The sequence below is a fragment of the Pyxicephalus adspersus genome, chromosome 3, assembly GCF_032062135.1.
Source record: "Pyxicephalus adspersus chromosome 3, UCB_Pads_2.0, whole genome shotgun sequence".
In the NCBI taxonomy this organism is placed as follows: Eukaryota; Metazoa; Chordata; class Amphibia; order Anura; family Pyxicephalidae; genus Pyxicephalus; species Pyxicephalus adspersus.
This window is the reverse complement of record NC_092860.1, coordinates 27,313,335-27,554,550: the sequence shown is the minus strand read 5'-3', so window position 1 is coordinate 27,554,550 and position 241,216 is coordinate 27,313,335. Positions and strand designations below refer to the sequence as shown.

The 241,216-nt window shown below is 36.9% G+C and overlaps 4 protein-coding genes across 6 annotated transcripts in view; 1 reads left to right on the top strand and 3 right to left on the bottom strand.

Annotated features, from left to right (window-relative positions):
* The window catches only part of PSME3 (proteasome activator subunit 3), a 14,859-nt gene extending 8,819 nt beyond the window's left edge, over nucleotides 1-6,040 (bottom strand). The window contains exons 1-4 of the mRNA XM_072404063.1: nucleotides 5,928-6,040; nucleotides 3,235-3,267; nucleotides 663-725; nucleotides 280-384 (exon numbers count right to left, since the gene is read on the bottom strand). Of these exons, the coding sequence (XP_072260164.1) occupies nucleotides 280-384; nucleotides 663-725; nucleotides 3,235-3,267; nucleotides 5,928-5,969 (243 nt within the window). The 5' untranslated portion in view covers nucleotides 5,970-6,040. The remainder of the gene's footprint in view (nucleotides 1-279; nucleotides 385-662; nucleotides 726-3,234; nucleotides 3,268-5,927) is intronic.
* Nucleotides 6,041-8,180: 2,140 nt separating this feature from the next.
* CNTD1 (cyclin N-terminal domain containing 1) lies at nucleotides 8,181-18,187 on the bottom strand. Of its 3 annotated transcripts, XM_072404059.1 has the most exons (9): nucleotides 18,074-18,132; nucleotides 17,854-17,950; nucleotides 13,071-13,252; nucleotides 11,204-11,279; nucleotides 10,553-10,721; nucleotides 10,023-10,185; nucleotides 8,755-8,899; nucleotides 8,588-8,684; nucleotides 8,181-8,432 (listed from the first exon to the last, which is right to left on the bottom strand). In XM_072404059.1, the coding sequence occupies exons 2-9, from the start codon at nucleotides 17,928-17,930 to the stop codon at nucleotides 8,325-8,327; spliced, it is 1,017 nt and encodes a 338-aa protein (XP_072260160.1). In that variant the 5' UTR covers nucleotides 17,931-17,950; nucleotides 18,074-18,132; the 3' UTR covers nucleotides 8,181-8,324. The 3 variants fall into 3 exon arrangements, with proteins under 3 accessions (XP_072260160.1, XP_072260161.1, XP_072260162.1); XM_072404060.1 differs by lacking the exon at nucleotides 18,074-18,132 and having other exon boundaries at nucleotides 17,854-18,049; XM_072404061.1 differs by lacking the exons at nucleotides 8,181-8,432; nucleotides 8,588-8,684 and having other exon boundaries at nucleotides 8,728-8,899; nucleotides 18,074-18,187.
* A 128-nt stretch (nucleotides 18,188-18,315) lies between these two features.
* Nucleotides 18,316-24,840, top strand: COA3 (cytochrome c oxidase assembly factor 3). The gene is made up of 2 exons (XM_072404062.1): nucleotides 18,316-18,543; nucleotides 24,534-24,840. The coding sequence occupies exons 1-2, from the start codon at nucleotides 18,354-18,356 to the stop codon at nucleotides 24,635-24,637; spliced, it is 294 nt and encodes a 97-aa protein (XP_072260163.1). The 5' UTR covers nucleotides 18,316-18,353; the 3' UTR covers nucleotides 24,638-24,840.
* A 6,378-nt stretch (nucleotides 24,841-31,218) lies between these two features.
* WNK4 (WNK lysine deficient protein kinase 4) lies at nucleotides 31,219-147,385 on the bottom strand. Its single transcript, XM_072404058.1, has 21 exons — nucleotides 146,286-147,385; nucleotides 83,345-83,517; nucleotides 81,995-82,215; nucleotides 80,034-80,191; nucleotides 64,937-65,025; nucleotides 63,396-63,615; nucleotides 62,065-62,422; nucleotides 61,698-61,837; nucleotides 60,327-60,403; nucleotides 60,047-60,185; nucleotides 58,303-58,419; nucleotides 57,149-57,316; nucleotides 56,719-56,773; nucleotides 55,343-55,498; nucleotides 51,629-52,539; nucleotides 40,178-40,259; nucleotides 37,401-38,088; nucleotides 35,927-36,129; nucleotides 34,812-34,906; nucleotides 34,099-34,161; nucleotides 31,219-33,137 (listed from the first exon to the last, which is right to left on the bottom strand). Exons 1-21 carry the CDS (start codon nucleotides 146,919-146,921, stop codon nucleotides 33,135-33,137), a joined length of 4,752 nt encoding a protein of 1,583 aa, XP_072260159.1. The 5' UTR covers nucleotides 146,922-147,385; the 3' UTR covers nucleotides 31,219-33,134.
* Nucleotides 147,386-241,216: the final 93,831 nt, after the last annotated feature.

Genomic DNA, 241,216 nt, shown 5'->3' with positions numbered 1-241,216 from the left:
TTAATTTTATTAAAAGTAATATTTTTTTTTTTTTTTTACATGATTGTGTGTTTCAAACATTTTTTCTATTCATTATATCTACTAGACCCCTATTCGGACCTATTTCTGTAAATTACAGGTCTACAATTTAAAAAAAAAAAACATTTCATGAAAACCTGTAACGCTTTTGGTACAGAAATCTAGACATCAGTGTAACGCCCAGGTGGTTAAGGTTCAAATTTGTTTTTAATTTTCTACTAAACTTTGTAGCCCAAGTGCTTCCACCAAAAAACTACTTACACCATCCAATCCATCATGGCTGTTTGTGAGTAAAATGGGATCTGGTACTGGCAGATTCATTTCCGAATGTATTTGCGTGAGATCTTGAACATTAAGCATGGGCTCCTGCAAATATGTAAGTAAAGAGACCTTTTAATTTTAATTTAGTTTTAAAAACACAGGGGCTGAATTATTAAAGCTATCCAAAGCTGGACAGAATACACTTTCATCAGTAAGGCTGGGTGATCCAAACTCTGGAATTAATTTTTTCAGTCATTTGCTAGCATTCCAGGTTTGCTGGATCACCCAGCTTCACTGATGAAAGCGTATCCTCTTCAGCCTTGGAAAACCTTAGTAAATCATGCCCAGAGAATAAGCACAAATATAAAGGGCTGAAGGCTTACCTTGAGAAAGCCATCCAGTTCTAACAATTTCTTTGGAAAGAAACTGGCAACAAGGTCTTCAGCCTTAAAATCAAGAAATAAAAGTTTAGTGTTAAATGTTTTACAGTCTTTTAAAGATAGGCATTTTACAGTGAGAAAGGAGTACAGTGTCAGTATTTTATTTATTCATATAGTGTAATCATCTTGAGTGGTGTTGTAAAGAGTACAATATAAATAATCATGGGTACCACAAATACACACAAATATGCACATAATATGTACAGCAGTACAAATAGGAAGATACATAGTGGAGAGTATGGCAACATTCTGCAATTCATAATTTAATATAAAAAGTACAAAAGACACACTAGGGGGAGGATCTTGTCCTTGAAAGTTTACCATGTACTGAGGAGTAAGGATAAGGGACATATCTAAGATAGAGACAAATCTACTGAAGGAGGCAGAGAGTCCTCTGACAACTTCTCAGAAGGAGGTAGATTTGGAAAGGGGTGTGAAGGAGGAGGGGAAGATTGTATTCTAGTTTAAGTGTTTTGAGTGAGCATTTAAAGAATTTAGGTGGAAAAAGTAGGTGGAAGCTTCAGCGCAACAGACAAGCAGTTTTAGATGAAGTGCTGAGACAATCTTATTAATTTAGAGACATAACCTAAAAAGATGGCAGAAGGAACTTGGGAAGAATTAAAAGGTTTGGTGCAAACAGCTTAACATAGCCTGAATTAATGAGACAGTTACTTATTCAGCTCTCACACCTGTAACACCTTCTATAGACCAGCAATTTTTCAAATTACTGTTACTGGTAATTATAGCTTTGTCATTTCTCCTGGTAAATTGAAGTGAGAAGAATACATTTTGACTCCATATTTGTCCTGTTCGAAGTGACACTACTTTTATTATTGCAAAATGAGTCACAAATCAAAACATAATGTTGTGCTTTAAGGCAATGCTAAAAAATGATCACAAATAAAAAGCTTTAAAGAATAAAGCACGTTCATCTTGGTATTAAAGAACCGTGATAATGGTTGCTCTCACTCGGGGACAGCTTTTTTTGTGTGGGGATGTTTTAGGGCACATGGAGGAAATGCTAAAATTAAGCAGACAAGACAACTTAAATGGATTAAAACTGCTACAGTTTGTTTTCATGATACCCAGGGTTTTAGGGTGGTTAAAAAAAACACATTATATGAAGCTCAGCTCTATGGTCTGCAGATAAATAAAACTGAGTAAATACAAATGTAACATCATTACTATGAATATCTATATTCAGTGATTATAAAGAAGTCCTTTCAAAAACTGGTATGGAGAATCTTAAGAAATGTGTTACAGGAAAAACAAAGTTGTAGTACAGCAGTCATTACAGAACAACATAGCACACTAAAATAACTAAATACAGAGAATTAGCATTAGGTACACACACAGCAGAAAAATATGAAGTTCAAAACAAAACTGTGGTTGTCACATGCAGAAGTTAGTTCTTAGGTTTATAACTGCTTGAAGGAATTTTCATTAACAAAAGAATTTTAGGATTCCAGCCTTTATGCATAGAAGAGATTTACACTAAATGGCTACGTCCTTATCAGGGAACACCCAGGCAACATAAAACTTTTATTAAAGGGGAACAGGTTAGTAATGTGTTCAGCCTGGTAAGGAGCTTGAAGGGCTCAGTTAAATGTGCATATCATCCATTGTCAGAAAGAAAAAAGGAAGAGTGGTCAGAATAAATGAAGTCTATATAGGAAAGATCCAGTACATCTCAACTCAAGTTTTACTGATAGATTTAAATACCTCACAGCTAAAATATATTGAGAAAACAAATCCTTCTGTGTGTGAATGGAGGCTTTGACCCTGCAAATGTAGAAGTCTCCGAGAGTTGACCTATGAGGTGATTTTAGGAGAAGCTTGTGGATAAGAGGGAAAGGCCCATTTCACAAAAGCATTTCTTGAAAGAAAATTACGGTAAATGATGTGAAATGTATGAGTACCCAAGAAGTTAAGGAAGAAAATCTACTAGAGTAGCCACCGTTTTGTGCTTCTAAGTCTAATAATATCCATGGTCACAAGCTAACTCAGCAGTAAACTGGTTCCAGGTTATCCGGCACCCACGGGAAATGGCCAATTCCAGGGACTTGTCCCCATTAACCTCCAGGGCTGAATGGCTGAGAAAATGGAAACCCTGATGACAGCTCCAGCTTCACCAGGGTTTGCCTTTACTCAGCCAATCATGGAGCAAAGCAATCAGAGGAGCTCTGCTAAATGCTGAGCTTTCCTGTTTGCCGTAGAAGCCCAGTTATCCGGAGCTCAGATATCAGAAAACTGGCACCAGTTATCGGAGTTCTGGATAACCGGGGGGTTCTACTGTATCATGGTCAACCTACCTTTGTAATGCTATATGGCTACACAGAACAAAAGTAAAAATTCTTTTCACTTTATGACAGTATAAAAGAGCTCTTGTGCTCTCTGGGCACTTTTCTGACAGTCAAGTGTTCCTAATAATCAAATCTGTGTTTACAACTGAAAATAAAAGTTTCTAAACAATGATGGTCACAACAATACACTTCACTAGCCTGGCCCATCTTACCTCATTTGTGATTCTCTCTCGGAAGCAGTCAACCTAGGGAAAAAAAAAAAGTTACAGTAATTGTTGTTTTTTTTTTTTCAAGAGTTTGTTATAGAATATTTTCAGCCTTGAATATCAAGGGTCTGGTGTTCTCTTTGCTGTGGAGATGTGTGTGGTATTATCATACCAGAACAGCTCTCCAAAAGTTCTCAGGATAAAGGTCTTTGATCCTCAAAAGGTCTTTTTAAATCATTTATTAGTAAAAAAAAAAATAGTTGCATTAAGTTACATAAAGTTGTATAGATTTCAAAAGACTGATAATCCGTTCAGGAATGTCCAATATAACAAATGCAGCCAAGTATATTCTGTAATAAATATTTTCCAAGAACCTCAAATTGTCGTTGATGGATCTTTAGGTAGCTACAAAGTGCATGCATAGAAGTGTTGTCCCTGAAAATGTGTGGGGGGATTTTAAACCAGAAGTGACAGCAGCACACAACAAATGTATTTCTTCCTGTTTGCACCAGATATGCTCAGTTACCCCGAAAATTCTGTCAGCTTTCTCCAGCCCCCTGTATTTTGTTTCAACTGTTTTAATGCCTACCCAACTATCCATTACCCCTGTATTGTGACCCACCTTCCTCATCTTCCTTGTAATAGTACAAATCAATGTAATGATTCAGGCATGGTTCACATTAGTGGTAAATAATAGAACTGTGTCATGTATTACTCCTGAACACTTACTAGCAACCGCTACGCACCAAGCAAACACCTAAAGCTTCCATTGCATTTAACTCTGGAACTAGCTGGGGCAGTAAATCACCACTGAATGTTGCATGAAGCATCTGAAAAAAAGATGCAGAAATGCAGGTGACTTACCACCTGGAGGAGAAGTTGCAGTGTAGTTGGCACTTCCTCACATCACTGCCTCGGGGGAAATACTACATGTAGCATCTACACACAGCTTCCCAACAGAGAACGTCAAATCTGTCAAATCCTGAAATGCTTGTGGTGCTGCAATGCAAATGGACGAGCAACCAGCAAGGTGACAGTCACCAGGAACCGAGTGGGATTGCTGACACCTGTCCATATACAGCAAACCTACACCGAGGTACACCAGGGCTCCTCTGTGGGCAATAAATAATGATCTGAACTGTAGCAAACTTTTCTTGAGTGTCAGATCTGTTCTCAGAGGAATGGAAAAGATAAATGTTCCGGATTCTGCAGCAGAGCTGACGGGCTGCCCTGGTTCCCTGACAAAAATTGTTCACAAATTTTAAAGCAAGCGCTTGTCTGACAGTGAAAAACTACACTGTGGTGGTCAACCTATTAGATTCACCTTAAGTGTGGCACTTTTGGGGTCTCTAAACTCAAAATATGAAAAATTAAAAAATAAATAAAAAATCTGCATGGTGAGCTTTTTTTTATTTTTATATTAGCCAGCTGATTAAAATAATTATTAGGACTGAACAGCCAAACCTCTTGCTCCAAATCTCAATAACAGGGGGTGCAGAGGTGAATGTGGCAGAGATTTTAATAATGTTTTGTGTAATGTTGTATTATTAGTTCAATACAGGGAATTCACCAAAGCTATAGCTTCAGTCTGTTATGTCTTTCACACTTTTGTGTCACCTTTCCCTTTCCTGTTTGATTTGTTTCTGACCCTTTATAAGGCTAGGTACACAGATACAATAATTAGGATTTAAAAACAAACGATTAACGTTGGACCAATGATTATTTTGAACAATTGTATAGTGCAGGATTCTGTGCATGCTGTACCATACGATCAAATATAATCCACCAATAATGTACACACACTAGATACGATGGTTTGAACGATGTAAGAAGTGACATGTACAGGAGAAAGTGTACTGCAGAACAATCCACGATCACTGAACAGCCGTACACACAACAGATAGAGAACGATCGTCGTCCAATCAGATCCGCCAGGACAGTCGTTCGTTTCCAGTGAAATTCCTCATTCATCGGCATTGTTCACTTTTTTGTTAACGATTATCAGACGATTGGTCGTTAATCGTTCGTTTCCACTGATAATTATTTAACGTGTGTACGAGAGGGGAGCTGTAATGGGAACCATTGATATGAAAATGATCTGTGATAGCTGTGATCTCTGGCAATGTTCATGTCCCCAGGGTCTGTGTGATGTTTGTTGGTCTCTGACTGTTACATGTGTCATGTCAGCCACATCTGACAGCTTTGTGTAACATTTACCCAAATCACATGTGGCCCTCACATGTGGTGATGTCAGGGGCCGCACATGAGGAGCCTTCCATTGAATAAGCTGACAGGCAGACATATCTGTATAACAAAGTCACCTCTTCATTTTATTACAGATGTGTAGTGTAAAACATGGAGAGGCCCATATATAGCTGTCAGGAATAACCACGTGGAAGTGATTTTAGATTATAAAGGCCTAATAATGACAAAAGCTGGAATTATATTTCTTCAGCCCTAATAAGTTTCCCCAAACTGAGCCCTCAGGGGAGCAGAAATACCGAGCTCTGTGGAAATACACCTCAGCACTACACTGCCCCCCTCAGGTCAGTCTTTGTTATTATAAAACCCCTTACAGTCACACAGGGCCCCATAAGAGGGCCCCAGCCTAACCATGCACCCACAAAGGCTCCCCCAACACAAAGCGGCCCATACAGGTCTAGCAGTGGCGGCCCGGTCCGCCATAACACAGCGCTCACCTTCTTCTTCAGCTCCTGATCCACTTTCAGCAATGAGGACATGATGCAGCTCACAGACCCCTTCACTCACTAACAGCTCGTGCGGCTCAGCTGCGGAAGTGACGTGGGTTCAGCGCGCTGTCTGCTGAGCTGACTGACATAAAGCCTGTCCAGCAAAGGCCAATCGCATTGCAGAATCGCCTTCTGTACGACGAATAGGATGCAAGCAGTGCAGCTATTGGCTACCGGTATGCTTCCTCTTTGTCGCTCATGTTTCCATGTGTTCCTCCTGTCAGCGTCACATGTTTGCTGGCAGCTGGTACTAGTAGATAGAAGAGTGACTGATCGTCCCTGATATATGGGAAGTGTACCATGTATAGGGGAGGGGGATATCCCTGATATATGGGAAGTGTACCATGTATAGGGGAATTGGAACTGTACCATGTATAGGGGAGGGGGATGTCCCTGATACATTAGAATTGTACCATGTATAGGGGAGGGGAATGTCCCTAATATATATAAACTGTACAATGTATAGGGGAGGAGGATGTCCCTGATATATAGGGGCTATGCCATATATAATAATAATATATAGGGGCGGGGAATGTCCCTGATATATAGGAACTATACCATGTATATGGGAAAAGGATGTCCATGATAAATGCAAATTTTACCATATATAGGGGAGGGGGGTGTCCCTGATATAGGAACTATACCATGTATAGGGAAAGAGGATGTCCCTGATAAATGGTAACTGTACAATATATATATAGAGGAGGGGGTAGTCCCTGATGTGTAGGAATTGTACCAAGAAATAATAGAGAGAAGTAGTCCTTATTATATAATTATTTTACCTTATACATAGAGGTAGGAGGTAGTCTTAGATGTATAGGGATTTTACCAAATAATAATTGAGAGTCATTCCTTATCCATATAGTTGTAATGTATACATAAAGGATGTCCCTGATATAAAGAAACTGTACAATATATAGAGAGGAAGATGTAGTCCCAGATGGATATTGTTAGTACCAAATAATAATAGAGAGTCATTACTTATCATATAGTTATTGTACCTTATACATGGAGGATGTCCCTGATATAAAGGAACTGTACAATATAGAGGAAGGAGTAGTCCCAGATGTATAGGGATTGTACCAAATAATGACAGAGAGAGGTAGTCCTTATCATTTAGTTTATGTACCTTATACATGATTGATACATCAAGTTTTCCCTGATATATTTGAGTTTTCTTTTGAGTATGGAGTTTTTAGTTAATATAAATACAGAGAAAGGTTGTCCCTGATTTTCAGAAATTTTATTTTTGTATCAAAAAATGTATAGAGTGAGGGAGTCCCTAACATATAGGTATTGTAACTTATTTTAGATGATGTCCCTGATGTATTGAAACATATATATAATGATTTAGATTTAGATGATGTCCCTGATGTATATAACATATAACAAAAATATTGTTTCTTATACATGGAGTTTGTATTACATATATACAGTGGGGGTTGTCCCTGATTTACAGGAATTGTATCTTGTACCAAATATATGTATATATAGAAAGAGAGAGGGAGTTGTACCTTATATATGGAGGTTGTCTTTGATATATAGGAATTGCACTATTTTATGAAAGGTAGTCCCTGGTATAATGTAACGTACCCATAGAGAGAGAGGTATGTCCCATACATGAATGTCATCCCTGATATATAGGGAATTTCTACCATTTTTTTAATGCAGATAAAGAAGTTACCACAATCATCACTGTTATCTGTTAATTTTGTAGCAGGTGATATTGGTAATATGTAACAAATATTTTATGTTTCTAAAGTGCCATCACTAGGCTTAGTCTTCACGGACATTTTCCCCAGCGTTTAACTGAGGCTTTAAAAGCCTTTGTTTGACATTCCTATGCATCCCAATGGGCTAGTCTACACCAGGATGTTTCCTTGAGGCCTGTTGATGAGCATTGCAACATTTAAAAAAATAAAACGCCATGTTAACGCTGGAAAACGCTTCCGTTGATTTCAGTGGGGCGTTTTCCCGTGTTTAAAGGCACTTGAAACGAAAACCGTGAGGAAACGCGGCATAGATTAAACTGCATAAAAACGCATAGAAATGCAGTAGGAACGTTTACAAGTGTTTTTAAAAACATCCGTGTAGACCCAGCCTAAAAAAAGTAAAATAAAAACCTGTCCCACTACTTTGTTTTTTTACACAGTCGGTGAAACTACAAACACAAAATTCAGCCCGAAGTTAGATTTTCAACAAATTCAACATCCCAGCATTTTTAGAATTGTTACAAACATCTTGCTCTTTATTATGTTTCTTTTAACAATTAACTGAAAAAAAATCAACACCACACACTAAAAAGAGGTGTGATTGTGCTTCTTCCTGACCAATAACTGACATGTTCTATTGTTTTGTCAATGTGACTCCTGTGCAATGTTTCAATATTGCAGAACACATTTCAAAGATTGAGTCCACGCTGATTCCTGTGATGTTGCTTAAATGTTCCAAAACCTAAAACAGAATGGGGCAATTAGAAAGAAAACGGTGTTTTTACTTCTAATTTTGTGTATGCAGTGGAAATCCAGATGAAACTGGGCCTGCATGCAATGCTATCAACAAGTCACACTTAATTCACGGACCAACCACATCAATCTATTTTTAAGTACCTGTTTGCAGGAATTCTCATTTATCATGAAGGTGCTGGCTGTGATGACTCCAGTACCCAGCAGCATGAAATCTTCTTTTACAGCTAGAAATTTGCTCCTATTGGGAAAAAGCTATTAATCAATAGGACTGGGTCAGCGAAATGTAAAGTCAGGATATAAACCCTTACCTCTGTGTACTACTTGGAGTTGACAGTTCCACAGCTGATTTAAGTACAGTGTCATAAATAGGATTTCTCAGCAAATAAACCAAATCCAGAACCTTCACACACATATCATATACTTGCTTTAGCTGTAGAGAACAGCCATTATATCCTGTAAAATTCCAAATATATCTGATTTGATTTGTGTACTTCATGATCTAAGACAGAAGATTCACTTTTAAAAAAGATTATTTCAAATGATTTTATATTGATATAACGATTATATATTGATATAACAGGAACAGCCTAATTAGCGTCATGAAGGCAGGCGTCACAAGGTATTATTTGTATGAGTAGGAGAGATAGAGAAAGCAAAAATCTAGAGAATGAATCACTGCATCATTGATTTGGATGATATCTTTAACTCCCTTTAGTTGGAGGAAACTTATGTTACTAAGTTCTACATTACTTATAGGTTTGGTGTTCATCCAGCTGTTAATCCTTATCCTGATTAGGATGATACCTGCGTCTTGCCTCTTTGGACTGACCCTCTGTTATTACAGCCTACACAACCAATCTGGAGGAGGTGCAAGTATCCAATGTAATTTTTTACTAACAAAGTATCAATTGTAAGTATTTAAAAATTTTCCCTCTGTTTTGTATATGTAAAACCTCTTTTTATATACATATATTTGTAAAAATGAATGAAAAATATCAAAGTTGTAGGTTTCATATTTGATTCCTGAAAAAGCGGATAGAATCCGCGAAATGCATTGAATTCTATGTATATGTGAGACTGGACACAATCATTATAAGATTTTATGGTTATTGTTTAATGATGAAAGCCTTTAATGTAAATTATAAATAAAAGTTTTTTTTTGGTTTAAGCAGTGCCTTAAAAGTCCCGTTCTTTTCTTTTTTGGTATTCTTTGTTCCATATAAAAATGACACTATTTTATATGTTGCTGTAAAGAACAGGACTGAGATAGACACATTTTATATGATTTGTTTTTCTCATATATTATACCTTTGGTCAGTTTTCTTTATGGATTTGTTGATACATGTCTGTCAGCATTCCTAATTATCCAGGTGACTGTACAGTAAATCTAGTAGTAGATAGCTGCATTTTAACTGAACTTGTTTTTATAATGTTAAAGACGTTCTATCCAAGCTGCTTCATCAGTTCTACCAGGGTAGGAAATACCCCAGCATTTATGTCCACACAAAAACAAATACATTTAGCCAATACTTCAATATACAGGAACTGTGGTATTTTCCAATAGGATATAACTTACCTAGAACTTCTAATAGCATCTCTACAAATGTGAAAGGAGATTGGATATTGATATGGAAGTCCAAAGTTTTTAACACTGTCATTTCAGACTGCAGTAACTCTGTTTTTTTATAAGGGTAACCTGCAGATCTCAGAAACTGGATGACTGCATTACTACTGATAATCTATAAATGAGCACACAAATCAAGGTCAGCCAGCTGTGACTTATATTTAAACCATACATACAGACATTAGAAACATTCATAAACCATATTCCTTTATTGCTTGGAGAATTACTGACCCAGTACAAGCATGCAGCCAATAAAATGTCACTGCCCCTTTTAATGCACATGCGTAACCCAAGATCTGTTCTTAAAATGACCAGTCAGTGGCGCATCGATATGTCTACTGTTACAACTTCTTTTAAGCAAAAGGTTGTTACAGTATATGAGCTTACTACCCAGTTATAGCTTGTTAGCCATTTCCTGTTAGTGCTTTAAGGATCATTTCTCTGTATGAAAGTGCATTAAACAGTGTGATTTAAACTCTTACATGATAATGAAAGTTCATCTTGCTTGTAATTTGAATACAAGATAGCAGGTACAGTATGAACTTTTCACACAGACTGGCTTTTGCAGATGTCCATGCCTCCTTGATTTCCATCAGATTCTTATTTTCTGTACTGGATCTATACAACTGCTTTACATATATTATCATGAACCTGAAATAAAGTACAAATCAATGTCATTATATATGTCAGTCTACTTAGCACTTTAACATATTTCAGACCAGGCTTAAATTGTACTAATCACCAATATCACCCAGAATAAAAAATTCTTAGTTACCATTGGAACAGAAATAGTTTATATATGTATATATATATATATATATATATATATATATATATATATATATATACAGTATATATGACTATTATTTACATGTATGTATATTTAGAACAATGTATGCCTTAAATCTAGTTACCCTTCATATTGCATAGACCCCTTTAAAATCAAATACCTACCTTTTTCCAATAGCTGCATGTCCTTTAAAATCCCTCTGTGCTCTGTATCGGTAACTTTGTTGATGGTTTTGTTACTTTAATCCTAATCTGATTATACTTGTAACTGTTGTTACTATTGTAACAAAACCAGTTCAACGTCAATAAAAAAACAACATGTCTATTTAATTTAATACCTGTACCTGTCAAGAAGTTCCACTGCTTGATACTTGGTGGAGCTATCTTGGCACCATTGTTCTGTCAACATAAATATGAGTTCTGCAATACAAAACATGCAAATTATTATTTATTAAAATGATTATAACCCATTATTACAAATAAAGGAAAAACATTAACACAATGCATCAATGTTGCTATACAATACATTAGAATTAAACGAATAAACAAATCCTAAATGTCAAAAATGTCATACCAACTGCTGTTGTTTAACTCATCTGTATGAAAATAGTCCATTACTGACATATTTTAATAAAGAATTATGTGTGTTAAACTTGGATTTGTATAGGATATTGAGGGGTTACAACTCAGGTTTTAATTGATATCAGTGTACCAGTTTCCCTCCAATTGTCATAATCACCAGTGTCACCAGAAAATTTAGGTAAATTCAAAACTTTGAGTTTCCACTAGAAAAATAATAGAAGGAAACATTTTCTTTGAGACAACTGTCTAAACATTAGAAAGATCATCCTATTGAGAAACTGGGCCTGATTTATTATGTCCATAAATATTTGGACAGAGACAATTTTATTCTAATTTTGGTTCTGTACATTACCACAATTGATTTTAAATTAAACAACTGCAGTTGAACTGCAGACTTTCAGCTTTAATTCAGTGGGTTAAAACAAAAAAGTGGAATATTCTTGAATGGCCAAGAAAGTTTAATTGAAGACTAAACTTCGCTGGAGTAAAGGCCTGGCAGAGCATTAAAAAGGAGGAAACCCAGCATCTGGTGATATCCATGAGTTCAAGACTACAGGTTGTCATTTCCAGCAAAGGGTTTTCCACTAAGTATTAGAAATGAACATTTTATTTTCAGCTTTTTAATTTGTCCAATTACTTTTAAGCCCCTGAAATGAAGTGATTGTGTTAAAAAAAGGCTTTAGTTCTTCACATTTTTATGCAATCTTTTTGCTCAACCCACTGAATTAAAGCTGAAAGTCTGTAGTTCAAATGCATCTGAGTTGTTTCATTTAAAATTGATTGTGGTAATGTACAGAACCAAAATTAGAAAAAAAAGTTGTCTCTGTGTAAATATTTATGGACCTAAGTGTATGCCCAAGCTGGGACAATTTTAGGGTCATTGGGTATTACACCCATCTAGTGTCACTCATCCCCTGAAGAAGCGGTTTTCTTAAAGCCATTCTTCATAAGATATTTAGAAAAAAATAAAACCATTAAAATAAATATAAATATGAAATATAAAAGCATTTTATTCCTTCATGTAAGTTGAAAAAGGCAATCATATGCATTTTGGGTGCACTGAGAGGATCCCCTTTAGGAGCATGCTTTGTATGCAGAGGTCCTAAACTCAAATGTTGCATGAGCTATATGTATAAAAAAAATATATTTTTTTAAATATTTTCCTCTTTATAAGTCCAGCACCTCAGCATTTAAGTGTTCAGAAACCCTGATGGAGAATGTCCAGGATGGGGAAATGTGTTGACTTTTCTTATTTTACTTAAAGTACACGAAGAATAAATCAACCTCAAATCAGCAATTGAAATTTAGGATTAAAGGACTTCCTGTGAATTTTGTTGCCATCCCTGCCCCTACCTGTACACCTTTGAAACTTTATTTGGGTTTTACTTTCTGATTTATTAGATACCCCAAGTATATTATATATGTATATTATTAAGGGCATTTTTGCAAAGTTTATAATTAGTTAATTGATACAGTGTAAATACACCTAAATGATATAGACTGTATACAGAGTAGATATAAATTCCCATCTAGATTCTGTTTAAAGTTCTCAGCTGTCATTATGAGGCATTATAATGCCTAATATACATACAGTATCGGTATAAAGACATTCACCAAACAGTGGCTCACCTATTACTTTTGGCTGTTTGAAGCATCCAGCGTGCACTGACAGGTTTTCCAGGACTTGCTCATTTTTTTCAGCCAAGTTAACAAGAATATCTTCTAACATATTAAATGGGGCTATTCCAAACATTGTGCATGGAATCTGGGGAAACCTTTTGGTTTTAAATGGAAGCCAGTTCATCTTCAACCTAAATCAAATATGAAACAAATAATTCATCAAACTAGACTTGTATAATAATTCTGCACTTATCTACAAAACCTAAATGCTTTCTCACTTGAACTATACCAAACCACATCCAATGATGTCCAGCTTACAGCATTGTAGTGGGAAAACTGTAGACTAATATTATTTATAAATCAGCAATGGTCTGCATTGGCTTGTTTATTCAAATAACTTTTCATCAATCTCTGTTAGGGCTACCCCTGGCAGGTGCCATGTAATAACCTGTGGTGCAGAATTTAGGTGCCTCCTGGTCTTTACCAGAGCACTCTGCTAAGAGTAATTGGATAGTAGCACTGGTGGCCACCACACTACTTTGCTGCTGGGAAATTACCAAGTCAGCACTCCCAGGCTCACCTCACTAGGACTGAATGGGAATAGATGCCTTTGGTTTAGGAGCAGACAGAAATCAGGTACCAGGTAGGTAGGTTGGAGTCTCTGTAGAAGGTGTGAAAGCGGAGGCAGGCAGCTGACAGTAAGCAGGGTAATTAATTACAGGGCAGGCGACTGGCGGGAATCAAGGTCAAGATGGTCCAAGGTCAGTTGGAAGACAAGAAGCAGAGTCAAGGTTAGGCCAAGATCAGTATATAGGAAAGCAATCAGGCACAATATAACTGGGTAGAGCCCTGGGCAAATAAATAGGGGATCCAGCAACCACATTCTGAGACTGGAGAGACATAAGTATGCTCTGTAGGAGAGTGATGAGTATGTTAGTGCGTATGTGTGCATGTTTGTTCACTTATGCACATATGCCCATAGGCCTGCACATGCACATTAAGTCCTCTATATTGTCGCACATACATGAAGTTGCACATCTCCATAGGTGATAACTAAAGGCCACACTGTGGGCAAAGGGGAGGACATGTGAGTTGATGACCCCCTTGTCAGCATTAGGTCGAGTGCAGACCCCCATGACTATTGCTTCTTACAGAGTCACAGGAGATTTAGGGTCATGTAAGACCTGTGGTGTGCAGCAGTGTTCCCCCATAGGTTCTGCTGCGCTCCAAAAATCTCCCATTTGGGAGAGGTTGGGCAGATCAAAGTGAAGTTAGTAAAAGAGACATGTAACTTTTGGCCGTGCAGATTCAATGTGGTCTGAATGTTGCACTGCAGCCGCAGCCACATGTAACACGTTTTGCCTGCAGTGTGGTTTGCATCTCTCTGCAGTTTGCTGTGCACTTAGCGGCTGCCAGCTGCACGGTTGACACCATGGGCCTGATTTTTTAAAGCTTTCCAAGGCTGGAGAGGGTACACTTTAAATCAGTGAAGCTGGGTGATCCAGCAAACTAGAATAGATTTCTTCAAGGTCATTTGCTTTTTGCTAGCAAATGTTTTGAATCCTGGACTAGATGCATTCCAGGTTTGCTGGATCACCCAGCCTCACTGATGAAAGTGTATCCTCTCCAGCCTTCGAGAGCTTTAAAAAATAGGCCTCACGGGTATAAAAGAGCCATAAATGCCCCATCCAAAAAAGCAGCCAGTTGGAATTATAAAAACATAATGTGCTCCCAGGCAGGACTTTTATACTGCTTTTATATCTAATACGTCTTTTACACCCCACCTTTGAACAAATTAGGCAGCAGGGGTCCCATTTGGCTTTGGCTTGAATAAGATGATGCTCAGGCTTCAGTTTTACTCTTCTTTACTTTGAATTGGAAATAAGTATTACAGAATGTATAGGCAGCAATTGCCAGCTATTTATTATGAGATCTTTTCTTTAGTAAGTGCTACTGTGCAGCCAGGGATGGTTTTAGACAAAATTAGGCCCCGGCACATAACAGGAACAAAATAGGCATTCAGGTATTTTCAGTTTGTATTTTGTGATTTAGCTGACGTTTACCTAAATTAATTTATAAACATTTATTTATGACCACATGAGGAACAAGTTCTTACTAGGTATGCCCTGCAGTCATAAAGGTATATCTACTACTTTTGTTCAACCCTTCCAAGAAGTAAGGTTGAACAATTCAATTAAGTCTACTGTTTCAGTTACTAGTGTAATAGTTTGCTAAAATGATCACAGAGAGATCCAATGTAACAAAGTTAAAATTCTTTTGTTTTTAAAAGACTTTTTTTCAAGTGATATTTCACTTAAAGTAAAAACATCTCTGCAAGAATATCCAATCATAAGCATAAACTCAGCACCTTATTGACTAAGAAAAGTGTATTATTAATATAAATCACCTTGTTTCTAGACCATGACAAAGTTACTGTTGCATTAGTAAGCCGATAGCTAAAATGTTAGGGATGTTTTGGTTCGTAAAAGCAAAATGTGTAAAAGATTATTTAAGGACAAAAAATAGGGCCATATCACCCTTGTAACTAAATGTGGAGAAACAACAATAAAATTTTGTCTATAGCAACCATTCATTTATTGTTCAATTGATCCATAAACATAAACCTGATAAGATGCTATTAACAACAACTGTGTATTCATTTTCTTTTCTTCACTACTCGTAAATCAACATTTTTTTGCAGCAGACATTTAAAAGCAGTTAGAAAACCTTCTAAAAATGTTCTATAATTCATAGCTAACTGCACCAAGCTGCGTCAGATAACAGAAGTAAAGCTACTTATGTAGGATATTCTGTGTATACCTTTAAACACTTCAGGAAATTAAAAAAAATAAATAAAACACCATCACGCATTCACCAAGCTACATATAGCTGAAATTGGCACATGGGACTGTTTTTTTGTTTACTGCATTTCCTATGTGAGAAGCCAGGTTCTTAATTGCAGAAGTCATAGGCAATATATCTTCTACAATGAAATAAAGTAGAACTAATAACTAAGCTCGCCTCTATTTATTTTTTACTTAATCTTTACCTGGGCTTTTTATGGGGTTGGGATTTTTGGCAAACTTGATGGCCCATCCATTGAGCTATGCATGGACAGCAAAATTTACATTATGGAAAAAGATTGTAAACAGGCAGGGTATGCTTGTTTTATTGCAGAAAAACATAGTCCTTTTATTTAATTCCTTTTCATTTTAAGTTTAATTCCATTTTAAAATAAATGCTAATGTTACTGACTATCAGTCAAGTTACCTTTGCAATAGTTTTACACAAATAGTATTGAAATAGGGGGCAATAATATCTTTCAGGCACCAAGTATTTTAGAAAAGTAGTCAGGAATGGCCTTTCCACCTTTTTCATGCTAGTAGTCAAATTTTTCCATAATCATTAGCTCAATAATTCAGAAAGATTTTTTTTATGTCTGTCCGTCTGAGAAACCAGCCAATACAATTACGAGAGATAAATACTTACAGCAAAGAGAAATGAATATTCCTTAACATATGTAGTCATAGTGACTGGTCATTGCGAGTAATGAAATGGTCTAGTATTGCATTTATGCCTGGATGAAAGGCATTCCATTCAAGACCTAATCAGTTCCAACCAAAGTGTGTCTTGAAAACAATTTATCCTCTGCTTGCTCCCAATCTCATTTTGTGCATCTGTTTTCTGCACGTCAGGGTAAATAGGAAAAAGAAAAGTTGGTCCACTTCCATAAGAAGAAATGCTCCTATATCGTAGAGGTGTACAGTATTAAAGCTGGCTTGGTGTATAGAATTAAAGTTGCAAGTGTGTGCAACACATAAAATGTTCAGATGTCTTTTCCATAGCAGTAAAAAGGAATACAACAGCAGACAGATGAAAATCTTGGCATTTGCTGCAAGCTGAGATTCCACCCATCGGCCATGAAATCAGTACAGGACGAGGTAATGACGCAGCAGGTGGAAAAACTGCCAGAGGAATAATCAGGAGTCGCTGAAAATTCATCTTTCTTAGCAACATGGCATTAAAAAAATCACTTTAGGCTTCACTTTACTTAATTCTTCAAAAGCCATAGGGAGAATTGAAGTGATAGGTAACAGATTTTTTTATATGTTGGGTGAAGAAGTGAATGGTTACCCCCGTCATGATTTTTGTTTAAGGATTTCCCTTCACTTACCCCTCATTAGAAAATGAAGTTTTTGCCTTAAGGGGGAACTAAACTAAAAACAAAAAAATGACACTTAGCTTTAATCCCGCAGGTCCCTCGATGGAGCTGGCCCTTCCCGCGATCTGGTCCCGCAATTCCTCTTTGTCCCAGGGCAGAGGAAGCACTGGGCGCCGCCATCTTCCATCTTCACTTCCGTCTACTTCTTGGTCTTCTTGCTACATCACCTGATCTCAAACTGCGCAGGTGCAAGACCAGGTGACTTAGACGCTGTGAAGGGGATAAAAAAAAGAAAGACAATCTCACTGCGCATGTGTGAGATCGGCATCTCTTTCCCCTTGGAGGAAAAATGCTCATTCTGCGTATGCCTGAGATCTCGGGCATGCGCAGAAGGAGAAGCCAGAGGCTCCCGGGATGCGTGACATAGGTATTTCGGGAGGCTCTGCGCTCCCATTAAGCCTTGATCACTGTGGCAATCACAGTGTTGGAGGGTGTTGCACCTAAAAAAAGAAAAAAAACAACATTTTTCCCTCACATAGAAGGGTTGTCTACTCTTTTATGTAAAGTAAAAATGTGGAGTTTAGGTACGCTTTAAGATATACTTTACCATGTGGAGAAAGGGTGACTTACATTTTATTGATATTGTCAGTGTTTGTGTTTCCAGTTTTTCTCTTTACCACACCATGGTTGTACTCATTCAGTGACATATTACTGGGTATTGTGTTAGCTGTCAAAAATAAAACAATAGAAAGATTTCAATAGAGAACGTTCCAGTAAGCATAAAGAAGTAATATAAGAATAATATAGAGGAATAATGGAATCACTTGTCCTTTTATCCAATAATACTGACATCAACCAGCACCACAGACCCTCACCCAGGGCTCTCCCTGATGTCTGCAAAGCCAGTGGTCTCCGACAAAATGGCTCCGGTCACAGCTACACATGTATAAAATCGCCATTTTGGAGTATTTAAGTAAAAATGTGAACAAATATCGAATATACTGCCATTAAATAGATAATGTGTGTTTTGACAGAAAATAAGAGCTATTTTTATTTTTATATTTTTACATATATGTGCCCTGAAGGAACTAGCGGACGACTCTGACGTCATCAGTACCCGACTGACAGACATGGCTGAACAGGGGAGAGAAGCTGGAGCTGAGGTGAAGTTTGCACAGAAAGCTGATTTGAAAAAGCTGAGCCCGGAGCACCTGGAGTTTATCCGGAAAAAGGAGATGGCTCTGTTGGTAAAGTCGGGAAAGCTGAGAACCAGAAATACAATCACCGGCCTGGTTATAGGAGGCATCGTGCTGGGGATCTGTATCCTTCCTATATGACCTTTTATATGTTCTAGTGATGCAGCTGTATGTCCTGCACAGACACCTTCCTGTCTGACTCCTGGACTTCTCACTATATGACCTACCTTGTCCACATGACCTACCTTGTCTATATGACCTACCTTGCCCACATGACCTACTTACAGGGCCTAAACACTGTGCTGCTGCCCAGGCTGAAACCCTCTATAGTGCCAAATCTTAACCCTTGCCTTCCTGCAGGCAGGCTAATGTTTTTTCCCCTGCTGCCTTAATCCCTAACAAATCCTTATTCCTAATAAGTGAAATGTTTGCTTATCAATAGGGATTTGTTTATCAATGTTTTTACTGATGATTCATACAGCTTTCATCCATGATTCACACGTTTTTCCCCAGCTTGGATTTAGTGAAAAAAGCAAACTAATATTTTGTATTTCTTTAATAATACCAAAGATAATGCAACTAATGATAATAGTAACAATAGTAATACTTCATTTACCCGTAAGCTGATTAATGAATCAGAACCTCCACAGTTCTTGTTAGCACCATTAGGAAGATCATTGTTTTACAAATAGATTTATCTTTTAAAAAAAAATCATATTAATGGTCAGCAGGATTTAAAATGATGAATTTAGAGGCCCATGAGGTCTGAATTGTTGGTGACCGCTGGTCTAGGTGATATCTAAAAATAAAAAGGTTATACATTGCATCTTTTACCTAGACATGGTGGTTGCATTTATTTTCTTGTTTCGGGCTTAGAACATTTACTGCAAGTACAGAAAATAATCTTGTTGTTCCTATCAGAATTCTCATCTTTGTTTCAATATTTATGTGTTGTTGGATCTGAGCAATGTACTGAAAAAAATTATATTTTATGATTCCCCCCCCCAGTGATTGATGAGCAGATGAGCGCTGTACACACATAGCTGTTCTGTTCTATGGAGAGGGGAGGATGAGAATGTGTGGGACATCACTATGCTCTGCTCCATAGTAGTGCCCAGCAATCATTCTCCATCAGTCATTCATCAATCCACCATGGGGTGGCGCTGTACACAGGTTATAGTTTCATCGGAGAAAACCACTAGCGTTCATCTCAGGCGACAATCATCCGATGTGTGTTGGTAGCTTGGCTTCTCATATTATTATTATTAAACAGGATTTATATAGCGCCAGCATATTTCGCAACGCTCTACATTAAATAGGGGAAATAGTGAGCATTGTTACCCTTAGAAAGGAAGAATGTTATTGGAAACATCAAGGTGAAAAGAAAATCCATTCAGCCACCACATCTACATATTGATAATCTGCAATATATTACACTTGTTTTATATTTTGATGTGTATTAAAGAGACTGGGGGGTGGAATTTATCCCGCCAATAAGTCACACAGAAGCATCGGCTGTCGCTCACTCAGCAAAGCATACATTGTATTTAATATATCAGAATTCTTGGGCAGCCAACTCACTTGATTTTTTTTTTTCTTACTGAAAATGAGAAGATTTTTATACTGTACACTCAGAATCAAGACCTGGTCGGGTTTTATTCAGTCACTGCCAAAGGAGGAATTTATGGCTTAAGGTGTCACCTTGTAATAAATTGGCTTACTGGCCATTGGATTTAATAAATCCCCCCAATGTCTGCATAGAGTGGAGCTGCCACTGTGACATGATGGAAGCTGCCATTGCTGATCTCATTGTAAAGAATGCTAACTTCCTGGCTGTAAAGCTGATCTTTTGGTGTCAGACACACCCGGAACAAGCATGGACATAACTGTGTGACAATCTGCTGAGCACAAAAGTGCACACTCATTCTGAGTAAGTCAGAAAGGCCGAGGATCAGAATACCAACCAAGCCAGTTGTATATTTTGGAATCAGGTCAGCAATGGCAGTTTATGTGATCACTCAGTGAAAGGTCCACTTTAAAGAGCCCACACCAAATAAAAACCTTGTGTGCCAGAGGGCACAAAGTGACTCACCAATTTCCAATTAATGAATATATATATATATATTATTCTATTTCTAATCCTATTCGTTCTGCAGTGTCCCCCAACTGCCCTCGTTTAACCAAATGGGAGTGGTTGGGGATTACATTGTTTTGCACATAGTTGCGGAACAGTTCCTAGAAGTGTAATTCCTCCTGGCAGCGTGGTTGCTTTCCCTCAGAAAGGACAGTGCCGCAAGGGCAATATATTTACATTTATTCCTGGGTTAGGGACATCCAACATGTGGGTGACTCCTAGATACGAACGAGGCTTCCCTGCTCCCTCGTGTGCAGGGTGGAAGCTTGGAGGGGGGCTAATTGCATGAAGAAATCTTTTGCTAAACACAGATGAGTTTGTGGGTGATCTTAGGGGGTTGAGCACTTTTTGCAGCCTCTTGTAACTCTTTAAGGACTAAGACAAACTGCAGTTGTTTCTTTTTGCATATCAAAGCTCAGCTTGCTCCAGAAGTTAATGAATGTCTAGGCTCCATTAGGATTTTTTTTGCTTTGTTTGTGATTAACTCAGTGAGGATTAATTGCCTTTATTAAAATAATGTACCTGTTTTGACTTACATACACACCTAACTTAAGAACAAACCTACAGTCCCTATCTCGTATGTAACCCGGGGACTCCTGCATGCTTTCTTCACATACATTATGCAATCTTCATTTCAACCACTAGAGGTCTCTGCGGCCTGTCCGGCATTTCCCATAAATGAAGAGAAGTAGAACTTTCATAGTAAAAACAGTCTGCTTTCATTGTTCAGCCTTTTGCTGCCAAGTCCAGCATCCCATTTTTTTGTCAAACTTTTTTGTTTTTGCTCAGTACAACTTTGAAAGCGCGAAAGGTTCCACCAAACCATATACTTTCTAAACAATACAGTATTATCATTAACATTACAATATTTCCACAACACAAAATCTGCAATTACCATTTTTTGTGGACCTGTGCTGAGAGGTTTTGTACAGATGCTATTCTTCACCTCGTTCTAAAACAGCTTTGCCCTGCGACGTGACATGAGGTGCTTTGCCTTTGCCTTGTGACGTGAGTGTGGTGGTCAGTGGGATGAACGCCTCCTATATTGCAGGCCACTTGGAAGGCTGCCAACCTTACATATAGCCAATTAGATCATTGTTATCTTGAAAACTGACTTGAGCGGTACAAATGCACATTGCTCAAGAAACCAATATTCTATGGAGCACTGGTTGGGAAACGCTGCTTTAGGTGTTTAAGCGCTGATCTTAGCTAATATTTCTCGGAAATTGCTGTGGGAATTTGCAAAGTGACTTAAAGGAAACTGTAGGTTTAGATACTTTGTATGTAAGTCCTGCAACACTTATATACTATAACTGAAGGGAATTCTCACATTTCCTTCTGCACAGGAGATTAATATTTTAAGATATTTTGGCTTTTCAGATGACTTCAGTGGATGGATTTATTTTAGTGCAGATGCATTCACCAGAACAGACGGTGGTACAGATGAATAAATCTATATACATAATTTATATGAGAGGAAATTTGGAGTAAGAGAAATGTAGTTGCTGGCATTGGTGGGTTCCAGGATTTCCTGGCTTCTATTATCGTGATTACTAAGGCACAACAAGCACTCAAGTCAGAAAGTGAGCGTGAAATCAGCACTCCTGATCTGCAGACTTGTTTCAGGTCAGTAGTTTGGATTAGTAGGACAGCCAGATAGGTTGAATTTATAGCAGGAAATCTTAGCAACATCAGTCTCTATTTCCTTTAGTGCAGGTTTCTTTCATGTGACTTTGCATTTAATGGGGCAAATATTTATTTGGTCCCAGCCTGAATGGAATTCTAGACCAGCGGTCTCCAACCTTTTGGACCTCACGGACCACTAAGTTCGTCATTTTAAATCCCACAGACTAAAAATTATGATTTAAAAAAAAAAAAAAGATAAATACATTTGTAAAATTATGATCTACCTAATGGTGCCTGACAAGGACTGTGGAGGCTCTGATTCATTGATCAGCTCACGGTTAAGTGAAGTATTACTATTGTTACTATTAGCATTAGTCACATTATCTTTGGTATTAGTAAAGAAATGTAAAATCTTTGCATTTTCTCACTCATTATGGGTTTGTTTCATTCCAATGTAAAGCTAGGTACGCACTTGCAATAAAACGAACGACTAACGATTATGCACAATTATTTTAAATGATCATATTGTGCACAATTCTGTGCATGCTGTAACGATATGCTCGCTCAAAAGTAATCCACCAATAATGTACACACACTAGATATGATTGTTTGAATGATGCAGGAAGTGACATGTAAAGGAGAAGGTGTTCTGCAGTAACATCCACGATCATTGAATGACCGTACACACAATAGATAGTGAACGATCGTCCCTCAATCAGATCCGCCAGGGCGGTCGTTCGTTTCCAGCGTCAATTTACGTTCGTCTCTGTCGTTGGCCAGTCGTTGTGCACTTTTTTTTGTTAACGATTATTGGACGATCGGTTGTTAGTTTTTTTTTTCAAATGCTAATTATTGCAAGTGTGTACGCAACGTAAGACCAAACAAAAAATGATAGTTATCAAAGTAGTTTGATATCATTAAATATAACAGTTAAAGGAAATACACAGTTAAGGCCATACTTGCCTAAATGAGCAACTGAGAAATAAATAAAATAATCGGATGAGAATCTGTATTGGCGGAGAGGGGACTGTTGTAATGGTGGAAACAATACTGAAGCGTACGGCTCGGCAACACCGCATACATTTTAAGACTACACTGACGTCCCTTGTTTTTCCATCTCTAGTACAGTTTGTGAATTTAGTGCAATATAAAGGCGAAAATTGTCATTCAGAATATCAAAATTTATTAGAATTTTATTTTTGTTTTATTATTAATAAAACATTAAAATTGCAAATAATGTCCTTGTGGACCACCAGTTGGTGACCGCTGTTCTAGACAATCTAAAAAAACAAAAATGTTTTCTTCTTAAAGCAAATCTTTTAGTTTAAATGGCCTTTTTGAGTTCACTGGACAAAATTTAAAAAAAAAAAAAAAACTAAAAAAGTTTGATGCTTAAGAGGAAAAAAGCCATAAAGCGATAGTGTTGCAACCACATAAAAATTGAAAAGTCCTCATCGTAAAATGACTTATAAATATTACTCGTGTTGCTGCAATAACCTCTGTTCTTCGCTATTTTGAGAAACTACCACAGCTCAAGTATATTCTGCATCCTGGTCACAGAGAAAAGCTAAAGTTATATAGCTCCAGTGGAGAGAATATTAATACCTTTTATCCTAAAACTAGCCAGAGTTCAAGTACACATGAAATGGTGACATTCCCTGAATTTTCTTTATTTTGTTTAAGTACCTCATGCCAGGACATGAACATTAAAGTATTTACAAATTGATAAAACAAACCATCTCTGACCTATGTGCGTGCTTTTGCTTTTCAGAGATCCTCAAGTATTACAAGAAATATGCCAGTGCTCAACCCAGAAATTTTTTTTAATGAAATTGTAGGTGGGTAGTGGCCCCTGTATTGTGGCCTCACTCAGCAGTAACCACCCAAAAACAGCGAGGCGGTTGTTAAAAAGTGCTGGGTAATGCGCCCAGATAAAAGGGTGTGGAGAGAACACTACTCTAAGTCAGGGTTGTCTGTTTTACAGGTTAAAAATACCGGGTTTGTGGTTTCACATTTCCTATGCTGCTTGTAGTGTGTGTTGTGTTAAAGCTTATTTGAGCGGGCTGCCTAATGCTCAAAACAAAAATAGATGTGTTTGTGATTTTTGTAACATAGCACATGGTCGTGCTTTGTTATTGGGTTACCCTAAGAAATGAATAGTACTGTAGATCAACACAAATTATGTCCATACTGCCATGAAGAGAAAGGGAATGCTTCCTGCTTAGACAAAGAAAAAAAAAAACGTGTAAAATATTGTGGTTTTCTTTTATTTATTTTTTTTTGCCTTGTTTTATGTCTACATATAAAGTTCCAGTTTACACTGATTTTATATATAAGCCTTAACTCCCTCATAGATGGATATACATTCTTCTCTGTATCACAAGAGAGGTTTTTAGATGAACTAGAAGATGAAGCAAAAGTGGCACGAGCAAGTTATCCAAGAACGTCCGCTAACTGAATAGGGTCATTGAAGATTTTCTGGGGATTTACTTTATGCATGGAGAGCCACTTGCTGCTGCATGGGCTAAACGCTCTCTTGTACTATAAAACTGTTGCTGGAGAATAAAACTATTTTTGTTTGATATTTGTAATGTAATTTCTGTGGTGTCTGTATACTATTTACTTACATTTTTATGAATAAAATATCAAAGTAACTACGTACACATGTGCAATATTTGTCATTGGAAAGGATCCTTCTCGGTAAACCTCTGCATTTGCTTTGAAGTCTTCTATTAAATTCACACATTTGCAATTATATGGTTAAGTTATATGTTAAGTCTGGCCTTTTTTTTTACCACTGAAAGAATTATGCGGTCATCCAGGCATTTTGTTTTTTTTTGTTTTCTGGCCAGTTCATGATTTAATTTTAAGAATGTAAAAAAGTTTGACCTCCTGAAGGTGTTTTTTTTTTTTTTTTTTTTATATCAGCCTAATAATGTCTTTCTAATGTATTTGCAGCTGTTTGGGCCTCATATTAAGACTTCAGGGCAAAGCCATTTAAATGCAAACTCTACAAACATGTAACCTGCTTCATTGCTAATTAAATTATAAAGAAACTGCCCACATCCAGTTACTCTGCTTCCCATGACTTTTTCCATTCCATAGGTCCCTTGAAAAGATTAGTTATGAGAAGTCCGGTAATCATTAATTCATTCTCCAAAGTTGGTATCACCATAGTAAGAAACTGTATAGTTCTCTTTAATGTCATACAGTGAGGGAAAGAAGTATTTGATCCCCTGCTGATTTTGTAGGTTTGCCCTCTGACAGAAATGATCAGTCTATAATTGTAATGGTAGCTTGTTATTGTAGCTGTGGGAGACAGAATAACAAAAAAAGAACCGTTAAAAGTCAGCACATTTTAATGAGTGAAATAAGTATTTGATCTTCTAACAACCACTCTGGAGACTGGCTGGGCCACTCTAGGACCTTCGTGTGCTTCTTCTTGAGCCACTCCTTTGTTGCCTTGGCCGTGTGTTTTGGGCCATTGTCATGTTGGAATACCCATCCACGACTCATTTTCAATGCCCTGGCTGAGGGAAGGAGGTGCTCACCCAAGATTTGATGGTACATGGCCCCGTCCATTGTCCCTTCGATGTGGTGAAGGTGTCCGTCCCCTTAGCAGAAAAACCCTCCAAAGCATAATGTGTCCACCTCCATGTTTGATGGTAGGGATGGTGTTCTTGGGGTCATAGGCAGCATTCCTCCTCCAAACATGGTGAGTTGAGTTGATGCCAAAGAGCTCAATTTGGTCTCATCTGACCACAACACTTTCACTGAGTTCTCTGGATCATTCAGATGTTCATTAGCAAACTGCAGATAGGCCTGTACATGTGCTGTCTTGAGCAGGGGGACCTTGTGGGCTCTGCAAGATTTCAGGCCCTTTACGGGGCAGTGTGTATATAGCACATAAAGGCTAAAAAGTAACCTAGCACCTAGGTACAGTGCCTTGTTGCATTACGAACTCTATCCAATATTTTTTTTGGGGGGTTAGCAACATTTAGGTTGTACAACACGCCTACCACTTTGGGGTGACTGGCCAGAACAGTCAGGTTTACTGTTACATTACAACTGGAGGATCATTACAGAGCACTCTAGCAATAAAGTAGGATTTAATTGAATATTTTTTTTGTTAGTTTGGTGAGAGCTCGAAAAAGTGTCAATAAAGGATTCCCATACTTCAAAGCAATAGCCACTGTGTGAATATTTCCTTAAAGAAGTTCCAATGCAGTCTGTTTGAAAAATATGCATAGGCTTTTCTAGAAAAAGATGCAGTGGGAAAGGTTCTGGTTAATCTATTCATGAAGGACGATCTTCTTTGCCACTAGGGAAATTAAATAGAAGCTGCTTACTACTCAGAGTAACACTAAGTCCGTGGTGCCAAAAATATCCCATTCAGATGTCACTGGAAGATAAATCTCCAGATTATCCATAGAATGTGATTTTGGAGTAGTCCCAGAAAGCAGGATCTTTGTGACAGTTATATGTGATATGGCAAGGTATAGGCTCTTTGGACAATTCCCAATGCCATTTCTCTATACATGGATAAAGGATATAGGCCAAATAAAAAGCTTAAATTATATGTCACTGTTTTATTTGGGAAATGTGTTCATTTTACCAGTCAAATGTTTTGTGTAATCCAGGGTGCTCCTATACCTTCCAATTTGGTCCATGTAGTGGTTTGGCCTGGTAACAATTAGAAATATGCCCAATTAATGGAAAAAGATTTGTAAACATAGCACAAAACTGCTTTGAAGGGGAATAATTTCTTGGTGGACACATTTGTGAAGGATTTAATCCGCGGCCCAATAATGGCTGTCTGACAGGTGGGCCGCGGCTCTGGCCGGTGCTCCCACCATCAGGGTCAGAAGAAGAACCCCACTTGGGGGAGCGCACCAGCCAGAGCCGTGGACCAAGAGCAGCACGGTGGCGCAGTGGTTAGCACCCTGGCCTTTGCAGTGCTAGGTCCCAGGTTTAAATCTTGGCCAGGATACTATCTTCATGGAGTTTGCATGTTCTCCCTGTGTGTTTGTGTGGGTTTCCTCCGTGTACTCCAGTTTCCTCCCACATTCTAAAAACATGCAGTTAGGGTAATTAGATCTCCCCCAAAATTGACCTTGAATTGTGTTAATAACATATGGCTATAGTAAGGACATTAGATTGTAAGCCCCTCTAAGAGACAGCTAGTGACATGACTATGGACTTAATATGTAGGTCCTATATAAATACTGTATAGTAATAATAATGTAGAAGGAAACTGGTGTTTCTGGTGGAAACCCATGAAAATAAGGGAAGAATGTATAAACTTCATGGAGATAGTGTCATTGCCTAGATTGGAACCTCAGACATAATGTCACTTGGCCAACCATAATTGTTTGTACTTATCTCAGGTAAACATTTAGCATCAGTTCAGGTGTCCTATGATGTAATTTTGTGATCTACATCCCAATAATGATAAATATTGTCATCAACACAGCTGAACACCTGCTGCTCATTTTCTCTACTCGATCACCCTTGGCTTCACTCTGTACAGCGATCACTTGTAAAACTGTCAGCTGTTCACCAACAATCATTCTGAGTGACTATAATTGAGTGTTTGTACAAACCTTTGTGCACATAGTGTGTTTCAGCTCATGTAGCACTGGACACCAGTGTTATCCAGTTACACAGTTCACTTGCTGTATAGGAAAGGAAATGATTTATGGATTTATACAGATCTCTAAATTATTCAAATGTATATATATAACAACTGAGACCAATCAATATATCAAGATCATAAAACTAGAAATCAAACTGAAAATTAGAACCATGATTATGATGTTTGAAGCCAGGACACTATCTGCATGGAGTTATTATGTTCTCCCTGTGTTTTCGTTGGTTTCCTTTGGACAGTCGGGTTTCTTCCCACATCCCAAAAACATGCAGTTAGTTTAATTGGCTTCCCCCCAAAAATTGTCCCTAGGCTGTGTTAATGTCAAGACTATGATAGGGAGATAGATTGTGAACTCATCTGAGGAACAGTTAGGGGCATGACTTTGTGAAGTGCTGCCATAATATTTTAGTGCTATAATAGTAAATACAGGATAATATTAATAGGAAATGCCATGGATATATAAACCATCATTCATAAAAATATAAATATATGAAAATATAGTTGGAGGTAATTTTGTGTCACAAGACCATCCCATTCCATTTTGCTTATGAATTACAATGGAATGTAAAAATTTATTAAGAAAATATGTCTTTAAAAAATATAAAAATATATGTAAAAAGTATATCATTCTAAAAAAGATGTATAAGACTAAAAATATATATGTGTAAAATGACTTGACAAGAGAAGTATAGGGCTGGTTTACATCTAAAACGTAGTACTACTTTTTAAAACTAATGATAAATAATGATATATACCAAAAAAGCTGCTTAACACTTGCTCAGAAGGGCTATTATATTGGTGATCACTGGATGGCAGCAAATCACCACTTTTTCTTACAAGAAGGCAGCAATACTTGTAGCAAGTTTACTCACACAAAGTCAAAAAGCAAGCCAACTAAAGATCCCTTTCATACTTGTGGTGGAAAACTGTATGGTTGGCTTTTTCTGGGCACATAGCAAACATCTGCAGGTAAACGCAATTGTGCACTGCTGCAGATGCAGTTATAGTGTGATTCTCTCTTCAGAGGAGAAGTGACTTCAGCTGCCTGCACAAAATGGTTCCCAACCAATCCCATGGGCCACATTTACTGCTGGTAGTGAAGATTTATTTTCCCCAGACTAACAAGGCTTACAAAGTGTCTGTTAGAGTACCCAGGAACAAAGTTTGGGTTTCCTAAAACTGGGAGCATGAAAGAGGAAAAAAAGATTGGTGGGATCATACAAAATTAGAAGTTGTCTAAAAAATGAGATTCCAGGCAAAGGATACCCTTTGGAGTCCTGTTCCATTTGTACCCACATCTTTAGGTTTTATTTTTCCTTTTCATTGCATTCCAAAAATAGACCAAATTTATTAAAGCTCTCCACCACTTGAGAAGATAGACTATCATGGGAGAACCTGGGTGATACAGCAAATCTGGAGAGGATCTGGTGCAGGATTGAAAACATTTTCAAAATAATAGCTAATGATTTTTAGGAAATGCATTCTAGGTTTGATGGATCACCCAGGTTCTCCCTATCTATTAAAATACAGTTAGTTCCCGAGTTAAGGACATCCGACAAACAGGCTTCCCTGCTTATTTGTGTGCAGGACTGAGGCTTGATGGGGGGAGGGGGCAGTTTGAATGACTTGCAGAAGATGTCTTTTGCTGTTCTGCAACATCTTGTAACTCTTTAATGACCAAGACAAACTCTGCAGTTGTTTTGTTATGTATATCAAAGCACAGCTTGCTCCAAAAGTTATTAAATGTCTAGGCTCTATAAATTTTTTTTTTTTTTGCGTGCTTTGTTTGTGAATAACCTAGTGAGGATTTTTTACAGTAATTGACACCACACTGCCTAAAAATATGTTGAGACAAACATCTGTCCTAATTGTATTTATTTAAATAATTTACCTGTTCTGACTTACATACAAATTCAACTTAGGAACAAACCTTCAGTCCCTATCTCGTATGTAACTCGGGGACTACCTGTATACTCTCATAAGACTCTATCTGACCATTTGTGTTCTATTAGAACCACTTAGATTTTTTAACAAGGTAATACAGGGAGAAAGTAACTATTGTAGGGTTAAATGGGCTAGGGGGGATCAGGGTGCTGGGAAGTAGTGAGGGTTTTAGAAGACAGGTTTTGAGTGTTTTTTTAAATGAGCAAAAAGTAGGAGCAAGCCGAACAGGATGAGGAAGACCATTCCAGAGAGTAGGGGCATGTGCCCTGTTTAGGTGCTAGAGGTTCTTTGGACAATTTTTTACTAATTTACTAATATTCTCTTCGAGTATACTTGATGAACTATGAGTTGAACAGTTGGTCAGTCCCTGCAACTAAGCAACAACCATCCTTATAAAGCAGTGTACAGTATTTTTGTTTTGTCTATGTAGGATTAGTACTTGTGGAGTTCAGGTAAGAAGAGTTTGTGTAGGTTACTGAGTTTGTTGTGTAAAAGCAAAAGTTGAGAGTTATGATGTTAAAGAAATTGGCAGGGCTGTGTTGTAGTTTTGTTGTGCCTTGTTTCTACAGAGCTTTTGTATCTGATGTCGTCAGTTGGTTTTACTCTTTCTAGTAATTTTTTTTGTATATTGAGTGTTTTTTTTAAATTTTATTATGGAGTTTTTTAATTGGTCGATCTCATGGTATGTGGTGCCATTGAGGTCTAAGAATAAGTCTTACTTCTTAGCAATTTCAAGACTATTATATCCCTAAAAACCACCTAATATTCCCATAAAAATAATTAAAATCCCAATAAACTATAATGTGTTTTACTGTAATTTGCATAATTATGAAAACCCTTTTTTCAGAGACAATTGTACTCATCATTAGTTTGTTGCACCCCATGCAGGGGCTGCTAGACCCTAAATTACACCCTTTCTTCATCTTCCCAGACAGCAGCCATCACCTAAATAGGGAAATACATTTTTTCCGTTTACTTTTAAGGGCAGTTTAAAGTATGTTTGGGGAGTTTAACAGAGGTTAGCAGATACAAAAATGTTGTTGCAATTTGTTTCTGCATATTTACAGCATGGCCATAACAATGTATGTTGTTCCTTGGTTGAATCTGCTGTTCTTAAGTACAAACAATGGATTCTTGGTTTGGCCCACATAGCTTCCATTTGTTCGTTACCCCTTCTGCTTTCTCTTCTTTTTACTTGTCTTGCTTTAATCATCTTCCCAGCATGTTATGATAAAATATGGTAAAACACCGTCTAAGAAGTTTTGTTTGGCAGAGTTTCTTTGGTTGTTTATTTGATATTTTGAATTTATGTTTTACAGTTTTTGGGTCATTTTCCTTTAAAATAGTCCCAACGCACGCATACACAACACGCACACACATACAACACACATCTCTTTTGCTTTTTATATTATAAATACAATAAAAATAAGTTATATTAGACAATATAAAATTATATATTTATGTATTTTTGTATAGTAAAACAAGAACAAATTCATATTACAATATACAGTGCTAATCTCTTACATCAATACAAAGAAGCAAGCAGCATACTTTCAGGACCTTCTGCAATATTTGGTATGTGTTGATTATTATAGCAAGAGACATGAACTTAAAGTGAAAAAAAGGTTAATTTACCTATCTACATCACCAGCGACTTATACTTCTCCACCAATGTGACTGACGAGAGGTCCTCTGACTTGTCAGAGCTAGAATAGGACAATGGATATCATCCCTGGCCCTGTGTAACAACACAGGGCCAATCTTGAGTAGGGATGAGCAAAAATGAGAGTAATCAAAATTACTGCAAAAATCAGGAGATTTTTGATTCAGCAGGGAATTGGGATTTAATGGCTTCAATGGCTTATGAGGGTTACAGGCGCACTCAAAACCTGTTTTGGTGCCAAACATTGGCCCCTCATTAATCAAACTATTCAATGTTTTTTTCACAGAAAAAAAATATAAAATAAGTCAGTAGACAAGCAACAAATACATAAAAAAATGAAATAAAAGCCACGCCCCCTCTAAATTAGATAGATAATTATCTAAAAGTAAAACTCAATGTGTACCTACATCAAATTAGGTAATTTTGACTCAGTTCCACGAAAATCCCTCTATTTGTCACTAATCGTTACTAAACCAGATCTGACATGTGTAAGATGGTTTACATGTTTGGTATTTCATTCACGCCCATTGGCTCAATGGAGTGGTGGAGTAGCCAAAATGTTAGTATATGCAGCTGGGTGTGGAAGAAGCTAAATGAGCCTTTTATATTGTCAATAAGGACAAAGAAAATATTCACTTTAAGCCAAAAGACCTCCAAACCTAAAACACAAACTGCTCTACACAACTATTTTAAATACCATTCTTTGCTACCAGTGTACACTGTATTTTTCCATATCCTAAAACAATATGGCATCAAGTCACAAAAAGAAATATTGTAAAACTTTAGCTACTGAATGTTTATATTTCCCATAAATATGTATTTATTTTTTTATTAACAACATCTCAAAATCACAGCTTCAGCCCCAGCTAACGTCAGTTCTGATAAACTTCTAAAACGTAAATGCATCTTTAGAAAATGGCACAAAATCACTCTTTGAAGCATTTCTTGCGCTTGTGTTTTAGGTTAATTGGTCCTTTAAGTCATTGCTGGTTCATATTAGATATCCTAGAAGATCAGGATAAATACAAGCAACATTTTAAAGGGTGTTCTTTAAATTCTGCTTGAGGTGAGAAACAATATCCAATGTAATTTCTGTGCTTCACATTCATAGTAGACTCTTAGCATTGCTCTCATTTAAAATTTTCATATTCATTTTTATTGTATTGCTATAGCTTTATAGGATGATACTTTTTATTTTTTATTGTTTTTTTAATTGTTTTTATGGTTTCAAGTTAAAAAGTCAAATGGAAAAAGTGTTGGCAGGCGTCTTTCCCCTTTCTTTTTCCAGGCCAAAAGTGCATGATCGTGTAAATCACAGTCTGATAATCAACAATCTTTAACTAAATGCATCAAGATGTTTTAGAATTTCTACTAAACACTACATATTGCAAGGCTTACTCCATTGTAGCTCATCACTTGTGTATCTCAAGCTGTAGCCATAATGGCCATGTCCTCTGGCACACTGGAGTATGAGTAGATGAAAATGTCCAAACTAGTTACTATGGCAGCCATTGTTTCAGTAATCCACTTGTTTTATGGTGTCCACCAATGCAGAAGGCTAATCTTTAATCGGCAGATTCTCCCACATCAGTCAATATATATTTTGCTCAGCAAGTCTTTACCATAGAAAACATCACTTGGCAGAACAACCATTGAGGTAGTCCGATATTTATGTTCAAGTGTTTCTTATTGAAGGCATTACTAAGACAGGAAAAGATTAAAAATAATTAAATATATGTAGCACATATACAGTATAGAAAACATTTGTATTTTTTAACATAAAATACAGCCAACAAAAATGTTTCATTAAGGAACATTCTCTGAAGTAGCCTCATGTAATTGTGTTTTTCACTCTAAAATAAAATTAGACCACTTCTGAAGACCACTTTTTACAGCAACATGGAATAGCCTTTCACTTCCTAACTGCCTAACAAATGAATAAAATAATACTAATATTATACTATAATAATACTAATTGTCCCATTGTATCTGGATGGTGTGGTCTGCAAGAGGTTCTGCATTTTTTTGATCCTGGAACATGACTTTAGGATGATTATATACTATACTATGCTATATACTACATTTACACTATGTTTTGCCTACTTGGACACATTTTATTCTAATCCAGACCAGAAAGTTAACATTCATTAACTGACTTCCAAGTTACAGACCCAGAACAAGCTCCCAGGGAGCTGTCCCTGTCAAAACAAGTCAACATTGGCAGCTCCTGAACTTACATCCAGGCATGTAAAGTTGTGGCTGGTTGCAATGAGCGGTCACTGACTTTCGTAACAGAAGGCCCTGAGGAGCAATTCTAATTTCTAATGTTACCAAAGAAGAAGAGGTACAGTGAGATGAAATGCTGAGAGATTACCTCAGTCCTGCTATTAAGAATTAATCACTCCACTGTATCTGTAGCTGCACAGGTCTATGAGGACTTGTCTTCTGTTAGATAGGAATATGTAGATTCTTGAATGTACACAGTCCAGCCAAAGGTTCATTTTAATGTTGTTTTTTAATTATAAGTAATCAAAAAACTATCACAAAAAAGCAACATTAAAATTGTAATGATGAAGATGTATTAGGTAGTTAGATGGCATACCATTATGGTTTTGCTTCCTTACTTTAAGATATACATTTGGATTTGACAAAAAAAATTTACCTTGACTTTTTTTCCTTTATCATCCTGATCACAATTTTCACTATGAAATCCTCCAGTAGTTATCTGAAACAGAAACCATTCTGATTAATACCTTATATGATTGATATTCAGCCCTGTTTGCCTCTTCAAAAATATATAGCAAAAATACAAAAATATTCACTATCTGCTGCCCACATACGATGGGGGTAATACCTAGGAACATTTTTTTATTTACTTTTGACATTTCTAAGCATATTTTGTACAATGCAATGTATACTGAGAATTAGATTCTACAGCTTTCACATGATCTAATAGATAATGATTTTAAGATAGCTACCCTTTAAATACAATAATGACATTTATATAAATTATTATGCAATGTTATACATTAAATGGGATACACCTTTCTTTTATGTACAGTAGGTGTAATGTATTTAAAAAAACCTCCATGCCAAGCCAAACTTGATATAAATCATTCTGAGATAGATGTAACCAAGATGTATTCTGATTATATGATGTCTTGTTTCTGGCAACTCAAAAGCACTGCATGCCACCATTATTAGGCCTGATAATGGGCAGCCATTTGGCAGAAGCATGAATTCTGGTTGAAATATATTGAGTGATATAAGAAAACCAGTATAATATTTATATGCCAGCAGCAATGTAATGTAATGAATTACTGTTGTGCAAAGTTGCTCCAGAAACAATACTTAATTGTTAAGTCTTATACTCACCATTCTTGTGACATCCCCTGTGAATGTGACTGCTTTATTTTGGAGAGGTTCCTGTGAGCCTGTACTGCTTCCCCCAAGTGAGTTCTTTCTAATTCCTGTAAAGGAATTAAAAAAAAAAATTAAATACAAAACCTTGGCCATCATATTATTCTATTACCTTGGTGCTGGAAACTGATATTTCCATTTGAGGAACTTAATGAGCTCAATAAGATACATTAAGGTACTTTAAATGACACCTTAGCTGTTTGCCTTAACCATGTCAATTAAAATAGAATTTCTTCTGAGAAATTAATTGGAAGCGCTCAACCTAATGCAATAAAACAAACTCATGGTTGAAACACATTTTAAATAATCTTTGATTCATTTTTTTGCAATTATGCAAGCCTGTAAACTCTATGAATTGTGTGCCCAATCCCCCCACCCCCCCATTCCACCCACCATTATGTGCAAGCATGAACAACAAGACCATACACTAAGCTGTGCAAAGCAAGTCAACTTCTGTCTAACATAGACAGACTGAAACAGGCTGAAAACAGTCCTTCTGGAGAAACAGGTTTTGGCCCACTCATGGCAAGTTGCAACACATATGGATGTATGTTTGTTACTGTACTTTTTGGTTGTACCTCTTTTCACCAGGTCAACCAGTTCACTTAAGTTAATCTTGTTTTTGCAGTGTTTTGTGAGTCACTCTTAGTCTTTGTTATGTCCTAGCACACATTTATGAACTTACTATTATCAGTTATATCAACATTTCAATTTCCTATTATATAACCTGCACAGAAGGACACTTGAGTGTCTAGATTGAGGTGAGAGCCCTCTTAACATGGATCTAAGTGATCGCCAGTAACAAAGCCAGACAGGTTCACTCTATCCACATTTATTATATTCATGCAGTACTAAGGTTCCCCTTTATTTCCTGATGGGTCATCACAATCTCTGTTCAATAAAAAAGGTTGCACACAAAATAGGTCAGTCCATATAAAATCTAGTTTATATTAGTTATCATCATCGATTATCAGGTTGGGTCTAGTAGATTTACTCCCTGAAGCAGCAGAGAAACTACAAGATATAAATAGCCAAATCATATTTTGTGAGCATGCTCTTAGGATTCTTACCACCACCAGGTAGAAGCTCTAATCTCTGCAAGCTGTTCCTTCTAGATGGGTTGAAGCTGCCCTTTGATAGACGCCTCTGTCGACTGGACAGCATGGCCGCTGGAGAAACAATACCTGGGGGAGGCACTTTTCCCATCCTATAATACAGCTCCTCAATCTCTTTCTTCTGCAGTGCTTGTAAGACCTGAACTTCAGACATGTGTCTATTCAGAAAACAAAAAAAGACAGTATAAAAATTACCATTATGTAAAGCATTATATTTAAATGTAAGGACATAAAAATGTGGGGTTAATAAGTAGTATACAGTATATGATTTTATATACGATGCAGTCAATCTTACAAGTTTAGCACATGTGAAAAATTAACTAAGTCTTAACTAAGGCTATGTATACACGTGCAATAATTGTTATTGGAAAGCATTGTTCACGATCCTTTCCAACGACTAACGACTGCACGATGCATGAACAAGCACTGTACATACAGCACCATTCTGCTCTAGGGAGAGGGGAGGGGGAGAATGACGGAGCGGCACCCCGCTGTGCTCTCTCCCCCTTCACTTCTATTACGATCATTCATCATCCGTGGGTACGCCACGACGGTCATACAGACGATGGATGACGAGCGCTGTACACATGCAAGATTCTCGTGCAATGGTTCTCATCCGATAATCAGACCTGAGCTGATTATCGGATGAGAACCATTGCACGTGTGTACCTAGCTTTAGAGACTAAATCTTGTTACTAATTAACTATTAAGTCTCTTTTTGTTTCAATCTTTTTTATTGATTTTCAAGGAAATTTTACAACATACAGATAGACAGGGTACATACAATATAATTACATAGCAACAATTTGAAAAGCCAGAATCCCAAAAAAAAAAAAAATCAAAAGTGGGACCATATTTTAAATGGGTTTATGTCACAATGCCTATAAGGCTAACAAAAAAAACATATACCTATCAGAGGCCGCTTCTATGTCCGTGGTATTATACGGACCCTTGGTGGATTAAGTCTCTTTTTAATATTTACTAGAATCCATCATATATAAAAAAAATATATTAGCCTTAAAAAGGTAAATTTACTTTTATAATAAAATTGGTAAAAAAAAATTCTGAATAGCCCTCTCATCATACAAATAAAAAAAAAAAAACCTCAGACAGACCAGCAGGAACAATGATTATTTATTATAGCCAAAACATGCCCCATGTTTGACTAAAAAATAAGCATGGATAAAATGTATTTCATCTCCATCTTTATAATGTTGTTGAGGGGGAAGAGTGATTATCAGCACATTCTTATTATGAATGTGTAATTGTACATTACAGGACGCAGAGCCTATAAAACAATTGTCTCGGTATAATTTGTTATACATTAATGTTTAAAGAAGAATAGATTTCATCTAGAGGTGTCTAACAGATGTGTATACAGTTTGGATACAGTAAGTATCTTCGACACACTTTAATTCTTTCCACTTACTTCTGTCTCAGCTGCTGAAGTTCCTCAAATATCTCCTCATCTTCACTTTCAGTATCGTCGCTGCTGAGATAGGCAATACCTCTGGTGTAATGCAGCCAGACCTGAACCGTGGAGATCTGCTGGGGTGTCTTTTCCCGGTTCTCGTCTTCACTAGAAGATCTGGTAACAACACTCCTGCCATCAGCTGACACTAAGATGCTGTCCACATTATTTTCCTCATTTATAACATGGTCATTGTGAGAACATTGCATACTGTTGATGTCCTTTGAACAATCTTCTTCTGTAGGGTTGTTGTTATTGAAAATACATGTACCACCGTCTAATACATCCACATTGTTGCCTACAGGAGTCAGGCTTTTCATGCCATCAGAATATCCACCGTCCCAGTCTTGGCCACAAACATCAGATTCTGAGAAGCTAAGATGCCTGGCATGATCCCACATAGATGTGTCTACATTGGCACTGGGGGTGAGTCTTCCAGATTCTGATAAGTTTCCTTCTGTGGCCTCATCAGTGCTAATATCTGTCTCTGATGAGGCTGTCTCATACAGCTCAGGGGTGGTGTCTGACCTCTGAGATACATCAAGGGTGCTATTCAGATTCCATATTGTATTACAGTTTGTGGGGTCTGTTGTGGGGTCTTTTGCAGTTGTGACTTGAAATCTCCCCACAACTTTCGGTTGGACCTCTGTAAAAGAAATAAAAAAAGTTTTACCGAATAATTCTGTTCTTTAATATAGAAAACAATCTTTTTTTTAACATTTATGCAGCTTATTGTATAAATATACATTTGTTTTTAGATTCTGAGATGTTGCCAATGCCAAATTTATTCAGCAACAAACTTTACTACAGCATTAGAAATTAGAAAGCAAGCAACAATAACAATTGTCAACGATGCAATAAAAAAATGTAAAAAAATAAAAGCATTAAAAATTAAAAAAAAAAAAAAAAAAAAAAAATATATATAAATATATATATATATATATATATATATATATATATATATATATATATATTATAAAATATATATATAATTCCTTTTATTTCATGTCCAGGCATAAACAATTCTGTGTATCTTTCATTAAACCAATGCTAGGGAGCAGTGCTGTGGATATAGGTTGCCAAGGACACCAATGCAAGATTTTTCTTTTCATTTTCTTTAAATGAGGAGACAGTGAAATTTATTTACAGCCTGTACTGTGTTAGGCATACGTGGTTATTTTAGAGTCATGGGCCTAACTGCTGCAGAAGCTCTGAAGACAGTAAATTTCCTCCCAGCTGGGGACAGGACTGAGCTGTACTATTAAAAGACCTAGCGGGCCATTAGTTACACAAATACAAAGGTGAGCTGTTACTAGGAACAAGTATCAATACTGTTTGCTGCATCTAATCTAATGTTAGCTTTTCTTCAGAGTGTCAACTGCAACCTTATAGACTCCAAATACAGTACTGGATTGTTGGTATATTCACTTGCATAAATTTCCATATTGAATTTGCCGTAATATGTTACCTACTGGCCTCACATCTCATCTACAGGCAGCATACTATATGGATGAAGTGGATAAGTATGCACAAAAATGTGCCTCTTAGTTTTCTCTTAGGGGAAAACGTTAAAAAAAATGAGGGACCTTATAAAAAAACAAAACAAAATAAAATTTATATTCACTGTACAGCAATTGAAACTTAAACACAACCTTTTTATAATATTACTTATACTCTGTGTTCTTCCATAGGGCCTGCTTGGTCTCCTTGAAACTACATGTCATTATTTTTAAGAAATGCATAAATGCTTTAAAGGACACGGCATTAGAGATCTACGGGAGCGGTCATTACTGACCTCATACCAAAAATAAGTCACCTGGTTGTAATTCTAATCTTTTGATAAGTGGCTTGCCTGAAACAGGTATGTAGACAAGCAGGGGCAGAACGCCTAATCTGCATGCTCATTTAAGGTGACTGATTTAGAAAGAATGATGGTCAGATGATCACCACTGTGGCCAAAAATCTTCTCTTTTTGGACAAAGGTCAGACAACAACTTTCATATCTCTGTCATGGCAGGTGTGCTTTAAAACAGGGTCATACAACATTTTTTGTAGGAGACAAATAGCATAAGTCGAGGGTGCCTTTGATAGTGTTGGTGCTTAAGTAAAGTAATAAGCATCTGCAGGATTTCATATTCAAATTCCTAAAGCCCAAAACCATCCCGATTTTTTAAATTTTGGCAAATGCAAGAAACAAAACCTCTCTTCTTTCAGTCTGAGTCTCAGTGACACCAGGACAATAAATGAATAGGGGCAACCAAGCAACATTGACAGAATCATTATTTTGCAAAATCAGTTATTTGGTTTACCTTCATTCTCTAATTATTTATTCTAAACTTGTCAAATAATGTTTATTTGGTCCTTATTCAATAAACATTTCTCCCATATGAGTTTTCTTCATTGCAAATATTTGTTTAGCCACAAGTTTATTTAAGCAATACATTCACTTAGAAAATGTGTGTGCAGTTTACCATTAGAGTAAAGCAACATGGTAACATTTTTACATTTTTTGATGTAACTTTGAACTTTTTACTTTATGTTCAAAGCAGAATCCAGAATCTTCTTATGGCACATAACCAGAACAACGTAGTACCTCCACACTGATTGATTAGAAGGCTCTTTTAATATACATAAAATAGAATAAAATATTCTAAGATTGTTGACTTGGGAGTTTTCCTATAAACTATTTGATGCTGGAATTTTCACTGCAATAACATATAATAAACTTTACTTACCACCTGAGGTGATGCAAGAAGGCACAGGGCTTGCTGGGGGTGAGGTTGATGAAGGACCACATTTAGAGATTAGGGGCGTCGTCTTGAAAAAAACAGACACGGGAGTTAAAATAAATATGGCGCAGACAGAAGGATCATTGTGAAAAAGACTGCATGATTTATAACCAAAATCAAGACTATTTCTAAATATGTATATTTATAAATACTAACTGCCGCAAGGTCAATCCTAAATTAATATTGTTTGAAGCAATATAATTCCTACACCTAAACTTACAAAATGACCGTTGCACTGCAAAACTATTACAAGACACTTTATTTTTTTTAATTGAGTTTAATATTTTATTATTATTCTTACATGTCCATATTGTGCCAAGCAGCCTTTTTTTCACAGATTACATTAGGAACAGTTTCTGGGGGAGTCAATTACCCTATCTAGAGTAGGGAAGGATTAGGAATCCAATTTGGATTGTTGTCCGTGTCCCTCATACATAGTTTCATTACAAAAAATAAGCTTACAGGAATTTTAACCCTTGCTCGGTCATAACTCTTAATTCTAACTCTTGGACAGGACTCTTAATCCCAACTCTAGATCAGGACTCTTAATCCTAACTCTTGGACAGGACTCTTAATCCCAACTCTTGGTCAGGACTCCTAATCCTAATTCTTGGTCATGACATTGGATCTTGACTCTTGGCCATTATCTTGGCTGTAGTCTTTATGGGACTTTTTGTTATAAATCTTGGCTATGATTGTTTTCAAATTAAAATATCTAAACCAAAAGAATTAGCTAATAGTCATTAGGTATCTATAAGAAACCCTGTCAAATGCTTTAACAAAGTTCATATATACCACATCAACTACCCCTATGGTCTTCTGTCAGGTCCTGTCTCTTCCCTTGCAATATCTTTCTTACAAAAGAAGTTGAATCTATAAATTGGTAGTTTCTGTGTAACCCTAATCTCTTTCAAATAAAGGTAACATATCTTCTTTGCACCAAGCCTTCAGTACCATGCCAGTCATTAAAAAGTTTTTAAAATCAGAAACAGACCTAATCATAACTGAGCTCAATTCTTTGAGGACTTGTCAATTTAATCTTCTGGTCGGAGTGGTATCTTTACATTTACTTGTTCATTTCTGTTGCATTTCAACATTTAATCACTGTATTGCATTATATAGAAAAAATACATGGAGAAAAGGATTTTGACTGAATCACAAAACGTGTTTTTACGTGAACCCAACATGTTTAGCCCAGAAACGTGTCAGGTACGAGACGTTTTACATCTCCAACCTTATTGATCTATTAGTAGTGGTACTTTGTCCAGACCTATGATCCCAGTCCAATGAAATTTGTAATGGGCACGGGCAGCATAATGCTTTTATTCTTATCTGTATTATTGATTTTGAATACGGATGATTGGGATTTAGTTAAACCCCTTTTCTCCATGTATTCTTTTCATGTTTTACTTGCATACTCTCAAGGGGTGGCAAAAAAACCTAAATTATCTAGAAGGGCATAGTATGTGTTTTTCTGTTCTACTGTATTGCATTAGTTACCTTCTAGTCTTAGTAAAACTTTTACTTACTAATGCCTGTTCTATAAAAAAGTTGTTGTCGTCATGTGGTACAGGACTTTTAGAGCTCTATTTATAAGAAAGGGAATCAGCCATTCCCTCAAACATTCCCTCGTGGGAATTTCCAGGTCCATGTGTTTCAATGGCAGTAATGATTCCCACAAGGGGATGTTTGAGGGAATGTCAGATTCCCTGTTTTATAAATAGAGACCTTAGTATCATTTAGAAAGTGATTTTGGTATGTGTGTCTGTTATGTGTAAAAATGAGACACCCATTGTATTTATTACCAGAGAATAACCTTGGATATATCACATTTAGATTTAAATGCCAATTTTTCCAGAGAACATGGTTGCTTGGCATTCAGTAAAGTGTCTGATTAGTACTTCTGCATTTTAGTTTGAGTAATAAATCAGAGAACCAAGATGTTCCTTCCCACCTCCCAAGGGGTGTAACAAAAAAAAAAAAAAACGCAAAAACAGAGGGGTACGGAGACCAGAATAGACTCCTATTTAACTGCCTAGTTGATAGTGTAGCTTTGCGGATGTTACAGCTATGTTTATAGGTAAATATTTTTAATACTTTTTTTTTTTCAAATTATGCTCATTTTAAAAGTTGGTGTAACTACAAAATTTAGTCTTCATGCCATTTTCTGTTTACGTGACACCAGCAAAGGTACTGATAGCTTAAGGACAAGAATACCTACACCACCCATTACTAAATCAGGTTCTGTGGAAACCTAGGAATCTTATACAGGTTGATATGGATTCCTTCACCTCTGTTTGATCCTTGCCCATGTGATTGGGCCAGTTGTAGGAAACCGGTGATTGTTTTGGCCGTGTTTACCTGTGGTATTCTGATCACCCTAGGAAGGCGAATTCATTTCACTGACCACCAATGAAGAAGAATTTTTACCACTGATCCCCAATGAATTGGTTAAGCAGGTGGTTTCCTTAGACATAAAAATTTTTCCGGAGTTTCATTGGGGTAAAAAGCTAGACAGTAACAGAGACTTAGCCGAAAAGAAGTGTTTGCATTGCGGTCTCTGTTCCAATAATGAACTTTTCTATCACCCATGGCCAGGTGTCAAGACAGGCGACAAAAAACCTCATAGATATTCAAATGTTTTCTCAAACTAGTTTAGCTGACAATAATCCACACTATTTGTACATTTGTAACATTATTCACACTACACATTTTTATTAATAACAAAATAAAAATATTTTGACTATATAAAATACTCCATTCTATTCTAAGAGTTATTACTTACTAGAATTAAACTAGATACTGGGGGGACTATTTATGATATGCTATCACCAAAAATTCACCTAACATATTTCCCATTGGATAAAATTAAAAAACATGTATATTCAATTTATTTCAAGATTCATACATAGTGTACATTTTAGGTAAAAGTTGGATGAAAACATTTATAAATAGGCCCCTACAGCTTGATTACAAGAATTATTATGGATCCTACATAGACTAAAGCATGAACCCCTAAAGATCTTTGGGCTGTATAAAGATTGCAGTAGGGTATCTGTTCACGCTGTGTGCTTATGCCACATTCTTTAATATTACCATAGAGGGGTGTCTCCATAGTTCACAGAGTTTAGAGTGAATGTTGAAAATCTACATATTTGCAGGAATTGCAATAGTAGAAAGTACAAATACATGAGCTTTTTAGCTACAGGTTCCAAAGACATCTTCTGAAAAATAACTCCCTTGTAATTGTCAATTTCCTATGTGAATCTTAAAACCTAATTGGAATGAATACAATCTTTCTACAGGGTGGATCACATTTAACATGGAAGAGGCACACTACTAGAGTGATGTCTTTCCTGAAGAAGCCAACATCCGTGCTGGAGATGACATCAGTGAAAAAAGACAGATGTCATGGCAGGACTCCCCTGGCTACATGGGCTTTTTATATTATAGAATAACAGCAGAAGACATCATAAGACTACCATGGAATCATGCTGCAAAGAATACAACAAAATCACAATTCACAAGAATTTAATGTCAAGTGTTGCACCCATACTGGTAGATGTCTTCGGAAACTCTAGCTACAAAACTAATATAAATAATGCATGTAAAATACAAAACATAGGCAAAAAAAATAGTTTTTTATATTTTATTCATAATGTTGTCAAATAAGCTCACTTTAATTTTATACAAGGCTGTCCCAAAGACATGACATTAAGAATGGCTTTTAGCAGATCAGCGACTTCCTTGTCTCTGCATATGATAAGTGGGCTTTATATACTAATAAAAGAGATGTTGCTCAAGGTGGTGTGGTATAAATATTTTTTAAATAACCACTACAATATCATCTCAAATATTTGTCTTTGATCATGTTTTCTGTTTTAATTGAAAGAGAAAGTCATTTATAATCTGCGCGCAGTACAAGCTGTCCAAGTTTGCTAAACTTTTATTCATCTTAATTGATGCCACTTATCATAGTGTCAAAGGATGTGCCATACCTGGCCACAGCAGGACATACAAACCTCAATACTTCTATACATTCAGAGATCCCCTGCATTAAAGAGACCCTGTCACCAAAGTTAAAATTTACATACATATTCAAGTATTTTACATGCTTTATTTTTCTTGTAATGTGCCTTTGAACTTCCTAGAAAATCAACAACTCTAGAAAGAGTCAATCACCTATTACAGTTCCTTCTTGCTTTTAGCTTTCTAGCGAGTGTCCAATTACTGTGTGTGTTGGCCCAATATGTTTCCGTCACCTTCCTACCTTTAGATTCAGGGAAACTAAAAATGAATACCAAAGAGCACCACTTTAGTGGCAAACTAAGTCTGCTGGTGCTGCCAACATCACCTCAAGACCATACAAGATGGTGATGCCCTGTCTGAGAACATTTAAATGTCTGTTACAGGCCAATAACATGTAAATATATTTTAATTGCACATACAATTTTAGTTAAAATGGCGACAGGGTCTATTTAAGTGCTTACAATCTATAATTCTAAAATATTTAAAGCATTGCCTAGCGTTTTCGAATCATTTTCAAAATAATATGGTCCCCTTGAAAGATAGCAAAATTATATTTTCTTCATTATATCTGTTTATCTATACTTGCCAGAAACCTTAAAGAAAATGACTAAACAGTCCATGTAAACAACAAGAAAAAGCATCTATTATTATGTTTGTACTGGAATTTTGTGCATCAATATTGGGTATACCTAAAGCTGAACTCCAGGCAAACAGCTAAATAGATGAAATATACAGCTCTGGCAGGAAAGGAGACCCTTGAACTGCAATACACCTGATAGGTGCGTTATGTCTCCTATGCTTTATCATCTCAACGATCCATGTGCAGGGTTTATAAGAAAAACACTGCTGGCATTTCAAAATGCATTTAAGGATGTTTTAGGTTACATGTAATTGCATCTTTTATATCTGCCTGGAGTTCACCTGTAAGGATGCAAAGAACTGGAATGTGCTTTTATCAAAATACAGATTAAAAGGCACAGCGTATAAAAGTTATTAGCTGCATAATGTGTTACAGCAGTGTTTGAGATGTCTGCATGAAGACATGCATTATCGCATAGGTAGTCATGGCAGTATTGTTAAATCATATACTGGAGAAAAAAACATGCTGATTCTGCTTTTGAGACATCTGTATTTGCTGTGCTTAGCAGTCTTCAAGCTGAATGAGAATGATGCAGGTAAGTGCCATCAGTTATACAATGGCCTTCAGCTGATTATTATTACACAGTATTTATATAGCGCCATCATATTACGCAGCTCTGTACAAAGTCCCCAGTCATGTCACTAGCTGTCCCTCAAAGGGGCTCACAATCTAATGTCCCTACCTCAGTCATATGTCTTTAACACAGTATAAGGTCATTTTTGGGAGGAAGCCAATTAAACTAACTGCATGTTTTTGGGATGTGGGAGGAAACCGGAGTACCCGGAGGAAACCCACGCAAACATGGGGAGAACATGCAAACTCCATGCAGATAGTGTCCTGGACAAAATTCAAACCTGGGACCTAGTGCTGCAAAGGCCAGAGCACTTACCACTGAGCCCCATGCAGCCTTAATAAAGTGCAAGACCTTTAAAAATGACCAAATGTTGAGTTTCAAGTCAATGATTATTGCATCATGAAGAATTTTTAATTTAAAGGAGAAAATAAGTAAAATTTCAAGCTGTTTCTCAGTAACTGTATAATGCCAGTTCCCCAAGTCATGGCTAAATTGAGAAATGACTCAGTCTCAAGCATAACTGAATGAGGATGTACTTTGTATAGGTCTCACCTCTTTAATCCCCAACCATGTAACATGATTTTGTTTTTAGAAAATTAAAGCAATATTGTGATACCAATTGCAGCATACAGCAAGCCATTTGCTTTATATGAATAGCTGCCATTGTACAATCTACCTTTTAAGATTCTGTAGAAAATTAGAGGTAGTTACATAATGTACATTACACCCTATTATAGCACCCTCCAGCAGTATTGCCGCTTGATTAATTGGCCCATACCAAAAACTAACCACGATTTGGTTAATGTTTAAAACATGCAAATAAAGCTTATATATTACAGCTGTGAAATGTAAAACACTTCAAAAGTTGATACACACCGACTAACCGATAAATCTAGACTACAGGCATACACAGATTTAATATATACAGTATAAGTTAGCTGTTTTTCTTCAAAGGTAGTTTTGGTTCATCCACAAGTGAGATTACCGTAGCCCTACCAGATAGGCTAGTGAAGTTATTGATTTAATGTTTTCTTTATTGCACTTAAGTAATAACTTGGTCACCAACATCCCCTAGCCCCGATCTGTAAATGGACACTACAGGAGCAGCAGATAAACGTATCCTGCTGCTCATTCTGCTATTCCCTTTCGACAGCATGCTTCTTGTGCATGTATAAACTACAATTATGGCTGGACCCTGGTGGTGCTCCCCCTTTTCCTAAATACAAGTACAGATACTGTACTTCTCACTTAATGACCAAGTTAGGTTCCAACAACCTAGTCATTATTTTAATTGGTTGTTAAACGAGGAGCATAGAAAAGAGCAAATCTGCAGAGCTCTAAGTGAGCAACATGTGCCAGTGACAGGTTCACTGATTGCCTGCATATAAGTATTATAATAAACACAGAAGTGAATTGATTGATATTTCTGTTATTAGTTCAGTCAACCCAACACCTAAACTATACATTAGAATGTTAACGTCATCCCATACCTCAGCACTGGACCTCAGATGAAATGTTTTATTGTCACAGTAATAAATACTAACATGACAATAACTCCTCTGAAAATACTATCAAAACAAAATGGAATTTGTAAAGAGCTTTTGTGTCTGCAATGTACCAAAATACTGGTACTAAATGACATTGTTGGCCTTAAGACAGCCTTGATTGCAACTAACATTTGGCGTACATTTCCAAAAGGGATAGGTGACAGCATTTATACACATATTGTTATAGTAGTTGTCACTGCTCTGACTATGAAATTGTAGGTTTCACAAAATAATTCTATTTTAATATATTATTAAAATCTATATTTTTATTTATATATAAATACTGTATATATACAATTATTCCCTTTTTTAATGAATGAAACATTTTTATTCATTATTCATATGGAGAATCTGGTTTTAAGAAATGCCACATTATTCAGCCAGAAAAACATCAGCAGCCTGTACACAGATTGATTGCATAAACAAACACTTCTTCAAAGTAAGAATAACTGAAAAGCCCTGTGGAACTTCGGACTGTGGTGATATGGGAGTAACAAACTCCCCTATCATTTTCCCAATATCAAACAGGAAAGTAGAAGGAGGGGTGGGGGGTAAAGCATATATATTCTAGGCGGTGAAAGTGCTAATCAAAGCTGCCAGGGTAGCCATTCAAAGGAAATAGGAGTCACCGGCCAGTCTGTTGTTCTACAGGGGCTGTACCCCTGACAGCAGGAAAAGGACTTTAAAGCTACATGAGTAGCAGTGGTGTCCTTGAATATTATTCATATTGTTTTGTCAATTAAAGGTGCATTATCTTATATAAATATTACTCATCACAAAAGCAAACATCATGCTGGCTGTACACAAAAAGTCATATACAGCAAATGCAAACAGTCCAACTTTCAGGAAGGCTAAAAATCCGAGACACTGAGTACATACAAATCTGTGCTAAGAGGGCAAGTTGTGTCTGGATCAGCTGCAGCAGGCTTCAGAGATCATTTTTGAATTCCCCTTGAATATAGCCCATGTGGACTCCATTTGTATCCACCAGTGTGCTAACAGATGATGTGATCACAATGATGAACAAATCATGTGACTCACAACAAACTTTCTTGCTGCTAGTTACTTTGTAGCAGCTTCAACTATAAGCAGAAAAGGAGAACTCTATAGCAGGGAATGTACAGTATAAAAAGAAAACAATATTACAATATTTGTTAGAGCACAGTTATGAATACCTGATAATTTGAAATCTAAAAACCACACATTTGTTTTTCCCCCATGCAGTGTTGAAGTACTGTATGTTGGAATACCCATATATATATGGTTACCCATACATATATAGTTATTGTATCCAGACCACATTGTGGTCTGGATACAATAACTATTTTTTTTATAATATTATTTACAAAAACCCTACACATGGAACAACTAAAATTAAATTATTAGGCTAAAAAATCTTTTTTTTTTTGCTTTATTGTATATAAAAATATATTTAGAGTATTTTTTTTTAAATATAGCATTAGTTGCCTCTGTGCTTCAAAAATTGTGTGAGCTTGATAAGTAATTTTGGTGAAAAAAAAAATAAACCAATGTATAACAAAATGTGATCTGCTTTTAAAGGTTTTGTTTAGCCTGAAAGGAGTAAACTTATATAAAAAGATCTATTTGGGTATGTCAGTTTTACAATTTGACTATGCCTATTGAATACATCTACAATCATGTTGTCAGGATAATAACTGAATAATTCAACGCACACAACCCTGCACGCAACAATAGGCCATGAGTGCACATATGCGTACATCCATGTGCAGAAATACATAACCAATCACAGAACTGGTGCCAATAGTCCTATTTAAAGTTCAGAGATATAACTGTACATTGCTGGAAGGTCTTCAGCTCCTGACTTTGTTTCCCTGTGCATCTGAACCTATTTCTATCTATCTGTTATTGACCCAGTTTGTTTCCTTACTGCGACTTGTTCCTGTTCATCTGTTGTTGTCTCAGGTTCCTTAATACCACTCCTAAATACCCATTGCCAACCTGGTGAGTCCACCAAACAACTGTGCTCTGTTTGATATCCAGTCTGCCTGGATGGTCCCCCAATGTCTTTTAGCTAAATACTGTACGTAATAATGTTGCTTTTGAAACTAGAAACTTATATGTAGCATATCCTTGGCTTTATACCTTCTGATCTCTACGATATTTACTTATGTTTTGCTTTGGATGAATTTAAAGTCAGGAAGCAGCTGTCCATGGATGTAAGTCATGCGTGCATCTGTCACAAAGCACAGAAGGGGTCCTTTTGTCTGGGGATACACTAGACCTTACCTTGGCTGGCTTAGCATAAAAACAATAGGTCACACTGTGCTATATAAAAATCCAGACAATGAACCTCTGACACTAAAAACTATATATTCATTTGTACACTATAATATTATGAATTCACTTTAACTATCAATGTTCATTTAATGTTTAGTTTTATACATTATAGAAACAATTCTAACAAAATGTACCTGGCTTAAAAATATGAAATTGTCAGCCATTAAATCATCCACTCAATGCAACTAGCACACATTCATATTATAAACAGAATAACAGCAGCATAAGTAGTCAGTTAATGCTAGCAAATGCAGGCAAAACTAAGACATACAATGGACCTGATTACTTAAAGCTCTGGAACCTGGAACAGATCTGGTCCAGGATTGAAAACATTTGCCAACTAATGGCAAATCATTTTTAAGAAATTCAAGCCAGGTTTGCTGGGTTACCCAGGTTCTCCTATGATAGTCCATTTTCTCCAGCATTGGATAGCTTTATAAAATCAGGCCCAATGTGTCTACATCTGCCTACTCTTGATAAATATTGCACATAATTAGTGAAGCAAGGAGAAGAATAACACCCTGCAACCAGCAGCAAGTCAGCTTTAAAGCAATTATTTTTAAGGTTACGTCTTGGCATATTATATGGCTATCTTATGTACTGTATTTATAAATGCAAGATCACTTGATAAAGTAGCAAACATTCACTTTTAGGTTTGTCAAAGAGTACCTAAACTTTGGATGTCTTTTTTTTCTTCTCTTAAGCTACATACCCTTACTTTGTTTTTAAAAAGTTTAGCTCCTTTTGTTTCCAATATCTGAGATGTTGGACAAAGTAAAGGTATTGAGCTAATTGTGCTTCTGAGGGAAACATACAAATACCTTTATTTGTCTCTGTGAATCCTATTCCTCTAATATTCTTCTCCCTTTCCTGTAGACAGGTAGCAAGTGACCAGGTAAAACAAAGTAAAGGTATGTAGCTATTTATGCTTACAATCAGAACATACCAATACCTTTTTATTTAGAAAAAAACATTTATAGCTGACATACACTTTAAAACCATTTCTTAAGCAAAACTCCTTTTAAAAATGTAAGGCAGTAAAGAGCAGTTCACTTTAAGCTGTGGATAACTGGTTCTATCTCAGCTCATTGTCAGCTCAGTGTAATATTACTACCAATAAAAGACGGATATATCAAGCAGTATCCACCTCAGTATCCCTATTTCAAGTCTGCATGTAATGGACAGCATTAACTACTCTGAACATTAGACCTTACACAGCAGTACATAGGAAAATAGTTTTGTAATCAACAAAGGTTCAGTTCTGGCAAGCTCCAAGAATGTTACTGATCTGATCGTATCTACATATTGTCCATACTGTGCTTGGGCAATCCTTGTTCTTAAATCTCTAAAAGGTTTACAAGTACTTGACACTAAAAATTACACTGATCAACTACTATAGTTCAGTGTACTGAATTCCACGATCACTTACACACAGCCAGAACACAGAACAGGTATGGTTCATGCATTTTTGCTAAGAAATTTTTGTTTTACACCCATTTGTTAAAACCCTGCATGGACCCCAGAATGGGCTTTTAAAAAGTTCAGAAAATGCTTTTTTATTATATATATACACTGGGATAGATATTAGAGTGGTTTCAATAAAATGGGCAAAACATTGGTTTTACTAATTTAACAGATTGGCTTAGATTCTATAAACAGACTGTGTTAGCATATATTAGTTGCTCAGTGTAAGACCATTGGCATTTACTTCCTATCTAATATGCCTATGTAGTTTATTTATATTCTCTTCCAGTTGGATTTTGAGTTAGTGCACATGTAGAAGGCTATGTAAAGTGCATGTGTCTACACAATTTTACAAAAAGAATGCTTTAGGCAAAATGTCCATAAGGTCTTTCTACTTAAAGCAGACCTTTCACTGAAAGATTATGTAAACTGTCATTGCTTACCTGATTCTAAACAATACAATTTGCCTGGTTGGCATACTGATCCACTGACTTCAGTACTTTCTTCAGTTTAGGTGTTCAGCTAATTGTGGTACAAAATTGTTTCAGGTATGTGATTAAAACTACTAAAATCTAAATATCAGCTTGACATTTAGGCAGTTATCATTCCTTAGAATGGGGTAAGCAATCATCATCATTTTCTATTGTCTGGTCACTTTTATTAAAAAGATTTAGTAAATTTTTCATTAGTTTTACATTCTCCATCCAGGATTAGCTAGTTTAAAGCAACTGCCAGGAACTGAACCTTTTTCTCACACTGCTGTAAGACTTTTGGTTGAGAACTGATGTCTGATACCACTTCACAAATTAAAAGCTTATGCTTACAGATTGATTCATGGTCTGTCCCACCACATATCCTGTAGTTTCCAAACTTTGATTTCCAGTAGCAGCTGAAGATGTCTCCCTGAAGCTTCCTATACCTGGCTGCAGTTCTGGTAAGTTCGTCACAACACCAGGAGAAGATGGAATTTCCATCTGTTGAGGAAGCTTCTTAGGGTATCCTGGTATGTTGGTAGGTGGCACTTGTTGTGGAAAAATTCTGTTGTCTGGTACTGGATCTGTGGACACGAAGGCCTGAGAGAAAGTGCTACCTACATTGGAATATGTTTGCCCTGGCATATTTGGAAAAAACATTCCGCTGCTGTTGGTGGATCCAGGATATACATAAGGGCTCTGTCCTTGAAAGTCCTTTACTGGACTTTGAGGTTGAGAATAACTTGATGGATATATCAGAGGTGACTGAACATGTCCACACATTGGCTGGGGAAATATGGACCCTCCATGATGGATTCCTTGAGGCTGCGTATTAGCTGTTGATGCCACTGGTAACAAGGTTTGAGCCATGCTCATAGCCAGAGATAAGACATTAGCAAAAGAAAACATAGGTGTGGTTGGAGACCACTGGGTAGCTGGTGGGACATTAGAAACCATCGCACTATTTATAGTTTGTGGCGCCATTCCATTCTGCATCATTTGTTGCAAGGCATTCCCATGACTAACATGAGGAGTCATCATATTGGGAAGCATGGTATTTGGAGAGTTCCCATGTCCTACTGAAGAAGAAGGCATCATATGTGGTGGAAGGGAGGAGAGGTAGCTACCACTATGCATTGAACTGAAAGCTGCTGGAGGGAAAGTGTGGGAAGATGGCATAGAATAACTTGTAGAAAAAGGTACAGCAGGATTGGATGTAGTTTCAAATGAAGGCCATGTTCTACTGGCAGCCACTGGAGAACCTACATGAGAAACAAACCAGATTTAGAAGTTAAAATTAAAAAACATCAAACAATAGAGCAAGACTAAACCTTACCAATCACATAAAAGTACAAAATGTTACTATTAGAAATAACAAAGAACGCAATAATAAAAAAATAAAGAATTTAGATCAAATAATAACGTTTTATTAGGTAATTAAAATATCTAACTATTATATTTAAAGTCCAAAATGTTTTTCGTCTGTTTAAATACAGTGGTTACCAGTGGTTATTGAAGGGTTAAAATAGCTGATCTAGCTGGGGTCATTGAAGGGAAAAATTGCTGATCTAGCTTGAGCCATATATCTTAAGGGAGGTGTATTTTCTTTTCCTATCTACGTAGTTTAAATGTAAACAAATGTCAGGAATTGTACTTTCTTTGAGATACGATGTATGTCCTGTTTTCGTTACAATGTGTCAAATAACATTATATATGTAACTAAAGACCAACCTTCTTTTGTATAATTATCTGTATAAAAAGACCACTTCGTTAAGTAAACATTAGAGTATATTCCTAAGACCATACTGTGTGTGTGTGTGTTATTGGGATATCTCTCCAGACGTCTGTCTCTCTGGTGCAAGAGAAGTCAGAGTGCATTCATTTGTGGAACCAGAAGTAGAAGCAGATCCTTTCAGTTATCATTTTTATTTATGGGAAAGGAGCATTTTTCTTTAATTTCTATCCAAAGAGAAAATGAAACAAAATCTTTCCATATGTTTATAGTTACAGAAGTAACAGTAACATGTGTAAACATTGGGAGGTTTCCAAAAATCCAACCCCACTTTATCAAAATGAAAGAAAACAAACTCTTTTCGTATTTAAATACAAAAATAATTTTTGTATTGTAATACTCATTTTTGCTTTTATACAGGCATTGCTCTTATATTATCATTGCCTATATTGTGCACTGAAGGCAGGCTTTGTGTACCAAGATGTTTGTATATGTCCATTTTAAACTAATTAGTGGAAGCATAACCTATGTGTGGTTTATATTGTTGTATGTCCCAATTAGGAGATTTACTCTTTTTAATTGCCAAGGTATCCAAAGTTACCAGGAGTAAAAATGAGGGTGAATCTACAAATATAGTTGATGCTAGAACAGGAACAGAGAGGAATTCCTTCCAATAGGGACATTTGTTTCAGTAATCACTGTCTAAGAAGGGATATCACTTTCATTGGAAATATATAATTTTACTTCCTGTCAAGTGCACAGGACAGAAAATGAAGATAAATCTTCCTAATTACACATATGGGCCTGACTTAATAAAGCTCTCCAAGGCTGTAGAGGATACATTTTCAACAGTGAAGTTGGGTGATCCAGGAAACCTGGAATGGATTTCTTCAAAGTAATTTGCTATTTGATAGCAAATGTTTTGAATCCTGGACCAGATTCATTCCAGGTCTGCTGGGTGATCCAGCTTCACTAATGAAAGTGTATCCTCACTGGGTGTAGCCCACTGAAAACAGCAAACTGACAAAGGTGTGAATCTTCCACTAATCTATCCAAAATTGAAAAAAAGGGATTTTACTGATATACTTTATTGCTAGTACACATCAAATTGCAGCATTAACCGGCCATATTTATGCTTTTAAAGCACAGCCACATACCTTTAACTTTCTGTGAGTTTACATTTACCATCCAAAACTTTAAATTTGTGTAATGTATAAACTACAGAAGATTAAAAATTCACTAATAATCTATACCAACTAATCAGTAATCATCTTTCAGTGCCATAAGAGGGTTAGGAGGTAGGGGTAGACCGAACATCTGATAATTGCAAATACATGCCTCCAAATGACCTGAGCCTTAGGTACAAAAAGGCCGATCTGATAATTGAGCTGGGAATATTTGGTTAATAAGTTAAATATTCACTTTAATTGTACCATCATGTGAAAGCAATCTCCAGTTTACTTATTTCATCAGCACATGATTGGGTATTCAAAGTAAACATAAATTTACTTTTCAAATGATTGGATCATTGAAGTTACTATTTACTTTTAGTTAACTAGTTAGTGATTCTCAATTAACTAAACAGCAAGCAGCAGGTTGCCTAAAGAAAAGCTGAAAAAAGGGTATAAGTCACTGTTTTATTTTTTTAAACTATGTAATATAAGCTTAAGCTACAGAACTCCATAAACAGGCTTTATTCCAACAAGATATTCATCTGACGTATGCATAGGAAAAATTATAAAGGAGAAATTATAGGCAATATTTTTTATATGTATACATTTTTTTTTTTGGGGGGGGCGGCAGGAGTTAAACATTAAGGCATATGTCTTTATGAAGCCTAACTCTGGCTATACATACTAGCTGACTTGACATAATTAAGTGGGGCTTATAGGATGTTGCTGATGTTGATGTACTTTTAAGAAGAATTTTAAGAAGAATTGGGATACTTTTAAGGTCTGGCTTTTTAGGCTATGACTAATATGCATGTCAGCAAGGCTCCGCATTTATTTGCAAAGGTATGCAACAAAAAATTTGTCCAATGTTCTTTAGATTTTGTGACCTCTGACATCTCGAAAGATAACATCTGCTATGGAAAGCTCAAATTTGGAACTGCAGCCAGACTTGTCTACTTGATATTAAGATTTTCCTAGAAGGCACTGAGTTCATAAATAGCTCACTGTGTTCTTATACAGGAAACTACCTACAGGATGCTCAAATGTATTTCAGTACTGATTCTGTAAGGCTCTGCAGACTCTATTCTAAGATATTAATGCACTCTTGGCATTTCTCTTGTAGCTTATGTTCTACAAAACTTAATATGAAATACGGTGTACCTATGGTCACGGGTGGGAGCATGGATTTGGGTCGCAGATCTGGAGCACTCATAACGGGTGCAGCTGTACCAAATGCATCGTTGTCCAACACTGGGCTTCCCTGGCTGAAGTAACTTGGGGAGACCGTTCCTTTGCTTGGGCTCGTAGAGGCCAAATCTTCAAAAAGAATATTAAACAATGAGGGACACACATTTCTTATTATGGCTTAAACATCTGTTTTAAACTAAACTACGAGCAGGTCAATAAAACAGAAAGATTCAGAAACACTTCAATGCAGTAGTACAGTATATTCAAAAAGAAATCTTTAAATGCCTGAGATATGCAACCAATTTAACTAAAAGAATTTATCTTTATATCACTATCTGTAAGGCCAGTACTAGTAATCAATCAGGCTTTGATGCAGTTACATGTGGTCACAAGGAACAGGAGCAGAAAACCAAAAGAAAAAAGGGGAAGAGTCATAACTGCGTCCCTGGTTCTACATTATCCAATCAGCTGACTTGAGGTTTTGTTCTTTAAAAACTGTGCTACCTAAGTAGTCATAGTTGAGGGATTGACTTTAAAGAATAACAAATATTTTGTTCAACTGGCAGAAGGACATCACCAAAACTAACTTAGAAGGAGTTTAGAAAGGGTCAAGTTTAAATGTGGGTATGTGTTGAAAACTTTTAAGCAGTTTAAACACACAATACACCTGACTAAGTTAAGCAATGTATATCCCCTGAATTCTATAGCTTAACTAACATAAGTAAAGAATATTGTAAACAAATAGGGTTTATCATTTTTATTATTTGGGCTTACTGAATTAGAGATGAAGATATTAGAGTTTCTTCAAAATGAAATGTCTCCCTGTTTCATTCGTTAAAAACATTCACAACCTCTTAAAATGTTAGAAAGGTTGTCTTGGTGCCCAAAGATTTCAGGTATCTACTTCGGACAACAAGGTAAAATATTTGCCTAGCCACATCCACAATGTCTACTACCAATCCTGCCGCTTTCTTTATCTATTGGCTTACTAGGTTCATGGCAATGTGAAATATGCTATTCTTTTTACAGTAGAGAATAGCCACTAGATATCAGTGAGAGATATCACACACCAAAGGGCACATCACTGCTTTGTTGTAAGCCCTTAATAGTTGCATTATTACAGAGGATGTATACCCTAATTACATTTCTCGGGCAGGATATGGCCGACCTTATGGTAAAACAATATAGCAGAATGAGGGAAATATAAAAAAGGATATTAAAAGTTTGTCTTTAATGACGCTTGGTAACTGTTTATTCCAGCTTCCAATAAAATGGACAGTTCTCTTGTCATACAATAAGGTACCCATTCAGATGCAAGACATAGGGCACTATATGAAATCTTTGCTTACCACTGAGAGATGAGCAGGAGAAGGAACGGGATAATTCTTGAAGCTGAAGATCAGTCTGTTAAAATAATTATAGGTGATGCAATGTCAATTTCCAACTTTTCTGTAATATTAAGAGGTTTACTTTATCCAAAACTGAAAGCCACTGTTGGGCTGAGACACCCACTAATTTATAACAATCCTAATAAAAAATAAATTTAACCTGCATTTGAAAAAGAAAAATGTAAAATAGGGACACCATACAAACTCTGCAAAGCATAGTGGTTTTATTACAATATTGTTTCTTTTATAAAGATTGATCTTCCTGGTACTGCAATGGGAAAGAGTGCTAATTGCCCAAGAGAGACAAAAAGGAGCTTACAGAAATTTTTAATGTTCTCTAAATTTTACTGTTCTTATATTTGTATTTCTCCATGAAATATATGCTACAAACCTGGAAATTAGGAGGGGAGACACTTTCCGTGGAAACTGATCCATCCCCCTCATCTTCTCTGTCTGCACCAGCCTCTTTCTTCAGCAAAGCCTCTACACGGTGGATTATATCTTTAATCCTGTTGGTAAAACTTTCTCTTTCTGACTGCATGATGAACTCATTGTTCACCTGGGAAAAAAAATATTTTGTCAAACACAGCTACTTCAAATTACTAGATCTAAAGTCAAAAAGTTATCTTCAAGGACGTGGGGAAGGCACAGCATTATGTAGCACTATAATGCAAAAAGCACTGACATTTATATATTAACCTTTATTGTTGTGATTTATGTTTTAATATTAGCAGACATTGATGCTAATTATGATTTATGATGAACTATTTATCATATCGTCCACTGTACTAATATTTTTGAAAGTCACAGATTTCCTTTGGACATCAGGAACTCAAATGGAGTAAGACAGTCTGCTCCGGTACAATCAAGCTCTCTTCTAAAGCTACGTACACACGTCAGATTTTATCGCCCGATAATCGGCATCGGCCAATTATCGGGCGAAAATCTGCCGTGTGTACAGTCGGTGTCGTTCCCGGATCCACGGACGATGGACGACAGCCGATCCTAATGAAAGGGAAGGGGAGAGCGCGCAGCAGGGTGCCGCTCCGTCGCTCTCCCCCCTCCCCTCTCCATAGAGCATGAACGGTGCTGTATGTACAGCACCGTTCATGCATCGTGCACTCCCTTGTCGTTGGAAAGGATCGTGAAAGATCCTTTCCAACGACAAAAATTGGCAGTGTGTACGCAGCTTAAGAGTCCAGGAGTCAGAATATTTTCTATATCTGTGCTATTGAAGATATGAACTGTAACTTACTGGAGAGTTACCAACACATCACACACTTGAAGGTGTATTCAATAAGTCCAAAGGGCAAAAATGATGTGAAAAAAACTCATAGCAGCAATCCAGATTTCTGGATTATTGACAATGATCTGAAGAAGGTGAATTCTGATTGATTACTTTGGGTGCTAAACTTTGCTATCTGCCTTAGTGAAAAAGCTTAACAGCAGCCCTGCATTTATGGAAATACCGAGTACAGACAGTACCCTTGCAGAATTCTCATTCAAAAACAATTCTCACCAAAAATTTTACAATGCACCACTTACCATAACTGCTGCAATATCTTCTGGATTGTCTCCATCAAGATCGAACTTGAATGTCACCATCTTACCATTGTAGGTCTGCAGTTGACACTCTACAACTCGATCACTTTTATCTGAGATCTGGACAAAAAGAAGGGAAAAAACTTTTAACATTGTAAATAAAATGAAAATTACAGAAGCATATTTTTAGTTTTTTTTTACTTATCGCACAAATGACATAAAAAATTGCTTATACATTTGGTCTTTTTTTAAATCTCTACAAGACCGAAGAAGATAGACTATCATGGGAGAACCTGGGGGATCCAGCAAATGTTGGCAAATGTTTTCAATCCTGGACCAGATCCATTCCAGATTTCCTGGACCAGATTTGCTCCCATGATAGACTATCATCTCCAGTCTTGGAGAGCTTTAATAAATCAGGCCCAGTATGTATAAGCATATCAAACAAAACAAATGGGAATATTTATCACTAGCCCCTCTGGAATCTGCATTTATGACCTATAACACCTACACAGCATATTCCTGTGTCAGGAGCCACCTGAACAAACACAGCGGTAATAAAATGCAGAACATCAGCATCTATGTTTCCAGCGGGAGTTTTTTCACAAAAAAGAACTCTATAATAGTTGACCAGTGAACAAACGCAAGTAAACAAGTTTATTTATAAGCTGCAGATATATTCAGCATAATACACAGTAGTGGCGGTTGTGTGTGAATAGTAGTGGCAGGAAGGGGCAATGACAAAACTGTCTGTAATGACAAAATGTATCAGCAAAAACAGCATTCTTAAACTGCATGGCCTGGATAGTTGTTGCAAAATATTGCTGGGCTAGTGTACCAAAGTATGAAAAAGCAGACTTGCGGATCCCTGAAAAAATTTAACCTTCTCCACCTCTAATTTCCCTCACTGGCACAAATAATAACAACTTTTGCAAAAAACAACATGGTGGTCAGTTGGCTGGAGGAGATATATAAGGAGAAGGTAAGATATACCCATGTCAAACAAACCGGACTCAAAAACAATGGAATGTAAACTAAATTACAATCATCATTTACAATTGCCTAATTTGGTAGACTATGGTGGCACTTTTAGATTTTGGCAATGCCCACTATCGGTTTTGGCCTAAAACACACACTACTATTTCGGAGTTGTAGGTCAATGCTGACTATTGTGCTTTCATTGTATAACCACAACTAAGTTTTCAGGACACATCATTAATAATATTAGTAATATACTTGATTTATATAGCGCCAACATATTACACAGCCCTGTACATTAAATAGAGGTTGCAAATGACAGACAGATATGGACAGTGACACAGGAGTGGGAGAGGACCCTGTTTAGAAGAGCTTAGAATTCAAGAGGTGGGGGAGGCTGCACATAAAAATTAGAAAAATAAAAATATGTATACATGTCTATTGCAATACCCTACACACATCAATAATTGCCAGTGGTAACAAGGACTGCTGGCCATATCTTGGGATGTAGAAATTAGGATAAGAAACTTGAAAGGAGATCAGTAGAAACTTAGGGTAGGTCCTTGCACCATTCCTACATGATACCTTAATATATACAGTTTTTTTTTCTCCTGTAAATATGTACCCACCAGCCATACAGTGTTATTTAGGATCAATATACGGGGAGATGTGGCTACATAAAAATCCAAATATGGACTTGCTGTAAGGTTTTTACTCCCCTCTGTACACAGTGTACCTCTTATCATCCTATTTGTAAAATGAAACGTACATTGATGATACGCAGTCTGGATCTTGCTTTGCGTCGGAAAAGTTTGCTAGGTGTCTTTTTTACAGGCGATTTAACACTGCGCTCTCCTGCTGACAGTCCTTCACAGCCATCACTTAGCCCTGAGGCCTCTGATGCATAACTGGAAGGATGAGAAATGAGCATGCGGTTATAACAAAATAATCCTGAAAATAAGATAATAGAGGGATATCACAATTTATTGGTGTAACAAATAAAAAAAGACAATTTACACAGATCACAACTTTGCTTTGTTCTGCCTCACCTGTCCACAGGGGAGGCGATGTCACTGGGATTTCCAAGTGGAACTGTGCAGTCTGGGTTCACACTGATGGCAATGCTCTTAAGAGACAAGACCATATAGACTGAATTACTGGCTATTCCACTTACTGCATATAACATTTTTTTTTCAGGTTGAATTACATCCTATAGATATTTGGTTCTTTGCAAAAGGTATACCTATTAGCATTTACTTTTCTACCTACAATTGCTAGTCTCATAATGATGGCTGTGAATGGCATTGGAAAGTTAAAGTCATTGTAACATTAGAAGTTTTTTATATATATTATATATATATATATATATATATATATATATATATATATATATATATTTATATTTATAGCCTGAACAGTGAGACTAAATTTCTACTGACTTTAATTAGGAGGTAAAATATAAAGGTCGAGATCCATTCTTAGCAAGCAGATAATTTCTAATGTAAGTGATAAATCCCTTTTCAAAAATGTTGAACATTTGTGTATTCTATATATTATTAAAGTATTGAATAAAATTTTTATGCAATAATTATTATTCATATTAACAAAGCAGTAATTGAAACCATAAAATGTTCCAGTACTAGCTATAAAGTTCTGCACAATGGCCATGCCTAGGGATAGCCATAGTTTGACAGATGTCCCCCAAGGCATCACATACAAGGAGATATACAGACATCCTCAAACAAGGTGGGACACATAACCCTTCCTCAATCTTCCTGATATCAGTATGCCTGGTAAAAATGACTTCACTGCCCTAGAAAAAATAAGGTATCCAATGTACTTTTTTCCTCAAAATAAGAAAAAGGAAGGGTTAACCATGTTGTCCTTCTTAGGAAATCTATGTGCATGATAATTGGGAATGCCATTAACTGTGTAAGACCAAGTAATTAAACACGAAGGAGGGTGGGTGGTATGGGAGTCATTGGGTTGTTTATGGCTCCCATTTGTGTCCCAATGTCTAATGTAATTTTTATGCAGATCTGAATGAATAAAAGCAATACACTATGTAGCTGAGATTTTAATCCCACAAACCACTGATCAGAGATAGAATGCAGTAAATTACAGATTTCCCTACATTAAATAATGTGCCCAGCTGTATACTTCATAAAGCAATCAAAATAAGGTACAATATACAGGTATAAATAAAAAGATCTACTAAAGTCTTTAAATTATAATTTAAAATATGTACAAAAAGAAAGGATACTGTTTTCATCTTAGATGTAAATATTAGTTTTTGTTTTTTTTATATAGAAGGGATTTCATGTTTTTCTTGGTGACATTTTTTCACTGTTGAACCAATACTAGATTAAAAAAAAATAAATAATTGCAATTACAGTGCCTTTAGTTATATTTGTCCTTACCCCAGGAAAACATATCTCTGGCTGAGTGCTTGGGGGGCTATTGGGATCCTCTTGGGAGGTATCACTTGTATGCTTCAGAGAAATATCCACTGGCTCCATCAACCCAGAAGAACTAAGGTACTCATCAGTCTCACAGTCCGCTAAAAGACAGAAATAACTATGTCACGCAGTTTTAAATGCTAGATTAGTTTTTATTTCTGCAATTCTTCAAATATGGTACAGAAAATAAACTCTTTAGCAAAATAGGATAACTATTTGTGTAAGGTCTGAGGTGTATGTTGCTAAATAGGCTATTGCCATATATACCCAAGTATAAACTTTTTTTTTTTTCTTAGGATGCCATTTTGAGAAGAACATAACTGCTTACATGTAGCAGAAGAGTAACATGTTTGTCTGAAGTTGAACAGGTGATGCTGATCAGCTTCTGGTTCCTCTGGTTCTGGCAAAAATGTGCCACTGCTTATAGATTCAGCAGAGTCCGAGTTTGATGGTAGGGAGGTAGCTCCAGGGGTGGCATCAGGAGTGAGAGAAGCGGTGATGCTCTGGGAATCTTTCAGCTGCTCAAGGAGTTTAAGGATGTTTTGCTGCTTCTCGTCCTCTTTTTTCTTCAGCTCCTCTTGAGCACGTCTTAACTTTTCTCTTTTCCTCTTTATTGACAATACACGGTCACGGATGGCTTTTGCCACAATTTTGTAGTCGGCTTCACAGACAAAATTAAGTACCACCTTGGAAATATAAACAACAACAAAATTATCTCATATCTCCCTCTTTATGTTTTGTATTTACCTGCTTTTAAAGTGTATGTTTACCCAAACTTTATTTTGCTCTGGATAAAGTAGGTAGTAGTTAAAAACTTTTCAGTTTTCTTTAGGCACCTTTAGGCAAATTTCCATTTCCTTCCTGTCCCAGAAATACAGCAGGAAAATCTAAAAATGTATTTTCACTCACTCTCAGAAGCAAAACCCTTCTAACGATCACAATTGTTCGTCTGGGGTAAATAATTTAGCATGTTCATTTAGTTTCACTATATCCTCTGTCACTTCAACCATTGTCACTGTCATTGAAATTTATGTTAATTTTATTTACCTAATATGATATGTTTTACATTTTATTGTATTGGTATTTTTATTGCTTACTGTTTTGAATAGTAGCAGTTGTGACTGCATTTTGTGTTCTAGGTGTGTACTTAAGTCAATGTTTTTTTTTTTAAAAAAGGGTAAAAGTAGGTACTTCAGTTTATATTTGAGTATATAAAGGCAATTAAATCTGACTTTTACAAATTTGGCTAAATACTTAGGTCTAGTACATTAGCAGATCTGCTGTAATCTAATAATTCAAACAATATTTACTAATAAGTCTGATCTGTCTACAACTACTTTTAACCCATAAAAAAGCAGTCTCTTACAATCCTACAATTAGGCTGCGAACTTTAGATTGGCTTCATATGCTTTTGTTGCATCAGGTCAGAAATCAGACCACAAATAAAAATTTGACTGTGTGTACTAGTTCTAAGAGTATAGTCTTAGGAAATGTACCAGAAGAAAATTACAGTGTGCATGAAATAAAATTAGTCTTGGATTAAAATGTCTTTTTATTAAACAGATCAGCCTCACCAGCTGATTTGATTAATAATATTTAAAAAAAAAGTTTAAATGAACGCCATTCCAACATGCCATACAGGTTTTGTAATATATTTACCATCTCCTGCGCTACCTCCTCTGCAAAATCTTTGTAAAGATCAAACAAGAACTCTATGGCATTGTTGTCTTTGTATTTTCCATGCAGTTTTTTAGTATCATCCATTCTCAACCAAAGTTTTAAGGCTGGCTTCACTCCATCATCTTCTTCTGCAAGTTCAACATGAACCCCTGTGTCTTCCTGAAAGAAGGAGTGTTCTAGCAGGTCCTGGATTGTATACCTATCAAGATACAAAAAGGATTTAAGTTCTAGGTTATTAATATATGTAGCATAAAGTTGATCACTGGACATGCCCATTATCTGCATTTTCCATATTCAATACTGCAACTGTTACATTTTGGGTGATCTTTTCAGATTCAGAAGAAAAATGTGTGTTTGTCATAAGTGTAAGAAGGTGGAGTGTACACCCCACCCAGCCTAAAATTTGTAAAAAATCTACACTAAGGAAGTGTCCACTTCCATGTCTAGTCCATACTTCCCCATTGGGACATCTAAAAATACGGAGTGAGGAAGTCCACCACCACTGGAGTACTCCCTGATAGTAGTCTAAAATGTGGAGCAATTTACATTATCTTAACAGAAAGTAAGCTAATTTAGAGATCTGTATAAATAACCCTATGCATCAAAAAACAAAATACAACAAGCATGTGTTCTTGGAATGCCAGAATACTGACAAATGAAGGCGGGGTGGCTTGGTGCACTACAAAACTAAAGTAGACTGTGCTCCCAATATGCATGCCATAACATGTGTGTTCTTTCCCTTTCCCTTGAGCTCTGCTCAGAAGAGACTGCTGTTGAGAAATAATTAGGCAAAGCTGGAAATGCCAGCCCTGCAAAATCAAAAGCTTACGTCTAGCTGTTTCCAAAACAGCAGGTTGCTTATGGCCAAAGTATTTTGCTTTGGGTAGTTGGGCATTGAGCAGGTAGCCTGTGTTCCTTCTGTGGCAGTAAATAAACCACAAGGAGCACACAGTGACCTAAGCAGCAGAAAACATTTTGCCAACATCTTGTTATTTGGGTACAATGGGAATCCTGTTCTCTGGCCTTTTCTCCAACCAAGGACAGAATAGACATTAGGCTGTGGAAGTGTGATATGCCCTTCCAGCAGATAATGACCACTGCTACTGCAATTCAAGGTGTGCATATTTCAAGACCACCTGCCACCTTGGTCAGAAAGGTTCTGCTGTAGGTTGCTGTTATGTCAAACCCTCCAGCAGTTTTGCAATTTCTACAAATTCTTTCAATAAACTTTTGAACAGGGGCTTGTGGGATAATAAACACATGAAGCTATTTGATAACAAACAGGATGAAACTCCAAGGTTTAATGGCTCTTAAACTATTTTTACACGGATAGAAAGCATACACACATTCTTGCTGTAACATTGCATGAATATAAATATTTACGTATTCTTTCACACAAGCTGAAACTTTGTTTGCACCTTAATTTCTGCTCCACATTCCCATCTCCCATTAGTCTAGGCGCAACTACTGTCTTCCTTATTACAAAGAATTCTAGTAAGCTTTTCTTGAATTGATTTTACCTTTCATTTTTGTTCATACGTATACAGCCCTCAATGATCTCCTTAAGCTCAGGAACTTTAACTTTATAGAAGCTGTCTGGCTTCATGCCCTGTGGAAAATGAAAGGAAACACAATATCAGGTCATGCAGCTTTGCATTGTACAGCTGATCTCAAATAGTCAAAAGAAAGCCTACAAGAAAGCTTTGGGAGTAACAAAAGAACAGTGTTGGGTGCAGGCCTAAATACTACTTATAAATCGTATAGAAATCATACTCGTTTGTTCATATTTCCAGCCTGTAGATTTTGATAATGTCTTAAACAGAAGCAACATTTCAACACTGAAAGAATTACACTAATAACTGTGTAAAAATACAACCTTGATGTACAATCGGTGTTATAAAAAAAATAAAATCAAAGTTTAGCAGTAGTTCACAAAGCATAGTGTGTGATCATTTACCAAACCACAACACAGACAATTACTGCATAAACTGACCACCCAATTAAGAGATACTGGATAAATCCTTTAAAGCAGAAAGCATATTTAATCTAATGGGAAGGTTGAATACCTTCTCTATCCCTGGATGCCTTCCACCCAACTGTACCCATTTCTGTTCTGCGACAAGCAGACAAAATAAACTTTATTCCAGGATGTTTAACTGGGAAAATTATAGGTGCAATACAAAGCAGGAAGAATAATTTTCAATAGCACAAACTAAATTTATTAAAAAACAGATGCAAAAAAATAAAATAAAAAGACAAAAAGATTCTGGTTTACAATATTGTTGTTGGCTGTTTTTTATTTAATGCATAAGTTTACTATCTATTCTGGGATCTTGATAAAGGTATCTCAAGACAAAGTGAAATTTGTAATGGGCTATGATCATTAAACATCTGCTTGTATCCTATTTTGCCAGAAAAACATTTTGACCTGCATGGATCAGTTACAAAGTTACCCCATATGCCTTTGCACCACAGCATTGTTCTACATCAAGTGACACTGCTTTGAGATGAACTCGTTTTTATAATGTTGAATATGCTTTGAAGCTCTCCAAGCTGCTTCATCAGTTCAGCATAGAATATGATTTTACAAGGGTCTATTTTTTTTTTTACAAGAGGTGTAAATGAATAGTTATATCTATGTTTTGCAGGTAGATCTCTCTTCAATCCTACAGCAAGGTCAATAAAACCTTACATAAAAAGGTATTTTTTATTTGACCAACATTTATGTTAAAGTTAAAGGATGTCGCTAAGTATGACAACAGGGAAATATGACATTGCTCTTTTAGGAAAATAAAGTTACATGGACAGAAAACAAAAGAAAGTTTATTTATTAGTAGGGGCTCCTGCCTAAGCCCTATCACGCAGATGATATACATGTGTGGTCTGCGTTATGTTTATTATTGCATAATGCATAATATATGCAGAAAACCACTCTGCAGCTGTGGGTTTATACAGGGCAACGGTAAGGGTAAAAAGTTTTTAGTTCTTATAATTCACTGCTTAAAATGTATGTAAATCCTTACAATGAACTTCTCTATTTCGCTTTTTGATCTGTTAAATGTACTATAAACTTTCTTGTTGCAGGAACATGTTTTTGTATTTCTATTTTTGTAAACATTTCATCCCAAGTCCCCCAAGTCTACCTCAAACCCCCAAAACAGAGCAGGGACATGTAATGGCAAGAAAATATAGTACCCAAAATTTTCCATAGATGTGGCTTTAAAAACCTTTAAAGGTCAGTCGTTTAATTTTGAGTACAACAATGTGTAAATGTCAATGTCTAAATATTAGATTTATTATGCAACAGCTCGTCATTATTCAGCATTATTTACAGTTATTAATACTATTATTTACAGTAATGCAATAAGATGACCCATTAAGCTTGAATTGAGGGATGCAACACTGGCAGTTAAACAGAGTAAAGCAAAACATTGACGACATAGAAAGTGGATAGTATAATAAAACAGGAAATACCAGAAGATCCAGTTGTTGTGTATGGAAAAGCACCTAACCCAAAAAACAAAATATTGCCAAAGTCAACAGGTACTTAATCGATAGGGAGGATTAGGAAAGGCTTTCCATAACAAACACATTTAGGATGTGGTAATAACAAAAATAGGAAGGTGGTTTAAGATATACCGTAGTATGTGACAATAAACTATTTTATCAAGTGTTTTATGATAGGTGTGGTATTTTTATTAGGATGTACATGTAGATATGCAGGTAGAACAACACTAGGATAAAAAAGGACTAAACATGTGGTATAATATATAAAAAAAGTTTTCTCTGATCCCAAATAATCCAAGTTTTGGGGAAAAATATAATAGGGAATAAAGCTTTTCATGATAAAAAAACGGAAACATTTTAAAGTGAAAACTTTTAGATACAGTGGGAAAGTTAGGCTACTTGTTAGTAAGGCATAATTTACAATGCTTAGTGAATTTGGTGAAAAATAATTTTTAAATATCACCCAATCACATGCAAATAATTGTAGGAAAATATGATTTTTTTCTTGCACATAATAAGATAGTTGAACTCATTTACTAAGCCAATGTGGTAGGCTATGGTGGTCATCATATTTTCAGCACTGATTAAGGTCTGTGTCAGGTCAGAAGCTTTCAAGTCATTCAAGTCATGCCCAAGCTTTTCTTTTCTACCAAACTCTCAGACGAGGAATAAAAAGTTACTTGGCAAAAAGTGCAATCTTGCCTTGTTGCATTGTTTAAATCCATCGATGAAAACTGTTTTACCTTTACATTGGACATTTTGTCCAATACTTAACTGTAACAAATGTGTCTTAATGTATATTTGCTTGGCGTTTGGCTTTAAGATATCTGTAAAACTAAACGTGTGGGAAATATACTGTATTTACTTTTTAATAATAAAATATATTGTTTTCAATTAAGACCATACTGTTGAGGACATAAAAAAAGAACAGTAACTAACAGTACCAGAAAGTAAGTAATGTATGGCATAAGTACATAAATATGTGGAAGGTTAAAATGTTTTGGTGATTCTAACAAATCAGCTCAGTTACATGTATTTAACTGTTATGCTGTTCCTTATATGTGGTTGATTTGGTGCCAACAGTTCATTATTATGTTCCTGGAAGCACTTAGAAAAAGAAAAGCGCGGAAGTAAAAACTTTGCTCTCTTAAAGAGATACTGTTATTGCCAGTACAGACACAGAAGGGTTGACTACCTGCTCTCTGGTTCTTCCTGCCAACTGCTACATCATGACAGGCCTTTGGGGTAGCAATAGAACCCTGTAGACGACCAGGTAACCAAAACTTCCCATGATGTTGGATACCAGTGGTGGCTGTAGTTCTTCAAGAAAACAAAAATTTTACTGCCCGTCCATGAAAAGCTAAGTATTAAATCTCTAATTTAACAAGCTGCTTTGCTATTATTTATTTTAAAGTAGTATTGCTGCCATTTTAAATGAGATAACATTCCTAAAATGTGTTTAAACTGTGTGTAGCTTTTCCAACTCTATGCATTTGGATTTCTTCACCTTACTGATCTACGATGCTGAAGTTCTTCTACAGCTTATAGAGTGTTCTTTGTGAAGATCTTTCTGAAGTTTTGAAGAAACTTCTTTGTGAAGTTTACACCATGTTCCCCAGGGGAAGAAGTGAAGTCATTTTGCACATAAAGCTAATGTTCCTTGCTTTCACAGACCCTTATTTCATATATGTCAGTTTTTCTGTTATTGACCCTTGCATTATATCTACTTTAAATCTCTAGCCCACTAAATTTTAAACACTGTCTGTCTTGCTGTTACCTGTCCTTGTATCTGGTTTACACCTCCTGGTCATCACTTTCTCAAGAACAAAGCAACTGATGACAATGATGTGTTAGAATTGGACTGTTTGTATTGAAGTACATTTCCTAAAGTGGTTTTCCGCTTGTAGGCTGAAAGTAGAAAACCAATTATATGCCCCCCTTCTCTCTGATTTCTGCTTAGCAGAAGTATCACTGATTAGCTTTCTTTAAAGCACACCTTGAGCTCCCATTTGCAAAAGATGCCTAGTAGTGCAATGCAACCCAAATACATTGCTTTTCACTGGGTTTTTAAGACATCAGCTGAACCTGAACAGCACAGCTTGTTGGCTTCATATCACTGATGAAATCTGAGCACTTGTACAGCGGTGGGAGTCTAAGAGCTGTTTAGAAGATGTGTTAACAGATTTTTAATTTGTCTTTTTTCCCCCATTAACAATGAATATTTTTGAAAATCTTCCTAAATCAGCCAGCACTTTTGTCACAGTGGATCTTTAGCTGTATTGGTGTACCTAATGTAGATCTGCACCCCTCAGATGTTCAAACAAATGTCCATTTACTTATGCGATTGCAGGGTCATCTTGCACAAATAAGTGGTATTGTGCCAAAAAAACTTTTCAAGTCACAAGATCCTATTTATATTTTGTGTAATCCATGGAACATTATTTAGTCTAAAATGACTTAAGGATGGTGACAAGAAATGACCTCTAAACTTTTTGCACCTTGCTTAGCCCCACATAATTTGTAGATTGGAACAGTCAGTACAGGCCTGTAAACAATATTTTTAGCTCTCTCTATGGTTTGTTTTCTCTGGCAAGCCAACGCTCAGGATGAATGCAGAGCTTGTGCTGCTCTGTTTAATAGTGCAATTCATTGATTCCAGAGTAAAAGATCATTGGTGAGTTTGTGGGAGTGTTGAGATCTGCCTCCTTGTTGATGCAGGAAACCAGAACACAGACATTAGTTAAGCTAGAAATGGGTAACTCTACCTAAAGAACTGGTGTTACTTTCACATAGAACAATACTTAGCCAGTGATCCTATATAAAACACAAATAAACTTTATAAGTCAAAATATTCCAAGAAAAAGGTATATGTAAACTATAGTCATTAACATTATTATTTCCCGGGACACTGATTTGGTGAAAATACATTTATGTGGTCTTAAAAAAACAAAAAGAATGCCTCCATTTTAACTTTTTTCAAACATAACCAATGTAATGGTTTATAAAGCATTTTTCGCAAATTGTATTGTGCATAAAACTTTTTGCAGTACAGGCCCCAAAATCTGAATAGTTGATTATAGTTGGTTATCTTGTAATCAATCAATGCTGAAAACCATATTTGTGAATATTATTATACAAAAATATATTTTCCTACAAGATAATGTTCAGATAATGTAATTGAAAAGTAATTGAAGGTTAGTAGGTTTGTGTCTAAAAACAAAAGTGTCACTTTTTGTCTACTTTTTTTCAATGATTATGAGTTGCCCTTCTGCTGTGAAAATTCTTCCTATGGGGAGTGGCGCAGTCCCAGCCAACAATGCATTGCACATCCCTCAGGACATAATGTGAAGTATGGCATGCCAGGGCCCAGCATATCATACTTCATGTCCTATTCAGAATACAAATTGAATTAATGTTTTGCATGGCATGTACAGCTGAGTAAGCAGGTGCAAGAAGAGAAGAGAGGTGCAGGAGCACATGTGACTTCTTTTATCTCTGGGTAGTATATTAAATTCATTGCAGGGGTAAGCTCTCCTTTGAAAGTGTTGCCCTACTTGGCAGTGTTTCTCAATCTTTTTACTCTAGAGGAATCCTTGAAATAATTTTCAGGCCTTAAGGAACCCCTATAAAAAGTAACAACTGACGATCAGTGACAAGAATGCCACTTACATTGGTGGTCATTAAGTGAACCAAGTCATGATTCGTATTTCTACCTTTTTAGACAGCTAAAAAGATCATTGGCAACATGCTGGCTCTGCCAAGTAGTATTAGACCTTCAAGTAGTTGGGCACGATCTGATGAATGTTAATCAGCAACAGCTTAAGGTATCCATTGCAACCTCTTGGGAAACCAAAGGATTACATTGAGCCCTGGTTAAGAATGGATTCTCTACAGAACAGCGCCTCTTACAGGCTCCCTGTCCCCAGATTAGCCGAGTGTGCAAGGGCCTATTCTTGACACCAAGAAATAGGCTGCACTGCTTTTGTTTGTTAAATCATTATTGTTAATGGCCTGCATCTGTGTGAAACATGCCAGAGAAGGAGCCTGCCCGTCCATAGGATGTCTGTAGGACAAAATTGACAATAAAGTTTGTTGATTCTGTTGATGTGACCTATTCCTTGTGGCTGCTGTTTTAACACACAGGTAACATGCATCTAAGTCTAGGTTTAAATAAATCATTACATTAAGAATTATATTTATTTTCAAAATATTTACAATAAGCACATCGACTAACTTAATTGATCAACAGGCCTTCCAGGAAAGCATACTCTTGTTAGCAGACTGCTGTAATATAAAAAATTAGACCTTCTTGTATGTATGGGCTATGTATGGACCAGCCCTGTTATCCATAGACCAACTGGTATCAACGTAGACACTGAACAGCCAAGATGGAACATTTTATTCTACAGACTGTGGTAAGGACTACAAGATTGTGTACATTGAGTACAAATGTTTTGCCGAGTCACTTTTATGGTTTACCACAACAGCTTGACCAAAGTTAGATCAATTTATCCTGATCTTCGCCATAGACAAGCTGTGTTAAAATGCCAGTTTACTTCTCTTGGGAATGTAATTGGCTCCAAACTTGTTGGCTGTTATTCTGCAAATATTTCAAATCCTGGATGGGATCTACTCCGTTGAAGTGAACGCATAAAAATATAAATGGTTTCCCAGTTCCTATTAAAAGTATCTTGAGGATGGGTCATGCTTTACTTGGACAACTGTGAGATGAGTGTGTTCCCAATAGAATAAGCCTTAAAATACTGTGTGTATGAATGATACATCCTTTAGATATAGACTTGTATAGGCACTTATACACAATGGGCCTGATTTATTAAAGCTCTCCAAGACTGGAGAAAATAGACCATCATGGTAGAACCTGGGTGATCCAGAAAACCTGGAATAGATATTGTCCAGGATTTGAAACATTTGCAGAATAATAGCAAACGATTTTAAAGAAATTCATTTAAGGTGCTGGATTACCCAGGTTCACATGTGATAGTCTATCTTCTCTAGTCATAAGGAGCTTTAATAAATTAGACTCAGTGTGTCAAAATTTAATATGACCTGATCAATTCCAACTTGACTGTGAATGGACAGGGCATACTTACAGGAGGAGATCATTCATCACATTGACATTGAGTGAACTATAAAATCAATGGCTAATTTCTTTTTTTGTTTTTTTTGACCATTAGGCAAAGATACCGGTAAATGTAAATTATCCACCCATCATTCATTACTGATCATATAAACATATCTGAAATAAAATGTCCAAATATTTAAACCCTCAAGGTAGAATCATTTAAGGCAAAGTTGCATAATGTTGTAATAAAATCAGAAATAACATATGTCATATCAGATCAATGCTCTTAAAAACAAGACTTAATAAGCATGCCGACTGGCATGGAATATCAGTGTTTGCTTTTCTGTGTAATTACATGGTGAAAGCTTTGAGTTTAATACATGTTGTGTTGTACCACATTTGATTCTCTTCCAAATGTAATTAAGTATGATAAATTACTCTGATTTCTGTGTGTTCTGCAGAAAGTTTGGAATATATGTGGTTTACTATTGCAAAACCTGCATCTATACACAGCTGCAATATGCAAGGGCCCAGGATCCAGGTGTGCTGATCACCAGGGAGTAAAACAAAGAATCCTGTCTCTGTGCAGACCACTCTCTTGCTCTTTACTTATAACCTACTTATAGATGTTTAGTATCTAAACCTGTTTCTCTGTTCTGGGTTTTCTCTACAGGCCTCTTTTCTAAACACTCCAACTATCTCACTTACCTGTATACATGCAAAATATGTATTTCATATCCAAAATGTCATTACAAATGAAACAACACATAGAATAAAATGTATACTTCATATCCACATCTACACTACTCAAAATATTACTGGTTAAAGTACTTTTGTTTTCTCATCACAATCCAAATACACATAGGCTTGACGCCTGCTTTTTAAACAGTCCATACACCTGAACGATACACAAAGCACTCCATACACTATAAACTGCACAAGCTCAAGTAAAACTATATACTATATACTGTACAGCTCTATACATTTTTTCATATAAATGTTAAAATGCCTAATTGTTCAAATATTCTGGAGGTATTTTTTTTTAATTCTTTTTCTCTATGTGTTTTATTAAACATTTATGTAAGCATTTTTTACACAAAAAGTGAGAACTGTAAAATAATTATATTTTCTTCAACTGATATTTTATAGGTTGTTATGGTTAATTTGTGCTGTAACTGGTTCTTTTGTGTCCTAATTACCAGCTAAATCCTTACTAGTACAAGAAGATTAAAAGATTACCTAAAAATTCCCCACAAAGTTTGTATTCTTCCCTAGGGCAAAAGTTTTTCTTTATTAAGGGATGAAACCAGGGCACTGCCTGAGCACTAAGCGATATTTGTGTTTAGAATAGCAGACTAATATAAGCCCACTAATATTAGAAGAAAACCCAAACGCTTTCAAGAGCTTTAATAAAAACATGTAACTATAATCCCACAAAACCATTCCTTTACTGATGCTACATTAACTATTTCATAATAATCCCTATGGTCAGGAGGAAGGTAAGCACAAATACAATACACATACATGTTTAAAAATAAGTCTTTCATGGACGTTAATATATTCGTTTTCTGATGTTACATGCAGTAAGACAAATTAGGTATGCCCTGATCTTCCCAATGGTTTGTAACCCACATGTGTACCCCTTATGTCAATATATATATATATATATATATATATATATCTATATATACATTTAGTATATACATACACACACAACAGTAAATAACCATACAAACAAAATTAAAACAGCAAACATCCAACACAATAAATTGACATTTTTGGCCCCTAGCTGCACTGCATTGCCTTGAGGGACGATATCAATTACCAGCAGACCCAACCCTGGCCAGCCTCCCAACCTGTTCATTACCATTTATCTTGAAATGTATAGGACACTACTGCAAGGATGGGTCTTCCAAACAACCAAAATCATTGCCATTGAGGACCTCAACTGTCCACCACTATATAATGAACAAATAAAACAGTCAGACTTTCACCCTCTTCTAACTTTTTTTTAACACTACTTAAGCTAAGTGATTTATACTTTGCAGAGTAATAATTCATCTAAATAGGCAGTGTAAAGTCTTTATTAAATGTACCCCCATTATTTGATTCTGCTGACAGATTCCCCAATTATCACAACTTGTCTAGGCCTTTCTTAAAGAGAATCCCCACCTCTAAGAGATAGCCTCCTATGCACACACAGAAAAACAAGCTACCTAGAGCTGTCACTGGTAAAACTTTCTTCCTTAAGTCTTCTTTAAAAATTGCTAAATGTATTATTTGTCGTTCCAAAAAGCACAAACATTAGACCAGTGTTCACTTTTTCTCTTCCGCTTCAGGCAGTCAAGTCATCATCATGCAAGTTATTAAGTTGATAACATCTAATATATAAGTATGAAATTTCCATTCCATTATTAAGTAATTACAGTAATGCCTGATAGCTAGTAAGGTTTTGGAATATATTAGGTTGCTGGCAGGTAATCTCTTTCAGAGGCAGTTCAGAAAATGAGCCAAAACCTAACCGGCTACCAGTATGGCAGAAAAATAGTGTAAGATCATGATGTTATACAATGTAGTAATTTGGTGTGGTGAATGCAGGGTTAATCAACTTTACCATGCTGGTAGCTGGGTAATAAACAGATCAACACTAAGCTAAGGCCTTATGTAAGCTACTGTGATAGACTTGTCTTACAATGAGTAACACATTCTTTTTTGTTTCGTTTTGCTACCCTACATTAAATCCCTACAATCCAGTAAAATATGAACACCCTCTCTGTGCCTATGGCTGCCCCACTTCCCAAATCAATAGAGATTCTTACATTCTCGTTTAAATCCAAACCTGTATAAAAGCTGGCCCGTGTGTTCTTTGTACCTAACATAACTATGCTCACAGATATTGAAGCAGTAAAAATATAGGATGCACATCTCTTCACAACTAGAAGCTCTGTTGTTAAAATTCAGATAGTGTATATACTCATGTATAAACCGATATTTTAATACCTAAATATGCCTTCAGAAAAAAATCTTGTTTTACACTTGGGTCACAAATTATAGATGTCACTGCATCCTCATGTAAAGAAAATAGCAAACTTTTGATGCCTGGGACATTATTAGAGTTTGGTTTACACCATCTATTGATGGCCAACAAAAGTGCACAAATGATCATTTAAGAGTATGTGACACACTATGCCAAATTATAACATAACTGATAACCAACATACCATAAACAACTCAACATCATAACCAACCAAACAATAAAGTACAAAACATATTACCCTGTATAGAGGGGGAAAATATAAGCATACTGAGCACATTTGATTTTCATTTTTTTTCAGTTTCAAATAAATGTTTTAAAAAACACATCACAGATGGCATTATTCACAATAATTGTTTTGGCATTTTGGTAGTAATTAGGTAGGTAGGTTCCAGTACTGCTTTGAATGTTAGCAGTGTTGGTTGAATTTTATGCCTTGGGTTTATACTCGAACCAGTGCTGTTTCCTTTTTTTTTCAGGTAAAAGTAGATAACTAGTTCAGTTTATATTTGAGTATAAACAGTAGTTATATAGTGTATCATATAGCATAGGTTTAGTTTACTGACTACAAATACTAGCTTAGATACAATACTACTTATGCAAGTATGGAGATAAGAACTAAACCAGTAAGCTAGCAATATTAAAGTGCATAAAGGTTAAGTGATTACTGTTTCCTAAATGAAAAGGATACAATATATTCATTACATATGTGTAAAAAACAAGGAAAGATGTCTGATCAACCTAAGCCAGACAAAGAGCAACAAAGGTTAAATTTTAAAAGCATTCTGGTCACGTCAAGAATATTTTTGATCTCTTATGCTAATAGGAAATTATTTCAGAGATGATGGTTACAGGAATTTCTTTCTCTGAATCTTTATAATCAGACCTCAGCATGTATTTCTCACACATTTATTAATTCAAGGTCAATAAAAAAAACAACTCAAGTGTAATCACATAAAAAATAATGTGCCCAAGTTTAGTATAGGGAGGGGTACATGGCCTAGTATGGTACAGTATAATATAATATGATATAGTATAGCATAGTATAGAATGGCATAGTATATTACTGTTTATGGAAGCCTTTCTTGGAGTAAGATAACAAAAAAAAGATTAACCCATGCAGAGTGATACTTCACTTTGCTAAATGAACAACCAATATTGCCTTAGTAAATCAACCAACTTTGATTCTTATTGTTAAGTAATTAAGCCCTATTCTCTTTAAAGCACAACACTGTGTTTTTATTTTCATTTTACCTTGGGTTTATGGTCTAAGTAAAACTCCTCTTCCCAAGATTTTTTTTTTTTTAGTTTTGAGTAAAGAGTTAACATTTCTGTATTTTTGGATACAGAAGAGTTAAAATCTCTGGATTTTATCACTCCATGTACTACCATATATGTTTAAGGGGTTATCTTCACTGATGTGTCCCAAAATAGTACAGCAATCTTGGTTGAATGGTAATCTTAATGGCTTTATTACACCCAGGTAGTAAATAACGTTTTTTCCACACTAAAAGTGTCTAGTCTTTTAACAGAAAATTACATAATTTTGTTTGCTATTTAAAGATGCAAATTGGAAGCATTCGTGTTAATGTTTCTTTCAGATACATGAAACATGTAATTTTAAAAACTCCAAGAAAGGGGAAGAACCTCTGATTTCATTTTATTTATTTTAAATTACCAGGATTTTAAATTTGGTAGGCAGAATTAAGGGTGAATTGGTGTAAGCCTGGAATAATTAGAAAGTGGGTTAGTGTGAAGAATATTTTCTGGAAATAGTTTTAAAACAGACCTAATCAGAAAACTCATTATTATAGAAAGGGTCACTTTCCCTTTTACAATACATCTTAAAAAAAATGTAATTTTCTTAACTTTATTTATTGCCCACTCCTTTACCAAGGAGGCTAAGATTGGGCACTGTATCATCAGGGGCTTTCCTCTAAAATAACAAGCAGTGAGATCAGTGCTCGTTTATTTACATTTGGAGGAAGACATGCCAACTGCTCTTGCACATGTGCATTGCAAGATTGGCTGATGCCATGAAGAAAAAAGAAGATGGTGATGTGGGGCATAACAGGGAGCCCAGGAAAGAAGATGGAACCCAAGAAGGATTTGCTGGGTGCAGTAAGTAAACAGAAAGAATGCTTTCAGCAATGATTTAGTGAAATTTTTTTTACGAACCTTTCTTTAACCCTAAACACATTATTATCACAAATATTAGATGCAAGTCGGCAATGATTCAATGCCTATAATTAAGAGGAAAGAAAAAAAAGGTGCACCTGGGCCTGGTCCCAAATGAACAGGGAAAATATTAGATTGGTGCACGTTGAAGTGGATCTTTGGAGACTTTCATTGCTTCTAAATATGGATCTTGGCCCAGCTTAGGAGATGAACGTCCTTTCATACTTAACTGGATACTACAGTCGGCTTCAGATGTTCATTAACCACATGAAATAGAAAAAAACATGAAACCCACCTGATCCTTTTGAATTAATTTTAGGAAATTTACAAATCTGAGGCATAATATTATAGCTAAGGATTTTAGAATTAAATTGAAAAGATCAGCTGGTCTTTAGGTAGTACACTTCAGAAGTATCTATTGGTATTGGTGGGACAGTGATGGAATTCTACTTGATGGAAAGGAACCCCTACTATTTATTTTATCCTTTCCTCAATAGAAGAAAACCTAAATTGGCTAAAAAAAAGTTTCATGCATTTAAAGCTCTTTACTTTTGGATAATAGTACTTAAACATCTTCACAGTTACCTTGAGGTCATATGTAACCTGACCATAAATTTTCCCCAGGGTGTAGGGTGTGTATAAAGCTGATATGTGTCTGAGCTTGCTGGCCAAGAACGCAGAAACCTTGTTTCATTTGTCATGTTGCTTTGGATACAGCAGTTTTTCTTTCTTAACTACATAAATATGTTTTTGAGTTCAGAGCCAAGTTGTATTGTTTTCTTTAGAACAAACAAACAAAGTTTGTAGTTGAGGTGATAACCTTTTTTGGCTAACTTGAATAATAAAAGTGCAAGTTTTTGGGATGGCTTAGATTGCCGTCTTCAGTCCTCTCAAAATCAAGAATATAGGGTGACAACTAAACTGCAAACTTTTTGCATTAATCAATCTCTAACACAGTACAATACTTTACTACTATTATGTCCAACTGTTAAAATAGGGTTCTCCTTGGAGGGCTATGTCTGGGATAAAAGTCTATGTGGTTTTTCTTATTTGTGAAGCATTTTTAAGGGGTTAAAGACAGGCTTATTCAAGGAAAGATATTTTATGGCTGATTTAGTTGAATTGAGCATACTCGTTTTGTAAAATGAATACGAGGAGAAGCTGTCCTGATTATAATTATCCAATCACAAAAAAAAAATTCTGTCTTTTTATTTTTCCACCTAGCGTGATTGGGTATTTGAAGTAAACACCATGCAACTATATCCATATAAAACTAGTAAGGGCTTACTGAGCGGTAAAAATGTGCAACCTCTGAAATCATTATTTTTAATAAAACATTTTAGGAGAGCTATTGTGATCACCTGTCCCATAACTAATTATTTTGAGAAAAATCTAGAAACATATATCTTAGCCCCCCCCCCCAAAAAAAAAAAAAAAAAGAAATCTCAAGAAAAATATAACTTTGTTTGCAAGCCTCGAAGATGTGTGCATTTGTGCATTCAGCAGTTAGGCAAAAATTATTTATCAAAAATCAGTAGATAAGACTAGATTAGGCTGTTCCTATCTACTGGCCAGTTCAAAGCCCATGTGTAGGAGATCAAGATAGTTTAATTTAAAGTGAAACTCCCCTTTCATAAAATATATATTGCATAAAAAAACTAAGCCATCATTCAGTTCATCTTTCCATTGCCATATGCATCCACTGCGATTTTCTAAAAAGTCCCAAAACAACCCAATATGGCAACTTGCAGGTTCTGTATACTGTTTATTCTAAGAAAATGAATAGAAACACTTGGTGGTACAGTATACCAATAGATCGAGCATTTCCTATGTGCCCCAACCTATAAATGACCTTGCCATCAATCTTTAATATTAAATAAAAAGGGAAGCATGCAAGAGTATATACCATATGCTAGAGGCTGGACTCAAAATTGCCTGAAATGTGTTCACCTTCAGGTAGTGCTGAACACTGTTGGTGTACTACAACAGAAAAGTCATAATCCTGCTGAGTTTTTTAAAAATGATCTTTTCCAAAGTGGGTAATATAAAATAGTCCTGTGACTCTTTCTGTAGGCCTAAGGGACATGTTGGCCCTTCCAATTCAATGTGCTGCATGGTTGGCTACCCTGGGATGTTTTTAAAAGATAGTTCGAATCTTTAGATTATTTATTTTCTATCTATCATCAAAATGATAAGATAAGCTAACCCTTTCTGGTGGCACAATATGTGCCCATGCTGCCTTTCAATGTTATATCATTGGCATGAAGCTGGTTTGTTCCTGTAACACAGAAACCCCTACAATGAAAAAGCACTTCATTCCTTCTTGTTATCTGAAATTCTTATCAAGTAATTATGTTAGCTTACAGTACATTTCCATGAGCTAAACAAATGGGAAATATCACTAGATCACTGCATTGCTGTTTGCAAGATATGATATTCACATAACACAAGCACATGAACATATATACAGATGTTTAAAGATGAGTCATGGTAAAACGTCATTTTTAAACAGCTGTCTTAAGGGAACATAAGAAAAGTGAAAGACAGGTGTAACATTGCTTTACTTTCTACTTTTTTCTAATATTTAAGAACCTCTGCAGCAAACAGTAGGCAATGGTCATGTAGTATCTGCCAAAAGGGTGGATTAGGGTTCAAGCATGGTCAGTGGCAGATATAGCCAACAGTGGGCCCCTGTGCACAACTTACTTGGGACTTAGGGTTAGGGGCAGTGGCACACTTTGCACTTCTCGTCTGCCCATAAGGACAGTTGCTGCTTTTGACCAGTGTTTGTTCTGTTTAGGGAGTTATTACTTACTGAGGTCACTTTGCGGTATATTTGGGCCGCATTCTGGCATTCCGAGTATGGATATTCAGAAGTAGCCATCTCCAGCATACACATCCCAAAGGCATAGACGTCTACTGCTTCATCATATTTCTCCTCATACATCTCTGGAGCCATGAATTCAGGTGTACCTGAGGAAGTTCATATAGACAACATTTTAGTTTAATTTATTTATAGAGTAGTTATATTAAGAGAACAATCTCTGGAATCATTCTTGTATTGTCAATAAGGCCTTCTTAACAAGAACATATTCCTAAGATTTCTGGAACTAGCACAATTATATACGGTTGTATAATATAGTCTTTTTACTTACGTCCAATCACACAGATCTGCAAACTTTATGTATAACATTGACTTCCACTTCCAGGACTGGCTGGCCAGTAGAAGCTTTAGACATCATTGAGGCTTTACCCAACAATGAGGTCGGATCTAACTCTTTCTATGTATTTGGAAGCCAGTAGGCTTCTGTAACACAAGTAAATCAAAGAATACTTTATTCTATTGTCTTTAGCATTATAGATACATAGCTGATTTGAATAAAAAACACATTTTAAACATTTTAAATATGTTGTCATTGATAAATATATTTTTGATTCTGAAATGTATTCCCGACACTTGAATATCATAATATATAACGTCATGTATGCTCAGCCTAAAATTTAATAGTGAATTAGATTAGCAATACACCTGCCATAAGTTTTGAACCAGATCTACAACAGGATACTACTGGAAAAGTAGTGAATGTTAAACAAATCACATAATCAAAACCTCCACAAGGATACAGTTTGTAGAGTTGTTTATAATAATGCATCTACACCATATACAATAAATATAGGTGTAAAACAAAAGTGCCTGCAACCATCCCTAATACTCCCGATGGTGATCGCATGAACTAGGAATTCATCCATAGATCAGCCATGAATGCAATAGGGTAAAATGGGTAAACTTTTGTGCACTCAGTTACCAGAAAGAATTTTCTAATATTGAACCAATGCTATCAAGTTATTAGGTATAGGATAGGTTTTCATAAAGCACAGAGATATATGTAAGTATCTCCCACATTGAATAAACTAACTGATCATTTACTCTGTATATTCATTTTACACAAAGTGTTTTGGTTTGAAGAGTATGCAGAATACATACATAAGCAAATTAACAGCAGGATCATGATACTGCATACTTTCAATTCATGACTTCCATGAATTGTGCAAAGGATCCAGTTACAGAACTATGCGTGTACAAAACAATTTTAGTTCTTAGTCTAAGGTTTAGGCTTAGGTGGTTCAGTATTTCATAAAAAGGAATAAAAAAGCCAGAGTTCATTAACATTTTAACGTCTATAGTTTGGGCGCAGGTACCGTTACCCCGGAAATAAGTTAATTGTAACAGCAGAAACTATTTAATTGTACCACATCAACTTTTACCACAGCACCTGCTAAGTGTGTTAAACCTACACCTGTAAAGGTGGTATAAGCTGATATGCTTATGTGAGGAAAAACATACTCTCTGATAAAAATAGTGTGTGCTCTAAAACAGTGGTTGCCAACCTTTTCAGTTCCGTGGACCACTAAAATCACTCGGAGTGACATCATTATGACATAACCCTGCCCACTCTCCCATCGAAGATCTGAGCCTGCAATAAGAGAGTGGGCTGGTTGTGTCCAGGGATGCAGCCTGCCCACCTCCCTGACCCTAGAAACTGCACAGGGGACATGGTCTGTGGCTCTGGTCGGTGCGTCCCCCCAGCAGGGTCATTCTCCTGACCCCGCTCGGGGGTGCGCCGGCCAGAGCCATGGACCACCGGCTGGCAACCGCTGCTCCAAAAGGCATTACATTTGAGGAGGGAATAGAAAAAAGGGATTGTGGTTACAAAAAAGTATAACTGTAAACTAAGCAATCATAAATACACACATTCTTTGTCCACCATACTTTACCTATGACACTCTTTGCAAAAGAGGCACTTTTTAAGGTGGCCAGACCCAAGTCTCCAATTTTAACAAAGCCAGTGGGCCCGGTGATGAAGATGTTGTCACATTTAAGGTCACGGTGTATAATGGGAGGACAGCGGGTATGGAGGAAGTGTAGACCCTTCAAAATTTGTCGACTCCACCTTTGCAACACCTTCAATTTCATCTCCTTGAACCTCTTCAAGTATCTAAAAAAGCAAAACAAAAAAAAAGTATTATTTTTAAACACACAAAAATATTTTATCATCTTACCAAGGACATTGGTGGTGGATTTTAAAAATTAATTAGTAAAGTAAGATAGTAAAAAGTATTAGATTAGAAATAAACAGCCAGGGATTCAGGTCACAAAGGTCTGCATCCAGCTGGTTAGCAACTAGGTGGGTGGCATAGTAACTCATTGGCCAGCATTCTGAATTTATAGAATTAGGGTCCCCATCCAACTGGATAGCAACTTTGATGGTAGCATGAAGGCTTGTATTATGACTTTAAAGAACTAGGGTCCCTGTCCAACTTGATGGCAACTAGCTGAATTACTTGGTAGCTCAGTGGCTAACATGTGGACTTTACAGAACTGGGGTACCTATCTAACTTGATAGCAATTGGGTGGGAGGCAAGGTATCTCAGTGACTAGCACCTTGATGTTACGAAACTTGGGTCCTTATCCAATTGAATAGCAACTAGGTGGGTCAATGACTAGTACTCTGACCTTACAGTACAAGGTCACAGATTCAAATCCCAGTCAGGACACTATCTGCATTGGGTCTGTATCTACTAGCCTAAAGTCTTTAGGACATATATAGAGGAACAAAATCTTTCAAACAACCGTTTTCCACTTTTTAATAAAAATTACTGTCTGATTTTACTCACTTTTTGACTCAGTGGGCCTGATTTACTAAAGGTCTTCAAGGCTGGAAAGGATACACTTTCATCTGTGAACCTCGGTGATCCAGCAAACCTGAAATGGATATGGTCCATGATTCAAAATATTTGCTAGCAAATGATGAAGAAATGATGAAGAAATCCATTCCAGGTTTGCTGGATCACCCAGCTTCACTGATGAAAGTGTATCCTCTGCAGCCTTGGAGAGCTTTAATAAATCAGGCCCAATGACACAACACAGTAAATAGAAGTATTGCCAATGTGGACACATGGCAAAAAAACTGAATTTTCCCTGAAATCCAGTTCTGCACACACACCTACTTTTTGTACTCTTTATTACATTGTGTTACATTTTATGGTGCTTTGTAGTGCAGCAAATATATACGAAGTAAACAACTTCAAACAACAGACAATGACAACTAAAATGAAAGCACTTACGTCTTTAATGTCCCAGATGTCATAAGCTCTGTAACCAGGACAATGCAGATCTGTCCCTTTACCAATGTCTTCCAAGAATCATAAAATCTGACAATGTTTGGATGTTGCAGACCTTTTAGCATCTCCACCTCTTCGCTGAACCTCTGGCGCTCTGCTTTAGTCAGTTTTCTGGTCTGTAAAAATTAAAGAAACCAAGCATCATTAAAAATAAATGCAAATAATATATTTTAAGTCACTTACTTGACATGACATTACCACAAACTAATGGAACATGAGGGCTGATCAGTTACTGTGGTCAAATCACACAAAGGCACCATGTTATTATCCGAATACTGTACTAGCGGAAATATGTAGGCTGCCATTGCTGAATCCCTTGTTTTATGTTTTCTCCTTCCCACCATGCTGTTCAAAATGGTTTCATTGTAGAAAAATACTTATTGAGCTATTTTAATCCAAAAGTAGTCAGGCAGATGGTATTTTTCAGAATGAGGTTAGTATTGGCCTACAACATATTCATCTTAGAACAGATTTCCTTTTAATAATTCAAGTCAATCATGAATCAGCATTGCATGTGACATTACATGAGATTGCTGTAACTAATGTAATGTGCATATTAAAGGGCATCCCTTTCAGATGAATTAGTCTTAACAAATCATAACAGTAATATTGGGTAAATATATTTTTCATCCAAGCTTGAATACATTTTAACTACACTTGAATGCACACCGCTTCTGCAGCAAAGATCAGTGTCAGTATCTCAGAGAGTTCATCAAGTAACATGACCGCAGTAGTAGCATGAACAGGGAATATGGGGTATAGCCAAGTAAGACATCATCCATGCATGAGGTTAAATTTCTAGTGCAAAGAATATAACATCAAAACTAATTTCATTTGGAAATTGCTCTTAATGTAGACAAATGTATGTTTTACAGCAGGCGTGAACATGCCAACAAAAAGCATTCAACACTTTTTATATCCTTATAATAAAAAAGAATACTATAATTTATTATATAAAACTTTTAATAACAAAACAGAAAAGCTGCAGTGGATAATGGAGAACATTCCCTGTTTTTAGGAAATATATTATACCATTTCTTTTACAGGGTCTTCTCAAACATGAAAGCTGTCATGTTGTTGCTTCAGGTGGAAACATTAACTTTTCCTTTTCAGTGATTATATTATGAACGCCCAATTGAACCCTAGTCATATTTACCTGCTTTCAAGTCATATTTATTTAAAAATCAAAATTCGCAAAAGAATATAATTTCCAGGCTTATTATTTACTAGACTGGTCAGACTGGTTTATAAGAAGTGTTAAGTTATTCTATCCTAAGCTGGTATATAATATATATATATATATATATATATATATATATATATATATATATAGAGAGAGAGAGAGAGAGAGAGAGAGAGAGAGAGAGAGAGAGAGAGAATAATAAGAATGATAATATCAAATTAAAAAAAATGCATACACTACTCATCCTGCAACAGATGTGTAGAGATAGATTACAAGTTTTATTTAAAGGTGAATTAATTTGGCAACAAATACAATTTTAATTTCTTGCAACTGAGATGCAATCACCTGTTTCTAATAGCAGAACACTGATCAATGCACTGCTAAAAGAATTACATCACTTTGACAAAAGAATGTTGCATCACATTGGTGGTCACTAAGGAAGATTCTTAAAGGAATGGTGTAATGGGCTTTCGTTCACTTTAAGGGGGTTTTGTGATCCCATACAAGTCTATGGTAATGTAAAATCCACCTAAAGCAGGTCCAGCAAGCGAGAGGAATGTCATCTGCAGGTCACATGTCATTTATTTCTAATTTATTTACCTTGTTCCTAAAAGTTAGAAATAGTTTTTAATACAACAGTTGCAACTGCTAGAGGCTAGATTTTATCAATATAGACACACCACAAAAACAACTTTTTTTTTAGTGCACAAAAAATTTAGAAAAAATAACGGGCTGAGGGTATATCTATATAAGTAGATACCAAAATGTCAACCGTCAAAACAGCCTGTGCATGCAAAAAACTACTGTGCCCATAATTCTTCATGACCGTTGTTTTAAGAACCTTTACAGCTTTCTTTTTAAGTTAAATATTTAGATATTCAACAATTGTGTGATAAATGACAAATTTCATATTTGATTTCCTCTTGCCCTGACATGTACCGCAACTCTATTCTAAAACTCTCAGTATACCGTAGTTGTTGCCTAAACCTTGTGTATGATATAATAATCACCTTAAAGGTGTTCTTCGTGTAAACAGTGACATTTTCCTTCACCTGTACAAACTTGTAAATTAACATTCGGTATATAAGTAAAAATCTACTTTTAAGCCTCAAAAAGACGTTTGACTACTTCAGGCTAGAAAAAGCCTTTGTAACTTGTATCTGAAATGTCATGTTGTTATTTTAATCCTTTGCTGCTCAGCATACCAAGGGATTATCTATTGAATTTAAGGGCTTCTTCACACTACGTTATGGTAATGCATGCCAAAGAACTGCTTATGTGTGTTGTACCGTGTTGCCATTTATTGTTTTTGCAACAGATACAAACAGAGAACTTCAGAAAACTACAATGCACAGTGGCAAATGTTTTGTGCATCGCACTGCAAAAAGATTTGTTTTAATGAACTCAGGTGCACTGACAGTCGTCATGCACTTTATTGAAAAAAATGTGTTCATTGAAGTAGATTCTGCCAAGAACACAATTCTTGTCCTAGGATAACAATACTCAATAAATACTGAAAACCTGTTTAAACTATTTAAATTAAGTATTTCAGGGGCAAAATAAAAGAAATTTATTGTTAGGATTCACACGCTTCATGGTCAGAATATTTTCTATAGTGTATAATGCTACAAAGTATATATGTAACTAAAACCCAGCTGGAGAGATTCTCTGTCTCTATTGGCACAAGTGATCCATAACTCATATCACTGATCAGGTCACTAGGACTAATAGAGACAGCCATGACTAATGAGTGTAATCTGTAATCTTCTGTAATGTATTTGCAGAAGCAAAACTTTATGTATGGCAAATACAGACATTTAGGGGAAAGCACAGTAACAGAATATTTGCAGAGAACTGAGGCTGAAACCATTAATTTTCAGCTGCACGTGTAAAAGAGTAGCTAAAAAGTAGAACATTTTCTTCTATCCTAATATGCTGAAGCCTATTGCTTATAATTATGTAAAATAATGAATACATATCAAGATAATGATAGGGAGAGGATGCTACACTCATCTACGTTTTATGACACATTAATAATTGCTGAGCATGTTATGCCTCTAAGGAAGGAAACATTTAATTGAAGAAAGTGACAAATTAACGTAGAATCGTGGGATTTGTAAAATTATGAGAAGATCGGCTAGATAACATCATGTTCCCAGGATGATAGAAGGCCAACACCCATTATGCAACTTCCAAGAAAATTGAATAGCACCCTGCAAGTAGGACCAGGGCTGGGCCAATGCAGAGTTTGGAAAAGCTTTCTTCTTGGGTGCTGTGATGAGGGGAGAGGGTGCTGCCCCACTGGAAGCTCAGCTTCGTAGATTATTAGGAGAGTCATTTTCTTGGTGTAATTTATAGGGAGTCCTTCCTTGTGTGTCAGGTGTGCCAACAGTGGCTCCAGAGCAGGAGTAGCATATATCCTGGAACACTGGTTCTCCCAATGTAATCTGCAGGGCTAAGACAGATGGGACAGCTCTTGGAATCTGGGGTCTTACAGTGGCTCATCTATGAACTAGGGCTGCAGTTATTTTATAATATTAGTAATAAAACCCTGGATCTCTTTTCACTATTCTCATAACAGTTATATCCCACTGGTTTAACCATGCTGCAACCCCCCTCAATCCTGTTCAATTTTTGACGGATAAAAAAACTGGTATGAAAGGGTACACCACATCCTTTACACTATTTGCTGATATGTAAGGACACACTTTGGTATTTTCTCTTTGGATGTTACAGAACCTTGTTCTTGACTTTGCCAATGCTTAGGATAAAATCTGGACTATCCTCACACAAAAATGTTAATAAAAAAGGACAGTGAGTGACATGCTCTGGACTGCTCAACTATATGAGCTGAACGGTACAACATAAAATGTTCTTTTACACACCTGATTATATTAATGTCATATTTTTAGAAATGAGAACATGTTTTGTTCCTTGGCTTTTTAAAAAAGGTTCTCACACAGAAGTTCCCGTAATACCTCTTACGTGGTGAACAGAAGCTCCATTCACTCGAATGGCGTAACTACTCGTCAGTTTCCAACAAGGTCTTGCCTTTTTGTCATCTTTCCAGCCATCACAATAACCACTGTCATCATCAAAATCAAAGCATCTGCCTGATGTTTAAGGCTTTCTGCAGACACCCATGTCTGAAGTGATTTAAATACAGCCGTCTGAAATGCCCTGCCAAAGATTTCCATTGAAAGCAAGTGGGCAGTGGTGATTCAGATTTGTTTTGCTTCAATTCCAATGTTGTGTCTGAATTCCATGTTAAAAAGCACTGAAAAAGACATCTATGATCACACTAAAATATTGTTACCAGCTACAATATTCACTGATTAGGCAGTAATGTATATTCTGAATTACCAAGCCTAGAAGTGACTTTATTTTTATAAACATATTTACATGATGTGTTATCTGTACCAACTACTGTACACTTGTGGTCTAGAGTAAAGCAAATAAAACCCCAGGACAACTTTTACTAAATTTACAAGGAAAAAAAATTGCCACCCCTAAAGGGCACTTAGACTAGTTCCTTAGATCAGATTATTGCTCTTTTAGTAATTATTACTTTGGATATTACTAGTTGGAAGCAATTGAATATTACTAGTTGGAAGCAATTACACATACCTTCTTTTAAACTGCAATCATGTTTTTGCCATTATCATCTCTTATAATAAAGCATTCTTCAGCTTAAAGTGTAACTACAGTACTTAGTGAGCAATGACATTAGCCTAGGAGTAGTGTATGCCTCTTACATGTTTTTAAATGGAAAGTCGTTACGTTATATTTGTCTCATATTAAGTCACATATTTAACCATTGTAAGGGGGAGAGGTTGAATTAGTAGTGACAGCCATAATCCCTGCACCAAGGACACCCAGGAACAGTCCAAGCAGGTTCGTCCTGCACTTCAACTCAGCATGGCAGTAAATAAACATTGTTCAATACTGGAGGAGTGCAGCAAATCTATAGCATAACACAAACAATACAACTGCTTGTCCAAGCCAAATCACCTCCTCTCTAATAGGGTGCCCCTAATGGTTCACAATCAAGAAGCACATGTACTTTTTAGCATTCTGTCAAAGTCACCCAGCTGGGGGTTCCTAAAGAGTAAGTGTAGGAGCCCTCTATGAGCCTCATTCAGCTCAAATCTATAAAGGCCTATATACAGCTAAATGAATTAATGATAGTCGGCTAACAGCTCTACAATGCCTCTGGGCTTTAGAACTCCAGACCAGATTTTAAAAAGTTTGTTTTCTTCATAATAAAGACAAATCCTGGAGCACCTCATCATGTGTCAGTGAGAAACCCAGCCAACGCTTATACACAATCCACAACCCCATCAGCCAACGTCTAACAACATATAAATTTCCATGGATTAGTTACAGTAGGTTGTGCTAGGGTATAGATGTTACAGTAACAATAAAATGACAACAAATGCATACAGTTATATCAAGCTCATGTAATTAAAGTAGTCGGAAAACTAGTTAGTAAAACTAGTAACATAATGCACCTAATCAGCCAACAAACATTGTGGGGTTTATTTACCTAAAGAAGCTAAGCCTGTTCACTTAATGAAGGGGATCATTCATTTAGCTTAGTGAATGAGATGAAGCTGCTGACCAATGCAATCATCATTTTACATTTACTTGCACTTAATAGGGTATTCTTATACCACATTTTCTATGTAAGTGAATTATCCCCTGCATGGAGATAATTCAAATTGCAAACAGCTTACACTCCTTTGGTAACTGAACTAAATCTCCTCAGATTGCACAAAAATAGTGGAAACCCTTTATGTATTTATATCTATAGGGCATGATTGGGGGTTAGCCCATGTAATATTACCCTTGGTCTCCATATGAACTCCATTGCTGGAACAAAAAAAAGATGCAAGAAAAAAATGGCATAGTCAGCAGAAGCAGAGAATGTTACCTAATAGAAGCACCGGGAAGCAGATCCACCCTCTTTAAATGTGATGAGCACAATAAAATTAAATTGCAGTGCGTTATGAAGAACTAAGATTGAGGTGAACCGATTGAACTTTCTTGCATTTGCACAGTTAGCAGCATCTGTTCTGGAGAGAATCACAAGGATAGCTTAGGCTTGTTGTCTGGAACAATCTGTAAAATTAAAATTTATTGCACTGGAAACGGAATATTTAGTGGCTTTAGGATGTGATACCTTGTAAATCTATCTGTATTACCTCTATATATTGTTACGTATGTAAACTGAACTGTTCAGCCAAATTTGGTAAAGTCTCGTTGACCTGAAGAAATAAAGAGGTAAATCCTCTGGATAACTTGCAGTCCTTTACATTGTACCTATGATTTTTGTATTTAAATGATGCCTAATTTTTTGATTAATTGACTAAGAGTTATCTTTATGTGTTCTATTCTTCTATGTACCATACATGTGATAAATGTATAATGTAATAAAATACATTGTTTAAAACATAACACTTAAAATGTTTCCCTTCTCAATCCTTTTCTACTAGGATTTTGCTTTTTTAGTACCTTGGCTATGGTGCATGCGAAGTGCAGTTTACATTATGGCATCTATAGAGTAGCAGTTGTTCACCAAAGAATTTATTTTATCAGCAGACTTGAGTTCCAGTTGGGGAGTTGGGTTCCACTTCAGAATGGGAATGTAAAAAGACCTATAGACATTATTACACTTGAAGGAATAAGTGATATACTTGCTTATTTACTAGGCATAGACAAAAAAACACCCTAGTAAAATAAGTCTATATATTTAATGTCATCTGCATATATGCTCATTACAATCAGCACCATTCAACACAAATGTTCCCCAAAAGGTTTTGTCATTTCTCCAATTCAATGAGGTAAAATGCGACAAACAGCCAGTGTCAGACGTACATAATGAAGGTTTCCAGGTCCCTGTTACACAACTGAAGTACACAGAGCCCATTGTGATGGTATCCAAAACTGCTGGAATACCATGTTCTTTTGGAAAAGGTAGCATGAGGCACATAGGTGACAGCCAGCAGCCAGTATAGCAGCCAACATCCAGCCAGCAAAATCTTGTTCTGGGTACATCATTCATAGCTCAACAGTCCAGTGTATTATTTTCCATCATCATACCTGCCAAATCCTATAGTTGTCTTCTAGATGGAATAAAAGACCAGGCACTTAGATCAAAATACTGCAGTGTTGTAAATACTACTACTACTCCCACTAAAAAGAAAGAGAACATTTCGCATTTAATTCCCCTTTTACAAAAAAATAAACAAGACAATAAATATATTATTTGGGACGGGACGTGCTTCCTGACACTTAGACTGGTTTGCAAAATTGTAAAGCTATGTTCCTTGCTCTGCCAAATATATTGCCACAACAATACCATGCATTTGGCATCAGTAGCAGAATCATAGTAATGTTACAAGGACCACTAAAATACTGGGCCATAGTTTCCAAGGTTTCATAATATTTCTAAAGGCATTTTTAATCTTTGTTGTAGTCACAACACAACGATAAAGTGCAAAACACACAGATTATAGTTAGTGTTATGGTAAACGTAAATCAAGACACAGGGTTGTAATAACATCAGATCTAGGGGTCTGTGCCTACCTTAGGGCTTTTATCTTATATTAAAAAAAAAAAAAAAAAAATATATATATATATATATATATATATATATATATATATAAACATATATATATATATGTTTATTTATACTAAAAGGTGGATTTTTTCTTGAATAAGGTTTGTAAGCTTTTCACCAAATGAATGGGGTCTCCGTTGCACAGAAATTATGGTGAGATTGAGCATTTGGGTTGCTGGGGAGTTGGGGGCTTTACTTTTCATGGAAGGTCTGCTTTAACATTTAGCTGACAACCCCATGGAGTTTGTATTGGTTACTCGTAGTGTGCCGCTAAGGAAGTCATTGGGAGCTGCCAATGTGAAGGAAGAGTTCTGTCTATCAAAGAAACTAACACTATTTTCTAAAACAACCAATAGCAGGATTATCACTTGTCACTGCCTGGTTTATAATCTCCAAGTGTATAGCTTTAAGTATTCCAAGCATTCTGATTAAACAGTAGCTCTGTGTTCAGTCCTCTGGCAACTAGATGAGAACACAATGTCCTTCCATGTGGGAAGTGTACATTGTTACAACCATGAAGAGCTGTAATCCTATATACACATGTGGCCAAATAAAAATATAGATCAGTGTGTATACAAAAGGATTAAGCGAGCATTAGGGTAACCCTCAAAAGGAAAAAAGTGTAAAAGCACTATTCAATGCAGATTTTAGTTCACATAAGTAAAATTGCATCTATTTTGCAGTAGGCTGTCAGAGAACAGGGGTCATGCCTATGCTGTTTGGCAGGGGTGCATAAAGGTTCAATTCTTTGGGCCCAATTTATTTATTGAAATCTGACAGGGGATTTTTAAAGAAACATTTGTGATCATTGGAGAGAATGGTGGTAATGACTCATTGTCCAAACATTGAAATTAATGTATATTTTTAACGGAAAGTATACCCAAACATACATAGACATCATGTGGATATTACTTTTCCTTTATGGAGGCATCTTTAGAAGGTTGTGCTCCGACCGCCAAGGGCACCTGAACCTGATAGCTATTTTAGAATACATTGTTACTTTTCTCTAGCATAGGTTCCTTTTTGTACAAAGACCCTCTGAACTCAGGTCTGAACCCGATCGGACATGGGCTGTTGCTATTTCTATTTGATTTCTATTTTTTAAAATATCCTCTCCCTCCCCCATATCCCATCCTCCCGTGTTTCACCCACTACCTTCCCTCCCCTCGATTGTACACTGCATCTACCCATAATTTTATTTTTCTTGACCATATAGAATGTTTTAAATTCTGGAGTTAACTCTTTTAATTGCAAGTGGAACTACTGACTGCATATTTGCTCTCAATGTTTTATCTACCTCAAATGGACTGTGCTAAAGTCTAGAGTTAACCTAATATATGTAAAAACGATTTTATTACTTGCATATTTGTTATTCATGTTGTACTATAATTTTTTCTATCTCAAAACCTCTAAATAAATGAAGATTGGTTAAAAGAAAAGTTTTGCTCAATGTTTTATATAAAAAGATATAATGGAAATTGGCAAACAACAACAACAACAACAACAAGGCAACAATGTGAAAAACAAAAGTTGGAGATCATGGTGTGCACAATGTTGTCAATAAAATGGCCATCAGAGGTGCTCATAGGGGTCATAAGTCTAAGAAATGCTGGACTCTACCATTAACAGCAAAGGAAAGTAAAATGAGGAGACATTGAATTTTCATTCCAGTTGAGCTATTGTAGAGGGAGGTCTTTGGAACCTGCAAGGATAATAAATAGCAACTGCCATTGCTGATTTTTAAAAGTTACAGGCTTAAAGGCAGAATCCTAATTCTAAATGCATAGAGAAAATGTCTGAGGTCCTGTCCAACAAGTTTGTTGCAGAACTATCTACACCAGAAGAAGAATGACATTTCAGTGAGTGCAGATTGTAAAAGCAGTCAGAAATCCCAGCTCTCAAATTTTGAACGTTGTAAGTTGACCTTAGCTGCATCAGGTGTCGCCTGCAACTCTTCTTTCAAAGGTTTTAGAGCACAAAATGGTGAATAAACTATATTCATATTATACTTTACTAGATTATTAGATTACTGATTACTGGAACCAATCCCTCAAAGTTCACTGGGAAATGAACACTTCTAAGAATGTAAATTTTCTGGGTCAAGGCAGCTCTCCCTGGTTTCTCTCTTTGACCTCACACCAACCTATTCCCTTGATCTAACATGAGATTACAGTTCTGGATGCAGAAAATAAGGGTTAGATAGGGCATGTTTCTGCCTGTGATCTCACTATAGAGATTCACCTCTCTTGTTTTATTAATCACTGTTATTGAGACAGAAAGTCAGGGTAAATTCTAATTTTTCAGAAGTCATCAGAGAAAGAGATAAAAGTAAATCTTTGAATTGGGAGAAATGTTCCTATTGCAGCGGTGTTAAACTCTGGCCCGAGGGCCACATCTGGCCCTCAACGTCCTTTTTTGGGCCCCAAAGGAATCCTAAATATGAACTGCAGCTGGCCTGCCACTGCATTGAAATAGCGCCGCTACTACAATTCCTGGCATCACTCGTGTCTATAGACCAGCAGGCACTCTGCCTATGCGTGGCCCCCATTGGACTGTTTTATAGATGCAATTAATGCCAGGAATTGTAGTAGCGGGGCTATTTCAATGAAGAGGGAGTTCCAGCAGCGGGCCACTCATAAGACATCACTTTTTTCTATAAATTTCAAGGTTGGCCCGCAACTTTGTCAAAGTTTTTAATTTTGGCCCACTGTATATTTGAGTTTGACACCCCTGTCCTATAGTAACTTTTTAAAATGGAAATGGTAGATTTTTCTCTCACTTTTTGGAATACCAGGAAAGAAAGTGAAAAGAAATTAAGTGGAAAATGGAGAGCAAAAAAATGCTCTGCTTTTTTATACTAAAAACAAAGCGTCCTTTATAAATTCCACTTTACCTATAATGTAGGACCTGATACCCGATATTGTGAATTTGCTTTGCTCTTAAGAATACCTTAAAAAAATGTTTAATTAAGTAAAATGTTTTTGGACATATTTCTCAGCATGGTTTCACAGAATGATCCATACACTTATCCACAAATTGTTGATAGTGTTTTTAGATAACTCTGAAGGATAAATAATCAGACTATCAGTAAGATAAATCCAGGTGAGTTGAGGTTAATTGTCATTTCTGTATTAGCGCGTGAAGACAACCAGAACCCAAGGAATTACCAGTCCAAATAATAAAATGTACTAGAGAGGATAATCACAGTGACAGCGGGGACAACACATTAGTGTTCCCCACACTGTTAATGCCACTTGTGTGAGAAAATGTGTATGTGCCATGTATGCACACCTTGAGCAAACACTGGACTGTCCTAATATCTAACACATTGGTAAATAGTTTCTACTTTTCACTCATAACTCTATCACAACCTTGAATAAACATCTATAAACATAAACTGATGATGACTTTGAACAGAAGTGGCCATCATGCCAAAACAGCAGAGAGACAGCGTACCTACGAAGAGCCTCAGTGTCTCCTCAACCCTCCCGTTCCTTATAATACCCTTGGATGTATCTTGCTGCTTCTTCTTCTAAAGTCACTAAAATCAATAGAATTGGGGGACAGGGGAGCAGTGACATCAGTCCCTTAGTCATGTGATACTGCTTGGGCCTAGTGATTAAAGCAAATTTAAAAAAACTTTTTTCTTCTGTTGATATTCTTAAATCCCTCCAGTATTTGGCTGCAAAACTATTTCACCCATCCAAAAAGATACTAAGGTAAATAGAGTTATGACTTAGATTTGTAAACAAACAGGGAGGATTAAGAAAAGGGCCATGGATATTCTTACGCAGAACAAAAAGTTACAGTATGCTATTGGAAATCTCTGTTCCTTTCTGAGATCCATTTTCTAAAGATTCATATGCAACAGAGCTGAAACAATACTTTGCAATTTGGTGTGCAAATGCATGTTATCCCAATGCTTATTGTCATGCTCTATATAATTTCGAATGGCACTCAGAATGACATTCAGAATTATTGGGCTGCCTAATGCAATACATGTTAGTAAGTACATGAATGTGCATGTTGATGAAACACACAGGAGCAAGGAAGTGTGAATGTACCCTTATCACAGTCCTAGTGACAAATAGCCCTCTGTGATACTGTATGGCTAGCACATAAAATAGTGGCATATAGTAAATATGTATATACACTGGGTCTCATTTAGAGATACCAGCAAATCTATGTAATTACTGACAGTAAAATGATGTATACATATTATAGTTAGAATTCAGGGTGCACCCTAACAATCTGATGAAAGCCACAATGGATATGCTTTGCCTCCTTATAGAATTAACCCCAATGCTATCTAACCGTTTTGGAACTGTCAGGTATGGAGAGTAAGGAGCACAAATAACTCCACTGATTAGTGTACACAAGGCACTGGTATTTTTTTTTTTTTTTTTCACTAACATGTTCTTTTTGCCACTGACACCATTGGGACATTTTTTTCTCTTTGATTTGAAAAAAAATCCCACAGGTCCCTTTCCAGACCCAGTAACATTTGTGAAAACACCACGTTCAGGGGCCTTCAATGTTACTTCAATTTTACTTTAATGCAAGCTTTTTGTGCCTTTTTAATGAAATTGATTAGAATTTTGCTCATCTCTACTGAATTATTACCCATAAAACAAAACCTGAATTTATATAAAGCAACCAGACTTATAGAAGCCATTTGAAATAGGAACAACATAAAGAATTTGGTGCAAAATTTCCCACTTGGCATAACAATTATGTCAAAATAGCACAATTACTTAACTAATTAAAGAGTCGTCAATACAATACTGAATGAAGGCAACACAAAACAATCCCTTTACATAAAGGTTAATTATGTCTCACTATATGTGCCAGAACAAAGGAGTTGTTGTGTATAAAGTGGACCTGCATCAGTTTAACAAAATGGTTCTCATCAGCAGAAAAGAAGGTCTTTTGTGTGACATTTCAGCATGAGCTGTAATAAATCATGTTTTCACATTTCATTTTTTCATACTCAGATTTAGTTAAAGCTGCAAGGTAATTCTGTGCAGGTTGAAGTCTTGCTGCAAAATGAGCTAAACTGTATTTCTCTTTTCTTCCTTTCTGTGCATAACACCTGAAGAAGCTGGCATGTTTTCTGAAGAAGTCTTCCCTCACCTGAGGCAAAAGCAGTTTACAAGTAAATGCTTAGAAACGTTTAGAGAAGATAAAATTAATTTAAAAAAATAGATGGTAGTAGAACATTAGACAGATTGGGAGCAACATGCTTAACAGTTCTGTTGGTGATTGTGAAATAAAGGATCAGGTTTGATCCTGCTTCTCTTATTGTAATTTAGAAAACGTCAACATTTTCTGTCAACTTTGTAATGTAGGGACCCATCAGGACTGCTTTTTGGGAGGAGCAAACTGGGAAATTACACAGAGCCCTCACCTTCTTCAGGGCTACAAATGACAAAATGGCTGGGGGTGCAGGGAGCTATTATACAGTACATATGGAGCCTCTACTTTATATTAGACAAGACCCCCAATTGTCCGAAAATGTACCTGGGACCTATTTATGGCTAATTACGCACATTTTAAAGCAATGCAAGTGTGGTGTTAGTGACCCCAAAGCTTTCCTACAGGCATGATGCTGCTAAAAAAAAAGCTTGCTATAGACAAAAAAGTATATCCTAGAGATTGTCCTGGCAGTACATATAATAGAACTGGAAGTTGTGATGATACTTTTCCAACACTGACAGTAGCACACTTTAATATTTTGAAACTGGAAAGTTGCTCTTGCTGTTAATAAACCCTGGTTTGGCATATCATTGTTGCTTGATCTTCCTCTTCGACCTACAGCTCAAGTAACACATCTTAAAAAAGTTGGTTGCTGTAGTATAGTATATTTTTGTTGTGGAATGAAAACCATATCATTCCTTCCAAAACCACACTAGAATTGTATATCATATAATTTTACGTAATACCAGGAAACAACCACAGATACAAATGGAAAATAAATTGTTCTGTACGAGAGCGTGAGATGGTTTTATACCCTGAGATTTACATTCTGTGATGCTATTTATCATGAACTCGGAATTTTTGTTTCTAAGAAAGATGTTTGAAAGTAACTCCATCATTTATGGTGATATTTTCCACATGTTTTACTGAATACTTACATAGAAAGATATTTCAGGTAACAACATTGTATTATCCTGCATTAGCTTCAAGGTAAAACTTCTTGCCAAGGTTAGGCTGAGGATAATAGGGATAATAACTCTATTTATCAGTGATCTGATTTGTATTTCTATAGCATTTTGGTCTGAAAGATTGGCATGTGTACCACTCCTATGTAATAGACATAATTTGGTAACTAAATTGGTTGCTTTGTCAGCAAACTATGCATTTTTCCCATTCTTGCCCTTGTCACAGAAAGGAATGAGAACATTACACCTGTTTGACATTAGTACCTGTTTGACTTGTCCAACCAAAACTATGATAGTTTAGCAAAATATATAATTATTGATTTAGAAAATGTTGATTATGTTGAGTATAATCATAAGATAAGTGGATGTCCTTAGGTAAAAATGAAGGCACTAAGCAGGCATTGCTAATGTTTATGAGAAAGTAACAATACAAAACATACTCTGTGCATTGTTTGCAAACAAAATCATCACCTTTGTTTGTGACTGAGGGAGGGAGCTAAGGAAAGAAATACTACTGTAACTCTAAAGCATTGGGAACAGAATGGCTGCTACAGTCCATATTTACATATTCAATATACATACACATGCTCACAGGCTACATACACATGCTCAATTACTGCTGCAGGAAATTTTTATTAGTTATCCATTTTAATGATAGTAGAAAGAACAAGCGCTGTATAGATCGATGTATGTATCGCAGTACTATATATAGAGGGGAGATAGGTGGGCGAAGAGGAGGTATGCCCTTGCACCCTCCAAATTAAGCAACAACAGTGCTTATACTTGTTAGTTGCTGAGGGGATCAGAAGTCTCCATCACGAACAATGAAAATCCTGTGTCTGTACATAGCTTTTGACCCATTAGTGAATACACTGTAGGATAACTGCAGGCTGCCTTGTTTAAGGTTTCTTACATTTTTTTACTTACACATTGCAAAAGTGTTGTAGAAAATGTTAATGATTGCAGGTTAATGGTTTTGAAAATGTTAAATTGTTGCTAACAATTAGGCAACTTCAATTGTATATTTTTGATGTCAATATTTGGAAAAGCTTTGCATGTCATTCAAAACCTTTTTATCAAAATGTTAAAAACATACATATAGACAGTACATTTGTTTTTCATGCCAGGTTTGCAGAAAATATCAGGGCTAGAGAGTCATCAGACTGGGCTTTACTAACAGATGAAGCTCGATATGAATACCAAAAACTGGTAGCAGTTAGTGGCCACTTAAGGAGGCTCTATATAAGCCTGGGAAATCTAACCCCAGCAAGTCCATAAAATAGGCATTTCCTGTTGGCTGTTGGGTCCCTATGCATTTTTACCCATGAAATAAAAGTGTTGCAGGCCATCTCTTTCACTATTGATGGTACAGTGCCCTAGTAATGCAAGCTGTGATCTCTCGACCATCAGTGAAGAAGGACTAAGGCTATGTACACACGTCAGTTGATTCTCATCCGATTCTCACCCCAGGGCTAGCACTGGACAATAATCTGACATGTGTACAGCGGCTGTCTGACGTCGTTCCTGGATGTGTCCTAGCGGATCCACGAACGGTCAAAGTCGAATGCAATGGAAGTGAAAGGGAGAGAGCGCAGCGGGGTGCCGCTCATTCGTCCTCCCCCCCCTCCTCTTCATAGAGCAGAATGGTATCTTTCAGTCTTTTGTTGTTGGAAAGGATCGTGAAAGATTGTTACCAATTACAAAAATCTAACGTGTGTACATAGCCCAAAACTCACATAATCTGTGAGGAGATGCACAGCAGATGAAGCTGTGGTGGTCACACCACTGAGCACTCTAAAAATGCATTTCCCTGCTATGCATAGAGACACACGTGTTAGGCCATTAGTGAAGTCCTTTAGATTGATTTTTGCTGTTTTGTATGGTGTACTAATAAAGTAACACGCTTTTCAGTTGAGGATGCATCAGAACACAAAGAATCATTGTTACTGAGGATATATTTTGTGATGGGTGTGATCATGCTTCACCCTCATATTAAAAAATCATCTTCAGCTAAGATGCTAATAACACACCTTAAGAAAACGCAAATCCACATTTGTCTTATCTTATCCTATCAAATGCATGAACATTCTTGTTCTGTGCATGCTGCAATACTATAAATGTATAATAACAGTTTCTTTTGTCATGTCACAACTGTCATTGTATGTGATGGGTAAGTCACATGCACATGGATGATGTTATGAAGTGGCTTACACACGTGTCGGAACACGAGGGAAAATTAACTTACATCATATTTCATGTTCCCTCATGCTAAATTGCCTGATAAGTGCCATCATAACTGTCACTGTTTTTACCTAAAATAAACTTGTCTGTAAGAAACATGTTCACTTACACTTTCCTATATTTAGTATGTACAAGTGACTGTGAAAACTTTTCTTTTTCCCAAAAATCCTGTCTTGCTTTAAGAAATTTATTAAAATAGTAATGGAACTTCCCTCTATCACTGAGGCAAACATTCAGGTTTTTGTCTACGTTGACTGGCAGGGCTGAAATGATGTAATTCCCGCAAATGGCCCTGGGGAGTTACTTTGACTCAACTCTGAGCTGCACATGTGCCGTTCAGTGGGGATTCACTTGGATCCCAATTGAGAGTGGGGTCCTAGGCTGTCAGTAGGAGATTAGGTTGAGACTCAGCATGCAGCTACCTTCTGTGAGATACTTTATAAATCTGGCCCTTTATGCCAGATTTGTAGACAACATGAGAGAGGGGACCTCTGCAGGCTACTGGAGACCCACAACTTCCCTGCCTTTTTAGAAGTCATATTTTTTTGTACCATCTGTTGAGGGTTCTTTGTTTAGTTATATCTTGCTGCAAGGTTTCATGCCTGAGCTGTGGATAAAAATGCTCCCTAAAATATATATTGTACTAAAAATAAGTGCCCATATTTCTTATGAACAGTTGATAAATATTTCGGACATCACATTTCCTGGCACTTCTAAACCTTTCTGTAGAAAGATTTCATTTGACATGACTGCTGACTAAACGACTGGTGTAATGGGTATAAGGATATCTATAATAAATTTATTGTTAATCAATATGAATTATACAAAGTGTTCTTGGAGGAAGAACCAAGTGCGGGTCAATAAAAATGAGTGTAATCTCACTAAGCTTTGGTATCCATCATTCTTTTTTCAACAAATAAGTTTTCAGGCTAAGCACCAATGTGAACCTGGGCTGGTCATTTGTACCTATATATGCAACGTATAAATTAGGTGAACGGAAACAATATAAAAAAACACACACAATACTCTAGGCACCTGATAAAAAATATGATCAGCCCTGGCTGTATTATTTTAATTTAATAATGCAATACTTCACTTGGCAGGCACACCTTGCAATTAATATATCATCTTTAGGTTATCTGTATGCGTGCAAACCATTAAATGCAGCTCCGTCACAGAGTTTATTATTGAGAACAGCAGAATCATGTTTAATTGCCCAATGCTTGCATTGTTATATAACTTCGTAAATGTCCATGTGACAAATGCAATGTTCATAGTATATATAGACACTCCATCTATTATTACGTATAATCTTGTTTCCTAAAAGGCAGTAGTATACAGTATCTAATTTAAACTAGCCAGTTTAATACCTACTAATGAAAATAAGTGTCACAAGGTTCATACAAGTTTTTTGTATTCATTTAACATGTAATAAATCAGCTTTGCTTTATGCGCATGTTGTCACTATAGTGTAGTAATTAATTACAGCTTTAATGCAGCCAGAATTTATTTGGCTGATCTCATAGGGGCTTTATATAAAGAATCCCATTGAGTTTTTTTATAAAGATGGGCTGGAAATTGTCAGAAAATGCATTTTGCTGTGTAAATTGTTTTTTGGGGGTGTGAAAATGTTGAATTTGATTGCATGTGCCAAATTACTTTTTTTGTTTAAAAGGCATGCAGTTTTTCTGTAAAACCAAGTTAAAATATAGTCTCAGTCAGAAAAATAAATTAAGCTGCTTGTCGTTTTTTTTCAGCGAATTACAAAGCCACTGAACATCATGCCACCAAAATTGTTGTGAGGGGAGGGGGGGCATGGGGATCTATAACAACATGTCTCAAGTGGAAAACACAATATTTCCACTAAAAAATGCATTGTGTTTACATTTTTTATCCTGTATTTTTTTTACCAATAATTCCCTCTTAGGCTTTAGTTCATACAATATGCTGATCATGGCTTTATCATGACTGCAAATGACAAATTGACTTAGTTCACAAGCAAATCTTTGAAAGACAAACTGGGCAGGCCAACGATAATTTGTGATGTTCTGGCTACAGCAGACGTTGGACTAAGTCGTCATCCTTCAAGTCCAAGTCGAGTCCCAAGTCATTGACACCAGGTCAAGTCACCAAGAATTCTTTCAAGTCGAATCCCAAGTCAAGTCACTTGACTTATCCCTATTTGTCCCCATATAGAAACAAAGCTCTGATCCTGTTCTTGAGCACAGGATCAAATTTTAAGTCCAAGTATTTCTCCTCTGACAGCTGAAGGGAAAAGGGAGGAAGGCAATGAGGCTTCTGTAACACAGCCCCCCCCCCTTCAGTTGTCAGCACCATTCTGCTCCTTCGCTTCCATTATGATCGTTCTTCGTCCATCGTCAGTGGATCCGTCAGGACGGTCGCCTAGGTGTACGTAGCCTTAAAATGCAAGAAAGATGGGGAGGAAGGCGGCGTTACATAAGACTCACTGCCCTCCTCCCCACCTTTCTTGCATTCTAAGTTTTCTCCACTGACAGCTAAAGGGGGGGGGGGGGGTCTGTGTTACAGAAGCCTCACATCTCTTCCCCCTTCTGCTGTCAGCAGAGAAATCAAGTTGTGAATCGAGTTGCAAGTCATTGGGGAAAACCCCCAAGTCGAGTTGCAAGTCCTTTATTAGCTGACTTAATTTGGACTCAAGTCCAAGTTGCGCAACTCGAGTTCCAACCTCTGGGCTACACCTATTCATCCAGCATATTGCTACAAACTACTCTACTACTAACCTTTCAGAACTGCTACTCACAGATTTTGCTGTTCTTCTGCTGAAAGCAATTCCAACTTAGTTAGATAAGAACTTGTCCATGCAGCTTTAATGATAACCAGAATGTCTGTGTACACTGATTAAAGACAGCAATATATTACAAATTTGCTGTTGTTCTTGCTACCATGACCTGATCTAGCCTCACTAACTAAAAAGAGTGTACTATATATTTTTTTATTTTTTTTTTAGGATTAAAAATATATAAATAATACTATACTACTATAATAATTATTGTGCATTCTATCAACATTGTGCATCATTTTCATCAAATTAAGTTAAATGTCTGAGAATGCAGACAATTGTGTTAGGACAAACTACAGGAATTATTCCTATTTAATAATATTAAATTAAGTACAATTATTATTATAATATTTAAATGTTCTACAAAGTTGAATTCTTGTTTGTTCAGAAAACACAACATAAAATAGGTTAGGCTATTAGTATTATTATTATTACCACTAATAATAATAATAATATTAATAAACAATGTTTATACCGTGTTTCCCCGATGATAAGGCATCCCCATCAAATAAGCCACCCCCCGATTTTTGCTCAAACAATTAAAATAAAGCACCCCCGCAAATAAGACATCCTCCGATACCTGACACTGTGTGCCTCTGTGTGACTCCTCGATGCTGGCTGCAGTGCAGAGTGAAACTGAAAGTAACTTCAAAGGACAAGCAAGCTGCTTATCCCTGCCCTAACAGAGTCTGTTACGGGCGAGTCAGTGATCAGAAGGGAACAATCAAATGGCACAGAGTGATCATAAGGGGACAATGAATGGCACATGAGTGATCAGAAGGGCACAATGAATGGCACAGAGTGATCAGAAGGGGACAATGAATGGCACAGAGTGAACAGAAGGGGACAATGAATGGCACATGAGTGATCAGAAGGGGACATTCAATGGCACATGAGTGATCAGAAGGTGACAATGAATGGCACAGAGTGATCAAAAGGGGACAATCAATGGCACATGAGTGATCATGAGTGATTTTCAATAATAAATGTGTACTGTAGTCTTCTTCATGGAAAAATAAGACATTCCCCTGAAAATAAGACCTAGGGCATATTTTGGCATTTCAAAAAATATAAGACAGTGCCTTATCATAGGGGAAACAGGGTGCAAAAGCAAAAAGGTGCATCCCTAAAACAAATTGTGAGTAAAAGCTCTTAACCTAATGTGGTTAAAAAAAACACATGCAGAATCAATTAAAGTATGCCTGGTATGGATCTTAGACGACATATCTCACTGTTGCCAATGAAAAATTTCGCCATGCCACCATGTATACTTGGACCTCCTAGAATGTAAGCTCTTTGGGGCAGGGTCCTCCTGTGTCACTGTCTGTATTCGTCTGTCATTTACAACCCCTATTTAATGTACAGCACTGTGTAATATGTTGGCGCTATATAAATCCTGTTTATTAATAATATTAATTATTAAATAACATCAGTAAAATAGGAGATTATAAAATGAGTAGGCAGATTTCTTGTGTCATCAAAAACTACCATTTTTATAGGTCTCAATGTTAAACCAATCTTGCAACTTGTCAGTATATGTACCCCATACCTAAAATTTTTGTAAATCATAGTAATCCCTGGGCTCTAGCAGATATTACTGTTTGAAGCTGAATTATCTCTGGGTATACACAATGTACCTTTATACAAGTAATAAATGTATAAGTATATTTCTTTTCTCTGTATTTTACCAACCACCTCCTTGGATAGAAGACACAATGATGAAGCTGGAGCTTTCCTTGCAGTGAACATCAAGCTGTAAGACAGGGTGGAAATTGGATAATGTTGAAGGCATTTTTACTCATTTTTAGCTTCTATATCCTTTGCTTTTCACCGCTCTTTGCAATATGGCTACAATCAAGTAATTGATACTCATCACTGAAGAGGCTGCTGGGAGCGTTTTGCACATGTGGAGATATGATGATGTTCACTGTACCTTTTAAGGACATGTTATGAAAAGAGGTAATGCATTTTATTTATACTCAGGTGAAATTACCAAAGAAGACAATATTCAATGTACTGTTCTGTAGAAAAAAAGAAAACTAACATCAGCTTTCCCCGTTTTCATTCCTAGACCTGTTCATTCTAAAAGGACAATGTGTGCTGTTATTGGAATTCAGATATGGCTGATGTACGTAGGTGAGTTAATGTTCAATTATTAGGTTTTTATATTTAGAAGTGAACAGCAGGAACATTTATTTTTCTTTCAGATAGGGAGATGAAGCATTAAAAATATTTCAGGTTTCAAATGTTACATCCCTGCTGTGTTTTGTCAGCTTTAAGATGCATCATTTGACTATAGACTGGAAATTACAATTATATAAGTTCTAAACCTTCTATGCCATCCATGAAATGAGTGTATGTCCTAATTTGGGAGATTTTAACTCAATTTCTGTTCTAGACCCATTTTTTTAAATAGTCTAGAAGTAAGGAGAACTCTTTGGCAAGGTCACAATGGCAATACAAAGCTGACTATGTTCCAGATTCTATGGTTTCCTGTCTATATAAAACAAAAATAAAATATTTAGTAGTTTGGCTTTCAATTGCATATATAGGATTAGAACCCCCAGTTAGTTTTCCATTGCTGTCTTTGGTATGATGGGGGAGATTCACACTCTCTGCTTGTTACCAGAAGAGAATGTAAGCCAAGAAAAGATAGGAAACTTTCCAGTGGTGGCACTTGATGGGGCAGAGGGTATTTCCTCACTTTGGAACATTGGAGAATTACATTTCCTTTTATAGACAACTATGAAAAACCAATATCTAAAGTGATTTACTCCATACCATAGTACTGTCAATATGTTTTAGTTAATTACAATAACAGTATTAAAAAAAAAAACATCACAATCATCAAATCATAAGTATGACTATGCATATTTCTCTATAACCTAATGATGTAGGGTGTTTAAATGAAGCTTTGACTCTAGACTGGCCTGCGTCTCACATGCCTCAGATCTATCCCTGTCTGTCTCTGAAATTAGACCTCAGTGCTGTTTTTAGTTGAGGTCTCAAGATATACATAGAGCTGAAGGGGGCAAACAGGGCTGCTTTGTTTTCTAAATTCAGAAGAAAGTCTTCTAGTATTTTCAACAGTAAACAAAAGCCTGTTTTCTTGACTTACAATGACCACAGAGGCCTCAAAAAGGCTTTAGGCCTTTGGCACACAGACGTACACACAACATATCATACATGTATTCTGTGTATAGGAGATTACTATTGTGAAGTCTAAAAATAAATTGTGGGGAGTTGACACTGCTATTAATAGGCTCTGTTCCTAAAAGTTGGGTATAGCTCACAACAAAACCATGAGTGCTTAAAGCGTAAATCCAGGCAAATAGTAAGTAATACATATGTAGGAGTTGTCCTATTTGATAAAGTCTGTATTTCTTGTCTGTCCATTTACATTAACAGTGTTAATATACAGTACAGCCAGCCTGGTGACCTGACTTTTTGCTGCTGTAGTTAAGCAATGCAGTCTTTTCACCTCCTAGCCCCAGCTTGGTGCTGGACAGTATGGGCCCTTTCACACTCAGGGTGGAAAACCACGATTTTCCGCTCCCAAGAAAAACTGTAACCTGTATAATACCCTGTAGCTGTGAGCCTTTGGAAACCGCACCATGATCTGTTGCAGCCATGCACAAAAAATTGCTTACAGTATAGCTGAGCAATGCAGTCCATCGTGAGTCTTGAATGGTCCTAAAGGTGCAACAACAGACTAAGAAAGACGTCTCTCTGGTTTCTCTTACTTCTAGCACATTAAGTTTCAGCATTTGTAAATGGCCCCATATTGCCCTTTTCTCTCCTCATGGGAATCATGCTGTGCAGTGGAATATATAAGGTGGGAAATCAACTTGAATTGGCAGTATTCACATTTTAGCAGTAGTATTGCTCTCTGTTAGTCATTGATCAACACAAAAGTTTGTCAAATATACAAGTTTTGGGACCCCTAAAATCCAATGTTTAGGCTTTACACACTTCTAAAATGAATTATAGTAAGATAGCCAATAAACTGTATAATTATAAACTATCCTAAATAGTTGATTTTTAATCCTTTTTATTTTAGAAATATATAACTATGTTTATTGGTGCTTTTCCAATGTCTGCTTAAAATACTTATGCAACAACATCTACCAGCTTGAGGGTTTTTCACACAGATATTTATCTGCCTATTTGGATGCCTTGCACTGTGCTCAGCAAATCAGCCATGCGTATGTTCATACAGAGAGATGACTACTCCTATGGTTCAATAAACCTTACAAGAAGCAGGTGTGGGGGCTGCAACAGCTAAATGTTACTCAGCCATAAGCAGGAAAGTCTTAGGTTGACTATTATTGCCTCTCAAATAAATAATTTTTGGTGTATCTATGGGTCCACAAAATTTCTCATAGCCATCCACCAGAATCCAACCTACTGTGCAAATTTAAATTGGTCTGGTATTGCATCAGAAAGCAGATGTTACCCAGGACAGGGAGACAGAGAGAATGTATAGGATGTGATAGGTTATGAAGCAATAGTTATTATTATTCTTATAATAGTTCTAAGTTCTAAGTTATAGGTTATAGTTATAAGTTATAGGTTAAAGTCCTAAGTTATAGGTTTCAAATCAACACTTAAACTCTTGGCAATATAAAATGCACTCAAATTATTTTTTATGTAACTGGTGTTACAACTGAATATTATGATTTTTTTTATCTATTAGGCACTAATACCATTAAAATATAGCTCACTATATTTGGCAACAACTCCAGTTTTTAAATCCCTCCCTTAATGTTCCCCAAAATTTTTCCTAAGCTTTCAAGGTTGTACTGACAAGCTATTAGGTGCATTTTGTGTATATCAGTCCTAAATCACACATATACTGTAGCTTGTATAACTATTCCCGTTGGGTAAAAGCATATATTATTGGTAACTACAAGCAGCGCTCCCATTGTTTTCACAAGACAGACCAGTGACAAAAACTATTTGCAAGTGCAGATTTTCTCTGTTTGTACTGCGGATATTGTATTAATAGTATCCTGTGGACAGAAGAATCCCTGCCGACATTACAGAATGTGGACCTGTGGTGATTCAGGAAAGAAGGACTGAAAGCACGTGTCTATAACTGCACATCTGGAAAATTCACAGAACAATACAACTTTTAGTATACTGCAAATCATAATTCTGTAATAGAAAAAAAAAATCTTTATTACACTTACTCTTGGCTTTCTGTTGGCTAAACCAGTGGTACTGAACCCCGGTGCCGGTCCCTGGCTGGTGAGTTGGGGGCCGCAAATGACATGAGGCAGAAGCTCCGGCAGCTGTACCAGCGGCGGCCCTCCTTACACTGCTCTAAAGCTGGTGAGGATGGCATAGCAATGTATGTAAAGGCTTACACTTCTCTGCCATTCCCAGCAGCTCTGCCACCTGACAGCACATCAGCTCTATTACACTACTTATGCCGAGCTGCTGAGAATAGCAGAGTAGTGTAAGCTGTACATATACCGGGCCATGGCAAAATGTTATACTATGTTACCAGGCCCTGCTGTCAGAAAGGTTGGAGACCACAGGCTTAAACCAATATGCAATTTTCTTTATAAAAATGAAAGTTTAAAATATAACTTTTTTTTCCATTTTTTCTCACTTGATTTACTTCATTGGGTTATTGTTGCTCTACGCTGGGGTGGTCTTTGACCAAACTGATTTACTTTAGCTGCTCTGAAGAAAAAACATAACAGATCAGATTCTTAGGTATGTCCTATAGGGATAAAGAGTTTCAAAGCCAGCTGAACAAAAATACATGTCAAGGCAATTTCTCACTAGTAAATGCAATAATGTATGTGTTTACATGCAGAAACATGCATTGTACTGCAACATCCGTCAATGAGAACTGCATATGTTGAGTTGCCATTCATTCTTAAACAGCATTTGAAATCCATCTTACCAGCACATAGTAATGCACTGTTGTGTGGTGCTGTCTTTTTTAAAATGCAGCATATTCAAATGGATAGACTGCACATACACAAGGCATGCCACTGCAAACGACCGTGTTTTATCACAAAAATGTTACATCTAGCTTTAGGGTCAGCAATTCTGCAACTGTTTTTTGGGGGTGTACAGATGAAATTAACACAGGCACATACAATTGATAAGACTGTATAATTTTTATGCTATGGCTCCAAATGTGATTTTTGTTAAATCAGCTATATAACATAAAAATCCCTGCAACCAACAAAGCTTGTGTTTAAAGATTTTTGGATTGGATATCTACAGAGGGACCACTGCATCCACACAGATCACAAAGGTCCTTTTTCAGCAATGCACAGAACACAGGGTTTTCTTTCTTTTTTAAACTTAATAATAAGTTGGGTTTTAAAATTCATTATGGGATACAATCTAGGGACCATTGTAGTAGTAGTATAGACTAAGGTGGTAAATGCCTTCCCCAGCCTGGCATCAATAAGACCTAACTGAAAAGTATCACTTCAATCTAAATTATTCATTCCGTACCCACTCTAATTGTGTTTCAGATGTATTAAATATTAAACAGGATAAGTACAGATGACATAAAATAGCTCTATGAATCGACCAGTTCATAGTTTATATACTAACTACATGCACAGAGGGAGCCACAATGACGGGTACAGGTCCTAAAAATATGATACTAGGAAATCTACTAGTATTTAAGAAATGTATATGCCAGGAATAATGTGATTTAACACAACTGATTTTCCATTAGGCTCAGTAGAATGTGCTACTTGCACGTAAAAGAGCTGTTGGTCCTGTGCCAACAAATATGTACTGTTTGGGACCAGCAGACTGAATATACTGTACATTAAAGAGAATGCTTAGGTAATACCTCACACCACACTGTGCAAAGGCATACAATTACAGCATACTGTATGTTACAGCTATGCTCTGATTTTTCCTATTTGTAATAAATTATGTTAAAGCAATTGTACCTGAAATTATTTATGTCAGTTCTGATCTGCGGCACACATGCTAATGCTGGATCTTCAAATGCAGATGGTGCTACTATCACAAAATATAAAGTGGGTCCCTTGCCATATAGTATTCAAGATTTATTGTGCTTACGTGCATTTTTGCATCCTTCTCTACACTTATATTTAGTTAGCTATCTTTTCAAAGACGTGGCTTTCAAACAGATCTCATGTAAAACCAATTCCAAAAGATACTATCATTAACCTTTCTACCAAATTTAGGGTTTACTAAAGGGTCAAAATACAAATGCACAATGGGTGTACACCTATCATATCATGATATCATCATCATCAGATGTTCTAACCCATCATAGTGAATTATGAGAAGCCATGGTAGATGAGATCAGCCCACATACATACCAATCATCAGTCCTGAACGACTAATTAGGTGCCAGCATCAATACCTAACCCCTTTGTATTTGTTCCAGTTATATGTATTTTTGGTCTAATGCACCTTTTCTTTGAAAATATCTTGGCACCTTTTATTCTGTACCACTGCCAGCATTAGAACTGAAAGGGAATGCAAATGATAAGCATGAAGCACTTTGTGCTATGCACACACTGATGCTACTAAGCCCAGATGGAAAATCACACATTTGATTATGGTTTGCACATTTGCCAATCTGCTTAGCATGGATTTTATCCTTTACATACCCCTTTAAGAAATCAGCCTGTTTCCTGCTGTTCTTTTTTAAGACTGTTATTCAATATTAATCCTAAACTCATCTACCATCTCTGGGTCAGCAATGCAACACGCTAATAAAAATGATTAAAATGTAGACCTGTTGAATAAAAACCTGGGAGTTTTTTAAGGGATAAAACCTCCCTGGCTCCCTGACAGAATTATTTTCTTCGCTGTATATTAGGTATATCGGCAGAGTTGCAGTCATAATAAATTCCTAAACTCCAAATTTACCGTTTATATTTTTTACATTATCACAATATCAATAATGTACAATGATAAGAATACATTAACATTTACTTTTCAGTTTTCCTGGATTTGCCCTTGCAACGATTTACGTATTTCCAGGTTAAGACTTGCACAAGTTGGTGCTCTATAAATACCAGATAACAAATGATTTGAATGGCGGTAAGGACAGGATAATTCTTCTAATTTGAAGGTATTATATTTTAATATTTATTCCTTTGAGCTAAAAATACCGGATTTTACTCCTCTGAACTAACCAAAGTGCAAGATGACCCAGAGCCTCACAATGAATTGTGTACCGAGCAGATTCCTCAGTAACTAGCACAAGGCGTAACCCTTTCTTTCCAATTACCCTTAGCTACTGGGACAATCAAATAAACAGTACATTAAGGAATAAAATATAGGTTCAACAGAAATACAAAATGAAAGCAATATACATATATGAATAAGCATCCCACACCTGGTACTGCATCTTTTCAAAACAATCCTACAGTGACATGTATCTAGGAATTCTGTACATACCTGCTGCAATGATACACCTGTTCCCTTAAATGCAGACATACATTTATAAGGCTGGCTGAAACCTGGACCTCAATTATTCTGTGCAAACATGCTTGACTTTGGCCAGACACATTGGGCCTAATATTTTAAAGCTCACTAAGGCTGGAGAAGATAGACTATTATGGGCGAACTTGGGTGATCCAGAATCTTCTCCAGTCTTGGAAAGCTTTGATAAATCAGGCCCATTGTCCAGAACCTATTTAAACATTTAAGATTTGCAAAAACAAACTTTTCATGATATAGCCTGTTGGTAATATTAACACATTGGTTCCCACCATCTCAGTTCCACACAATGGTTTTACTAACTGTTGATCTTGCTAGTAGATCTATTATTTTCCTTTACTTGTAAAAGGGTGGCAAATGATTTTTTGCAGTGAAATCATAAGCCACCATTTTCACTGTAATCTTAGAAGGACATGTAGTTTTAAATGAGCAAATATGGTTTGATCTAACACAGCTATGGCTTGGCCTATTACATGAAATAGAAAAATGGCAGATCTTCTGGCAGAATCAACAGGTAATAAAATGCTAAGGGTTTATATATCAATCGTTTCACCTTTCTGACCTACAAAGCTCTTCATAATCTGTCTCCTCCAGATATTTCCTTACATATTTCCATATTCTAAACCAACCATAACTTTAACTACACATTGAGTCTTCTTCTGGCCTATTCGAGAAACACCTCCTAACATTTGAATTAAAAGACTTCTCAAGAGCTTCCCTTCCAAAACAAATGTGTCATTCTTCAACCCTTGAATTCTTTAAGCACACCCTCACCTTTCCAGTCAAGTATCCAATCTAACCTAGGTCATTACCTCGGCCACTGACCGTGCCCTCTGATGAATGGCTTGCTTACTCATTCCCTAATCTCTTGTTTCCTTTCTATCCCTTCAATCTTCAAGCTCAACAGCAAGGTTCTCTCCCTATTGTTTGTTGTGATTGCTGTATGTTTTGATATATACTGTCTGTATTACTCACTGTGACTATTCACTCATGTTTATTTTTTGTTTTGTACAGTGCCATGAAAGATGATGGCACTTTATCCAAAAACCATAATATTCACTTTCACTTAAGGTTCCTTTGATTTGCATACGTTTTAATTACAAAAATCAGTAAATCTTTGTGATGGATGTGTAAAGCTTCAGTGAAATCCTTGTTAAAAACAGTTTATACTGATATGCAAGAAAAGAAAAGGAAATACAGAAATACTATGTATCTTTTCCAAGCTAAGCTAGCTTCTTGTCCTGGAGTGCAATCTGAGGCACAAACTAAGCTAAGTTTTATCACCACTAAAGCAACCTAAAACCATCTAAACAAAGCTGTCGCTGTTCTATAAATACTGAGGTGCAGTCAAGTGCTAATTAAGGCCTCTCAATCCTTCCTACAAGTTTTAAAATACTTAGAGACACAGTGCAACTGCAATAAATCAAATTAAACCCAATATGAGGGATCATTTAACAAGGTTGAACTAGGAGGACCATTAGAGGTAGTCTATTAAAGTGTTATGGCTATTAGAATAAAATTAACATATATTTTTTTCTTAATACTGTAATAAAATTACCTGACCCCTCACTGGTACACATAACTGACAGTCATTTATGTAAAAAACACTGTCAAAAAATATAGTAAAATCAGCTTATAAAACCAACCAGAAACACTGATATAGCTAAAATGAAGTCCAAGACTGATTTATGTAATATATTATAAGCCTTTGGAATTATTTAGGACTCAAACTTAGGGATCCTTTTATTAGACCAAATTTTTGTCCCATGCAACATTAATTTAAAATAGTCTGTTACACAAAATTAATTATCTTAATATATATGGACAAGTATTAAATTATTCAACACATTTTTGACATATTTTAAAAATAGTGATACTTCACATATTAATTGCCACTGTTATGATTATGACCGTCCCATATATTTGCTAAAATCTTTGTCATATTAGTGATGGTAGTGATTGGAGGGGGGGGGGGGGGTTGAATTTCTAATGTTAGAGCAGCCATTCTTGACCAGGGCTCCTAAGCTGTTTGACCTTCTATTGATGATGTCTGCATAGTACTGGGGCCAACAGGCCAGCTGCAACATTCTAATGATGTTTTCAGTTACCTATAATGGTAGTATTGTACCAGGGCCACCACTGCAGGAGGGACATACTTTTCACTGGCTACCAAAGACCTCAAGTTCCTCAAGATCTATAAATTGTTTCAAGGGTTCATTAGGGGTAGAAAGGATGAGAGAGACTTGGCTAGAGTGTTCTAAAGAGTTTCTTGTGGATGGTGTGCCAGCCAATCACTCTGCAGAGCGTCTTCCCACTTTTATTTCAGGGAATTACTATGCCTATCTTTGTAGTGAATTTTGAGAAAGCAGAGTGAGATGAAAGCAACTAAAACCTAACTTGCAGCACCACCAACTAGCAGCAACTGTATATTCAGCAAGCCATTCTGCAGATGAATTCTACTAAAAAGAGATTAGAAACTAGAGTGCCAGTGTCCCTGCATAAAAATATCTGACTGCTGGAACAATCGGAAAAGGTTCTGAGCTGTCACGAAAATAAACTGCCCAACTGATGACATTTCTGAGTGCCTACTGCATACACAGAATTAATGTCACTTCTACATGTGCAAAACAAAACCAGCACCTAAGTGAAAACTTTAATCTTCAAGGATAACCATGCAACAACACCTGCCTACAGCCATGTCATATTTTTTAAACAAACAAATATAATTAACATGTTTGAAGAATGGCTTTGTGTGTTCTAATTGCAGTCAACAGCATTGGATTTTATGTTGGATAATATAGGAAAAATGTGGGCATGTTCAACTATCCTGTTCAGAAATACATTAAAGGTACATGACAATGCATCAGCTCAATGCCTATACTAATATTGTTGTTATTGTGTTGTTATTAATATAATAATTAATATTATTAATAATAATAATAATAATAAACAGGATTTATATAGTGCCAACATATTACGCAGCACTGTACATTTAATAGGGGTGGCAAATGACAGACAGATAAAGACAGTGACACAGGAGGAGGAGAGGGCCTTTCCCCGAAGAGCTTAAAATCTATACTAAGAACCAGTCTATGCTTTATCCATTGGAATTTCACAGAATCATTTACAAGTACAAGTAGATAGAATACAACTGTAGACAAAGTGCCCCAAAATTAGAACTATCCAGTTCATTCAGTAGAATTACACATAATTCCTTTATTTTGAATATAATTTGTAGACAATGTGTTGTCACCACGCCCTATAATTAGAGGTAGCCTCAGCCTAAACTTTATCCAGGAGAAAAGCACTGTTTTCAAATGGAAATGTTGTTGTATCCACAGGCCAACATATTATACCAAGGACCAACTTTATCCAATACAGAAGCACTGAAATTTAGGTCACATGGTAGGACACCCATTCATTGGTTGATAGGAGCTGCTGGTAGGAAAAAGGAGCTCTCTATTTATGCCTTAAAAAATAAATAAGGAGTCTTAGGTAATCTGGTAAAAAAAAACTGTGTAACTGAAAGAGTCAATAAATACTTTTTCATTTCAACCATGAAAGTCAAATTTTCAAGTAGTTTGATTCTTGTTCAAATTTGTTTGCTGATCATCCATACCAAACAACAATTTCTGGACCTTTTTTTTTCCTTTTCAAGGCTGTGTGGTATGGTACATACTGCATACTCCTGTATTATACAAGGTATATTGCACATTATGTAATCATAAAAGCTATACTCTGTATGCTATGCTGTAACTTACATACTCCTAAATTGTTTTCAGTAGTTGCTGGTTTTTAGTAGTTTTAAACTGTTTTCATGAAGGTTACCTCTATATGCTTATATTCTTTACACAGGGAAAATTGATCTTTTAAAAGAATGATGTTTTGTTCTGAAATTCATAAGTGTGCATGACTGTTGCTTGTGGAACAGTAATGAATGTATATATTGTATTAACATCAGTGCAGTATAAATGTGCAGTGTATTCCACAAGTAGGCCCAGTGTGTGTGTGTCCCCAGTTTGTGATCTCCAGGTTTGCCTCTCTGCGTTGTTTTCTTAATATAACATATCCTATACCGAGCCAGAAGTACTTAACCACCAGCAAAGGTAAGTAATACTGTATGCTACGAAGTCGGTAATCTTCTGAATATGAAAGGACATGTGTTACTGATTGTTGAAATCCACTTGCTGTAAACCATCCCACTTCCTACTCTAATAGAGTACTATCATTGCTTATTTTTTGGAGAAACCCTTGCACACAGTTTCATACAGTGACCCCTGTTTCATTTTGTTCAATATACTATGTTATAAGTCAGGGGAAATGTATGTTGATGCAAAATTGGGTTAACCAACATCCCTGATTGTTATGGTAGAACACAGAGCAGACCAAACACAGATTTAACGTTTTAGGCATGGGAAAGGGTCTTATTGTGATGTTTGTGATTGTTTTGCACATCTAAAATGTGACTTGTCCTATGTTCTACTTTATCATTGTCAAATGTTGTCTAAAAGCTTGTAAAGCATATTGGGAATGGGATGGCATTGGGTGAATTACTATGAATGCCTCTTGGCCATCCCAACACCTGGCCATGGCCTTTTACCATCAGTGGAGTCCATTTTCTCCACTCTTCCCCTTCTAATTTTATTTAAATGCCAGTGGCAAAAATTGGCATGAAATTGGCATTTTTCAACCTGCAGATAAAATCAAACACTCAACATGCTCCAATAGACTCTAAACCACAGATAGTTGTAACAGATTAATGAATGAATGAATAACTCTGAGTTGTGGTTGTCAGATGAATCACTAACAAAACCCACTGTTGATATAAAACATTAGTGCTCTATTATGGAAAACTCTCAGTTCATTTTAACTACCATAAAAACTAGTAAAATATGAATATTTCCATGAAATGTTCCTGCTCCTGTGCACTTTATAAAGACTGCCTAATATTACCTGGCATTAGAGAAGTGAAAAGTAAATCAATAGGCCTCAGTTTCTCAGCTCAATTCCAAGAAATGTTTGGCTCATTCCTCAGAAGCAGTCCAAGAGGCATCACAACATTTGAAGAAGGCAATGCTTAAAACAAGGTGCCCCCCCCCCCATAACTGAAAGCAGCATGGACATTACCAAAATATAAGGGGAGGTGAGGGGGAGAAAAACAGTATAATAAAGTGTGTTATTCCCTAAAAGCAGGTATAGACTGTGTAGTGAGAAGTGTTTATATGAAAGCTGGTTGTAACCAGCCAGTTCACACAGAGCCCTCTTCATGGGTTATAAAAAGGGGAGCTTGAGGTATGGCAGACATGTACTGTAAGAGACGTAAGCAGCAATTTATTGGCAACATTTCAGTTTTAATGAAACTGAGGCAAAGAAAAAAAAAGGTCTTCAATTATCTAACACTACCTGTGCTGCCGGTAGTGTTATTTTCTGCTGGAAAATTACTAGGTGAGCTAAATGCAGTATGTATCTCTGGGCATTTGCCCATATTTGCTAGACAATTCCAGGCTTTTGTGTAGCCAACAATCTTTCAAGTCTGAAACACGTTTCCAAAGGATGTGGATTATAATTATCAGATGAATATCATACCATATGACTGAAATTGGCGTCATTGTCCCAACTCCTCCAGGTCCTGCAGAACATTACATCTAATTTTAATAGACTAGGGCGGTAGAAAATGTATTCGGTAATGTTGGTTGTAGTATAATATCATTTTAATCATATTAATTTATGGATCAGTGGACTGTAAAACTGTTTCTGTAATAACACCATTTAATAACACCGTTACTGCAACAATCTAAATGAACTTCTCCCTTCATGAAGGGGTTCACTGAAGTGCTTTTGCTCACTGTTAGGTCCCAGCAGAATCAGAGGTTTAATTCCAAAAGCATGCAAACCGTTTTACACCCCCCACCAATTTGTTTAGGCAAATACATATTTAAAGCGAAAAAATATCATAAAAAATCAATAGTTCAATAAAGGATAAAATTATAAAGCCAAAATTTTCTTCAATAATCACTTTTCATTCTGAGATTTCACCTGCAATAATTTTTTATGTTACTAGGTGTTGTCAGTCTCAGCAACATTTACCTGATTTTTTTCCGAGCCTAGGTTATCTTGGACCTATCCCAGGCTGTGAGTGGACAGTGATAGGAAAAGCAGCACAGTGGTGAGCCTTTTTCACCCATGTATCTCCTCTTATCAACAAGCTTCATGTCAGCACATGAATAGATTGTCCTCTTGTTTTGCTTCTTTTCCTCACATTTTAAGCTCATACTATTCAGGGACTGTAAAAGACAAATATGTACACAGGGGAGTGCTTTTATTGTAGTGTTTAGTTAAAGGAGTGTGCCAGCCAAGTTGTAACCATCTGATGTGTACCCTAGTTACCATTCATAATGGTCACATCCGCTGGCCATGTAGTAAACACAGTGAACCCCCTTCACATGGCGGCTTTGTCCCTCATTGAAATACAAACACCAAGTAACATTATAGCACATTACAACATATAATCATAACAAAATATAGTATACATGTGTGCTGGCTACAGATCAGGAAATTGATGGGATAGGTCATTGGAGCACAAAACTGGCAGCAGATCTGCCCATGTGTAGAAGGCCCAAGGCAACTCCATTGCTATATGGAAAATGCAATAAGAAATGCCATCTGAAGGTGAGATACAATTGCTTAAAGTAAACCTGGTATACATCCAGTTAATTCAAATTTACCATATCATAACCTAATGAAAGTAAATGTTACCTTCTGTAAAATGTATGTTAGAATTATCAGCAGAAAAAAGCACCTGAACCTGAAACCATTTGTGCCAAATGCAACAAAAGCTTTAGCTATTTCCAAATAAAAATGATTTGAGTAAAATGTAAATGTTTTGGGGATCATATAATAATTCATTTTAATTCTGTTTGGAGTTATAGGGAGAATATTCTCAGGATGTCTCTGCAATGACATGACAAACTATGCTAATATTGCCTGTGTGTATATCAAGCATGTATACATTATTAATCATCAAATCACGTACTATGACAACTGTGCCAGAAAACCATGAAAAATCTGTCATCATAAGGTTAATAATCTTCGTAGCACAATGGCTTCACTCAGGCTGGGCAGTCAGCTGTACACATGGGGAGTCATTAAGGGTCTGTTATTTTTGTGCTCTGCAGCCATGGATACTTAATACAGCATGGAGCGACATGGAGAGTACGTCTTGGTGAGTCATGCTGTAAAGTGACATTTCTGCAGACTGCCTCAATCAGACATACAGAGGGCTCAGTGTGCATGGAGTCTGTACTACACCTCAGTCTGTCTGTATTACACCTCAGTCTGTCTGTATATGCTCAGTCCCTATACTGTCATACAAGAGCATCACTATCCATAATTGTTTGCATGACTCTGTGCATTGATTACACATATTATGCACACACATCTGCCTGCGTAAAGCGATGTTTTATGTATTTATAACCTAAACTAATATATCATTGCTGGCGCAATATCTGGGAAAACATGGAAAGTGGAACTAGGTTGCAGTGATGTTACATTATAATTAGTCTATTACATTGCAAGCTTTCAACAGACAGTACAGAGGTGAGATAAAATAATTACGATAAGCAGGCTTACACCCAAAAAAGGCGTTTTCCCAAACTATACCTTACTAACCATTAAATAGGTATTGTAATACAAGGGTTACTAGTTTATCCAATTACTTGCCAAGTTTCATGGTAAAATTATTTACGTTGTGTGTTTCATGCCAGAAATCCTAAATTGTATAAAGGTTCATCATCAGTTTTGTATTATGGGATTCTCCAAGCTTTGCACACTTCAGTTTGCATACTATGACTGTTTAATTTATTTGTTTAATTACAAACATAGTAATAAGGCTATGTTTTCTATTGTCAAAACAAAACAATGAACAAATAGCTAAGAACTAGAAGAAGATTTTTCTAAAATACCATATTCCATTGTATTCAGTCTGGAGCTTGAATTTACAAAGTAAGGGGACTTTTGAAACAGGCTATATATATTTATTTATATATATAATTTATTTTTATATATATATATATATATATATATATATATAATGTGTGTGTATAGCATCTTATACCTAGTACAGTTATTCTTCAATTAATGTTGTGATTCCAATAACTAAAACACTTACAAATCACAAAAAGGGTGTGTGTGTGTAAGAATTGCAATGGGCTTTGTTAACTAACAGGTTAACCTTCCTCCAGCAGCTTGGACAGAGTGTCAGTAATCAGCTCAGATAGGAGACATACCAGGCAGCCTCCATAGGGAGCCGCTTACTGAGCTCCCTTTCTGCTCATGCAGGGAAAGAAAACTAGTGAATGATGGCATACATTCACCTATCCCTGGTAGTTAAACTGCTGTATTATACCAACTTCAATGGAGATTCAGATTCTCACAAATGCCCATTTTTCTGGTTCACGTTAAGCTGATACTTTAGCTTCATCAATGCCATTCAGGTGAACTATGCACACTCAGATTTTTAACCCTTTCTGTGCTAAAGAAATTGTCTCACCATGCATCTTTTCTCAACCGGGTTTGATTTTCTAAAGGAATATAAGAATAGCATGGAGAATGATGTGATGAAGGGATATTTCACTTAGCTTAGTAAATGAGAAAGAAACTGCTGAATGAATGTATCCAATCATATGTAGGACAAAATTATTTTTTTTTTCTCCTCCCACATGATAGGTCACTTTGCAAAGAATACCCAATCACCACATTCACTGAATTAAGTGAAATATACCTTGCCAAGTGATAATTCACCCTACTAAGGGAACAGCCCAAATTCCTGTACTAAATCAGCCCCAATGACTGGTATAAAGGGTAGGAGGGGGTTGCCTGCATTATCACCTAACATTCACAGGGTTGTAATAAGAAAAGCAGTATCACAAGCCTTTAATTTAATTGACATGGGTGTAAACTTACTAGAAAATGTAATGCTAATGAGCCACAAGCTGATACTTTTGTAAACATTCTGTACTTGAAAGGTATACAAAATGTACTCAGTGTACTTGCTGGGAAATTACATTTGCATTTTTTTAACTGATGCCTTGATCTGGAATAATAATTTTGACATCACCATTAAAATAATGACTATGAATTATAAAGCTTTATAAGAAAATAATTAAATTTATAATACAGCAAAATGCAGGGACTTTCCCGAAGAACTGCAAGCACTTTTGGTAAGCAAAGTCTTTCGCAAAATTAACATATTGCACTTACCTTTGGCGATCCTTTCCCTAATTAACTGATGGAGCTCAAATCCTGTAAATTGGTAATAACTTTGTAAACATCTATGATATTCAATGAATGCATGTAATGTTATAAGTGACTTAATCTTGGTGGTATTATCCACCAAGTGAGAATATTTTTAGTTTCAGAATTGATTAATAGTAAATATTAGTTTTATTCTTGGGTTTGCAATTTTTATTATGACACTAAAGGGTTCACCAAGGCTAGGTATGAATAAAGCTGAAGTGTGGGGGAACAAAAACCCTGCGCGTGAGTCTCCCTTTGCAATGCCCGTGTTAAAGTGGACCTTTTATCACATTCTTAACACTATACAAAAGGTTGTCTACCATTTTATATATTGTAAAAATGTTTTTTTACAAATTGTTTTTTTGCATGGTAAAGACTGAACTGGAAACCCACAGCCTCCTGGAATAGATACATCACATATCCGGGAGGCTGTGGGCTGTTCCTTCTGTGCATGCCTGAGTTCAGTCATAGGACCCAAGGGCTTTCCTAGAATGTAAAAAAAAGTGCTCTTTGTCACACATGTACAATTTTGTTTACATTTTGAGGAAGACACATCACCCAATCTCGCGTCTTGGGTGACATTAGCAGAAACTGGAAGAAGAAAAAGAAGATGGCCATGCCCGGTAATCCATCCCCAAGAGAGAAGTCAGCATGGGTCAGAACCTACTGGAAAAGGCTTGCAGAGGGATTGAGGGCTTTTCACTGGTAAAGACAATTTTTTTTGTTTGTTCTTTGGGTGAAAGTTACCCTTTAATTTATCATATTTTCTAGGGGGCTATAAAAAGTAAAATATTGATAATTGTGATTTAAATTTGCAACTGTTATTCAATTCTAGACACCCCAAGTCATTTTGTAGTGTGGTTGAGTGAAGTTGAGGTGCAGTTCTTCCTCCAGAGGATGAAAAGCAACATTGTAGGCAAAAGTCGACTTGTTGTTTTCAGGAACTGCACAACAATCCACTGCTGCGGCATGCAAGAGCATGTAGAAGGGTTAGGAACCTAAAATAGAATGCTGTGGTCAGCTCCAAGTATGAAATGCTCAAAAGTTCCCAATTCCTCAAAATCCAGAGCTCTCCTCTGATGTTGGACGCCCTGGGCCGTAGATGGGCTATTTATGACCTCACTTACAATGCAGGACTGCTAGTCCTGTATTCTATTGGATGACATCAGAGAGCTGCGACAGGTTGGGTAGCGATGGGATAGAGACCAGTTAAGCAACACAAGGGAAGCCCGAGGGATCAAGGAATAAGGTTACTATTTTACCCTATTCATTATCAACACAGCAGTGTTTCTCAACTGGGGTTCTGTGGAACTCTAGAAATCCTGCAGAGGTTGCTAGGAGTTCCTTGAGCAATGAACAGTCTGTACCTCTCAGGTCAGATTACCTTACACCAGTGATCTTTTTTGGCTATCTGTAAGGGTGACATTCTTCTCACTGGCCAGCGATGTATGAGGCATTCTTTCCATTGAACACCAGGCTAAAGTACTGTGAGCTGTGGATATAGTAATAATAAGAGAGGCAGAAGACATAAAGATTATTTCATGGTTAAAAGGTTGAGGCACCCCGGTGCCACAAATGTAAAGATCAAAGGCCGTCTTTAAAACGCCACTTGCGGCCCAGATTTCGATTTTCTGGCAAAAAATAGTGCACTTTATTCATAAGGTCACAGGATTCACAATCCCCCTAGATCCTTTAATATATATATTTGGAAGTTGGGATGATATTAACAATGGAAATATTGGGAGAGGTTCCAAAAGTTGGGCTAGTATTTGTCTGTTAGTGGCAGGAAGAGCTATAACGGCATCATGGATTTACACGCACCCACACACACTAACTGAGGTTCGAACAGGCCAGACACAAATATTTTACAGGGAATTGCTGGAAGCAGAACAGGGGGACAATTCTGCTGTCACCCGTTGCTTTCATTGATAAGGCTCCACCACTTTCTGAAAGGGACTCCGAAAATTCCAACATTCTTTATGTTACCAACACAATATTCTGAATTTGTTTTGGAATTAATGGGATATGAATATGGTATACTTTATGATAAGGGTTCAGCCAAAAAGCATAGGTCCCCAGGATCCAATATGATCCAATTTTTATTGTGTTTGCGGTTTTCATAATGCTATTCTGAGTATCACTACGATCACTGTTTGTTTATGTATAGTCTAGAAATGTCTAGAGTTTTGTTATATGTTTGTTAAAAAATGTTTTCTTTATTCTTATATATATGTCACATTTGGTTTATATTATTTTATTATGTTTTGCTGCTGATGTTATGAATGTCATGTTATAAAAATATTGCAAAAAAATTGTTTAAAAAAAAGGTTGAGGAATGGAGTTCAGCATGAACAAACAGGTGAACAAATTGTTAAATCTTCTTTGAAGGAAAATGATATGTTTTGCTACAGATAACCACAGTGAATCGTGTTATTTTGTAGTTAACACTGACACTTGTAACCTGCTATTACAAAAACCTGGGTCACACTGACAAAAGGCCCCATTAGCTAAATCCGCTAGAGTGTGCCAGTTTTAAGATTTTCAGACACAAGTTATGTAAGCTCTTCACCAAATTGCAGTCTCACATAACAACCTGTGGTTAAGACGAATGTAAACTAAGGGGTTCTGTGTTTCATACTGTTATAGTTACTTAGAAGTGTGTGTTATGAAAATGAGTGCAAGCAGCTAACAGGACGAGCAATGTCAGGCCTCAGAGGGCCTTTCACCTCCAGAGCTTATCCGTTTGATACATTTATTCCCCTTTTTAGCTTTATGTTATATAACTCACAGATAATCCCAAAAAGTTCTAATATTGACCCTTCAAGCAGGCTTTGGTTTCTTTGCTCCGTCCCCAGGTCCGGAGTCACATAAGGAAGTGAAGATGGTGTGAGGTGTAACCATGGTGATAACACATTAGTTCAGGTAATGCAGGAAAAAGGATGTGCATGTATTTGATGTCACCAACTAAATGTCACCTTGAAAAAGAAATCTCTATTTTGCCAGCATTCTCTTTATTTAGACCATAACTAAAGCTGCAATATTCACAGGGAGATTAAAGATTTTCTTTTGCTCAGCACATCTGGCCACTTACAGCTATTGTTTTCCCCAGTTAATAATTTGTCATGATGTATTGTAAAAGACAAACACTAAACCGATTAACTATTTATATGGAAACACACAGTGACAGCTTATTAGTAATGAAGAATTTTAAACAGAATCAACCCTTACCAAATAAATATTCAGTTATGTTTTATACGTGTCACCCATGTTACATGCCAAAAATAAAAATATACAATAGTATGTAAAATATACATAAAAAAAAGAAAAATGCACAGCCCACTTTATTTGAGCCCAAGTATGTATGCAATATGCAATACTATGTAATGTATATGTATTTTATATATATATATATATATATATTAACACACGCACATATATGTGGGGTGCCTTTCTCTGCAGCATTTTAGTGTGTCCAGACCGCTGTGATAGTCTTTACAATGTTTTGGGCTCAAAGGAAATGGGTCGTGCATTTTTCTTATTTTTTTGGCATTTTTGTAATAAAATAGCAAGGGAGCATTATGTGGAATCGATTGTGCTGGGAATAGAGTTATGGTGGTACTGGTAATTGTTTGGATGAAAAAGAAAGGAAATTGTATAGGTGCATTGGTTAGCTGCAGGCATTCATTGAGAAAACTATTCATCGAGATCCTAATTTCAAGTGATTCAACACTCTTAACTGCAGTCCCAAATGCTCCATTTTAAGTTAATAGGTGCAGATAGGAACCATTGAGGCTCCAAAAGAATGTTTGTTTGTGCCCATGGGATTGCTTTTGGAAGAACCACACAGCAACTGCAACCACAGCCATGTGCAATGTGTTACCTGCAGTGCATTTTGCTGCTCCCAGACACACAGCAGCAATTTGCAATGAGCCTGAGAGGGCCCAACTAAGCGATTTTCAACAGCAGGAATGAAAGGGGTCTAAATCAATTAAACATATGGTGGCATTAAAGTTCTTTTTTAAATCATTATTTATTGGAAACTGGGAAGATATCGTGGTTGAAATTTGGGCAAACTGCCTAGTATATAGCCAGCATTAGAGCTGCAATGAAATAAGCTATACTGTGTAGCAAATTTGTGTTAACAGCCAAAAAAGGTTATGGTTCTAAGATGCCCATTACATTTATATACAGACTGCGATATGATGTTGTGTTTTCCATTCCAAATGCCAGGTAATTGCTCCAGGCTCGTCTCATTTTACCTCATTCTATTATATAATTTTCCATGGTTTGCTAAAGAGTGACAGACATCGCTTCCAAAGAACTGTGACTGTGTATCCAGAGTAACAGCTTTTAGTGGGTATTGCATAGGATATAGAGTTTATTATATAATTTTAATATATACATTTTCTATGGAATTCTAAAGACATACGTTCCTTTTAAATAACTATAAATTAGGTGCTATATCACTAAAACAAGTATATTGGGGTAATTGGTAGGTTCACTTTTGGTCAATGTCCACTTTGATGGCCACCATGTTGGCAGCAATTTCTTCAAATATTTTTGTTTTTTGGTAACATTGTGGCAAAGGGCACATTTGAGGCAATATTCTATTTTCCTTAACATAGTAGCCCATACCATATTGCTGAAGACCATTGGCATTGCTGGATCCAGGTCAGTTTAGTTCCTCAGGACAATGACACCCATTGTTGATCTGGTGCTAAACATTACTAAAGGAAGCCAGCATCAGGGACTCAGAAACGAGTCTCATGATATCTGGCAGACAAATATTCACTGACAGCACCTATCTTTTTAGGAGTATGGGAAGCATTTAAAACAGCGGGATACTGTCACTATTGGGTTAAAAAAATTAAGCAAGGTTGAGGTATGGTTACCCCAATCACTTAGGTGAACCCAGAAACCATTAAGAGAAAAAAAGGTGATTTACAAAGTGCCAACAACATGCTTTAAAATAATAAAATATCACACATCAAACAAACTAGCAGAGAAATATGATCCGAACATGATGTAACCTGAACCCAACCTGTTTTTTTTTTCTTTACAACTACCGGTATTTGATGTTATGTGTCAAATTAACATTATTTCTTCTTAAGGGCAAAAAGAAAGTGCTGGTCCTCCAAACATTTCACTTTCTAATTTATTAAGAAAAACAAGAACAATTTGACATCTAAAAGGTAACCATGGTGACTAAATGACTAAAACCTTACATAGTGCCAAACCGTGGCCCAACTAAACACGTTTTCTGGATAAACCTTTTAAAACAATGTCAGAATTTTATTTTGTGCTGCCAATTATTTATTTTTTTTTTTTTAAGTCATTTTTACAAATGTTGATGTTGTAGTTTAGAAAATAACATAACATTTCAAGTGGAACTAAACTTGCCTCCTCTCATTTTTTCACAGAGCCAACATCTTCACCTGGTCCATGTGCATAAGTTAATTTATTATGTAATCAAGGTATGCCGAGAATGAATAGGTCAGTGCACATTATACAGAAGACTGTGAAAAGACAAGTAAGTTGTATTGTAGAAGGGACATGTGACCCGTACTCACCTGTGCACATATCCTTTTTGCCCTCACCCACCTTTGGGCTAGTTCTTCCTCCCTGTCCCCAGATGCATATTTACCCTGCAATATTCACCCAGGAGTCACACATATCTAGTTGGATTTCATATACCATCTATATATATATATATATAAATATATATTACAGAAAAATAGGGGAAACTTTAACTTAGTAATGTGATCGAATGTAGTAGAACATGGCAACTACTAAAGCATTAACTTTACCAATCAAAGCATGCCCATTTCAGGGCAAAGACAGTGTTTCCATTACCGTTTATGCCAAGGAGGAAGTTGACACTGTGTATTTTTGGTGCTGACAGCCTAATACCACATTATATTTTTAGATCAAATAAACTGGCACAGCTTTGAGAAACAACACTTCAAATGAAATAGTAATAGTAATATCATAGTATAAAATGGCCATAAAACGAGGGGTAAATGGTGTTGTAGTCAGCAAGACTCCACATCCTGAGTGCTAAAGATTACAATTAAGATATGAATGAGATAAATGTCTCTTTTTTGGTTTTCAGAAGTGAAACAAAAAAATTGAAGCAAATGTCTTCAGACCTAGGACCGTGAGGCACCATATTTTATGTTCAAGTGAATCTTTTTAGAAGAACAACATCAATTTGCTGTAATGAAAACGTGTGGGGACTGAGAAGAAATGTTGTAGTGCCATTAGGAAATGGTGGCAACCCCATTGCACAAATGCATGGTACACACACAATACCTGACAACATGAGTCTAAATGGGCCCTCGGTGTGTCACATACAGTACCTTGTGCCATACTACAAATATAGTCAGAGATTGCTTGTGCTAACAATAACTTTCAGGTCTTCAGGGAACCCCTTATATAAATAATATATTCAAAGTTCACAGTACATTAGTGTGGTGGTCAATAGGAAGATTCCTTCTTACAGATGGAAGATTGCTGGCCAGATAATTTGGGGTCACTTAAACTGACCTCAGAAGCACAGATTGCTAATTGCTCAAGGAATCCCTAGCAATCTTTGGAGAAGCCTTAGGGTTCCACTGAACCCTGGTTGAGAACCACTGCCTAGGAGTTTTCTTTTAAATTTCATACAGGCTGATATCTCAAATGGGTGAGACTTGAGAATTTTGAGAAGGATTAATTTTCTGAAATGTTTGATTCTTCTAGTCTTATATAAGGATACAAAGGCATATAATCAATATTCACCAAGATTTGGCTGATAGAGGAACCAGATTTTGAGGTAGATGTCAACTCTGGGACGTCTAGGATCCTTAGAATACCATTGAATAAAAATGCTTTCCAACCTCACCATATAACCAATTAGGTTTGGATGGATTGTCATTTAAAGCAGTCCTAAAATGCAATAACTATACAGCAATGTATTAGCTTCTTATAAAATTCTTTCTTGAGAAAGATAGTCAGATCCACTAAAACAAATTAGAAGTGACACAATATAGGTGACTTTACCTATAGATTCATTTTGCCACTGTGTGGGGCTTTTCCAGTGTATCACACTTGAACTTTTGTAAGCACCACTGTCTTATTAGGGTCTAAGTCTACAAGTTTTTCTATGCTCTTCTATCTGTTGGATATATGATATTTAACCCCTGGCTAAATCCAAAGTAACTTGTTGGATCATCACAAAAATGAATCTTTGCAGATACAGTTCTGAGAGAGTAGCAATACATTACTTTGTATCATTTGAATTTAGGAGTTATTAATTTTTATTGTGAGCACTGACAGATTCATTTTTACTGTGTAAAAACAAGCTACAATTTTGCACAAAATATTTACAAATGAAGTTTTCTTTAAGGATCCAGGCACATTCCACAATACTGATAACACAAGGGCATGCCAAGAACCAAGGCACTGCAGCCAGTTTACAAGCTATATGGAGGAATGTCAGCCAGCCTTCACAAGGTCAGAAAATCCATTACAACAGGGGAAGAAATGCCAAGAGCCACACTGGGGATTTTGCAAGATGATCAACCACGAAAAAAACCCATAAACAATCAGTGTATCAAAACCATTATCTTCAGCAGGTTAAAGCTGAACAAGACAATACTGCAACAGTGTAAAGTATAATAATAAGATGTGAAACCAGCATTAGGCATACAGTCACATACAATATAAAAATGTTAGTGTTAAAGCAGACCCCATGATTTGTCATCTAAAGTATGGTAGTTGCCATACCTCCAAACTACAGAAAGGCTCTCATTACAGTAATGAAAGGTTCATTTAGATTTCTAACTAGGGGTCCAATCACACACATTTAACCGCAGGTTACCACAATGCACATGAACACAAACTACAGTGCGGTATCATTCCTTTTAAATAGCCCCTTATGCCCTATTACAGTAAGGAGCAATATTCCCACAGTGAGGTAATACACAGATGCTGTGATGGTGGAACAATAATGAAAAATGGAGAAACTGTACTTTTCTCATGGCTTTAAACAGGTTTTGCACATATATGTAACCTGTCCCTCTCTGTCTTGCCCTACGTCAATTTTGCCACTTACTTTTTATGTAGTTCTTTATTAGTGTCATAAAACAAAACTCTTTTATTTGCGTATTGCGCATTAAACTGAATAGCATGCAGTGCTGAAATTCCTTTTAAACTGGGTCACTATAGGGTTGATTTAAAGCTGAACTCCAGGCCCTTCCCTATTATCCCTCACCGCCCACCCCCATTTAACTAATTGCTGGCATTAAAACAAAATGCTCATTATTATACTAAATCCACATTCACAACACAGTCAGGTCCAAAGTATTTCTATTTACTTTACTATTAACTGTGTACAAAAAGAGAGTTCTTTATCAGGTGACCATGACACTGCCTGGATGACATGTCTACTTCCATTTGACTGTCTGATAATGGAGTCCTTTAATGATCCAGTAAAGAAAAAACAATAGGGAGATAATAGCGGGGACCCGCTTTTATGGAACCATCTGCATTGTTGGATTAACAGTCCCCCACACTCGGAAACAGCCAACATACGCAGCTAAACATGCTCCAACACCTCAAAAAAATTGCAAACGTTTCAAGACTACTTCTATAGACAGCACTGACATGGTAAAAAAATAACACAAACCCTGTGTCAACATTTGTTTGTAATGATTCACAATTCCTTACTTCTAAGAAAAATAGCTAAACTTTTAGTAACAGACAGATCAAAACTTGTTATCAGAGAAATCAAAGTCATTATTTATACACAAAATGCATGTTCTAACAAAGACTAAGCGGGGTAGAGAAATGATAGGCCTAGTAAATGACACAATTCTATAGTAATTGCAAAGACTGACATTATCATTACCTACTTCAGTTCCTATTTCATGGATCAATGCACTTTTACATTTCAGCTATTAATCTAGTAAGTCGTTTTGTCATTACTTTTAATGCAGAGATATTATATAAACATGTACGAGGTATAATAAAACAAAGTCCTGTTTTTGAAATTGCTGGAATAGATAGTATGTGTGGGTCAAATAAGTCTTTTGATCTGTACATCAAAGCAATAGTGTCAATGCAATTTGACACTAATATAGTTACATAGTATAGTTACAAGGTACAGGTAACTCTATTATTGTCAATGATGCCTGCAAACATTTATACAAGATGACTCAAAGTGGGGTCAAACTGTCAACATATCCTCTGGGTCTATCCAGTAATAGAGAAACAACAGCTATGGCAGGAGAGAAATATCCTTTATGGAGCATCTTATGCTCTGCATGGAGCAGAAACGGATATAACTTTCAGGTTACGTGTATGCATACTAAGTAATGTTTAAATGTAAGATTTAGTCTAACATGTAGTTATTACCTTACAGATAAATTATAGCCATTATCAACCAGGGTTACATAGAATCTCAGGGTTCCTCCAGAGGTCCTCTAGGGCAAGGGTCCCCAAGCTCTAGTGGGCCACGGCAGCCTGGCAGGTGGGGCGCGGCTGTGGCCGGTGCACCCCCCAGCAAGGTCAGGAGAAGGACCCCGCTGGGGGGGCACACCAGCCGAAGACCATATCCCCCATATGGATCACATGCTCTAGGCTGAGGGCAGGTTGTTTCTGCACACAATCTGCCCACTCTCCCATTGCAGCCTCAGACCTGCGATGGGAGAGTGGGCAGGTTCTGGTATCGTGACGCCACTCTGGGGGGAAGTTTCTTTCCTTTTGTGTGACACACAGCTCCCTGCGCAGGTGAGATCAGTGGTCCGTGAGCTCCAAAAGGTTGGGGACCACTGCTCCAGGGAATCCTTGTGCTGTGACTGGTTGAACTCTCATTTGATGGTGCATGTATAGTACTTGGTAGACCCAGATCCATGACTTATTGATGTATTTAGTTGTCTGTAATGGAGGTATTCTAGACAACCCTGGACAATCTTCCCACTGGCCATCAAATTAAAAGTCTTCTTTCATGACTGACCCCCAATAAGTTACTTTTACCAAATTTTCTGTGAGACCTTAAAAAGGTTAAAAAGCATGCTATAGAATGATAAGACAGTGAGTTATCTGACTTTCTGCCTTTATAAATCAGGTAGGAATCTTTTTTTTTCTGTTATAGAAAACGAACCCATGTTTTATAAGGACTGTTTGCTTTTCTCTGCATCGACTGAGAAGAAAAAAATCCATATTTGTTTTTTTTTTTTTTACTCCGTGAACATTTGTCCTTTATCGACTTAATATTGACCTAAGTAACACTTTGGCTGTTTTTCAAGGAGATCTCTAAACATCACCAGAACAGCTGGTGCAGGCTTAGCTTGGCTTTGTAGGTAAGCAATAAGTGCCAACAATTTAAATAAGTTCTCCATATATTAAAGGCAAGTTTTTTTCTAAAACCTCAAAGCTGTGACTTCACCAATTTTTTCTTTTTTTGCTTTACTATGCTTGCTCCATAAAGTAATATATAGAAAACTGTGACTAAATTAAGAGTTTGGGGCATTTAGGTTTACCATGCTAGACATTTTGTTTAGATTTAGATTGATGGGAATTGCTCATGGTCTTACTGACTTAATATTTTTTACCCCAGTCATGTCCTGGCTTTAAATCTAGCACTGTCAGTGGAAGAAAATAATGCAGGCAAAGTGGTAAGGCATCTGGAGTTCTCAATGTATGCCAGAGCCAAATGAGTTAAAGCAGAACTACTGCTAAAAGGTTAGGAAAGCTTCCATTGCTGTATTCGTTCTTGGGGCCCATTTACACATTTTCACTGATTAATAGCATGTGCATTCCCTGGTTCTAAGTCGCATGGTATTGATTCTGGTGTTAGGTAAATATGCACCAAACGTACATAGGAGTTCCATTAGGAATAAATGGCACAGCATGGAGCATTGCATGGAATAAATGGACTTTCTTTCAGTTTCAGTAAGGCAAATTTAGTAAAATCTGGCTTTTAAGTATTTTGTGTGAAATCAGTACTATCATGTCAACCTGCCACTTTAAATGGACCCTATGAAATGACAAATGCCACCATCATAAAAGTATAGTGACATAATGACATTATTTGCAATTTTAAACCTACATAATTCAGTACGTATTATTATTTTTCTGACATGCAGTTTACCTTCCCAACATATAACTTTAAGTACAGTACAAAATGTTCTGACCATCAGAAATATACTGGTATTTAGGATTTAGGAGGAAATCAAAGTGCCCAGAGAAAACCACCAGAGAACATACAATCTCATGGCTGAAACTTGACCCTAGTTTTGCAAAGGCAAGAATGACAGTTGATGAGCCACCATGCTGCTGTGCAGTCCTGACAGCTCCTTAGTACATGTCCACTCAGAACTGGTATTACCACAGGATAGACAGTAATTTTTTAACCATTTTACATAATACCACTATAAACTTAGTTCTGTATCCTTAGTTGTGTCTACATTATAAAACAAGTACGCAGGTGTCACACCTCTTTCCTTATTGTTTGTGCTAGCTGCTATTGAAATTCACTCTATACTGTTTCCAGTATCTCATCTAAAAACTCTTCTCCAGCTGTTCACACTATGGCCCTGATTTATGAAAGCTCTCCAAGGCTGGAGAGAATACACTTTCATCAGTGAAGTTGGGTGATCCAGCAAACCTGTAATGGATCTTCACTTCCAAAAGTGTATTCTCTCCAGCCTTGGAGAGCTTTCAAAAATCAGGCCCTATGTTCCTTGGCAATCCTTATCCCCCCATCACACACAAGTTGTTCTGCAGTAACTTATTGATCATGTCTGCACCTTTTCTCACAAAATGTCCTGATCTCTTACTGCAATACAATCTACTGCATTCAGTGTTGCATGCTGTATAACCCTTTATTTCCGAGTCCTCAGGCTTCTGCCTTGTCATCACTTTTGTGTTCCAGTGGCTCAAACATTCTGTACTCTTCATTCTCCAACCAAATTAGTTCAAACTACTCTCAATATAAAATGGAGCAAAAGAATTCTATACATGAAATGAGTATGAAGGTATAAGCATCCTTAGTGTTACATCATAGTATTCTGCTTGGATTTTGAATGCAATATTGTATTTCCAACATATTGAATATGATCTGTATGGCATATGACTCTGTAAACAATGAAGAAGATGACAATTTACACTCAAACTTGAATATTGTAAATACAATTTAGACCTGTCAATGTCCATATAAATACCAGGCTCCTCATAGACACCCTTAAATGGTAAGACTATTGAAAAGTAATATTTTAGTTTGAGGAAGATGCTGGAGAGTTACATTTTCTGATAATTTGATATGTCTTTCGTTATTCATGAAATTGGGCCTAATGTTCAATACTATTGATGGAGTGATCAGGCCCCAAGCGAAATATTTCCTTTTTGGATGAAAGCATGATGAACACGAACCCCACAACTGTGCAGTGCAGAGAATTGAGTGGCGTTCCTAACAGTACTGTAAGGGGACTTTGTTAACATAAACATATAAAACGCGTTTGTCATATCTTAATTTATATGGCTACTTTATATGGAAGATGTAGTATAAATCTATTGAGAGAGAATTAAAAATGATGGGTATGTCATATTTGATTGAAATCTATATATTAAAGACTTAACAATGTTATTTGATAATCTGAATAAAAGAACAATTGTTTGACATTGTTTAAAATAAATGATGACTTCTTTTGTCCCGTGAATCCCGTGAAGGGCCAAAGAAAAGAGGATGAAAGCCCACTGAGAGTATTTGTAGATAGTTCTTCATTACATAGTTCTTTGTCTACCATGCACAGTATCAGTACCTGCCAGTTGCAGCTTCTTTCACTGCAGACATCTCCTTGGCTGACTTGTTATATGTTATGCAATCTATACACATCTAGAGTTTATCCAAAGTGCCAGTGTTTATTTTTTGTCTATTTATAGTGTGAATAGTTATGTGGACAGTTTGAGATGATTGCCATAAGGAGTTAGGCATTATGACCCAAGGACTGTATAAGTGGAAGTAAGAGATAGGGGTCTGGAACGTCTGGCTTTTTAGCTCTACATATATAACTTTTTACAACAGGTTGTGCAACTGATCCTGTCATATTCATAGCACACTGTCAAAAGGCATTATGTACATGTACTGATGTGGAGGGAGTCTCTGATGTAAATTATATATATTTATATATGTAGAGTGGGGTCTTGCCCAGATGCAAAACGTAAAGCTCTGCTGTAAAGCAGGGAGTTGCACTCTGTCAAGGGGGTCTATGTAATAAAGGGTGGCCACATTTGAATGAGGTTGTTAAGGGAAGAATTGTGGTATAATGAGGCATTGCTGAAGGGGGCTCCTGATGAAGGAGCTTCTTGTTCTAAATTGTAGGGTCCTAGTCAAAAATTAGCTCTGGAGCCCATAGATCTGTGGCTAGAAGACCATCGGTGGTAGACCAGTGGTGCACACTTGCAGCAGAAGAAATTATAGGAATCCAGGTCCAAATTCAGCATCACGGCTCAAAAGTGTGTAGCTATGCCATGATAACTGACAAAATAACCCATGTTCTACTGGAGAAGTCAAGAACACAATGGGGTGATATATAAGATGTAGAAGATGGGCACTGAGATTTAAAGGTTAAATATTGAACTTTGTTATTGACATACTAATAGAATCAAAACAGATCAAAATGTTTACAATTGTATAAGGATATTAGGAAAATTAATTTTACTGTTTGAAAGCAAGAAAAATAAGTATAAAAGAAGAAAAAAAAGTATAACAAAATCAAAACATGAAATTAATGTAAATTTAAATCTAGTCACTTAAGATTATATAACCTACACATACCCACAGTGTACTTCAGTTTTTAACCAGGCACAATTGTGTTGTATCGGTCTACCACACCTCTTTTTGTTGGTAATGTGCTCATCTAAGTGCTCAGTATGCAACAGATGCTCTCATAGCCTGATATAAATATATCAATAATAAAAGGCTTCTTGCAGCCACCAATTAGAGGGAAACCTGTATTTGATTTGTGAATGTTCTGGTGATAAAGGAAGTATAGGGGAAGCTGCAGAGTACAGGCTTCAGGAAATTAGCAGTGGTCTCATTAGGGGCCCTCTGGATTGTGACTTCAGATGGTTACAAAAGAACAGATTAAGGTATTTAAGGAGAATGTTTCTTTCTTTCACATAACTGTTTTTTTTTTTGCTTCACATTTTACATGCATTTCGTTTTATGCTAGAAAGCAGGAAGGTAAACACCAGTTAAAGTATATTTACAAGAAACACGAGAGAGATGTGAATAGAGGAAGACAGAAAGATGGTTAGGCAATGACTGTGGCGTAGACACCAAGGACTAAATATTCTTTAAAGTCCAATTGAACTCTAACTTTGAATACACTATGTGGGAAAAGCCTGTCCCTAAGCCTGTGAGGTAGTGTTACTCTCACATCATCGGAAAGTAATGCAACTCTGAACAGGAATAAATGTTGTAACTATGCAAAAGCTTACCAAAATCATACCATGGTAAATGTCTACCATGATCAGGAGCGGGAGATTTTTTTTTTTACCAAGCAGTGTATATTCCAGGTGAGTCAAAACAAAAGAGTGTTCTATATTTCATAGTACATTTTCTTTCTAAAGTAGCAAAAGCCTGAGTAGTAAGGCCTGTATCCTAGTAGCAGCAGCAGAAGAGAGAGAGACCTTGGCCTCTGTAGGGGACCAACATGTCCCCTGCACAGAGACAAAACCAGAGCTCTCCATTCAACAGGAGGAATGTTTTTTGCTGACTGGAGAATTCTAGTTCTGACTTGCTGTGTTAGACCTCTGCAAAGAGATCACTACTTTAAGCAGGGACTCCACTCCCCACAGCAGTCAATGCTTCTGCTACCGGTATGACTTTTTTCGGAAGATTTGATCAACAGTGTCTGCAGCTACAAAGGTTAGTGATATTTTTTTTACAGCTCATTTGTAAATACTCAAATGTGAATATTTTGATAACAGATTCACTTAACTTGGCATTGAACATGAAGAAGCAGTATTGAAAGTCAAGACTATTAGCAAACAACAGCTGCTACAGAAACAAACATAATAGGCATAACTGGTGTTCAGCATATTTTTCACACAAGTCATGCTGTATGATCCAGAAGAAATTATTATCTCTCACATTGGATAATAAAATTGTAAATGGCACACTATGAGTAAAGAAAGTAATTTTTGATACACTAGAGCCATAACTTTTATACATACTCAGGTTGAATATATAATCAGGTTGAAGGACATTCTAAGTCATTATGGTAACCATGAATAAAAAAACAGAAGTTTGCAATTAGGTTTTGCCATGCTTATTCTGCATCTGAGATCATTTAAATTACCTGTAAAATTAGAACTAAAAGCTGCACCTGATGCTCTGCCTTCTTATTCTAAATGATTTTAGAGTCACAGAGTCCTGCTTACCAATAATGAAATAGAAATCATTATTAGCTATTACAGCCTGGTTATCCAACACTCTTAAGAAAATTACTGTTATTTCAAGTAAAAAGTTGGTGAACAGAGATAAATTGAGATTGTGACATGCGTTCTTGGAAAATGAAGAGCCCAGCTGGGTTGGATAGTAAAGATCACCCATGGAGTGTGAATGGGTAACAGTAACACTTGTGGAGGATGCTGGAAGGTAAATGGGAGCGCTTAAAGGATAACATCACAAAAAGTATCCTCTCACATGAAAAAAAGTTTTCGCAACAAAATCTGCTTTAAATTTAGACTGTTTGAATATAAATATTAAAGTTTTGACTTGCATGGCACATGAGACATGCTAGTGGCACAAATAACTTCCATGTACATATAAGACAGTATCTGCCAAGATACCTCTTCATGTCTGAAACAAAACTTGGTGTTCAGTAGCATAGTTCTTCTTCGTCACTCTCAGACATGGTACAGCAACAACCTCCACCCAAACTTTAGCTACCCTGGCCTATGCCATCTTTCTCATTGGCATTTTGCATATAACCCAGTTTACTTCTCTGTGACCCAACAAACATTAAAAATTGTTATCATTCAAGAATCATTATCTAATAGAACCACATTAATAATATTATCATTATCATTAATAATATTATCATTATCATTAATATCATGCTTCTGACCTTTACCTGTCACCCCAGACCCTACATCTGTTAGCACACTTGCAACTTCATGAGTTGTAGAATATGGCAGAAAAAAAGGGATGATGCCCCAAGGGCTACTGGAACTGAACAGTACGAAAAAAAAAGGAGTTAGGTATGGTTAGGTATGATCGTGAAACATGACGAAAGAACATGAGGCTACAGGCAACATCGGGACAAATAAAGGAGTGAAATGCTGTAGGTGTTCAGATTACACACAAAAGGCCAAGGCCATCATGCTACTTAATTGCAATTGCAAAAAAATTGGAATAAAAAAGGGAGATGGATCTTAAAATGGGGTTTAAAAAATACTGGCTAAACCTGATGTTTGGATGACAGCATGAACATTAAAGAGATCCCAAGGAACCAGGTCAGGGATGACTATACCAGTAGCAGCTCAATATGTCCAGAGAGAAGAAATAAAGAGTGGCTTTTTGAAGGCAACGTTCAAAACAAGGTGTTTTTTTATTGTTGAAAATTGGACTCCTGACTGGACAAAGTCTGTCTGTGCTATACAATAAATAATATAATAAAGAAAAATAAAGCATACAGCAAAACACAATATTGTACTGAATTCTTGTGTGTTTTTTGTCTCTTAATCTCAACACAGATTTTTCTTTATTATTTTATTTATTGTATAGCACAGGCGGACTTTGTCTAGTCAGGAGTCCAGTATTCACCAACTAAAAAACACCCTGTTTTGAATGTTGCCTTCAAAAAGCCACTCTTTATTTCTTCTTTCTGTACATATTGAGCATATACTCTGGACTTGGCAACTTTAATGTTAATCCCACCTCCCTGGGTATATTAACTCCTTAGTCCCTTATACCAGTAGCAGAAGACACAGGCAAGATTGTGATTAGCAGAAAGGCATGACATACTCTTAGGATTAGTCGGTGTCTTTGTGAAATTTACCATAACATTGCGCTTTTTTAGTAACACTTTTATTTGTATATCAAAGTATTCTACAGTAAGTAAAGAGAACGAGGAGTTGACTTATCTCTTTATATTATACAGAACACAAGAACGGTAAATTACTACACTAAAATAGTTATTTTTCATTTATTAGAAATCAGCAGAGAAGTCTTCATTATGAGAGCCAAAATAGGCAAAAATTTGGTTTTGCATAGAGCGGGGAGGTTAGGAGATTGAGATTGTGTTCACTTTTTACTTCTATTTGGTTATCTATTGGAGAGATTCATCCTTAATTCTTGTCTCGCTGTCTAAAGTTTCACCAGACAGAAAAATTATAGATTTGCAAAAGGGATACAGACAGAACTAAAATGCTTTTTTTAGTAGCATAGGAGAATACCAGAACCCCAGTCAGAATTTTACTTTTGTTTGTGTACCTGATGTAGATTTTTCCAGTCTGGCAAAACCTTGTGAGTAGGATGGTAATTGAACATCTTTGTAACAAATCTTTGTAACATAGCACAGTAAAAAAACAAACAGTTCATTGAATGTTGATGTGTGACATGGTATGAACCATGTTGATGTGAAACATAAAATGCATACACACATACAGTGAAAGCACATCAAAGTGTGCTTGGATGAGTTGCCATTAATTTAAAATGGAAAATACATCAGGAAAGAAACAACAAAAAGCAAAAATTAAATCAACCCCATATGTCTGGGATTGTGATCCTTGGTACATATAGCCCTGTAGCAAATAAATATTAACACGTTTGAACATGTTTCTGGCCAAATTGATTGATGATTTTACTGAGAATAATGTCAGGTAAATCTGATACAGCAAACTAAACAGAGGAAATCCAATATTCATTATACAGTAGGAAACAATACATTTTATTGAACCAAAATACTTTCCCAGCAGAGTTATCCCTGTGAGTTCATAGGAATTTTTTCAATATGTGTCTTAAAAAATCTTATACAAAATAATACTTAATACATAGTTACATAGTGAAGGTTTATTTATAATAGTTTGTGGATGGCAACATGAACTTGCATAATATATTGAATATCGATGTGTTACCATATTGGCAAACAGTTGGATAGTTTGACTTTATGAATACATTAGGCATGCATGCAATGCAATGGTGGCTTTTTGTTTTAGATCTACACTGAACAATGCATGTGCCGTATATGTACGCCACCATGGAGTCGGCAGCAAAGATGGAGGCTTCCTCTGAGATGCAAATGACAGGCCCTTGACCTGTCATTGCTGTGGGCTGGCTGTACACAGGTAGGTTGGTGCCATAAGTGGGAAGTATGCTATTGTAGAAGCTCACTACCCACCAACGTTGAGTTTAGTCCTGCTTTAGTTAGCAAGTGAGGTCCTACAACCAGGAATTTTCAGCTGAAAGTTTCTATGTAATATTATAGTTATTTCTAGTATACAAAAAAAGTCACATTTTTACCTTGAGGGTATGAACATGAAGCAGATGTGAAGCATGCTGTGTTCTCTATCACTGACCTTAGACTTGTTTAGTCAATGCTGTGAAAATGTGTTCAAGTAAACAGTGAGAAAGCATAAAACTGTCACACTGATGACAAGATGTAATTTTTACTGCAGTATGTTGAGTCACGTAAGAGACATATGATTGTACACCATACAGTGATGTAAGCAGAATGGTTGTAAAGAATTTCAATGACAGTGACACCGTAGGTACAGTGACATTTAAGGTTATCTAAACTATTCATATTTGTTTTAGAGATACATATACTTCAAAACTACAATAAAATGATATATTTTCTGAAAGTAAAGGCCCTTTAGAGTAATAGTGATACTTGCTCTTTTGTATGCTGCTCAATACACACTGCACACCCAACCTTGTGGGGGCAGCGTTAAGCCCTGGGTTGTTTCAGTTGGCCAGGTCTAGGATTAGCAATGTTAAAATGAGGTCAGCTGACCCTGAATTTTTCATCCATAGATTGTTCCTTCCCTGATGGCTTGGGCATATTCTAAGATGATGAAAAAAATGTATTTTGCCACAAATACAATGTAATCCAATGTATTCCAATAAAATAGATGGGAGTGTGTCAAGTTAATAGATACCGGACATGTCATGCTTTAAAACTGTGGGGCAGTGTGTTGCATTCCTGATCATTTGTTCAGTCAATGCAGTAAAAATGTGTTTTGGTAAACAATGGGAACACATAAAATTGTCACATAAAATTTGTTGGATGACAAAATGAAATTTAGCTTGCAGTATATTGTGTAAAGTAAATCAAAACACAGTTCTCCATCATACATTGATGCAAGACGATTGGCTGAAAACAATATTTAAAGGTAGTGTGACTGTGTAGAGTAAATTATAGGTAGATTTTAGTGGACAGGGATCCTGGTTCCTTTTACATTTGTATCAAGGACAGTTCTAGACAAAGAGGGGCCCTGGGCAAATTTGAAGTAAGGGCCCTTAATGCACAGCATAACACCTCCCTAGACACTCCACCATTCTGTTAATTGGGGCCCTGGAGAAAGTGGGAAATGTAATAATGTTGAGCAGACACAAGTACTCCAGCAGTACAAGCAGACTACAAGTTCAGAGGTCCTTCCAAATAAGTATTTTTTGCTCTCCAGTATCTACCACAACATACTGTATATGTTTAGGAGGACTGACCCTTCAAAAATGCACCTATGGTATGGGAAATAGCTAAGTGACTATGATGAATAATGACAGCTGAACCGGTCATAGCTACAGTGTGTCTTCTACAATTCTATTAAAGTGAATCTATATTGGTTATGTTTCTTATACTTTATTTATACATTCTTGGAATCTTGCCCTTTAAAAAAGCAGTGAAAAAAAAAAGTGTGAAACTTATTATCACATCAGATACACTGAGTTTCAATAAGTTTTATGCATATAGTATTGGTGAATACTTGTCATTAACATTATTGTTGGGGAACTGCTTCCAATAAATAATATAAGTAATATATAAGCAATGCTGGTGATTCCTTTTGAATTTGAGGTCATTTTAAAGACCCCTTGACTCCAACAGTGATGTAGACCATTTTTTTTAAGAGGTGTAAATAAAGATAAAGCATATGCCATTCTACTCCTATCCTATGAAGAAGAACTTCAGAAAATGTGGCATCTAAATCTAAGCTTTCCCTTTATAAAATACTCTTTTCTGTATGAATAAAATTACTGTAAGCAGGTATGTCATATAAAATGCTGGCTTTCAAAAATGTAAGTGTCATTTTACTTTGACCTGTAGAATAAAAACTGGACACTTACTCAGCTTTCTTCCATGGTTTTGCAATGCTGCCTAATAGAATCAAGAGACCTCAAATAGAACGCTGCTAAGGGAATTACAATGGAATTAAATTTAAGCTGATCTGGTGTCTTACTCACATTTTTTCTCTTTAACTCTTTACCTTTATTATAAATCTGTAGCAGTCTCCATTGGAATGAACAGATTGTATGAATTACTATTGTCATGTTCCAGAAGTGCTTATTACAAGCCCAACACTCAGTAGGAGAATTTTGTTACATACTCCATAGGTACTTTTATATAATTTGTTTCCTCTTAGTGTGATGTCACATTAATCAAACCAAAAACTTGCTGGAACTGAAAAAAACTTCAATATTACTGGAAACATTGCAGTGTGTAAGGACTATATCAATACACTTTTCTTGTTTTCTAAATCTGATTATTCATTTTCTTATTCAAATTTACTATTGAGAATTGAAATTTTTTGAAACCCCACTGGGATATTAAATACACTAGCAAACAAAAACCTGTTCAACCTTACCAAAATTTACATAAAATCACAATGATGTGGCTACAAGGTTGGAAATGAGATTCACAGATAAAAACTGTACTCTATGTGCGTTCTCACATAACTGGAAAAGCCAATAAGCACAAAATGCCTTAGGTGCATCTACAAGTCCTGGTGCATAAAGAACAATAAAGTTAATATTTACCTTTATAATTACTGAGGCAAAATGTTTTACATGTAAAACATAAAAAAAGCAATTTAAGGAAACATTTTTATTCCACAATTCCTGGAATCTAGCACATTACAAAGGGGTCATTTAAGGTGCAACTGGGCTTGTTTGGTCTAAGGTCACAAGTATAATTGAAATTCCTATTTATTTATGAAGTATGCAAAATATGGGAATACTTTTTTCCTCCATTTACTGTAAGTTATTTCACTTCTTGAAAAGATTATAATTTCCAGAGGCAACACAGTTGTGGTAGCATTTGATGGCAAATGGTGCAGCCAATATTTATATTGATGCAAGAAAACATAAAAGCCCACCTAAACTTTAAAAAATAATTTGAAAATACAAATATATTGTAAAGGTACCAAAAGGTCCTCTTTAAATGCAATGTTTTTCTTGTTTTTATTCTTGATACAGTTGGCTTTTGGCCTGTAGGGGAAATGAAAAATGCCTATTTCTTGATCTTCCCCAGGAACTCAGCCCTTCCAAATTTACAACTTTTAGACCCTATCTGCTATGGTCAGGAAAAAATTGGTGCACAGTTTGTGAAAACAAAGCACTCTTCCACTTATCCAGTCCTTACCATTGGATAGTATTTTAAATATGTAAGAAGCATTTTATGGATCATTATTATTATTATTAATATTATTATTAATAATATTAAACAGGATTTATAGAGCACCAACATTTTACAAGAATTCTACAGTGATTACAGGTTTCATGATAACACAGTTTGGGTGATGCGACTGGCCGCCTATAACCATAGGAAGTGTTTAAAAAATACTGGGAACCATTAAGCCCATATAAGAAGTGGCTAGTAGCAGCAAGGGAAAAAAAGAGGGTAGTGCTGAAGGACTAAAGGCGTGTACAGTGCTTGACAAACTTTTTCCCACACATGATAAGGGCTCCCCCCTGATTAAAAAACAATTAAAAAAGCATTTATTTTTCAGGAGAAAGTACTGTAAATGGCAATCCCTAACTGTTATGAAAGAGTCTGTAAAACAATGGTGAAATAATACTGATATTTGAAAGAGGTAAATATAAATAGATATATAGAAGTTCAAGAATATTTCAAAAACCTTTTCCTTCAGAAACAATTCCAAGATACACATGTTTACTACAACTACTACTATATCACTAATTTATCCTAAAATATACAATTATCTTATTTATGAAAGGCTGTTTTGTTTAGATTTTAATGGTAATCCAATATAAAAGTACAAAAGTCAGATGATCTAGGAATTCTAATGGCATTTTGCTGTAGGATATGTAGCCTACGGCTTTCATCTAACTGTCCCTTTCTCATTTTCTAATCTGATCTAGACAGACAGAATCTATGTGCTGAGGGAAGAACCAGAAATCAGAGGGAAAACTAATTAAAGGTAAAATATTTATGTTTTTTTGTACAACTGGTCAAATCACAACAGGTTGTGTTTAAGAAAAGATCTTGGTGGAACTGTTATTATGCAAAGCAAACTACTAAAGGCTACCTTTCATTTTCCAATGTTACACTGGAGGGATAAAAGCGACAAGCAGTTTGATTGCTATGGGTCATAAAGAAAACATTTTACTTTGGGCACTTTCATAAATAAGACCCTTTGTTTCCTTGTAGATCCCAGATGTGTAGAAGGCCACATGTATCTGGCCTTGCCGCTCTTTTTTTGCAACACAAATGGCACCTTTGACTATGTATGCTGGAGAATGAACCTTTTAGTGAATCACACACAAGCAAAGTATTTAGAAGAGGCAGAACTCTAATGACATTGTGGAGAGAAGTTACCCACCCATTGACGAAGAATATGAGGTTCATTCAGGGGACGCAGTATAACGATCAGTGCCTAGAAAAGCTACAAGTTACAGTTTGTACCACAGTACTATTTGTGCTAGTTGTAAGTACACTGGGGTCTAAGTCACCTTATTCATTGAACAAATATCTCATCATCAAGTGTTGCTAGGATTGTTGATTACATAGAACGGCACCTTGGGTTAGCAGATGGCGCACTGACAATCGAATGGAAGTGCATGCAAACAAAATACTTGTCACAATATAAAAAGGATCAGTGAAGAGATGGATATCTTCAAATAACTATACTCAGTTTTTACTATACGCAGACACGGAATGTTAATTTCCCTAATACATATGTAGCGAGAATTGAAATGCTTTGCCATGATGGACACTGATAGTACAAAAGCTAAGAATACTGCAACTTTGGGCTTCCTGAGATAGATAAGATCTGTTATTCAAGAACATTGAAGTCACAGGGCCTATTTTTTAAAATATTGAATTAAAAAATATTTTTTTAAGCCTTGGCTCTCCAGGGCTGGAGAAGATAGATACACTTTCATCAGTGAACCTGGGTGAAAGTAATTTGCTTTTTGTTAGCAAATGTTTTTAATCCTGGACCAGTTCCATTTCAGGTTTGTTGGATCACCCAGGTTCACTAATGAAAGTGTATCTTGGGGAGCTTTAATAAATCAGGTCCGATGTGTTTAGACCAAATCTTAGGAAGTGAACTATCTTAAAATGGTGCAAATTACATACATATTTAGAAGATAAAAGGTAAAATTAAAAATGTTTAAAAGTATTATTAATAATATTAAAAGTATCTAATAAAAAAATGTCATATATTGCAGGTTACAAGTACTCATACTGGATTAAAAATATTCAATAAAAAAAATCAAACAAAAATCTAATAAAAATTAGGGTTTTTCTAGATTGATTTTGAACAAAAAAGTTATCAATGGTAAAGACCACTCTTATTATTAAATGAGTGTGGCAGCAGGTAATCAACAGCTTCATCGAGTGGTAGAAAGTTAGCGGTTAGCTCTGTGATAGATAGATAGATAGATAGATAGATAGATAGATAGATAGATTATAGGCAGCTATATGGATAGATAGATAGATAGATAGATAGATAGATAGATAGAAGATAATAATAATATTAATAGTAATAATAGATAGATAGATAGATAGATAGATAGATACAAAAATGTAAATTACCATAAAAAAGCAAGTCATTCCTTGACTAAACTTGTACTTTAATGTGTAGTCTTTGTATTATGTTTTAGTATAGTATGAATGATATTTTTTCTCCACGCATCTTATCATCTCTATTTGTACCTAGCATTTGTTCTTCCATTCCCTACAATGTAAGAAAACTTTGAAAATGTCCCCAAAACCCATATTATTTTTGACATTTTTAAGGCTGACTATCTCAGGCTTCGATACTTCCAAGTCGTTGACCTGAAACAAGTATACAGTTCAGGAAAGTGAAATCAGAATTCCTGCAGAACTTCTGAAGCTGCCAGATTAGCATAAGTGCAAGATATCTCAGACAGCAGTGGAAGTCTCAATACTTCCTCAATATACCGGTAGGTTTCCAACATTGTAATCAATCACACAGTTATACTAAACATAATACTGAGATACTGTCAGCGACATAAAGCAAACTTACAAAAATAATCAATGTGCAGTTTCCAGTGTTTGCCTATTTTATCTAGCAGGCGTCATGTTTGTTATGTATTGACGGCCCTTGGAATGGCAATGAAAGTAGAATGAAGGCCTCTCACACCAAGTCACATCTCCAGTGTATAGTGTTGTCATAACAATACTATAAGAACGTGGAACATTTACAAGAGAAACACATAATATGATTTCTGTACTTCTGCAGAGTATACAGTATGATGGATAATAAAAAAACACTAAAAGGCTTTATTTACATGAGTGGCTCAGTGGACATTTTTCTAGCAGTTTACTACTGAGAAGCTGTCTAAAGTTAGGAAATGTTCATTCATAGAGACATTTACACAAGCAGTTGTATTGGCATTTATGTATATTTTTCAATATAGCTATTATTGTAAGTGGTACAAAACCATTGAATTCGGAGTTTCTTTAGCAGTAAATGTCTAATAAGCACCCAAAAAATGTTTTACAGCATCTTGGAAGAATGACCCAGGATCTTCTAGTTGTCCCAAGACCTCCCTTTATAGGAGGTGTATTCAAGGCAGTGTGAACATTAATTATCAGCTAGATAAGCATTGAGGGAGCACCAATTAAACATTTCTAATTTCAGACATTTCTGCCGGTGTTGCAGCTGAACGAAAAGTTACAGCTTGTGTAAATGAAGCATAAGTGTTCAACTTTAGGAACTGTCACATTTAATTGCAAGTTGAGTTTGACAACATGGTTTAAACTGTTTTACAAAAGAAAACACATTCTACATACTTTTAATAATGCATGAACTCTACAGATTGATTCACACTTAAGTGTTGCAGCTGTGATTGGAAAACACGTTTTTGAAAATGTTTTTACCATGTTTTTGCAACACACAAAAAAAGCACAGGTGTATATGTGATGTGTATGTGCGTGCCATTTTATTTTAAATGGCACCCAAACACGTTATGCACAATTTAAAAAAAACTGTTGCACACCACAACCCACAAATGTGCCCTGTGGTCTACTGTGTTGCCAAAAATAGTGCATGTACATTTTTTTATGAGTTTAGGTACATAAAGTGCCCAATGGAAATGAATGAGTTGCTTTAATGAAGGCACCTCAGCTTGTGTAAAGTGACCATTACCACAAACTAGTGTGATCTGGCCCATAATGTCAATATGTCGTAGCAGCATGAAATACACTACAAACCTAATTACCTGTAGTCTGGGTCCCAATAATTGAGATTCACCACTTTATTTGTACTAGTGAACATTGTTGACTTGGCAAGAAAGTGAAAGAACATTCAAAATTATAGATATGTCCTCAAAACAAAAGGTAAAAGGAAATCTATAAATTGGTACACCTATTCTGAGGACAATTGTCTAAAAATGGGTCTAAAAGTTATTTTACCCATTCAAGCCCATTTTTCTACTCATTGAACTGTTGCACACACAAAAGCAAAGAAATGTGCATCCAGCATTGGATGGAGTGCGGTCACACAGTAACCAATCAGAAGTCATGGCACTGCTCTTCCAGTATTTTACTATACAAAATAACATGCCTACACAATCTAAAAGTAATAGTGTTTCTATAAACATATAAATGTACTTGGCTTACCTGCAGTTCACACCAGGCAACTTCCACTGTGGTTTCAGTATCCAGACCCTTGTAAACGGTTTTAAAAGACCCTCTCCCAATCTCGATGTTAAATTTCAAGTATCTCCCATCTGGCGAGGTGGCTACAGCTTTGGTCTCATTCTCCTCATTCTCTTCTTGTTCCCTCTTGCTTTCTACCACTAAAGGTTTCTGTTTAGGAACTGAGGGAGATTTGGGGCTGTTGGCTTCATCTTCTGACTCAGAGCTGATGTCCACAATACTGGGCAGTGTTGCTGGAGATGGTAGCACATCTTGTTGGGTAATAAGTGGTGGGAGGATTGAGGAGATAGAAGAGTTCTGAATGATGGGTACTGCTTTTTCTTCAAGAGATGAGGGCTCCTCTGGGGACCAGCAGGAGAAAGAAGTCCCTGGTGGGTCATAACCCAATAGTTCCAGCTGAGCAGAACTTCTTCTGTTAAACTGATATGAGTTCCTTCTAGCTCCTTCCTTGCCTGAAAGTCTTCTTCTCCTTAAGGCTGCAAGGGAGGACAACTCTTCTGGATCTTCTGGTAGATCTGAAGCAAATGAAATGCCACAACTTAAATCCACTTCTGTCTGAGACATGGCTTGGCTGGATGGCACTTCCAATTCAAACATTTCTCTGGTACCCACCAACAAGAAGATTGTATGCTTTATTAATTCTTCTACTGCACTGCCATGCTTGACCTATAAATGTTGCTAGAACCTGTAGATCAACAAGTGCACATGGAATTGGCTCCAGTCATGATGGTTCTAACAGATCCAAGAATGAGCTGCTTGGTCCAGGTTAGAAGATCCAGTTATTAGTTCAGGACTTCAAGCAAATAGAAAGCAATTGAAGCTCTGTAGCAATGTGTAGTGTTCAGCTTCACAATCCTGAAGAATAAAGGTGAGCAGGTATGTGTGAGCTTTGTGGTAAGCCAAGTGTCACTTGTCAAGTCAAGCTGCAGGATAGCAGAGCCAAGGTCCCTCTACTCCTCCTGCTTCTAAAGTCATTGACAGCCGGTATGAGAGGCAATCTGATCTTACATTCATGTGACTGCAGCAGAAAAAGCCAGCCTTCTCTTAGCTGAACACCTCCCCCAGTCCAGAACCTCCCTTCTTCTTTTCAGCAACACATACACCTAAATACTATTTCTTTCTCATATATATACACAGCACCTAACAAGGTCACCCCCTCCCTCTACATGTTCTAGCCACTACCTATTTCTTCTCTGGAATTCACACTGACCCAGAAGGCTTCTTACTGCACTTACTGCCATCTCATGTACAGAAATCCCCTGCAGGGACACTTGATCCAACATCTGAAGTCTGCTGCAGGGACATTTCATCCTACTAATGTAATCCACCCTGTCACAGCTATTAGAGTAATACCTAGCAGCTTTATTTAAAAGAATTATAATACTGTACTCCGGCAGAAAAAGCATAGAAATGAAAAGGAAAAAAAAAGCTTTTGCTATATTATTCAGCTTCATTTCAGAGTTACTCCAACAGTTTTCCTCTGCTGCTAGAGGTTCTGCGTGGGATAACCAGCATCATTTAACACGGTTCCTGAACCTAGGTTGTCCTGGAGCTAGTCCTTGTAGCAGCAGTTGCCAAATTTACCGGAGAAAATTTTGGTGGTCTGCGGCTCTGTCCTCCGTATGGACCTGCTTGCTAATCATCCAGGAGGGACAGAGGAAACTTTTGTTGTGTCCACAGCCCTGTGTACTGTCCCCCCAGGATGTTTAGCAAGCAGGTCTGAGCCTGCAATGGGAGAGAGGGTAGGTTCTGGCATCATGACGTCGCTCTGGGAGAAGTTTCTCTTTAAGTGACACACCGCTCCCTGCGCATGCGCTGTTCGGATTTTGTGGATTTATCCCAAAGGTTGGCGACCAGCGCCTTAAAGGATATGTTCAGACTGGTGGTGAGGTTGTGGTACAGGTACTCACACCCCTACACTTCCTCACATGTAGCATCTCACCTGCAGCAGTGAGCAATTACTGCTTGCTATAAAATGTTCAAACATTTTGTGTAAAAAACCTAGGGCACCGCTGGGCAGTTCAGTGAAAACAATGATGTACCACGGTCACACTCATTCACTTCCCTGACAGTGGCAGAAACACAGTAGACCTGGTGGATGGCCTTGGCATCTGGACCATCAATTTAGAGCCGAGGGACAAGTTCCCTGGGGTCCCAGGACTAACCATGCCAATGAAGGAGAACAGGTTTTGTGACATTCCCATACCAGGATGTACCAACTATTAGGGTCAGAACTGAAAAGATTTATCAAGAGAACCTGTTGCTTTACCCTGCATGGACAAACTGATAGATTTACTCTTTAAGACTTATGCTGAACAGATATGAAGCACACAAAGTAATTTGTTTTCTGCATTTATATTATTAACAAACACATTTATATGTAAATGCGATTACCCTACATGCAACAGATGAGGGGCATCATTGCTTATTCAGTTGTTGTGTATGCACAAAAAGTGACAAAGACAATGGTGATATATTTAATTATTTTCCTGATATTCATCTTTAGGAGCAATTTCTATAAATTATTTATCCTCTCCTCCTGTATCACTGTCTGTATTAGTCTGTCATTTGCAATCCCTATTTAATGTACAGCGCTGCGTAATATGTTGGCGCTATATAAATCCTGTTTAATAATAATAATAATAATAAATTAGAGATCATCTCATATTTTCAAGAAATCCTCCAGGCTGTCAATTTACTGTGTAAAGGATTAACGGTGTCAAGATTCATTTTAGGGGAAATTCGCATTTCAGAGACTATAAATGTCCTAAACGTATTAAAAAGAAATTAAGTATCATTCTGATTAACATGATGTGGTCATAGAAGGAGCATCATGTACTGATTGCTTTGCTCAGTATCACAACTTCTGCTCATGTTCATAAATCTAGCCTTGGCTAAGTTTGGAGGTGCCGCTCTTGTACTGAAAACACTTAGTCTGATATGACTGCACTGCACTTCTCACAATGTGCATTAGAAGCTGCAGGTTAAATGGAGCCGGAATTATTGTCTGGCTGGAAGACATCATGTACCCCCCACCTTATTATCTCCTTTCATCTATTGGATTTCTATACCTTAAATCAGTGGTCCCCAATCTTTTAAGGCTCTTGGACCACTGGACCATGCACCCCAGAGTGATGTCATGATGCCAAAACCTGCCCACTAGGCAGGTTCTGGCATCATGACCCAATAGGCGAGTTGTGTCCAGAGAAACAACACACCCCCTTCCCTGAGCCTGTTAAGTCCCTGGGAGATGTCATCTGTGGCTCTGGGCATTGCACCCCCCCCAAGCAGGGTCCTTCTCCTGACTTCGCTGGTACGTGCATCTGCCAGAGCTGTGGCCCACCTGTCAGACGACCATGGCCCACTACCGGGGGTTGGGGACCCCTGCCTTAAATCATGGAGGTTTAACATAACATGTGGGTTCAAATGCAGCCTGCCTACAACCTGTGAAACCATTTTAATATTAACATACAATTCTTGAGAGCCTGGCATCATGTCTGAGGACTCTGTACACCCTGCTGACATCTCCAACCAGCCATGGTGTGCCTACAAGTAAAATCAATAGGTCTAAAATAAGGCATGTGATGACAAAGAAAGGCTTTAAAACATATCATTACCATGTTGATGAGGGATAAAAAAAGAATCAGGAAAATAAAAAAATAAAACAGGATAGACATTAAATTTCTCCGGACTAGTTTGGGTAGATTAAGAGTAGTTAAAGCTGCTGTTTTCAAACACTTTTTTCAAAGACCTAAATATCCTTGCAATGCAAACATATCTTGTTAAGACCTGATGAATACCAGATTCTCAGTCTATTAAGGAGACAGCACATAGAGCCTGCATTGGAAAGTCCTAGTGCAGATTATCTATTCACAAGGTAAATAGTATATTAATCAAATATGATGATCAAAGAGTTGCAGACAAATGCAAATACATATGTAGAGGAATAAATGGAAAATGTTTTTTTTCCTTTGTATCTATTAATTTATTGTCCTATCATTTTATGCTTTTATTCTATTGGGAAAAATGTCAGCTTTCTATAGCGCCTGTTTAATCAGTATTCTGCTATTTAATTAGAACAGGGGTTCCTTTTAAATCTATGTGTTGAAATAGAAACACATCATGAACATTCAAAATATATGTGTGCTAGCTTGTGTTATTCAGTACTTATATCCGCACAAAAGAGATACATTTAGTCTAAGAACTCTTACAGGATGCCATTGTTTGTATAGAGGTTTGACCACACACTATGCAATTTCCATCAGTCCTGTAATTAACTGAACATGTCTAAAAGTAATCAGGCAATTTGAGAGGCACCGAGCTTGGGGAAGTCACCAGTAGTCTAGAGCATTAGCACATGGTACACAAATATAACTCAGAATATAGGTAGACCTTTTGATTGTTGATATAGAGTTCATATTTTTCTGTCTTTGTTTTTGGGAACCCTTAACGAGAACCTATGTTCATTTAACCAGCCTTGGGAAATGTGCCAGAATGGTTAAGCACAGTTATAGTTTTGATACCACCTTTTTAATGTTCCCAGAGCTATTTGTATGGTGCTAACATATACAGCTATTTAAAAAATGCGGCCACTGGCGTCACTGCTCGTACTCTGTTCTGTCTCTATTGGAGAATGAGGAGGCTGAGTATGGGCACAACTTGTTCCATTCATTGCAGTACACAGAAAGCCTTTTTCCCGCATTCTCATGCTACTGGATAGATGGTAAATACAACATACAGAACTCAGATCTACAAACTGGAGAATTGTTGTAGCATTGTGTTCTACAAATTGTCTTGAGTATGAGATAAAAGTTTATGGGTGGGTAATCGTGCAGGATTGCTCCCATTCTATGCACAATTCAGTGAAAAGACAGCACAAGTCCGGTTATGACACTAGGCTCCTAATTGGGCAAGGCAACAGGTTTTCCTATTATTAGTCCTTAACTGACTAATGGGAATTAAATGACCTAAAGCTCCTTGTATAGAACAGGTGTGGGAACTTACAGGTAGCATTCCTCCCCTCTGGACTTGCGAAGTCCTCATTCCCCATCCCAAGCCTGTAAACAACACCACAGCAAGCAGCTGATTGCCTAATCATGGGCTCTAAACCTAGATTAAGATCTCTTACTTGACTGCCCTCTGATTCCTCAACACCATATTTTTTTTTTTTACCAAAAGCCTTCTAATAAACAGAACCTCAACATTTGTTTCATGAAGCCCAATACAAACAACATCTCAGCCTAGGTGCTATAGAGATTCCATGACCTTCCTAGCTATAGCATGGGACACCATGTCATAATGTCTATCTAATAGCATGTTAATAGAGCTTTTGCCCTCTTTTCTCTTCTACCAGCTAAGGCCCACACATCGACCAATTAAAATTTATAGAGGACTAGAGGGAGTAGGAGGTCGGTCCCCCAACACAGCCACCTGGACCAGAGATAGAAAGCCCCATGTAAGCTCCAAACCAACACTTTTAAGATTTGTGACAGCACTGGGCCAATCACGAGACACCTGTACAAATAAGGTGGAGTGAGTCACTGATATCAAGAAGTTTAGATTATTTTACTGTGGACCGTTCAGCTTAATGGAGTCACAGGAAAGTGAGGAAATATACAAAAATGCAGATGGGCATGAACACATAAAAGAGAGGGGGAGGGGGCTAAGTGAACCTTTTACATTGTCTTGCATGGGCAAAGAATTGCACACAGGATGTAGAAGGCACACATCTGGTTTAACCAAAAAGGAAAAATTTGCATACTCCAAACCCCAAATCCAGAGTTGATACAACAAAGTTATAACCTCTTATAGGGCATGGGCAAAAATTAATTCCTGATCTACTGATGCAAAAAGATATTTCTCAGATCTAAATTGTTATTATATATACATTTTCTAAATATTACCATTCAGTTATATTTTGTTGATTTAGAATCACAAGTAGGCATTTTATGAAACATTCTCTGACCCACAACTTCCTTTTTTTTGCCCCCCAAAAGAATCGTAAATATGAATTGCAGCTGGCTCGCCGCTGCATTGAAATAGAGCTGCTACTACAATATGCCATTTTGTTAATTTGAAGCGTCATATCAAATGCTATTTCATGGAATTTGAGTCAAAAAACTATTCCCAAACCTCCAAAAATGTTGTGTCGGTTAGATTGTCCAGAAAATAGTCAAAATGTAAGGTGTCAGGGTATACTGTGGCAATAGCAGACCATTAATCTCAAACTGTATAATTTAGAAAACTACAGGTGGGAAACTACAGGGTATACCACTAATGACCTTGGACTATTCAGAATCATTTAATACTTTTTCCTAATTGCATTCAGATTGTAAATAAAACTATATTTATCTGGGATAGAAAAAGGAAAATCATAATAATTGAAAGAGCAATTTCTCAGTGATAAAAACATTTCTACCCCACCCTTCTTAACTCACCTACATTCAAAATGAAAGGAATCAATCCTATACATGACTTGCACTCCATCTTTTGGAAATGATTTATACTGCAGCTTGCTGTGCAGACTAGTAAACAATGTACAAAATAAAAATAAGTTTACAATGTGATAGTTTGGGAGAATGCAATCAAGGGGACCAACCTAGATGGAGGAATACTGGCAATTCATTTGAAGGCCTACTTAACCTAAAACCAAAGAAATGCTATAGCAGCTAAACTAGTTTTTAAAGTCAATCACCCTACCATAACTCAAGTTAAACAAAAAATAACATGGTATCTAAAATAAATAAATCACCAGCTATTTTGCAAAGTGCTATGTAAAGCAGTTTAGTTATCTTGGATGTTAGATGCTAATTTTAACCAACCCTAAAGATAACACCAAGCCACGGATGACCTGCAATATGAAGAGTCTACCAAATACACATTACTTCAATATTGGTCTCTTTGAATTGCCCTATTTCTCCCTCCTATTTCCCACCTACTGGCCTCAGTTGTCTACTCTCAGTTATCTGTTGACCTTCTTTTCTACTGTAATCCACAATTTTGTGAATGATCTAAAAAAAATTATGCGTTGTCATTAGAAAACCATGGTAAAATCTTGATTATTTCTGTTATTAGCTTAAATATTGTTACTCCAGCTTTATGACTATCATTGTTAATTATTCAGTATATTTATCATGAAATGCATGCAGTGTATTTTATGAATTTATGGTTTCTTACAGGACCTTCTTTTGTTGTTCTCTGTCCTCACACAGCCCTTTATCTTTAGATTAATATTTTACATGCTTTTCTGTTAATTTCATTTAATTATCATGCTTTGTGTACGCCAATCTGTTGATTAAACATAGGAGTAGCTATCAGTTGAAACTCATGGCACATTAAAGTGTAGGCCCTGAAATCTTGTTTTTGTTTTCTAATTGATGGATGTCCTCATGACCTTAGTGTGATTCTATCAAGTACTAGGGAGCATGAAAGGCAATGCAAAAAGTAGATTATCACAAATGAGGGAAAAAATAGAAGGCAGACTATTAGCCGATTAAGGACAGTAGGACATAAAAAGAGTGTACGTATCAAGAAGTGATCATGGATTGAGGAAGAGGGAGAGCACAGAATAATCTCATTTTGGAGAGCAAAGAATGAAGGTTGAGTATGATCTAAACATGGACATTTGGAAGATTGGGTAAAGTGGATCTGAGCAATGACAGGGTAAAGCGAGGTAGATGATTGTCAGTGAGTGACAGATGGCACTGTTTTATAGTGGAGCTAAAATATGTAAACTAACTCAGTTTCACTTTCTCAGTGCCCTGCTCCATCCAGGAAGCCACAACAATCAGTGTTGCACAGACAGAGGATGCTGTCTCCCATCAACCTCACGAGACTGATCCACTCGCTCCCCAATTTGTCCAGAGTCTAGGCCAGATGATAGAAAGCCTATCCCACTGATCTCTGGTCTAAGGGAGCGGATATGGGCTACCAGCTTTTAGATTGAAGGTACCTGGTTAGGGGGGATGGAGGTCATGTGACCAGGTAGAGAAGAAGATTGTGAGATCAGTCCATGCCCCGTATGTTGGGAGCAGGAAATTCAAGAACACATTGAGGACGAAGAACACCAGGGTGTACAAAAGAGATGTAGGGGGAAAAACAGAGGTGTAATCGTACAAGGGGAAACGTTGGGGGGGGATTTGGAAAGAGGGTGGATAGAATAGGATGTATAATAAAAAAGGGTTAACTGTGCAGTATAATAATAAAGAGGGGTAGGTATGGGGGGGGGGGTAATAGTAAAAGTGTATACTAGATGTGTAGTAGTAAAGGGAGGATAGACTCGATTGGTGTAATAGTAAAGAGATTAGGTTGGAAGGTGTAATAGTAGAGGGGTAAAACTAGGGAGGTATATTAGCAAAGGGAGAATAAACTCAAGAAAGTAATTCTAATGGGGAAGACAGACTAGAGGGTTTATTAGTAAAGAGGGGATAGACAAAGTGGTGTAATCGTAAAAGGGATAGACTAGAGTGTGTTATAGTACAAAGTGATAGACTAAATAGAGGAATATACTAGATGGTGTAACAATAAAGGGAGAATAGATTACGGAGTTGGGGGGGAGGGGTAACAGTAAAGGGACGATAGATTTCGTCAGCCTTCCACACTCTTCTGCAAAGTAAGGGAGGGAGGTTAGACAATTTGGCATGAAGCGAGGACTATGCCATAAAGAAAGGTCCAGACAGCAGATATCCCCTGCACTATTTGGTACAGCAAAATAAATACACAATCCTGGAGAAGGAGCCATGTGGGTGTCAGCGAATGGCTGGGGAAGGTAGGGGTGCCAGCACAAGATAAAGGGGGGAAAAGCTAGGGAAGAGAAAATAATAAATCCGGCCCTGTGGATACTTCAAGGAATATTGTAATGTGAAAATTTCAGAACACCTTTTAGAGCTCATTTCCTTTGTAATCTTTATTCACTATTATAGCTGATATTACTTACCATAAATGACATTATTTTCTGTTCTGTTTTACTTTTGGCTCTTATTCCTGAAAGAAACAGCTTTGGCATATAACGATCGGTATAACTTTGTGAATTCGCATATCTCCATGTTAGCATGAGCTGATTAATGATGTCACTATCCTAATATAAAAAAATGAATATAAATAATAAAGAGGGAAAGTTGTATAACAACAGCTTTTTGTTTATTTGCCTTTCTTTTCTAATCATCTGTAAATTTTAATTAGATTTGAAAAATTAAACATAAATTTTCAGGATTAAAAATAGGTGATGTAGTTAAGACTTACACATTCCTTCTATTCTAAGAACGTTCTTCTGTGTTACAAAACATTTCCTTTAATTGAGATTTTTAGAGTGAGTAGAGTGAGTAGATTGATATTTAGCTTTAAGAAAAAGCTGACTAATTGAAAAGATGACACACTATTAGCACTTTAATAACATCCAACTTATCTAAGTGTGCAGCTGTTTGTAGCACCCTCCTAAGATCTACGTCATCTACATAAAGTGGTGGTTATCTTGTAGCACAAGCATGTTTGGAGAGAGAATGTTACCAAGGCAACAGAATCCGTCACATACCTTTAAATGTAGGTCCATATAATGCCCATGAATGTACATTTTTATTTTTATTTGATGAACGTGGTATTGCGTTAGTTAATAAAAGAAGGTTTTACCCACATATCTAAAAAAATTGTGTAAAGGGTCAATCATTCAAATGATTCAGCTTCACTGATGAAAGTGTATTCTCTCCAGCCTTGGGGAGCTTTAATAAATCAGGCCCAATGTTCTCACAATCCCGTGCATTAGAAGCTGCAGTGGGTATTTAGAGGCATCACATCTGGGTATTACCACAATTTACTGTTTGTAGGAATCATTTCAGTTATCTCATGTTTAATAAAAACATTTTGATGTTTAAATAAAGACAATTTATGAATAAGGGAAGGAACATAACATATATTGAGAAAGATACAACATAACTCAACATACAAAGAACATAAATAAAATAAATCCTTTATACATAATGGGACTGACAAATATGAATGTTTTACTTATACCATTACAGCGGTGTCTAAAACCTTTTCCCCCATTCTGTCCAAAACTAAAAAAAAGTTTTTTATTCTTTTAATGATCTGATTTTAAAACAGTGAACCTGACCAGGTGATGTTTCAGTGAATGTCAGTTTTATAAATAAAACCATAAAAATCTATTACCTTACAATGTGCCTTTGAATTTTCCCATACAGTTTGACTACTCCAGGAGAGCCAATCACCTAGTACAGCTCCTGCACACCCTGTATAACATAGTCCTCTGGTATTCTAGGAATGTCTAATTACCGTTTGTGTTGATCCAGCATCTCTACCCTGCCAATATTTCTCTATATTATGTAGCTGATTGGGAGCAGCAAAGGTGAAAACCATTAACTGTCACTTGAGTGACACCTTTGAGTTTGCTGGGGTGGCTGATATTACATTTAAGATGGCGGCACCCAGCAGCAGTCTCAGACCCTTTGGATGTCTACACAATGGAGGCCTTTACAGATAAATTATTTCTAAAATATACATATATATACATTTAATCGTTTGGGAATGTTTTTGTTGAAGTTATTGGCTGGTGAAAGAGTCACTTTAAGGTGATGATTCAACTATTCATCTATACTCTTAGAAAGGAGGTGTTTTAAAGCTTTATTCTAACCATCCAGTTTCCAAAAAGATGACTGTATGGTTTGGAATTCTGTCCATACATGTTCTGTAGTGCATGTATTACCTTAGAAATTAGGTAAGCAAACTCTATTCTGTATAAATCCAGGAAATATACAATTTGTTGGACCACAATTAACCAAGCATCATATTCACTTTATCTACTGTGAGTCACTACTTCATTTAACTAATAGGGTAAGTTTTGAAAACCAAAGGCCCATAACAAAACATGGGCTGTGTATTATCTTTAGTGGAGGTGCAGAAGCCGTGACAGACGTCACACTGAGAGCTGGGTCATCTTCTCCTACACAATCTTTGTTGTGCAGATTTTTGATTCTTTCAGCTGTCTCATTGACCCATGCAAAGCCCAACTTCCTGAAATTTAGTGTCAAAGTATAGTGAACCACAGAGATAAAGAAACCCATACATGGACTGTACTACGAAGAAATGTGTAAACAATATAGGTGTGACAGAATGGGGAAATGTTCTATCTGTGTACACAGCTTATATACAACAGCAATATAGAGATAAAAGGTAACTGAGTTTTCTATAGATTGTTTACATAAGTGTCTAGGGATGGGCAAGTCACCCAACAAAAGTTATGAGTTTGAGTTGAATCTGTTTGGTGGAAAGATGGTGGATTATATTATAAAAAAAATGGTGACACTCCAATTTGTGCAACAAATTGTCCAACTCTCCAATTTTGTGGAACGTTGGTTGTCAATGACAGTTCTTCCTATCATTACCAGTTAAACAGTTTTCTTGTCTCTTACAACAAAAGTGAAAAACTTGACTGGGGAGATGTACAGTATGCAAGAGGTTAATGTGGCTCATGTTAGGTATTTAGCTCTTCACATTGGTGGGTGAACCGAGGTGGATGAGCTTTTTTCCTGCAGATTTAAACGCACTTTTAATTGAGTTTTACGTTTTCAGTGTGGATGGCTATTATAAAGCTGGGTTTGACCTGCTTTTCTTTTGTATCTCTGGGCATGCTGCCTGTCCTATTCATATCCGTTTCAGCAGCTTCATAAGCTTTTCAACTTGAAGCAAAAGCAGGCCATATACAAGCTCTGTGATTTCACTGCCTTTAAAATTGTTTTTGTTAAAGACTACCTGATGGCATGCTTTCCTTTGAGTTTCAGGCTGGAGGAGGAAGTGCCATGGCATTGTGCAGGGAGGTACCATTCACGTGTGTTGCTCTTATAGTTGTATGGTGAGAAGGTTTATGTGAGCAAGGTGAAGTAAGGTTGCAACAGGGAGCTTTTTCCAAGGATATAGCATACAGCACTTTAAAGTGGACCTTATGGTAAAAAGTATGATCCGCATATACAGTTTGGACCCACTCCTGTTTAAAAATCACTCAGTATTGCTGGTTAAAAATGTACCTAAAAAAGTCAGATATCATACATACCCCCATCTTCAACCTGCGTAGGCATGTATGAAACAACATTCCTTCCCAAGGATGAATCCCCATATGAGGCTGACCTAGTTGAGTGTCCAGGACCTGGTGGAAAATTATAGGCCAGGTTTCATGCAACCTCTGCCATACTCCATATACCATAATAAATTGATGTGTGTGGTAGTAAAAATAACCCTGTCACTGCAACATGCAGATTTTGTGGTGTTCCCCTCCCAGCTACAGCACTCACGTGACTCCCCTGTAGATCTGGAAATGATGCAGGCCAATACCATATACGAAGGGAATCAGGGAACTATCCTCTTTAAATTCAGTCAGAATACATGACTTCTAATGACTCAATTTCTGCACTGGAAGTACTTTTTATTAACATTCTTTATTTATATAGAGGGAGGAGAGTTACAAAAGAGAGAGCAGAAAAGTATATATATATATATATATATATATATATATATCTTTAGAGCTGCATGCACACACCCAATCTCTTCAGGAACCAATCACATGTGCATTGGGCCCAAAGAGCTCTGCATTTCTCAATCTTGGGATCTGCTCTAGAGCACTACAATCCATTTGCCCTAAGATCAAAGGTAAAGCTTGGAGAATCTTAAGGATCTTAAGAATATAGATGATCTTAAGGAAAAAGTCAATCACAACAATTAATACATGGTATAAGCACTATTAAAGCACATATTGCATCTATATTGTAAGGTTTTCTTATACAGTGTGGGTACCTTCCTCTCACAATTAAACTTAAGTTGCCTGTGGGGTAAAACAAATAGTATACTCACCTTTCCCCAAGCTTCTGCCTGTCATATTTTATCCTTCTAGTGAAATCCTGGGAAATGTTGTGTAGCCCAAATCTCATTGAGAAGTTGATTATTTTATGTTTTGCCTTATTTCCTTGGGGTTTTCAGGAATACTCAGTACTCTCGTTCTACAAAAGCTGGAGATAAAGGTCATTATGCTGCCCACCCGGTCTGTTTTCTTTCTGCGAGTAGTAGTGGGGCACACTTAGGCTACGTACACAGGTCAGATGATTCTGTAGTATTGGATGAGAATCTGGCGTGTGAACAGTGCTCATCGTTCGTTGTTCATGGATTAATCCGAATGATCATAATAGAAGTGAAGGGGAGAGAGTGCAGCTGGGTCCCGCTTTATTCTTCTCCCCCATCCCCTCCCCAGAGCACTCGTTCAGTCTTTTGTTGGTAAAAAGGATTGTGAAAGATCATTTCCAACAACAATTATTGAATGTGTGCATGTAGCCTTGGAAAAAAGGTATTGGTGTATGTCTACAGTCCCATATCTGTATCTCCGCTGTGTGAGCTCTCAGGCAGTGCTGCCTCTGCTAGTCCTGTGGCATTTGATGATGTCATTATGATGGAACTTTACTTGCAGGTAACTGACCCTTGAGGGACCAATGACACTAATAAAGGGGCTCTGTCCATCCTAAAGCCTAAAGAACAGTAAACTGCCCCTTCATTTATAATGTTGGGGAACCCAATGTAAATATGCTCTAATGCTATGCAGTACATTACATACTCAATATTGAATAATACTGCACTATATTTGCCATTTGTATGTTATATCACTGTACACTTTTTGCTGTGTTGTATGTTACTTATTCCGTATCTACTGCACTTTACGAGGGGGTGCTGAGAAGTTCCTGGCTTTGCCCAGAAAGTGAAAATAACACAGAAATAACACATTTTTTTCAACATATTCCCCCCTGAGACTGATGCACTTGGTACAGCGTAGTTGCAGCTTTTGTAGACCGTTCAAATAAAAGTCCTTTGGTTGGGCCACAAACCAGCTCTCAGCAACATCTATAACGTCAGAAATGTCCTCAAAATATTCCCCCTCAGGTGTTTCTTCAAATTTGGGAACAGATAATAGTCCGAAGGGGCCAGGTCAGGTGAGTAGGGGGGGGTGGTAAACCAATTGGAAACCCAGGGTGTTTAATTTGGCAGCCACAACATTGAACGTGTGTGCAGGTGCATTGTCCTGCAAAAAAAGGATTTCTTTGGTCAACTTTCCATGGCATTTTGTCTTAATTGCCTCCTTCAGCTGGTCCAGGAGGTTAGCATAATACTGTCCGGTGATCCTAGAGCCCTGAGGTAGGCAGTCCACCAACAGAATACCGTCTTTGTCCCAGAAAACGGACGCCATGACTTTTTTTGCCAATTTCTGGGTTCAGAACTTCTTTGGCCACGGGGACCCACTGTGGCGCCATTCCTTTCACTGTCAATGAGTGGGGTATGTGAGTGGTGGGAAGGTGAACCCGGAGGGTGGAAGGGGCAGCTTTTTCAGCTTCAGTCACTAGCCTAGCCAAAAAGTCCTGTGCAGCTTCAAAATGGCCCAAAACGGCTTTGTATGCTTCTTCATTCCTTCTTCTGATCACTGTTCAAACATTTCGGGACCCACTTTCCTGAAAGCTTGTGCATGTCTAGGATAGTGGTGATAACAAACCCAACACGCTCCCCTGAGATGTCAAGTATCTGGGCTATCTTTTTTGCTGACATTCGCCGGTCCTTAATAATCAGCTCATGGATAGCATCACAGGTTGTCGGGTCAGTTAAGGTTGGGGGGCGCCCACTGTGGGGCTCATCTTCAACGGTGAAATGCCCAGTCTTGAAACGAGATGTCCAGGTTTTGACAATGCTGTAGGAAGGACACTTCTCCCCCAGTGTTTGTGACATCTCAGTGTAAATTTCCTTTGCTGACTTTCCCTGGAGAAACAAAACTTCATCGCAAAACAATCGCAAAGACCTGATATTTGCACAGTTACATACTAAGATATTAGGCTGTCATATGCCCCCAAATTTTTCTATTTCATTTGGAAGGGGGCAAAGCCAGGAACTTCTCAGCACCCCCTCGTATATACTATATTTTACAATACACAATCCTGACTGAAGTTTGTAAACTGTGTTGTTACATACTCCTGACTAAGATTTCAAGATCAGTGTACAGGCTTTCATATATAGCAATATCTACCCGCCAGCATTTTGTGCAAACATTTTGGCCAAATGTATTTTTATGTTCTAGCAGAATTTTTTTTTTTTCTTTTGCTCACAAATGGAAATTGGTTTATATATAATGATGAGATGTTTACCTTCCTTCCAACTGTTAGTGCTTTTAATAAATTAATTGGCATGGTGCATAATCTTCTTTACGTGTACTGTGAGGTTGATTGTTTAATTACTTAAATTCTGAACTCTAACTACATTACTTAATAAATTCCAAAATAAACTAACAGAGATAATTAACACACAAGGGAGATTTACCATGAGCTCACTTAATAACTAATTACCAATTAAAAATGATCCCTATAAAATGTACTAGAGTTCAACTTCACTTCACACTTGGATTTTAGAGCAGCGTGGTAACCCAGACAACTAAACTAAAAAATGGCTTCAGCCTGGATGGAATCAAAGGTCCCATTTTTTGTTTACAGTGGGGCCCTTGTTCTACATCTGGAACAAAGGCCTCTAGTTCTCTCTTTTCTCTGGGGGATAGCGCTATGGGGAATTCTCCACAAGTACACCTATATGAGAACTTCTCCAGGCATAAATTGTGACAGACCTATGGATTGGATATACCACCTACTGTGGACTCAACAAGCTCTAAAGATCCTTTTACGAAAATCCCTGCTGCTCTTCTAAGTAAAACAAGACATTGATAGAGCTCAATATGTTTCACTGGGACTCTCCTACACTGGTTGCTCTTCTGGTAATTAATTATCTTAATTATCTTCATATTGCTAGATACCCTTATTCACCCATGATCCATGCACATTGAGTGCTGTAGTATGGCTTCATGATGTGTATTGGTGCACTACATTCATTTGAATCGGCTGCACAATACTCCCAGATTTGTTTGTGGCAATTTAGAAATTTGTACTGTTTATTTTCCCTATTGTATAAAGTATCCCTGCTATAAACAATAGCTTATTGATTCACAGGCTCAACAAAAAACAACGGAATTAAGGTTCTAAACAGGCAAAGGGAGCAATGATTGACAATAGAAAAGCAACCAGGCCCTTAATCAGAACAGTCACACTGAGGAGCTATATATAAACACTTCCTATAAATAATTCAATGTATTATCAGATAGGCCTCCATGCAGGAGAACAAGACTAACTAATTGATCTGAGATATGCTATATGTGTAGCATTTTTTTTTTTTTTTTTTTTTTTTTTTAGGAAATGACAGCAGACACTCCTGGTTTGTTTTCAAAGTGGAACTTTTATACATGAGATTTGTTCTTTTTTTACTTTTTTTTTAGGAAACCCTATAATGATAATTGACTGATGTCAGGAATGTACAGGAATGTATCCTCCTGGGATTTGGGATGTAAGTATCCTGGGAGGCTGAGGGATTTCTTTTCAGTCTTTACTGCCGCATCAGGAAAGGCAGGAAGTGAGGGGTCCTCCCCAAAAATTGTTTGAAAAGGTATTTTTATTTAAGAAGAAAATTTGTGGAACACCTTCAAGTATTGGGACTTTTTAGGCCAACCTTTACCAAGTTTAGTCAATTAGACAACACATAAAAATAAAATCAATGTATAACAGAACCTCCTTTTTATATAATATTAAAAATGTGATGATAGGTCTGCTTTAAGCAATCTACCTTGTTGATCACTAAACAGTGTTGGGGGGACCTCTTTTCACACTCTAGATTTTTGTCCACAATGATCAGGATCATTCGTCTGAGGCGACATTTATCTGGCATGTGTTCATAGCCTATGTCTATGAAATTTATCCATAGCTTAGAGTTCAACTGTCCTTTTGCTAATACTCATGTTCTATTTAATTCCATAGATAAATGTAAACATTAGACAAGATTTATGTTATAGTCCTACAGACAGCTGCTCTATCACATTCAACTGATTTTTACTCTCAGTTTGTCATCTCAGTTTGGCTTTGAATACTTTTACTGTATCACCTAATGGGGTTGTTACTGAGCTAATAATGACTAGACTATTTGCAAAGAAATGATGGGGATAAAGGAGGGTCAAAAGGGGAGTAGAAGGTACAAATTTTGCCTTTACCTAGTTTGCCAAGGCCAGGGTACTTATTGAGGTTGAACAGAAAAAATGTGTTGGAATTTTTAAGCATGTCTACAGACTGGAGCTTGCTGTGTATGCCAATGTCCTGGCTGGCTCTAGTAGACGTAGGATGTCCTTCTTGTAAGATGTAAAAAATCTGGAATTATGGAAAGCAATAGTTTTATATGTCTAAAATAGGACCTCCTTCTGGACCCATATGATTTCATTTTGTTAAGGATGGGGGACTGTATTTCATTCTTTGGCTCTAAATAACTGGAAATCCAATTACAGGCTTTACAAAATACATAACAAATACAAATAAATGACTCAGCAGAAGTGATGAGAAACTAACTGGATTGCACCATCTGCTGAATTCAGACATAACATATGAAATATTCATCATCAATATAAATATTTACCCGCCTAAAGGCTTTGCATCAACATTAGCACCCAGGCAAAAGCAGAAAGTCCTGACCAACAACTGAAAAAACAGGTCAGCTCACCTATTCTCTACAGCTGAAAAACACTCCAGTCCAGCCTGCCTAGAACCAACAATGGCTACTTCTAAATAAATATGAATCCTCTTCATATTTGCTGAAAAATATCCAGGTTATCAGGCCTCAGCATCTATTACTCATAATGTCCCTTTAAAACGGCCTTTCTCAGTATTTTTACTTCTGAGGAACTTATAAAATAATTTCATATGTTCGGAAGACACTTCTATAATCAATCAGTAGGAAAAATGCTATTTGCATCTGTGGCCAGTGGGAAGAATGTCCTCCATACATGGTCAGAATGCCACCTTTACAGACGGTATATAGAGTCCTTGGTTTCATGTAGGTGGCGCTGCCAAATAGTGTTGGCTCTGGATCTATGACGGCACTATGTATTGGGAAAATATTCAGCCAAACCTTAAGGAACCCCTGACAACTTCTGGAGGAACCCAAGGGTTTAAGAGAACTCAGGTCAAGAATAGGTGCTGTAGACAAATATTAAAATAATAAAAAATCCAACAGGCTCGTAGAGCTATGCAATTACCTGATCAAGCCAGTATTTCACAAAATAAGACAAAACTAAATAAACTAAGTATTATTGCTAAAATCACTAAATGGGACAACCTTTTAAAAAGCAAAAGAAGGCCTTTACTGAATCCTAAATAAGGGGTAAATACAGATGGTTGCTAATCCTCTGCCCTGTCACAAATTACTGCAAAAGGCAATTTCAAATCACCATCTAAATTCTGAATGGGTTTTATGAAATATACATTATATTAAAAATTCTGAATATTTTAACTCATGATTCACCGATTTCAAGAGAGAAGGGTAGTCCACGTTAAACCTTCCTTGACCTTTCTACAACATTTCGTTAACTGAAATTATGCTACAGAGATAATGAAACATCCAAAATCTTTATTTTATTCAAGTCCATCTTTCTTTTGTTTTTCAGTTTCCATGTCACAGCCAGCCAGCCAAGTCCAGAACCCAGCACTATAGATTCAGTTGTCATTGTTTTGCAGTTTATGCTCAACTTTATCCATTCTCTCATAATCATCATCAAATGCAAATGTGAAACTGGATGGATTGCATCTGATTGAAGCTAAACTGTTTAAAGCTAAAGAAAATGCAATGGACATACTACAAACATTTGCACCATTGAGTCTGACCATTGGTGGGAAAACTTTGCACTACTCAGATGCTTTGTATAACTATGAAGTTGTGCTTAATAGTGGTTTAATCTTTTAGCAGCCAATTAAATTTTTTTTAAATCCTTAGTCTTCCACCTGAGTTACACAACAAAGATTAAGCTCATTATCCCCTTCAAAGGCTTGCCAAGATTTATGCAATTTTATCCTCGACTCTGGATTATTATAATGCACAGTGTGCAGAGCTACTACACGAACATAATAGTGAGTATAAAATGCTGCAGCAATGAGGATTTTAGGTTAAGATCGGTCTGCTAATTTCTATAGCATGAAAAAAACTCAATATATCTGAAGAAGGTGATAATGTTTGATGCACAGGCTTGGGGTGAAAACCAATGGAACTCTTGGGGGAATTTGTATGAGGCAATAAGTCTAATGCATTTCTAAACTTTACTAAAAATGTTTAGAAGTTATGGATCTCATTGGTTGACATTTCCCTATATATACCCTATTGCAGTGTTTCTCTGCCTTTTTAACAGGAGGAAACTATTTTAAATAACTTTCAGGACATCAGGGAACCCCTTCTATAATCCCTATATTCACAGCTACATTAATGTGGTGATCACTGGGAAGAATGTCTCCTACATTGCTGGGCAGAATATGACGCTTACCCATAGACAAAAGATTATTGGTACCTGTTAATCTGACCTGACAGTAATAAACTGCTCATTGCCCAGGGGACCCCCAGCAATCTCTAAATGAACCCTAGGGTTCCACAGAACCCTGGTGGAAAAATGCTGCCCTGAGGTCTGTCCTATGGACAACATCTCATTTGCATGGTGTTATTTTTAGGAAAATACTCAAACAGGAGTAAATATTGTTGGAACACAAGATTTGGTCAGGTAATCTAGTGCTGACTAATAACTCACAGGTCAGAAGCAGCACATAAATGGTCAGCAGCATGCAGACAACAAACTTTTGTTGTAACCAAATAATGGCAGAAGTTGCACATCAAACTACTAAGGCAAAGTGAATAATCAATATAAAACAATTTACTTTTCCAATTTACCTGGAAGAACTTGTATTTGTTGCCTAATGATGTCACATGAATGTTTAAAGGGGTCGTCCCTGTTATATTAATGTAAAGAATTATATGGCACAGTCATTTATGGCAGCATGCATAGCCCCATAAAAGGCAAAGAGGAGCCAGTAGTTGTTTACAGCAACTATACAAAAGCCCTTATACTTTTACATCTTGATAGTTCTATCACTGTACTTAATCTTTTTTTATCTTGGACAATGGCTGGCTTGTCTGGGAAAAGAGCCTTGAAATTCCAAAGGCATGGACAGGGGGTCCAGGTGATAAAACCATTTTAAGCAGTTGGAAGTAACATCAAATAGACAAACCAAATCTAAAGAGATAGAAAACATTTAAGGCTTGAGTCATAGAAGGACCTGTGCTTTAATAAATCCTCTAATAGTGACAGACATTTGCACAGGATAATGCCAGGATCTTTGGCTTTGGCACAGAAATTGGCAGGGTACAACAGACATAGGAAATGAAACCAGACTGTGATGTTACCTACAATAACAGAATATAACAGTATGAGGAGAATAGTGAGAATGAGACAAAACCAGAAAACAGAATGCAGGATTAAACACATTTATTGTTACAAAAACAGCCTGGTGCATTTGGTATAATGTTCATAGTAATAAACCCTACAGCTACTTTTGATAAATTAAGTTTTGCATGGTAGATAATTGCTAAAATATTGCTCAAATGTTTTTAATGTCTGCAGTTTTTTGTAAAAAGCTCTGAGGTATTAAGTATCAATTGTGTAATTTTCTCAGCACCCTATCATGCCTAATTAAATGGCTGCCATTACATACTTATGAGCTTCCAATACTACCGAAAGTGGAGACTCAACACTACTTTTTGAAATAAAAGCGTAATTAATCGCTTGTTTAATATCCCAATAGGGAAGTGGATTTTGTACTAGGAATCATTTAAGTGCCAATTCCAGAAATATTTAAAGAGATGAAAACATTGCATGGTCTGAATACAAATAAATCGCAATATTAGCCAGAGAGAAAAGGCTAAGAAGATTGTAGACATAAGTACATAATCTATTCTTTCATTTACGTCATGTAATGGCAAATAAAATGTATAATCTTATGTAGACATACATCCATCAACTGATTCGACTGTATTATTAAGTCTTTGGGAAGCAATATATAAAACATTTTTTTATTTTGTTGGTTTTGGCACAAATAATTTTGTGTATCTTTAATTTCTCACAAGATGGTCACACCCTGGTGCTCAAATCAAACAATTTACTTGTAAAAATAGTTAGATAAACCCAATTAGTGAACATTGACATATGAATCTTTACTAAAATGAGTTCTTACATTTCTTTTTGAGTTATTAGTAAATAAACAGCATAATTGCTAATGTGTCCAATAAAAGAAAATCATCCAATGGAGTGCAGTGTTTGGCACTTAAATTCTAAATCTTTCTATTTTGTTTGTTTTGTTCTATTGCTCTTTAGGGTAGTTGTCTGTGCTTTCTATTTCCAGTTAGTACTGTTTTAGTTTAATAACTTGTTAAAGGTCAGATGTTAATCTAGCAATACAATAGTCATACTCAACAATACGATACCTAATAAATTTAGAGCAAATATCTTACTCCATGTGATACATTGTCAGTCAATCTCTAGGTAATGATCTAAACATACCCCACAATCATAGCTCCATAAATGTGATATATAGTACAGACCCAACATTTTAATTTATTAATAAATATTTTGATTTACTTTTTTATTTGACCCTCCTTTTTCTTAGCAATTTTGATTTCCATCCACCCAGATTGACCACGTCTGGAGTTCTGACTCTTTTTTAATAAATCCCCAGATTTATTATATATATATATTTCCCCACTCCATATGCCCCCTCCTATTGTGTGTTACTTCCCCCACCTCCTAGATTGTAAGCTCTTGGGGCAGAGTCCTCTCCTTCTATGTCACTGTCTGTATTCGTCTGTCATTTGCAACCCCGTTTTTGCAACGCTGCGTTGGCACTATATAAATCCTGTTTATTATTATTAATAACTATATACATATATATATATATATATATATATATATATATATATATATAAAAAGTATTTTTTCAGGCTTCCTTTTAGCTACAATATTGGTTCATATTAGAAAAGTATATACCCAAATTATCTGCCTACCCACACGTTTCTGTTAAATCCTTTGACAGCTATAGTCAGCTTACTTATAACCTGTTTATTACAGATTTATATGCCCGCTGTAGTATTCATATCTGTCTTCTGTTTATTATTGAAGAATAAAATAAATTAAAAAACTAAAAAAAATACCTTAATCCTGCTAATGGGTGAACATCAATAAGATTCTGGCCAGAGAGAAAACAAAAAACATCGAAATGAAAACACAAACTTTATTGGACATCAATATTTAAAACAATACAAATACCCCATATAAGAAAGACATTGAAAGATAATATCCTGCAGAGAATTTTAAAGAAGACCTCACACATGGCCAACACAAATGAGCATTAATAATCTGGGTAGATATATACCTAAACAATCCATGAAATATGAGAAAATTATAATCATATATATGTAAATGGAAAGTAATGGTCCCAGTTATGCAGTGTGAGTGCTACACATCCCTTCTTCATCGCATTTCACAAAATTAATTACCACTGAAAGGGATACTTGTATTATAAACAAACCCACATGTGCAGTGACAAAAATAAAAGCAAACCTCATGTTTGCCATCAAACACATGATGCATGTCTGAAATAAGGTATACACCAAAGAACAAACATATGGCTGTAAAGTTTAATCTGGGTAGATATATATCTAAACAATCCATGAAATATGAGAAAATTATAATCATATATATGTAAAAATGGAAAGTAATGGTAAAGCCTCCAGTGATTGTCTTAGCTGGTAATTTATGCAGACTCTCAATACAGTGCTAGAGACAAACAATTAAAAGAAGGAAAGGCAAATTCAGTATAGTCATTGAACAGCGGTAGAAAAAGTAGCCTGCTAGCTGCTGGGTAAGGTCTCCATGACTTGCATGACCTGAAATGACTGCATGATAGTGTGGAGCATGCTGACGTTGAAGTTCTTGTTGTCATTATCTTAGACAGCAGGGAATATTTGACAAAGCAAGAGTGTCACCTAACCCCAAGAGGCCCCCTGAGTACATGGATCCTGTGATAATGGTCCACACAATCCCTAGTCCTAATCCTTTATCGTATTATATAAACATATCTTCATAAATGTAACCTCAAAATTGACATTTTCTCTTATTATCGAACAGGTATAGAGGAGACTCCATCCAAGATTTTTTTTAACTATTTGTTTTGTTTTTTTAATTATACAAACTGCAGAAGTTCAACGTTTAACAGGCAGCAAGTAATTTGAAGAAACGTTTAGCCTCCTAGTCTATTCACACTGCAAAAAGACATAAGGTTAAGTTATATTATATCCTATGTGTGCTGATTTCCCTTCTTAAATTAGATCATTATAAAAGGTATTAGATAGGCGTTCATTATTTGTTGTAAATTGCTTTTCTAATTTTTTTGAGACTATATGCACCTGCATGGTACATTATTCAAGGTAAACAATTCTTTACCAACATACATTGAGCATTCTATTAACCTCCTGAGCGGTTCATTTCTGTCCGGATTTATAGGTCTAAAAGCTGTATATTGTTTTTCATGAAAATTTATTATACAGTATAATATAATAGTATATGTATAATAAAGTTTGAAACACAAAATAATGTTACAATAATACATTTAATAATTTAAAAAAATAAAAATAAATAATATACTTATACTATTATATTGTAATGTAAAATACATTTTCATGAAAGACAATGTACTGCTTTTAGACATACAAATCCACTGTATTGCATTCAATACAATTATTTTGTATTGAATGCAATACAAAATAATTTGAAATTCCTGCCGCGCCCCCAACGCAATGGCCGCACGCACCAACGTCACTGGGAACTCCCGGGATAAATATGAATGTAGAATATTGATCTAGCTAATACCCAATTTCCTTTCAATATGTAAGTAGGAACTGACTTTTTGTCTCTTTTTTAAACCTGGCTAGGTATGTATGTACAGATAACCAACAGACACAATACTGAAAACGAAAACAAGTGAAAACATGATTTACACAATAGTGTATCAATCTGTCCACAGAATGTACACATTGAATAATCTCCTATATAGAGTGAATACTTTCCTATACACAGTGAATGCTCCCCTATACACATTGAATAATCTCCTATACACAGGTAATAATTTCCTATACACAGTGAATACTCCCCTATACACAGTGAATACTCCCCTATACACAGTGAATAATTTCCTATACACAGAGAATACTCCTCTTTTCTGGAGTAGACGTAAATCCGCGATTTTTTTAGATTCTGTCCTTTACCGCCATCTACTGTACATCCACCTGCATTGCAGCAAAACTATTTTGAAGATTACAACAGCTGACCTTGTTAGCTGATTTTGAAGTTATCTTTTTTTCTTTTACTTTTCTCTGTTGGTATCAGCATTTCTAGCTAGGCACAGATGGGTGTTTCCCATTCTCTCCTAGGTGGTAATTTTTAACTCTTCACCAGGCATGCATTCAATAGAGTTTTAGAAAGTTTTAAACATTTTCTGAAGATATTGGAAGTCTAAAGATATCATCTGCCTGCCGCCTGCAATGATCAGACCACCCTACTGGCTTGCTGCCGGTATGTTGGCTGGCACCACCAGACCAGTTTCTTATTTGCATTTGGGCTCCAGAGATGTAACAGCCACATTATTATTGGTTCTGGTAAAGACTTTTCTGGGATTGTGATTTAAAAAGCAGAAACATTATGAGCCAAAAACATCATTAACTATGATGGAGTGGTATTGATCCTGCAATGGACCTGGAGGTAGCCCTAAACAGAAGGATCTTGATGGTTCCAATGCCTCCTTATAAATTGGGTCTAGTGGGACTGGCCAGGAGCTAAAAAAAGGGGATGCTTTGTGCCCCCGGGTGTAGCATCCTAGGATAAATATTAAGGGTTAGAGATCCCACTGTGATCACTGATCCACCAGTCATGGTACTTACTCAATACTTTTTTAGCACTACAGCACAGATGTAATGCTAGTTACAGGTCTTTTATCTAGCGCACACACCTTATGTGACATGCACTAGGCACCTAATTATTTACAGCACTTATTCTGGCACAAGCACTCCATTAATGTGGACTGGCTGCAGCTGGTTCCAGAGTATGGAAGTCCCCCTGGTTTGGCCATGTGGGCTGCAGTGCCATGCCCCCTGTTGGGATCCTTGCACCCGGGGGGGGGGGGGGGGTTTCAGGGACTACAAGGCCTTTCATCTCTGCTGGAAGAGCACAGCCCCTTGCACATATTGTGTTGATGTGTATACACTTTCTCCTTTTTTCACTGGTGCTTTTGTTCTCGATGCATGCACCACAGAACCAGAACCACAGAATGCACCACAGAAAAAAGTAACTTGTCAATCAGCAGCTGGCCACCCCACTAGTCATGCCTACTGATTTCTGGATTGGTCTCTGCTAATGGACCCCTCTGACTGGGAGCTGCAGTGCATGGAAGGGGAAGTGTGTGAAACACAAAAAAAATGTCACGGTGTCTCAAGCCCGCTTGGCAGAGACATGCAGGAGGCACAGAGTCCTAAGCAACACAGACTGGCTGTTGCTAGGTTGTGGCCCCCATGCACGAAGGGACTGGTAACTGCTGACTAGGTAAGACCAAGGCATAGTACAGGAGCGTGAGGCAAAAGCATAGTCAGAGGAGCCAGAGGCCAGGTAGCAATCAGGAGTAGTCAGACAGAGCCATGGTTGGTATGCCAAAGAGTCAGGAACAGAACCAAAACAGAACCAGAACAGGATCTTAAATGCAGACAGGGACCTGGAAGCAGAACTCCTTGTTCAGGCAACTTCCTGTTGCCAGTCACTTCCTTATATAGGAAAGGTCATGTTATGAATGGGGGCGATGTGACCTGCAGACATTCTAACCCACCACCAGAGGGAGTGATGGAGAAGAGGCATTTCAGGTGGTGTTCACATGATCCGGACCAGAAAGTGAGCAGAGAATGGGATTCCTGAACAGGGTTGCTGCTGGCAGCAGGGGAGTGCAAGGTGGGTGAGAGAGGACGGGGCACAGATGTGACAAGGGCCTCTGCTGGCCTGGTACCTTCTGGGTTTGTTGGGAAATTTAGCATATAACATCTCGAGTAGAAGGGGAGCATGGAAATCTTTTAAAGGGACCCAGGAATGTTCCTCAGGACCGTAGCCCCTCCGGTGTACTAAATATTGTAAAGATCCCCTGACGAGTCTGGAGTCCAAGATCTGTTCTACCTCCTACTCTTCTTCCGAGGCCACAGTAACAGGGCAAGGAGGTATAATGAGAGAGAAGGGGGCATAGATCTCCTGGTCCTGCGGCACATGACATGAGGGAGGAATTGGCTAAGTCAGGGATGGTAAAAAGTTAATTGCTTACTATGGGTTTGTAAATAATATTGTCTCTGGATTTGGTATTGTATGAGATATCATACTTTTTACTAGGTGGTTTTAGCTTTGAAATTTTTTATATTTGCTTCCCTTTATGGACACTATCAACACTTGAGTCTATTAGTATTTGCTTCTTTATGGGAAAGGTCTTTTTGCAGTGTTGCACACATGTTTTCATCAAGTTTTCTTAGGCCAGATTTGACATGTAATAATAGTGGTCCAAAAATATTTTTTTTAATGTTATTTGACCTATTTAGACTTGGTTACATACAGCATGCCCTATTTGCTGTGTACACTGCATATATTTGCCTTTATTTTTCTACCTCCAACAAACATGGCATTCAGACATTTGAAGCCTGTCTTCCACTACATAGGCATTTCTGCACACAAAATATAGTCAGCTTACATTTGTTTGAGCCTCATTAAAATAGTTTGGGATTGATTAGCAACCAGCAACTGCTGACACTATAAACAATTTGGTCATGGGAATATTTTATGTCCCAGTGAGAGTGCAAGGGTCAGGAATATGTTCTGTATAAAATAACATTGAATGTAAGTGTCATGCACCCCCCCACGTGGTCCTTTTCAGACCAGCCAGAGCCGCGGACCACCAAAGAATTCTTTGCAAAATAAGAGTGGGCACGCGCGCCTATTCCCAAAAAAAAGTGGGGGCACCGTGTTCCCACCTGTGCCCGCCCCACTACACCCCTGGTCTACATAGGCAAACTGCTGGATTTAGTCAGGTGCCAGGAGACATGTGTGCAGGAAGATCAGCTGATGAGAAGTGATTGGTTTGGTGGTGGGGTAACATGCAGTTGTAAATCTAGAAAAATTTCAAAATAGGGAGAACTTTATTTCTGTCCACATTCCTCAGAATGGAGTGGGAAAAGAAGCAGAATGTGAATGCCCACATCTAGGGATTTTACCTGTTGCTTCTGCTCCTCTCCTTTCTTTTTCCCCCACCTTTTTCCATAATGACAGGAGTATAACTGTATGAAAAATAGCTTTATCCCCATTAGTCAGGTAGCTTGGGAGGTGTCCTCCCTTTAAAAAAAGGACAGAACCAGAGAACTGTAAGAAAAGCAGCGAAGAAGCTTCCCACACTATGTCATAGCCTGAAATTATGGTTTCTCTTCCTTAAAGAAAGTTTTATGGTATTTTTGATGGTTGGATGCTACTAAAGCATTTTAAGAAATAGAAACAGAAAATGATACAATTTGTACACTAGATGGCATACAAACTCCATGTACTTATTAAACAACCTCAGCCCACAGCAATGCATACCAAGGCACATTCACTGATGGACAGTATAGCTGTCATTACTATTGCAATGTTGGTAGTATTGTTACTTGAGATAAACTATGTCTTGTGATAAGGATTGGTGGGGGTGATCAGGGGAGATCATCCTTTATTTATTTATTTTTTTTTGGTACTATTGGAAAAATGCTTTCAAAATAGTTGTATTTAAATACAGAAACATTTGAATTCTATGCTGTTTGTAACCACCCTGTGAGAGCTTTGTGTCATTTTAAGCATGCTATATAAATGAAAATACATAAAGTCTTATTTGCCCAGGTTAAGCACATACAAGTAAATAAATTACATCTCCCTTATTTGACTTTTTTGTATGAGATTTCAAAAAAGAAACGTGATCCTCAGATGCCTGATTTGTGCATTCCTGCAAGATGTATGATCTGGAGAAAAAAACCATTGCAGTCCATGAGTAAAGAGAAGCATTGAACTAATTCAACGATTAAATACGTGCAATGGTTTGGGAGAGGAGAAAATAGAAGCTTTTCCCTACACGGCTCACTGGAAAGGTAAGTAAATAACGCTTCTTTTACAGGTAGCCTTTTTTGTAAAATGACCCAGTGGTGACAGGGACACTTTAGGTTTACACTAGGATGCCCTGGATGGTGTTTTTGGAGAGATAGACTGCAGGCAAGCTATGACGGAAGAGCTGGTAGGTTTAGGAAGACCCAAAATTCCTGGTTCAAAGTTACTTTTTTGGGGGGTTAGACTTCAGTACATGGTCACTTTTAGTGAACTGTATTCTTATTTCACTTCACATACCAACTTCCCTTAGTGCAGCTTACTATTAGAAATACTTTGGTGATCTTCACCAACACTAAAGCTGAAAATCCCCCACAGTCCTGGTTTTAAAATGTACAAGTGTGCAGGGCTATACTGGCCCACCAGAGAACTGGGAAAACCTTCCGTTGGGCCCCCAAATTAATTTGCCATATAGGGGGTCACAAGACATCCACCCAGCTCCCTTATTGTTTCACAAAAAATGCCACTGTGCCAGGTACAGCTGTTTGTTCCGGAGGGCCCTCCTTACTTCCTCTGGTTGGCCCCAGGTCTCTGGTCTGCCCATATGTGCTGCTGTGCAGTGAATGGCTTTTACCCTGAAATTTAGAGTCATCCTTTAGGCATCTATGACATTTAAAAAAGGGATAATAATTCATTCTCACTATGTTCTTTCATGTGTATTACATTCATCTGCCATCTATATTGTGCCCCAACCCATGACTTTTATTATTCTAGAGTTCATTCTTTACCATGCCAATGCAATGACTGAATTTCTTGTATCTAGCCCATCCATTTAGTGTGTTGTATGTGGATATAAAGTAGAAGCATGTTCCCAGTGTCTGCTCTTGGGATTAACCTTTGGGTTCCTTTATAAAGGAATACTTGCTGTTCACCTAGCAAAGTGAGTTATTACCTTGCAACAGATATTTCACTTTGCTTAGTAAATAGAGTGAAAATTCACTTTGCAAACATAAGCCAATTATGCACAAGGATTCTAATAATTAGCTGTCAAATTTTAGCAAATTCAATGTACTTCTTTCTGCTGGTACTGTCTATGAATTCATCCATTCACTTTGCAGCCCTGATTTTTAAATTAGTAGCTAAAAGCAATTTATTAGTAGCCAAATATAATTAGCAATTAAATGATTACATGATTTTTTTAGGTGTTCTGTAGGTAACAAGATGTACAAATTTATTTTTTTTCTTTATGTCATGTATATCCTAATAATAATATGTATTCTTGTATTCAGACAACAGGCAAGGTTTACCTTGCTCATCATTAAATTAGTTCTTAGATGTGAAAAGCACTTTACAGAAGGTGATGGATCCATTAGAGCAGATAATTTATTTATTTGAGCCCTTTCCACTCATCCATCTGTTTCATTAGAGCAGAACATTTATTTATTTAAACCCTTTGCTCTTAGCAATCTGTGTCTGCACTCATACACCCCACTAAACATGCTGACCCCGCTGCTATCCAGCTACAGTCTTTAGTATTACCAGGTAAATCTTATTATAGGCATAGGTATTATAGGCAAATTATATCTGGTTTTACATTGTAACTGTATATTACATTATGTTGTAGCAACTTTTATCTGTATCATGTTATTTTGTAGCCTGTACACTTGGCTTAGGTTTACTGTAAATGTTCTATTTTAGAGCCATAATATTTATTAGTGTTTTATTCCTTTTTTAATAAGGGTATTCAGTCAACCTCAGATGACCTACAGATGTCCATGTCACTTATACCCAGGGTTGGCATAGGGAGGTCCAGAGTGTTAGCAGGGCCCCCCCACAGCCCGGGCCAGATCTGTGGCATTACCTGCAATGGACAGGGCAATGGATGCCCCTTTGAGACACCTTTAAGATGTCCCTTAAGAGGATCTTTCACATATTTGTGCTCACAGAGAGACCAGGGAATTCAGCTGAGCACAGGAACATTTGGTACCCTGCTTGGCTGCTGCTCTGTGACAATCAAGCACAGCCATGAGTAGGACATCTGGATGGGTAGGATGAATGGACGGTTCTCTATCCATCCAGATGGCCCATTGCAGTTGTACTTCTGTGTCAGGTTGTGGTGGGGGCAGCGGTAGGGAGCCCCAAGTCACCCTACCAAAATATGCTACATGGCTGGCACTTTTTGGGCATAGTGGCACATGCTTACACATGCCTAAAATTGGACAATGAAATGAAATGTGTCACCATAACCAAGATTAGAGTGTTACATTTCTCTTATTAAAAAAATACAGGAACTAAGAAAAAGACAGGTGACTATTTTTTGTATTGTATAAACTGCAAAAATAGCACCTCCTCTTTACACATGCAAACCCTTCAATTCAGGCATGAGCAAAAAGCTGATGGATGGCAGTATCTAAAACATCAATCTGCCCAAGAGAACATAATGGAGGCTGAAAATGGGTGCAGGAACAGAGAATTGGGCAGACCCAGACTCACAAATAGCCTATGTTTAGTGGTCAGCCCCCATACCCATGGCCATTTTGATCTACTGTTTGCTGATGGTGGCCCTTGGTGCTATGATAAAAAGAGCAGAACTCCAGCACAGATGTATTTTTGATCTGTGGTATCTCTGACAGCACATAATCAATCCTTATAAATTATAAATGGGGGTTTGTAAAAACCTAATTCCTCTGCATATTTCCATAAATTGTCCTTGATTGACCTGAATATAAAGTTAACCAAAGACATAGTATGCTATCTAGAAAAATGTCCTATTTATTACTAAAATGCCTTTTTAAAACAAGCTGTAAATTTTATAATTCCAAGCTTGTTGAATACTGATTCACATTGAAATATAGCTGGACACGGGTTTTATTGTCTGCCTAAATCACTGAAAACATTAGGCGTATTCACAAAATAACATGAATTGCCCTTATTCTCTGCCAACCACAGAATGAGGGTAACAAGGAAAGTACCATCCTGGGATACAGTCTATATTTTACTCATCACCATGAGAATTGTACACAGGACTGAGCACCAACTTTACCCAAATTAAGTTTGCTTACTTATTGGTTTGTTGTGTAAATGGCCTTTAAAGCAATTATGACAACATTTTAAAGCCTTTTTAAAATCTGAAAAGCCTTTTAAAATCTGACCGGTCCTTGAATCCCTGATCTGAGCTTTGGCCAGATCTTTTTTTCTGAGTTTTTTCTACATGTGTGAGATTTCTGGTCCTTTACCATGTGCTGGGGTTCTAAGGCCATTCCAGACCACCACTTTGTTGCTGGATAGAGGAATCACACAGACTTTTTCCTAAATCTCTTTATATGTAGTATATTTTGGTGAAATCTACCAAAGACACATGACATGTCAATGTGATACTATGACAATGAAATCTAACGACAAGGGATCAGTTTACTTGGATCCATGTATAAATTGCAGACTCAAAGTCATGGTCCAGGTAAATAGGATAGTATCTGTTCCAATTCATTTTCCTTGTATCTACCCCTGCTTTTAGAAGACAGAAGTCACTTTTTTTATTGAGAACCAAACTATACCATTGAGAAGTGGCCACATGCAGGAACACAATTTCCATTACTTCTAAAACTTTCTTGCTAGTTCAAAGCATGCTGCCACCAGACAGATGTGTTTTTACTAGGCCAATGCCAAGGGATGCTTGACTGCCATGTGCAGCACCTACATTGAAATTTGTTACCTATTGGTAATGTCAGCTAGACCAGCGGTCACCAACTGGTGGTCCGCACCTCTGCCCCCCGTATGGACACAACATGCCCACTCTCCCATTGCGGGCCCAGACCTTCTTGCTAAACATCCAGGTTGGCAGTAGCAACTTTTGTTGCATCCACAGCCTTGCGCTACTGCCCCCCCCCCCTCTCGAATTTAGCAAGCAGGTCTGAGCCTCCAACGGGAGAGTGGGCAGGTTCTGGCATCATGACCTAAACCCTGGCGGAAGTTTCTTCTCCTTTGAGTGACAGACGGCTCCCAACGCATGCCTGGTCCGAGTTCAGTGAATTTAGTGGTCTGTGAGGTCAGACCACCGAGCTAGACAACTCATCCCCCTCAAACTACAAACATCAATGTATATTTGTACTTCCCATATTTGCCGCACATCCAGAACTGCATTCTGCCAACAACTACTTCATGTTGGGGCATGGGGCAGACCCTATCTTTTTTTTTTATCTGTAAAGTACTATAGGCATGTTTACTGATTAAAAAAAAAATATGTAAAATTTATTTCTCATCTACTTGTCTCATTATTTGGCCAGTTTTATTTTTCAGAACATTTATCTAATGTTTAATTACCTGTCTGTGAAAACATGTTTATGAGGAACAGTGCATGCGTGTGTGAACTACTTTTGGAGGGACATCACATGGTAGCAGGCTTAGGGGTGAAATACCTTTAAATTTAGGCCTTGGATATAACACCCATTAAAATGATAATTCTGTATGCTATCCGTCATTTAGATATACATTTTTTTTTGTTTTTTAGGTTGTTTTGTTTGGATTTTCGCTTAGCCTCCCAGATGTCTGTGCATATTATATTTGTGTCTTGCTGAGGCTGCTTAGTACTTTCTATCTATTTTATCCATGAGCTAAAAAAATAAAAAAAGACTTGGGTCCAGGACCCCTGATCCTAGAGGTAATCCACCGATTCAGTCACTTCAAAAGTGTTGTGGAAATACAGTTATTATAAACACATGTCCTATATAAATCTCTATTTTTCCAAACTCAGAAATGTTTGGCTTAAAATGCCATCAGTAAAACAGGAGGTATTTCTATTAATTCCAGCAGCTGTTCTTCTCTGAACAAAGGTGATTGTAAAAAGATGATAACTAGCCTTCACAGAAAGCCAAAAATGTATAAAATGTTTCTCTTGGACATTCTGTGATAGTGATCTCATCATCACTGAAACAATTCTTTTCATAATTCAGATTGAAAGTTATTTTACATTGACAGCTAAGGCAACAAATTTGGCTTTACAAAGGAATAGGAAATTTGTCACTTCAAACTGTCCCCAAGGTCTGTTCTTCTTTTGGGAATAAGTCCCATTTGCTTCTATTTAGTCTGGTAAATATGCCAATAAAAGTGTTATCTGTTATCGGGAAGTGTGTTCAAACCACAGAAGACATCTCCCCAATGTTATGGAAATACAACCTTAAATGGTGGAGCCACCATACCCACCAGCGTCCAGGATCAGATGTAGTCTTTCACCATCTTTCCTTTCCTTGTGCCTCTTATTTTGCCTTTTTGCTGCAGTTGGGAGATGATAAAGTTTGACTTTGCTGGGAAGATTTAATATTTTTTATCCTGCACCCACCTCACCTGATCAAGCATGTTTTTTCATCTGCAAAATATATAGAATCAAAGTGACAGATGTGAAGATCCCATTATAAGGGAGAAATGTATTTTCCAACTTTTTCTGACATAATTGGATGTACAGTATATGCATCATAATACATAGATGTTACATTGTTAATATTCATGTTATATTGTTATTCATACAGTTTTTTTTTATTTCAAAAGATTTTTACTAATGTTTAGGAAGTCCAATACAATAATTGGGGAGTGGGGCTTCAGGAAACAACATGTTCAGGTTTTAAAATGTTAACAAACATGTTTATTGTATTGTAATTGTTATTTTAACTATTATAAATATATTAAAATAGAAAAATATTATTTTAAATATATAAATATTTTAATAATTTATCCTAATATATACATACATTTTTCCGGTTGTATTTCTAGTTTATCCTTGGTATGTGACATATGTAATCATTATAAACCAGGTATTAATCTATTGATTGTTGACCAAAAAAATGTAGCCTGATCAGATGAACCTTCATCTAACTACTTTTTCATTGTCACATGGAATATATGTCAATCTGCAGTATGTTTGTTTTTTAAAAAAATCCAAGAACGTAATATGTAAGGAAGACGTTTTGCCTGGGTGGTTGCTTTTTCATTTGCTGTATAAGTTTGCTACAATTTACTAATAAAATAAATTATTTGATCATACAGGTGGGTGCAAGACCTTACAGAGTGAAAGGTTTTATAATACAACATATTCTGCCATGTAAATGCATATAGACATTTTTGCACATTCAAATTCAAATAATGTCTTTGGTCATGCTGATAATTTGGTATGATTGTATCCAAAGATACCGAGAAAGGTTCTAGCTTGTTTCTTGGTGACATAGTCTTCCCACTGTTTCTACCTTGACCTTAACATTTTATTAGGTCATGACAAATAGTGTATCCAAGATATCAAGCCTCAACTATCCTAATGTATATGTTTTCAGGTTGTTAAGATGGTCTTTCCAATTGAATTAGGAAGGGCCTGCACTTTAGGAACAAGACTTCCTCCATCTTTTCTAAAATAACTACATCTTCATAGATAAGGTGCTGCAAAATGCTGAATTAGTTTAGGTATATCATAGATGATTTGTTGAAATGTAGACAGAAACTCCTTGTAGACCAAATGGCTTGTATGTCTTTTAATTACAAAAAATGATGCACTTGCAAATATTGTTTAGCTGTCAAAGTTACTACTTTATAAATATATATGAAAGCCTCATAAAATTGTAGCTTCAGAGAGTGTACATTGCCCCCCTTAAAGACAAAGAGGGGCTCCAATTCTTCCCATGTGCCAAAAATAGTTCATTTAGTTCCAAATAGTTCCAAACTAATATTGAATTCTTTGGTTTGGCACATTGCCCCAAGTAAGAAGGCCCAAAAAGGGATACAAGTCTAGCTGGTGATTTCAGAAATCGTAACCCATTCAATCTTTTGAGGTCAATTAATTCCTTGAAATGTCAAATTTTATACATGAATAAATAACATAATGATGAAATCAACTGCCTAAAGCATCATAATATTTTAGGTTCAGGTTTATGATAGTTGACATAAGATCAGACAAAGGCTACTAAAGTAGGGCAACCAGGCAAAATTGCAATTCACAGCAAAGAGTAGGTCTGTCAATAGCAACAGAGAAAGCACTCATTTCCGAAACAGGTTTATGGAAAGTTACAAATGGATACAGGTTAGAAAATTAAAATTTTGATCAAAGAGCCCAACCTTTGAAATCTTTAGAAACAGCCTGCACATAGCTTTGTGGAAAATGCACAATGCAACGGGAAAGCTCAAACCATTGACTATATTTTGGATTGTGTTTCTCGTGTTATCTAGATCCACAGCAGCCCAATATTTGTTCCGCTCCCCAATTGCAAACTGTTACTGACAATGAGTGGCAGCTGTAAAATAAGGGAAAACACATTTTCAGTGTTACTTCCAAGTAAAACTTGGCCATTCCTTTTAGAATGAAGTTGATTCTATGCTATTTGTTTCTAATATTTTACTGTGATTAACACCTAGAATCTAAGAACACAGAAAGGAGGGGGTTGACGTGACTGCCATGACTGAAAAACCAAAACATACACACTGGCCACTACGGTATATTAGGTACACCTGCTCAAATGATCACTAACACAAATATCTAATCAGCCAATCACTTGGCAAAAACTCAAAGCCTTTTGCATGTAGACATTGTCAACAAAACCTGCTGTTGAAACCAAGCATTAGAATCAGAAAGAAAGGTGATTTGAGAGACTTTGATTGTAGCATTTTTTTTGGTGCCCGGTGAGCTGGTCTTAGTATTTCAGAAACTTTTGGGAATTTCACACAGGACCATTGCTAGGGTTTACAAAGAATTGTCCTAAAATGGGGCAAAAGCCCAGTGCGGAGCAGTTCCCAGGGTAAAAATGCTTTTTGAAGCCAAAGCTCAGAGGAGAATGGTCAGACTGGCAATAACATGAACCCATAAGTCCATCCTGTCTTATATTAATGGTTCAAGGTGGAGGTAGTGTAATTGTATTGGGGTTATTTCCTTGGCACACTTTGGACTGCTTAGTATCAATGGAGCATTGTTTGCCACAGCCTCAGTATTTTTGCTGATCATGTGCATCCCTTTATGACCCTATTGTACCCATTTTCTGATGGCTACTTCCAACAGGATCACAGCCCATGCCACACAGCTCAACTCAAACTGGTTTCTTAAACATGACACTGAGATCACTGTACTGAAATGGCCTCCACATTCTCCAGATCCCGATCCAATAGAGCCCCTTTGCGATGTGGTGGAATAGGAGAATTGTATCATGGATGTGCAGTTGACAAATCTGCATCAAGTGCATGATGCTAACATATCAATATGGACTAGGCTCAAGAAGAATGTTTCCAGCACCTTGTTGAATCTATATCACAAATAATTCAGCAATTCTGAAGGCAAAAGGGGGCTATACCTAGTACTGGCAACGAGTACTTATTAAAGTGGAACGTGATTGTAAATGCTGGGACTTCCTAATATTTGGGGAAAAATAATAATGTCTACACAAAAGTTTACTCTGAATATTCTGAAGACCTAAAACACTTCTAGTCTTGGGTTATTAGGCCAGAATCTTTTAGTTCTTTATATTTTTATTTGTACTGCATTCAGTTCACATGCAAGTACAGTACAGAATGCATTTATAACCCTTGTGTCTGTACTCTGTTACGAAACTAGACCACAAAATCTTAATGTGTTCTCACATTGTTATTAGTTGAGCACGTGGTGATTACAATGTTCCCAGGATTTTGTTAGCTATTATGTAAGTGTTGGAGTCTAGGAGTAGGTGATGAGCAGAAGGTAGACACACTAGTTGCAGGAAAATCAGCCTCTTCACAATTTTCTCTTTTACTTTCTCGGCAATCCTATTATTAAGGGAGACACGTTGTCCTTTCCTGTGATGTTCCTGTGTCTGTAACACACCTGCTAATGTACTCATCACCTCTCAGCACTAGCTATTGCAGTGTGCTATTAAGCCAGGCTTCATATCATTATTTCTACATTAGATCTATTGGGACCATGGAGGGTATTCTTCAAAGCAGTGTAGAGTACAATTATATTGTGCAAAATATACCATATAGTAGTCAGTGAAAAGTCAATTTATTGTCATATAAGCCTATGTTTAGATTGGTAATTTTTAAAATGGTACCTCCACAATTCACTGCTATCAACCCATGCTCAACCACCTCAAATCCATGGTTATCACTGAAATGAGTAGGAGCAGTTAAAATCTCTAATTTTGCAGATGTTTGAAGTTGAAGTGGTTGTGGTGCAGTTTTTCAGATTTTCAGATTGTTATGTTGCATCTCAAGACTGTCTGCATCTGAACCACTTCTACACACTTGGAATTGGAACACAAATGGAATCTGGTGCCAAAAAGGAGTTAGACTTTGTTTAGACCTGTGGTCTAAAACTACACATTATATTGCTGCTGCAATGAGCCCAGGAGTGGCAAACTGCACCACAGGTCAATGCGTTGGCAGGTGTTGCCCCTACATTTGTGATGCAGTTCCTAGAGGAACACATAAGGAAAAAATTAATGTTTTGCTTTTGATGTAGGTGTAGGGAAAAGGGTAATATCTTTCTTAGACTTTTGTCATTGTCTCTTTGCTCAAGGGGTGATTTCCTCTCATTTACTGCACATAAAAAAAGAAAAGAGGCACAGTATAAAGACAGCAGCAAAATGCACATTTTTTTAGCAGAGTGGGAAAAAGATAGAAGCTTTTGGTAGGTTGGTATTGCTGTATGTGTCTTCCTATCCTGTTGACACAGTCCCTGTAAGGAACTTACCCGTCCTGCGAGCCCGCGGTGTCCCTGGGGGTCCCAGCCACAGAGGGAGACACCGCTGTAGCAGGCAGCATGACCGAGGCTGCTGCTCTGCTCGCAGCTTGTCTCTCTCTGCAGGCGGAGGGATCCGTCTCGGCCAAACTACTGTTCAGCCAGGCGGCATCCCTTCGGATTTGGTTACTAAAACTCCTGCTCTCAGCACTCCTTTGCATGTGCAAAGTAGTGCACGTCCTAGGGGTGCTGTGGGAAGAGGTGCGCGTGCTACAATGCGTCCCTCTTGTACCCCCCGAGGGCGTGGCACTCGGCTGCCTCGCCCCGGGGCGGGCCATAGTTAGTTTGAATTTCCTGCAGCCAATCGGTGGCAGGGGATTCAGTCTCCTATCAGACGGCGCCAGGTGGCGCAAGGTCATTGGTCACTCTGGCCATTTAAGGAGAGCCTGTCCTGTACACCATTGCCCGCTATAAGCCTCTGTAAACACAGTGTGCTTGGGTGCGTCCTTGTGTTGGTTTAAGTTTGTACTATGTAATGCAAAGTGTAGAGTTCAGAGATAAACAATATGCAATGCAGAGTGTAATGTTTCATCGTATTTACCATAGAGCACAGAGGTCAGTAGTAATGCACAATGCAGGAGTCAGAAGTATGTAATTCAGAGTGCAGACGCCAAGTGTAAGAGATGAAAAAGGCAGAGGTCAAGAGTAATAAATACAGGGTGCAGAGGTCAGTAGTAAGTAGTGCAGACTGCAGAGGTCAGATGCATATAATTTAGAGTGCATAGGACAGTAGTCAGTAATGCAGTATGTAAGTAAAATGTAAATTTTGTATATACAAGAAAAATCTTTATCTTTTTTCACTGGGATCATTATGCTCCCACACTCCTTGTGACTTGCCAAAGGGTAATGTGTGGGGCAGGCATCTACAGGGCCAGCACCCCTCTTATAAGGCAGGAATAATGCAACAGAAAAGTTGCACCCCTAAAGCCCTGTCTCTAAAAGAAAGGCAAAGGATTTGTGTATGCAAAAATTTCATGTACTCTCCAAAATAAATTTGTATTGTTGTTAATATGGTCCAATGCATATGGAGGGGTCTAATGGTTTTGTAAAGAAATTTTTTTTTTTGTTTGTTTTACAAGTACCGTTTCCCCAATTATAAGGCACTGTCTTATATTTTTTGAAATGCCAAAATATGCCCTAGGGCATATTTTCAGGGGATGTCTTATTTTTCCATGAAGACTACAGTACACATTTATTGTTGAAAGTCACTCATGATCACTCATGGTCCATTGATTGTCCCCTTCTGATCACTCATGTGCCGTTCATATTCCCCTCTCTGCCTGCCCTGACCTCGGATTGTTACTGACCATTCTGCCTACTGCCAGCCCTGACCTCGGATTGTTCTTGACCTGTCTTTGCCTTACCCTCTTGTACTTTGCTTGTTTGGACTTAACCCTTGCTGTGCTTTATGACATTGAATAAAGACTGATTGAAGGATATCTGGAGTTGGTTGTGGTTTGGGTGCCCAGGTGCATTACAGTCCCCCTTTTTTCTAGTCCAGGATTTCACTGAAACACACAGTAAGTGTAAATAATCCCAATAGAAATATGTGGCCCCTTGCACATCTGTATCCCATCATTCTACTGCATAGAGTGGTCACTATGGGGCGCCAGAGAAATTTGTGTTAGTATCATGCAAATTGTTTTACAGAATAAAATTACCTTATTAAAATTAACAAGTTGTGTTAGATACATCACAAATCTGCTGACACAGAAGCAGGAACAGAAGTATGAACTCAAATTAAACTGAAGACTACCACAAGGGAATTTAAGAGAGCCAGCCAGTCTGCAGCATTACCCTTTGTCTTTGCATTCTACAAAGAGAATACAATTTCAGCTCCCATATCAGCCTAATAGAGGCAGGCTGTTATGGCCCCATGGCTGTATTTCTGGATTGAAATAGACCTGGTGTTAAGCTGGCACCCGGTATAAAAGATCCAGCCTGCAGACTACTTTTATATTTAATAGACCATTCTCTTTGCCATATTTTAATTGCAGGAAATTCCATACAGTAGAAAGTCAAGTTCGCTATCAAGCTGACAGTGCTAATTATCCTGAATAAGACAATAATGAGAAAACCATATTCAGGGCACATTCACAGCAGTTTATTGCTAACAATGAAAATACAGTGAACAGGAAGAAGAACATGAATAACACTTGAGGCAGGTTAAAGTACATGTTCCTAAGATTTCCACTCTTTACTTGACTGCGTTTTCTGTAATAGGATCTACATGGCAAATATGGTAAGGATCAGTAATAAGCACCTTGTAAATATCTGTATGGTACAGGAAAAGCAGAACTGCCATGCAAAATTAGTAGCTCAGATCTTGTAAAGAAATTTTGGTTCAGCCTTAATTTTTTGAAAACAAAATTCAACTGTATTACCGTCAAAGGGGTAATTTGGGGTTCTATGGAGGGCTGTTCATCAGGCTATTCTACAGACAGCAGGGAAAGGCCCCATGGGACCTCACTATTCAGTTGCTTGTTTTGGGGTCTACTTTCATGGTAAGAAGGTGTAAAAATAACACCTGTAAAGAAATAAAAAAGACAGCACCATTTAACATTTATTTGTTGGTGGTGGAGAGGGGATGCTGTATTGCAAACTTGAATTTTTTTGTATTTGTTTTACTGTTATGAATTCAGAAACCTCAAAGTTACAGCAGAAAACACCAAAAAGGTAGAACACCTAATAAAATGGTTGTTTGCTATCAGTTTACATTTGAAATTAGTACTTCTGACTTGTTTAATTGTATTGTCTGAAAAAAAAATAAAATGTACAGCAGGAAATGTAAAAGTCAAACAGGCAAAAACAAAACTGAGCTGTCAAAAGAATCTAAAAAAGGAAAGGAAAGGGTTTTTTTTTTTTGATAAAGACAGGCTTTAAGTAGGCGTCAACAGAAAATTTTCTTAATTTATTTACAAAGTTGTAACTTGAATAGGAGTTTGACGTTCTAATTGAACAAAGAACTAGAATGTCCAAACTCCTATTCAAGTTTTGGTTTTACCTCTTCTTCACATTTTTGAGTACTAGCTGTTGTTCATTTCATATTCTACTTGGTCAAAGGAGTCCGCAATCTCACAAAGTAAGCTTTTGTTTGAAAATAATTTTGTATTGGTTCGCTATGAAATATCAATTTTATAATTTATTACTATAATCTTTCTAAGGAGACTCAATACCAAGGGGAAGCCCAATGGGGCGAAACGCGTTGGGTATTCTGAGATATTCTACAGAACATTGTCTATATGAGATGATAAAGATGATACTATTTTGACCTGTTTTTCACTTTGTGTTCTTAATATTGTCACCACCACTAGCATAGAAGGCCTATGTTAGTGATCGGGTCACGGCTCACAACTTTGAAAATAAATTAGGAACGTTTTCTGTTGACACATTCACACCTACTTAAAGAGTGTCTTTATTCAAAAAAAAACCTTACCTCTTTTTTTAGATTCTTAATCCTGGCTAGGCAAAATCAACAAAACCAAAATATACTGTGAAAAGAATAACTGAAGGTCAGCATTACAACAGATCAAATGACTCTGCCTAATGATGTGTATCAATGTTGTTATGTACATACAGCTCATTCATTAATAAAAATAAATAAATAAAACGTTGTTAACTGCGATGAAGTTTAGATTCTAATAAGTTGCCTAGATATGACTAATGGCCAGAGCAACTATTTATGAACCAACATTGGCTTTTGACTATAACAGATTGGATAAAATAACAAATTCCTACAGTAGAGGGTGCCAACTCTTCCATGGCATTGGAAGCTTGTAGGACAGTGTAGGACAGTGTTATCCTCCTATTCCCCTACTTTTACTAACGTATAATGGTTATTCCAACAATTTTAATCCTGTTTTGCTATGATGACTCTATGTTGCCTGTGGGCCAAAAAAATGCTTTTGATAGCTGGACAATTTAAAGAATTTGCAACTGGCTTGGAGTATATATGCACAAATTACCATGTTACTAATCCATTTTCCATGAGAAGAGGAAACAAACCATCAACATCCTATGTGGATACATGGTTGCACTCATATACGGGGCAAGATTTTAAACTTTTTTTGTTTCAATCGTTTTTATTGAGTTTTCAAGATAATAACAACATATAAATAAACAAAACACAAGCAATGCAATCAGATTTAGACAATATAAACAACCATTGGCCGAAAACATGAAACATATCCAAATTCCAATCAAACCCTGCAGATTACATTTCTGTAGAGGAAAGGTACTCTTGTGACAAAGAAAATTACATAAACCAAACAATTAAACATCTGACCTTTCAGAGTCTTTTTGGATACAGTATATATTGGACCCAGGGTCTGTGTGCTTATATGAACCAGTGGTTGGTGCCAGAAAATAAATACATTTAAAACATATAAAGACAAAATACAAAAACCAGAATAACAAATTAGCCCTGGGATGGGTAAGAGAGGGGGAGGGAGAGGGAAGGGGTAAACAATACCAGGGTAACGATATTTTGAAGAGTAACCCTCAATACTAGAGCCGGAGGCCTAATGGACGAAGATACCTTTAACACAAATGTGCCTGAATGTGAGGAGATTTCTTAAACCAGTCCCAGGAGGATTTTAAACTTGTTTAACTCCAACTGAGCTGTCTTTATTGTGCACTCTCTGGGTGAAATTGGGTATGAATAATATTTTTTAAATGTCTTACTTTAAAAAAAGTGAAAATTAAATTAAAGGCAAACAACTGCTCAACAAAAAATAAATCAATATTTATGCCCTTTTATCCTTTACTAGAAAATCCAGGAATACCGTGCTTCCATTATCCCAATTTCCCTACTGCTCATAAATCAATAGATAATAGAGCACACAATAATACCTTATACAAAAAGAAACAGTAATGCTAACTAAGAAAAAACCCTGTATTTACATATAAAGATCAACAAAATATTTTACAATAAACTGCAGTGGAATTATTGGGACCCAAGCGAAGCAACTTCCTTCTGCAGGTAACTATTTCTCATCCAGAGAAACTCATCAGGTGACTTAAGTTTGCAGTCAGGATCATGATCAGTTCATACATTAAGCTACGTACACACTTCCAATAATTATCGTTGGTAAACGAACGACGAACGATCCTGCACGATATCTGCGAACGATCGTATAGCACCGATCCCGAACGATCGTGTCGTTATCTGTATGTACAGGATCGGTGCTATACGATCGTTCGCAGATATCGTGCAGGATCGTTTGTCGTTCGTTTACCAACGATAATTATTGGAAGTGTGTACGTAGCTTTAGTCTGATCAACGATCAATTGCTAGAGATGGGAATTTTCTAAGTCTTGAAATTTAGTATATATGGGAATGGTGGTCTCTGCAGCTTACCCTTACTAGTTATTGAATTTGTGAGCAGCACTTAGGGTACCTTGGCTTTAACACCCTTGTAGACATGGAGCTTCTGAGACAATCACCTGGACTTATGGGAAGCTGGGCATCCACAGAAAATCAAATCAGTGGCCAATACTCTTGCATTTGTAGCTCTGGGTCACAGGTTTGAATCTTGGCCAGGACACTATCTACAAGAATTTGTACATTCTCCCTGGCTGTGTTTGTGTGGGTTTCCTCTGGGTACTCTGACTTCCTCCCACACTCCAAAAACATGCAGTTAGGTTAATTGGCTTCCCCTCAAAATTGGCCTTGGCTGTGTTAATGACATATGACTATGGAAAGGGCATTAGATTGTGAGCCTCTTTGAGGGACAGCTATATATATATATATATATATATTTTTTTTTTTTTTTACATATCTGAATCTTCTGGGCTTGCCTACATATTATATTATTGCCAAAACATTTTTATTGCCAATCATTTTCAGAGAAGGATGTTAGTACTCTTCCTATTGTTAACAAACTTTTTTTTCAGAATGAAAAGAACATCATGTAAATGTATCAGAGTCTGAGATTCAGAGATCTGGGAACATGGGAATTTCACAGAGATCGAGAACATGACGGATAAGTTGCTACCTTCTAGCTGACATCTGAGGGTCGTGACAGATTCACTTGCAATGACTTCTTTTTTGGAAAGAGCAGAGCCGGATCCATTGCTACGCAGATTACAACCCTTGTCTTCTGAGAATTTTGCAATGATCCCTATCTAAACAGCTGCCGCTTTGTAAACTAAACTACTTTCCTTGGGGACAGAAACTTACTTTAAAAAATTGCAGTTTTCCCAGCCCATCAGATTAACATTGGGAGCTCATAAACTCATAATTAGAAATGACTAAAGTGGTTTCAGCCTTAATTCAAATGAAGGAAGGAAACTGCTGAATAAAAAAAGTCACAGCATCAGCCCAATTTCTAACCTTGAATCAGCAATAGGGACTGTTAAGTATGTGAACTAAAAAGTAGTAGGAAGGGTCTGTCAGGAAGGAGTGGGTTATAGAACAGACACCCAAAAAGGAAAAATGTAACTTTCCCTTGCCAATGTCTATTAGGGCCCATTACACTATTACACTATTACAATGAGTCTGATTTATTAAAGCTCTCCAAGACTGAAGAAGATAGACTATCATGGGAGAACCTGGGTGATCCAGCAAACTCATATTAGTCTTTAATAAATCAGGCCCAATATCAATATTGAATGGGCTACCTAATGTAGAGAAATGCTCAGTAAACGCAAAACTACAAAGAACATTGATGTATTGCCACATCTTGCATTTTGTTGCAATATATATCTATTGGTAAGCTAAATTGGAGTGACATTCAAAACGAATGGCCAGGCAATGGAAAACACGTGCAGTAATGCATTGCATTATTAGTATTAATGAGCCCATAGGCATTTTTACTTATTGTGTGTTACTTCCCCCACCTCCTAGATTGTAAGCTCTTTGTGGCAGGGTCTTCTTCTCTTTCTGTGTCACTGTGTGTATTTGTCTGTCATTTGCAACCCCTATTTAATGTACAGTGCTGCATAATATGTCAGTGCTATATAAAACCTGTTTAATATTAATAATATTAATAATAATAGTAATAATAATTATAATAAAATTAGCCAAGGATTTAATTTGTGTAATGACAATATCATTATGATTTGTTACTGATGATTGTGCCACTGCATTCCTGACTCTGAAACACCCTGCATCCCAGACGCCTTACCACTACAGCCTTGACTCAGAATTTCCTTTTTCACCAGCACATCTGATACTGCAACCCATCACCCCTGGCACTGTACACCTGATACTGAATGGCCCTCCCTACTAGTACCACTGATAATACATCCCAGGCACTGCAACTGTCTACCAGCCACCATCCTCCTGTCACCCAGAAACTGCCATTGTATACTCAATGTTTGGTCCCTTTTGTCAATATTAACTTTTGTAGGGGGTGGCTTAATGTGTTTTTTTATTTTTTTTGTGAACTAGCACTAACACTGTTGGCAGATCTTACATGGGCATCATATTTGTATAGAATAATGCTAGGTGTAAGTAAGCTTTTACTATTCTATAGACAGTTTGGGAAATCCAGTTTTCACACCAGAATGTTTTTGGGAAGTTGGGGAAAACCGGAGTACCCAGAGAAAATGCATACAATTTTAAACCTTAAAAATTCACCGACTTGGAACAATCTTGCAGTTCTGGCTTTGCCCTGACATTACTGGATGTATATTTATTTCAGGTTAGCGAATACATTTTTTCAGGAGCATCTTAGCAATGACAGCATTTCTGTATATTTAATCTCTGCGTATGTTGGTTTTAAGAAGGAATTGTTCTTTTGCTACATACAGACAAAAATATTGCGGAGAATATTGAGGTTTGCACCATAGAAGACAGTCAGGATTACCTGTCAGCTTGCTAGTATAGGTTATAGAATTTCAATTTATCAAACTGGCTGCCATGTTCTATGCCAGCTTGTGATGTAGTCTTTATAAATGAGACCAAATGATTTGAATAAATCCAAGAAGATTTATGCATAGTCTTATATATCTTTATAGCGTTTTTTTGGAAATGTTTGGAACTCTTTCTGGAACTCAGAAAATGAATGTGTTTCCTAAATATTTAAGGTGGACAGTCCAGCTAAGTCTAGCATTTACATAATCATTGGTGATGTGGTTCTGGGTCATGGAATGATATATCAGTTATTCCTGAAACTTGCCTTAGGATAACAAGATTGGGATATTCAATAGCTATCATTACAGAATATGAACTGTGATATTATGCAATGCGGTTAATGTCGCCTTGAAAGGAAGGGCTTTCAGAACAAAATGTATCTGATTTATACTTTCAAAATGGGAAAAGCACAAAATGATAGACTTTTTTTTTTTGGAATCTCTGAATAATTCCTTTCTGATGTTGCAAGAAGCCCCGTGGCCTATGCCCTCTGCTCCTGACTAAACCCAGAAGATTTCCACGCTTGGAGATTCCAGAGGATGGGGTAAAAATACATCTCAGGAAATGCCGACGAGTCAGTGCAGGCCTATTTTAACTCATTCCTTTAACATGTGATTTCAAAAAGCAATCCTGTCATTTCTGCAGGCCGTTCAGCATATGGTATCTTCATACAACTAAGATTCATGTGCACCAAGAGTCATGTTTACCTGACGGGCTGAGAGTATATTATGCCATGTAATGGCACAATGGTGATTTGTTTAAAGCGCCACAGCCTTTTTGTAAGACATTGAAAAATCTAATTGTCAGAATGGAGTGGTCTTTTGGTGAACCAATCCTACCCCATGCTTCATTCCCTCCCCATACAACTTTCTTGCATCAGTTTTTTTCCACAATAAATATCTTTTTATTCTGGAAAATTCTGACTGGTTACATGATGTCCTTTTCAGCATTGGTGGCAGGTTTTCAACACTGTAGAGAGTGGTGCTGACAATATAAATTCTGCATCGTTCTCTGCAGTATTGTACTGTGAGTTCAGGTCACAGGTATGCATGAGGATGCTTCATGACAGTGTGGGCTCACAGGGTGAAATGACACCAATTCTCATTCATAATAGTGTGAGCTGTGTGTGAACATGAATCTTCCTTGCATCTTTTTTTAATAGGAGTTTAAAAGGCTGCTTTCCATTCATCCAGTATTACCTGTGCCATGGGAAATACTAGGCTAAGTAGTTTTAAAGTGACAAAGCACCAACTCCACCCTGATACGATGTCCAATGGTTTTTTATTTTATAAAATTCCAATATAAAAACAGTCTCCCTACACATTTCATGAGTCTGACATCCCCCTTCTTTAAGGCTTTACGTTGGTTTACACAACCTAAAAAATAAGTTTAGTATCATGAACTTTCTTTAGTGTGAGCTGTTTCCAGGGATTGAAGGATTCGCCTGTCTGAATATGAATTAAAGTGAAGCCGGTGCTTTATTACTACAATACTACCTAATTTATATTGGCCTTTATTGAACCTGGAAAAGCACCAGTAGCCAGCAGTAAGGGATTTCTATATAATATAAAATGATTGCATGGTGACTATTTTAGCAACATATGCAGAAAGAAAAAGAAAAACAGTTGTGCCAAAGTCACATAATGGTGGAGCAGTGTTTTGTATCTGCTGTGACAATGCACTGTGACATTTAGGGGAAAGAAGCTATTTTTTAGTACTGGCCAAAATTTGACACAATCAGGTTCATCAAGGTAGCTGAACTGTACATACAGCGCTGCGTAATATGTTGGCGCTATATAAATCCTGTTTATTAATAGTAATAATAATAATATTAATAACTGTTACACCCGATTCCTGTATTCTATTTTGAATGTCTAACTACTTGAGATTCAGTCTGTATGAACAATATGATGGATTGCTGACAGATGTCCGAATACTTTGATGTACAAATGCATTTGATACACTTTCTTTAGGGCTGGGGAACATATTTACATGAATATTTGTATAAATGAAAGGGGAAATAATCACAATTTGACATTTACTCAAGTTTTTAAATGCAGCGTGTGCTCTGTGGGTTTCGTTTAAGACAGCAAATAATTATGCTAATAATAAAAATAATACTTTTCCAAAAAAAAAAAATATTATATTATATATTAAAATGTTATTTATATTAGACATGCATTCTGCCTCATTTATTTCTTTGGCTGATGTTAAACACAACTACTGGAAAAAGCCAAGGGAGTAAATAAAGCCATGGCACACATGTATAGTAGGGGCAGGTCCAGGCTGGAAGTTTTCCGGGACAAAATCTTGTAGCACCATGCAGAGCATACAATAAAGGTCCCTGGAGCACTGATGAAGGTAAAGTATGGTACAGCATGAACACCCTTTAAGACAAGCTAAACGCAAGGGGCTATTGACTGGTCTATAAGGAAAACAACTTAGATATTAATTTAATAATTATTGTTTTCTATTTACCAGTGGAGGATTGGGCTTCCAGTGGCTACAAAACTCCATACTCCAGAAGTGCTCAGTTTATTTATACAATGTATTGTTTATGGTAGTCAATCTGTTTACCTTTACAAGAATTTAGCACTTTTCAGATCCATGGTAGCCATATGCATTCTATAAGAGACAAGCAATGTATGTGGTAACGCTGTACAGAAAGGGTCATGTGGAATGTGAGATCTCGGGAAATTGAAGACATATCCTTGAACTCCCTTTAAATTCTTAAAATTGCTGCACTCACATGTATGTCGTATTTTTCCATACTGTCCTTATTTGTACCGATCAATGTTAGCTGTTTGTCATTTACAGTCACTTAGCAACAATATCAAAGAATGTTTACTCCCTAAATATTTGCTAAATATTTGTTAGAAACATTTTCATGTAAATGACCCTAAATATGGAAGAAATATTAGGGAATAACTATAAATGGTTCCGTGAAGGAACAGAGAAGAATCATTCTACCCCCTGCAGCTTTTAAAACAAACCCGAATTGACAAAATCTAGAGATTATTATTGCTTAGTTGTCTTTCTAAGAATGCTAGCTGCCTGGCTCCAGCATTCCTTCAAAGGCTTTAAATTGCTCTGAGCCTTTGGCCTGGAACAAGCATGCAGAATGAGAATTGTGATTTTATTCTAACTTTATTTGTTTCATGTTGATGACTCTAAAGTATTAAAGCAACAGCCAGGCAACTAATAATAGAAGAAGGTCATCTATGACAGCCCCGAGTTTCTGTCCTCTCCAGTTCTCCTTGGAGTGCCCACGCTAATAATTGATAGCCTACAAGTCTATTCTATTTTCTTGATCTCAAAGCTATCTGCAGACTTCAGATTAACATTAATTACAATCAAACAATTTAGATAATATTTCCTCCTTGTTGTTGCTTACTTCTTTTAAGCTTCTACCAGAGGTAACTGTAACATGCTTTATACACCCTGTTCCAAAGGAAAAAATGGAATTTCACTACTACTGTTAAGGGAATTGGCAGTAGGCCTGACAGTGGCTAGATCAAGATTTGTCTTAGTCTTTGTTCTTTGTCTAAACATCTTCATAGTTTTATTAGAAGCTTTCTTTCTCTGGTCATGGTGGCTTAGGGTTTAGCACTCTAGCCTTTGCAGCACTGGGTCCCAGGTTCAATTCTCAGCTAGGACATTATCTGCATGGACTTTGAAGGTTCTTCCTGTGTCTGTGTGGGTTTCCTCCCAAAGACATGCAGTGAGTTTAATTGGCTTCCCCCTAAAAATTGACCTTTGCCTATATTAATGACACATGACTATGGTAGGGACATTAGATTGTGAGCTCCTTTGAGGGACAGTTAGTGACACCACTATGGACTTTGTACAGCGTTGAGTAATATGATGGCGCTATATAAATACTGTATAATAATAGTAGATTGCTGGGTTCATAGGTTTTACCAATCTAATGTGAAATCTAACCTTAGAGACTACTAAATATTTCTAATGTTAAGATGTATAAATATTGTTCAAAATTAATATTAGAAAATGATGAAATGTACACCAGATCATTAGAGAAACACTCTTCATTTGGAGCTAATTTATTTGAAGAGTACAACAATAAAACAACATTGCCTTCTTAGTACAGATGTTATTTTATTGATGTGTCTTCTTTTCTATATAAATGCAAAATGGGTGTAGGTAGTAAATTATGCAAGGGAGATTAATAAAACAGATATGTCTGAAGCCAGCCTGGGTGGCAAAAATGGCTCCATCCATAGATACAGTGAAAGAGTAAGTGTAGCCACCCAGGGACAGAGAATGTATTAATTGGACAAAGATATTTTAAAGACACTCAAAGATACAAAAAAAAATGGCTGAAAAAAGAAAATTTATGCAGTCACCATATCTAAACACTTGTAAGCTGCATCATGTTACATTTTTTTTTGTTTTGGGGTTTAAATTCATTTTAATCCTGCATTAACAATTTACGTAGATTTTTTTCCTGGAAGCATTGCTATTTGAAGTGACAATAGAAAAACCTATCGTGACCTAACATGACCTCTTTGCGTGCGCCTAGATTGTAAGCTCTTCAGGGCAGGGTCCTCGCCTTCTCTGTCACTGTCTGTATTCATCTGTCATTTGCAACTCCTATTTAATGTGCAGCGCTCTGTAATATGTTGGCGCTATAAAAATCCTGTTTATTAATAATAATAATAATAATAATAGTCCAAAAAACAACATTCTGGTGGATGTGAGCATGGAAGGAGCTACCTAACAGTAGCATTTTAGAAGAGCACCAGTTTGTTTAAAATAAAGGTAGCAAACATTTTTATATAATTTTAATGCCATGCTAACAACCAACAAATGTTGGGTCTGCACTTAAGACCTCCTATATTTACTAAGTTGCCCATCACTGTTCTGGACAGAACTAATTGCACAGTCCAAGCAAAAAAGTTGAACAAACCATGAAATCCAAACATAGGACAGAAGTTAGGGAAAGCAGGTTAGGGAAGGAAAGCCCACAATAGTTATATCACAGAGAGATTTGGAGTAATTGGTGATATTATATCAGTTCATAAATTTGCCATTTTTTTGTTGGTAGTTGCATACTGGGCAACAATGCCAGACTGCCAAAGACAATATTTTAGTACTTCATAATGGTTTGAATTCTTAAGGTTCTACCTAATGGCAGTTTGCCAGCTAACTACAATGTGGGTGGCCAGGGAGAGGACTTTAACCCTCATAGGAATTCATCTAGGTGTGTTGGAAATTATGAGGCTACATAAACCACAAGACTATACCCACTGGAAGTTCAGGTATATCTTCATTAGCTGAACACGTTTTGTACTCCAGTACTCCTATATAATAAACTTTGGATGAGTTTCTGAGTTTGACCCTGCAGTCAGTAGAATGGCATAAGACTTGATGTGTTGCTTAAAAAATGTTAAAAGCACCAAATCGTAAAAATAGAAAGAAAACAGAACTTCAGTTTAATTATTGTAATTTTTCTGTAAATGTTCAGAATAAATGTCATAATCACACAAAACAATACCAAAACAATAGAAGGACTCATGTTTGACACTCCTTCACAAGGCATAGCATAAACCACTGTACTGAACTGCTGAGAAGTATGGAGGGTGGGGGGTCCCTGTTATGTAACGTTAGGCACATGCCAATTAAGGGTTGCCTTGAGCACAAACATGCTTCTTATATTTCCATGGACCAAGTCACGTTCATGTTTTTTTCTTAAAGAATGTATTTGATCAGTACAATATTAAAGAGCTGCCAAGATATGTGGATGTTGCAAATAAAATTATAAGTGTGCAGTTGCCTAAACCAATATTAGCTCAGACAGCTACAATAGCATATTCAAAAACTGTTTTACAGATGTGGTTTTTATATCTGTCTAAATAATCGCATGAAGGATTTTGTTTCATGCAAGTTCTGGTATATTCTTCGAATTTTGTTCATGTGTGAAATGTTCTTTTACTAAATTAGACAATTTTCTAGTTACTACATTTAAGTTTCCTAGATTTAAAAGATTTTTTATTACATTACAGATTTTTATAGAAAAAAGCAAAGATATTTTCAGTGAAATTTCCCAAAAATTAACCTATTTTTTAAATGGTGTGATGCTACTTAGGTAAAATGTGCTTGAAAAACAAACTATATACCTTTAATCACTTTAGACATAGGAGACCACAAAGAAGCAACATGGAGTACTTATGTGTAAAATTATATTTTCAGGTAGTCTGTGACTTAAAAAATGTGCAGTACGGGGTGGTGTAAACCTATTTCTTCCCTAAAAAGAAAACAAAATTAACAATTGCTTTGTTATACTGGGCTATTGAGAATAACTGGTGTCCAAAGGGTGCTATAGGAGAAACTATATAGTAACCCAATTCCTAATAAATTAGACAAAGATTTGAATATATTTTATTGTTCCTTTCCAGTATCAAAGGTATAATACTAGTCAAAAGCCAACACAAATTGCAGCTTTGACTGATGACTTGATCCTTTTCCAAGACCACTACCCCTAACCTCATTTCCCAAATAATAACTATAGGGTCCTCTCTAATTATAAAGTCAATACACAAAGACCAACATTTTAAAAAAAACTCCCCTTTCCTTTAGGTAACTCCCTTAATATTAGGTCTGAAAAGTTAGTAAATACTGGTCATCCTACTTTTAGTTGTAAGTAGTAGTTTTCTTGTTAAACTTCCACCTTTTTCTACTAAAAAAAAAAAAAACTCCTACAGTGAACACAAATTTTCAGGTAAGTTAAAATATTCAAAAATTACAATGATGTACCGGTATGTTCCAGACACTTTCCTTTGCAATCTTACTATAGTTTCTGAAAAATGTCTAGAAATAATTAGCAAATTTCCCTACCCAAACTCTTTTTTTCTCCTAACAAATCCAAAGGTGGTATTAGCCTGCCTGACTTTCTTTTGTTCCATGCAGCCACCCACTAAGGCTATGTACACATGTGCAATAATTGTCATTGGAAAGGATCTTTGAAGATCCTTTCCAACGACTAACAACTGCCAACGGCCTTCACTTCCATTATGATCTTTCGTTGACCATCGTCCATGGATCCGCCAGGATAGTCGTTCGGACAATGAACAACGAGCGCTGTACACACGCAAGATTCTCGTCCGATATCGGCCATGAGCTGATTATGGGACGAGAACCATTACATGTGTGTACCTAGCCTTAAGTACTGTATATCTAATTGATTGGTGCAGACACACTACCTACAAATAATGGACAGAAATTGAGCAAGTCTTCCTAGAAATTCCTCTTCAGAGACTTACCCAGACTGTTAAGGAATACAACACCTCTTTAATGAAACACCCTATCATTGGCCTTAACCTGCAAATCTTTGCAAAACATTTTCTCAGCCTGTTATATTCCCATATTCTTTCTCATTAAAACCTGTTATAGGCACCCTTCATTTCCTCCGTCTCCTTTTTCCACCAGTGCCAATCAACCAACACATTAAAAGCTCTACACAACTAGTCTGTTCCTGACTTCTTGCAATCACTGGATGCCACTGCAAAGCTTTCCACTCCCCTAAATACCCCAAATAAAGAAACCCCTTCCCCCAGTACACATATCTACCTGTAGATATATGTAGAGCTGCCACTGTAATTGAGGTGGGTAGGAGCTGGTGACACAGTACGAAAGATAGCGACACTACAGCATAAAGCAACAAAAAGATTAAAAATTGGTGAGCATTTACAGTTGCGGAACCTGGGAAAGATCTTTCTTTCAATGGTAACACCAGTTCTTAGCATGTTGATGAGGGGGAAGGAAGGAATGAGGGAAGGCAAAATATTAACAACTTAAGCTTTAAGTAAAACCAGTACAAAAGTCTGATCACTAAAACTGCCAAAGTAGAGATTATTTTCTTTGGTGGCATGTTTCTATTTTTCCTGTTGATAAATTCTCAATTTTTCCTATGTAATTCATGTTTAGTCATTATTTCTTTCATAACAGCCTAATAGGTTCACATTAAATGAAGTGAATCCCCAACCAGAGCCGTATGAATTTCTTTAAATATTATGTTTTCTTTTTCCTGAAATATAGTTTTCTCCATCTTTGGCTTACATTTTGATGTTTTTGTGGAAGTATTTAGAGATTTAAAATAATATTTATAGACCATTTTTCATTAACTCTAAAGAAGAGAACAACATTTCCACCCTTAAAATAACATGGATTCCTATTCTTGTTTCCTGCTGGGAAAATATTTGTGTACATTTTTTTTCTTTCATCAAAATAAACCAGAATTTTTATCGTGGCAGCTTTGTATCCTCAGCTATGAGATCTGCTTTGCACTAAAACCAGCTGAATTATTGATCCCTAATGGCTCATAATCCTTAATTTCTTTTTCTAAACTGGACTTTCTTAGGCAAAGTAAATACAAAACCCATTTTCAGGCCCCTTTTAGCACTAGCGGTTGTACGCCGCTGCTGTTAGCCCCTATTCAATCCTGTGCACCTCCGTGTCTTGCAATTGAGTATAGTTGAGGTTTAAGTTTGAAGGCAGTGGAATTCGATTAAATGGAATCTGCTGGCTGCTCAAACAACCCTCTGCACAAAGTGGTTCCCAAACACTCCCCTTCAGTGTTTCATGATTTCTATAAATTTAACATTGTATGGCAAGACAGTGAAGCAATAATCTAGGAAAAATAATGTAGTTCCTGTTTTGTTCTAGCTATGGACTGCTTTTTGTTGGCCATACTTAGACTCACTACTGGCCATTGGATGTCATAGATTTTGTTGTGTTCTTCTCTCTGTTCTTCTGAAGGTTTCATCGTTGCATGCATGCAGTTTTCTTGCAGTGCATGTTCTCTTCTACTGCTTCTTGCAGTATATGGACAACTGGCATATCTAATATAGACTGGGCTACCCTAAACTGAAAAGACATCATAGATCACTGGCCCAATTTGGTCCAATTAGTGTGCATTGTGCTTTCAAAGCATGGATACAGCTCTACAGTTTTCTACGGAGTATTTACATAAATACAACATGGTATCTCTTTACCACAGGGTAAAATGATTGGTACTGGGCGCCTATATGCCCTTTTCCATGTGAAGGTATTCTTTGTTGTGGCTTCAAAAAAGCCTTTTGCAATGCCACTAGTTCTTATGCCATTTAGTTGCCACACATTGTGGTAACTATTCTCTTAGAACAACTGCTTTAAAAGACCAGGCAAGCAAATAATTTTAGCCCTGAGATGTAAATCTATATTCAAAGAGAAACTAAACTCAAAATCCCCCAAAACACAAAAAATATACTTACGCTAAATCCCGCAGGGCAGTCCAATCCATCCGAAGGTCTCTCCCATAGGGAGCCGTGTCGTGCTGGCATCTGTCTTCGGGCTGGCGCTCCGGGTGCCGCCATTTTCTCCTCTTCTTCTGGGTTCTTCTTCCTACGTAGGTGGCGTAGGTTGGAAAAAAACTTGCCAATCTCACTGCATCAGGCAAATGCAGAAGGAGCACTCAAGGTGCCTCCCGGAATGCGTGACATAGGTGTCCCAGGAGGCTTTGTGCTCCTATTAAATATTCTGTTGTTTGTTTTTGTTAGGTGCAACTTTCTTTTTTTATTAAGAAAAAAGGGTGCACACTGATCCCTTATTCTTGAAAGAAAAACAAACAACAGAATTTTTACCTTACATTAAAGGGTTGTCCACCCTTTTATGTAAAGTGAAAATTCTAAGTTTAGGTACGCTTTAAATGCTTTTTTTGTGTCTCTGTAGTCTCCAGTATGCAGCTTTGTTTATCTCCATATATCATAGATTCCCCTCTGCAATACACAGCTCTATTAACCACAAAGTTTCCCAGAGCCCGTTCTGTTTACTTGTTGTCAGTTGGGAATCTCAGAAGTATGAAGAGCTCCCACAGGAACATGTAGAAATGTACAGTAATTTTACGTATGTTTTCATCAATGTGGACACAATTGTCACCATATGTTCCGTGGAATGTCTAGATTTATTTTTACAACCAAAATACAGAAAGTCTTGTGAGCAGTAAATGATTGTAGCTGGTCATTTCAATTGCTTGAATCATTCATGTTCTGAACCTGTCTGCTTTCATCTGTCAGTTCAAACATCTGTAAATTCCCCTAAAATGTTTTGAACTGGAGACCAACATTTCAGCCATATTTATATTTTAGAGTTAACTTAGATAGCTAAATAAAAAGGGCAAATAATTGGAAGAAATTGACTGGCTCCCTTCCAATCACAAAGTTCTAAAAGCAACAATAATTTTGTGTATATTTATATTAGCCATATTTATGTGGCAGCATGTTTTTTTTGAGTGGCCCATGGTATGCATGGAAAAGCACAGAGAGAGCACATTTTTTATTTAAATCTTTCCATATAAAATTTCAAATAAATCCATATAATTCCATAATCTTTCCAATAAATCAGTCTTAGAAATCAGCTTGTATTAACATATGCTAGGCAGAACAGGGAAGGAAAGCTAAGGATTTAGCTCATAGATCAGTAGGTAAATGTTTTTAAAGTGTACCACTTTAACAGATATCAAATTCATACAACTTCCAGAGAGACATCCATGTTAAACTAGAACTCGAGGAAGTTCACCTGAAAAAGAAGAAATTATGATTTTCTCTCACTGGTGACTGGGAAGTTGTTTTATACATAGACAATGGTCTTTTGCAACTGTGACAAATAAATGCTTTTTCTGACAACTTGAATCTAACAACACTGAGCTAGAAGTAGCTTTGAATGTTATGAGCCTTTTAAATCAGTGGCTTTAGGGCTGCTGATACTTTTGCCTGTTTACCTAAATCAGATGTGAACCAGGAATGTCCAACTGGTTGTCCAAACCTGTATTGTACCATGTACTACACTTTTATGTACCTTGTACCTAACCCAAATAGCCTTGTACTGCACCCTTATGTACCATGTACTGCATCCTATGTACCTTGAATTGTACCCTATGTATCCTCTACTTACTTAGCGATGAGTGAGCTAGATTTTTAAACTCAATCTCGCGACAAATTCGGACGTTCTTCTTGTAAGCAAGAACGGCCATTGTAAATTCGCCGATCAAGATAGAATTTTCCTTAAATAAAAAAAAAAAAATTCTAAAAAAAAAGGAACAAGTCTCCCATATTCCAAACCTCTAGTGCTCCCTGATTGGCTGAGGAAAGGAAAATCCAGATGACGCTCGAGCATTTAACCTCTAGTGTCGGGAATCGCACACTGACAGGAGGATTCCCGGGCTGCATGAATGAATGCAGCCCTGGGAATCCTCCTGTAATGATTTCCTGGAACTGTGCCTATAGATTGCCTAAACTAAAAATGTATTTATTACTGACCTGGAATGCTGGTGTACCTTGGACACTGAAGCATGGTATTCGAGTGCATATTTATGTAATTAGATTTATATAGCACCAACATTATTTACAGTGCTGTACATAGTCATTAAATTAATAAAAGGAATGGGGGAACTCAGCTATGAGGAGAGATTAGCTAAACTGAATCTTTTCTCCCTTGAGAAGGGGGATATGATCACCTTGTATAAATATATAAATGGTCCATATAGAGAACTCTCTTCCCCATTATTAACTTTGAGATCATTACAAAGAACAAGAGGGCACTCTTTGCATCTGGAGGAAAAGACGTTTAAGCTCCAGATAAGGAAGGGATTCTTTACTGTAGGATCTGTGAAAATGTGGAATCGGCTCCCTCAGGAAGTAGTTTTAGCAACTACTATAGCTTGCTTTAAGAAAAAGCTGGATGTTTTCCTAGAAGCACAGAATTTAACTGGGGATTAAAGTAAAATTACCAGTGACTGTTGATCCAGGGAACATCCCATTGTCTCACATATAGGGTTTTATATCTGGGATATGTTTATTTCCCTAGTAGTCGAACTTGATGGACTTACCACTAATTGTCCCTCAAAATGCTCACAATCTAATGTCCCTACCATAGTCATATGTCATTAACACAGTTTAAAGTCAATTTTTTTTGAAACAAAACTAATTACCTAACTGAATGTTTTTGGGATGTGGAAGGAAATCTACAAAATCCTTGTGGATATTGTCTGGGCCCAGATTCAAACAGGTGACCTTGCACTGCAAAGGAAAGAGTGCTAGCCACTGAGCCAACTATCCTGCTCCATATATTTTTGTATATTGTATAAAATTAGCATAAAAAAATTGCACTGCATTGTGATTTATTACAGTCAGACCTAAATTGAGTTAAAATGTTAGCCTTAGACCTTAATGAATTAGAAAAAAAACATGAAAGGAAATATGTAAAAATACACAAATCTTTACCTAAACATACTTATTGGGCTCTATTTTAAAAACAGAAATCCTTGCATTCCCTCAAACAATTACTGCCATTGAAACACGTGTACCTGTAAGATTCCCACCAGGTAATGTTTGAAGAAATGTCAGATTCCCTGTTTTATAATAGAGCCCATTGATGCTATTTAATTGGTACTAACAACCAGGAAAACACTCTAAACTACCACATTGCATCACTTAAAAGTTACCATTGTCATTTATCATTTAAAAAAAACACCACATAGCCACAAGCCAACTCCACACCAGCTAAAGGAACATATTGTAGATAAAGTACATAGCACTGGCATAGCATTATTTCTTTCAGGAAATTGGGAAGGAAATAGAAGTGTGGTGAAAAGGTGAAGTCGTGTGGTTGACTTGATCTCTGATGTGCGGTATGCTAGCATAGCACGCATACATATCCTTTACTAGTATTATTGTTTATCTTAAAATATTATAAAACACTGCAGAAGCCACATACCCAATGATATTTAAATACATGTACATAAAACAAATTTGGCTCAACCCACAAAGCCAACACGTCCGGATAAATATACTCAAATTAAAAAAAAAGTCACAGTTATTTCAGTTCAATGAAATGCAAAAAGCAGAGTTTGGAGGAATTTTGGGTCTGAATACTACACTTCTCCGAATAATACGAGTCTCTGGAGTGTGAAGAAGATGGCATATCTTTTTTTGCTATAAAATAAGATGTAGGTTAGCTAGGAAAATATTATTGCAATGGACAAATTAGCAGTGTTATACATTGTAATTTGGAAGATAAAAAGAAGAATTGTTTTAAAGACTGAGATTAAATTGTGGACAAAAGGAGACTTCTGGAGCTTTGAACAGCCTAGAAAGAATTGCACAAGGTGTTGCAAGCAAAGATAATTTAAGAAGTATATAAGTAGGCAATTACATGAAAATAATGTTACAAATATATACAGTATGTATAACCAATAAGTATATATAGGTAAATGAAGAATTGGAGGCATTACCAGCAACTTGAAACAAAAAAGGCTTGGAAGGTTGTTGTTGCTGGATTGATGTCCTATTCCCTAAATTTTTGAGATTTTTAGATTCAGCAAAATCTGCTTTGTCCATCAGGAAGCAACCAATTTGTGACATCTGGTGGACAGACTGGCATACCTGGTGGTTGTTCTTCAAAACTTCCATATTTCCATCTCTTAACGACACCAATAAAGTATAACAAAGATCTTATGTAGCAAACTAAGACTAGTAAAATTAATCCTTTGCAAATGAAGGGTTAAGGTATTTGAATCCCAGGTAGTTAGGAACTTTAGGAGTAAATTGATATCCCAAGTGGGACTGTCTTCATTTAGTATAGGGCAAGAAAGTTCTGCCCATTTTATTGGCTTGGAGACTGTTAGTAACATACTGTGGAAAGTAAGGCAGGAATGATTACATTCAAAGCTGAACCATAAGACTTTAGAGTTGAGGTCCTGCGTAGATTTTGTTGGATAAAAATGCTAAATCAGCACAAAACATGGAAATAATTACCTGTTAACCATTACAGGAATTCTGTCAAAATGGACAGAAGGTCCTGCAACCCTTTGAAATATTCTGTTATGCTTTCCAAAGGAAGTTTGTGTCCCACCAATAATGGCAGGATGAGAGATGGTTTGGATGGTCATATTGGGTAAATCGGCCTGAAAAGTCCTCAACCCTTCTGGCTTAAATTTCGAATATTATCTGTGGCATCAGGTTAGGACGTAAAAAAGCATTACTTGCTGGAAGGTGTGCCACTGAAAAGGACAGTATGTCCAGTTTTTAATGTGTTCTCGGACCACACCTTGGACACAAACATATCTCTTGCCAAACAACTGAGTTATTTTTAAGAAAAACAGAGAGTTTTGAAATACAGCATCTGCCAACTCATTCCAATAACTTAGATTGCAGTAAACAGTTGGTTCCCAAGAGATAATGTCAATAGCAATGATGTCTATACACAGATGGATGTTGTAGTTATAAAGGTAATGTAGGGTACCACTGTGCAGTTGTAGTAGTTTGGACCTGCGTGAATCTCGGATACAAGGTGTGGAAGGAACTCTCCTTAAGCAAGGACTTCCCTAATGTGAAGAGTCCTTGCTTAAAAAGTTCACTGAACTGTCATTGCTAAGGCTGGAGTGAATGTTCCACATCCCTGAAGGAAGGCATCCATTGTTAAAGCTAGATCTGAGGAAAGGGGTTCTCAGTGTTTAAGGATGGAGACAAGAAATGGAGTATGACTATTTTAGGTTGCCCAGAAACATTTGGATTAGCCTGCACAGCCTGGGCACTTTCCCTGCACCTGAAGACATTGGAACTATCTTCCCTTTGATCTTTACTGTAGATACAATATATAACAGGCTTTTCTGGATAAAAAATGGAAGATTGTCAAAGTAAATCAGACATTTCTCTTTTTTCTGTCTTCAGTAACCAGTATTGCTGGTTTAAGGACGCAGCTAAATGCGTTTGATATGCCAAACACCGCTACCGTCCAATGATAAAGTTCTTCTTTCATTCTGAATTGCAATACATGTCATCTGAATACCTGAGAACTGAACACAGCTTGTGTCTTCCTTTGTTAGCTTAAATAGAAGTTTAAATGTATGAATGTATTAATTTAAATGCTTTGTAAGTGCAGAGTGTAAGTCATATAAAGCAAAAGCTTTCTTATTTCAATAGATTTTTATTCAAAATGTTTGCATAAACAACAAGTAAACAAACAAATAAAGACAAATCAGAGTAGCAGGTATACATAAAGAATAAGCTTAAATAAACATACCAAAAGTACAAAGTATAAAAATTAAAGCAACTTTACAAGAACATAATATAAGCAAGGAAATTTAACTCTGGAACAAGGCATTGACCTGCAGGGCAAATGAAGTATTCAAGGGGTAGGGGTTATCAAAAAGGGAGAGCAGGGAGTGGGGGTAGTAGGGGAGGGGGGTAAGGTGTCCACTTTAAGTAGGAATCAAGAATGAAGATTTAGAAGCGATCCAAGGATCCCAGGTAAGCTCAAACAGATGAGGGGTGTCCTTGACTATGCAGGTAAGTGGGGGAGTCATTGATATAAAAGAAGCCTTCCATGCTCTGGCCTGAGTAATTCTTTCCACCAGAAGCATGAAGTTTCAGAATTTGTTTGGTGTATTTGGGCAATGGAATATCAATTTATGCTCAGCAGGGCCCATTCTGGGCTAAAAGGAAGAGTGAAACACCTTCTTCCAGAATTCCTGCGCCACCGGGCAAGACCACCATATATGTTCCACATCACCTAATCCATCACAACCTCTGAAACAAAGAGGAGAGGAGCCCCATAGCTTCTTTTCTAATATTACGTTCTGTATTATGTGTTCTTTACTATTATAAGTCTATGTTTATTGTATGCCTTACAGTACAGACAAATGAGATGGGGCATTTACACAAAAGTGTTGTCAGTAAACTTTTTCTCATCTGCAGAGATACATCAATTTCACCAAAAATCAACATGTAAAGTATTTTTCAAGCAAATGGTGGCAATTTGTATACCAAGTGAACTGCCTTAAAAATGCAAGTAAGGAATAGGCAGCATAAATAACTAAAGGTATAACTAAAAATCAGCGAGCCCCCGAACAAAACTGTGTTCAGGGGTCGTTTTACCCCACCCCCAAGAAGAACAACAGGAGAGGAGATGAAATTGCTGGCACTGCGCAGCCTGAAGATGCCATTTGCCCTCGGCAACATCAGCAGTAATAAATATGTGCCTACACACACTAACACTTTTTTTTTAGCTCCTCAATACCATGCAGCTTATCTCTTGCATTTTGTTCCTTTGATCTTCCCTCTCTGCCCATGGGGCACAGGCTCTTCTCAGCAGGTCACCAGCCATGGTTTTCTCTTGTTTTTAGCCCTGTCTTCTCACTCTGTTTGCTGGGTAGGCTAAACCCAGAGATAAAGCAAATTAAAAAAAACATTGGCTGCCAACATGGCTATTACCAATTCTCATCCCTCCCCTGTGCCATGATACTAACTAAAGTGGCGAAGAAAGAACAGACTAAAGGGGCACAGGCAACAATAATCCTCTTAAAATGATCAACAAAAATGTCAGGCTTGGATCCCTGGAGCAGGGATTACAAGGGTCATATTTTTGCCCCTGCAGGTAACTTTTTATATTTTTGATTGATCACACAGGATAAATGTGATCAGCATTTGTTTTAGTAATAGTAACATTAACATTTTCCTAATATCCTCACCACTAGGAAAAGTATCCAAACAAAGCATTATTTCTAAAGGAAGTTCAGCAGATGGTTAGTACATAAAAATGCAGAATTATCTCTCCAACAGTGCATTAAAATAATTGTACACTGGATGAAAGTTTATATTTAGACCGGAGGAGAGCCATAGAACCAGATGTCTCATGCAGCAGAGGATGTTTAGTTTGCTGTAAGCTTTCTAATCAAATCATCACAGTAATAAAACCTGTTCTGGGTATTTTTAACTTGTTGATCATTTCTCCTAAATGAAATCCAGCTTTTGGAGCTTAGCACTGTCATAGTGAAAGCTTGTACACATGAATCATATAGCTTGTCTTGCACAATTTCCAACAAACCTTTTGATTCCAGGTGAAAATAAGCACAGTTAGTTTTAGCTGCATCCTAGAAGTTCCTCTATACAGTACCACTTTCCACTATATCTTGTACAGCTCTATTCAGACATATTTTTGTAAAAAAATGGCCAAATATTAAAGTGTATGTATACCCAGAAACTTTTTATGGTTTAAATAGAATGAGGAAAGGTTAGAACCTTGTTAGGCTTCACTACTAGCTATATATACACTATATATATATATATATATATATATATATATATATATATACTCACTGGACAGTTGATTAGGTACACCTTGCTAATATGTGATCGGATCCCCAGTGGATCTCCACTTTTTTAAAGGATGACCTTACATTCCCTAAAATAGATAATTAATAATGGTTGCTGGGGCTGGCCTTGGATGCCTGCATATTCACCTAGAATGACTGAATTAACAGAAGGTAGGACATTCCCCAAAAAAAAAAAAAAATAAGTCTGACAAAAGGCAGCCATATTCAAAATTTTCCACCAGCCGGAAAACATCATCTTGTACCTTCTTCTTTATTAAAAATAAACCCATATAAACTGTGGACAAACCTCTGGTCACGTGATCCATTTCATGGTATTTTACTGTAATATTAAATACACTTTCATTTGTTTGACCTTTGTCGAAAACCACTTGATGCTTGATAAAAAAAACAAAAAATCGTATCAAATTGAAATTATCAATACTATTTATACTATTAATAAATTTGTTGTTGTAATAAATACAATTTCCAAAGGGGAGAAGAATATCCTTTGTCTGAAGTCAATAGTCTGAGAGAATGTGAAGTATTCTGTCATCCTGACATTTGAATATGTCAAAGAGTATGTGTTCATAAATTATTTTACCAATTTGAGTACTTTAGACACATGTTGCACACCTTACAAACCCTCAGTGAAATTTGGGTGTACAACGTACGCCCTTTTCCTTCCCCTGCTACCATAATTGCCAGGAAATCCCAGATGTCAAAATGATTGCTGGAACCTGATCTGACATACAGTAGCAGCTGTAACTAAACTACATAAAGGAAGGGATGTTAAAGGTGCAACATAAATCACACAGTTATAACTGCTTAACAAAATGGTTGAACTTGATGGACTTATGTCTTTTTTCAACCTAACCTACCATGTATTTTTATTACATATGTGTTCTCAATATACCTCCAAAATATCACTCAAGTGAATAACATCATGTATTGCAGTAGTGAAGTATTTCTAATACATTAAATCTCGAGCACATTCCATGAAACAGTTCTCTTCGAGATTTTTACTAAAGACATAATCAGGATCAAATATTTATCTTTTTTTAGTGCTTGAATCCATACATAGAAGGACACATATGCTTATGTTATAAAACACAATTTTATACATAATACTGTATAAATGTAACATTATATATTATTTTCTTACTTACTAACAATACATTTTTTGCATGTAGTATTGCCTGGCAAAGGCCAATGGTGAATTGGAATTGCAAGGGACCATTATCAGGTATATTCCCTGACCTATATAGATTGCAAAGAAAAATCAAGTCGGTGTCCAGTTATACCTAACATATTAATATAACATTATACACATGCTGTATATTTCTTATCCATGTGCTATATGTCCCACATAAAAAGAATTCCAATAACTGTAGAGTAAAAAAAATTCATGTATTGATATAAGCACAAAGATTTTTTAAGCCTAAATTCTATAATCCACTGGGAGAGGTAAAATTGATAAGATCTAGGTAACTAGGTATTTTGAAATAAACCCACCCGATGCCTTTGGTGATATATGCAATATACAGTTTAGAAATATGATCGACATTAAATAATATATATTTGACATTGCAAAGGTGCTTGTGTATTTGTTCTGTGCAAATTAGAATGAGTGAATATATTGAACGTACTTGAAAGAGACATTATTAGGGGCAAGTAAGTATAATGTTACCCCCTTCCTTTGTGGCCTTGTCATTCGAGCAATCAGAAACACATAATAGTATAGAGGTAAAGCATGTTAAAGGACTAGGAATTAATGCTTTGCATATATTGCCCTTCTTGTTTCATTTTTATTATATAAACTTATGGATAGGACAGTGACCATTCCACCGCACAGGGTCAGTTTGGAGGGCCGGTTGCTGTTTTGGGAGCACATAGAAGAAGAGAGTGAAGAGCTCTGCTAAGTATACGCTCCATGAGTTTTGTGGGCTGTAAAAATTTGCGGGCTACACAGATGAAGAATTATTATTGTAGATAGATGACAAACATACTGTAACTATGCAATGCTTTTTATTAAAAAAATAATTTTGGGCCCTGGGATTTATAATTTTTTTTTCACTAATCTCTGTTATTCAGACCTTTCATTCTCCCCATACATTTTTGCATTAACAGCATAGTTTCCCATGGACATTACTGAATACATTTATAAAGTGCTGACAGCTTTATGGTTGTTAGAAGATTATATAATACTATAAACAAAGTACACAGAAGCTTTCAGATGCCACGTGCAACATTGGACATTGGAATACAGAACTTGCCCTGAGCAGCCAATTAAGGAGTTTCATAAAAGCTGCTATTATCCGATCACCTTTCCCACCCATTGATGTGTCAGTCAGGTGGCAGTGAATATTTTTTTAATTGAAGATAATTTATTGTCTTAGTCACTGTTGTTTGTAAGCTGGCACCTCAGATTCCATTGTAGTGACTTACCTATGTTTTATGAGAGTTAGAATTAGAACATTGCATATTTAGGATTTGTCAGTCTCTTGATTGCCCATCTGTTTTACATATCTAGAAACATATTTGAGATGAGTGTTATTAGGCAGCATGTCAGTGTTTTCCCTCAAAGTCACTTAAAATGTGAACATTTTTAGTATGTTTTAATATGTAGCAGGCAGTTTGTTATCTGTTCTGTCAAATTTCAGCATTCCCAAGTATATTACAAATATCAGTGTGCTGAGATAGCAAATCATTTGAGTGTAATGTCAGGGGAAGCAGGAAGCAGTGTTGCCAACAGTCATACTTACTATTCATCTGGGAATTCTCAGATAAATTATACTACAACTATTTATAACTAATACCAGCCCAGATATGATTGTTTTAGTTTTGGGTAGAATGGCCAGTTTAACTACAAGGTAACCTTCTTTCAAAAATTATAACATAGACCTAAAATTGGGTGTACCCCCTTCCAAATGAAGTCAGATTTTTTTTCATTAACCCCCTATGGAAACAAACATTGAACCAAAACGTTTGAATTCATATTTACAGATGGGTTCAGAAAGTGTTTTTTGGCAGCAAAAGATTGGTTTATACCTCTTATTATTGATTGTAAGCTCTTTGGGGCAGGGTTCTCTCCTCCTCCTAAGTCACTGTCTGTATCTGTCTGTCATTTGCAACCCCTATTTAATGTACAGCGATGCGTAAAATGTTGGCGCTATATAAATCCTGTTTATTAAAAATAATATTATTAATAATAATAAATCAATGTAATTAAATACTAGATACAGAGTTCCACTGTCACTTCAGAGACAATATACTCATTTATTGTTGTATGTGTTAATCATAAGTGAAAAAGAGAGAGAATCTCAGGTTCCTGACTCGTTTTGCTATACAGGCGTCTTTAGAAGAGAGCAAGACATGCATCTATAACTGTATAGCAGTTATCCATAACATCCATACCTTCAAAATCCTCCCCAAATTCCAAAATCCTTATAACCTTCCTCATTAGCCTGCACAATACCGTTGGTACAAGCCCCTTTTCCTCCCAGATCCATCCTTACTGCCTCCAACTCGTGGAGCCTACTACCAACATTCATGGGGTACAGGTGTCAACACTGTACTAATACATAAATATATTTATTAAATAAACATTGTGTGTTGTAATACAAGGATGCTTAGTAAACTAGTTGTATGCTAGGCACCCTTCTAGCAAGAACTTTTGAAGTTGAATGGAAGAATAGCAACATCAAAAATAGTTTTGCCAAGTGCTATAAAGTGCATTGTAAAAATGTGTACGTGCAAAGAGATAAAAAAAGAAAAATGCATACATGTCTTCAAAAGCGGCAGAGTTATTATATTATGTGGGGGGTAGGCTCAACTGGTAATGACAGCAAGAAACTATACATGGGCAGGGACGCCCAGAAACACTTTAAACCATTATTTCCTGCAGCTTTCTTGTGCAAGGCAGCAAATAGGGACTCCAAGTTTGACCCCCAGTGGGTTCCAAATTCATTGAGAGATTCAGCTTACTACATTTCAGTTTATACAGCATTTTAAAACATTTTTTGTTTATTAAAAAAAATCAATGTGTACTGTTTTCTTTGTTTTTCTTGTTCTTCTCTCCGGATGGTGGTTGGGTTTATATTTTTTTTCTGTGTTGCCATTACTTTTTTATTTCAGTTCGTGTAACAAACACTTGCTGTTAATTCAAGCAAAACTGCCCTTTTTCACAACATGTATACTTGTGCTAAAAAGTAGGGTGCACCAAAAAACACATGTTTATAACCATCCCACGCCATAGCTTCCAGGTAACCCTCTATTTATTAAAAAAGTCAGAAAGGCCCAGTGGGAGGCAAAGGTTATGCATGAGGGGGACGTAGTGAGTGAGCCGGTTCCTCGAGATGAAGTGGTGGTTGGAACTTACCATCTAGAGGTGTCATTTACTCATTTACATTTGCAGAGTTACATTACGCTATACAACCATAGCACACACAGGATGTGAATTGGTTGTCAGAACATTCCTGTTTTATTCCCTTTCAGATGCAGATTTAAAGCAGACATACCCACTCCTACTTGCAGATATTGAGAATGAGGAGGATAGAATGATGACTACAGGAAAAACAGAGGCTTCACTTACAGAAGTCAGGAGACATCAAGCAGGGAGTAGTAAGAATTAGTAATATCCCATAAGCTTAGTGGGAATGTGCACCAACAATAAAGAGGAATGAAGGATGAACAATAACGATCAATCCCGTAAGTAAGTATCAGCCATTTCACACAGCAACAGGGCCTCATTGCTGAGTGGATGAATGGGCACTGGGCATCAGTCAGCTTAAATATAAGTAAGGCCCATGGACATCTGAGATTGAATTTTGTGGTCCAGGTACTATATAACTTATGGTTCTTAGAACGCAAACTTTTTTAACCCAAAGCTTCTGGGCCCCACCCAAAGCCTCTGGGCTCCAATACCAAGTTTGTTTAGGTCCATTTGTATGGAACTGAGCCTGAAATGCACGAAGAAATGATAATCCTATAAATGAAATACGACACAGCATGGTGTAACTTAACTTCAAATAATAATAATTGGCTATAATGTATATAACCTAAACAATGGCCAGTGCCTGAGTAAAGTCCCAGAAACAAATCAACATGGGGGGTCATTGAAGTTTTGGAGTATTCCCACCTAAAGAGGGTCCTCCTAATACAGGCAAATGATGGAGGAATTGGGGTGGTCTCTTTAAAAAAAAGGTTGATCTCAGGGAGGTTCTGGCAGCAACATGGCAGTCAGCTCAGAGGTTCTTGTTACCAAAACTACTGGCAGAGGGTGCTGCTAGGAACATTCCCCACTGCAGGGACTACTACAACATATACAATATTTGACTGAAGAATGATAGAGGAATAAAAACGGTTTTGGTCCAGAATTAATTTGCACATCCAAGTTTCTTTCTGATTATGTTGTTTGCTTTAGATTTACAATCAGCTGCCTAAATACATCAGCATCTTATGATACAAGTGCGTTTCATCATCTAATCATTCAGTATGTATTTCAACAAAAACTGGATTTACTTTTGGGGAGTATACCTGCTCAGTGCTGGTTCCTGATTATTATATACTAGAAGCCAAAAAGAATCTGAACCAGAACTACACCTAGTTGAAAAGTATTGATAGAGAAATAATTAGAGATAATAAATGCCCATAACATCAAAAACCTCTGCCAGCACTTTAGGAATGGAAGGGTTCTCCAGTGATTGAGATATAGAGACTGCATTCGGCATGGTAAAGCCATTACTATTGTATCAGTGTTGGGACTTTTCTTTATGGGGCTTCAAAGTTGTAGTAAAAGTCCCTCCCTTCCCTCCTATCGCCCCTTTGAACCTAGACCCCTTCTACGGAATGGGCAGTTCTTTGTGCATTCTAAGGTGATCACATTATGATCTACCTAGAATTTATGATGTGAGTACATTTGAAACTCTAGATATACCAGTCACCAGCACCTGGAAACTTTAATGTTGTGGTATCTGTAATGTAGCAAGTTTACGTGAGTATAAAACACTGCAAAAGATAAAGGCTGAGTGGGTTGGATGGGAACAAGAATTGAGTCAGGAGATGGGATTTGGGCATTGGTGTGACCCTCTATATCCCCCAAGTCACTGCCACCCTACTACTCCAGATATGTTCCTATACTGATCAGTTTAAAGATAGGGGACACCATTTCAATATAGATGTCCTGCAGTATGGGCTTCACAATGTATACAGTGCATTCCTGATCTAAAAAAACAATTTACTATGATGAGTTTTGCTAGACTAATATCTTCTGTCCCCCTGAAATAAGGTTGGAAGTAACAATAAGACAGGACAATATAACAGTTTTCTTTTACACTTACAAAAAGTGACAAGGGCCCTGTGTTTTTGGCAAAACCAACTGGTATTTTTGTGTTTTTTCCACATATGACATTACTTTGGGATAAAGACCTGTAGCATATTTTATGGGTGTTGTGAGACAGATTTTTATTGTATTTCATGTCAAACCGTAGTTCTGCTTTCACTGTTGTGTTGGTATACTGTTATCTCCAGCCCTGGAGCGATTCGAGCAATCTATTTGTCAAGGACCATGGAAGGTACTCTATTCATTGACCCCTAGTTCACCTTTTATAGAAGCTTATCAATCCAATATCAAAATAATTATGGAAGTATAACCCTATATTTATTTTAATATATTTTGTCCCTAAATAAAGCTGCATGTTCTTTCTTGTTACCACTTGATGTATTCTGCGCTCCAGTAATGGGCTCCAGGCTACTGCATTTTATTTCTAATTAAATTACCTACTGTTTTCACCTAAGGTCTCCAAAGCTTTTTCTAGCTACATATCCTTTGTATTCCATGTGCCTATAAAATAGCAATAATTAAAACATTTTCCTGCTAGAACATAATTAAATTGACTGTACACACCTGTTCAATGTGCATGACCTATTATACTGTAAATAATAATGTATACATTTGTAATTTATACTACCATTGCTCCAAAGAAAAAGAACACAAGATCTAAAGAACATTTATAACTAAAATATTTTCTTTACAAACAAAAGCTGTTCCAGGCAGAGAAAATGATGGAATCTCGCCACTCAACTTTATGAATTTGTCTCCAAAGAATTGCAAGAGGTCTTGTTTCCAAAACACGTTTTATTTCTGTAAGTTTTCCTTTCAGGCACAGCTTAGTGCTGTCAAAGCACGTGTCTGGATATTATGATGGGGGATCCAGAAATATTTGTGTGGGGAAAAAAACTCTACCAGTTATTTGATCCATTATTGAGAAGTATGCAGTCTGGGCAGAGGAACACAAAGAGAAAAGAAGACTTTTTTAGCTTTAGTTGGTGACTTTATATTTTGTCTTGGGATATCTTTAAAATAGAGATTTCAGAATTTTTGTGGGTCATCACTAAGTAGCCATAACCCCTGCCTATTCATCATCTTTATGTGATATCAATTGACTGGTCGAATCTATCAACTCTAAAATGTGACAACAGATATAATTCATTAACCGTCAGCACTGTTCTTTGAAGACCTCATGTTATGATAAATACAGTAACAGCACACAGGAATGGACTTATTTCTGGCCAAAATACTGAAACAAATGTTAGCCATTCTTTCCTGTCTGGAGATGGGTCCTTGGTTCTAGTTTTAGAAAAGTTCTTTATAAGGACTTTTTCAGTACAATGTAGCCAATGAGAACATTATCATTTATTCACTTCTTCTGGGTTCTCTGGGTAGTAAAAGGACATTGGCAGTTAATACACTGCTACCCATCTTTTACAGCATTTTGTTCAAATAATACCTCTAGCGTCAGCCATTACACTAGTGACTAGATTAACTCTGTAGCATGCATCTCTTGGTAAAGTCACCCAATCAGGTCTCAGAATCTCAAGTCCAAACTTGACAATGTGTCATATCTGAAATATAGGAGAATCCTTAAAGGACAATTGTGTTGTTGGTGCAATTGTTTTTTAAACACCCCCACCCCTGAATAATGCTGATCTAAACAAACACCTTGGCCCTGGTTCTAGCAAACTTCACTGTGCTGCTCCATCCCCACCAGGTTCTCTACCTCCTGACCCTGTGCACTGTGGCCTCATTCATTCCTGTGGGACAGCTAACTCAGAAGTTCACCTAAATACTAGTCTCTGTAGGAATACATGACAACATCTACATACAGTTTTGTTTTATATTTGTTGGTAACATGTTTCATTGCATTTATGACCCATCCAGAGGATGAATTGATTTAATAAACTTTATCTCTTTATCACATGATGTGGACTTATCATATGCATATCACTGACTGATGCAATTATTTTATTATTTTTTATTTATTACACAGTATTTATAGAGCACCGACATATTATACAGCGCTTTACCAAGTCCATAGTCATGTCACTAGGTGCTCACAATCTAACGTACCTACCCTAGTTATATGTTATTAACACAGTTTAAAGTCAACTTGGGGGGAAGCCAATTAACCTAACTGCATGTTTTTGAAATGTGCAAGGAAACCCAGAGGAAATCCACACATCATTTTACATTTTAAATTCTACACTTACATTTTATTAGGCAATTTTACATTACATTTCATTTTACATTTTATTAGAAAATTTAAACATACATTTTCCCTAATCAACCAAAAACACAAGGCTAAAATGGTAACAATTTTAAGTAAAACATGCAATTAATGTTAAAAATGTGATGGGAAATAAGAGGTGGACAATGTGGGTACATACATGAGATACTAAGCTCTGCTATCCCTCCCTCATATCTAACTTTAGCTGTATGGGCCATCTTAGGAAACTAACCATACCTTAAATGGAACTCTTACACATCTAAGCTGAATTATAGTGTTGGTTGAATATCTCGCTATTTGATTCGGCAGCTATTCCATCGAGAAGTATTATTGTTCGGGTGATCGAATGCCGAATTTGAAGACCATTGAAGTCAATAGTGGGAGAATTTGGGTTATTTTTAGGGATTAGTAAGGGCTGCAAGAGCAATCAGATTGCTCTGGCAGCCCTTTACTAGTAGTATGTGTTCTTCGATAGAGTTTCTCTATCCAAGAACACAGGGCACTAGATGTGATGAATGGGGAAACTTGTCCCCATTCAACCTCTAGTGTCCCGGGATCGCCTGCATTACTGTGCTGGAAATTGTGTGACAGAGTAAGAGATATCATGTCATTGTAGGGTAACCTGAAAAAAAAAATAGTTAATAAAACACAAACTCTCAATAAATTAATTTAACATTAATTTTTATTTTTTTTAACACGTTTTTTTAATCCAAATTTTTGTCGTCCAATCTCATTTTTTTAAGTCGGGTCTATCCAAATTCTAACAGCCATATTCAGGTTGAATATAAGGACAACCTGAATTTGAACACCAACACTACCGAATGACCATCACCTACTAAAACAACTTTGGCAATGGGAACAGAAACTACTACAGAAAAATAGGAAAGATAACAAAGAAGGGTGTGAGCTCCTTGATAGTTTGACTCCAACAACTACTGGCTATTAATGATTAGATTATTTAAAAAAGAATCCATGCACATCTTTTGCTGAATGTGCAGAGAGGGTTCCTACCACTTAGACTCTGTCCATACGGGAAGAACTCAAAAAGCCAAGCTGCTAGGTTACCTTGTTCCTTTATGAACAGCAGAATAACCAATGAATCATGATGTAACATGCTTAACATTTTAAAATAATAATGTAATACAACTGCAAGAAAATTATTAACAATCCCTCTTCCAAAAAACATCTCATGTGGTTCTTCACTATATCACTATGGTCTCAATTCAGCTTGCTGGACCAAAGCCAGCAACCAAATCAGCCAAATCCAACTTAGTTACCTAGTTATCCAAATTAGGATCAAACAGTGGACAAAACTGACACCAGTAGCTAATCTTTACATTTATAAAATACCAAAAATCTTCATAAATAAAGTGACAAAGATAACCATATTTTGTTCAAGTTTCCCACTGGAGTTCCCATGAGCACATAAATAAAAAGATGTTGTGTCAGCTCAAAAGAATGACCTATTTACCCATTTATACTTCTTTATTAAGTTCAATTGTTCAGTTTGTGTATGAGCTCCTCAGTCAATCCTCATTAAGCTAATAATTAACACTGCAGAGAACACAGAGAATAAAGCTAGTTATTTCATGTTCTATAGTCATGTTGGTAGTAGCATTGAAACTTCATTGAAGAAATTTGTTTATTGATGCAAGTCACATACAAAAGATTTGGCACTTTAAAATGTGCACTTTTAGCATGCACTGGTCCTTCTATTCACTTATTAGTCACAGGTTATGAGGGTTCAGTAATACTTACATAATTTCTATCACTGTCTGATCACAGCTGATTGGAGGAGCTTTGATTGTATAGTGACTCCTATCAAAGTAATCTTCCACCCAACAAAATCAGCTAGTATGATTTAAAGAACAAACCAGTTATTGTAAAAACTTCCTATGACAGAGCAGCTTGGATTATTTAATGTACAGCTCTGTGTAATATTATGCCGCTATATAAATCCTGTTTAATAATAATAATAAAAATAATTAATTTATTATGCTAATATCCCCAGGTACAGGAAAGAGTAATAATCTGTAGAATAGCTAGCCCCATAAAAGATATGTGAAAGTTTTAACAAACTTTACCCACAGACTTCCCTGTGTTGCAGAATCATTTTTATCATTTTTTCTGTGTAGGTTCAGTGTTTGGCTCTAGGTCTGTGTAAAACTCAACTCAGAACCTGGCCGTTTGGCTCAATCATATAAAGCTGAACATCACTGATGTGATTGGATTCGGCACTTAGGACAAAAACAGTTACATTGTAAGTTGTGTCTGTCATTGTCCAACAGCTAAATAGGCTAAACTTTAGGCTATACAATAGACAAGTATAGCATGGAGCAGGAGTCCCTGTGGGCTGCAGCTCTGGTCGGTGCACCCGCCAGCGGGGTCAGAAGAGGGACACTTTAAGGGGGGGCCACCGGCCAGAGCCACGGACCACGTCTCGTGGAGACATCCCAGGATCAGGGCAGTTGGCGTGTTGTGTCTCAGGCTCAGACCTGCGATGGTTCTGGTATCATGACGTTACTCTTGGGGAAGTTTCTTCTCGTTTGAGTGACACAGGGCTACCCACGCATTTATGGTCCGGAGTCTGTGCATTTAGTGGTCCGTGAGCCTCATAAGGTTGGGAACCACTGGCGTAAAGGGGCTGGGGGTGACACAATATGTGGTGGCATCAGCAAAGAAGAATGTAGATTTCTCAACTGCTTAGGCACTCACTGCTTTTAATATTGGAGAGTGTGGGAAAAGTTTTTATTACAGAGTAGAATCAATGAACAATCATAACAAATTAAAATAGAAGAAATATTCTGGTGAAGCCTGATCGGTGAAACGCATCAATAATGGAGCTGTATTGCTTATTCAATTAATAATGAAAAATAGGTTTTCATGCTTGTGTGAATTTGATATTATTGAATCGATTATAACGAATGGCCAGGTTTTTAGATATTAATCTTTTTGAATAAATTGTGTTTTTAAATATTTCATGTAGTTTATTATTATCTTAAAGTACCTGGAAAATCCCCTCAAATTTGCACTTTGGAGGTAATGGGGAAAAATTGGTCATATGTTGGTGAACCAAACAGAAGCGAATTCGACCAATACTTTTCCTGTAGTGATTTTTTTGTATTTACTGCCTGTAATACCATCATAAGCCTTGTAAAGGTGTTGTAGGGTCAGCTACTAGAAAGTCAGTTCCTCTAGATTTAGACACACCTCAGAACTCCATTGCTCAGACACCTTTTCCCTGCGCATGGTGTGTAGATGGGCTTTTATGGGAAAAGGCAGACCAATGAGCACAAAAGGGATAGCGAGGGGTAGAGGATAGCCATAGTTCTGTGTTCCAGCAGGCAGGGCTGCTACTTAGGATTTCAATGTGGGTAAAAAATACTGTGTGGTCAAATAGAAAGATAGGAGCACACTAGGATTCTAATGTTAATTTTCTGTTTTATTGTAACTTCCATGCACTGGGTGTACTGTCACCAATGACAGCCACAGTCCACAAGAATATTCCAATATTCTGATAGTATATACATATGAATAAAATATATATGGGGGACAGAATGAATTCTCCCTTGGGAAAAGGTAATAAAAGAGAAACATGATGAGTGTTATAATGTATGAAGTGTACACATAGCAAACTTAGTAGAAAGTTGTCCACTTAATACAATGCGCATTGTGACTGGTAGAAAAGAAGTTTAATCTTTGCACGAGAAAAGGTTTATTGTTGTAAAAGCTTCCACAAGAAATGAACTAGATTGATTTACAAACTCTCTGAACATTTTTTTTTATAAATGCCCAGTATATAAATACTGCTAATTATTATTCATGTGAAATCACACTGTAAACAAAGGATTTACATGATTACTAAGAACATCTTTTGCCTATTGAAGTATAACGGCCATCCTTTATAAAGGTTTTCTATTTATTCTACCTCTGGTTTACTTGTAAGTTTTTTTTTACTACATTTTTTTTTTGGTTGATCTTGATGGACTTTTGTCTTTTTAAGGTGCGTACACACTTCCAATTTTTATCGTTCAAAACGAACGACGAACGAACGACGAACGATCGATTGGGCAAAAATCGTTCGTAAAAAAAGTAACCAACGACGCCGACGAACGAGGAAAGTCGTTGGAAACGAATGACCGGACCGGCGGATCGGATTGGACGACGATCGTTGAACATCGTTCGTGTGTACGATCGTTCGTTGATCGTCCATGGTCTGAGCATGCGTAATGAACGAACGTTCGTTCACTTTCCTGTCGTGCACATAGTTCCTCTATCGCTCAAACGATCGTATCTATTGTGTGTACAATATCTACGAACGATCGTGTTGTTATCTCTATGTGCAGGGTCGGTGCTATACGATCGTTCGTAGATATCGTGCAGGATCGTTCGTCGTTGGTTTTCCAACGATAATAATTGGAAGTGTGTACGTAGCTTTAGCCTGCTTTTACTATGTTTTGTATTTGTTTTTATTATCTTGAGTTAAGATTACTGTGAGCCAGTGGAAACATGTTGTATTTTTGCTAGTCTACTGTATTGTTGTGCTTGACAAAAAAAGCCTACAGGTCTATTTAAAAGCACTTTGTCTTTTTAAAGCTCTCTGAGTAGAACTGTTGTCAAACTGTAAAATTACAAAAATAGGCTGCCCTTATCAGTAAGAAGAGGCTCTCTGATTTTCTAATAACCCCTTAGAACATATTGTAAATGCTTGTTAATCCAAGTGAAAACCACTGGAGAGGCACTATTCTATTATAGGGTGACAACATTTTTTTTACCTGCGTTGAAATCATAGGAGCATTGTCACTTTTCTTGCTGTTTATCTATTCTCTATCTGTGAAAGAAAGCCATGTCTAGCTCCATTCACAATTCTTTAAATTGACATCACGTTGCTTTATCTGAGAGATGTTAGAGAAATTATATAGTATACCTCTTTGGTATCTTCCAACCCTGTCTAATAGGAGGATGCTAAGCAAATCTAGCTCTGCTGCATCTGATATTCATATAGACATAAATTGTTTTTCTCTAAACTTATTTACCATGCCAGTTTACCTTGAAAATACCTGTTTCCCATCCTATGAGAAAGGAAACCAGTGGGCTGAGATGCACCTTAATTCTGCAAAGGTATAAATCAGGTAAACATTTCAACGTTGTAGAACTAAAGACTTCAGGAACCCATCTGCTTAAGACACAATGAGCCTAATTTATTAAAGCTCTCCAAGGCTGGAGAGGATACACTTTCATCAGTGAACCTGGAAACAAAAGCAAACCGGGAATGGTTTTCTTCAAAGTCATTTGCTATTTGTTAGCAAATCTTTTGAATGCTGAATCAGATTCATTCCAGGTTTGCCGGATAAGCCAGCTTCCCTGATGAAAGTGTATCCTCTCCAGCCTTGGAGAGCTTTAATAAATGAGGCCCAATGCAATGAGTGGTTTTAAGAACTTGTTTTACAAAATCCTGCTTTTCCTTTAAGGCATCGCAAGCTCTGTTGTTGAGATTTAAGAACACAAGTAGAGTTGATGTATTTTTTGCAGCACAATAAGTAGGAGCTTTATAATAAGCCAGAAATGTTGACCTTAGGTAAAGGCATGCATATCTGTTGATCCATATTTTCATTATGCAAATGCCATAATTTGTTATGAAAACATGGAAGGAATAAAAAACATATTACAAATCAGATTGTTGCTTGGCAGGACTAAGTAACTACCAGGTTGGAGGAGAAATGTAGGTCACAAGCAGAAAACACAACAAATGATTAACATGTCAGGCTTCTGATTTTAGGTGAGGGTTGGGCTTGGCACAGATTAATGAAGACTTAAATATTTCTGCTGGCAAGGCTTGTGATTGTAATTTCCAATACTTTTGAATTTCATCCTTAGAAATGTGCTCAATTGTAGTTATTTCTTGTAAAATAAAGAGTTTCTGGAAATGATGATCTGCTGAAAGGTAGAGAATGACATCAATTCAGGGAAAGTGCTTATCACAGTACAAACCCCGAACACATTACTTACATGACAGCAAATGTTAACAATACAATTTTTTGGGAACAAAATTAAAGCCCATCTCAGGTCAAAAAAGTATACCTCTCCAATCATATGTTTTAAAGCTATGTCATAGGCTATGTACACACATGCAATAATTGTTGTTGGAAAGGATCTTTTACAATTCTTTCCAACGACTAACGACTGCATGATGCGTGAACGAGAGCTGTACATACAGCACCATTCTGCTCTATGGAGAGGGGAGGGGGAGAACAATGGAGCGGCACCCCGCTGCGCTCTCTCCCACTTCACTTCAATTACGAATATTTGTGGTCCTGGATCCACCAGGACGGTCGTTCGGACGATGGTCGGCGAGCGATGTACACATGCAAGATTCTCGTCTGATATCGGACCTGAGCTGATTATCGGACGTGAACAATTGCACATGTGTACCAAGCCTTACTCAAGTGGGTCTCTTTTCAATGTTGGTTTCAGGTGATCGGTAATCCGGTAATGTAGATGTGCCTGATCATTCCGTTTTACAGAGATGACATCTGGTTTCCTAAAGGGTCCAGCCACTGGACAGACAATAGGCCGTGTCAATGTCATGCAAAAAGTGATGTGGACACCCAAAACAAGCATCCTGCTTGGTGTAAACATAAGAGGAGGGAAAACTTGGGAATAGAGAATCAAGTCATTTTTAATGACCGTGATTAGTTACAGGGAAGTGGGTCAAGGGGAGGCTGCAGTTGACATTAATATTTTTTGGCAGAAGGAAGACCTCTTTCTATTTTTTACACAACTTTAAAGCTGGCTAGATTGTATTGTTTAATACAAAAAATATATATATTTTTTTTATCATGCAACAATTTCCCTGGTTTGAACACTCATAACACTCATAATGAGAGACCTTGGCACACATGCATTGGAATCTCTGCCCATCAGCTGTTTAGGAGTGTGTTTCATAATTTCTATTATGCTCTATGGCAGGGGTGTCCAAACTTTTTTGTAAAGAGGGCCAGATTTGGTGAGGTGAAAATGTGTGGGGGCCAACCACTAACCAGGGTTAGTGTGGGCCTGGTGTGCACACGCACAGCACACGCCAACTAGGGTAACGTGAGGGATTCCCAGTGCAAGGAGTCCGGGGTCGGTGCGGGGTCAATGCAAAGCACGTTCTTGGAATCAGAGTGGGTGTGGTCTGTGCGGGTCCCGCACAGCACAAAACCACTCTAATAACGTAGGGGATTCCCTGTGCACACATGGGGACTCCCGTCCTAACGATTTTTCAGCAAGCACTGAACAGTGCATGCGCTAACTAAAAAAATGATGTGACTACTTTACATTTTTACATTTTATACCTTACATCTAATCCTTTTTTTACTATTTAAATGATTTTATTCTTAATCTTAAATTATCCTTGAATGTGTTTTATCCCTTGAACCAATTGGTATTCCTTTGCAGTTTGCAGGAAGTATGTATTACGCTTGTGGAAAAACCCGGCAGTCACTGTATTGAGTAAGTACAGTTACAGTTACAGAAAGCAGATCTTCTGGGCTCTGGCTGGAGCCCACAGCTGCTGGAATCTCATATGATACAGTTCTGTCCTTTGTAATTATCCCATAACACTTCCTCTTACACATCCACAGATGCTGTCTCTGTCTTTCTATTTCCTTCCAACCCTCAACAGCTCCACTATTCCACTGAGTAAGCATGTTGTTCAAACGACATTAAAGACAATTGGGCCATTGAATGGGCCTTGTGGTTTGCAGAGAGCCTAGACATAATTTGACAGCTTATTGCATGCAAGACACTAGATAAATTCAGTTCCTATTTGAACTGGTACTATAAATACTTTAGCAATGAATGGTGCATTGTTGCAGGTTGAAGTGAAAAATGATAAACCACTCGTTGAGCTAATTATTATTTGTCATAACAGAAGAGGGACAACTCCCAGAGTAATGCACATTAACCTGACCTGACCAGAATATAGATCATGATTTATGACATTAGGTCTGATTTAATAAACCTCCCAAAGGCTGGAGAAGGTAGACTATCATGAAAGAACCTGGGTGATCCAGCAAATCTGGAATAGATTTCTTAAAAATAATTTGCTCAAATACCTAGGTTCTCCCATGATAGTCTATCCTCTTGAATCTTGGAGATTTTTTAATAAATCAGGCTCAATGAATAACAAAAAATGACCCAATTTTATTCATACTGTGAGCCCTGCTTTTATTTACTCAAACCAGAAACAGTTTGACTTACTATTAAATTGCATGTTGATTTCTATAATAAATTCTATTTATGTTATAAGATATGTTCCTCTTGGGTGCTTCTGTTGCAATATCTGACCACAAATGACAATTTATGTTTGATCTTTAATTTACAAAAAAGGTTTCCTCATTGTAAAAACTTCTTCCACGTTCCAATCCCACTACAGAATATAACTTTAACTTTGTTAAAGGAAGAAATGGAATATTGTAAATCAAAAACCTTATCTTTTATTTTATTCATTTTCTTTTTCCCTTGCATCTGTATTATGCATACTTCCCCCTATTTAGTTAATGACTCTCTGAGAAGTGAAAAATGAAAGAAAGATGATGATGGCTTAGCAAAGCTTGCACCTATGTAATATATATTTCAATTTGGGAGGACACCTAACCATCGCTCCAATGAATTTGTTAGCCATACAGGGGCATTGTTAGGGTTGTGAAAGTCTTAAGCACCCTTGAGAACCATGAGATGCATAATCATACAGGATGCATGTAGGTTGGGACATTGGGAGTGGCTCAAAGTGTAGCTTTAAAAAAAATATGTGCAACATTTATTCAAACAATCCTTTGTTTTCTGTGTCTTTATTCCATATAAATGATCCTGTTAATCCTGCTGGTTGGTTGCTTCTATTATTGCCAGTCCCTGAGCAAGACATCGTCCGGAGAGCAGAATCAGATGATGTGGTGCATCCTATGAGAAGATCATGGGAGGAATGCCATTCCTGCTGTGCCTAAATCTACCCCTTAGTCACTACCCAACAACCAGAGAGTAAAAAAACAATGGAGTTTTGGGGTCATGTGACATGTAAAACAGAACAAGGCCTACTCAATGTATACATTGCAAACATATACCACTGTCCTTGTACCCACAATATATACTTTACCTACACTGCCCTAAATACAGACGCACAAACAACTTTGCACTATCATTTCATGCTTTTCAGCCCACAGAATATGGAACTATTATTTTCTGAGCCTTAAACTGTTAAGGAACATCTGGATTATGTAATGTACAGCCAGGGTGCAGGAGTCAGAAGTATGTAACATAAAGCCCAGTAGATTGCAGAAGTCAGGCGCATGTGACATGCATGTAGGGATCAAGTGTATGTATTGTGGGGCCAGAATTATAGATTCAAGATTATGAAACATATGACCCAGCATACAGTCCAGCAGTAATGGAATGTAATGTACAGAATGTAAGTATGTAACAAAAATCACACTATACACATTAAGGCTACGTACACAGTGCAACAAATATCGGACGAACAACTAACGACCATTCGTCCTATATTTGTTAAAAAAAAAGTGCCCAACGACTGGCTAACTAACACATGACTGTCCCGGCGGATCTGATTGGGTGATGATCGTTTATCTATTGTGTGTACGGTCGTTCAGTGATTGTGGTTTGTTCTGCAGTACGCTTTCTCCTGTACATGTCACTTCCTGCATCACTCAAACGATTGTATCTAGCGTGTGTACATTATTGGTGGATTATATTTGAACAATCGTATCGTTACAGCATTTACAGAATTGTGCACAATGAGATCATTCAAAACATCATGCATAATGCTTGATTAGTCTTTAAGTGTTTGTTTTCTAACAATAATTATTTCATGTGTGTACGTAGCCTAAGACAGCATGTAACATAAAGCACACTTTACACAATATAGAAGTGAGTGTATAACACTCTGACACTCATGTGTTGTACTGCATGTTGCAAAGTGTTGTTCACTTTATGCCCAGCATACAGTTTGCATTGGTAAGTAGTACTTCACACACACCACTGTAGTATTCAGGGTATGCAATTTACAGACATGCAAATTTATTTTATGTTTTAAAGCCCAGATAAAGAGCTAGAGCTTTTTGTGTCCATTAGTGTGCTTTTATTTCTTTGCTTTTCTGTAAAAGACTCATTGCTCTCATCTGGAGTCTGGCAGAGTTATTTGCCTGACTAGGTGGTCTAGCTACTATCCCCATTCTAATACTGACCACATTTACTTTTTTCCATAAATTACACAGAAAACTTAGGAAAGAAGAAATATACAAATAGGCAAAATGAAAAAGAAATAGAAGGAAATAGGCAAAATTATATATATTTTTTTTTGCATTTCACGGGCCTATTTATAATCATTATTCACCTATAAAGCACAAATTAAAAATGGCATCTGGTTGCATCAGACCCCATACAAGCTTTTTCCTAAAACACATGGTGTAGAAGAAGAATAGAGTTAGTTGTAACCTAATTCTAATACTGAGCATTGGTTCTGGTAAGGAGCAGATTGGAACATTTCTATCTATTTCCATGCTGCAATGATAGCAGTGGCTTTTTTATTTACTGAAATAGCCCTGTCATCTGTCACAGCCCTCCCTCTTTCTTTCTTTCATCAATTACAGAATACATAGTTTTCTATTATTGGCCAAGGGAGGAAGGTGGTTTAGTGCAGGGGTCCCTAACACCTGGTATGCCGCCCACTGGTGGCAGTCTGACAGGTGGGACACGGCTCTGGCCAGTGCACTCCCCAGCATGGTCAGGAGAAAAACCCTGCTTGGTGGGGGGGGGGGGGACCCGGCCAGAGCCCCAAACCATGTTCTCTGTTTGAACCACGAGTTCAGGGAGCTGGGCGGGTTGTGTCTCAAGCTCAGACCAGCGATGGGAGAGTGGGCGGGTTCTGGCATTATGACATCACTCTGGGGGAAGTTTCTTCCCCTTTAAATGACACACGGCTCCCTGCGCACGTGCGGTCTAGAGTCCGTGAGCTACAAAAGTTTGGGGACCACTGCTTTAGTTAATGAGAGCTTCTGATCCTAATATTGCAGTCTCTAAAGCAGTGGTCCCCAACCTTTTGGAGCTCACGGACCACTAATTTCACGGACTCTGAACCGCACATGTACTGGGAGCCCTATGTCACTTAAAGGGGAAGAAACTTCCCCTTTAGTGACGTCATGATGCCAGAACCTGCCCACTCTCCCTTCCAAGGTCTGAGCCTGTGATGGGAGAATGGGTGGATTGTGTCCAGAGACGTAATTTTTTCTTTGGTGCCCTTAGAAAATTTTTTTGCTGGTGGGTGAGGTTGCTGGTTCCCAGCAGAACTGGAAGTGAGAAAATAAAAAATTGGGAGGAGGTGGATGTTTTATTAAAGAAGGGACAGGTGATGCCCCCTTTGCAGTAAAATACCTGTTTGCATTTTTTTAAGTATTTTAAGTATTTTTAAGTACAATAACCTATCCTCACTCCATCGCAAGAGCTCCTAAATTTATGTGTTTTTCTTCCGCATTCAGGATCTTTGGCCATCTTCTTGATTGGCCATGCAGGAATGACGAAACCCACACAAGGGAGGTAATTTATTCCTGGCAACTGTTGGGATATCTAGGATTGAGACTGTAAAGACATGTAAAGAAAACATTGTGAATAGGTAGGTACATTTTTCTTTATTGCAGAAGGGATAACCTCTGTCTCTTTTGCAATTAATAACCTGCCAGTTCAAAATGTTGTAATTTTTACATATAGTCCCACTTTAAATCTAAAAGTAGCATATTGGTATTGATGAATTTATGTTTCAGAAATGTTTGTTAGTGGCTGCCATTGTATTTTAATTATCATGTTCAGCACTTGGGTCTAAAAAACATTTAAAGCCTCTTAAAGCTCTTGCAGAACTGGAGTGTTTTAGAATGATATGCTGCAATACCACATAATTGCTCTTTGTGTGGTCAATGTCTAATCTTACCTTAAAGCTCACATATATACAGAGCTGTGTAACTTGTCCTTGTCAGAATATCTTTGTTCATTGATCTCCACAGAGCAAACACATGGCAGAAGCACGGCAAGATGGAATCTGCAAAGTGTGCTTTGTATGCTGTCCTTTAACCTCTGGCCTTTGGAGGTTACATTCTTGAACCTCATCAGACCTGTCTGACATCACAATACTTAACACTTTAGTATGCATTACAGCATAACAGACCTAATTAGGGCTTACAAGGTAATTAGGGTAAAGGTATATTACTGATTGTTCTTGCTACATGCTGTTATAGACTAATTGATATAATAATAAAGTATTAATCCCACCAACTGATATTTTCGTTTTTGGCAGATAATGGACTGTTATAGGGAATATAGAATGAGATCACTTTCACCTGATCTGTTTTTGGCTGGACTGGGCAACAATTTAAAGTTTTTTTGACGTTCAGAGACAAGGACAACAGAGGATCACTTAGCAAAATAGCAAATGAACATGAAAATGTGAATTGCTGTTGTATTCCTCTGCTTCTGGAAGTATCTGTAGGGCCCATACATGAATGTTCATCCTGGGTGACCATTAGTGTTTGATGCTGGTACAAGAACACTAAGGGGAACAGGATCATATTTATATGTCTGCCCATTACCTTTCTTTATCTTTTGGCAAATATAGAATTAAGAAGCATAGAAGGCTGAAAAAAACTCAGCATGTTACATTTATTATTATTATTATTATTATTATTATTAATAAACGGGATTTTTATAGCGCCAACATAATACACAGCGCTGTACATTAAATAGGGGTTGCAAATGACAGACTAATACAGACAGTGATACAGGAGGAGAGGACCCTGCCCCAAAGAGCTTACAATCTAGTAGGTGGGGGAATTTCACACACAATAGGAGGGGAGATATGTAGTGGTTGGAAGTAGTGGTGGTTTTAAAATACAGGACCTGGAAATGTTTTGAATATGGGGGTAAATGAGAGGGCAGAATCAAAAGTGATGTCAAGACAACGTGCCTGAGGGGAGGGACGAATAACAGTGTTGTTAACAGTTAGTTTACTTTAATTTACTTTAATGGTCAATAATTAGGGAATTACTCATGGCTCAAATGATCACTAAGGCACCTAGTGACGTACTCTGTGATTGTCATCTCTTAGAACCACTTTTACTCACAGCAAACATCGGCCCTGGAAAGAACAGGAGTGGTATCCATTAAGCTATCAGACAATGTAGAAGAGCTTTCCAAGAACTATTATAGTGCTTTAATATATTTATATTTTTAAAATGTTCAAGCCTTTAGGATGCCTTTGTGCATGGTAATAATTTAACACAAAATCCCCAGAAAACACCAGTAAAATTTTTTATAGGCATTTGATAAGCAGTTGACTTTGCCATGCATAATTGTGAAAACCTACATTAAAAGTTGGATTTATTTTAAGAAAGTAGGAAGTCAATGGGCAGGGCATACAGTAACTCTTCCACTAGATGTTTTTAATCTTCTTGGTTGAATGATACACACTGCCATTCCATCTGCATGACTGAGGGCATCCTGTAAGTTCAAGATGTAATGGACATACATATGAAGTATTATAGCAGTCCTTCCACCTAAAATCTTAATATTGGGAATGCTGGATATTTAAATTCATTTTCATATGATTTCATCTATTTGTTCTCTCTTTGTTTTCAGATATCTAGTCCTAGCATTGTGTGTGGACTGCCTGCACATACACCCACTGCACCTGCCCATAATTTGTATACTAATTGATGTGAATCTGAACTCCTATTTTGGATGTTCTCCTTTGGTCCAATGCTTAGTGGTGCTGGCTTGTAGTCATTGATTTAGGATTGGTCTGTAATGGTATTGTTGGTTCATATTTGGTGGGATTTCTATTTTATTATTTGATAATTGTTATTTTTTAATAGTCAATATTTCTCTTCTTATGTATATGCTGAGCCTGCTTTACCTACCACTAACCTCACCATGACCAAGGCCAGGATATTCACAACATTGCTGTTGATTATTAACAATGATATTTTTGTAAAATACCATAAAAAAATTTTTGTCAAATGCTTAGATGTATTGAAAAATCTGTGTATCATAATAAAAGTAAGGGGATCCACTCACCGATCCGCCTACTCAGGTGAGGCATGAAGAAGGGGTGTGTCCCTATAGGCGTGCCGGCTCATTGTCCAAAGGGGGACACGCAGAAAAGAGAAATTGAAAGCCTACAGCTGTTGGAATGATGACAGAACAAAAGCAATTTTTGGTTAAAATAGTGATGACAGAGGAGAAGAAGACTCCCCTGTCAAAATCTACAGATCTGCCTCCTTTCCCTACTTCCTGCCCCTGGATTTATTAAAAAAATGTCTTTGAATTATAATGTCTCGGGCTTAGTTTTCTAATGACTGTTTAATGTTTAAACAAAATATAAAGATTAATAAACTGAGCTTAGGTTGGGGGAAGATTTTGTGAAAAATTACCTTCACCTTCATTACCTTTAATTGAACAGTGAGCAAGCATAACTCAACAATGAATTTCCAAGAGTTTTCTAATTTAGAAACATCACTAATATAGTAGTACTATACAAAAAATTTGGGAGGGTATGCCTCTTTTTTTTTGCTCATGTATGGCATAAAAAGATCATAGTCCAATGTTGTGAGCAGCAAGAACTGACAGTATTTGGGAATTCATCAAAGGCTTTTAATATTTTAGCATTTTTTTATGAAGTATTACTTCTGACCTATAAATACTCATACTGTAAGTGCATGAGCTCCTGTCTATCAGCATAAACAGCTGCAGGAGAGATTTGTCATAGTCCCTGATGTAATAACCAATTCATAAGAACTGATTATCTTTTAATGGCATTTTTAAAGTGTTTGAAGTACTCATCATTGCAAGTTTTCAAATAATGTGGTGTCACATATATAGTATTGGTATTTTAAGGCAAAGGACTTTGTGAGATTTAGGAAATTAAGGGCTTTTTATAACCCTTATTTCAAAACCAAATAAAAGGAGAAAAAACTAAAATGCTTTGCATGTTTTATACAATCCTTGCATCACAAAGTTGCAATTGGAGAAATGTAAGAAAATATATTGGTGTAAATACCTATATGCCAGATAAATAATTTCTGTATCTTATGTTCTGTATTTTAACATGTGTTTATTGCTGTAAATGGTTTATGACATGATACATATAACACACCAAAACTACAGATTTCTGTCTGGACGCAAAGATTTTAAATGAACATTAACAACTTGGCCACTATGGTAATTTCTATACTTTTTTTCTTTTTTAGATCAGTTTTGCTTTATTTTGTTAAGTGGAAATGCCAAGATGTTCTTGTTCCTGACATACTGTTATATGTATATAGAATTGCCAAAAGCACACTTGATTGCACGTATCTGATATAAATCCTATATAAATCCTGTTTAATATTACTACTACTATTATTATTATTATTATTATTATTATTAATAATAATAATAATAATAATAATAATAATAATCTGATGCACTTGTCTGATGACACTGGTCAGAAGTCTTGTTATTGGGTTCCCAATGTAATAATCATTATAATAGGAAGCCAGGATGATCACTTTTTTTATTCACAGCAATAAATGATTAATCTTCTTATCCTTTTCATTGACAGAAAAGTAAAGTTCATAAGAAATAACACTTTTATTCTTTAAATTAACCATTTGATCTCTCCTCAGATGTTATGATGGTTGAGTAACAACACCTTAGGACAGAAAATGTGGCAAGGAGAATCAACACAAGGTAATAATGTTGTAATGTTTGTTTTGTATTATAGAAGCTCCTTTGCTTTGACTTCACAGATTCAGGACAAGGACTCAGAAACTACTAAAGCCAAAACTTAGTATTATTAGAGGTAGGTCTACAGTGGTGGCCTCTACATTTTTGTAGGAAAGGTTTACATCAGAGGTGTCAAACTCAGGCCCGCGGGCCAAATCTGGCACCCACTGTAATTATATTTAGCCTGCACGAAAATACCAAATGTCTACTAGAGCTGGCCCGCCAGTAGACAGTGCATGCACCGCTAATACTACAAATCCCAGAATGCTCTGCTGGCACGTCAATCAGGACCCACAAGCGCCCCCTCCTCTGTTGACATTTACTAGCAACATTCCTCGATTGTAGACATTTTTTCAATAAATATCAAGGTTGACCCGTGGCTTTGTCCAGAATTTTCATTTTGGCCCACTGTGTGTTTGAGTTTGACTCCCCTGGTTTACATGATAGCATAGTACGAATATACTAACATGCTTTATCCGCATATATTGTAAGCTGGAGGCAAACCTAACTGAGCAGTAAGGAAACCTTTGCTAAGGCCTAATTTTAGAGCATTAGGACATCAGAATCCACTGGTCTCCTGACCATGTAAAGCTCATCTGTTATGGACTCCAAATGAATTCTCTGAAGCACTCAGAATGAAAAACTGCAATGGTATGCCAAGCTTGTGTTCATTTCACTTTTTTTAGGCACACACATAGATGAGCTATGGGTTATGCCTATATTTTAAGGCACCCTTAGTGAAGTTTTCAAATGTCAGAGGCAAGATAGTAAATATAGCTGTAACAGCTCATGTGACAGATATGTGCTCAGAAACATAGGATGCCTTCCCATACAGAATAAAATGAAAATTTATACACAAATTTGTGCCACTTGGTATACAATGTTAATGCATATGTCAAGACATAATAAAATGTTTATTACATTCAATGCTTCACATACAAAAATTGTCTTTTGATGTGCCAGGCATATAAGGCGCTATTTGCAGAGCAGTGAATCCGACATTCACTGAAACATTCCCCGGTTGAGAGTTTTCCAGATCCATCCATGGCAGTAATTGAATGTTTCAAGAAATGTCAGATTCACTGCTTTATAAATAGACCCCATAGTCTGCGCCATTCCATCCACCATTTTCTTTCTGTTCTTCCTGGTTTTGGTGTTTTGTCATGATTGACTGGTCCGGGATGATGGAACTACCACAAAGGCACGCAGGAGTTTATTTGGTTCTGGCAGGTGACAAGGTGCACTGGGTTTCCCAGCATCAGTGACAGTGATCAGGCAGGTAACTATATTTTATTGCAGAAGGGACATTGCTTGTTCCTTTCTGCTATAAAGAACTGCCTGATCACAAATTTTTGAATCTTTTCGCACTTTGGACTACACGGACTGTTTCCTCAGTGTTTAACCTGACGCTTTTAAAGCCCATGTTTGAAATCCCCATACATTCCAATGGGCTAATCTACACCAGGACGTTTCCTCCAGGCACGTTTATGTGCTTTATCCTAAACGTTGCAACGTTTAAAAAGCTAAACCACTGGGTTACTGCTGAAAAATACAGGAAAACGCGGGTAAACGCTGGTCGTTTCCATTGATCTCAATGGGACGTTTTCCCACGTTTTTAAACACTAAAAACGTTAAAATGCGTTAAGAACGTTGGAAAACGGGACATAGGCAAAAAAGGCAAGCTTTAAAACGCTAAAAATGTTTAATAATGCAATAGGAACATTTACATGTGTTTTTAAAAACGTCCATGTAGACCCAGCCTTAAGGAGGTCAGGAAAAAGTCAAAATTTCTGAGGGGAAAGAGGGGATAGAAATGTTATAGTTTTTTTATGAATAAATGACAAACTGGAGAAGTGTAATGAATCTGGTAGGAGAGAGTGTTATTAGTTTAGAGAACTAGAAGGTCAGTCTGGTGGCAACATCTATCATAGGAATGAGAGAATTTGCATGTAAATATGACTTGAGAGGGTAAAGCATGGGGCTCCTCTTTCTCATCTTTTAAAACCATCTTACAGCAAAGTGCAAAATAATAAAGCCTAGATTGTGTAACAGAAGCTTACAAGAAGCTATTATAAAACCCTAGTTTATATATGTTTAAATAAATAATGCTATTCTGTATTGTTAATGGGTATTTAACAGAATGGGATTTAAAATGATATATTTTCTCCTGGTATGTCCCCAGAAATAGTCTTATTGTCTGTAGTACTAGGATCCATGTCTGCAGGCATAATGGACCTACTTTCTCCTCCTGGCTACCTGATGGGTGATTCCAAGACATTGGATATCCACATATGCCCGCCATATGCAGGAGTGACTAGCTGAATAACTCAAATGTATTGTAACATGATGAAATATATGGTGCCAAATGTGAGAGCTATTTGGCATCATCTATCTCAATGTCTACTGGAAAAAGGATTAAAGGGACTTGATAAGGCAGTTAGAAATTGTATTGCTGCAGAATTGCATTTTTTTATTTGTGATCTGGGACCAGAGTATCCTGGAAGGAATGGGTGGTCCAGGCACTTTTTCCTTTTCCATGCCTTTTTTTAAAGATGGCTCTGGAGTACCTGGTTAATATAATAGCACCTTCGTTTGTATCAGGGGAAAGTAGTAGTCTGAGGCCAAGTGGTGAGGCTGTGTGCTGGGGGAGCCTAGGAGGTCTCCCAAAGTCTAGGTTGGTGGGACTAAAACCTCTGATGGGTGTCGTAGTCTAAGCCTGAATGTAGGCTGTAATGCTGGTGGGAGCAGGACTGGGCAACCCATGTTGTGGGACTACAGATTTTGAAATGGCAACACATGTTACCTGTGAGTATAAGGCTCAATCATGAAGTAGCCGTTTGGGCGTCAGGAGTTATTTTACTTACCTGTGGGACCTGTAAGTCCGATGTAAGCTATTTTTGTTATGCTGAACTAAGCCATTTTGTGTTTTCGTTATGCTAAAGGCTGGTGTAAATAAATGGACTTTTCTGAAGCACTACAGTGTCTTGTGATGAGCTGATCCCCCTAACTTCACAGTATGAAAGAGCTAACTGCACAATTATATGATGAACATAACCCATGTACCTGTATATGGAAAATCCCAACAACTTCAGGATTATCTGAAACTGCCCCTTTCAGGCCCTGTATAGCAGAACTAGAGAGTGAAAGGAGGAAGCAGCACAATGAGTTTTTATTTGTGTGTTGACAAGTGGCATGTTGATGTGAGCAAAGAGACACAGAGATGAGCTCATAACTGTTATAGACTGAGGCAGGTCCGTGATAACTTGCGATCAGGTAAAGTGGATTGCTATATGTGTCTGTACTGAGAAGATTTCTCATCCTTTTTTATTTATTTTTTTATCCTGGTGGTGACCATTGCCACTAAAGCTACATGACACCAGCTCATTGCCACTAGAAATGAATTTTCAAAAATTATTTGGAAAGGTGAGGATATATGCATTCTCTCCATAGGGAACAGCAGCAGTCATTGGCAGTCAGGCAATCAATATTCCAGCAGGACAGATCACTGCTGCCTGTCAGCCATCTCATCATGGATGTCTGACCGATTCCTGAAACTCAACCTGGATAAAACCGAACTCATCATCTTCCCCCCCTCAAATTCCAAATCTCCCCCTGACATATTTCTTACTAGTAATTATATTGTTATTCGTCCCTCCCCTCAGGCACTTTGTCTTGGCGTCACCTTTGATTCTGCCCTTTCATTTACCCCCCATATTCAGAACATTTCCAGGTCCTGTCACTTTCAGCTACACAACATCTCCAGAATCCGTCCCCACCTGTCCCCAGAGACCACCAAACTCCTTGTACATGCTCTTATCATCTCTTGTCTGGACTACTGTAACCTCCTCCTCTCTGGAATTCCACTAACCCGACTCTCTCCTCTACAATCTATCATGAATGCTGCAGCCAGACTTATCCACCCTTCCCTCCGCTCCTCTTCCACTGCATCTCTTTGTAGTTCTCTCCATTGGCTTCCATTTCACCTTAGAATCAAATTCAAGCTCCTGTGCTTTGCCTTCAAATCCCCTCACAGCTCTTGTCCCACTTATCTCTCTGACCTGATAGAAAAATACTCTCCTAGCTGCTCCTTTCGCTCCTCCAATGACCTACTAATGACTTCTCTGTCTCAAGACTTTTCTAGAGCTGTCCCGACTCTCTGGAATGGTCTTCCACATCTCATTTGGCTTGCTCCTACTTTCTGCTCCTTTAAAAGAGCCCTTTAAACTTTTCAAACTTACCTTCTTCTGTTTCATAAAATCCTCACTACTCACCCACCAATTTACATCCCCCTCCTATTGTATGCGGCTTCCTCACCTTTTAGATTGTAAGCTCCTCAGGGCAGGGTCCTTTCCTACTCCTGTACCACTGTCTGTATTAGTCTGTCATTTGCATCCCCTATTTAATGTACAGCGCTGCGTAATATGTTGGCGCTATATAAATACTGTTTAATAATATTATTCTCCTTTGGGCACAGGTAACAAAGAATAAACTGATAGGGGGTAAACTTCTCCTGCATTTTTTTAAAAAAATGGCTTTGCATACAGTTTACAATGGTGTCGTTTTATTTACTTTCACTTTCACTGGGGTTTTAGCACTTTATTTTCAATACATTTCATTTTTTTTCTTTGCTTTGCACAGAGAGGGAAGAGGAAAGGCTGAGTCAAACAACAGCTGTGCTGCTCAATCGTTTGCCGGCTTCCCTCCAGACTGATATATAGCCTCATCATACCATAGTAATCACAGAGTCACCTCTCCTCCCTCCATGGGACTGGCAGAGACACATGTTACCGTGCCAAATATATTATAATGTGCCAGTTAGTGACTTCACCCTGCCTTGAAGCATGACTGAGCCCTGACTAGTTTGTAATAAGTCATCACCTTATGATCCCCTCCAATTTTGTGACTTTATTTGACTGTGCAGCTTAATGCATATCAGATCAGAGCACTAAGGAAAGAAAACAAGAACTGAATGGCTGATATGAAAAGTTCAAATAATTCTGCATTGATCCATATTGTTTTTTAGGACCCATTCATACCAGTCAGGCCCGCTGTGGCATGGTGAGCACATGCATGTTAGCCTGTGTTGCTTTAAAGTTAAACTGAACTTGTTGGTGTGGGTAAGATTGTGCCGCAAACAGTAAGTATGCACAGTATGTCTACCAATCATGGCACAGAACTAACTGCTTCCAGGGCCCTGTAGTGATGAGTTAAGGAACCTGTTACTGCCACTTCCCACAGCACAACCATCTTTACTGCTTACTCAATAATGGACTTTTGGGTCCACAACAATGCACTTTGGAAATTGGATAATACCTTTTGTTCTTTTGATTGTTCCCACTGTATGGCTCTATATGCAATGGTGCAGGGCCAAGCTCAACACTGGGATAAAATTAAAAGATACCAGCAGCCATGGATTTTTGACGGGCAAAAGAGACTTTGCAAGTACCCAGGTCTGCTTTAAGACAAATCAGACAGTCCCAGAATGAGAATGCCCCATGGACAGCATTTAGAATTTTGAATTCTAATCCCCAACTATAGATATTAGAACCCCGGCCGGTTGTTATAGCTATGTTTCCATGTGGGAGATTAATCCTTCTTGTTTGTTTTGCTAACCATTACCTTGCGAACTGTACACAGTGGGATACAAATAAGCATGCACCAAGAAGGGGGTGTCAGGTAAGGTACCCTTATCCTATAGGTTGGATTCAGACTGTTCTGGAGCATGGTGCAATAATATAGCTCACTAATTTTAACTCATTCCCCTCCCTTCATATTTAGGTTTTCTTTTTTGGTGCCAAGATATGTAATAAAATATTTGCACAATATGTATCATGTAGCCCAATTCCAGTTCTGCTGTGTACAAAAAGTTGCAGACATCTAAAACACAGGTCAGTATGTGCAAACAAAATAATGCAAAAACACTGTCCAGGTTATAAAGTAGCTAATCATATGTTTGCAGCCAAGAGTCAGTTGTTAGGTGACTGTTAGGTGACTTGTTAGGTGAGTGACATTGGCAGTTTTTATAACTTTGCCAAAATTGTTTGCTACAAGCATTGGGGTTTATGGGGAAAGAAGACCAAGGCAGTGTTTGGCAGGGTCCACTGGACTTTAAATTATATTTTCTTTTGGCTTACACCAAAGTAACGTATGTATTAATAATGCTCAGTTACAAATAGCCTACTGATGACAATGGAGGTTCTATAAACAACCAGCAAGTCGTGTCCCTCCTCATGTAGACTCATGGTTACTACTGTAATGCAGGAATGTTGTGGAATGCAGTCTATCATCCATTGTTCTAATGTGGATGTCACGTTATTATTATTATTATTATTATTATTATTTTTATTATTATTAATAATAATAATACTAATAATAATAAACAGCATTTATAAAACACCAACATATTACGCAATGCTGTACATTAAATAGGGGTTGCAAATGACAGACAGATACAGACAGTCACACAGGAGGAGAGGACCCTGACCCGAAGAGCTTACAATTTGTATAGTCACTGATTGAACTTCCCAATGTCTGAATTCAGAAATGAAAAAAAAATACCTGTAATGCTGCATGAAAGCATATGTGTCCCTTGGACAGGTATTTTGTCCGCTTCTTTGTATTCTCTTTGCTTTTTATAAACATCAAATTTCAATAAAAATTATTTTGTTCAATTGTCTAGGGAGCAAAATAAATTCAGGAAACCTGCAGTCTGTCAATAAAACTGAAATTAATTTTTGCCAATTTACGGTGGTAGCTAAATTGCTGTAGTACAAGATATCTAGATTTTTTTTGGGAGTGAGTAATTGCACAATTGATAGAATGGCAGGGGATGCATGAAGCTGGAATGCAGTGTATTTGCAAGCCTTACTTTATATATATTTTGCCATGGCCACATTTTGTCTAAAACCATCCCTGTATTTCAGTATATCTTTAAATCCTATAGGACAATGTATACATTTCCCCATACGGACTAATAATATTCCTTTCTTCTTATAGAAATTGGGGTAACAGAATAAGCCAAGTAATGGCTGCAAAAGTACCAACATATATTGTGATAGAGTGCTTATTTAACCTTAGAAGTACCAGGCATACTCCACCACTTCAACCACACCTTTGGGATTAGGAAAAGAAGTATCAGGTTAACTGAAGGAAACACAGTCTGTATACTGCCTGCATTCCTCCAGGGTCCTCTTATAAGTAACGACTCTGACCGCAGGGTCCCTTTTGTTTTCTAATTGTTTCCTTCAATTCCCATGGAAAACACAAAGGAATCTAGAGAATCCATGGAGGCTGTACACAAGCAAGCACGGTGAATAGGGACAGCCAGGGTCATGTAGTTTATAGAAAGAGAAGACAGAAACACAGAAGCCATATATAACTAAAGATTTACAGAGCTTATCTCGTACACACTGTCTTATGTCTGATTTCCTTGTGCAAGAGGCACATACATTACAGTGGTGACTGCAATAAGTCTACTTGGGAAGGAAATATAGTTGACTGATTCAACAAAGGGCTGGAGTAAAAAGTTATTTTGGCTTTAGAAGAAATGTAATTTAGTATTTATAAAATTAATTTATGATTCCATGTTTTATGGAAGGGAATTTAGTAGTGAATGCTTGTGTGATAGACTTATTTCAATCAGTTGATTATTCAGGAATACATACTAAGTC

Excerpts from the sequence above, each read along its gene's own strand:
- CNTD1 (XM_072404059.1), bottom strand. The coding sequence starts at position 17,930 with ATGTCACTGAATGAGTACAACCATGGTGTGGTAAAGAGAAAAACTGGA. Across the intron at positions 13,253-17,853 it reads ACTGACAATATCAATAAAAT|GTTGAAGATGAACTGGCTTC; the intron begins GTAAGTCACCCT and ends TATTTGATTTAG. Across the intron at positions 10,186-10,552 it reads AGATGAACTTTCATTATCAT|ATTATCAGTAGTAATGCAGT; the intron begins GTAAGAGTTTAA and ends GCTCATTTATAG.
- WNK4 (XM_072404058.1), bottom strand. The coding sequence starts at position 146,921 with ATGTTTGAATTGGAAGTGCCATCCAGCCAAGCCATGTCTCAGACAGAA. Across the intron at positions 62,423-63,395 it reads AGGAGGTAGCGCAGGAGATG|GTGGTACTTAATTTTGTCTG; the intron begins GTAAATATATTA and ends TATATTTCCAAG. Across the intron at positions 52,540-55,342 it reads GCTCCCACCCGTGACCATAG|GTTCTCCAGTGGCTGCCAGT; the intron begins GTACACCGTATT and ends TTTCTCATGTAG.
- COA3 (XM_072404062.1), top strand. The coding sequence starts at position 18,354 with ATGGCTGAACAGGGGAGAGAAGCTGGAGCTGAGGTGAAGTTTGCACAG. Across the intron at positions 18,544-24,533 it reads AGGCATCGTGCTGGGGATCT|ATGGATATACATTCTTCTCT; the intron begins GTATCCTTCCTA and ends ACTCCCTCATAG.